The 288,358-nt window shown below is 37.1% G+C and overlaps 1 protein-coding gene, 1 non-coding gene and 1 pseudogene across 2 annotated transcripts; 1 reads left to right on the top strand and 2 right to left on the bottom strand.

Moving 5' to 3' along the window:
* Positions 1-127,681: 127,681 nt before the first annotated feature.
* HIVEP1 (HIVEP zinc finger 1) lies at positions 127,682-269,773 on the top strand. Its single transcript, XM_054591894.1, has 9 exons — positions 127,682-127,769; positions 131,293-131,435; positions 199,623-199,676; positions 228,708-234,682; positions 238,813-238,946; positions 239,654-239,829; positions 244,172-244,273; positions 266,103-266,614; positions 268,219-269,773. The coding sequence occupies exons 2-9, from the start codon at positions 131,396-131,398 to the stop codon at positions 269,392-269,394; spliced, it is 8,169 nt and encodes a 2,722-aa protein (XP_054447869.1). The 5' UTR covers positions 127,682-127,769; positions 131,293-131,395; the 3' UTR covers positions 269,395-269,773.
* LOC129085832 (small nucleolar RNA SNORA28) lies at positions 147,428-147,553 on the bottom strand. The gene has a single exon (XR_008530766.1). It is a non-coding gene; the product is annotated as a small nucleolar RNA SNORA28 (small nucleolar RNA).
* Positions 269,774-271,685: 1,912 nt separating the features above from the next.
* On the bottom strand, positions 271,686-272,236 carry LOC129085780 (rho-related GTP-binding protein RhoN-like; annotated as a pseudogene).
* Between the last annotated feature and the right edge of the window lie 16,122 nt (positions 272,237-288,358).

Below are 288,358 nucleotides of genomic sequence, written 5' to 3'. Positions count from 1 at the left end.
AAAATGTTCATTGTAGAATCAACTAGGCTATCTTGTAGAGTACATATGTCTGTATTTAATAAGGAAGCTATTCCAGGACTTTTATGAGAAGTGTAACTATATCTAAGCTCAAAATCACTGCTACTCAATGTTATTAAGAGTTCAAGAAGATAAATAATATTTATTGAGAGTTGCTTAATGTATATGCAGTCCATCCTGTCCTCTAAGCAACTTATACATTCTTTAGGATTAAACCAGACCATCAGAAGAGTGAACTCAATTCTTCTTGCCTTTCCCATTTAGCATGATAGAACTTTTTTAAAAAGATACATCTCTCTCTCTCTCTCTTTCTCGGCATCAACCTGCTGTATGTGAACTGTGATAAAAATATCTATGAAATTTGGTGTTGTATATACTTTCTTGATCTAACCTAGGACCCCGTCCACTGTACTGTCACACAGGGTCCTCTTGCTGAGGACCCATGAAGGGAATTTTGGAGACATAGTACTAGGGAAAGCTGTGTCTTGATCTTTTAAGTAGTTCATGAATTGTGTAAATAATCATATCACTTCCCTTTGCTGGTAGAAAGTTCAGAATTATGTCTATTGTCTTCTAAAAACTGTCAGTCTTGGTGGCCTCCCTATTGGAGACTGACCTCTCCTTTTATTTTTTAAAATTGTGGCCAAATTGGGATATAACATTATATATATTTCAGGTGTACATTATAATTTGATATTTGTATGCAATACACAGTGATCACCACTGTAAGTCTAGTTACCCGTCACCATACCCTCAATTCCCTGCGCCCACCTCACTCTCTACACAACCCCGTTTTCCTCTGGTAACCACCAATCGGCTCTCTGTATCTGTGAGTTTGTTTTCATTTTCTTTTGTTTGTTCTTTTTTTTAGCTTATACTTTATTTTACTTTCTTGATGCTTATTTTTAACTCACTAGATCACTTTATTTTTATCTTGTTGTGTTTTGATGTCTTAATAGGCATAAACAATTACATACTCTGTAAAGTTCTCTAAATCACTTTTAGAACAAGTAACAGAATTCAACAAATAGCTCCTAACTGTAGAGTTCATCAGCAAAAGAAAAATTTTTAAATGAAAGAGAAGCAATGTAGACAAGATTAAGAAAGAGGGCCTGAAATGATGGTGATAGTGAATGAAGAAACCTATAAAAATGTGCTGATTTGGATTTTAACCACTTCTTAAAGTGATGTATTGAAAATAAACTAGGAAGATGCATTGTTTTGAATTGTTTTCTGGAAACAGTTTGGACACTAGATGGTTGAGGGAACAGGGAATATGGAGTAATTCTATAAACTTCTCTTCTTTGACATAATAACCACTTTTCACTGTTCTGTGCACATTTCATGTTTCAAAATGTCAACAGAAATGCCAACTTATATTTTCTGGCATCTGAGCAACAGGAAACCTTTAGTTTATAAGTTATATCTCTTGTTAGATTTAAATTAATCCCACATTTGCTCTGGGAGGTCAAAACCAAGTTACAGTGATGAGTTGTCAGCCCATAATCCTTTGCTTCTGTCCTCACCCTTTTTGTGCAGGAAAAATCTTGTAGTAGTTTTTGCTCTTTAAATTCTCAGCTATGTTTTAATGTGTTCTAAAGCAACTGAACATCAGTGGACAGTCTAGGTATTTGGTCACGGAGTAAAACTCACGCATTGCACACTCTTTGCTAAACAGACTTTACTGTGGAGAATCATGCCCTTTCCCAATCAGTCTATGTTCTTACAGATGGTCTGGAGTCTTCTCTCAGCTCCAGCAATGGGATCTCATTGGGCTTTAGGCTAATAAGCAAATCCTAAGCCCTGGCCATATTGGTTGGTTCATATTGCACAGTCAATAATACATTTTGGCAAGCCTACTGGGAAAGATAGAAGGCCAAACTGCCTCTCTCCTCCACTAGAACTGAATGGTACGAGGATTCAACACTTGTAGCTGCTTTGACCATCTGGAAAACACTTAGATCTACTGAGAGAGACATGTTGCCTGGATTAGGGCTAACTCAAAGGAGAGAGAACCATGGGAGGGAGCAAAGTGACTTTCTTAAAGCCTGAGTCTGATAATGCTTAAAGGTAACCTGGCCTATTAGTCTTCCAGCTAATTGAGTCAATACATTTATTTTTATTTAAATCAGTTTTGAATAGGTGTTTTGTCAATTGTGTATTGTCTGAAAATATCTTAAATTGCGTTTAATTTTGCCTTTCTGCCTGACATTTGCAAATAAAATAGAACCTTTGTTTTCTGTTTCTCTATCTCTTCTAGTCAATTTACATATACCACATTTATTTGTGTTATTTCTTTTGTTCTTATATCCTGTACCCTTTAAGTATTTGAACTATATATGATATTTCCCCCATTCTACCTAACTCTTCCTTGACAGTGAGCTTCAGGCAGTTATTTGAAGGCTACTATGCGCCTGTTTGCTGAAAACAAAAGAAAGCATTCTGAAATGCTTTTTACATTTCTTAAACTGCTCCTACGAGGTCTTCAGCAAATCTGCCAAGTGGGGAACCATTCCAACTGCCTCAGGTCTAGAACTTCCAGTTTAGTATTCGCAAAGTATGGATCAGGATCCATTGGCATCAAAATTCCTGGGGTACATGTTACAAAAGCAGACTACTGGACTTCCTTCCAGCCTTGGAATCCTAAACTCCAGGAGCCTCAGCTGGAAATGTCAGTGTTAATCAACTCCCCAGTGATTCATATGCATAGTAAAACTTGAGAACTCCTACCCTAGATTTATTCTGTCACCAGTGACAACAGGAATATTATCTATGTAATAGTTTCCTATCACTATAAAAAGTCTGTTCTCTTAATTTATGAGTACTGTGGCTGCTTTTAAATATAAAAGTTATGTAAGTAATTACAGTAATGGGAGGATTTTAACTGGTTGGATTGAATGGGATACAGAGAAAACTAAAGGCATTTCAAGAATATTTTATGCCTAATCATTCATATTGAATGTCTTTCATTATCTAAATCAGTTGTTCTTCATTTTGACTTCATGGCAGCCTTGCAAAATGCTGCAGCATAGGCCACATTCCAGAATAATGAATTCAGAGTCTCTGAGAGTGGAACCCAGACATTAGCATTGGGCCTATGGATGGTCCATGGATATGAGTTGACTAGACAAAGAACACAGAGATTATGTTTAAGACTGTAGGAGCAAAGTCAGTTATTAAGAAGACAGTAGATATGCAAATAACATAAAAGAGGGGAAAAGAAATCCATTGAACTGCAGATCCAGATCCAGATCTAGGTCCTTTACTGTGATCCCCACCATCATCTCCATAATGTCTCTTTCCTCCTAGATACCTTTTCAAGTACCATTTTTCTGAGACTCCTGAGGCGGATTTCATAGCTAATTAATAATCCTAATTTCCCAAGATCATAATCACACCAGAAATAGATTATATATTTTTTAAAAGATGTTCTTTATTTATTTTTACAGAGTGGGGAAGGGCAGGAGAAAGAGAGGGAGAGAAACATTGATGTGAGAGAGAAACATTAATAGGTTGCCTCTCCTATGCGCCTCAGCCAGACCAAGCCTGCAACCCAGGCATGTGCCCTGACAAGGAATCGAACAGGAGACCTTTTTCTTTGTGGGATGATGCCCAACCAAATGAGCCATGATGGTCTGGGCTAGGTTTTATATTTTTTATGAATTACTGTACTCTCATTCAATTATGTTCATATCACAGAAATACCTACATTTTAAATTTTACTACACTCACTCTTGCAGACAAAAATCAGAGGAAAAGAGCCAACTTTCCCTGAATCCACTGTGGAAGGCCAAGGATGTTAGATAAAATTCCTGTGAAAGACCTAATGGCCTAATGAGCTCAACAATGTAAAACTATGTGGGCAAAGATATGGCACAGAATGCACAAGTAGTTCCTTTTTCTTGGTGTCAGAATGTCACAGCATTACAGCTGAGCTGTGGCTCGATTAATTGATTCAGAATGATTCCTGTTGAGCAATTGTCTTCTCTAAAGGCATGCCAATGCAATCTGCTAGCAACTGTCACTTTATATCATGTATAAATTATGCTGTATAATGGGTTCAGGTGCTCATATAAATTGACTGTCATAAAATCCTTGTGTGTGGTAATTCAGGGAAATCATCTCATTCAAATGATGAAAACAAAGGAGCAGAGTTGTGACAAGAGAATGAAGGTGATAACCTCCGTACTGCTGACAAGAAAAACAATGTCTAAAAGCTGCTACTAATTTATTGTTCACTAAGCTCAGTAATTAGCACCTCCCCCCCTCAATATTCTTGAGCTCAGCAATGATGTTATAAAAGACAAGATAGAAAACTCTCAGATACTGTTGGTGTGAATTGATTACAACCAATTGTCAATGTGTATCAAAATATGTATCAAGATGTACTATTATGTACACCTTTGACACAGTAATTTCCATGTCTAAGGATTTACCCCAAGTTGATAATAATACCACAAGTGCAAAAAACTATATGCATAAGAGCCTTCACTATAGCATTGTTTAGATTAGTAAAAATTATGGGACAGCATAAATGTTTATAGCAAAGGATTGTGGATAAGACATATGTGTAATAATATTATTAAAATGTTAAAAATGATGTCTATAAATGTATTAATTTATAAATAAATAAAAGTTTATAAAACAGTGTAACTATTTATGAAACAATTGTGGAAAACTACATGCATATATCTCCACGGATATATGAAATAGAGAACTATCTGGAAAAATGTTCCTTGAAATTTTAATAATAGTTTTCTCAATGGCAGAATCTAGAATGATTTTTACTTTAGTGTACTTTTCCATCTGGATTGAATTTTTACAACAAAAATTCAGCAGTTTTACAAAAACAGTAATGTCATTTAAAAGAAAAGAATATGGTAGGAGGCTATATGTGAGTAAAAATTAGGCCAAGGAATTTGAAAGGCTTCTTATGATTACACCGTCATTCAGAGATGATGATAATGATGATGATGGGTGAATTGCATAATAATCATGTATGATAACAAAAACATTAATTTCCTATTTATTGAGAATAGCAATATGCGCTCAGCACCATTAGAAACAATAGTCATAAGTGGACTTGAAACTGAAATTAAATAAACAATCACAAAAGCACTTGCAAGCAGATCATACTGGGGAGATTAAGGCCATTTTTGTGGGGGAAATAACACATGACATCTGAGAACTTCAAAGTTAGAGTACTGAGCAGGATTTATACAATTGTGGAGAGTTTACCTTGGCCTGGGGAAAGCTTTCTGGAGGAAGTGAATGTAAGAGGTGAATTTAAAAGTGAGGCAGACAGTTTGCTGGAGAGGAAGTCAAATAATATATTTCACAGAGCCCAAAGGAAGGAAAAAGAATATTTTTGCCTCAGGATTCCCAAAGAATAAATGTGAAATGTGTCTCTATTCTGTGGTTACTACCAAAGTCTTCGGCCAAGCTCTGTCAGGCAAGCAGTCATACTTCCCTCAAGATGCTTTGGCAGGTTCTTTGTGTAGAAACCTCTGTGGAAGGAGATCACCCTTAAAAAGATCACATAAAATAATACTTTTGGAAGCTCATGTTATCTTTTTTCAGACCACAAAGATATCACTGAATGCACAATGTAAGTACTATAGGAATGTTTTGCATTAAAGTGTAACAGTTTTAACAGAGAAGCTCTATCTGTATCAACTTGAATGGTGTTGTTTCAATGTGTCAAGCAGTTCTCCCCAAAATAATTCCCATACAGTTCTCAGCTCAAAACTGACATCTCTTTAAATACTCATTTCTTTTTGTTGATGTCATTGCATCACTGGACAAGGGTCCACAAAATAGCTCTTTATCAACCAATAATGACTTATCATAGGTTTCATTACCAAAAATAAAATATCCAAGGACTAAGGTATAATAAAGACTATTTCATGGAATTGGATGATAACGGCCCATCCTTCGGGTGCTATTTAGTACATGTGTAATGCAAGTTTTTCCAAAAGCTGAAAATAGACAAATTAGCAACTCATAACCAGGTATGTTTATCAGTTTATACATTTTTATCTGGGACATTAATATAGTTGTGATTGTTTATTTTCTACCTTCCCCTCCAGCTAATAAGTTTCCTGAGGATTAGATCATTTCTGTTTTGCTCACCCCTATACTCCCAGCAGCACCTGGTCCAATGCTTGGTACAAAGTAATTGTTCAATAATATTTAATGACTTAGAGTAGAATGAATAGGATCCTGGCCAAAGACCAAATACTCAAGGAGTGGGAGAGTGGGGAGACAGAATTTGATAGAAAGAGGAACCCCAAAGTATGATAACCTACTTTACAGTTTTGTCTAGTGTTGAACTACTCAATAGAAATAGATATCATCCTGATCTTTTAAAGATTGTGGTCACTTTCTCTTCCTGTATTACTTTTAGTTTTTCTTGCTATACAACTTTGAAATGGCAATTATCCTTCTCCTACAAAAAGCCCAATGAATTAAGTCTACAGAGTAGAATTCTATCTGTTTAAGGTTAAAGATATTATGAGTCTATACAGCAATGCTGGTTCTTACCCTTCCTTTTAGATTTGTATTTTCTATTTATAATTTTTTAACAAATATTCCTCTTCCTTTCTTTTCTAACTTTTTATGTCCAAGTTTTATTACAGTATATATTTAAAAGTTTTTTCTGAGTGCAGGTGGGCACACTTGCACTGAGTGACCAGCGAGGGTTGGCGAGTATGTGTGTGACCTGCGCAGGCTGGCGAATGCTTGCACCGTCCTGCAAGGCCTCCCACAGATTGGCACCAATATGGTCTGCGAGGGATTGCACAGAGCAGCAAGGACGGCGTAAATTGACCCGCCCGCCCGAGATTGCGGAGCGGCCCACAAAATTAGTAGATCCCCGGCCGAAGGGGACACAGAACTGCCCAGAGTCCCTAGAGGAGAGACTGGAGACAGGATTAACCAGAGAGTCCTGCAGCTGACTTCCTCCCATTTCCGTACTCACAATTTGGAGAGGGCAAGCAACACATCCATAGAGCCAAAAGCGGGGAAAACACAATAGAAGACCCTACACTGACCAATGCCAGGGAGCTCACCAGCCAGGGGGGCCAGATGAGTACGAGAGGTTGTGAATAAGCACCCTGGTCTGGGGCAAGCACATGAGAGCCCAGGCAGATGGGAGATGCTGCCACGCAGGGAGCATGCTCAAGGAGCTGGCATGAGAGTGCAGAGCGATCCCAAAAAATAGCCCAGCCCTGACCGAAGGGGTCTCAGAGCTGCCACAAGCAGGATTCAGACACAGACAGTAGACTCCTGAAAAGCTAAAACAGACAACCCAAGGTCATATAGGGTCAACAACTGACATCATCAGAGGCAAGCCCAGAAAGAAAAGTAAAGGACAAAAATACTTAACAGACTCTCACAAAAATGGGAAGAAAAAGAAGTTCCCCCCAAATGAGGGGAAAAGGGGACTCCCCACAGAGAGAGCTAAATGAAATAGAGGCAAGGGAACTATCAGATACTGAATTCAAAACAATGGTTCTAAGGAAGCTCAATGAGCTCAGCCAGCTCAAAGAGAACTATGAGAAACTGCAGAGAAATTATCAGGATCTTACAGCAAACTATATCAGCCTGGAAAAGGACATAGAAACTATCAAGAAGACACAACAGGATAGGAAGAATACCATTTATGAATTGAAGAACACAGTAGAAGGAATCCAAAGCAGGCTGGATGAAGACGAGGATCGAATCAGTGAGATGGAGGATAAGGTAGAAAGAAGCTCCCAGAAAGAACAAGAAATGGAAAAAAGACTCAAAGAGAATGAAGAGGCATTTAGGGAAATGCAGGACAACCTGAAACGCAATAATATCTGTATAATAGGGATACCAGAAGGAGAAGAAGAGGAGCAAGGGATAGAGAACCTCCTCGAAAAAGTAATGATGGAAAATTTCTCTAATTTGAGGAGAGAAAGGGTCTCATGGATCCAGGAGGCACAGAGGACCCCACTCAAGAGGGACCCAAGGAAGTCCACTCCAAGACACATCATCATTAAAATGGCAAATGTCAAAGACAAAGAGAGAATCCTCAAGGCAGCAAGGGAGAAGGAGAAAGTAACATACAAGGAGGTCCCCATATGCCTAAGAGCTGACTTCTCAACAGAAACGCTACAAACCAGAAGTGAACGGCAACAAATATTTCAAGTCATGAAAAGCAAGGGTCTACAGCCAAGGCTGCTCTACCCAGCTAGGCTCCAAATTAAAATAGAAGGGGAAGTAAGGGGTTTCCCAGACAAAAGAAGGCTAAAAGAATACATCTCTACCAAACCAGCACTCCAAGATATGCTAAGGGGATTGGTTTAAGAATATGAAATAAAAGAATGAGAGAGAGAGGAACACAGGTACAAAGAGAAAAGATGAGTAAGTTTCTATCAGTAATATTTCTCAATATGAATAGACTAAATGCCCCAATCAAAAGACACAGGGTAGCTGAATGGATAAGAAAACATGACCCACACATGTGCTGCCTACAAGAGACCCACCTCAGAGCAAGAGACCTACACAGATTAAAAGTAAAGGGATGGAAAAAAATATTCCAAGCAAATGAGCATGAGAAAAAGGCCGGGGTTGCCATACTTGTATCAGACAAAGTAGATTTCAAAACAAAGGCCATAAAAAGAGACCCAGAGGGGCACTTTATAATACTTAAAGGAAGAATCTATCAAGAAGACATCAACATTGTAAACTTCTATGCTCCCAATATAGGAGCCCCCAAGTTTATAAGGAAATTGTTGGACGACTTCAAAAAAGATATAGACAGCAACACACTGAGAGTAGGGGATTTCAACACCCCACTGTCAAAACTGGACAGATCTTCCAAACAAAACATCAATAAACATATTGTGCAGCTGAATGACACACTGAATCAGAGACTTAACTGACATATATAGAACCTTACATCCCAAAGAAGAAAAATACACCGTCTTTTCAAATGCTCATGGCAGTTTTTCAAAGATAGACCACATGATAGGACACAAAGCAAACCTCAGAAAATTCAGGAAAATTGAAATAATACCAAACTTTTTCTCAGACCACAAGGGCTTGAAACTCGAAATCCACCTCAAAGAGAAACTACAAAAACTTGCAAACTCATGGAGACTGAACAGTACACTATTAAACAATGAATGGGTCAATAATGAGATAAGAGAAGAAATCAAAAAATTTCTGGAAACAAATGAAAATGAACAGACAACAGTTCAAAACCTATGGGACACAGCAAAGGTGGTCCTGACAGGGAAGTTCATAGCAATACAGGCCTACCTAAAAAAGACAGAAACATTTCAAATAAAAGACCTAACACTACAACTTCAAGAACTGGAGAAACAACAACAAATAAATCCCAGAGCAAGTAGAAGGAAGGAAATAGTCAAGATCAGAGGAGAACTGAATGACATAGAGACGAAAACAACAATTCAGAGGATTGACCAATCCAGAAGCTGGTTCTTTGAAAAGATAAATAAAATTGACAAGTCTTTAAGCAGACTCATCAAGAAAAAAAGGGAGAGGACCCAAATTAATAATATCAGAAATGAAAGAGGAGAAATAACAACTGACACCACAGAAATACAAAGCATCGTCAGAAACTACTATGAACTATTATATGCCAAGAAATTTGAAAATCTTGATGAAATGGACAAATTTTTAGAAAAGTATAATCTTCCAACACTGAAGGAGGAAGAAACAGAAAGCTTGAACAGACCGATAACAGCTGGGGAAATGGAAGCAGTAATCAAGAAACTCCCGGCACACAAAAGCCCAGGGCCGGACGGTTTCACAGGAGAATTTTACAAAACTTTTAAGGAAGAGCTAACCCCTGTCCTTCTCAGACTATTCCAAAAAATCCAACAGGAGGGAAGACTCTCAGACTCTTTCTATGAGGCCAGCATCACCCTGATCCCAAAACCAGATAAAGACCCTACAAAGAAAGAAAACTACAGGCCAATTTTGCTGATGAACATAGATGCTAAAATCCAATCCTCAACAAAAGATTGGCAAACCGCATCCAGCAAAACATTCAAAAGATTATCCACCATGATCAAGTGGGATTCATGCCAGGCATGCAGGGATGGTTCAATATACACAAGTCAGTAAGCGTGATACATCACATAAATAAAAGAAAAGACAAACACCACATGATCATCTCAATAGATGCAGAAAAAGCATTCGATAAGGTACAGCGCCCATTGATGATCAAAACACTCACCAAAATGGGAATAAATGGGGCACTCCTCAACGTAATAAAGGCCATATATGAAAAACTTACAGCCAATATCATACTCAACGAGCAAAAACGGAAAGCTTTCCCACTAAGATCGGGAACACGACAAGGATGTACTCTTTCACCTCTTCTTTTCAACATCGTATTGGAAGTCCTAGCCACAGCAGTCAGACAAGAGAAAGAGATAAAAGGCATCCAGACAGGAAAGGAGGAAGTAAAGCTATCATTGTTTGCAGATGACATGATAGTGTACATAGAGAACCCTGTAGACTCTACCCAAAAACTCCTCAACCTAATAAGTGAATTTGGCAAAACAGCAGGATACAAAGTCAATATTCAGAAATCAAACGCATTGTTGTACACCAGCAATGCAATAGAAGAAGAAGAAATCAGAAAAAAAAACAAAACAAAACCACTCAATATAGCAAGAACAAAAATAAAGTACCTAGGCATAAATTTAACCAAAGACGTAAAAGACCTGTACCCAGAAAACTGTACAACATTGAAGAAAGAAATGAAGGAAGACACAAATAAATGGAAGCATATACCATGCTCATGGATTGGAAGAATTAATATCATCAAAATGTCCATACTACCCAAAGCAATGTATAGATTCAACGCGATCCCTATTAAGATACCAATGACGTACTTCACAGAAATAGAACAGACATTTCAACAATTTATATGGAACCATAAACGACCCCGAATAGCCACAACAATTTTGAGAAAGAAACACAAAGTAGGAGGGATCACAATACCGGACATCAAACTCTACTACAAAGCCACTATACTCAAAACAATCTGGTACTCTCACAAGAACAGATCCATAGACCAGTGGAACAGAGTAGAAAGCCCAGAAATAAGCCCAGGTCTCTATGGGCATCTGATATTTGACAAAGGAGGCAGAAGCATAAAATGGAGCAATGATAGCCTCTTCAACAAATGGTGTTGGGAGAGCTGGACGGCTACATGCAAAAAATTGAAATTGGATCATCAGCTGACACCATACACAAAAATAAACTCAAGATGGATAAAAGACTTAAATAGAAGTCGCAGCACCATCAAAGTCCTAGAGGAGAACATTGGCGGGACACTCTCAGATATCCCCCGCAGCAATTTTTTCACTGATATGTCTTCTAAAGCAAGGGACATAAAGGAAAGAATAAACAAGTGGGACCTCATCAAAATAAGAAGCTTCTGCATGGCTAAAGAAAACATCAGCAAAATGAAAAGGGAGCCAACCATATGGGAAAATATATTTGCTAATGATACATCAGATTGAGGTTTGATCTCCAAGATATATAAAGAACTCACTGGACTCCACTCCAAGAAGACAAACGATCCAATCAAAAAATGGGCAAAGGACCTGGGCAGACGCTTTTCCAAGGAGGAGATACAGAGGGCCCAGAGACATTTGAAAGGATGCTCAGCATCACTAGCCATCAGAGAAATGCAGATCAAAACCACCATGAGGTACTATCTCACACCGGTCAGAATGGCCATCATAAACAGATCCACAAACAACAGGTGCTGGCGACGCTGTGGAGAAACGGGAACCCTAGTCCACTGTTGGTGGGAATGCAGACTGGTGCAGCCACTGTGGAAAGCAGTGTGAAATTTCCTCCAAAACCTGAAAATGGAACTGCCTTATGATCCAGTGATTCCCCTGCTGGGACTATACCCTAAGAATTCCAAAACGCCAATTCAAAAGAACCTATGCACCCCAACGTTCATAGCCGCACAATTTACAATAGCCAAGTGTTGGAAGCAACCTAAATGCCCATTAGTAGACGATTGGATCAAAAAATAATGGTACATATACACAATTGAATACTACGCAGCAGAAAGAAAAAAAGAACTACTAAACTTCGCAACAGCATGGATGGAACTGGAGAGCATTATGCTAAGCGAAATAAGCCAGGGGGCGAAGGACAAATACCGTATGATCTCACCTATAAGTGGAACCTAACCAACAATACAAAGATACAAGGAAAATAAGACCAGCAACACTGAAAGGAAAAGAAATCAACAGATACAAGAGGGAAGGAGGGCGGGGGGGCGGGGAAAAGGAAAGGAAGGGGAAAGTCAAGGAACATATAGCAAGGACTCATGGACAAAACCAAAGGGGAAGAGCTGAGGGAGGGAAGGAGGGAGGGAGGGAGGGAGGGGGCAAGGGAAAGTGGTGGGGGGTAGGCAGAGACAAATGTATTTGAATAATAAATAAATTCTAAAAAAAAGATTGTTGTAAGAATCATACATGATAGTATGTTCAAATAATTTGAAAATTATAAAGTGTTATTCAATGTAAGGCATTATTATTATATTTATGTCACCAAGATTTAAAGATCTTGTGATGCAAGAAAAAAATAATTATTGATTAGATTAACTAAAAGTTCACATCATCTTTAGTTGTTTACAGAAACTGTTTTAGGTTTATTGGCTTACAAGGCAACCTAATTAACAAATACTAAGTTAATGAATGATCTGCCTCTGCTATTATAACTTCTCCAAATGTTTCATTTCAAATCAAGTTAATATTTGTGCATAAGAATAAACCAGCTATTCTCAAAATTTTTATTTTTGAGAATAAATAAAATTTTTAAATATATTTTTAAGGTTACAGAAAAAAAAAATCCTACCTCCAAATAAGGTCACATTTTGAGGTACTAGGGATTAGAACATATGAAATTTGGGAGGACACAATTCAGACCATAATGCCAGGTTTAGCAAATAAAATTTCAGAACTCCCAGTTAAATGTGCATTTGTGAATTTCAGGTAAACAGTGAATAATTTTATTATATATACCATATATCCCATTCAGTATTGGGTATATATTTACACTAAAAAATTATGACTTGTTTTAATGAAATCCACATTTAACTGGGAGTCCTGTATTATACCTGATAACCCTACCCTAAAATTATGTAACATTCAGGCAGGGAGAAGTACTCAAAGAGTGAGAAATAATCAATGAGGAAAGCGTAAGTGTCATCGGAATGATTTCATTTTAGAATTGAAACTTAATGGAGCCTTGAGTATAATTCTCTCACCCAGAACTCATTACCCCTGAGGCCCAAGGTTACACTAGGGGCTTAGAGCCCTGAGCGTTCATTCTTGCCCCAGGCCAGGCACTTCCTGGCTGAGAAAGCTACTGGAGCCTCTAGCTGCAAGCTCACCCTGTACAACTCCCAGAAGCAGGCTGTGAGCAACAGGGTTGGGTCTTGCTTTTGCCTTGTCTGCTCTCACACTGACACAGCAGAGCACCGGGGCCCTTGGGCTAATCTGGCTGCCTGGCCTCCAACTCCCAGCTGGAATACACCTTGCGATCTCTCCAGGCCACCAACAAATCCACTGTACTTAAAAGAGGCTGTGGAGGCCTGGTTCCAGGTAGCTGTCTCCATTCTAGCAGCTCTTTAACTAAAGAGCCCTTTGAGAACCCAATGAAAGCTATGAATTTTCTAACCCCCAAAGCATACAAATTCACCAAGACAATTTTGCATCTAATTTCAGGGGACTCCCAGAGCTCCTGCGGCCCTATTATAGAAGCACAGGTTAAGAGTGCCTCAGCCTCATAATCACGCTTATGCTCCAGTATATGCAGGGATGTTGCTGTCCTGCCAAGATTGCATTTGGTCACACACCCTAACTGTGATGGGTGCGTGTTTCCTGAGGAACCCAGGAAATCAGGTCAGGATGAGGTGTGTTTTATTAAGGCACTTCTGGAGCTAGTGAATCGCATTTTTAATAAAGGACAATTCTGAAGTAACCAGAGTTCTCTAACAATGGACTGCGGGGATCAAAAAGGGCTGATTGGAAAAATCTCTGCATGTGGAGAAATTTCCTGGTACGTCTGGAAGCAGGAATCCTGCACACTGCCTGTACAGGCTGCTAAAAATAATGATATAACAGCTAGCGTTTGGTGAGCTTTTGCAATGTCAGGGGAGTCTGTGAGGTGCTTTGACAATGCGTCTGCAAGACAGGTTCCATTAGCGTTCCCTTTATTCAGGTGGCAACATGGAGAATGAGAGAGTTGAAATAACTTGCTCAGAGTCAAGCAGGGGGGCATGATGCCACCTCACTGTCTGCTGACTTCCGTGAGCAATCCGCCACCATCCTTGGTACAGCTGTCTGGGTGTGCAGCCAGCAGGCTGCTACATCTGCCTGCCCCCTAGCCACCCTCCTTTTCTGCCCCCTAGGCAAACATCTGGTGAGGGGCAAGAACTCCTGTGGTCGCTCCCAGGCTTTAGTTCTCAGAGCATTTGGGAACAGAATTATGGAGAAGCTTCAAAGCCTGGTCAAAACAGAAGAATTTGGGTCTACTTCTTAAAAGGTATGTGGAGTTTAGGCAACTTCTTTCTCAACATAATTTTCTTTAAAAAAAGATACGGGTTACTGTCCCAGCAGCAAAGTGAATGAACAAGCAATTTCAGAGAACTTTTATTTTTCTTTTAAAATCACATATCCAATATATCCTGCATTTTGGCCCAGTGACCTGAACCAGCTGTTTAGGAGACAGAAAACACTAAGCAAAATGTTCCTCAGCTTGATGATTGAGACAAGAATGTGATGCAGCAGGAAGGCATTCCCAGTCCTGCCTCATTGAACTAACTTGTTTCCTTTCCCCTCCCTGCCACAAGCCTTATCTACAAGCCTCCTCTGCAAGAAGGCCTCATTTCTGTCTTGGGCAAGTACTAGAAAGCTCAATCTCTACTTAAGTTCTTTACTCTTTTTTTTTTTTTTTTTTTTTAAACAGGCCTTAAACCTCCTCTGTCCTTTGGGAAATTCTCTGGTTAAGACTCTTTGCTTATGATCATTCCAGTGTACACTCTGTGAATTTAAACCTATTGTGAATTTAATGTGGTCTAATGAGCTTTGCTTAGGAAAAAATTGTTCTTGGGTCACAGCATCACATTCATTGCTGTCACCAGCCAGCTTTTAATTACATACTTTTGATTACCAGGGCAACGAAGGGAGAAGCTGGGGCCTCTGGATGACCTCATCTTCACCAAAAGAAAAACAAGGAAAAAAAAATAACAGGCACTCCATCTTAGACAGAGCATTGGTCTTGTTTACTTTGACAGCAGGTTTGTAGAATGATTTTATCTTGATAATGTTGCTGGATGGTAACTTTTTTCCTTATGGGTTCCTATCTTTTCTTTTGACTTTGAACTACTTGAAAAAAGAGACTATATTCTTTTCTTGCAATTCTTTTCCCCGCCAACACACACGCACACACACACACACAACACACACATGCACACACATAAAATGTTGGCATCGAAATATTAAATGTTTCAGGAAAGAAATGGGTGCCTTAGAAACTTCAAGGAACTCAGGTGTAGGGAGAAGATACATTTTATTCTCTATGAAAGTGAGAATTTGCCTTGGAACACTGAGATCACAGCTGGCCAACTGGAAGGCCTAAATTTTGCCAACAGAAGCAGTAGGAATCTTTGGATCCAGAGGAAACGTGAAAGACCCATTTTGTCAGAAGGTCTGTGATGTTGGATAAGCGAGAATACTCAGGTGTGGCAGAGGCTGCCGGTGCCCCACCCCACAAGCCCAGTGCACCCTAGCTGGACATCCACAGGCCAGAGCCTGCCTGTCGTTTTCTGAGGGTTCTCTGAGTACTGAAACCTGCTTTGCCCACCTGTGAAACGGAGCAGAAGTGGCAAGAAATTAACGCCCTTGGGAGCAACTCTCAACCAGTGACTGACCAGAGGTGGTACATGTATCAGTTAGTTCAACTTCCTAAATAAATGCCCAGTCACTTTGTAAAACAACAATTTATTATTATTATTATTATTTTTCATGATTCTCTAGGTGAGAAAGGCAGGGCTCAGCCAAGGAGTCTTCCGTTCTTTCTGATGTTTAGTCACTCAATTGCCCTCAGCAGGCAGCTAGAGGGCTGTGAGACCTAATAAGACCTCTGTCACATGCCTGGCACTTGGATACCCCTCTAATTGGCCTCTTTCTCTCCACATGTGTCTCATTATTTAGTAGATGACCTCAGATTCTTTATACAAAATGGCAGTTGACTTTCACAGAGAGTGTGACAATGGAGGTTCCTGGGTCTCTTACTGGCCCAGAAATTGCCCTGCCTCACTTCTGCCTCCTTCTGCTGATAAATGCAAGTCACTGGCCAGCCCTGGTTGGAGAAGAGGAGAAAGACACCTCGCCTATCACGGTGAGGAAAGGCAGACCTGAGCCCACTGGGCTAGGAGGTCCCCATCCACAGGGTACAAACATGAGCTCCCTCACCCTTCAGGGTGTCAGCTCTTCAGGTGGGCCAACTCAGAGGGGGCTTCACCGCACCATGGGAGTGAGATCCTGCTGACTTTTTCCTTTTCTGTCTTCCTCACTCCATTGATCGTGTTTCCTAGGATCACCTCCAAAATAGTAGAACTCATTGCCTTTCCTTGTGGTCGGCTTCTGGGAAAACTCAAACCTAGACAGAGGGATCAAGGAAATTGAAATCACAAATATAAAGTACTCCTATTTTGAGTCCCATTTTCCAGCTGGAAGATGTGAATGGGATTAGGGGGAAATAAGAGAAACTCAGAACAATTTGCTCTTCTTTTTTTTTTTCAATCTTACAGCTCTGAGTATAAACTCAGCAGGCAATGGTTAGATATTTAAAAGAGGGGATGTCACCTGGGTCTCCTTATCTCCCATTGACAGCATCCTTCAAAGCTATAATCTCCATGGCCAGCTTTGGAAATGGCCCTGTGAGTTGCTCTGCACTGAGAGGCTAAAGATTGACTGCAAATCCTGCTCTCATCCATCTTTGGGTTAAAAAATGTGTCTTTCTGGTCCAGAGCATGAGGACTAATAGCTTAGGTGTGTGATGCTGATGACAGGGGCTTGTTTTAATGTTTTAACCTCTGAATTAGGAAATGTAAATGAATCTCAGTCATACTGTGCTTAAGAGATTGTTGTGTTTTTCATATTTTAACAAATTTTTATGTAACAAATAAACCTTAATCTTGGGAAAACTAGCTCCAAGCAAGATGGGATGTTAGCTCTCAGAGACTTTGTTAGTACCCACTGTGTTTTCAATGCCAAGAGCCAGAAAGTCAGCACATAGTAGGTACTCAATAAGTATTTGAGTAAATGAATCTCTGTTTTGAGGAGTGGTGACTAATGACAACACTTCCTCGCTCCCTTACCACCGATGCCCCCTCATCATTGTACAGATAACATAGCAGGGAATAAAGGTAATCTAGATAAAAATATTTTCTGGTACTAATGGAGAGCACAAAGTATAGAACATTTTGATATTACACTATTGAAATACAAGAAAAAACTTTTATTTATTTTTTTATACAACTAACTTTGAAATACTACAGTTTTTTTTCATTTTTGATGTTTTATTGTTTATGCTATTACAGAAGTCCAACGTTTTCCCCCTTTGCCTCCCACTAACAGCCCTCCCCCCGCTCCCAGTCCTCTCAATATTGTCCATGTCCATGGGTCTGTCATGTATGTCCTTTGACTAAATCTTTCCCCTTTTTGTCAGTCACTTCCTCTCCTTTCCCCTCTTACAGCTGTCAGTATTATTATTTTCTGTTTTTAATTTTAAGAACTTGGGGTCTTTATTTGCAAGTACCAGTGGACTATAACTACTTTTTATACTATTCTTGCCTTGTTTTGGAATCAACTTCATACTTGCTTCAGAAGAGAATTGGGGCAGATTTCCCATTTTGGTACTTTGTCTACTCTTTTCTTTGAGATATGAATGATCTCTTCTTTTGAAGTTTGGAAGAATTTTCTGTAAATCTATATCTGGTATTGTTAACATCTCTGGTTAACTTCCAGCAAGGATTCATATTGTTTAATGGTTAGAAGCTTTTTCAGTTTTTTCTTTTTCTTTTGTTACTATTATTATTTTTTTAATTTAATTTATTTTTTCAAATACATTTGTCTCTGCCTACCCCCCACCACTTTCCCTTGCCCCCTCCCTCCCTCCCTCCCTCAGCTCTTCCCCTTTGGTTTTGTCCATGAGTCCTTGCTATATGTTCCTTGACTTTCCCCTTCCTTTCCTTTTCCCCGCCCCCCCGCCCTCCTTCCCTCTTGTATCTGTTGATTTCTTTTCCTTTCAGTGTTGCTGGTCTTATTTTCCTTGTATCTTTGTATTGTTGGTTAGGTTCCACTTATAGGTGAGATCATACGGTATTTGTCCTTCGCCCCCTGGCTTATTTCGCTTAGCATAATGCTCTCCAGTTCCATCCATGCTGTTGCGAAGTTTAGTAGTTCTTTTTTTCTTTCTGCTGCGTAGTATTCAATTGTGTATATGTACCATTATTTTTTGATCCAATCGTCTACTAATGGGCATTTAGTTTGCTTCCAACACTTGGCTATTGTAAATTGTGTGGCTATGAACGTTGGGGTGCATAGGTTCTTTTGAATTGGCGTTTTGGAATTCTTAGGGTATAGTCCCAGCAGGGGAATCACTGGATCATAAGGCAGTTCCATTTTCAGGTTTTGGAGGAAATTTCACACTGCTTTCCACAGTGGCTGCACCAGTCTGCATTCCCACCAACAGTGGACTAGGGTTCCCGTTTCTCCACAGCGTCGCCAGCACCTGTTGTTTGTGGATCTGTTTATGATGGCCATTCTGACCGGTGTGAGATAGTACCTCATGGTGGCTTTGATCTGCATTTCTCTGATGGCTAGTGATGCTGAGCATCCTTTCAAATGTCTCTGGGCCCTCTGTATCTCCTCCTTGGAAAAGCGTCTGCCCAGGTCCTTTGCCCATTTTTTGATTGGATCGTTTGTCTTCTTGGAGTGGAGTCCAGTGAGTTCTTTATATATCTTGGAGATCAAACCTCTATCTGATGTATCATTAGCAAATATATTTTCCCATATGGTTGGCTCCCTTTTCATTTTGCTGATGTTTTCTTTAGCCATGCAGAAGCTTCTTATTTTGATGAGGTCCCACTTGTTTATTCTTTCCTTTATGTCCCTTGCTTTAGAAGACATATCAGTGAAAAAATTGCTGCGGGGGATATCTGAGAGTGTCCCGCCAATGTTCTCCTCTAGGACTTTGATGGTGCTGCGACTTCTATTTAAGTCTTTTATCCATCTTGAGTTTATTTTTGTGTATGGTGTCAGCTGATGATCCAATTTCAATTTTTTGCATGTAGCCGTCCAGCTCTCCCAACACCATTTGTTGAAGAGGCTATCATTGCTCCATTTTATGCTTCTGCCTCCTTTGTCAAATATCAGATGCCCATAGAGACCTGGGCTTATTTCTGGGCTTTCTACTCTGTTCCACTGGTCTATGGATCTGTTCTTGTGAGAGTACCAGATTGTTTTGAGTATAGTGGCTTTGTAGTAGAGTTTGATGTCCGGTATTGTGATCCCTCCTACTTTGTGTTTCTTTCTCAAAATTGTTGCGGCTATTCGGGGTCGTTTATGGTTCCATATAAATTGTTGAAATGTCTGTTCTGTTTCTGTGAAGTACGTCATTGGTATCTTAATAGGGATCGCGTTGAATCTATACATTGCTTTGGGTAGTATGGACATTTTGATGATATTAATTCTTCCAATCCATGAGCATGGTATATGCTTCCATTTATTTGTGTCTTCCTTCATTTCTTTCTTCAATGTTGTACAGTTTTCTGGGTACAGGTCTTTTACGTCTTTGGTTAAATTTATGCCTAGGTACTTTATTTTTGTTCTTGCTATATTGAGTGGTTTTTTTTTTTTTTTCTGATTTCTTCTTCTTCTATTGCATTGCTGGTGTACAACAATGCGTTTGATTTTTGAATATTGACTTTGTATCCTGCTGTTTTGCCAAATTCACTTATTAGGTTGAGGAGTTTTTGGGTAGAGTCTACAGGGTTCTCTATGTACACTATCATGTCATCTGCAAACAATGATAGCTTTACTTCCTCCTTTCCTGTCTGGATGCCTTTTATCTCTTTCTCTTGTCTGACTGCTGTGGCTAGGACTTCCAATACGATGTTGAAAAGAAGAGGTGAAAGAGTACATCCTTGTCGTGTTCCCGATCTTAGTGGGAAAGCTTTCCGTTTTTGCCCGTTGAGTATGATATTGGCTGTAAGTTTTTCATATATGGCCTTTATTACGTTGAGGAGTGCCCCATTTATTCCCATTTTGCTGAGTGTTTTGATCATAAATGGGTGCTGTACCTTATCGAATGCTTTTTCTGCATCTATTGAGATGATCATGTGGTGTTTGTCTTTTCTTTTATTTATGTGATGTATCACGCTTACTGACTTGTGTATATTGAACCATCCCTGCATGCCTGGGATGAATCCCACTTGATCATGGTGGATAATCTTTTGAATGTTTTGCTGGATGCGGTTTGCCAATCTTTTGTTGAGGATTGGATTTTAGCATCTATGTTCATCAGCAAAATTGGCCTGTAGTTTTCTTTCTTTGTAGGGTCTTTATCTGGTTTTGGGATCAGGGTGATGCTGGCCTCATAGAAAGAGTCTGGGAGTCTTCCCTGCTGTTGGATTTTTTGGAATAGTCTGAGAAGGACAGGGGTTAGCTCTTCCTTAAAAGTTTTGTAAAATTCTCCTGTGAAACCGTCCGGCCCTGGGCTTTTGTGTGCCGGGAGTTTCTTGATTACTGCTTCCATTTCCCCAGCTGTTATCGGTCTGTTCAAGCTTTCTGTTTCTTCCTCCTTCAGTGTTGGAAGATTATACTTTTCTAAAAATTTGTCCATTTCATCAAGATTTTCAAATTTCTTGGCATATAATAGTTCATAGTAGTTTCTGACGATGCTTTGTATTTCTGTGGTGTCAGTTGTTATTTCTCCTCTTTCATTTCTGATATTATTAATTTGGGTCCTCTCCCTTTTTTTCTTGATGAGTCTGCTTAAAGACTTGTCAATTTTATTTATCTTTTCAAAGAACCAGCTTCTGGATTGGTCAATCCTCTGAATTGTTGTTTTCGTCTCTATGTCATTCAGTTCTCCTCTGATCTTGACTATTTCCTTCCTTCTACTTGCTCTGGGATTTATTTGTTGTTGTTTCTCCAGTTCTTGAAGTTGTAGTGTTAGGTCTTTTATTTGAAATGTTTCTGTCTTTTTTAGGTAGGCCTGTATTGCTATGAACTTCCCTGTCAGGACCACCTTTGCTGTGTCCCATAGGTTTTGAACTGTTGTCTGTTCATTTTCATTTGTTTCCAGAAATTTTTTGATTTCTTCTCTTATCTCATTATTGACCCATTCATTGTTTAATAGTGTACTGTTCAGTCTCCATGAGTTTGCAAGTTTTTGTAGTTTCTCTTTGAGGTGGATTTCGAGTTTCAAGCCCTTGTGGTCTGAGAAAAAGTTTGGTATTATTTCAATTTTCCTGAATTTTCTGAGGTTTGCTTTGTGTCCTATCATGTGGTCTATCTTTGAAAAACTGCCATGAGCATTTGAAAAGACGGTGTATTTTTCTTCTTTGGGATGTAAGGTTCTATATATGTCAGTTAAGTCTCTGATTCAGTGTGTCATTCAGCTGCACAATATGTTTATTGATGTTTTGTTTGGAAGATCTGTCCAGTTTTGACAGTGGGGTGTTGAAATCCCCTACTCTCAGTGTGTTGCTGTCTATATCTTTTTTGAAGTCGTCCAACAATTTCCTTATAAACTTGGGGGCTCCTATATTGGGAGCATAGAAGTTTACAATGTTGATGTCTTCTTGATAGATTCTTCCTTTAAGTATTATAAAGTGCCCCTCTGGGTCTCTTTTTATGGCCTTTGTTTTGAAATCTACTTTGTCTGATACAAGTATGGCAACCCCGGCCTTTTTCTCATGCTCATTTGCTTGGAATATTTTTTTCCATCCCTTTACTTTTAATCTGTGTAGGTCTCTTGCTCTGAGGTGGGTCTCTTGTAGGCAGCACATGTGTGGGTCATGTTTTCTTATCCATTCAGCTACCCTGTGTCTTTTGATTGGGGCATTTAGTCCATTCACATTGAGAGATATTACTGATAGAAACTTACTCATCTTTTCTCTTTGTACCTGTGTTTTTTTCTCTTTCTTATTCTTTTATTTCATATTCTTAAACCAATCCCTTTAGCATATCTTGGAGTGCTGGTTTGGTAGAGATGTATTCTTTTAGCCTTCTTTTGTCTGGGAAACCCCTTACTTCCCCTTCTATTTTAATTGAGAGCCTTGCTGGGTAGAGCAGCCTTGGCTGTAGACCCTTGCTTTTCATGACTTGAAATATTTGTTGCCGTTCCCTTCTGGTATGTAGCGTTTCTGTTGAGAAGTCAGCTCTTAGGCATATGGAGACCTCCTTGTATGTTACTTTCTCCTTCTCCCTTGCTGCCTTGAGGATTCTCTCTTTGTCTTTGATAGTTGCCATTTTAATGATGATGTGTCTTGGAGTGGACTTCCTTGGGTCCCTCTTGAGTGGGGTCCTCTGTGCCTCCTGGATCCATGCGACCCTTTCTCTCCTCAAATTAGGGAAATTTTCCATTATTACTTTTTCGAGGAGGTTCTCTATTCCTTGCTCCTCTTCTTCTCCTTCTGGTATCCCTATTATACAGATATTATTGTGTTTCAGGTTGTCCTGCATTTCCCTAAATGCCTCTTCATTCTCTTTGAGTCTCTTTTCCATTTCTTGTTCTTTCTGGGAGCTTTTTTCTACCTTATCCTCCATCTCACTGATTCGATCCTCAGCTTCATCCAGCCTCCTTTGGATTCCTTCTACCATGTTCTTCAATTCAGAAATGGTATTCTTCCTATCCTCTTGTGTCTTCTTGATAGTTTCTATGTCCATTTCCAGGCTGATATAGTTTGCTGTAAGATCCTGATAGTTTCTCTGTAGTTTCTCATAGTTCTCTTTGAGCTGGCTGAGCTCATTGAGCTTCCTTAGAACCATTGTTTTGAATTCAGTATCTGATAGTTCCCTTGCCTCTGTTTCATTTAGCTCTCTCTGTGGGGAGTCCCCTTTTCCCCTCATTTGGGGGGAACTTCTTTTTCTTCCCATTTTTGTGAGAGTCTGTTAATTAATGTACTTATTTATTTATTTATTTATTTTTGCTTCTGCTTCAATTGGGCTGTCTAGATTTCCTGACTTTGTGGATCAAACTTCTATGGTAGTTTGCAGGTCTTCTTATTTGTTTATTTTTCACTTTTCTTTCTGGACCTGCCTCTGATGATGTCAGTTGTTGACCCTATATGGCTTTGGGTTGTTTGTTTGAGCCTTCCAGGAGTCTACTATCTGTGTCTGACTCCTGCTTTGGGCAGCTGTGTGACCCCTTCAGCCAGGGATCCACTATTTCTGTGGATCACTCTGCATTCTCCTGCCTGCTCCTAGATCGCGCTCTCTTGCCCGGCAGGATCCCCTGCCAGCCTGGGCTCAAGCGTACTTGCCACAGCCCAGGGGGCTTCTTCATGTCCTCGTGTACTCGTCTGGTCCCCCAGGGGCACTGGTCTGTTTACGGTCTTCTATTGTGTGCTTTTCCTGCTTTTGGCTCTTTGGATGCGTTGCGTGCCCTCGCCAAATGAAGACTACGGAAGTGGGAGGAAGTCAGCTCCAGCACTCTCCTGTTAATCCTGTCTCCAGTCTCTTCTCCAGGGACTCTAGGCAGCTCTGTGACCCCTTCCGCCCGGGATCCATTATTTCTGCGGCCTGCTCTGCACTCGGGGCCCGCGTTGGCGGATTTACACCTGCCCTGGCTGATCTGCGCACTCCCTCAGAGTCCCCATCAGTGCCAACCTGTGGGAGGCCTTGCCAGCCCGTGCGAGCCCTCGCCAGCCCGCGCAGGTCCATACACATGCTCGCCAACCCTTGCAGGCCACTCGGCCCAAGTGTGTGGCCTGCACTGGGCAGTTTTGGACTGTCTATTGTGTGCTTTTCGGCTTTTGGCTCTTTGGGGGTATGTCCTTTTCCCGCACAATGGAGACTACGGAAAGGAGAAGGAGTCGGGACTCCCCGGTTCCTCCTCCCATTCTTTCCCCAATGCCTCCATTTCCAGTCTCTCCTCAGGGGTCTCTGGGCAGTTCTGTGACCCCTTCACCCAAGGATCCACCACCTGTGAGAACTGCATTTTAATTGCAGGCAGTCTGGTTCATGCACCCCCCGCTTCTGCCTCTTTGGGGTCGCGCCTTTCCAGCCCACAATGGAGACTACAGAACAGGGAGGGAGTCGGGACTCCCCGGTTCCTCCTTCCATTCTTTCCCGAACGCCTCCGTCTCCAGTCTTTCCCTCAGGGCTCTCCCAGCCAGTCTACACTCAGCCCCTCAGCTCACACGCGTACAAGCTGTGTGCGGAGCGCACAAAAGGCAGGTTAATTGATTCCCTTATGCCTGAGAGAGATGGGAGCTGCAGAGTGGGAGGTGCGTTATCACTGGGGCTCCACCGGCCGCCGTGTCAGTTCTCTTCACAAAATTTTCCGCACCAGTCTTTTCCCAGGCACCAGCCCACCCTGCTGCCGCCTCTACCCAGAGATGCAGGAGGGTGGCTGCCACTGCAATGTTTGCGTTGGCTCTTTAAATGTCTCTTTGCATCCCCAGCCACCTGTCTCTGGCTTTTCCAGTTGTTTCTCCCTAAGCTTCTCCCCAAAAGCTTCTCCGTAAGCTTTTCGGGGTTGCATTTTGTCTGTATTTTCCTGGTTTTAGCTGCTGTAGTTTAGAGGTCCCTGTTTATGATTCAGACCCGTTCTTCTCCGGGAGAGCTAACTGGCCGTTTCAATGTCCCTCTGGTGCTGGTGCCCATGGGCACCCAGCCCACCCTCTCGAGCCTCCACCACACTTCTCACCCCTTGGGATGTGTGAGAGTTGAATCCACTGTCTGTCCACGGCTCCAAGGCTCCTCTCCCACTATCGTTCTATTGTTTTGCAGGCGATTACTCCACTACTTAGTCGCAATTCCAGTTTGGTCTTGGGAGGAGGAGGTCAGTGTGACTCCCATTCACTTCTCCGCCATCTTTCTCCTCAACTGGAGGTAGGATTTTTTAAAGAGGTAATTAAGTTAAAATGAAGACATTGTTATGGGCCTTGATCCAGTACGACTGGTGTCCTTAGAAGAGGAGGAGATTAGGACACAGATACATACAGAGGGAAGACCTTGTGAAGACCCAGGGAGAAGGCCATCTACAAGCCAAGGAAGAGAGGTCTCGGAAGAAACTTCAGCTCCAAGTACCTTGTTCTTGGACTTCAGCATCCAGAAAACAAATGTTTGTTGTTGAAGCCACCCACTATGTGGTATTTGTTGTGGCAGCTTCAGAAGACTAATTCATACTTGGAGAGTGCTTTAAATGAAAAAACACAAAATTATGAATACAGAATTAAGAACAAATGTGAAGATTTATTACAATGAGAAAAGAAATCAGAGGAAATTACCAGAGCCTTGAAGATTTGAGTCCCTTTCTTCAGAAGCCCATTTAAGCAATTGGAGTACCTACAGCTCCCAGAACTCGCAGAGGTCCCTCAAGTGAGAGACTCTCAAGCCTGAACTTACGAGTCTCCTGGTCAGTTGAAATCTGCTAAGATGCTTACATCTGTTCTAAAGCCTGCTCTGTTTATTTCCCTGGTTTTATTTGGTTTTTGTGGCAGTCTCTCAAATTACACAACAGGGTATTTTTGTAACTCTGTAGCTTCATCCTTTATTTTTCAGTGCCTTTTTTCTCTTCTGGAGGTTTGTTGTTAACTCTTCAATTTCATGTAAAAATAAATGTTGACTAGTATTTGTAAGACAGTATACATTTTTGAGATGAGCACTGTTTTAGAAACATCATATTATTTTATTATATGGGCACCCTGAGTAACTTTATTTTCTACATTTCATGAAGTCTGAAGAGAGAAAAAAAGGACTAATATTTTCTTTTACATAATGAACTCTTATAGAGAGACATTTATTTTTGCTGTAGGCTACAGATTTATAAAGAAATGTGCATATACAAATACATACGTGTATGAATATATTCCCAAATGCTACACAAAATTATCCTAAAGCATAACTAGTTACACCGACTTGATTGACCAGTAGGGAATCAGTGAAATTAAACAAAACTTTTCTATCATAACCATATGTAAAAATTCTTTGTGGATCAGATATATGTGTGTTTAAAATATCGCATATGAAGTGTTCATGGAAGATTTTTTTTTTCATTTTGAATTTAAACCAGTAGGTTCAGTTTATATTTTTTGAAAATAGATATTTGGGGGCATTATTACATAGATTTCACATTAGTAAGCAGGTAATGTTTTGACTTTGAAAATCTTAAATCTCTTCTTAGTACAACTGGATATTGATTTAAAATATAAGATGACAGAAAATGAAAAGTATATATAGTCATGTGCTGCATGACAGCTTTTTGGGTTTTTTTATATGAAATTCAATTTTTTTATTTCTACATCATGTTTATTCTATTACAGTTGTCTCAATTTTTCCCCCTTTACCTTCCTTCACCCATCCCACCCCCACCCCCCACTCCCACAGTCAATTCCCACTCTATTGTCCATGTCCATGGGTCATTCATACATGTTCTTTGTCTAGTCCCTTCCCTTTCTTTCCACCATTGTCCTCCTTCCCCATCCCCTCTGGTCACTTTCAGTCTGCTCCATGTTTCTGTGCCTGTGGTTTATTTTGTTCACTAGTTTATTTTGTTGAATAGAGTCCACTTATAGGTGAGATCATATAGTATTTGTCTTTCATCAACTGGCTTATTTCACTTAGCTTAATATTCTCCAGTTCCATCCATGTTATGCATGACAGCTTTTTGATCAGTGATGAACCCACATATAGGACGGTGGTCCCACAAGATTATAACTGAGCTAAAAAATTCCCATTGCCTAGTGACATCATAGCCATCATTTTGTTGTAGTGCAACACAGTTTGCATGTGTTTGTGGTGGTGCTGGTGTAAACAAACTTATTGCTGCCAGTTGTATAAAAGTAGAGCACATATAATTATGTACAGTACATAATAGACAATAATGATAATAAGTGACTGTGTCACTGGTTTATATATTTACCATATTATATTTTTATAGTTATTTTAAAGTGTACTCTTTCTATTTATATGTTTAAAACTTTGCTGTGAAACAGTATAGTGTGCCATGATACATGGGCAGCAGCCTCATACATCATCTCATGTTTACCATGTCTCTTGATTTCAACATTTTCTCTTGTGCTTGATTTAATCTCTGTTGTTTTGTATAGTAACATGCTGTACAAGCTTCTAGGCTAGGAGCAATAGGCTATACTAGGGGTCCCCAACCCCCAGGCCATGGATCAATACCAGTCTGTGGCCTGTTAGGAACAGGGCCACACAGCAGAAGGTGATCGGCCAATGAGTGAGCGAAGTTTCATCTGTATTTACAGCCGCTCCCCATCACTTGCATTATCGCCTGAGCTCTGCCTCCTGTCGGATCGGTAGCAGCATTAGATTCTCGTAGGAGTATGAACCCTATTGTGTGCTGCGCATGCAAGGGATCTAGGTTGCGCGCTCCTTATGAGAACGTAATGCCTGATGATCTGAAGTGGAGCTGAGGCGGTGATGCTAGCACTGGGGAACAGCTGCAAATAGAGATTATCATTAGCAGAGAGGTTTGACTACACAGAGACCATAATAAATCAATTGCATTCAGACTCATATCAAAACCCTATCAATGAGTGGTAAATGACAATTAAGCTGCATCTGGTGGCAGGCTTTAAATCAGAATCTGACACTTATTTGAGTCTGCACATGGCCCACTCATTTTGTTAACCACTTCCATCCACACCTCGTTCCCCGCACTGCACAGGTGTCTCAGTCACAGTTTTGAGAAGCTCACGAGCTAACCCCACCCAAAATAAGTAAAAGACAAACGTCACTGGAGAGCATCTTTGAGAAAGGGGAAAGACCCAATGATGAGACAGCAGAAGACTCTAAGACTGCCAAAAAAAAAAAAAAAAAAGAAAGCTGCATTTAAAAGAAAATACCAAGATTCCAACTTAAATTATGGGTTCATTGTAACAGGTGATTCACATTCTCCAAGCCTGCTTTGTATAATATGTGACAACTGGCTATCCAACGAAGCCATGAAGACTTCAAAACTACTTTGCCACATGAAGACAAAGCACCCTGCATTAAAAGACAAGCCTTTGGAGTTTAAAAAAAATAGTGAACATGAAAAACAGAAGCGATTATTGAAGGCCTCCGTTTCATCAAATGTGTCTGCATTGAGAGCATCATTCTTAGTGGCTAACCTCAGTGCTAAAGCTAAGAAGCTCTTTACTATTGGTGAAGAGTTGATCTTGCCTGCCGCTAGGGACATTTCTCATGAACTTTTAGGAGAGGCTGCAGTGTAAAAGGTGGCACATGTTCCTCTTTTGGCTAGCTCCATGACTACATGAATTGATGAAACAGCAGAGGATACTGAGGCACAATTGTTAGAGAGGATTAATGAGTCACCGTGGTACACAATCCAGGCTGATGAGTCCACCGATATTGATAACAAAGCAACAATGCTTGTTTTTATGCAATATATTTTTCAGGAGGATGTGCATGAAGAGATGTTATATGCACTTTTGTTGCCAACCAACACCACAGCTGCAGAACTATTGAAGTCTTTGAATGATTACGTATCAGGAAAACTGAAATGGCCATTTTGTGTTGGTATGTGCAAAGGTGGAGCAGCCACCGTGACTGGACGGCTTTCTGGTTTCAATGCTCAGGTCAGAGAGGTCGCTTCTGAATGTGATCCTACGCACAGTGTCATCCATAGAGAAATGCTGGCCAGCCAAAAAATGTCACCTAAGCTTAACAACATGTTGCAGGATGTGATTAAAATTATCAAGTACCTTAAAGTACATGCCCTTAATTCATGTCTATTTGTACAGCTCTGCGAGCAGATGGACGCAGGCAGAGCACACATGTTCTTCTCTTACACACAGAAATGAGATGCCTTTCTAAAGGTAGATCACTGGCCAGTTGAGTTACAAGAGCTTCTCCAGAAATTTCTTTTAGAAAATCTGTCACCATTGGCAGCACATTTCAGTGACACAGAATGGGTCAGGTCGCAAAACTTGCTCACTGTGTGTGACATATTCAACCTGCTCAACAAACTCAATCTGTCACTTCAGGGGAGAATGACAACAGTGTTCAAGTTGTCAGATAAAGTGGCTGCATTCAAAGTTATACTGGAATTATGGGGGCGATGAGTGAACACTGAGATTTCTGAATATTTCAAACATTAGCAGATTATTTTGAAAGAGATTGAGCCAGGGCCTTCTTTCTCCCAGCTGGTACATGATCACCTACCTCAGCTCTCAAAAGAGCTTCAACATTACTTCCCAACCACCACAAACCTCTGTCTGAACTGGGAAGGAATGGATCTGTGACCCACTTGTAAATAAGCCAGGTGAATCAACTTTGACTATGCTAGAAGGGGATCAACTGCTTGAGAATGCAAATGATTGTGGCCTTAGAAGTATGTTTGAGACAATTTCAAATTTGCATATGTTCTGGATCAAAGTCAAAGTGGACAATCCCGAGATTGCCACAAAAGCACTGAAAAGCCTGCTTCCACTTCCAACATCCTATCCTTGTGCAGCAGGGCTTTCTGCAGTGACAGCAACCAAAACAAGATGACGGAGTAGACTGGACATAAACAACACACTTTGGGTGTCACTGTCCCCCATCACCCCCAGATGGGACCATCTGGTTGCAGGAAAACAAGCTCAGGGCTCCCACTGATTCTGCATTATGGTAAGTTGTATAATTATTTTATTATATATCACAAGGTAATAATAATAGAAATAAAGTGCAGGATAAATGTAATGCATTTGAATCCTCCCGAAACCATCCCCCACCCCTGGTCCATGGAAAAACTGTCTTCCACAAAACCGGTCCCTGGTGCCAAAAAGGTTGGGGGCTGCTGGGCTATACCATGTAACTCATGCGTGTAGTAGGCTATACCATCTAGGTTTGTGTAAGTGCACTCTAAGATGTTTGCATAACAACAAAATTTCCCAATGATACATGTCTCAGAATATATCCCTGTGAAGGAACATACCTCCATATTATAAAAGTATAATGATTATAAAAGAAAATAAAGTAATTTATGATGAATGATGCTAGCATTGAGGAAGGAAGAAGAATGAAGACAAGAAAAACAGAGTGAAACGTGGATGAAGATCAAGAAATAAAATCTATCCAACAATTTTTAAAAAATGGTCTGAAGTCATTAATTCTTAACCCTGGTCCAAGTCAGCAAATATTCCAATGAAGGGGGAAAAATGTATGTAGATCGACAGTCTTTGAATAATTTTTCTCTCTCTTAAATTTCAAACCTTCTAGCCTTTGTTGCTTTACAATTCTCTGGTGTTTTAATGTGTGGTTTTTATTTCGAGATACTAGTTATGGCCTGCCTTGAAAATATGAAAATAATAAACCAGTAACATTTAGCTTGAAGTGAATTAATACTTATATGTTTGAATCAAAAATAAATATTCTTATCCTTCATTGGAAGTTTAAAAAAATGATCTGAAGGTAGTTGTATCATGTATTAAAGGATGTACAATAATGGCTGAGTAAACCTGCTCATTCTTCTTGCTATCCAGTCTTGTAATGTCGTAGTTGTGCTGCTTTTTCCTTGCTTTTTCCATCCAAAATATTAGAGATATTACCTTAGAGTGTAAATACGTGTGTGTTTGTATATGTGCACATGTAGTGATGGTAGTGTGTTTGCATATGTGCAAACTGTGTAGTTATATTGGTGGAGCTGGTGATAAATACCTTGTAACTGCTATGACTATTTCAGGATGTTCATCTGGCTTTTTATTGTATAAATTATAATTACATTTAAGAATCATTAAAGTTTTCTTTTACTGAAATACTTAACAATAAATAGAATCATATTACTGTTCAGTTTTTTATTCTGCCTTTCTTTTTGAAAAGGCAATTAAATGCCCAGTAGTTATTTATACTCTATTAAAGTTTTCACTTGTTCCTTTTGCTTTAAATCAGCTCATTTCTTGTGCGGGTGACTATGCAGGTATCTTCCTTGCATTTAATACGACAATTAATGCTTGTCGTATTTTTTTCTTGGAATTGAATATGCAATTGCTGATATATTGTTATTCATTTATATGACTTTAGCTAGGGGAAGGTAAACAATAAATATTATTCCATCAAAGGTCCTTTTCCTTATTGTCTGAAGTTTTTCTACAACCCAAAAATATTTTTGTACAACCCAAAGTTATTGCAAATAGCCTCATCTTCTTTTAGAAATATTATCTCTGTTATTGCTATGCTGCTGATATATTTGTTCTTTCTCTGAATGTACCTGCCCTAAGTTTGTTTGATTATTTTGCAGTAGCAAATATTATTGTAGTTTGAGGCCATAGTATTTTCAAAACTTTTATTGATTATAGTTATTTAACTTTCTCCAATTTTGCACAATATATTCTAGCTTAAGTAAATTGCAGTAAATGAAGCTTTACAGAAAGGCTCATCCATATAGTTAGCTGAAGGCAGGGATTGCAATATGCATTTTCCCATTGTTTTGAAAGTGTGTGAAAGCCTAATTGGCAGATAACTATTTGAGCCCACAATGTTACGTTGTTTCAATAATTGGTCATAAAAAATGCATTATATAGCATTTGAACATGAAAATAAATAGTGCATTTAGCAGTAAGAGGCAGTGTATATCAGGTTTTGAAAACATACTAGTCTGTTTTTGCTTGTCGTGGGTTTTTTTTTTTTCAGATGCAAGAAAACCTTGTTTAATGGATGAAAACTGCTTGAAAGAGCAGGAAGCCGGTGAAGAATCTGAATATTTTCATGGCCATCAGACTGGTTACCTGTTTATGCCTGACCCTTCCTAGTTTAAGAGGCCTCTCATACCTGTCTCATGGAATATAACTATATCAACTACGTTGCAGATGGTGCGATAATACTGAGTCCCAAGAGCCAGCAATATTACTCCTAGGTATATTCCCTAGAGAAACTCTAACCCATGTGTACAAGGGAAACAAAAACATGAAATTAAGTACAGTGGTTATCCTTAAGGAGAAAGCATTGTTCAGAGGAAAAAAATGGTCTCCTTACTATAAATGAATGACAGAATAATAGATAAATTTAAAAATAAATACAGATGAAAATATATAAAGTCGATAGTGATATGTAAATTAATTCTCATACAATTAATACAATAGAGATGAAGATGAAGAATCTTAAGCCTGCTAAACATAATGATCCTTTATTGACTAGATTTAACCTTGAGTGACTGCATTCCGTTGCAAAGGAGAAAAAAATGACATCCTGAAAATATATCAGCAAACATTGTATTTCAAAGAGAAGTAGCATTGGATACTTTTTAAAATTTTAACTCTCAGGGAATGATACTTTCTTATTAACACTAGCACCTGTGATTTGACTTTATCATATTTGATTTTCAGATCTGTTTTCGGGTAACCTTTAGGTAAGGAATAAGCTATCTGCTTATTTTCAAAAGAGTTATTTTATCACACATCTTAATACACCAAAATAATGATCACACTCTTGTTTCTTCTCCTTTTTCCCTGCCCGAGCCTGTCACATCATCACCTAGAATCTCCAGTTCCTCAGGCCCCCATTTCATCCAGACCCTCTGCCACCTGTCACAGGGTCCTGTAGATTTTGTTCTTCATACCCTCCGTTCTTCCCACTGCCTCCAACCTCAGACACCAGAATAATTAACTTACTTGCAGTGAAAGCCCTGCCAGGCTGTCCACACCCAGTTGACTGTACCCACGGTCCCTCTGTCTGGCCAACCTCCCCCTACTGCTCCCCATTTGTCTGCCAGCCTGACTCCCAAGCTGAACCAGGTGGCTCCTTTACTTTCTGACCCCCTGGGCTTCCCTCTGCTGCATCACTCTGCCCTGCATCATAGTCTTTCTACTAGACCTGCACACCCTGCGGGCAGGGATGGCCTGATGCACTTTCGGCCCCCATGTCTAAGGAATTACATGGCACACATAGTAGGTGCTAGATAAACTGAACAGAACTGAGTAACTATTGGTAACTCACATTTAGTACAAATTAAATTAAAAAATATATTGTGTTATGCCATTGGCAAAATCCTTAACTAAGAGTGAGGAAGTCTCCAGCTGGGGCCTTACTGCATTCTCATTTTCTGTCATCATTTTGGGTCCTCATTACTTTCCTGGATTCCCTTTGTATTTCTTTCTCTCACATTCTTTGGGTCCACCTCTACACTCTTCTGGACTGAAATAGTCATTTCCTTGTATCTGGGCTGAAAAAATAACTGCAGAGATTTTTCATGCTATTAATTCAATGGGTATACTTAAGTATTGTGTTGGGCTTTCTATAGGACTCCATGTAGCTATATCTAATTTGCAACAATACAAATCCATGACATGTTGGAATTTAAGGAGGTTCATTAGCCTATAATGTTTACTCTGCAAAATATTTGTTCTAATTGAAAAAAATCACCTCCCCATTTCACAAAATCACTGACTCCCCTTATGTTGCTTCAGGACTATGTCCTCTGACATACACCTCCTCTTTCAGTGTAGAAACCTGGAATTTGGGTTCCAAAATCCTTTCCAGACATTGATCAGTGGGCTACAGTGAGGAAGACATAACTGTGAACCGAAAATTATACAGATGTAACCTGTATGCCCCACATTGAAAGGCCTTATTTGTGTATTTATCACAATATTGTGTATCACTGCATAACGACCCCCAACACAAATAAGCACACATGTGCACCAACATCCACATGCACACACACACCATGTATTCTCACACAGTCTTTATATTATCCACAAGGTCAATGGCAGACTTCCTTTGTCTTTTTATACTTAATCTTTGGTGCATGCTCCATAAGGGATGGTCCTCCATATATGGCATTTATGTGACGAGCTAAATCCAGCTGCTCTTCCATGACACACCATCCCCAACAATCAAAACTTCCCATTTCCCAAGGTGAATCGTGTCACCAGGTATCTGACTGTGTCACACATTCTACTACCACTTATACCAGTTCCTAGATTCCTTTTTTTTATTCCTAGAAGGTCCAGGCTTTTTGAGTAAAATGTTGCCTTGAAAGAATAAACTTGAGACTAAATTCAGTTTATGAAGATTATTTAATGTACAAACATTTGCAAAAGAAGGCTGTTCACATGCAGCTTTAATGTTTTTCATTGTACATTCATAAAAGCACTATTATGAACCCCTGTTGGTAAGTTTTGTCCACAAGGAAAAATATTCCAATATATTTCTACCTAAAACCCTGTCCATATTAGAACAAAACAACAAGATGGAAAGGAATGGGTAAGCTATGCAGTGGTTCTCTAAGTGTGCACAAAGGATCCCCACGACATTTCAGGGGGCCAACAAGGTCAAAACTGTTTTGATAATAATATCAAGAGATTATTCACCTTGGTAAATTTCATTATCCCATGTGTATATGGTGATATTTGCCAAAGACTATGTGTGACCTGTGATATTGCAGCCAACTCATTCAACTGAAGGAAGAAGCAGATATGAGAATACAGCTTTCTACTCTTAAGCCAGACAATAAAGAGATTTATAAAATTGTAAAACAATGTTATTCTCCTTCCTCATTGCTTTAGTTTTGGAAAATAGTTATTTTTCATAAAATATATATTACTTATATTGATGTAATTGTTGAGTGTTGTTATTTTAAATGAATTAATAAATATTGAAAATATTTCTGTTTTAAGTTCTAATACAGTAAATATTGATAGATACAATGCATACCTTAGAAAGCTCTTTGGGATCATCATTTTTAAGAGTGTAAGTTTCCTGAGACCAAAAAATTTGAGAAGGGTGGAACTATATGAATGGGTGGGTACATTAGTGTCAACTTGGAAACATATTCCCCTAAAATACATTTTTCAAAACAGTGTTTTAAAAAGATGTGTTCCATGACTCAGAGGGGAGTTTTCCATATGGAAGCCTCTTGATTGGCTATCAGCAGATTGCACCTGTGCTAGTTTCCACCGGCCTTATCTTTAACACCCTCTATTGCTCCCTTTAGGCAAACAAAGCAGAAGCGGGGTGGGAGGTCTTCAGGCTCACAACATATTGTTCTTGGAAAAGGCTTGCTCTGGGTCTGAGGCTTTCTCAAAGCTTTAGCAACTTAAGCAAGTGCCTCCAAAGGGGTCCCCACCTTGTCTGGCTGCCTGTCTAAAACTCATCTCATTTGAGTTCTCCTGGGAGTAAAAATAGCCATGCAAAATACATATCCAATTTCTGGTTACATATGAGTTCCCTAAGACACTTTTTAAATGCAAACATTCCAGACCCCAATCCAGACCTAAGGAATCCACAGCAAAGGCTAGGGGGACCACATTTGTCTCGCTGATGGGCTACCTCCATTATGCTTCATACACAGTATCTAGGAGGCAGTTAAAGAGCAGATTGCCCAGAAAAGAAAGGAGGGCTTGGAGCGCCCTCCACGCAGAAGCACAATGCAGGCAACTTGTGCCTACAGATCAGGAAAGCCCCTGGCTAGAGTAGCACCCAACCTACCAGTGAAATTAGGCCTCAACGGGGTCCCAGGTACCCAGGATCCCAGGCAAGAAGAAATGAGCCAGGTACCATAGGGTCTTGAGGTTCCAAATGACAGCTGATTGAGAAGAAGAGAAAAACAGGGAGATGAAGTGAGGGAAATATTATGGCAGAAAAGAGGGAGGTTCCAGAGGTGAGGACACAAGAATGCTAGACTATCAACATTTCCTACCCACGAATTTGCTGAGAGCTGGCCCTAAGCTTTGGTATAGTCATACCCAATGCAGACTTGATAAATACCCAAAAGTCTGGCTCTGATGAAGACTCTCAGAAAATATAAACAGAAAATTTTAAAAGTGATCACATAAATAAGACTTAGAAGTATCATGAAAATAAGTACTAATGTGCACATGGAAAAAAACCTAGAAGATCTAAAGTCTTTTCACTACAGAGTGTGTTTGGAGAAAGAAACCCTAAGTCAGCATCTTCTTCCAGCCTGCGGGTACAGGAAACAGGAGAAGGAGGAGGAAGGCTTTGCCTCCTTACTTACAATCACCCATTGCTGGGCACATTATTAAAGACCTGCCCAGAAGCAACACAAGAGTGTCCATAGCCTTTATTAATCTTTTCTTTTCTTTTTTAAATCTTTTTTTTTGAACAGAGATTTATTTAATATTAATCTTTTCATATCTAGAGCCTCAAATAAGAATCAGGGAAGTTTTACTGCAAAAAAAAAGTTTAAGGTATAGTCAGGGGCTAAATTCTAACCCTCTCATCTTTTATTGTCCTCAACTGCACAGTTCTTTCAAAGAAGGGTTGCGCTGGGCTCCTCCTGAATCTGAATGCACTGAGAACATTTAAGGCCATTTACATACTGATGGTTAAGATAAACTATACCATTTCAGCAATGCCCTAATGAATTTGGGAGAGATGGGAAGAGGGTAAATCTGATTTATTGGGATGATTTTTGGTTGCCTGAATACTTTGAACCTTTACTTATTTTTATTGCACAGACAAGACTGTACTCCTCTAACAAGACTTACCTAGATTTTGCAACACATTTACAAATCTGTGTCCCTAAGAGCACTTTTTGTACCACTGGCAGCTTTGATAACAAGCGGAGGTTCGAGGAACTCAATTAAGCCCCATCTGGAGTGACTTTGCAAATCTTTTTGTTTTCTGTGCCTTACCTTTCCCCGTTCTCAAGATAAGATAGGAAAAGGAAGGAAAGAAAGAGACTACTGCCCTTGCGCAGGAGATATTTTTAGAAGACGGGCTGCAGGACTGCAGAATGCCTAATGTACAAGTTCTTTTCCACTGGCTTCCAGCTAAGGAGGAACTCCACTGTTCATTTTTAGAAGATATGAGATGCTTTTGACTTCATCAGATCTATTTAATAAATAATCTTTCCTCAGCTTTCAGCAGCAGATAATTGAAAACATTCTGAGACATTTTTCTTAAGCACTTCCCCCCCCCAAATCAATTCTTAGCATGCTTCACGTATTTGTAAGAAATCACTTGTTTTCATAAAAGTATGCAACAATAGTAACCCAGCTGGTCAGTACCTTCAAGACATCACTTTGATCTGATTTACTTTTTATCCCTTTTTAATCCTTTCCCCCCATCTTATTGGATCTTTCACATAGTAGGTCTTCATGGAATAGCTGATGAAGGAATGCACGTCAATGTCTGATAGAGTAATGTAGTTGGATGTGACCTGAAATTAAGTCTTTAGGTTATTCAGGGAGCTTTCTCCAGATTTCTCATCATGTGCTCAAGACAGGTGAGGCTGCAGTACCATGAAGTGGTCTGAACTCTACAACCGTCAGCCCTGTAGACACTGTGGGACAGGAAGGCCGTGAGAACTACTGTTCTGTCTCTCCTGAGATCACTCCAGAATTAGTTATATATTTTCTCAGAGTTTTAACATCTAATGCTGTTTTTCCTAAATTTTATTTATTTTTTTATTTATTCTGTCTTACTATTTTTCTATCTAGGCATTGACTTACTCAATTACTCAACAAACATCTATTGAGTACCTAACTATTCTGTTATAAGATATCTGTAAATGTCTCAACAACTAAAGGATACATTTGATTCAGGCAGGACTCTGGAGTTTATGTTTGTATCTAGGCATATGTTATATACTAGTTTGCATATTTACTCATATCTTTATTTGTGAGCCCATAATCTGGTTGGCAACACAGACTATGTTTTACTTATCTTTCTATCTGAAGATCTAATAGATAGTAAGTGGTCATTAAATGCTGAAATAATGTTAAACAAATTGTATCAACTTCCATAAAGGAATGGAGGCAAATTATAATTAAAACATATCCTCACTATACCTGAAACTAATATAAAATAATATTAAATGTCAGCTGCAATTGAGAAAAATGAAAAATAAATATTAATGTCACAACCATAAAAATATATCTTATCGATATGAAATTCAGAGTATTAGCAGAAATCTTGCAAAATAAATACAATGCATTAAGATAAAGTTAATGCAAATTAGGCTATATATTAGACTCTGAACTTCCTGATAGCCAAAGTAAAAGAAAAATTTACCAAGGTATATCAGAAAAAGGGATTATAGATTGATTTTAATGCATTTTAGTTACTAATAAAAATTTTATTATTTTATTACAATTCAGGAATTTCCCAATTATAAGTACGGTAGTCACCGTTAATCTCTGGTTTCACTATCTGCAGTTTTAGTTACCCCTGGTCAACTGAGTCCAAAACTATTAATTCCAGAAATAAACAATTCATAAGTCTTAAATTGCGGTGTTCTGAGTAGCATGATAAAATCTTGCTGTGTCTCACACTGTCCCTCCCAGGACGCGAATCACCCCCTTGTTCAGTGTCACCACACTGCCATCTCTGTCATTAGATCAATTGTTATGGTCTCATGGTGCTTGTGTTCAGGTAACATTTATTTTACTTACTAACAGTCCCAAAGTACAAAAGTAGTGATGTTGACCATAGGGATACACTAAAAACAAGCCTTAAAGTGCTTCTTTAAGTGAAAAGATATGCATATGTTAACCTAAAAAGGAAAGGCCAAAGTGACAGGCAGTAAGCATTTATTCAAGATCCAAAAGAAGAGCTATTCAGGAAGCACTGATTTGGGCAGAAACCCAAATACAGTTTCGAACAGGAGATGAAGGCAAGGGGTATTTATGAGAAAGAGAGAGAGAACAATTATATCAATAGAAGGAAAAAATTTCTACAGGTTCAGATAAGCTAACATAGTGATGTTAATTCTAAAGAATATTTTTGATTTTTCGGTCAGGTAGTCATCAGTCTGGGAGTCGTAATACATGCTTTCTTTTTGTCATTACAAACAGTTCTTTGGGACACAATGTTGCTTTTAGGTCCAGCCCAAAGGTTAATTTGCCCTGTTTTGACATTCCGAAGTTTGAGGACTAAGATGTGCAGGGCAGTTCCTCTGGGACAGCAGCTCTGATGCCATTTTAAAGTGGTTTCACTTACATTATTATTTTTTTCACATATGTATGGGGGATAAATGTTATATACAAGGTTTGGTATTATTTGCTGTTTCAGGCATCTACCGCGGGTCTCTGACCCTGTCTCTGTGGATAAAGGTAGACTACTACAGACATTTTTCTTGAGCTAATTAATATTGATTCCACTGGGTTTTTTTTTTTTTTTTTTTTTTTTTTTTTTTGCATACACTGGGTACTTGTAGAAAAATAAAAAACATCGAATAATCTTATGACAAAATAAAAGTGAATCTTTTCCAAAATGAAACTTCCTTAGCTTTTTGCATTTAGAAGTGATCAGATTTTTTATTTCATTTTGTTTGGGATTATAAACTTTACAAATAAAATGTGCCTAAAGTAAATCAAAGGCCTGCCCCAATCCTCTACCAAAGAAACATACCTAAGAAAGATCAAAACACCTGCACCGGTTATGTGGACTGATCCCTAGAATAAACATGGCATAATGTACAAGGAATTTTCAGCAAGCGGTGCTGTAGAATAGAGCCATTTATGAAGACTCAAATGAGGAAAATATCTAAACCTTTCAATGAACTAAAAACTCTGATTGTCAATTAATAACTGTCAGTCATGTTGTTTCTTATTTTTTGACTTTCTTGAATATGTACTTGGAGACAGAGATCTGAGCTCCAAGATTACGTACTGTCCTGGGATCCTAGAGGTAGGTCACTAATCTTATTAAGCTTAACTTGCAAAATGAGGAACATAATACCAATCTCATGAGGATTATTTTAGGAGTCAAAGCAAAGAAATGACATTATGAATGTGGACAAACTTTGCAAACTATAAAGATACAATTTTGATCCTATAGATTTGAGCACTGATGATGTTAGTTAATATATGAGATGCACATATGTGATGAGTCAAATTCATGTAAGGGTAAGTAATTCATCTACTGCTGAATCCACTTAATTTTTTTTTTTTTTGCTTCATAAACATTTACAATTTTTTGAAAATCTATTGAGTTCAGTGGCTCAAATAAATCTGTATTGCAATACTTATTACAGAACTTGATTTGAGAGGATGAAGAAGTACAGTAAGGTAGTTACAGAATAGTCATGGGGTTGTAAAGTACAGCATAGAAAATGGAGTAGCTAAAGAACTTATATGCATGATCCACGGACATTAACAATGGTGGGGAGATTGCCTTAGGGAATGGGGGATGCTGGGTGGTTGGGGACAAAGGGAGAAAAATCAGGACAACTGTAATAGCATAATCAATAAAATATAATTAATAAAAAAGGAAAAAATAAAAGAAAATAAAAGCTCTCTGTGAGATGAATCACAATGCCTATCTATAGATTTAATACATATCTATATATTATCATCACACAGGATATGTTTATGTGTGAAGGAGTTCTACTTCTTTTTTCTGGAACATTTTTTTCTTGGCTTTAGTTTTGCTTTGCCTGGATACACATATTTATATAGTTTAATAGCTCATGTAACCACCATGTGTTTGAGATTTTATGAGGAAAATTGGAATATATGTTTTTATTTGAACTGATTTGAACATCCTCAAAACAAAACAAAACAAAAACCCTGACTCTTAATGGCTTTTTAAATAACTACATCAGCTTGCCTGCATGCAATCAATCAGCAGCAATCACATTTCAGATCAACTTGGAGACTAAGATGTCACCAAGGTGAATGGAAGGAAATAATCAGCCTCAGTGAACATGCAAAAACAAATCCTTTACGTGAAGGCAAAGCTCTTAGAACAGCTCACCCAGGCCCCTGGGGTGTGACAAAGGAATGCTAGTGAGAGTGGGAAAAGTGCTACATGAGGAACTGCACTTTCCTTTTGAGTTTGCCATGCGGGCTTTTGGAAGAAACAAGGGGGCTGTTGCCAACATGATGGAGGCATTAACTGGGACAGGGTGGGAAGGTCCTGAGCTAGCCCAGCGGCAGGAAAGCAGGGGAATGAGGAACTACCTCATCCTCCGAGCATGTGACCAGGCCCTGCCACGCACAGGAACCAGCGCAGCAGTCATGGTGCCTGGACGCACCACAGGCTATGAGCCCTGTCCAGGGATTTTTTCCTCCCAAGCACCCACTGATAATCTCTTTTCTTGACTCTCTCCACAAGGCAAAGAATAGATGGATCAACACGTCACTGAACCCCTATTTCACTCCTTGATTCTCTTTCAACTAAGAAGTAACAGTTGGAATTAAAAAGATACTGAGTGTGTGTGTGTGTTATTTCATTTTCTTTAAGCTACTTGCTTGTGTCTGGCAAAAAAAAAAAAAAGAAAAGAAAAGAAAAGAAAACCTACACATCTACATGGAAAAACCTAAACACATATTTTTCTTTTGATATATATGGTTCAAGTGTGTGACTTTTGGAGCCAGTTTTTTGCACATGTAAGAAGACAGAGATTAATAATAGTGCTTAAACATGCATACCAGGATGTGCATATTTAGATTCTGTTTCTTCATTGAAGTTATTAATTTAAATGCACTGTAAATCATACAGGTGTTTCTTTGGCAACAGCAAATGAAAAAAAAATTATTTATGATGTTTTACAAATTCTCAGCCCCATCATTTATAAAGATCACAAGTTTATGAATGGCTACTAAAGATTCCTAAAGAATTACGTTATCTGTGTAGATCTCATCTGTGACTCTTTAACAATGCTGACTGTGACAGTATACTATATTTTTGTTTCCAGAAGTCATCAAATGTTAATCTTCTGAGACTAGCACTACCAAGTACTAGTATAATGGAGACAGAAGTACTTATAAATATTCTATTTATTCTCTGACTTTTTCCAGTGAGACAGGGCCACATATAGAACATGAGAGGAAATGAAGCGAGTCCCTTTTAGCCAGAGGTGTAAAAAGACCTCGAGCAATTCCCCAGTCTCTCTAAATCTACAAGGTTGACCTAAGGGTATGGGGTGATGAGATTTGAGATTGAAGTTACCTATATGGCAAATCACTGCATTGAGCAGACTCTCCCAACTCGTTTAACATGTAAATCATTGAGATCTAGGAGACATTGGTTGCTGAACCATAGCCTATCCCGACTAATAGAGACAATGAAAACGTATTTCAAAAAGCTAGATAAAAATCTACTATTAGACTGTTACACATTTTCAGTCTTTTCATTAAAGGCTTAGTAGGATATAGCAAGAATAAGCATTTTCCTTTTTCTTTTCCTTTTTTTTTTGTAAAGGATTGGACAGTAAATATGTTAGGCTTTGCAAGATAAATGATCTCTTCACAACTACTCAACTCTGCCTTTGGAAGTAGCCATGACAATATGTAAACAAATGAGCATGAATGTGTTCCAATATTTTATTTATACAAACAGATAACGGGCAGGATTTGGTGTATTGATCAAGGAGTTCACTGTACCTTGTGATATACTATTAAATGACAGTCATTTAGAATACTTGGTATATGAGCTTCCTAGGGCTACCTTAACAGAATACCACAAACTGAGTGGCTTAAAACAAGATGTATTTATTCTCTCACATTCTGGACAGAAGAAGCCAAAATCAAGGTTTTGGTAGGGTTGGTTCCTCATGAGGGTTCTAAGTGACTGTCTGTTCCATGCCTCTCTCCTAGACTCTGGTTGTTCCTGACAGTCCTCAGCATCCCTTGGCTTATAGATGCATCACTTCAGTCTCTGTCTCGATCTTCACATTGCCATCTTCTCCCTGTATGTTTCCGTCTTATAAGGAGACCAGCCATACTGGAGTAAAGGCCCAATTTACTCCAACATGGCCATTTGTTTACTTATTACAGCAACAATAACTCTCTTTCCAAATAAAGGCACATGCTGAAGTACTGAGGGTTAGGATTTCAACAAAATCTTTGTGGATACACAATTCAACCGGTAACATTTGGTAATTAAAGAAAGTGTTTCAGTTAGTAAATTGATACTAAATTGAATGAATTTTAAATAAGCTCACAGTCCTCAGCTTTACTCAGTTCAATTCATAAACTTGCTTGACAAGGCTGAAATTTTAGTTATCTAATAGAGAAATTTTTTTAAAAAACTATGCTCATAATTAAAATAATAGATAGAACTTTGTAATGAGCACTTGTAATTCAGTATTATTGTACAGGCTCCTATCTTTTCCAAATCATTGATTGATGTTTAAAATGAGAAAATTAGATTTGATTTACATACTTAAGGTTTTTTCTTGAAACTAATATTAAATCACAGGATTGATGAAATGATTATTCCTTAGAGTCTGAATGCAGACATCTATAAGAATGGATTGAAGACAAAAACCATAATTTCCTTGACAAGTTTTAGAACCCTAAAATGTGAAAAAACAGCACTCAGGTGAGTAATTTAATAACTCCTTTAGTGGGTATGTCGGAGGAGTTCAGCAGATTGAGGACCACCCAGGTCTAGCAGGGGGTGGCCTCTGGGAGGGTGAGTCACCTGATCTGGGCCCGAAGGACAGCCAGGATTTGGATAGACTTACTGGCGAGCATTTGATAGGAGCAAAGGCATAAAAGGGTAGGGAATTAGCCTTCTTTGAGGCAGCAGGGACATGTAGAGAAACAAAAGGAGTTATAATGGCAAAGAGTAGCCAAAACTGATATAAAGGACCTTAACTGTCAGCTTAAGAAGAGTTCAGATTACATTCATGAGCAACAGTGTTCTGAGCAATAGGGTTCTGAGCAAATAATCAAGCACACAATGTGGCAATGGATAGAGGAAGAGTTATTGCAGCAGTCTAGGCATTACAAAAGAAGAGGTGGTGAACAGCGCGGCAGGGTGGTGAAGTGAAGTTAGGTAACCAAGAATGGTTCAAGAGGGCATAGGCTGGGTACCTCACTTGGCTGTAGTGCTGTCCTGTACGTCAAAAGCTTACAGTTTTGATTTCCGGTCAGGGCACATACCTGGGCTGCAAGTTCGAGCCCCATTCAGGGAGTATACAGGGAGCAACTGATTGATATTTCTCCCCTCGGTGTCTCTCTCCCTCCACCCCTTCTTCTGGCTCTAAAATTTACAAATATATCCTTGGGAGAGGATTAAAAAAAATGGTTCAAGAGAATTTTGGTAGATCTTGATGATTAGACTCTGAGAGAACAAAAACCTTAAAAAAGAAAGAGATAAGCCAATGCACTGTCAAGAGCGAGCAAAATCTGGGACGAGGCAAGTAAAAACACAAGGAAGGCACACACATCAACTTTTAACTAATTACTATAGGATAAGATAGCCATAGTTACAAATAAACCTCCATATTTCATTAGCTTAACACAAGAAAGGTTTATTTCTTGTTCATACTGTGTGGCCAATACTTATTGGAAGGGAACTTTGTTCCACAGATTCATCCAGGTGTCAAGGAGATGGGCATCTCACCATCTGGTGATGCTGCTGCCTCGTCAACACGGACCCTCACGGGAGAAGACAGAGCATGGACAAGTCTTAACTGCATCTAACTCACTTGCCAAAACTAGTCATATCACCACAACCCGTTTGCAAGAGAGGTTTGAAAAGGTAAAGAAGCCCATGTAACATGTGATAAGCATTACTATCTCTACTGCATTATTTTCCCCATCATTCTAAAAACAAACTTTTTAAAAAAATTTTTAACTGTTATTATATTACAGTTGTCTCAATTTTCCCCCTTTGCCCTCCTCCGCCCAGCCCACCCCCAGCTCCCACAGTCAATCCCCACACCTTTGTCCGTGTCTATGGGTCCTTCACACATGTTGTTTGACTAGTTCCTTCCCCTTCTTTCCACCATTGTAGCCTTCCTCCCTCCCCTCTGGTCCCTGCCAGTCTCTTCCATGTTTCCATGCCTCTGGTTCTATTTCGCTCATTATTTTGTTCATTAGATTCTTCTTATAAGTGAGATAACATGGTATTTGTCTTTCACCAACTGGCTTATTTTACTTAGTATAATATTCTCCAATTCCATCACTGCTGTTGCAAAAGGTAGGAGTTTTTTCTGCTGCATAGTATTCCACTGTGTAAATGTACCACAGTTTTTTTATTCACTCATTTCCTGATGGGCACTTAGGCTGTTTCCACCACTTGGCTATTGTAGATAGTGCTGCTATGAACATAGGGGTGCTTAAGTTCTTTTGAATTGGTGATTAAGGATTCTTGGGGTATATTCCCAGTAGTGGACTTGCCTGGTCAAAAATTTTAATTTTTTGAAGAATTTCATACTGTTTTCCACAGTGGCTGCACCAGTCTGCATTTCTGCCAACAGTGTACTAGGGTTCCACATCCTCGCCAGCACTTGTTGTTTGTTGATTTATTAATGATGGCCATTCTAACCGGCGTGAGATGATATCTCATTGTGGTTTTAATTTGCATCTCTCTGATGGCTAGGATTGTTGAGCATCTTTTCATATGTTTATGGGCCATCTGTATGTCCTCCTTGGAGAGGTGTTTATTCAGGTCCATTTTTTAATTGGATTGTTTGTCTTCCTGGTGCTGAGTTGTCTGAGTTCTTTATATATTTTGGAGATTAGACCCTTGTCTGATGTATCATTGGCAAATATCATTGGCTGAGTAATCAGGCCTGAATAGGAAGGAGGAAAATTTCAAATGGGTTGAGAACTTGGCATTTTGATGGCACACTAGCTTGTTTTCCTATACGGCTGGTTCTCTTTTCATTTTGATGATGGTTTCTTTGTCCATGCAGAAGCTTTTTACTTTGATGTAGTCCCATTTGTTTATTTTTTCCTTCATTTCCCTTGCCCTAGGAGATATACTAGCAAAAATATTGTTGTGTGGAACATCAGAAATTTTACTACCTATGTTTTACTCTAGGACTTTTACAGTGTCATGACTTATATTTGAGTTTTTTATCCACTTTGAGTTTATCTGGTGTATGGTGTAAGTTGGAAAAAAAGAAACTAGACCACCAACTTAAATTCTTTTCTGTGATTTTTCTGCCCTGATTTTGCCTTTGATAAAGAGAATTTATTTTTTTCCACATGGTTCCACTAACTAACAATCAGGAAATGCTCATATATTCTCAACCACAACTATGACAAAAAGCTTTACTTTCACAACTATCGTGAACAATAGCGATATAGACAAAGGCAGAATTTTAAAATTCACTAATTATTTTTCTTTGCTGCCCACATTGGCTATGTGGTCTATAACTGTAATATATATGTGTCACTTCAGCTTCTCTAGCACTCCTGATTGTGTAATCAGTCATAAGGATAGTTGTGACTAAAAACACCACTATGAATTAAAAAGGCATGTATACGTAGCAGGGTGTTAAATTTAACTTTTCCTATCAAAAGTTTCAGCAAAGGCCCCAAGGCAGAGAATAATCCACCAGTTACCAATATCCATGTACTAAAACAAGGTGTTAGATCACATGTGCAGGCATATTAAGGGGTTGTGAAACTGGTTCTTCTAGCATTAGCCCATTAATCACCTCCAGGCTATACGGGGAGGCCAAGAATTTATTCTCTGGTTGAAGAGGCCAATAGGAAGGACTTCTTTGAGGAGAGTTGGTGTGCTGTGTGATTCCCTCTTTCAAATGAGGAAGGAGAGGAAGCTTCCCTTTACCTCAAGCCAAGTAAGAGGGGCTTAGAGACAACCACACATAGAGCATGTGTTTGATAGAGTTAAGAGGCTAACATGTAGCTTACACCCTGAAATATCTAAATGAAAGAGGCTATGGCTAAGAGAGAAGCACTGGACTGTCAGAGCAAAGAGTACTGCCACAGGAGGAGTTTACATATGGAGAAATGTGTGTGTGTCCCATAGACAGATGTGGAACCTGCCAAAGGTCAAGCCATGGGTTATCTCTAAAAAGAGTCTGCCTAAGAGCATGTCTTGCACTGGCAATAATCTTAGTACATAAGAGGCCAGAGGCAATTCATCAGATGCAGAAGCTGAGGGCATAGGCTGGATGCAAGCAGCTGGTTAGAAAAGCCAGGATCTGGTGAGTAATCCTCAGACATAGAGGAGTGAGGGAAGAGGTCTACAACTAATCCCAAGAACAACCCCTAAGAGAAAGACTCAGCATTTGGGATCTTTGAGATGCAGAAGTCATTAACATAGATTCTAGCAGATCTCAGCAAGTACAACTTTCATGTTCCTTCCTCCCTCCCCAGGTGCTAACCCTTGAGGGCCCCAAACAGCAGCAAGGCGAGAAAAGGCAAAAAGAACATGAAAAGGAGCTGACATCATCTTTCCTCCACACTACAGGTCTCTGACTAAATTACACCTCATGCTGGGGAGGAAGAGAAGTTACAAACTGGCTGAGTAATCAGGCCTGAATAGGAAGGAGGAAAATTTCAAATGGGTTGAGAATTTGGCATTTTGATGGCACACTAGCTGGACTTCTTACAATCTGAAAGACTTATTATCCGAGAGAGGTGGTGGAAGCTCTAGGACATGTTGTTCCTTTACCCAGGAACAAAAAGGTGAGGGTCCACTGAGCAACGCTTGCAGAAATAGGAGTGAGGAAGCTTCTTTTTACTTGCACCTTATTTAGCCAATCTGCTTCAGTAAACCTCGACACAGAAAGAGCTCTGTGACACTAATAAATATGGCATGGATTGGTAAATTAATTAATATTGTAAACAAATTCTAATAGAATAATTAATCCTCATGAATTGGTTTTGCTGGTAATTGTTTTGATGGGTGATTACATATTTAGGAATTTAAAGTGTGTGTAATCAGTGATCCATTAATTCAAAAGTATTTGAGTTTCTATAACTGAGTACCTACAGTACCTCCAAGCTGCTGTAGGATATATAGAAAACCCGCACCCTATTTTTTCAAGTGAAAGAAGCTGACAAAAAAATAATCTTAAAACGATGTGATAAGTGCTATAAGAGAAGAATATAGACTGTAATAATGTAGTAGAAAGGAAGGGCATTTTTAATTGTCTGAAAGGATCCAGAAAGCTTGCCTTGAAGGTGATACTTAATCTAATGTTTTATGTGTTTCTTTAATCATTAACTAGAATAAGTTAAAAAACATTAGAGATTATTCTTGGAAGCAAAACAACTAAACACAAAAGCATGCAACAGGAGAACCCAACTGGCTCAGACAACTGCAAAGTCACCAGTTTCATTATAGTACCAAGTACCACTGGGTGATGGTGGGGAGTGTGTCTGGAAATGACTCAGAGCCTAGATTGGCCCGAGGCCTAGATGGCATGTTAAGGAATTTAGAGATATATTTTCAACCATTGATAGTGTTTAAAAGATTTTCATTTTGCTTTTATGTTTATATATGTGCATTTAAAAACAGATATTATAATAAGATTTTTAAAAATTATCTATAATTCCCCATCCAGAAAAAACTACTAAATATATTTTGGCATATTTTCTTCCATTAGTTACACATTTATAAAAAAATTTTTCTACTTCAATTTTGTAGTCCACATTTTTAACTTAATATTATACTCTGATTATCTTGGTGTCATTACCATTCATGTATATAAATCATTAAGTGCATTTTTAGGTCTTTAAGATAAAGACCAGTGAATTAAATTGCTAGGTCCAAAAAAAAAAAAAAAGTTTTGAAACAAATTTTTACACATTTCCAGATTTATACACACAAATATTTTGCTAACTTACATTCTCCTCCCAAACTTCAGTAGCAGTGTAAAACATTCTCTATTACTTTATAGGTTTGTCAATGGGATAGATTATTTGCTTTATAAATAATCTTTGCTGGGTTTTTAAATAAAGTAAATATATACTTTTATAAATTATCTTTGGTAAATAACTTTTCCTTGATTTTTAAAAATTAAATCCACTGAAGAAATGTTGGGAAATACAGAAAAATGCAAAGAAGAAAAGTGAAATAATTTTTATCTATTTCTTATAATTAAGAACTGGTTATATCTTGATATATAGCCTTCTGGTTCCTTAAACTCTCTCTCTAAATATACAGGGCGGGGTAAAATTAGGTTTAGAGTAGTAAAACACAGAGCTTATTCTTGTATTATTATTTATTAGTTATTGTATTATTTTCCACACAAACAACTGTAAACCTACTTTTGCCCCACCTGGTAATTAACAAAACTGAGAACTTACTGTATCTGGATTTACATCTACTTTATCTTTTTCATATAATACTATGGAGCAAATGATGTATTAGATGATTAATTAGGCTTCAAAACATGGTTTGCAAGAGCTGCACAACATTGCCTTATATGAATGGGCCATTGTAAATAATCATTCCTGTACTCAAGGTCAGGTTAGTTGTAATCTTTCTTTTTCACATGAGCATGCTTACACGTGTATCTCTGTGCATATCTCTCATTAATTGTTTAAGGCCAATTGCTAAAAATGGAAATGCTGAGTTCAAAGATCTCAACATTTTTTATGACTGAATTCATACTGCAAAATTGCTTTCCAAAAAAGGTGTGCCGATGAGTAGTAAATGAGAGGTCTTGCTTCATAACATTAAGGATTTATCAATATTTAAATTTTTTCTATTTGACAGATAAGGATGGCTATTTGTCTTTCTATGATTATTTATAATATTAGACAACACAATGTCTTTATGGACAATGTTTAGTTTTGCCTAATTTTTAGGATTTAGTGCAATTCTTGTGTTCATTTTGTGATAGATGGTCTAATGTCCTGTAATAGAGACTAAGAACCTCCAAACATAACTTACTTAATAAAGAATTGTGCTGTGATCTGTGGTTCAATCCAGTTGGCAGTAGTAAATATGTTGTTCTGTTACACAAGTGGGTATTGAAGGTCAGCTTAAAATGGGCCAATAGTAGGAAATCAGATAAAATAAAATCTAGTAAAATTGTCAGGCTACCTGAGTAAGAAGGGAATACAGCATATCAAACATAAGAAAATACACAAACTCCTTTAAAAAATTCTTACATACTTCACTGTGTATCTAAATTCTTTCTTGTGTTAATTTATAGAATAAAAGTAGGTATAGACCTGGCTGGTGTGGCTCAGTGGATTGAGTGCCAGCCTGCAAACTGAAGGGTCACTGGTTCAATTCCCAGTCAGGGCACATACTTGAGTTGCAGGCCATGTCCCCAGTAGGGGGAGTGCAAGAGGCAACCACATATTGATGTTTCTCTCCCTTTCTTCCTCTCTAAATAAAATAAATGAAATCTTTTTTAAAAAGTAGGTAAAACCCCCTAAGTTTTCTATCTTAAATCCATGAATAAAACTAGAAATAAAGCAATTAAATTAAAAAAATGACATCAATAAAATTAAAATTGAAATACTTTTCTTGGGTTGCAAAAGTATTCATGTTATGTTAAATCATTGCTTGTAACATGATTGTGTGATTCACTGTGATGGCACAGGGTTGTTTTGTTTCCAGATTATGGAGATTTTGGTGGTTTTATGTTTTCTAGTTAGGTATTTATAAATCATTTTATCATAATAAAAGTGTGTATTGCATAGATAATAAAATTTATACATAATTAACATATTTCTATTTATTAAATAAAGTACAATTTAGGTAGTTTATATTTTATAATTCTTAAAGAAATTACAAACTACCAAAGGGCATAAAACCAAATAAAATCATGCAAATATCTAATACTCAGGGACCAGCTTGTTTATTGTATTTCTTTTCTCTTTTTTTAAATATACAATTGTGGAGGGAAGGGATGGGGAAGTAGGTCAATCTATGCATGAACTTTTACATAACACTCTGTGCTTTCAGTTAGGGTGACCAACTGTCCCAGTTTGTCTGAGACGGAGGGATTTCCTAGAATGCAAGACTTTCAGCCCTGAAACCAGACGGTCTCAAACTTTCAGCCTTATGCCTTGTTTCTTTGCCTTCTTCATACCTAAATCTGCATGTATTTAGTCTGTAGCTTCTTTTGTTTCCCATCATCAGCCAATACTTTTCATCCAATTTTCCAAAGTTTGTCAAAATCTCTTAACTTCAATGTTGTCCTTTTGTTCTCTTTATTGTTAAAGGTTGAGAACTGAATTTTATCTGAACTCCAATACATTGCTTTAATGAACTCTCAGGTGTGCTCTGTCAATCACCTTGAACTAGAAGGGGCAAGATTCTTCTGAGTTTCACATGCCTATACAAGTATGAATCAGTGCTGATCCAGTCCCAGCCCGCCTCTCAAGAAACCTTCCTGCAGGCAACTTGGATTTCACCTGCTCTGAATGCATCACCTGCTGCCTCTGTTCAGTTGCTCTTAACAGGTGAAACAGAACTTCTTGGCTCTAATGTGATCCTAAATATAAATAGAAACACTAAGTTAACATAAGATGTTTGCTTAAAAAAGAGTCATCCAAGTGTTGAATAGTCACTACTTAGAATAGCATTTAAATAAATACACATAAAAATGTAATGCTCGTAAAAAAATCTCTTGAAACCCCAAAGATATATTTGCAGAGTTAGGAGTGTCTTCTCATAGGTCATTTTAACCCTGCATGTTTACTTATACTTAGAGAAAGCACCATTTTAAAATATGAAAGTAATTATAATAGTGAATTAGATTTTATTTGAAATATGTTAGAATCTTGGAAAGTTTTTTTAAAAAATATAAATTGTGTAAGGTTTAGTCATTTAGATTTATTGAAGATAAATAATTTTCTGAGAAATATTCTAAATAAGACCATATGACCAAAAAAAAAAAAAAATAGAATGTTCAGCTTACCTCTCACCCTCCAAATTTTAATTCTTAGGTCAAAATATTTTTCCTTTTAAGATGAAATATTACCCACATTTTCCTCCTGGATATTTTCAATTAATGTTGTATATCGGCTCCAGCTCTTTTAAGAGTCTACACTTACCATCAATAGGTAGACTGCTTTTACAAATATTTTTACCATAACTTAATTTTTGTTTCAAATATAAAATGCTATATATCAAAAATAGAAGATTAGTAATACAGCAAAATTTATAGGACCCATTTTAGAATATCATTTAGATGTACTCTGGGGACTATACTTCTCTCACTATGAGGCCCATTGATGTTTATGCCAGTTGTGGGAACAATTTAAGCAGTCTGAATCCCTGTAAATTCAAAGAGAAATGTTCTCATCTTGACAGATATGAAAAGAAAAAAAACACATAAAATGCAATTTATTTGAAGGAAAACTCACTGTTCATTCTACTGTTGTTGCAAATGTATGTGTTTGAATAAATTCCTCACCAACCCTCAACATTCTTCTTAGTTAATACCTCAAAATAACAGTCTGTTTTTTGTCTCAAGCTTATTTCTTTTGTTATAAACATTTTGACTTTATTGGATTGAAAGGAAGAAAAGAAGTTCTCTGAAAAATATTTTTACCCATGATAAATAAGAAAAGGAGTTCAGTAAATTCCAAACATGAAAAAGTAGTTTATTTCCTTAAAAAGATTTAATGTTTTCTGCAATATAAAGGTTCTCTTTAAAAAGTTACTACTTATTCTGTGGTAAAAATTTTCATTTCATGATTATTTAAGCAATAAACCCTTCAATGTTTTGTGGGATGGAAATTTTATAGCTCTCGTTTTCATTCAAACAATTTAAAAATAACATCAGTTCCTTAAATCACACAAGGCAAGAGAATGTTTCTTACACCTCCAATTTAATGTCCATAAACATCTTGGAACAAGGATAAAGACTTGTGACTAATTCATATTCTCAGAGTATGGTCTTGGTTAAAATCATTCTTTATACTCACTTCCATTTAAATAGTTGATTATAAATGACATGAAGTCAAAATATATTTATCAAGTATAATTGGAAGGAGAAAATTCAGAAGAGAGTTTTCAGAACTATGGAAGTCTGAAACTAGGGAAAAGTAGGCATTTTGAAGATGATGAAAACAATTTGTAAGATTACTGTAGGTGTATGAAGTCTTTTTAACTTCACTTGGGTTTCTATGTTCTTGTGCGCACAGAAGGAGAATCAGGGCTTACTCACCAGCTTTGCTAGCTCATCGAAGGCCAAAGTAATGACCCAATTTGCCATTTCCTGCACCTTGTCCTAGCCAAGGCATGGATGAAAACTACTGAGGGTCTGAATGAAGACTGAAGAATTAACAAATTCTAGTTTTTAGGATTCTTTCTTAATATGAGGTCTGGAACTCAACACAGTCTCATCAGCCTATGATGTGTGTTACAGGTTGATTGTTTAGAAATATTTTCCCACCGAATCAGCATTGTATGTGGAATTTAGGTTTTAACCCATGGCATACATTAATCGTATTACCAAAGAATCTTAGACCCTGACCATCATATATGACATTGATTTACAGTATTTCAATTCCCAGATGCTGCAGTCACATTTTTCCCATTACCACCTCAGCAATGGGGGCAAGTACCTCCTCTTCTCCAGTCTAGTACTGGGCCACTCGAAGGAAATCAAGATTGTGGGGCCTCATTGAACCAGAGATCCCAAATATTCATAACAGAAAGAAGACAAAACACTGAAGGAATTTAATGATTGAGCTGTCAACATTAGTGGTATATAATTGTCAGTTTTCATGCTCATCAAATAAGTGGTTTTCCAGGAGACTTAATAATCTGTTCATCTCAACTTTAGAAATTTCATTCTCTGTGATTAAAATATAGCCACAAAAGACAAGATGCCAATGATATTTATGAGAGAAAGGAGAAACAAAATTATTCCTTTACATCTACTTCATTCAACAAGATCTATAAATTTTAATGACCTCTGAGGATTTCACTGCATCTGTAATTGCACAAGTTGGACATGGTAATGGATGAAAACTTCGTTCTCCCATTTTCTGGAAGCAATCTTAACACCACATGACTAGTATGTTTAATTTTTCTGGCCTTTGGCCATATTATATACACAAGTCATGCTAACCAAATGTCATACTTTTGTAGCCAGAATGGTCTCGCTTGTATAGCAATAATGGGGAAAAAAGTGAATTAATGCTTCTTCTTTTCAGTTACCTGACATTATATTTCCTGTCCTTTATAAATCCTCCTCTGAAATATACACAACATTAAAATTTTAAATCCTAACATTTATAATAATTTTTTTCTAGTAATTTACTTCTTCCCTTTGGCAAATTAATCACTAATGGCCTGGATATTCTCATTTGTAAAATGAGGGAATTATAGCAAATAATATCCAAGAGTTTTCCTAACTGTGAAAGTCCATCGCACTGCTTATGTTTATACTAGGATTGAAAAAATACATATTGTGGATGAGAGCGGGGTTTTTCAATTTTAGAGGAGAAAAAGTTATAAGTAAAAAAGGAGGGAGAAGCCATGTGCTGTTGGATTGAAACTATAGATGTTAGCATGAACTCATGGATTTTAATATAAAATATATACAAATGGACAAAGAAATATATATATGTGTGTGTGTGCATATATATATTAGTGTGTATATATATATATATATATATATATATATATATATTAGTATACACACACATAGTCCTGGTTCTGTTTTCTGAGAAGGCCTAGAAACAATGACCACTCAGAAGTAATTAGCACACCTAGAGCCCAGGTATTGATTCTAAGTACTATTCTCTAATAAAAGGGACCAAGGCTTCTTATAGAAAGTACTGCTTCCAGGACTGTGACAGGGAACATACAAGATAAGCACAGAACATCTTTTGATGCCAGAAAATAAAGGTATGTTTGAAAATGATGGGGTCATGTCAAAAGAACACAGCAGCCACCCTGGCCAAGCGGCTTGGCTGGTTGAATCATCGTCTCATACACCAAAAAGCGTTCAGGTTTGATTCCCAGTCAGGGCACGTGCCTAGGTGGCAGGTTCAATCCCCAGTCTGGGTATGTGTGGAAGGCAACCAATAGATGTTTCTCTCTCACATTAATGTTTCTTTCTGTCCCCTGCCTCCTGGTCCCTTTCTCTCTCTTAAACCAATAAATATATCCCCAGTTGATGATGACAAAAAAAAAGGAACACAAGAGCCAATTTGGAGATGCTCCCAATGTCTAAAGCTGAAATAATTTGAGTGGCAAAATAAATGATGATAGTATAAGATTATAACCCATAGAATAAAATAAATATCCACAAGTCTATCCTTAGAGAATTCAATCTATAAGTAAGAAGGTACTACTCTTTTTTTAAATAATAGAATTATAATTAATAAATATAAAAGAAACAGGGGAAATGGAAAATGACCATTTTAAGCAACCAATAAGAATCATGGAAGAATGCTAAAATTAGTGGGCAAAACCATGACGGGAAACTGAGCTGAGTATTTTCATATCTTTAAAGTATCTCCCAACAAAATAACTGAATCTAAAAAGAAAAAAATTCCTAATTTTACAGTGGAGAAACCAAGAAATACTACCTTAACCAAGTGATCACAGTTAACATCATCCATAATAAGATACACTGACATCATTTACCACCTGATGTGAGACACTGAGACAGATACAACATCATCTCTGAATTCTCACCAAAATGCACAATCTCAACTAATCCTAAGAGAATATTAGATAAATGTAATTTGAGAGATATTTTTAAAAATGACTGACCAGTACCTTTCAAAAGTGTCAAGTTTATGAAAAACAAAGAAAGCCAGAAACTGTCACAGACTGAAACATATGGTGATATGACAATTCCATCTCATGTAGGTTTCAGGATTGAATTCTGGACCAAAACAGACACAAGTGGAAAACCTGGCGAAATCTGAATAAAGTTTGGAAATTAGAAATTTGTATCAATGTTGTTTTTTCTTCCTTTCAATCATTGTACTACGGCTACATAAGGTGTTTGTGGAAGCTCTCTGAAGATATATAGGAACTCTTCATAACTTTTTCGTAAGTCTGAAAGTATTCCAATTTAAAAAGCTAGAAAAATGATATAGTCGTAATAGTTTACAGATTTTAAATAATAATGACATTTATTTTAAAAATACTTACTGAATAACCTCTGTTCCAGGCACCATGCTCAGAGACATCTAAGGATGCACAACAGACCACACACACACACACACATACATTTTTAATTATTTTATGTAATCCTTAATAACTAAATATTAAGACAATAATTCTTATTTTTCAAGATATTGGGTCTAACCATCTCTAAATATAATGATGGTGTTATGACAAATAAAGAGTGATAAAGAATGAACTTACTTCAAATTAATCCATAAATTTGATGTATTTCCAAGAAAAAATTTTCAACGGATTTTTATGGGACTTCATAAGTTCATTCTAAAGTTCATCTACAAAGTAAAGCATATAAGAATCTCTTTTAAAATTTAATAACTTTGTCTGAAACATATAAAAACAAACTTTAAATCTATAGAAATGAAAGTAATATGACAAAAACATAAGAAAAGATGTGTGGAATGTGAATAAAGGATCAGAAACAGAATCATTTATCTATGAGAATCTAGTATAGGATACCGGCAGTATTTTAATCTAGTGAAGAAAATGTTAACTAGTCAATAGATGATTTTGGGATAATTAGAATCCATTTGTGAAAAAAATTAAGTTCATTTATTAATTCCACAAATATTTGAATGCCTACATGTTTTAGAAATAGGAATTAAGTCTCTAAGCAACTGCATGTACAAAAAATAGATTTCTGATGTAATAAAGAACTAAATATTTTTAAATCTAAAAATATGTTAAGATAAATCTAGGAGAATAGTTTTTATTATCTTGGACTGGAGAAGACATTTTTACAAAGGATGAGAAACCTATATGCCATAAAAGAAAAAACTTAAAATTTTAATTTTATAAAATTTAAAGTTTTTACATGACAGAAGATACCATAAACAAACTAAATAATTTGGACAAGCTGAAAAACATATAAATGGGTATAAAAGATGAATTACAAAATAAAATATATAAAGAGTTCCTTAGATAAGCCAAAAGACAACTGGACATTAAAATTTGCCAGTTCATATTCCAGTTAATCATCAAAAAATAAATAAAAGGAAGAAAAATAGGAAATATATATATATGCTCAACCTCTAAATAAAGAAAATAAATACAGATTAAAACAATAAGGATTCACTTTGACCAAATTGGTAAAAATATTTGAAGATTATTCATGTACAAAATTGATGATAATATAGATATGAAGTCAAGAACTCACAAACATGGTTGGTGTAATGAGATGCACATATCTTTTGACTCAACAATTTAATTTCTATGAGTCTGTCATAAAAACACAAATGTGTATAAAAGAAGCAGATATAAGAAAAACCACTTGAATTGTTTGTAACAGAAAAATATCAGAACACTCTCAATAACCCTTAAAAAAATAATAGTTTAAAAATTACAGAACATGCAGATATTGAAATACTTGTCAATTATTAAAAAGAATGAGGCAGTGTTTTATGTATAAATATGGAAAGATCTTCAAGACATCATATTATATGTATCAATTGATAGAGTACAATTACATATATATTTGCATGCATACATATAGGCAGACAAAAGGGAATGAAAGGAAACTTACATATTTTACTCTATATTTGTTTCATATAATTCTTGGTTTGAATTTTTCCGCTGGGAGTATATTCATTTATGACATATGTAGCTAAAAATATAAAGTGAAAAAATAAACTTCCATATGTTTTAGAGCAGCTCTTTGTAAATATAGCTATTTTGTCCAACTTTTAAAGTCACATTTAAAGGAAAAAATGGGCTAAAAGTAGAACGTGCAACCCAAAATATGTATTTCTTAGATTAAACTAAACAATAGTTTCTTTAGTAAAGTTTGGAAATGTGAATGATTTTCTCTTGAACACAACTTATGGAGTTATAGGTCAGGTAAATTGTTGGAAGGAATATTTTTGCACATTTATTTTGGAGGATGAGGTAGGAAGGGAGAGCTCTCCTTGATAGCCTAGCTGTTCATGCAGTGTGTTCTGAGGACTAGTATAGCCAGACTCATAGAGCACACTAAATCAGAATGGTAACAATAAAGCCAATCTACCCATTTGAATGCATTTTGTATACTTAATGAAGAGATGTTAGGAGAAATAAAAAAGAAAAAAAAAGATACAGGGTCTACAAAGCCAGGTGTAAAGAAATAGGTAATATGAAAAATAGAGTGTAAGACTATACAACAAATACAAAGTTAAAGGAGGTACGTGAGAAGCAGTGAATGAAGATAAAACCATGAGTCCCACTATATTAAAACAAGTATTTGAGTTCTGATAATGTAAGTAAACCTAAGAAGGAAATATAGACACATAATTTTCCAGCCATTCACCATCAAACCAGAAACAAATATCATTTTTTACATTTCCCCTCCCTCACCTCTACTTCACTACAAGAAAAGTGATTCCACCAATTCAACCACCAAAAGATCTCTCTATCTTCCCACTGCATTTTATCTTCAATGCCACCACCCTGGTGTCACCACCATCTCACCTCACGAGGATAATTGCGATAACCTCCTAACCCTTCTCCCAGCCTTCATTCCTGTCCTTCCAACCTACCCACATAGCAACTAGGGTTGCTAGGATCTTATGAAAAACAGAAGTAGTCCTGTCCCTTTCTATTTAAGAACTTCCCTGCTGTGATCTTCAAGACAGCAGATACAGGCCTTGCTGCTCCCCACTTCTCCTGCTTCATTGTAAGTCACTCTCCTTGCTCACTAAGCCAGTCTTTCTTCCTTTACGTCTATAGTCTATATCCGTCCTCAGACCCATCGTGCTCTCTTTCCCCCAATTCTTCCCTAAGTGATTCCTTCTCATCATTCAGGTCTCAACTTAAATGGCATTTACCACTAGATACTTACTTGACCACATAATCTAAAATAGCCTTCCTCTTCACCATATTGGTCTCTGATCTTTTTCTTCATGGTGTTTACAGAACTGTGTAATTATATATTCATTTGAGTGTATGCCTGTTTAAAATACAAGGCCCAACAAAAATAATCCCCCTTTTTTATTGCAAAATCTTTTATTACAAAATCATAAGCATGTAGTTCTGTAACACAACAATATCACACTCAAGCATACCATATGACATTTTAGGTGAAATGTTCAAATTAAAACTATAAATTATTACACCCATGTTATTACCCCACCAACCACACTCAAGCAGGCCTTACTTCTGCTGGACCCTGTATATCTCCCCTATCATACAGAGCCAAAGAGGGCAGGAACTTTGTGTCTTATTCACCTCTATATTCCAGTATCTAGCCTACTGTTTGGTATGTGGTAGATGTTCAATAAATGAATAGATAAATAAACCAGCATAACTAGGTCCAGAAATAGTTTGGAAAGATGGAAATACCTACTAAAATAAAGATTAATTGGAATATCTATTATTTGTGTGATTTAACAATAGAAGGGATCATACAAGTATAGATACAAGGCCATTTAGGGAGGTCAAATGGCTACCCAGACATTTTCAGAACTCAGTGTGGCTACCATGTCTGCTCCTCACATATTGAGTCTAGAAATAATTTTATCAGTATATCGATGGCAATTAACAACTGACTTGTACTGAATAAACTCATGACAGATTGATGTGTACATTATAATTACACATATCTAAGTAACTGATTTACAATAAAAAATATATCAAGTCAATCTCATCCTCAACCCTTGTTTAGCTGAATTACTCCCTGTGGGAAAGAGACAAATTATATCCAAGTGATAACTTCAGTCCAGAAATAATTCTTGGCCACAGATTACTTATGCAGCAGTGGTATTGTCACTTTAAAATAAGCCACCACTATTTTATGCCTGGATTCTTACAACAACCCACATAACTGTTCTCTGCACTTCATCCTCTCAAATCTATTAAGCACAAAACTGTTCCTTTCAAAACATAGATTTAATCACCTCATTCTTCTATTTAAAACTCTTCAATGCTTCTTCATTCTATCCAAAGGAAAACAGTCCACTGCCTGCGGTTTACAAAGTTCTGTGTTATCTGAGCCCTGCCACCTCTCCAACCCATCAGGCGTCTCTCTTCTGACACTATAGAGCCCCAATACGTGCATGCTTTCAGACTGAGAGACTAAATGTGCAAATGGACAATGGCCAGACCATATATAAAAACAGAACTCTGACCCACAGTCTGCAGAAGTCAGCCTAGGAAACCTACCTATTATGTACAGTAACCAGCCTAGGAAGCCAATCTGCTATCTATAAGCCACACTTGTAGAAGGCAGACCACTATCTCTAACAACTGATCCAGGAAACCGAACAACAGCCTCTCAACAATCAGACTGAAAGGACCAGGATCTATTAACAACTGATAGCCTTTGAGAATCTGCCAAAACATAAGTGATGATGGCTGACTCCCTTGAGTAAATGGTCTTTGCTTATCCTCTTCTGGCTGATTTTTATTTCCACAAGACCCGTCACTATGACAAGATGTTTCCTCCCTTGGAGCTTTTCTAATTCAGTTCCCTCTGCCTGGAGTGTGTCCCGAACCCTTCACATGGACAACCTTTTCCTGTTTTCTAGATTTTTGCTTATGTATTAAGACATTCTCCCTGATCACTCTTTATAAACACACCCATTTTAGCCTCTTTTTCAGTTCCCTTACAGCACTTACCACAACTTCCAATCATTTTATCTTTTCAGCTTACTTATTTTCTACCTATCACCCCCACTAAAATAAAGCTTTATAAAGATGGAGACTCCCTTCCTCTCTAGTTTACTCTGTCCCTCGAGGACCTAGAATAGACCGCTACAAATAATAGGTACTGAAGAAATATGTTGAATAACTAAATGGGAAAACAAATGACTGCCTGCCTAAAGTAAATGCAGACTCAGTACAAAAAACAACTGTACGTCGGCACCAGGTAAAATAACTAGATGAGTCTCTAGTGCTGCAGTTTTGCTGGTCCCTTTCACAGGCCAGACCTGGGGCTGGGAGTTGGCTTCCCTTAGACTTGCCTTTACCTGGAACATCTCACTTCAGAGCAGTGAATGTGGGAGAGGTATGGCTGTGTCTCAGGATCTCACGGTCTGTGAACCTTGAACATCTGACTGAAACAACTCCACTAGCCATCAAATATTAGGTCCCCCAGGCCCACCCAGAATCCAGCTTTCAATGTCAGCTACTTTTTAAAAAATTTCTCAATTACAATTTATATTCAATATTATTTTTATTAGCTTCAGGTGTACAACATAGAGGTTAAAAAATCATGTATTTTATAAAGTGTTCTTGATATTTTCAGTATCCACTTGGCACTGTACTTAGTTATTGTGATATTACTGACTATATTCCCTATGCTGTACTTTACATTGCCATGACTAATTTGTACTTCTTAATGCCTTCACCTTTCTCACCCAGGTAGATATGGAAAGAAACAATTTCAGGAATTGGCTTATACAACTGTAAGAGCTGGCAAGTCCAACATCTGCAGGGTAGGACAGCAGGCTGGATACTTAAGCAAGATTTCTACTTTAGAATCTTAAGACAGAATTCCTTCATCTCAGGAAAACCTGTTTTTCCTCTTGAGGCCGTTCACTAATTGGATGAGGCCCACTGACTTTACAGGGGATAATCTACTTTATTTAGAGTCAACTCACTGTAAATGTTAACCACATTTACAAAATACCTTCACAGGACCATTTTGACTAGTGATTGCCCAGATAACTGGGCACATGGCCTAGCCAAGTGGACACATAAAATTGACCCTTACACCAAGGTTTCAACATAAATCCCTCATTTTTTAGAGTAAGATAATGTTATTCCTCTACTTAAAAATGCCTGGGGTTTGCTATAGCTCTCAGCTTCAATTCTTAGTTCTCTGCCTGAGTGAAAAGCCCGACAGGATACCTCTCTGTTCTTGTCTCCTGTCACCCTGTTTGTCACTATTCTACTCTGCTTTTCTTTTAATACCCAAGTCATACAAACCCCTCACCTGCCACAAAGACCTTGCAAAGTGTCCTCCTCTTTACTTGGAATGTCTTCTCTCTAAACCTTTCTATTACTAACTCATTCTAGAATTCAGGGCCCAGGTTACATATTCTCTCATCGGAAAAGCCCTCTTTGACAAGTCTTCATAAAATGACTCCCTTTAACTTTCAGCCATATCATGGGCTTGTCTCCTTCATCACTCTGTCACTGTCTATAATCACCCTATTCATGTCTATAACTAAATCAGTGATTTTCTACTATGGGAAAGTTTGCCCCACAAGGGAACATATAGCAATGTCTGAAAATATTTTTTAAAATTCACCGTATTTACTTTTTAATGGACTGTTTTTTAGAGCTGTTTTAGGGTCACAACAAAATTGAGCAGAAAGCTCAGAGATTTCCCACATACCTGGTGCTGCCCCGCATGCACAGCCTCTGCCAGTGTCAACATCTCCTGCCAGAGCAATATGTTTTTTACAAATGACGAACCTACATTAACACATCATTATCACCCAAAGTCCATAGTTTATGCTAGGTTTCACCATTGGTGTTGTATACTCTGTGGGTTTAGACAAGTGTACAGTGACATGTATCCACCATTATAGTATCATACAAAATAGCTTCACTGCCCTAAAAAGCTCTTGTGTTCCACATATTCATCACTCCCTCCCTATACCCTGGCAACCACTGAGCATTCTTCTGTTTCCAAGATTTTTTTATTTTTTTAGAACATCATATAGTGGTAGTCATAAATTATGTAGCCTTTTCAGGTTCTCTTCTTTCACTTGGTAATAGGTATTTAAGATTCCTCCGTGTCTTTTAATGGCCTGATAGCTCATTTTTTAGCATTAAATAATATTCCATTGTCTGGATGAACCACAGTTTATCCATTCACCTACTGAAATACACCTTTGTTACTTTCAAGTTTTGGCAATTATGAATAAAGCTACTATAAATATCCACGTGGAGGTTTTTGGGTGGACATAAGTTCTCAACCCACTTAGGTAAATACCAAGGGACATGATTGCTGAATCATATGGTAAGAGTATATTTAGTTTTGTAAGAAACTGCCAAACTGTCTTTTAAAGTGGCTGCACCATTTTGCATTCCCACCAGCAATGAATGACAGTTCCTGTTGCTTCACATCCTTGCCAGTATTTCGTGTTGTCAGTGTTTTGGACTTTGGTCATTCTGATAGAGCCAAAAATATTTTCTGAACAACCAGATGTGAGGAGTGAAAGAAGAAATGAAATCTATGATCAACTAAGATGGGAAGGACTGAGGGGAAGTGGGTTTTGTGGCAAAGATCAGGAGTTCATTCTTGGACATGTTGATTTAAAAGCCTTTATTAGACATCCAAGCAGTGATGTCAAGTAGGCATTTGTCATAACAAATATCTGGAACTATGTTTGTGGGAGCCATCAGCATGTAGAGAGTGAAGCTATGAGGCCAGATGAGATCAACAAAAGTGTGAGCGTGAACAGAGAAGACAGCCAATGGCTGAGCCCCAGGACACCCCAACAAGAAGACATAGAAGAAGAGGAGGAATCAACCAAAAAAAAAAAAGAAGAGGAAACAATCAGGAGGGTAGAGGTTAAAAAAAAAAGAGAGAGTGTGGAGTTCTAAAAGGGAAGCATATGAGGATGGAAGAGTGTCAAATGCTGCTCAGACATCAGGTCAAAAGAGGTCCTAGACTGACAATTACTTTTAGCCATGTGGAGACCCCCGGTGACTTTGACAGAGGAGTTTCAGTGGGTTTGCGGGTTGGATGAATTAGAGAAGGAACTGGAAGAGAAGAGTTGAACCCAGCGAGTAACAATAACTGAAAGAGTTTTGCTGCAAAGGGGAGCAAACGTATATGGCGGGGGGTGGGTGGGCATCTAGAGAAGGCTTTTATTAGGCAAGAGGAATTACAAAATAATAACCCAATAGCTGGGGGAAATAATGATGAGAGACTTGCCAGAATAGATCACAGCAGATGAAATTTAACGCAGAAGGAAGGTCGTCTTCACACAGGGGCTTGGCAAATTCAGCTCTGGCGAAGGGCAGTGACAGCATGCAGAATGTGCTGTCCATAACCCTGGACACGGTCCCTGTGACACTGCTGAAGGGCTGGCTGCCTTTGCAGGGCCAGAGCAGGCAGAGCTGCAAATGTTGTGAAACTTGTCCTTTGCTCACTTCAAATGCTTCTTTGTTAATGTGTTCACGGATCTGTTCTGTAGGTGACCTTTTTCTTCATGGGAAGACAAAGGGCACATATGTTTCCACCTTGACTCCCTGGGCACCACCGTGGCATTTGAAGAAATCACATATGACCCTGTCTGTGTTTAGCTTCTAAACTCTTCCTATTCTATTTCCAAGCCCCTAAGCACCTGCCCTTTGTCTTTATATCAAATTTTGGTCCTTCTCTGCTTTTAAAATTGACATTTGGATTCTGGTTTCCTGTTGGATTTCAGTATAAACGTTAGCTAGGATCATTTCTTTAACTACCGGGTGCCTTGTGCTGTGTGTCCTTTTCTATTCCCAGCTCTCAGTGCCCAGTCCTGACTTTGGCTTGTCTTGGCTAATGCCCTGGCCCAGGTCTTCGCCATCACTCTTCAAAAAGGAACAGATACATTCACTGACAGCTAGGATTTTTGTGGTAAAAACAAAAAATCAAAATACCAAAGTGAATTACCACTGATTTTACATATATGTGTGTGTATAATATATATTATGTGTATAATAATAATATATATACACATATATAGTCATTTGGTATAATGTAGACCACACTTATAAATCAATAGCAGCCAAAAGCATCTTATTGATGAAGCAAATCAGGTGGGATGCTGTGGTAAGGAGAATTCTAAAATGGTCTCCCAAATTTCTCCCTCCCTCCCCGATATATGCTTCCCATGTAGTTCCTGGAACTGTGGAGTTGGTGGATTCTACTCCTGTAGTGAGGTTATTTGATATGGGTGTAACTGACTTTACAAAGGGAGATCAACCAGCTGGCATTGCCCCAGTCACAGGAGCTCTTTAAAAGCAGAGAGTTTTCTCCAGCTGGTCTCAGAAGAAGTAAAAATGCCAAAAATGGTGACACTAGAGCTTCCAAGTTCATACTTTTTTTCTCTTTACCTTGGATATCTGATGTTCCCAAATGATGTGGAAATTCTTTAAGTTCCATATCTATAAATAGACATTTAGATAGTTCTAAAAGCCTGTAATCACTGTTTTTGTTTTTTCAATCCCATTGGGGCATGCTACAGCTAGTCCTAGGGGATAAGTTTCTGAACTATAGATTCGGCAGTTGATAGTGCTGATCTGTAACAAAGGCACAGCAAAGCACTTGCTACCTCCAGGATCAGTGAAGTACTGAGAAGGGACAAGTAGAGCTTGAGCAGGAAACACCGTAAGAGGCCAGGGCTATAGGACTTCAAAATCTCTTCCTGATCTGGCATTTCATGAGTGGGCAAAAGAGGCCAGGGCTAGATGGAAAGAGGGGTAGCATGTCAAATTGGGAGCTAATCTTAAGAGTTACTATTGGCTTATCGGGTCCAACAAGAAATGGGTAGAAAAGATGAAAAGATTGGGACAGTTGCCCTGACCAGCATGGCTCAGTGGGTTGGGAGTTATCCTGCAAACTAAAAGTTCACCAGTTCAATCCTTGGTCAGGGCACATGGCTGGGTTGCAGGCCAGGTCCCTGTTCGGGAGGGTGCAAGAGATGACCGAGCAATGTTTCTCTCCCTCTCTTTTTCCCTCCCTCCCCCTCTCTAAAAATAAATAAATAAAATCTTGTGACAGTTGAGGAAAACTACAAGAAGTTAGTGTGGGGAACTTATAATTACTGAGATTCTGCATCCTGAGTATCATCACAGGTTCTTTGTATATACATTTTCTTCTCAACTACCTTATGAGATCATGTACTATGGTCTTCATTTTATAAATGCAGAAATGGAGACAACTCAAAATGAATAAATGACTTATCTTTGCTTGTATACCTAGTGAAGTGACAGGGTTAGAATTAGAACTCAAGTAATTTCAGTTGGCATCACCCTGTCATGCTATTTCCTGATGGCTCCTCTCTGGTTTAACAGACACTATTGAATCCATGACAATTATACTAATTGTATTTCATGAAAATTTCTTGAGTACCTACTATATGTTGAGCATTACATACAGTGCTAGCAATCTGACTCTCTTTGCTTTGTCATCCATGGTCTAATGATAACTCACAGAGTAGGACTAATAGAAAACAGGGATTTTTGTGAGCTCTATGAATACAGAAGCAGCAATAATAACACATCAGGCATACTGAATGCCTACTGTGCTTTGGGCACTATGCACAACACCAGAAATGCCATAGGCAGCAAAACAGTCCTTTTATTTCATGACTGTGCCAATTTCCTTGCTGTTCTTGCTCTAGGGAAAAGTCTTTGAGAACTTCAGAATGGTCTTAAGTGGTCTGAAAATCTTCAAGGGAAGGCTCTGAAGGACTTGTTCCCCTCTAAGAAATGAAAGCAGAAATTTCTGCTTGGCCTGGATGGGATCAGCAGAAATTAGCCAAGAGATTTCCAGTAAATACATGACTGGAGAGTTTGGGTAAGTTCCAAGCCCAAAAAGTCTCTGTCGGAATCATCTAAAAAACTCAGGGAAAGAATATGATTTTAACTATGAAAGCTGGAGCCCTATCAATAAACCCTGTCTGGACAAAAGTGTTAGCAGGGAAGATGGTCTGGATATATAATATAGATTAGGAATTTGTTAGTATTAATCTAATACTGCCAACTGAAGCAGAGATTCAAGTCACTTAGAGAGATATAAGCCACTGGGAGGCAAAGATGATTTTTTCCCCTGGTTCATGTGAGGTTGTCTTAAAATTATCTCACTCTCTTTATTTCTAATTCCATGTACATAAGAAATCTTCAGATTAATATTTTGGTTTTGCTATCAGAAGTTGGGCTCTCGATTCCAGGCAAGTTCTTAAGTTGGAAGTCTTATCCATATATATTTCATTTGTAAATTGATTAATATAATCAATCTCAAAAAACTGAAGATCCTAGAAGATGGTAATATCTAGCCATGGTCATTTATAGAATGACCTTAGAGTCTGGTCCTTAGATTGAAAAAAATGGTGTGTAGGACTTCCAGTCAAGATGGCGGCATAGGCAGACATGGCTTGCCTCTTCATACAACCACAGCAAAATTACAACTAAAATATAGACAACTATCACTCAGAACCATCAGATATCAAGTTGAATGGAAGTCTGACAACTATGGAATTAAAGAAACCACATCCATCCAGACTGGTAGGAGGGGCACAGATGAAGAATGGGCTGGTCCCATACCCATATGTGGTAGAAAAAAATTCAGGAGGGATATCTCAGGAGCAAGAAGTCCCAGACCCACACCAGGGCCCCCAGCCCAGGGTTCCAGTGCCAGAAGATAAGTCCCCACAACTTCTGGCTGCAGAAACTAGGGGGGATTGAGTCAGTGGAAGAAACTTCTGGATCCCCAAGGAGTCCTCTTAAGGAACCCACACATGGACTCACCTACTCAGACTCACTGCCTCTGAGCTCCAGCACTGGGGTAACAGTTTGAAAGGCACTACCGGTATAAAGAGAGAAACTGAAGTGTCTGGCATCAGGGCAAGCAGAGGTCATTGTCCCTTTGCTAAACCAGAGCCAGTAGGCTGGTGCCATATCTGAGACTCTATCAACCTGGTTGACACTGTTTGACCTGCCTTGGAGGTACACAGAGACTCTGTCCCACACAACTTACTGACCCACCCAAGCTACTTTACCACATGAAGGATTGGTATTGGTGTATGTTTCACAACTTCCTAAATCCTCTCAAACAAGCAACAGCTGGCCTCAGTGAGCCCCAGGCCCTGTACTAGCAGCAGCCAGATTAGAATCACAGCTTGGCTTCACCTGGGACTATCAAAGCCTAGTACAAGTAGCAGCCATCTCAAATTGCTTTACAGCTCAGGCAGGGTGCCCCAGGAAAAACACAGGAAGGGGCTGACCTTGGCCTATACCACCTGGGATAGCCCCAGGGCCAGAGCATCCAATGGACAGCTACAGACCAAATTGGAGCACCACCACCCGGCCCCCACACAGCTCATCCTCCACGGACGGCAGAGGTTAGCAGTAAGTGGGCACAGCCAATCCTTGCAACTGATTGGCCTGGGTAAATCCTTCCCATTGACCTGCTAACAGCAACCAAGGCTCAACTACAAGAGGAGAGTGCACTGAGCCCACATGCAAGGTATACCATGAATATCCATCTTTGCTGACAGAGGAGGCTGTGCCATTTGACTCTACAGGATCCATTATACTACATTAGGCCATGCTACCAAGACAGGGAGTCATAGCAGCTCTACCTAATACATAGAAACAAACACAGAGAGGCTGACAAAATGAGGCGATAAAGAAACATGGCCCAAATGAAAGAACAGATCAAATCTCAGGAAAAAGAAGTAAATAAAATGGAGATAAGCAATCTATCAGCTGCAGTTTTCAAAACACTGGTTAAAAGAATGCTCAAGGAACTTAGTGAGGGCCTCAACAGCATAGAGAAGATTCAGTCAGAAATGTGGGATTCACTAATTGAAAGAAAGAACACTTTACAGGGAAAGAACAGGATAATGGATGAAGCCGAGAATCAAATCAATGATTTGGAATGTAAGGAAGCAAAAAACAACTATGCAGAACAAGAAAAAGAAAAAAGAACCCAAAACAATGAGGATAGTATAAGCAGCCTCTGGGACAACTTGAAGAGGTCCAACATTTGCATGACAGGGTTGCCAGGAGAAGAGAAAGATCAAGAAATTGGAAATTTACTTGAAAAACCAGTGAAAGAAAACTTCTTTAATTTAGTGAAGGAAATAGACATGCAAGTTCAAGAAGCACAGAGAGTCCCAAACAAGATGGATGCAAGGAGGCCCACTCCAAGACACATCAAAATTAAAATATCAAAGGTTAAAGATAAAGAGAGATCATAAAAGCAGCAAGTGAAAAGAAGTTAGTTACCATATTGTTGCCAGATGGCAGGGGGGTGTGGGATAAAGGATGAAAAGGAAAAGGAATTAAGAAGTACAAATAGGTAGTTACAGAATAGCCATGGGGATGTAAAGTACAGTGTAGGAAATGGAGTAGCCAAAGAACTTATATGCATGAACCATGGACATGCACAATGGTGAGGGGATTGCCTAAGGGAATGGGGGATGCTGGGTGGAGGGGGCAAAAGGAAAAAATCAGGACAACTGCAATAGCCTAATCAATAAAATATAATTTAAAAATCAATAAAAGAACTAATGTGGTAAAAAAAAAAACCAAAACTAGATTTTGAAGATAAAGATCAGAACCTGGGGAAGAGGGATAATGCCTAGTATTACTACCTCAAGGACACTTTTGAGAGATCATTTGGCCCCATATTTATGAATATCTGTGACTTTGCTAATTGTGAGGAGCCATAAAAAAAATTCTTTGAAAGTGGTTATGGGTAAATGATAGTCCATGACTGAAATTTGCTTCCTTCTTAACCTCTTCAGTGTTGTAGAGTATCATGAATCTTCTCGCCCTAGAACCTACAGGTAGAGTGCAACTCCTGGACTTCATGCTAGTCGATTTGTATGATATCTTTTTTGCAATGGCCTTTCTCCTTAAAGCATTGACTTTCCACATCTTTGAATTTGCAATCAGAAAATTGAATCTACTGTTACGGAGCCGAAGGCAGAGTTATCTGTGTTGATCTGGAAAAGTTCTGAATTATGTTTTTCTTGCATCCTCCTGAACCCTATTGGAAACCTGCTATGTAAAAGCACAGTTTATATTAGAAACAACTGTTTTGATACCTCCAGCAGGAGTGAGGCTTTCTTACAGATTAGAGTCCTCCCTTGGGTGCCCAAAATGAATAATTTAAGGGTCATTTTGGGTGACATTGACTCTAAATAGAAGGGTTATCTGAAATGTCTTCCACATTTCAATGTTGAAGTAAATGACTACAATATAAAACCAAGGTTTACAGCAGGCTTTGGGTTTGATTGTATTTCACAGATGTAATGTCTAAGCAATGACTGATAGATTTTACCAACAATATGCTTTTCAAAAATATTCTATTTTTTACTTGTGGTACAAAAGAACACTTAACAAAATTTACCATCTCATCCATTTTTAAGTGTACAGTTCAGTAGTGTTAGGTTTATTCATCATTTCACAAGTGATCTCCAGAACTTTTGCATCTTGCAAGTCTGAAACTGTTTCCATTGAACACCTCATTTCTCCTTCCCCCAGCTTCTGGCAGCCTCCATTCTACTGTGAGCTTCTTTGAAATTGACTGCTTTAGATACCTCAATAAGAAGAATCATACAACTTTTGTCTTTTTGTGACTGGATAACAATATGTTTTTAATAACACCAGTTCCTGGCACAAGCTTCTCAACTGTGTATTCCTTCAATAGAGAAGCAGCAGAGGACTTTATTTTATCATTACAGTAACAGATGATAAATACTTTAGTGTGCCAGTTAGTGTACTAAGAGCTTCATAACTGGGATCTCAGTTGGCTCTCACAACAGTTCCTAGAGAGCGATATGACTAGCCCTGTGTTACAGATAAAGAAACAGAATTAGAGAGGTTAGGTAACTGGACCAATATCATACATTGTCAAGGGATGAATAGCCTTGACAATGGGACATTGGGCAAATGTGACTCTAGGCTAATTCACCAGAGCAAGTGCTGGATTTCAAGAGGAACTGACCAGCCTTGGGGAACAGTGCCTGGTAAACAGAACAGACACTGTGTCATTTTTAAAAAACCGACAGCATAAATTAAACTGGAACTGAAGTTGATGTGTCACAGTTGGTTCTTTACAAAATAAATGAAATACAAGCTGAGCAAATGTGAAAACCAAATAATTTCCTCTCTTTCTGAGCAGGCCACCTGTGGGTCTCTGTTCATTGATACTCAGAGTACCATAAGTGGTTACACAATGGGCCTCCATGTGTACTGCTACTGAGCTAGCCCAAGCATTCAAGGGAAAATAAAACATAAATATATGGTACAGATTCTATTAAAAAACACTTAACTTCATCAAAAGAGAAATAACCACATTGAACTCATTAGAAATTATGAACACATCATTTTTTTCATAGTTCTAAGCAGCTGGTTCTAGTCTAAATGATTAGCGGGAAGTTAATCAATCATGAACAAATACCCGTTGAGCACTTACCTTTCATAAGTAGTCATATGCAGTTTACCCTACAGAAAGACAGCATCAAAACTTTACATAGGATGAGAGGGGTGATGCTTTCATGTTTCAGGACTCTTGTATATAAACTATGCTACACACATAAAGTTTGACTTAAGGAAGTTCAAATGAAAATTCAACGACTCAAACTAAATACAATAAAGTGATTCCAGAATGAAATTTAGTGCTTTTGTTTTCACAATAGAAGTTGTTTTCAAAGAGGAAATGTGAATGATGAAACAAAGAAAAGAAAATTAAAATAATTTAAAAATTAAAAAGAAAATTGTATGTCTTTCAGTTTATATATGAAAGAAACTTAGTAGAGGTTTCCCACATTTGACAGCAATACTAAAACTTTACATGATGTTATGCATATGAGTTGTGAAGCTGTAAGAGACTTTTCTAATCTATCAACTTAAAGAAAGAACTCTGATCAACCATGATAGGAAAGACTGAATTATTATATTTTTATTCTTTTGAACACAATATTTTAAAAATCACTGGTATATTAAGAGCTAATACAGCACCCCAAAATATAGGAGAAAAGTGTTACAGTGTGTGCCAGTTAATAAAAGGCTTATATTTTTCTTCCATTTTGTGATTTTTATGATGTTTATTGGCTTTGTTTTCTCATTCTAAACAGATATTCACTTCATTTCTTATTTTGCACTCATATTTTACATGACTATGTTTCATGAAAGCTGTGTAATTAATTCAGGTTGAGCCCCACAAAACTTGAATACAACCTCTGTATCATGCTTAGAGAATTCTTGTTGACTATAAACATGATTTACTTTCTATATTCAAAATCTTAAGTTGGTCTGGAACTTATTTTCAATTATGGTATGGATTGGAAAATTTCCCTTTTTTCTTCAGAATGGTTAGTCAATTATTTCAACACTATTTCTAAATTATATATATATATTTCCCATTGCTAACAATGGTCACTTTAGCACATATTGTGCATATGCTTGAAATCCTAGAATTTTTATTCTGTTCACTGTTTTATCTATTTCAGTTCCACTGTTTTAATTATCATTTTTTAAAAATATATTTCAAAAAATAGGAGAGAAAATCTTAGTGCTTTCTTAGTTTTCAGATTTTGTTATTTATGCAGTTTATTTTTCTCCTTGATCTTTGAAATCAGTCACGTATTACAAAAAGAAGTCCACTAAAATCCTGATAAATTTCAAATTAATTATGCAAAAACTGATATCTTTACAATATTGCCTCTTCTTATCAGACAGCTTCACTCTTATGTAGTATTTTCCTTATAGACCTTGTTTATTTCTAATTAAGTATATGTCTAGGTAATATATTCTTGTTGCTGTTGTGAAGGGCTCTCTGCTTGGTTACTGTTAGAAAACTGTTTTAAAATTAATATATCTGTGTGTTTTGTAAATGCCATTTTACTGAATTTTCTTGTTTATTTTAAGACTTTTTCAGCTGCAAACATTGGTATCATTGATACTCTTTCATCTGAATTGCAACTTATTTAGCTTTTCTCATTATATTAGCAAAGATTTCATCACAAAATAGGAGTTAACTGTTAATGTCAGTTGTTTACGACTCCTTGAGGAATGCCTCTGAAAGAGAGAGGGGGGAGAAGAAAAAGAGCATGAGAGAGCACTTCCACATACCTATGTACCTATCTGTGTATATATTTACATATGTGTGAATGGATATATATATATGTATATGTAATGTTGAAGAAATATTCTTTCTCATTTCCTTATACCTTATCAAACATGGACATTGAGCTAAACTAGGTACTTTTGGAAGATATCTACTGATACAATCATTCTACCTTTTATCATTTGTATCTTTTACGTTTTTAGATTTCTTGCCAAATCATCCTGATTCCAAGAATAAATCCTATTATGTTTGTAATTTGTTGTGCTTTTGATATGTTTGTATTTGTTGTATTTCATTTATTTTCTTTTTTATTGAATTTATTGGGGTGACACAGGTTAATAAAATTATATAGGTTTCAGGGATAAAATTCTATAATACATCATCTGTATATTGTCTTTCATGTTCACCACGCCAAGTATCTTTCCATCATCATTTATCTCCCCTGTATCTTCTTTTACCTCCCCCAGGGCTCCTTTTCCTTTGGTAATCACCATACTGTTGTCTGTGTCTATGAGTTTGGTTTTTGTTTGTTTGTTTGCTTGTTTGTTTAATATCTTCACTTTTTCACACAGCCTCACAGCCCTCCTCCCCTCTGACAACTGTCAGACTCTCTTTCTATGAGTCTGTTTCTATTTTGTTTGTTAGTTTATTTTGTTCATTAGATTCCACACGTAAGTGAAATAATATGGTCTTTGTCTTTCTCTGACGGGCTTATTTCACTTAGCATAGTTCTCTCCAGGTCCATCCATGCTGTCACGAATGGTTAGATTTCCTTCTTTTTTATAGTCAAGTAATATTCCATTGTGTAAATGTACCACAACTTTTTTATTTGTTTATACACTGATGGACACTTGGGCTGCTTCTAAGTCTTGGCTATTGTAAATAATGTTACAAACATACGAGTGCATATATTCTTTCAAATTAGCATTTTGGTTGTCTTTAGATATATTCCCAGAAGGGAAAGTGTTGGGTCATAAGGCAGTTTCATTTTTAATTTTTTTGAGGTAACACCATACTGCTTTCCTGAGTGAATGCACCAATTTGCATTCCCACCAACAGTGCAGGAGGATTCCCTTTTCTCCACATCCTCTCCAGCACCTGTTGTTTGTTGACTGATTGATGATAGCCATTCTGGCAGACCTGAGGCAGCATCTCGTTGTGATTTTATTTTGCATTTCTCTGATGATTAGCGACATTGAGCATCTTTTCATATGTCTGTAGGCCATCTGTATGTCATTTTTGGAAAAGTGTCTATTCAGGTCCTTTGCCCATTTGTTAATTGGATTTTTTTATGTTGAGTGTTACATTTTTTATAAATTTTTGAAATTAACTCCTTATCAGATGTGTGACTGGCAAATACAGTCTCCCATTTGGTGAGTTGCTTTTCATTTTGTTGATGGTTTCCTTTGCTGTGCATAACTTTTTAATTTGATGTAATCCTATTTGTTTATTTATTTATTTTTTCCCCTTGCCCAGAGAGATATATCAGAAAAAAAATATTGCCATGAGAAATGTCCAATATTTTACTGCCTATGTTTTCTTCTAAGCTTTTTATTGTTTCGAGTCTAACGTTTAAATCTTTCATTCATTTTGAGCTTAATCTTGACTGTGGTGTAGGAAGGTAATCTAGTTTCATATTTTGCATGTATCTGTTCCATTTTCCCTACACCATTTATTGAAGAGGCTGGTTTTAAGTCATTAGATACTATTGCTTCCTTTGACAAATACTAAGTAACCATAAAGGTGTGGGTTTATTTCTGGGCTCTCTACTCTGTTCCATTGATCTGTGTGTCTGTTTTTATGCCAGTACCATGCTGTTTTGCCTACTATGGTTTCTAGTAGAGTTTGATACAAGGTAGCACAATTTCTTTAACTTTGTTCTTCTTCCTAAAGAACACTGTGGCTATTTGGGGCCTTGTGTGGTTCTATATAAATTTTTGGAATATTTGTTCTAGTTCTTTGAAATACACCATTGGTATTTTGATAGGAATTGCATTGAATCTACAGAATGCTTTAGGTAGCATAAATATTTTAATGACATTAATTCTTCCTATCCAGGAACATGGTATATGCTTCCACTTATTTGTATCCGCAATTTCTTCCTTCAATGTCTTATAATTTTCAAGTACAGGTCTTTTGCATCATTGCTTAAATTTATCTCTAGGTATTTTTTTAAAGCAATTATGAACAGGATTGCTTACTTGGTTTCCCTTTCTGATAGTTCATTGGTGATGTATAAAAATGCAACTTATTTCTGGGTATATATTTTTATCCTGCTACTGTACTGAATTTATCAGTTCTAGTAGTTTTTTTGGTAGAATCTCTGGGGTTCTCTATATACAGTAGTATGTCATCTGCAAATTATAGTTTACTTCTTCATTTCCCATGTGGATGCCTTTTATTTCTTCTCTTTCTCTGATTGCTGAGACTAGGACTTCCAGTACTATGGTGTCTAGGTGAAAGTAGACATCCTTGTCTTGTCCTGATCTTAAGAGAAATGCTTATAGTTTTTGTCCATTGAATATGCATGATGTTGGCTGTGGGTTTTCACATATTATGTTCATTATGTTAAGGTATATTTCCTCTATTCCCACTTAGTTGAAATTTTTTAACATAAATCAGTGCTGGATTTTATCAAGTGTTTTTTCTGCATTTATTGACACAATCATTTGGTTTTTACCCTTCATTTTGTTTATGTGGTATATCACACCATTCTGACTGACCCTTTTTTTATGGTTTCTATGTCATTTTTCATGCTGTTGAATATTCTTATAACCATTACTTTGAACTCTATATCTGATAAATTGCTTCCCTCCATTTTATTCAACTTTTTTTTCTGGAGTTTCCCCTGTTCTCTCATTTGGGTAATCTTTTTTTCTCTACCCATTTTGGTTGCCTCTTTATGTTTGTTTCTATGCATTACATAGATTGGCTATGACTCCCGGTCTTCAAAAGGTGTCTTTATGTGGTAGGTGTCCTGTGGGTCCAGTGGTGCAGTCTCTTGATCACCTCAGCTGGGTTCTTGAGGAATGTTCCCTGTGTGGGTTATGTGGGCTCTCCTGTTGTAACTGAGTCTTGATTGCTTTTAGGCTGTTTGTGCATGAAATCAACTCTCAGGCTGGTTAACTATGAGGCTCAACCCCAACAACATGCAAGCTGCTGTGTAGGTGCTGATCACATGAAGCTGAATTCACCTCTGCAAAATTTGGTGCCTGCCAAGATCACTCTTTGGGTACATCATTTGTGAAGCTTTTTGGATCCTGCTCTGATGCCGTCTGAAGCTGACTACTGAGTGTGCTGGTTCTGGGTTTTCTGGAGGGACTCTGATGCTGCCTGTGACTGGCCCTGGGCAATGTTTTTAGAGCTACAAATAATCCACAGTTTGCAGCTGCCTCTGCTGGACATGGGTACACATCGGAAGGACCAAGCTGAATATCAAGACCATCTTTTATTAGCACTGGATGCTTGGGCAGGTCAGCAAAAGTCCCAAGGCAACCCCAAGAATCACCTCTGCCTACCACCACCAGTCAGCTGCATGTTAAGCTCAGCCACTGAAAGAGTCGGGAGGTATTCAACTTGTATGCAGTAAGTTCGCAGTGAGTCACTAAGGGTACAGTGATGTTCGCTAGGTTGATACAGGTTCAGACTCGGTGCCAGTGTCGGATATGAGGCCACTCACCAAGTCTAGCTTCCCCTTGCTGGGTGGTCCTATACCTTTGTGTTTTGGTGGGGTCTTAGAGATTTATCACATTGAAGCCAGAAGGGTTTATCAGGCCAAACAGACCAAGATTTGGCTGTGTGAATGGAGAGCTCTTCTCCAGTAGGCATGTGAAGGAAAAGTAACTCCTATTCTAGAACCACACAATGCTGTTTTCCAAGATTCTGCCCAGAGGAAATGAAGCTCAGCAGGGTGGGGTTACTGGGAGTATGGAGGATGGGACTAGTGTATTTCCTGTGAGAGGGACATGCCAGTCAGATTTCAAGGAAGGTAGGGGGGTGTGGTCCCCACCCCAGATCCACACAACTCAGTCCGTCCCAGATTCTGCCCCCATTTCTGCATGTCAGAGCCACTAGGAGTCAGGTGGGTGGGTCTTCCAGAGATTGGAGGGTGGATCTGCTGGAAGCACAAAAGGAGGTTCCAATGGATCTCCATTGAGGGGGAAGTACCAGTCCAGTTTATGGGAAATTGGGGGGAACAACCCCTGCCCCAAAGCTACCCAACTTGGTCACTGACACTCCGAGTCTGCCCAGATCTCTACACCATTGTCAAGGCAGCTGACTCCTCGACAAGATGAAAGCTCCACAGGGTGGGGCGAGAGGAAGTCCCAAGTTTGGGGCTATTTTATTCTCCCAGGTTGATACCATAAGGGGGGGACTGCTCCATCCAAGAGAGATGCATCTGTAATATGGGAGAATGACTCAGCATAGGGATCTTGGTGTTTGTCCCTTCAGCTCTTTCCCCAGAGCCACAAACCTGACTCTTATCATATAACTCTAGTCTGCTTGCCTTCCCTCCACAGTAGCCCAGGGTGAGTGGTGGGGGAAGAAATTGTGTGTGCCGGCCCTTTAAGGGAGCACCTGTGTCTCTAGTAGACTCTTGCCTCTCTCTGATGAACAGAAATCACATTGTTTTTCAAAGCCATATGTTATGTGGGTGCCTCTCCCCAGCTCTCGTGCTCTGGGATGGGCAGCTGGCTTGGTGTTCAGACCCCACGCTTCTTAGGGGAAACCTCCTGTAGCTGAGATATCCCTCCAGAACTTTCCACTACCCATGGGAGCAAGGCCCTTTTCACAACCTAGACCCCCTTATCATTTTTGATGTGGCTTCTCCTGTAAATCCTTGGTTATATGACTTATCTTCAGGTAGTCTTCAGTTGGTTATTCTGGTTGATTGTTCTACAATTTAGTTGTAATTCCACTTTGGTCCTGGGAGTTAGAGAGTGTAACTTCCACCTACTCTGTCACCACCTTGGATTTATCCAGAGTGGAGGTATTTTATTTAGGAATTTTTTTTCCTCCTCTATAGTTATAAGTAAATTTAGCTGTAGTATTCTTTCATTGTGATAATTTTATCAAGTTTTTGGTATAAGGTTAAAATAAACTAAGAAGATGTCCATCTTTCTTTACTCTTAACATATTTTAAATTGCAAAAGAACTCTATAATTTCAGAGACTAAAATAACATCCATAAAATCATCTGAATTTTGGCAAATGTGTGAGGATAATTATTATCTTTTTCAATTTTATTCTTGGTGGACCTTCTACATATTGAGCCAATTTTTGTGATTTACATATTCATTCTATGCTGACAATTTATTTCATGATGATGTTCTAACTCAGCTGCATAAAGTTTTGTAGAGAAGTAGCTTCTAATTTTTTTCTTGCATTCTATCAATTAAAAATGTTTGAGTAAGCATCCCAATTTACTTATTTAATAATTGTATATATTTATTATGATACTTGTGGATTACATTTATTGTAAAACAAATTTGGCAGCAGAGAAATACAAAGGGTAAGATAAAAATGAAATAATCTATTTTAAAATATCTTTGGTTTTGTTTTTTTAGCTTCATAATGAAATAAAAAAAAACTTTGCTTTCTACAATTGTTCCTTTCTTGCACAGTTTTATTGATATATAATTGACATATAACATTTGTAAGTGTAAGGCATATAGTGTCTCATATAGATTTGAGACATATATATGCAAAATGATTAGCTAACACCTCCATCACTATAATTGCCATTTCTTTTTTTGTGGTGAGAATTTTTCTCATGGCATAGATCAACATGTCCCCATTTCCCTACTCCCAAACCCCTGGCATAAAGAGTCCATATTTTAGTGAGCATCATGTGACTAAATAGGCTTTATTCCATTTTAAAATCTTGGTTTAATACTTTGTGATACAATTATCTGAGATGTTTTTAATTCAATTTTTTGATACTTCTTTAAGGAGCAATCTTAACTATAAAGATACCTCATAAATACACTGGACCATTTTGGAAAAAAATAAATAAAACATTGACAGGTTTCCTAATTCATTATACTCATTTGTTTAGTCGCATTCACCAGTTATATACATATGGGTTGAAATATTAGAAAATATTCACATCTTCTGAGACAATCAGTTGGTCTTTTAAAATAATAAAAAGTTTTTTAATTTTTATATTTTTAACAAATAATTTTAAAAACCACTAGGACTAATATATTTTGAATGTATTTAAAAAAGTTTAAGTCATTTGTTGTCCAGGTTTTTAGAGTATGCAGACATAAAAATTTTATAAGTAGAAATAACATTTCAGCAACAAAATCACATAATGGTGGAAACATTTCCAAATATTGTTTCCCAAAATTCTGTCTCACTAGCAGGTTTCTTTCAAAAGCAGTTACTTTCTATATTCTTATAAAAACCTTATTTTTACTTCTGAGTGGTAGAATGTACTAATATTTTTTCAGTGACTTATGAGTTAATACAATTCATAGACATTTACCTGTGCAAAATGGCAGAAAATTTGAAATACTTTTCTTGACAAAGGAAGCATATATAACTCACCAATAGCTTAAAATTGGTGATATCAAATTTAAATCTCAGATGCCCTCTAAGAGGAGGTAAAATTTCATGTACTTCTTTATTGATTTGTAGGTTGACATCTCATAATTTTTATCAAAAGTTCATAAATTTTCAAATATATGATTTAGGAAACTTGGTAACTATTTACATTTAAGAAATAAAACAAAAGAGTGGTCAGGGATGGTGGTATAGGAAGACCCTGAACTCCCCTTCTCCCCTGGACACACCGAATATACACCTACATATAAAGCAGTTTCTTTTGAAGAATCAGTGGGAGCTGGATGAACAGCTTTGGCACAACAAAAGAGAGATGGATATTTAGTGAAAGGTAGGAGAGACAAACATGTGGTAACCCTAGGAACCCAGAACCCTACCCTAATGGGGCAACCTGCAGTAGAAAGGGAATATATATAGTAAATATATAGTAAATGACCAATGGGTCAATAAAGAAATCAAAGAGGAAATAAAAAATACCTTAAGACAATTAAAAATGAAAGCACAGCATTCAAAAATATATGGAATGCAGCAAATCAATTCTAAGAGACAAGTTTATAGCAATACAGTCCTACCTCAAGAAGCAAGAAAATATCCCCCCCAAAAAATCTAACTGTATATCCAAGGGAGCTAGAAAAAAACCCAAAGTTAGTAGAAAGATAGAAATAATAAAGATCAAAGGGAAAATAAATGAAATGGAAACTAAAAAGCTATAGAAAAGATCAATAAAACTAAGAGCTGGGTCTTTGAGAATATAAAAAGAAAAGATAAACCTTTAACAAGACTCATCAAGAAAAAAAGAGATAGGGCCCAAATAAATAAAAGCAGAAATGAAAAAAGAGAGATTACAACCAACCCCACAGAAACACAAAGGATCATAAAAGAATACTATGAACAAATATATACCAACAATTTGAACAACCTGAAAAAAATGGATTTATTTCTAGAAACATACAACTTTCCAAGAATTAACAAGGAAAAACAGAAAATGTAAATAGACCAATTACTAGTAACAAAGTGAAATTAGTATTGAAAACTTTCCTAACAAACAAAAACCCAATACCCAGGACCAGGAGCTTTCACAGGTGAATTCTACCAAACATTTAAAGAGGAACTGATACCCATCCTTCTTAAACTATTTCAAAAAATTGAAAATAAAAGAAACCTTCCAGACTCACTCTATGAGGCCAGAATTACTGTGATACCAATACCATAAAAGACACTACAGAAAAAGAAACTTTGAGGCCAACATCCCTGATGAACATAGATGCAAAAATTCTTTACAAAATATAAGCAATCTGAATTAAAGAATACATTAAAGGGGTTATATATCATGGTCAAGTGGGATTTATTCCAAGGATGCAAGGATGGTTTAATATTTAGAAACCAATCAGAAAAATATACCACATTAACAAAACCAAGAATAAAAATTACATGATCATCTCAATGCATGCAGAAAAAGCATTTGAGAATATTCAATATTCTTTTACTATGAAAACTCTCAACAAAGTGGGTGATGATAGAACATATCTTAATATAATAAAGGCTACATGACAAACTGACAGATATCATTATATTCAATGGTGAAAAGCAGAAAGTTTTTCTTTTAAGATCAAGAATAAGACAAGGGTACCCACTCTCACTACTTATATTCAGAATGATATCAGATGTCCTAGCCACAGTAATTGGACAAGAAAAGGAAATAAAATCATTGGATAAGAAGAAATAAAACTGTCACTATTTGTAGGTAACATGATACTATATATAGAAAATTCTAAGGATGCCACTAAAAAAACTATTACAACTAATAAATGAATTCAGTAAACTAGCAGGATACAAAATTAATATCCAGAAATTGGTTGCATCTCTATATACTAATAACAAACTATTAGACAGAAAAATTAAGAAAACAATTCTAGTTAAAATTACATCAAAAAATATCTAGGAATAAATTTAATTAAGGTGATAGACCCATACCCTTAAAAACCTATAAAAAATTGATGAAAGGTATTGAAGACAACACAGATAAATGGAAGGATGTACCATGCTTGCGTATTGGAAAGATTAATATCATTAAATGCCCATACTCCCCTAAGGAATTTATAGATTAAATGTAATCCTTATCAAAATATCAATGCCACACTTTTTTAAAACTAGGACAAATAATCTTAAAATTTATATGGAACAACAGAATACCCAAATAACCAAAGCAATCTGGAGAAAGTAGAACATTGTTGGAGGTGTCACGCTCCCTGATTTCAAAGTATACTATAATGTGATAGTAATCAAAACAGTATGATAGCAGCACAAAAACAGAGAGATCAATAGAATAGAATAGAGATTCCAGAAATAAACCCTTATATGGTCAAGTAGTCTCTGACAAAGGAAGTAAGAATATAAAATGGAGGAATATGGTCTCTTTAATAAATCGTATTGTGAAAGCAGGACAGATAAATGCCAAAAAGTGAAATTGGACCATTCTTTTACACCATATACAAAAATAAACTCAAAATAGATTAAGACTTAAATTTAAGACCTGAAGCAACAAAACTCCTAGAAGAAAACATAGGTATACACCTCCTCAGGGAAGGACAGCAGTAACACAAGAAAATAGTACTACAACAAACTAAAAAGGTTTTTTGTACACCAAAGGAAGCCATCAACAAAGTGAAAAGACAACTTACTTAAGAGAAGATATTTGCAAATAGCATATCCAATGAGGGATTAATATCCAAAATATATTTAAAAACTCATATAACTCAATATCAAAAAAACCCAACCCAATTAAAAAATGGGCAGAGGACTTGAATAGACATTTCTCCAAAGAAGACATACAGTTGGCCAACAGGCAAATTAAAAGATGCTCCACATGGCTAATCATCAGGGACATGTACATCTAAATCACAATGTGATATCATCTCACACATGTTAGAATTACTATTATTAAAACATCAAAATATAACAAATGTTGAGGATTTGGAAAAAAGGGAAACTTCATGCACTGTTGGTGGCACTGTAAATTAATAGTCACTTGAGAAAACAGTATGGAGTTTCCTCAACATATAAAAAAAGAGAATTATCATATGACTCAGAAATTACACTTATGTTTATTTATCCAAAGAAAACAAAAACCAATTCAAAAAGATATATGCACCCCAATGTTCATTGCTGCCTAATTCACAATAGCCATGATATGGAAGCAACCTTGGTATCCATCAATAAATAAATGGATAAAGAAATTACCTGGAATTATCTTCTGGAGGGCGGACCCCTTATAGTAGAGGCTTCTCCCCTTAGGTAGGGATTCTAGGAACCCATCTGTATCAGTGTATGAGTCGTCATTGTTATGAGAAGCTGCGTTCGGCTTCAGTGGATTTCTTTTGGAAGACTCTGAATTTGCCCATTTCAAGATGGGAGATTACGATGCACCTGCCTGCAACACACTGGGTGTTCAGCAGTTTTTGACCAAAAACAACATGACCCCCACACTCCCTATTCACCCAGTGTCTCCCCAAGTGAACTTTTTTTTGTTTCCCTGGATTTAAATAAAAGTCCTCAAAGGGAAATGTTTTGCTGACGGAGAAAAGATGAAACAAAAAACAGCAGAAGCACTAAAAGGCCTCAAAATCAACAAGTTCAAAAACTGTTTTGAGCAGTGGAAAAATGTCTTAATAGGTGTTTTGTATCAAATAGCAATTATGTTGAAGATAACTGAAATTTAAACATGTAATAATGAATACACAATTTTTAGAAATAAATTCCAGGGGATTTTTGGTCCGACTCATATATATTGGAATATTTCTCAGCCATAAAAACAAATAAAATTTTATCATTTATGACAACATTATTGGACGTAAAGCGTATTATACTACATGAAATAAGTCAGACAGCAAAAGACAAATACTGTATTTCATTTATACATGGAATCTTTTTAAAAGAATGAATTACCAAAACAAAGTAGAAATTAACTCATAGGTACAGAGAACAAACTGATGGTTGCCAGAGGGGTGGGGTGGCACTAATGGATGAAAATGGTGAAGGAGAATAAGAGCTCCAAACTCCCAACTGTAAAATAAATCACAGGGGTCTAATGTGCAGCACAGGGAATAGAGTCAATATCTTTGTATAATGTAATAACTTTTTATATAGTAATAACTTTGTACAATGACAGATGATTACTAGACTTATTGTGGTCATTGCAATATAAGGTATATAAATGCTAAATCACTATTTGTACACCTGAAGCTAATATAATATACTATGTCAACTATGTTTTAAAAAGTAGGAGCTTTTCCCCCCTCTTCTCTGGGTGTGCTCTCCCCTGCGGTTCATGAAGATGTACCTCAAACCCATGGAGATTAACCCCAACATGCTGTTCAAAGTACTGACCTGCTGGGGGTTACTGCCCGCTGGAGCTTCCCTTCCTGAAGTGGTGGGGCTGGAGGAGGAGGCTCTAAGCTCGATGCCAGTGCCTGCGTGTGCTCTGCTGCTGGTGATGTTTCCATTCACCAGCTAGTGACAGAACTTCAGAAAAAAACAAATTGAAGAACTGAAGGCACAGGAAGTCAGTCCTAAAGTGTACTTCATGAAGCAGACCATAGGGAACAGCTGTGGTACCATCAGACTTATACACACAGTGGCCAATAATCAAGACAAACTGGAATTTGTGGATGGGTCAGTCCTGAAACGGTTTGTATGGAAACAGAGAAATTGGCCCTTAAAAACAGACCAAGAAGCCTTGAAAAGAATGAGACCAATCAGGCAGCCCATGAAGCCTGTTGCAGGAAGGCCAGGGTCAGGTAGATGACAAAGTGAACTTTCTTTTGTTGTTGTTGTTTTGTTTTGTTTTGCTTTATTCTACTTTTTAATTATTTTTTATTGATTATGCTATTACAGTTGTCCCAATTTTTCCCCCTCTTCCCCCCAACTACCCAGCACCCTCCACTCTCTCAGGCCATCCCCCCACCTCATGACCTACGATCCATGTCCATGGGTCATGCGTGTAAGTTCTCTGACTACTCCATTTCCTATACTGTACTTTACATCCCCATGGCTATTCTGTAACTACGTATTTGTACTTCTTAATCCCCTCTCCTCTGCACCCATTACCTGACACCCCTCTCCCATCTGGCAACCCTCAAAAGACTCTCTGTATCCATGATTCTATCTCTGTTCCTGTATGCTTAGTTTGTTTTTCATATTCAGTTGTTGATAGATATGCATTTATTGTCATTTTATTGTCCATAGTTTTGATCTTCTCTTTCTTAGATAAGTCCCTTTAACATTTCACATGGTTTGATGATGATGAACTCCGTTAGGTTTCTCTCATCTGGGAAGCTCATTATCTGCCCTTCCATTCTAAATGGTAACTTTGCCATATAGAACATGCTTGGCTGTAGGTCTCTGATTTTCATGACTTTGAATATTTCTTGTCAATCCCTCCTAGCCTGCAAAATTTCTTTTGAGAAATCAGCTGACAGTCTTTTGGGGATGCCCCTGGAGATAACTACTTTTCTCTTGCTGCATTTAAGATTCTCTCTTTATCATTAGCTTTGGTATTTTAATAGTGATGTGTCTTAGAGTGGCCTCTTTCAGTCCAACTTGTTTGGGACTCTGTGCTTTCTGGACTTGAATGTCTATTTTCTTCACCAAAACAGGGAAATTTTCTTTCATTGTTTTTTCAGATAGATTTCCAATTTCTTGCTCTTTCTCTTCTCTCTCTGGCACCCTTATAAGGCTAATGTTGAAATGCTTAAAGTTGTCCTACAGGCTGCTTACACTATCCTCATTTTTTGGATTCTTTTTTTTCTTCTTCTGATTGGTTGTTTTTTGCTTCCTTATGTTCAATATCATTGATTCGATTCTCAGCTTCATCTACTCTACTGTTGTTTCCCTGTAAATTGTTCTTTATTTCAATTACTATATCCTTCATTTCTGACTGGATCTTTTTTATGCTGTTGAGCTCCTCACTAAGTTCCTTGAGCATCATTATGACCAGTGTATTGAACTCTGCATCTGATAGATTGCTTATCTCCATTTTGTTCAGTTCTTTTTCCTGAGATTTGATCTGTTCTTTCCTTTGGGCCATGTTTCTTTGTCTCCTCATTTTGCCAGCCTCCCTGTGTTTGTTTCTATGTATTAGGTAGAGCTGCTATGACTCTCTATCTTGGTAGCATGGCCTAATATAGTAGGTGTCCTGTAAGATCCAGTGGCACAGCCTCCCTTATCACCCAAGCTAGGTACTTGAGGTACACCCTTCATGTGAGGGGCAGAGTATACCCTCCTCTTGTAGTTGAAAGTTGTTTGCTGTTGGCAGGTCAATGGGAGGGTTTTACCCAAGCCAGTCAGCTGCAAGGACTGGCTATGACCACTGTCCACCAACCTCTGCCCTCCATGGAGGATCAGCTGTGCAGGGGTAGGGTGGTGGTGCTCTGATGTGGTCTGTAGCTGTCCACTGAGTGTGCCAACCCTGGGATTTCCTGGGTGGTGCAGGTCAAAGTCAGTCCCTACATGTATTCTGTCTGGGGTCACCATGCATGAGCTATAAAGCAATCTGAAATGGCTGCTGCTTGTGCTGGGCTTGGAGATTCCCAGATGAAGCCAAACTGTGAAACTAGGCTGGTTGCTGCTAGGGCTGGATCAGGGAACTCTTAGCAAGGGTTACAGGGGCTGGGGGCTCACTGAGGCCATCTGTTGCCTGTTTGTTAGGACTTAGGAAGTTGTGAAGCATGAGCCGTTCATATGTAAAAGTCACAGTTAGCAGTTTGGGTGGGCCCATAAGTTGGGTGGGATGGAGTCTCTGGGGATCTCCAGAATGGGGTACACAGTGTTAGCCAAGTTGATGGAGTCTCAGATATGGCACCGGCCTGCCAGCAATGTGGCTCTGTTGGGGGGCAGGCTAAGAAAGGGACAGTGGCCTCTGCCCATCTTTCTGTCTGGGAGAAAGCTGCACCCACACTCTCACCTTGATGCCAGACAAGGTCCTCCCTGTATGCCACTGGTGCCTTTCAAGCTGCTACCCCAGTGCTGGAGCTCAGAAAGAATAATTCTGAGTAAGTCTGTGTGTGGGTTCTTTAAGAGGAACTACTTAGGACTCCAGAAGTTTCTTCCACCAACTCAATCCCCGCTGGTTTTTGCTGCCAGAAATTATGGGGACTTATCTTCCTGGTGCTGGACTGGGGGAACTGGTGTGGGGCTTGGACTCCTCATTCCTAGGATAGTCCTCCCAAATTTTTATCCACCACACCTGAATGTGGGACCAGCCCATTCCATGTCCGCGCCCCTTCTACCAGTCTGGATGGATGTAGTCTCTTTATTCCATTGTTGTCAGGCTTCCATTTAACTTGATTTCTGATGGTTCTGAGTTATGGTTGTTCTATAAATATGTTTTAGCTGTAATTTTGATGTAGTTGTTCAAGGAGGCAAGCCACATTTACCTATGATCGAAGTTCTAAAGTGAACTTTCATTTTATGCTCTTCAACAACATAAATGGCCACCTCTATGAGCTGGATGGATGAATGCCTATTCCAGTGAACCATGGCACCAGTTCAGATGACTTGCAGCAGATGCTGCCAACATCTGTAGAGAATTCACAGAGTGTGAGTAAGGGGAAGTCTGCTTTTCTGCTGTGGTGTCTGCAAGGCCACCTAATGCCCTATGGGAAATGATTAAAACTTTTTCCCCTCATCCCTTTACCATTAAAATATATCTCTACCACTGCAGTCTAAAATGCTTCAGTACTTGTAAATGACAGGTGTTCTTCTTTGACTCTGTAGCTCTAGTGGAGCTCAGCTGTCGATTGAGCAGTATGGGGTAAACTTCAGAGGGCAAAGCATTTCCCCTCTTGTATGTCTCATATCTCAATATCCAATGCTTTAAATGGCTACTTTGGTTTCTGTCTGTAGGTTAAGGGCTTGGATGTGCTTTGAATTGTTTGTCCTTACATGCAATAAAAATAATACTAATAATAAAATAAAAATAAAAGTTAAAAATAAATATGTAAATACATAAAAATAAGATAAAACTTAAATCATACATTATTCAATGGCATCCTAATACCATAATTATGTAATACTCCTCACTATCCACTTTTTTAAATATGTGAATGATAGCTTACTTAAAAATGGAAAATTGTACTTCATCTGTTTTTTTCCTTTGGACTCTGTAGTATCCTATTCTAATAACCCCTCCCCCAGAACATTTTTAAAATATATGTTTATTTTTGAAACTCTATGTTAATCACCATTATTTACTACAATAAAAATATGCATGTAATTGAAGGTTTAATTTTGTAATTACCTGTGAATATAAGACTCTAAGTATTCACTGGCTCTTGGATAGAGTTATCATTACACTTGTTTATAGTATATAATTGGTCAAACAATGTAACTATATTACACATTTCTATAAATAATCATACATTTTCCAATCATTTGGAAAAAACTTTTAATGATATTTAATGAGGTTGGGTTATTTTTATATCTCCATGGATAAATATTGCTTGTGGTTTGAAGAAGACAGGACTTACATCAATTCTACTCATCTACTTCATGTTTCCCAACGTAAGCCCTGAAATACCTTTTTCATATAAATAAGTAGGAATTGTTATAAGCAATGCTGCTCAATTTGTTTAACCACTTCTGTATTATATGCCAAAAAGTCACCCATTGGTGAAATTACTTTTAATAATCTATTTTTTGACAATTCTAATCCACTCGTCAATTTTGTTGAAAGCAAAGAATAAATATTTCACCCAGTCATTTGAGTTTACTCAGGCTTTATTGAGACCAACTTAATGATTATTATATTATTCAGCCTTTGCTGCATAACCAACAAGATCTCAGTGGTATATAACAAAAAGCAGTTATTTCTCTCTTTGGCAAGTATGTAGGTCAACTGAGACAGGTCTGATTCAGGTTGCAAACCAATTCTGGTCTGTTCCATGTATTTCCTTCTGGAGTGTAGAATGAAGGCTCACTGGGCATGTGCTCCTCATATCAGAGGTCAGAAGTACACGTTTCATTCTAAAACCTAGGCTCAGAGTTGGCACACTACCCCTCTGTCCACACTCCACTGGCCAAAGAATGTCAGATGACCAAGCTTGACTTGGGTGAGGTGGGATAAATATTCTTATGGATGTGTGGGGTGGAAGAGTAAATGTTTGCTGACCAATAATCTAACCTACCACACCTATTAGCAGTTCTTTTATTGTTGTTAGTTTTTATTTGGGGTTTAGTTTTTACTTAGTGGTAACTTCTTCAAAGCAATATATTAAAAATTGTTGGTAGATTAAGAAAAGCATGAGGGAGGCTTCTGAGATGCTGTTAACATTCTATTGTTTACTCAGGTGGTGAATACACAGGTGAGTTCACTTGGTAATAATTCATTGAACTATATGTTCATGATCTATGTACTCTTTGTGTGTGTTATACTTCCAACAAAAGCTATTTTTAAATAAGGAGTTAAAGATAAATTCTTTTTTATTTCAAAATCTCTTCTTAGTGCTACATTTTTATAAGGATCCTTTTTAAAACTTATCACAAGATTTAAATATGTATTTCATTAATGTTGTTAGAGTTATAGACTTAGAGCATTTAGCTTATGCACAGTGTCTGCTATGAAACCTAATTAGCAAAGCCATTCCTTATTTTTAAATCTATCAACTAAATCAGATTTACTTTGCATCAAAAAAAAGTATTGCATTTTTCAATTCAAATAAATGCTAAAATTTGTTTCAAGGAATGTCATTTTTAAAAAGACTACTAAATAAATTATGGGATGCACTTTGTAAATAAGTTGACTAAAATTGATTAGATTAAAATTGTGCAGTGTTGGGAGATGTCCTGTCTGGTTTCAGGAACTGTAGCCTCTCCAACAGACATGAGGACCCAAGGCTGGAAATAATCAAGGAGGCCTTGGAAAAACAGGCTACTGAGGAGACAAAACCCGTCGCCCTGCCTCCCTCACATCACCCTGCTTGGCCCTTTGATGGTCGGTTGTTGATGTTGGGTAAGTTCTCTCACAAGGAGAGATGACCTAAGACAGATATCAGCTGTCTGGTATGGGCAGCAGAACAAGGACTTGGGGGACATGGAGAAAGGGCAAAAAGGCCCACACCCCTCAGCTCAACTTGGACATGGCTGGGGTCCTCATTCTATCCAAAAGAAGTCTCCATATCTCTTGGTGGCTCTGCCCCGCCCCCTTGGCTGAGGCTTGAAACAAACTAAAGGCAGGTACAGCCCTAAACTGGATCAGGGCAGTTCCCAGGGACAGTCAGGTCTAGAAGGAACTTCCTCTAAGCATGCTTTGTTCTTCCCTCAAAAGCAATGATAACTGGCTCACCCTGAGAAGGAGATTTACATTATTCCCAGACCCTGACCTCAGGCAGATCTCCTGTGTTCCTCCAATTGTTATCTATGATCTCTACTTGTTTTCTGTAAACATCGCTTTCTGACATTGATTGATGAGCTTTGCATCCACACCCCTGTGCATATGGTTCTCAATAAAAGCCTTTGGACATGGGGCTCAGGGCCTTCTCCACTAGAGGGAAGAGCCATGTCCTCTCTCCTGGCAAACAGAGAAGTGTTTGCAACAACTTGTATTTATTCCCCAATTTGTGACAACCCCAGGACAGGCTCTGCGGGATTCAGAGCTCCACTCCCTCCTCAGCTGGCTCTGGACAGTAACCCTCAGATCCAGGAGCCCCACGCTCTACCACGGCGTTCCCTGCAACAGTGTAGATTCAATATGATGAATTTATTTGCTTTATTTTTAAAAGCAAGAATAAATCTATATACTATTTTTATCTTAATTTCAAACAATGCAATGGCATGTATAGCTAAGATGATGTTATTATGAAGGGAGGAATGTAATAAAAGCATGCTATCTATTAAATATTGTGTACATACATGCATTGGACTTTGACACTTGGCTTTTTGGAATAATTAACTGAAAATCATGTGTAAAAATCAAGAATACCTTCATTAATTTCATTCACATCATGACCCAACATTTTGTGCATTTCATGAAAGAAGTTTTTATATACCACTAAAAATGTAATTATTCCAGCAGCTATCCTAACAATTTAAAATTTTAATGAGGGAGAAAAAAGTAATTTAGAAGATGTATATTTTTTTTAAGATATGACTTGATAAAACAGGTTTTAACCAAAATTTGAACAATATACACCAAATCTAAAAAGAAAAAATTCAGTATACCTTAAAAAATGTGGACCCCAGTTACTTTTAAAATAACCCTGTTACTTACGGCACCCTGTGCTTATTTTTTAAATATGCTTTTCTTTCCAATCAATGACATACCCTAGGGATGAGTGTTGAGAGTAGCTGAAAGAAATTGCTTACATTTAAATAAATTAAAGAAAAAAGTAGCAGTCATTTTTTAGCATGAATATATCTTACCAATGTCCCTTTGCTTTGCCCCCATTAAACTCTCCCTAAGAGAGCAAGGCACTTTTGACAGTCTTTTTGAGAAATAAGAGGGGAGGCTGTAAAGACAGTTGTCATCACTACCCTCTCCCTGAAAACTCAGATTTCAGAACAATCTGCCAGAGGCAAAAGACTGTTGGTCCTCATACACTGGCTGTACCTTTAAAAATAAACATGTATGAAAAATTGAAAGACTAGAAGCCCTGTGTGCTCTTACTGATCCAGGAACTAATCATAAAAGGAGGCTCCCCAGAAAATACTATTTCCAGAAGTCCTTTGGTTTGGTTGGAGCTGGAAACTCCTTTAATTTGGGGGCCACATACAACTATGGTAAAATTCAGGAGGGGTGAGAGCATCTCTCTCATGACAGTTTTAATGGCATTCACTGAAACTGTCAAGGCTCTCTGTTTTCTGTGCTCAGGAGCATATCCAAATCAACCAATTGGTTCTGGCCATCGTGTTGTAAAGGGGAGTAATGTGTGTCCTTTCCAGACTGGAGCATTAAGTGCCATCACAAGACCTGAGTTCTCTATTCCTTTTGCCACCTTCTGGTCCGTGACTATCTGTGTAGAGAGTGACTACATGATACAAAGACCCAAACCATCCCTGGCTGAATGGGTAGCATAAATAAGAAATAAACATCTGTGTTTTAAACCACTGAAATTCCAGGTGGCTTGTTTCCCAGAGCATCTTGACCAATTCAATTTCTTTTATAAAGTGGGACAAGGCTATTTTATAAGAAGAAATTGAAAAAAGACAGAGAGAGGCCACATTATTCCAGAGAAGCATATAATATCACAGAAGCATATAATATCTGCTCTGTAAATTGAGTCCTTTAGCCACATTTTAAAAAGACTTATTTAGCTCAGTAGGAAGGTTTTAAAACATAATTATTTTAAATACTTTGCCAATAGCTAACTGGAGAATCTCTGTGGAAAACAAAGGATATTCATGATCATTCCTCATCTCATTCCGGAGAATTATATTCAGTTATTTTAAATAATCCAGTCTGAATATCACTTAGCTAAGTATTTATTAACAAATATAGTCCAATACACTGAAAGTGAAGAAAAACCAAGGGCAACAATGTCAATACTCACATCACGAAATTTTCAACTCCCCCGACCTGCCAAGGAAACACAGGCCTGGCCTACAGCCTGATTACAGAACAACTCTAAAGTATTAGCTTCAGTATTAGGAAAGTTTATTTTTAATTTTTCACATAAAAACACAAAAATAGGTTTTCCAATATATATTTGTAGACTACTGTAGATCATTCTTCAGGATGCATCCATATCACTTTATAGAAAACTGAGAGGGAGTATTCACGCCCAAGTTTTAATTAAATCTCTTTTTAATCTGTGGCTAAATATTCTTTATCATTACAAATTTTAATTATTTTAGCTTTGTTCTTGTTTTTCTTAATTGACTTTGTCAGATATATATCAATTTTATTAGACTATTTAAGATACTGTCTCTTGTATTGATCAATTTTCTATTCTCTTGATTTATTATTATACTTCCATGTTTAACAATTATTTCCTGTTTCTTTTTTAAAATATATTTTATTGATTATGCTATAACAACCATCCCAATTATTCCCCCTTGCTGCCCTTTGCACAGTATCCCCAATTCCCTCCAGCAATCCCCCGCCCCAGTTCATGTCCATGGGTCATGCTTATAAGTTCTTTGGCTTCTTCATTTCCTATACTGTTCTTAACATCCCCATGTCTATTTTGTACTTACCAATTTGTACTTCTTAATCCCTGTACCTTTTCCCCCATTCTTCCTATTCTTCCTCCCAGCTAATAACCCTCCCAATGACTTCCGTATCTATTATTCTGTTCCTGTTCTGCTTGTTTGCTTAGTTTGTTTTTTAGATTCATTTGTTGATAGTTGTGAATTTATTACCATTATATTTAATGTTCATAGTTTTGATCTTTTATTTCTTAAATAAATCCCTTTAACATTTCATATAAGATTTCTTGGTGATGGTGAACTCCTTTAGTTTGACCTTGTCTGGGAAGCACTTTATCTGCCCTTCCATTCTAACTGATAACTGCTGGAGAGAGTAATCTAGATTGTAGGTTCTTGCTTTTCATCACTTTGAATACTTGTCAGACTCTTCTAGCCTGCAAAGTTTCTTTTGAGAAATCAGCTGGCAGTCTTTTGGGAATGCCTCTGGAGGTAACTACTTTTCTCTTGCTGCATTTAAGACTCTCTCTTTACCTTTAACCTTTGGCATTTTAGTTATGATGTGTCTTGGTATGGTCCTTTATGGTCCCAACTTGTTCGGAACTCTCTGCACTTCCTGGACTTGTATGTCTATTTCCTCCACCAAATTAAGGAAGTTTTCTTTCATCATTGTTTCAAATAAGTTTCAATTTCTTGCTCTTCCTCTTCATCTTCAGGCATCCCTATGATTTAGATATTGGTTCATTTGGAGAAGTCCCAGAGGCTCCTTATACTATCCTTGTTTTTTTTTTTTTTAATTCCTTTTTCTTCTTGCTGTTCTGGTCGAATGCTTGTTCCTTCCTTATGTTCCAAATTGTCGAATTGAATCTCAGCATCATCCCCTCCATTGTTGGTTCTCTGTAAATTTTTCTTTATTTCCCTTAATTTAACCTTCTGTTCTGCCTGGGTCTTTTTTTATGCTGTTACTATACTCAATGAGTTCTTTGAGCATCCTGACAACCAGTGTTTTTAACTCTGCATCTTTTAGGTTGATTATCTCCATTTCACTTAATTCTTTTTCTGGGATTTTGTCCTGTTCTTTCATTTGGGCCATATTTCTTTTTATCCTCAGTTTGGCAGACTCTCTGTATTTGTTTCTGTGTATTGTGTAGAACTGCTTTGACTCCCTATCTTAGTAGCATGGCCTATTGTAGAAAAGGCACCTGTAAATTGTGTGGGGCAGAGCCTTAGATAATTGCCAGGGCAGGACAACCCAATTCACTACTTCATGGCTCTGCGGGAGGGAAGAGCTCAGAGAAGGGACAATGCCATCACCACCTTCTGGAGTTTTGCCTAGCACTTGCCCTGTTTCCAATCACTTCGCTTACTCCCTCTGTGTGACTGGTGCCATTCCAACAGTTGCCCTTATGCTGAATCCCAGAGGGAGTGGGCCTGTGTAAGTTCTAAGTCGCTCTTTAAATGGAATCTCCTAAAAATCCAGCTTTCTTCCACTGCCCCATTCCCCACTGGTTTTTACAGGCAGAAGTTATGGGGATTGATCTTCCTGGCACTGGAACCCTGGACTATGTGTTCTGGCCTGGGGCTGGGATCCTTCACTCCTGAGGTATCCCTCCCGATATTTATCTACCATGCATGAATGTGGGACTGCCTGTTCTGCTGCCTCTCCAACCACACCGTCTCTCCATGCCTTTTCCCAACCCCTGCTACCCATCTGGATGTGTGGCTTCTTCAAATCCTTGGTTGTCAGACTTCCATACAGTTCAGTTTTCTGACAGTTTGGGTGTTGTTTTGAGGCCTGGTTGTAATTTTTTTTGCAATTGTGCAAGGAGGAGAAGTGTGTTTACTTATGCCTCCCTCTTGACTAAAGGTCAAATATTTCTTATAATCTTTATGTGTACATGTTATGCAAGGCTATTTAACATACAAAAGTTTGTGACTTTAAAAAAGTTTTATCAGCACCGAGATCCCACCAGCTACTCCCTCAGTTCTCTCCCCAAAGCCTCCTTCCCGAGTCTCCCTCAGGCGTCTCTAGCCCACTCTGCCCCCGACTTTGCCGGAGACCAGGGGAAATGCTGAAGGCAATAAGTGAGGGAAGAGTAAAAGGATTCAAAAAAGGTACTTGAAGAAGCAGAAGCCTAACATTTATATCAGTCCATTTTGCCTGATATGATGAAAATTGCACTCTGTCTGCCAAATATTTGCACCCAGGCAATACCGCTCCTGAAACAGAAGATGAATCATTCCATCACAATGTCACAGGAACAGATTGGCAGTCTTTTAGCTAATGTTTTCTTCTGCACATTTCCACGTCAAAATGCTAAGATGAAATCGGAGTATTCTAGTTACCCAGACATTAACTTCAACCGTTACTCTCCATTATCAACACCAAGCAGGAATGGGGAAACAAACAATGAAAAATAATGTCATCTGTGGAAGAGAATGGCTTTAAAATTTCAACAAGATGGTTGTTTGAAGGATGTTCCTCAAGAAAACCAGAGAAGCTTAAAACAGTTTTGCTACTTTAGAGGAGTCACAGAGAAAAGTAAATTCTTTTCATTCTTGCTATAATTTTTATCACTGATGGGGACAGTTCAGATCAAGAACATTTTGTGTTCAAAGTACACCATCCCGCCCAAACCAAATAATTCAATATTATAATCTAAATTTTATGCACATGTGTATATACATAAATGTATGCTATGAATGTGTGGAGAGTTTTATATATTCTGAAATAAGACCAGCATAACATAAAAAAAAAGTTTTATCATATCAGTATAAAATAATCTATTTGGATCCAACCTTATGCTTATCATCTTAAATTAATATTTATAAAACTGTTTTATTGAGAAATAATTATATATCATTAAATTAATCTGTTTTAATTGTACAAAAAGTACTTTTTGTACATTTAAAGAGTGGTGTAATCATCACCAAAATCTGACTTTAAAATATTTCCATCATCCTAAAAAGAAAGCTCATGTCACCATTCTTCATCCTTATTTCCAGACTTAAGCAACACTGAATGTACTTTTTGTCTCTAATAATTTGCCCTTTTTTTGGATATTTTGTATAAATGGGATCATACAATATGTATGCTTCTTTCACAGAATAAAATGTATTGGAAGTTTATCCATATTGTAGCATTATCAGTATTTCATGCCTTTTTTTAAATTGCCAAATAGTATTCTTTAAATTGATCTTTGCCTGGCATATGTTTACCTATTTCCTTATTTTTACCCTTAATGAATCATTATACTTTAGTGTATTGTAAAGAGAAAAAGATTAGATTTTGTCTTTTATCTAATTTGACAATGTTTGGGGTTTTTTTAGACTGTAGTTTAATTCATTTACCTTTTTATTTTAATACTTATAAATTTTCACCTGTTTCTGTCATCTTTTTTTTTCTTATTTTAATTTAATCTTTATTGTATTTTTTTACATTATCTTTTTGTTCCCCTATACCCCCCTACCTCCAGCAATCACCACACTATTGTCCATGTCCACAAGTCCTTTTTCCTTTTTGCTCGATACTTCCACCTCCTAACTTCCCCCTCTCACTGCCTGCTATCTTGTTTTCTCCTTTCTGCTTTATGTCTAATATTTACTTCTTTTATTTTTCCAGAATTTTCTTATTGAGCAGCTTTTCTTTTTGTTGTTTTTTTCTTGCTGCATATTTGTAAAGTATGTAACCTACTTCAAGTCAATCTGTAGTTTCTTTAAAGATGAATTTATATTTCTTTATGTGGGTAAGTAAGATAGGCCTATAAATTAGGCTTATATTTCCTTCCTTCCTTCCTTCCTTCCTTCCTTCCTTCCTTCCTTCCTTCCTTCCTTCCTTCCTTCCTTCCTTCCTTCCTTCCTTTGAATCAAGGTTGTTTTGGCCTCTTAAAATGAGGAATATTCATTCTTTCTTTTTCTCTTCTTTTTAAGTTTGGTAAAAATTTGTGTTAATTTTTTCTTAAAAGATTGGGAATTTTCTTTATGGGAAGGTTTCTAATTACTGATTTAATTTCTTTAATAGAAAAAGGACTTCAAAGATGTTTTTTATCTTGTGTCTTTCAAATTTTCTGTAGGCATTTATCTATTTCATCTGCATTTTCAAAAGCATTAGGACAATATTTTTCTTAATATTCTCATGACCATTGTCATTTTTCAAGAGTAGATTATTATTTTCTTCTTTTTATCCCTGGCATTGTTTATTTCTGCCTTCTCTCTTTTATTCTTTTAAAAAACTTTTTAATTTTATTTTTCCATTACCGTTTATCCCCTTTATACACCCTTCCCCCCTATAATTACCACTGCTGTCTATGTCCATGAGTCCTTTTTCCTTTTTGCGCTGATCCTTCTACCCCCTAACTACCCGCCGTAGCTGTCAACCTACTCTTCATCTATGAGTCTGTCTTTATTTTGCTTGTTGCATCAGTTTGTTTATTAGATTCCAAATACGAGTGAAATCTTACGGTATTTGTCTTTCTCTGACTGGCTTATTTCACTTAGCATGATGTTCTCCAGGTTCATCCATGCCGTCACAAAGGGTAAAATTCTCTCTTTCATTCTAGATCAAAAAACTTTTAGCTTTATTGGTTTTCTTTTTAGTGTGTTTGTTTTCTGAAATTTATGTCTGTTCTTTCATTTATGTTATTTCCTTTAACTTCTTTTAGCAAAAGATTTGATTCAATATAAAAAGCCTCTGAAAATAAAGGCCCATTGACATTAGAGAATTAACAATACCTTTTTTCAAAGCAATTATCCTGGAAACTCTAGGGAGAGGATCTAGAGATTGGGTGAAAGAGTTGTACTGAACAGATAAAGACAGGGGGGAACAGAAACACTTCCAGGGAAACTCTATGGGGTTTATGGTGCCCTGTGATCATGGGGTGAACTGCTTGCTGTGCGCTCTCCACTTCCACTTCCACTTCCAGGCTTTCCCTAAATCAGGCCATGTTGGTGTGAGTTCATCTCTTGCAGTGCATCTCCATTTAGAGAGGCTCAGAGGAGGGCAAGCCTCTATCCAGCAATTTGAAACTTTGGGTGTCTACAGTGACCTGTGGGATTTAGGCCATTAATGAATAGTTATGAAATCCTGAAGGTGAGAAATAACAAATGGTCCAGTATCACATTGAACATACTGGGATCCAAAGCCTTTTATTTCCCTTTGGGACAAAACTCAACCCCAATCTTTCTTTTGCGGGCGGGGGGGAAGAAATGTTCATATTCCCTCATTATTCATTTTCAGTTAGATATCCTGGCACATCTTGGCAGACTGGGAGATATCAGTAGTGTTGGCTAGTCTCGCCACATGGACCTATATCCACAAGAGAAGATTCTTATTTTTCTACCAGAGGTTAAACAAAAAAGAGCTTCCTTAAGGAAAGGTTCTTTAAATGACAGATCTTCCAACTCTAGAGTCAGTCAACAGAGTGTTTTCTTCACTGGAGAAAGGGAAGATTAGTAATCTGGCCAGTCACTGTGTTTACAATTACCAAAACACACTTCTTCATGACCACTGTGACTTTACAATTGCCCATCTCCACCCCCTTTTCTTATTTTTTCAGTTTAACTTACTGTTCTTTTTTCTAAAATCTTAAGGTAGATATTTAGGTCACTGATTTCAGCCTTTCTTCATTTCTAATTAATATACTTAAAGCCATAAAAATCTTTCTAAATATAGCATTGATTGCATCCCACAAGTTTAACATATTGTATTTTTTACTTATAATAATTTTTAATTTTTAATTACAGTTGACATATAATATTACTTTCAGAAATACAACCCAGTGATTAGACACTTATATAACCCATGAAGCAATCACCCTGATAAATCTAGTACCCATCTGACACCACACATAGTTTTTAGAATATTACTATGTTCCCTATGTGGTACTTTCCATCTCTATGTCTATTCTGTAACAACCAATTGGTACTTCTTAATCCTTCACTTTTTCATTCATCCCCCCAAACCCCTCCCCTCTAGCAGCTATCAAAGTGTTCTTTGTATCTGCGCTTGCTCATTTATTTTGTTTTTCAGATTCCCTGCATAAGTGAAATCATGGTATTGTCTTTCTCTGCCTTATTTCACTCAGCTCAGTACTCTCCAGGTCCATCCATGTTGTTGCAGATGACAAGATTTCATTCTTTTGTTAATGGCTGAGTAATATTCCATTGTATACGTGTATATGCACCATTTCTTCTTTACCATTCTTCCATTGATGGGCACTTAGGTTGCTTCCATATCTTGGCCATTGTAAATACTGCTGCAATGAACATATGGATGCATATGTCTTTTCATTTTAGTGTTTTGGGTTTCTTCAAATAAATACCCAGAAATGGAATTGCTGGGTCCTTTGTTGTCCTTTGTTTTAAAGTCTATTTTGTCTGGTCTAAGTATGGTTACCCCAGCATTTTGTTTGTTTCCATTTTCATGAAATATCTTTTATTAGCCCTTTATTTTCAGTATTTGTGTGTCTTTTGATCTGAAATGAGTCTTTTGTAGACAACATATTTAAGAGTCTTGTTTTGTTATCCCTTAAGTCACTGTATATCTTTCAATTGAACTATTTAATCCATTTGCATTTAAAGTAATTGCTGATAGATATGTATTTATTGCCATTTTATTATTCATATTTTTAATGGGTTTTTTCCTTCTCCTTAAAGAAGACACCTTAAGTTGTATTGTTTTTGTTTTGGGGGGGTTTTTTTGGTAATACTGGTTTGATTGAGGTAAACGTTTTTAGCTTTTTCTTGTCTGGAAAGCACTTTACATGTCCTTCAAATCTAATTGATAGCTTTGTTGGATAGATTAATTTGGGTTGTAGGTCCTTGCTTTTCATCACTTTGAATATTTTGTATCAACTCCTTCTGGTCTGCAAAGTTTCGGTTGGGAAAAAGACTGACAGTCTTCTGAAAGCTCCCTTGTAGGTAACTATTTTTCTCTTGATGCTTTTAAAATTTCCTCTTTGTCTTTAATCTTTTGCATTTTAATTATGATGTGTCTTGGTGTGGGCCTCTTTGGGTTCATCTTGTTTGGGACTCTCTGTGCTCCTAGCATGTCTACTTCCTTTACCAGGTTAGGAAATTTTTATGTCATTATTTTTTTCAAATAGGTTTTTAATTTCTTGCTCTTTCTTTTCTCTTTCCACCATCCTCATGATGTGAAAGTTAGTATTTATGAATTTGTCCTAGAGGTCCCTATATTATCCTCATTTTTTTTGGATTTTTAAAAAAATTTCTGATGGAGTGTTTTATGCTTTCTTATCTTCCAAATTGCTGATTTTAATTCTCTGCTTCATCTACTCTACTATTGATATCTTATAATGTATTCTGCATTTTAGGTATTGTATTCCTCATTTCTTACTGGTCCTTTTTATGTTTCCTATCTCCATTTTTACATTTTTATCTCTTTGTTGAAGTTCTCACTAAGTTCATCTACTAGTTCATTGAGCATCCTCATAACAAGTGCTTTGACTCTGCATCTATTATTGCTTATCTCCATTTTACTCAGTTCTTTTCCTGGAGCTTTTTTCAGTTCCTTCATTTGTAATATATTTTTTTTGTCTTCCCATTTTGGTTGCCTCCCTGTGTTTTTTTCTGTGTTTTAGATAGCCCTGCTATGTGTCTCTTGGTGAAGTAGCCTTATGTAGTAGGTGCCCTGTAGGGCCCAGTGGTACAGCCTCCCCAGTCACCTGAACTAGGTGTTCCAGGTGTCCTCCCACCCTTTTGGGGACTGTGTGCACCCTCCTCTTGTAATTGAGCCTCAGTTGCTGTTGGTACATCCATGGGAGTGACTTGTATCGGGCTGATGGACTGGGAAGACTGGCCACCACTACAGCAGAGAGCCACTATGAGGAGGCTGACCCCACAGAGAACTCTCTTTAGAGGGGCTCTGGTGCCTGATGAGTCTACTCCTTGAATGCGTTGCTCATGGAGGTGGTTGGGTGGGGCTCTGTCATGGTCTGGAGCTGATTACCAGGTGCATTGGCTCTGAAGCCTCCAGGGAAGTGCAGGCCTGGATCAGCTACCACCTGTGCCCTTCCTGGTGTCAATTGGCAGGAGCTACAGAACACCCAGCATTTTGCTACTGCTTGCGCTTGGAGGTGCCCAAGAGAGGCCATGCTGTGAATCAAAACCAGCTACTTAGTACCAAGTCTGGGGGCACTTAGCAAGAGTTACAGGATGTATGGAGGTCAGATGCTTCTTGTTTGGAGTTTGTGAACCTTTCAGAGATTTTGAGAAAGACCATAACATGAACCAAGACAGGCTATTGGTATGGAAAAGCCAGTAGGAACAGCTTGGGTAGGTCTGCAAGTTAGGTGGGGCGGGGCCTCAGGAAATAAGCAGGGCTGGGCGAATAGTGTGAGCTAGGTTGATGGAGACTCAGGTATGGTTCCCACCTGTTTGTTGTGTGTGGGGCGGGTTCAGCTAAGGAGCAATGGTCTCTGGCAGCACTTCTGTCTAGGAGACAGCTGTCCCTCCAACTCTCACTCCAAAGCCAGACAATTCAGTTCTTCCTATGGGTCCCTGGCATGCCTTTCTAACTACTGTCCCAGTACTGGGGCTCAGAGCAAGTGAGTTTTGAATGTCTGTGCAGGCCCTTTAATAGGAATGCCTGAGACTCCAGAAGCCCTCTGTCTCACTCGGCCTCAATCCCCACTGGTTTTCACAGCCAGACTTCTGACACTGGAAACCTGGGCTAGTGGCCTGGTGGGGGCTTGGATTCTTTGCTTCTCAGGGGGACCTCTGCAACTGAGACATTCTCCAGATTTTTATATGAAATATGTCGGTGTGGGACTAGCCAATTTGGTGTCTCTGCCCCTCTTACCTTCCTTAGTTTTAGGACCTCTGTTCAGCTTTGTTTCAGGCAGTTCTGAATGATGCTTGTTCTGTAGTTTAGTTGTAATGTGGATGTGATTGTGAAAAGATGCATGTACTCAATTTACCTACATCTCTGTCTTGACCTTCCATGTCTAATACAATTTATTCTATTAACTTTCTAATTTTTATTATATCTTCTTCGATCCATGTGTTATACAGATTTGTATTTAATTTCTTAGTTTCCAAACACAATTTTTTTTCTATTTATCTTGTTGGGTGGGTTGTGTTACCATTTAAGTGCACTGAGTCAGAAAATAATCATTATATGATTTCATTATAATTTCAAAATTACTATATTTTCAAGTTTTGCTAATGTCCTACATGCATTTAAAGTGAATGTGTGTTCTACAGTCCTTTGATTCATTGTTTCATATGTGTTCTTCAGTGCAAATTCTTAAATTATATAGTACAAACTTTCTATATTCATGCTTGTTCTAGTAGATATTGAGAAACATGCCAAAATTTCTGAGTATGATGAAAGATTAAGATTTGCCTTTTTTTTCTTATGCTTTTGCTAATTGTGCTTTACACATTTGGGGGCAACACTGTATATATGTAAGTTTAAATTTTTTTTGTATCTTCCTTGTTAATTAAAATTTTATCATTATGGTGTACCACTTTATCTCTGATAAAGAGATTAGACTTGGTCTTTAAGTCTCGTTTGGCTGATATAGATCTAGTGACACTAGCTTTTGGGTTTGGCAGTTTATGTGGTATATCTTTTTCTATTATCTTATCTTCAACCATTATATACCCTCATGTTTTAGAAGTGTTTTATCTAAGTAGCTGAGTGTTATGTTTTTATTCAGTCTAACATCTTTATCTTTTAATTGGATCACAAATTCCATCTCCATTTGATGTAATTACTAATATTCTTTTAAATCTACCATCTTATTGAATGCATATTACTTGTCCCATCTACTTGACGTTTTTATGCCTTTTTTTATTTCTTTTGGACTGATTGTTTGCACTCTTTGATTTATTCTTATTAGTTTGGAAGCGATATACTCATTGATTAGTCTTTTAATGATAGGCCTAGAAATTAGAGCAAGCATTCCTGACATTTCCAAGTCTAGTGCTAATTTATGATTTTTATTTTCTTTCAGGAAAATGTAAAAACACTAAAACACTTTAATTCTATTTTTCCTAATATCAGACTTCCCTTTTTATTACTACCTGCTCTTATTTTAATAGATGTGATGAACTTCATACCATATTTAAAATAGGGATCAAAGAGTTTTAAATAGCTTTTTGTTTCTTGCAGTAAATAAAGAAGTTAGTAAAGAAGAGAGATTTAATTTATTGTCTCAAGTTCATCCCTTTTGCTGAACGATCAAGTATTTTCCTATGTTGGATGACTTGGTGGTATTTCTTATTAGCTATTCCCTATGGAGGAAAATTTTTATCTGTCCAATATTGGTAGTCTAGATGGGTTTTGCTTGAAGCTTTGTGGGGTGTTTTACAAGAGTATATAAAAAAACAGGGAGTGATTATTTCTCTTACTGAATATATACCTTCTTGTTGTTTGACTTTGCAACTTTTCCTATTAAGACTTGGAGTTTATCTACCCTTCAATTTATTCTGGCCTTATGAATTGCTTTAACAAGCAAAACATACAGAGTCATTTTCCAATTCCAAGCAAAGGCCTCAAGAGGTCTTGTGTATTTTGGTTCTTTCTCTTGAATTCAGCAGAGCCACCAAATCAAGATCAGGCTAGTCCTCTAGAGCATGAAAGACCATGTGAAGCAATGAAGTATTACAGATAAGGTCATCCTAGATGAACTGTCCCCAGCCAACCCATCAGCTGACTATACATGAAAGTGAATTCAGCCAAGACCAGAAGAAGAAACTAGTTGAGCTCATCCAAATTACTAACCTGCATAATTGTGGGCTAAATAAATGTTATTTTAATCTAATAAATTTTGGGGTGTTTTTAATGCAAAAAAAAAAAAAGGTGACACAAGTCCCTATTTAAGACTTTTAAACTCAAAGTAAAAGACAAAGAAAAAGTTCAAATTTTCTCCATGTTTTATTTCAGTAGCTTAGAGGTCTAGCAATCTGTGGTGTAGAGAGGCAGTCATATGATTGGGGATTTTTACCAATCTGTTAAGGCTGCACAGTGCTAGCTGATCACTTAGAGGGCTTTATTTTCATCTAGTAGTAATAGAGTGGTAATTCAGAGAAAGCTGATGGGCTAGAGAGTGGTTTTTATAGCCTATGGCCTCTGCTCTAGGATTTGAGAAACCCCATGCCCATCCATATAAACATTTGTAGCACAAAAGTCACTGGAAGGTATGGAGATAAAACTGAATCAAGGATAGCCCATTCCACCAAGGGTATACTTCTGCAGTGACTCATAAGATCAAATGAGAGAGAGAGTTTTAAGGAGTTAGTTCAAGCCAGTAGCAGGAGAGATAGCTAGTGCTGAATCCTGTTTGGGCAGTAGGTAACCTTAGGGCACCTGAAGAGAAAAATGGAGTAACTTACTATTGATTAAGACATTATATACCATTTCATATAATAAATGTCATTACGAGTTTTCTAATAGGAAATAATACATCTATTCTATTTAACCTGTCATGCTAACAAGATTACGGGAATGCAAATACATGAGACCACCAAACAAAAGAACAATAAAAAAAACTGGAGAATTTTTCAGATGGTTATCCTTTGTACTGCAAGCACCTTAACACTGAGTTATTCCTACAATGCAATCTGGCAGAGAAGTTTGGAAACAGTTTGAAGCCACTTATTCAGCAAGTTTTACTGAATGCCCTAATATTTGTGAGTAGTTTTAAGACATATAAAAATAATCATAATAAATTGGATATAGAGACTTTCTTCAAGGAAAAAGCAGACTAGTAAGGAATGAGGCAGGTATTTTAGTGATGGTAATACATCCTCAAAAGTAATGGGTACCATCTGAAAGTGTGAATTCCCAAGAAATTCAGTGGAAAGTAGGATCAGTCAATGCTTCATCAAATTTGTTTAAGAATAGACTCTGATGGAGGGGTGGAAAAGACTGAAGTTATTTCAGCATTGGGACATCAGCCCAGACACTGAAAAAAAGGAACTTTAAGTAAAGGGTCAGCGGTTCTTGAATTTAGGAGGCAACATGAAGATTGATAGAACACCAAGTGGGAAGTGGACAACTAGCTGTGTGACCCAAGAAAGTAACTAAATCTTGGTCTCCGTTTCCTCACTTTTGAAACCCAGCTGTTACAGTTGATGATCTTTAAGTTTCTTGCCAGTTCTAAAGTTCTGCAGGGCTTGGAACAACCTATTGTATGTAGTATTTTAAATCATTAAAGTGAGTTGTAGTCATAATTTCATTTTTACAGTCTATCGTTAGTCATATCCTTTATTTATTTTAACATCAGTCCTTGTTTGAAAATTGCAATAGCTAATTATAAGACTAAAACTATGAGAAAATACAATTGCTTTCCAACAATATATTTTGATGAGAGCTCTAAGAAGGCCCTGTGGTAAACAAGCTTAAACATTGTGCATTAATGTGTACAGTAGAAATTTGGAAAATACGCTAGGTATTTATATAACATAAGGAAGCTATGCTTTTAAATAGAAAAAAGTAAGGACTTTTTTAAACACCAAAATACATATAAAATATAACTTTATTATATTTTATTATTTTATAATTATATATTTATATATTTTATTATATCTACCTTGACTGCATTCATCTATAAAATCATAAAAATACACTTAGTAATTATTTCTAGTACACATAGTCTTTAAAAAGTATTTTGTAGTAAATAGCACTGCTATGAACATAGGGGTACATATATTCTTTCTGATTAGTGTTTTGAGAATTTTAGGATATATTCTCAAAAGTGTGATCACTGGATCAAAAGATAGTTCCTTTTTTAATTTTTGAGAAAACTCCATACTAATTCCCACAGTGGCTGCACCAGTCTGCCCTCCCACCAATAATGCGCTAGGGTTCTCTTTTCTCCACAACCTTGCCAGCATGTGTATGTTGATTTATTGATAGTAGTCATTCTGACAGGCATGAGGAGATATCTCATTGTGGTTTTAATTTGCATTTCTCTGATGATTAGTGACAAAACAGTGTTATTAACAATAACCAAGGTCTGGAAACATCCCAAGTGCCCATGAGTAGATAAGTGGATTAAAAAACTGATACATTTATACAATTGAATACTATGTGGCCATAAAAAGAAGGAACCTTTACCTTTTGCAACAGCATGGATAGACCTGGAGATTATTATGCTAAGTGAAATACACCAGTCAGAGAAAGACAAATACCATATGATTTCACTTAAATGTGGACTCCATAATAATTAACGAAATAAACTGACAAAACAGAAACAGAGACATGGAGATATGGAACAGTCTGAGAGCTCTCAGAGTGGAGGGGAGGGGGGACTGAGAAAGAGGGTGAAGAAATTAGCATAACCCAGGGGTGCAGACATCAGTGTGGTGATGGAGAGAGGGAAGAGAGGTGGGGGCTGGGAAGAGGGAGGCAAAGTGAGGGAAAATGGGGACATCTCTAATAGTGTCAATAATAAAAATAAAGAAATAAAAATAAATAAAAAGTATTTTGATGATTGTTTTGATACCTCTAAAGGTACAATTTAAATCTACATTTAAATTTAAGTGCAAAACTTTTATGGTTTATCTAAAGTAATGGTCATCAACAGGATTGTCTCTAGAGACCGTCTCTAGATATATAAAATAAGACTAAATTCACATGTATAGTAAAATAAAGTGTAATAAATTTTACATGTTCTCTAACTTTCTTCTGAACCCTGATCTTCTTTCAACAGACTGGGAAGTCTGTTACTAAACAATCTCAAGTCAAAGTGTTGTCATTTTACATTAAAATGTATGCTATTGATTTTTTTCCTCACCCATAACCTACAAGAGAGCAAAATATCTCTAACACCAGACAGAGGGTAAGGGTAATAGAAAATCTCTAATGTTTGAAAATTCTGTGCTGAAAATATGAGTTGATCAACATGTATTAGGTTAGAGAATAAATTCCTAGGCTAGATAACCTAGCATTTTATTCAGGCACAAGTAAAATATTACACAAAGGAGCTGGACTCATTTTTAAAAAAATTAGACATGCATCTTTCCTATCCTAAAGCATATTTGTGTCTGCTGGCAGACAAGTACAGGTAATTGCCTCCAGGTGTTTGCCTGCAGGAAGTCATTGAAATTCAGTGCTAGTAATGGCAGTTTCCTCAGCAGCAAAAACTAACCTGCAGGAACCTCGCAGGCAAAGGTATATATTTTAGAATAGCAATGCCGGCCAGCTGAAAAGCCGTATGTAGACCCAGAAGGCCCAGCTGAACAAAAAACACATTAAGTAAAACAAGATTCAAGATATATTTTAAACTATTAACAAAAATTTAAGGTTAAGAAAATTGTTTATGATTCCTTAAAAAATTTTAAAAATTGTTTCCTTTTATTGAATTCATACTCGTTTATGGTAGCTGCCTAGCAGATTTATCCCCTCTTCTCCCAGGGAACATATGGATTACAAGAATAACTATACATTTCTTTAAGTTCTGTTTTTATGGAAACAAATGTTAAATAATATTTATCATTAAAAAATAATCTGGATTTTTTTCTACTGTGAATAGATACCCTAGGATATTTTATTAAAGATGGCAGATTACCCATTAGCATTTAGCTCATTTATTTCACTCAAAGGATAGTAATTTTTTTTTAAATTGAAAGATCAAACCTACAAAGACAAAATAAACAAGAAAAGAGACAACAGCAACAAAAATATGGAAGTTGAGAAAGCTAACTTTTAAGCCAACTGTGGGAAAAGCTGAGAAATAGTCTGATATTTTGGCAAATTTTTCAAATAAAGATCCATGAATGGACATTAGCAGATACATCTGGAAGTTCTGCCGCAAGTGTCGTTGTTTAGGAGTTGGACCTCCAGATTTCTTCTCCTATTCCATGTCACAGGTCAACTATGCACCACTGCAAATGACTGGAGAGAATGCTTTCCTGGAGAAAGATACACTAAGGATACAATACTAAAAATGGGGATTGGGCTCACATACCGAGGGCTAGCATTTCCAGTATCTCTTGCTCTTTTGTGGGCTGGAAAGCCACTGAGGACACATGCACACACACATTCAGGCAGGTGATTGGATGTCTTTTCTTAAGCCAGGGAGTTTGACTAGCCCGAGAAGAAAGATTGGGAAAGATTGACACTGAGGGCTCCACAAAGAAAAGGAAAGACAGATCTCCATACAGTGATGTCCTTGGCAAACAAAAACTAGCCACACACTCATCTAATCAGTTTTCAGTGTGCATTCCTAGTGAGAGTAGCCAGACAAGGGATCACCAGAATCTGATTCTAATATAAGAGAGACTAAAACAAATAATCAGGGAAAAGGCAATGAGAGTAAACAAAGACTCTGAAAGAGAATAAAACTTAAAAAAAACTATTATTAATATACTTATAGTATGCAATTACATTTACAAAGCAAGAAAAGATTGTTATTTTTTTTTAAAGAATGTTTTGGAATAAAAGAGTCCTTAGAAATTAAATACAGAATTATGGAAATGAAAAATTCAGTGGAAGAGTTGGCAGATGAGTTAGAAGGAATCTTCTTCCAAAAGTGGAGTAAAAATGGAAAAATAGAGTATAAAAGATAAGAAAATAGTGGACATGTTCAGGTGGTCCAACATCTGTATGACAGGAGTTCTACAGGGAAAGAACTGAGAAAATAGAGAAGAGAAAATTACCAGTGAAATAACTTAATACTTCCCTCTTAAAGGAGTATGAATTTTTAGAGTTAAAAAAAACAACAACAAGACAAAACAAAACAAAACAGACAGCACCAGAGATAATAATAATCTTATACTAAGATATATCATTGTGAAATGTTAGAACTCTGGAGATAAAGAGTATAGAAAGAAGAGATTTCTACAGAAAAAAATCAAGATTCAGAATGGCATGAAATTTCTCAATAGTAATGCTGGGAGCTAGAAGACAATGAATTAACACCTTCAAAATTCTGAGGAAATGTTATTTTCATCCTAGAATTCTTCTCCAGACAAACTATAAGTTAGTATGAAGACAAATCAAAGATATTTTGAGATGTACCAAGTCCCAAAATATTTTATTTTTCTGAACCCATTCTTAGGTAACACCTAGAGAATGGGCTCCACTCAAATAAGGGAGTAAACTAAGAGGAAGGCAGGGGATCCAGGAAATGGTGTCCCACTTGAGGGACAGGAGAGGCAATACCAGGTAGAAAAGATCCATGAAAACAATGATATGTCAGGCTTAGAGAGTGACTCTAAAATATAAATCAAAAAGCCCTAGGAGAGAGCTATTCAATGAGACCAAATTAATATTATACTGAGTGAGTTTGAATGGATTAAGATGGTGTTTACCCATCTTAGATTTAATTAGTAAGTACATAGAAAGCCAAGCAAATAGACATATTAGGCAATTACTTTCACCAGGGAAATTGAGGTAAAGAAAACATATTGTAACATATTATATGCTTTAGCTGTGAATAGTGTTTATAATAACACAGGTGGTCATGTACATGGGACACCCAAGGAGATGGTCACTGTAACTGTCTGCACTGCAGGAGAGAGAATGTAGTGAAGAAAGAGAGGGGGAGCCTCACATTTCAGTGTGCAAAGTGAATAGACAATATGTAAATTGAAGAGTAAAAATTTAGCAACATCTTTATGTTGTTTATAGTTACAACTGTAAATATTAAAGAATTAGCTAAAGGAATGAAAAATAATTGTGCCTAAGGAGTGGAAAAAGATGATAATGGGGACGATAAGGAGAAGCTTTTTTTCATAACGTGTAGTAAGTTTTTGACTCTAAACTTAAATGAAAAATCGTACATTAATTTAAAAAAGAAAAAAGTTCAAAAAGACTCAAAGGAATGAAGAGGCATTTAGGGAAATGCAGGACAACCTGAAACATAATAATATCCGTATAATAGGAATACCAGAAGGAGAAGAGGAGGAGGAAGAGTTAGAGAACCTGTTTGAAAAAGTCATGATGGAAATCTTCCCTAATTGGAGGAGAGAAAAAGTCACGCAAGTCCAAGATGCACAGAGGGCCTCAGTCAAGAGGAACCCAATGAGGCCCACTCCAAGACACATCATCATTAAAATGGTAAATATCAAAGATAAACAGAATCCTAAAGCAAGCAAGGGAGAAAGAGGTAGTAACATATAAGGGAGCCCCAGTAGGGCTAGCAGCTGACTTCTCAACAGAAACACTGCAAGACAAAAGGGAGTGGCAAGAAATATTCCAAGTAATGAAAAGCAAAAGCCTGCAACCAAGACTGCTCTATCCAGCAAGGCTCTCAATTAAAATGGAAGGCAAAATAAGGAGTTCCCCAGACAAAAAAAAAGCTAAAAGAATACACCGCCACCAAACCAGCACTGCAAAATATGCCAAAGGGACTGCTTTAAGAAGATGAAGAAAAAGAGTCTATGAATACCCAGTTCCTTTCAGAGTTGCCAATACTTGATATTACCAATATTTTTTAATAGTTATTAATCTGATTGTGACAAAGGTGTGTTATTTCAATTGTTCCTTTATTATTTGTTGAAACTAAATCTGTTTTTGTATATTTCTTGCCTATTTCTATTATTTAAAAAAAAAGCTTTAAATGACTTTTTGGTATTCTTTATCCATTTATCAATTAAAAGTTTGTAGAATTTTTTCCCCTAAAACAACAACAAGAACAACAACAACAACTATTAACCCTTTTTTAGATGTGTGACAAATTCTTTCCCATTCTATTATTTGTCCTTTAACTTTTTTTATGTGTATATTAGTATATAGTCTTAAATGTTTAATATAGTCATATTGTCAATATTTTACTTTATAGCGTCTGGGTTTGAATATTTTACTTCAGGGTAAGAAAAATATTAGTTGGTATTTTCTCCTAAAACTCCTTAGATTCTACATATTGATTTTTAACTCACTTGGATCTTTCCTGTATAATGTGTGAAGTAGGGCTCTATATGTGTTTTATTTCAGGTATTAGTGGTCCATGCACCTTATTTGTTGAATAAGCCTTATTTTACCCATTGATATGGAATATCAATTTAATCATATATTACATTGTTAGACAGATATATACATTTGTTTCTAGGATGTTCATTATATTTCATTGATCTACTTGATTATTTCTGTGCTGGTGTACTGTTGTTTTAATTACTGAGACTTTATAATGGTTTTAAATTTTTTAATATTTTATAATTGACTTTGACATAAAAAAATAAAATCAATCTGTATGAAAGAAAGAAAAAAGGAAAGAAAGAAAGAAAAGAAAAGAAAGAATTATGGAACTCCTACATTTTGTGACAACATGGATGGAACTGGAGAATATTATGCTAAGGGAAATACGCCAGTTGGTGAAAGACGAATACCATATGATCTCACCTCTAAGTGGAATCTATTCAACAAAATGAACTAATGAACAAAATAAACCACAGGCATGGAAACATGGAGCAGATTGAAAGAGACTAGAGAAGACAGGGAAAGAGGACAATGGTGGAAAGAAGGGGATGGGACTAGACAAAGAACTTGTATGAGTGACCTATGGACATGGACAACAGAGTGGGAATTGACTGTGGGAGTGGGGGGTGGGGGTGGAATGGGTGGAGGGGGGTAAAGGGGTAAAAATTGAGACAACTGTAATAGAATAAACATGATTTAAAAATTTAATAAATAAATAAATTTTAAAAAATAACAAAGAAAAAAGTTCAGGTTAAAAACATACTTCTAAAATCCTTGAGCAAATCATTTCAGGGGATATGACTAAGGTGAATCACTTACCTAACAAAAATCACAGATCTCTCTCTACTTCTTAATTCATTCATACTATCATACGTTAAGTGAATATTTGTTAAATGACTGTTTTTTTGCAAAGTGTCATGCAAGATACCACAGAAAATATAAACAAGAAGGAGTACAATATGATTTTCTTCCTCATATTGTTTGCAAATAAATAGGAAAGATATATGAAACATATTTTTACATGTTTATGTGAATCAATGGCTAATGTGGAGGTGAAAAAACTACATATGACAATATGAAAGAGACAGAATCAGGACTTTGTGTGTGTGTGTGGCAATCTGAATTGAACATTGAAGGAAGAAGTACTAATAGAGCAAAACCACAAAGAAAGCAAATGTTTCAGCAAGTTTGATGGTTGCAAATCATTCAATATAATGGAGGACAAAGAATGACAATGTTAACTCTAAGGGAAGAGAGATCTTGTGTGCCTTATTTATCACTGTATTCTAAACACCTAGAACATTGCCTGGCAGATAATAGATAATAAACATTTGCCCAATGATAGCTTGATAAAATTGGAAAGATAAATCAGGAGTTGTTAAGAGAGGGACTTGACATTATGTTAAGAAATTTAGAGTTTAGACTATAAGTAATAAAACATTTGAGAAGAGAATTGTCATGGTTCTAATTTTCATGGTTAGATTCAAGATAAATTGGAAACAGGAGATGTTAGGTTAGTTAGGAAAAGATGAAAAATAATGGTATGAATTATATCCATTACCACTAATGTAAAAAGGTAGAAAGAAAGAGCAGTTAGAGTAGTTATTGTAGAAGCTAGCCATGATATTATGGAAATAAACTAAGTTTGAGGTCAGAAAATCTGAGTTTAAATCCTGTCTCTCAATGAACATTAGTTTCCACATTCGTAAAATTGGGAATTTTAAAAAATCCGTCATCTGTTGTCTAAAAAGTATCAGGTAAATTTCAGGGATATATAAATACATTAAGGCAATATAAATAAATTGAGATAGTGACAAAAGAGGAAAACATGAGCGGGGACATAAAATATGACTAGGAATGAAACTAAAAATCCACTGTGATACACAAAATATATGAAAACATGTTGTGAATTAAGAAGAGCTGTACAAATAATAGGTGTAGTTAACCTGCACCATTTCTGATTTAGGGGAAACTTGAAAGATATTACCAGGGAATAAGAAGAAAGGGCACTGTGTGGATACAGAGGCAAAGAGTGTATGTAGACTAAACATTTAAGAAGTTTGGAGCTCAAAAGAAAACAAGAAACAGAATATTCATGGTGTAGAGAAAAGGAGTCTAAGAAAAGCTTTTTTAAATCTAGTAGGTATTTGACCAGATTTGTAGCAGCAGAAAGTCTGTGGAGTAGGAGAGATAGAGGATAGTGAGGGGGACCCTGTGGGCTTAGACCTGGAAGAGATCAAATGAAGCACAGTCCGTGGGAAGGCAAATTGGCCTGAGGTGGAGAATAGATCCCACTTCCTCTAGAGGAGGAGGAAAATAGAAGAGCAGAGGAAGGTGGAGTATCAACAAAATTGTGGAGTATCAGAGGTTAATGGCCTTCTTATTCTCCACGAGCTAGTAAAGGGCTTCTGCTAAAAGCAGGGTGAGTGAATAAGGGGAGGACTTAGGAGTCTCAGAGGAGCAAACAAGTTTCCCGTCATTAGAGGGCAGAAATATGGACCCAACTGTGAGAAGGACCAACAACTGTAAATATAACCAAGCTTGCTGAGACCAAAGAAACATACTGCAGTTACAGTTTATATAACATGTTATGCTTTTCTGACAGTTGTTTTTTTTTAAAAATATTATCTCACTAATCTTTCTGTGCTATCATTATATTACAGAACAAGAAAATCGAAGCTGAGAAAGAAATAACTTGCCAAAGATGACAGGGCAAGTAAATTCTTCTCTCACATTATAAAAATTTTAATCATGTTTGGTCATTAGTGGGAAGAAATTCTATTTACGTTATGAAATAGGTATTTTTTCTTGGATAGTTCCTTGATCAGCAAGAAAAGTTGAAAGCTTTCCCAAGGCTGAGATAAAGTCAAAATTGCCCTAAATATTTTGGTTAGTATTGTACAAAGTATTGTTTGCAGTGAATGAACAGAATCATCTAACAACTGAGTAGAAAAAAATTTTTTGAAACACACCATACTAATACCAATCAGGATAGAATTGCATGTTTGCACATAAATTTTATTGTCATCTTTTCTACTTTGCAATGTTTTCATGGTTAATCATATCTGGAGGACAGAAGATGTTGAAAGCCAGGGTGTTTAATGTTAACTTACTCATAATTAAAACATCTTAGTTTAAATTGGAGTAAAGGGAAGTTGTTTATGGTGAAATGCTTAAGTTCAGAAAGATTTGTGAATAAAATAAGGAATTTCCTCTTGGAGAACAAGGGCACTTCAGGACCTCAGCTAACAGTAAAAAGTGACAAACTGGGTAAAGTAACAAGATAGAAAAAAGTAGTGTGCTCCATCTTTAAAGACATTATAGGATAAAATGCACTGAGAAAACAACAGTTTTATAAAGTGTATATAAACAAATTAATTAGAACCTGTTGTTTTTTTAAAAAGCAAGATTTTATTTTTTTAAAACAGTTTTCGGTTTATCAGAGTATTCTTTCTCTTTCCACTGTCATTTCCCTTTACTATTAGCATCTTGCATTAGTATGGTACATTTGATGCAACACTATTGATAAATTATTATTAAAATCTATAGTTCACCCCTTGTGTTGTGCAGTTATATGGAACCCATAGCTTTCTTTTAAATCTTCACCCAAGGATATGTTTTTATTGATTTTAGAGAGACAGGAATGGGGAGAGAGAGAGATCAGTGTAACAGAGAAACATCAACCAGTTGCCTCCTATATGCTCCCTGACCAGGGATCAAACTCGAAACCTAGATATGTGCCTTGATCAGGACTGAACCTGTAAGCTTTCTTGTGCACGGGACAATGCTCCAGCCAGCTGAGCCACCTGACCAGGACTGGAACTCATAGCTTTTTAAGCTATCATTTTTACTTTTACCACTTAGAAAATAGCTTTGAATTATTAATATTTAAGTTGAGAAAAACTTTCAAAGGATTAAATGAAGGACTTTGATTTTGAATTTGTATTACTGTTTCTAGATAGGTAATTTTTAGCCAACATTTCAAAGTGATCATAGAAAGATTTACTTCTGCATTTTTATACTACCTTTTAAAAAATTTACAACCAGTATTCTCTAGTCACATCTCAATATTACCTAAGAAAAGTAACATAAGACATTTTTTAATTTAAATTTTTACCAAAATTCAGTGCTTAAGTCTAAATGTATTAAGGTCTGGGAAAATTATCATACACTTTTTGTAGGTATAACAAAATTATATAGTACAGAAGAAAGGGATAAATGCATAGATTAATTTTGTTTTCAAATCAGTATTTTATAGTGACTGCAATTACATCTAGCATATTATCTCAGATTGAAAAGACCCTAAAATGTATAATTTAAATACTGTAACTGAAAATTGTTAAAAGTTTTTCTATATCGAAATAATATGTGATTTTTACAATGCCATCGCAAGTAGATCATGAACAAGGAAAGAATGAAATTCATAGTAAAAGAATGGATTAAAGAAAGTCTAAAAACATGTGGTCCGTGATTAAAGTTTATACTATCACAAAGTATCTGATTAGAAAATTCACCATCTTTGAGGTAGAACCAACAAAATTATCAAGTCCTTACACCAGAATGGGCTTTAGTGAGCTTGTTCAACAGTCACATTACAGTAGAAATTAAAACTTAATGAAGTTTCAATGTTAGTGATAAAACATACCACTTACCTATGTTTCCCACACATACACCAATAGTACTGGATACGAGTATAGTCTATAGCTCTCATTTCTCTGAACGGATGGTTCATAGCTAACATCCACAGCTGGTTATTAATTACTTAATATGAAAGATTATTGGAGGGCTATGTAGAATAATAAGAGTCATCTGTTCTATAAGTCATTTAGATCAGAAGGTAGAAACATAGAAAAAGTAAAAAAAAAAAAAAAAAGGACTTAAAAGTTGCTTGCATGATTATCCACCTAAATGAGAGTATGCCAATTTTATAGGAACCTGTTGAATCATTTCACAAGTGGTCACAGAAAAGGGACAATTCAGTGACATCTTAGAGAATAGGTGGGAGAAGTAGGAGCAGAGAGGAGAAAGGCAGGTATCCTGTAGAGTGACAGCAGTTGGAAATATGGAGGAAAGGAAGCACCAAACTTACTGCACGAACAGTTAGTGGAACCATTTAGTTGAACTGAAAACTTTATTCAGGGAAGCAGCTGACAATAATGCTGGCAATATACACTTGGATCACATTGTGATTGGAAAGCAGCTAGGGAATTTGGACTTCATCTTGTACTTAGAGGGAAGCTGCTTGGTTTCTGCAGTAAGGGAGTTACATGATCAAAGCGTTATTTTTAGGAGATAATTAGGGTGGTGTGCCCGATTAAGAGAAGTTAGGAATGTTTGGACTCTAGCCCTATTTTTTCCAAGTTGATGCTTTGGTGGACAACTGCTTTCTTTCCTCAGACACCCTCTAATGTTAATATTGGCAACCCTGGAGTACCACTGGATTAAACTGTTGAGAAGCTTTTTATTAAATGTGCTATAGAGTATACTTGTTTTTCATTTGTAGCAAGCTTTGAAGAAGAATGAAGAAAAATTTAAAAGGTATCACATTGGACCTCTATATCTTAAGATAATAATAGTGAAATTCCAAGTTTTCTAAATGTGGGGAAGAAATCAGGGGGTCAGTGTTGGGGAAACAGGCATGAAGGTGTTGGTTATGAGAAAATTTAGGAATTGGAAATGGCGTCAAAATCCTGTGCTGTGGATGCTTGTAAAGAGCTAATTCTGATTTTAATTAAAGAATCTATATTCAAGAAGCCAGGTGTCAGGGTAGTATAAACTAGAGGAAAAAGAGAGATTATGTAGTATTTTCCATCCAAATAATTCAATGCACTTGTAAATATTAATAGAAGAAGTCATTTTATAATTGAATTTAAGAGGACAGAGGTGCAATTCACAGACTTCATAGAACCTAAAAGTAATACAGCCCCGGGTTTAAGAACAAGCTTTTCACTTCAAATTCAGGAGCAAAAAGAAAATAGAGCAGAGAATGTCAAGTAGTTCAAGTAGGGAAAGAAATGCTTCCTTAGAAAGGAATCCAGTTACTATGTGAAGAAAGAAGGGAGGAAATAACGAAGAGACATGGAAGATTAAAATAAAGAAGACATTCCACATAGTGGAAGGATAAAGATAATGAGCTGTTTAGTTGGATACTTTTATAGAAGTAGATACATTCAAATTACTTAATAAGCACTCGCTGCTCTCTGTAAAGCATCCCAGGGAACAAATTATGATTATCATCCCATTTTGCAGACCAGGATACTGTAAAGTGTCCCTTAGTACATTCATCTTAGGTTGCTAATCAGCAGTGTATCTGATCTGTAATTTGGTCATGATAAGAAACATTACAATTTCTTTTTTCCAGGATCTGTAGTTTAACCGAGAATAATGATTTTCTTGACTTATCTGCTACACAACTGGCCAATATTCGACATTGTCATCTCAATATTACCATATATTTTATATTAGCAGAAAAATCAAGCAAGTTTCAAGGACATCTTAGTAGCTATAAATCCATGCTATTAAATCAGCTGCTAATAGTTCTGCAGCACCCTAGAATTAGTTATATAAGTACTGGCCATATTTTTTTTTCTGGCTGTTTTTGAATTTTTGAGAACAGACACAAATAAAGTATTTCCTTGTGACATTGCAGAATGACAGCCTGGCCTTCTAAAAATATGAATCATAGACTATTGTCCTAAAGTAACTCATGTTTGGAAACTTTTAAAAATAATAACTGGTCTGGGACAAGACTTCTTTTTCTAAATAAGAAAAGATTTCTTAATAAGAAATCTCGTTAAAAATTTGAGTAGTGAAAAAAAATTTTGTAAATTTATCTTAATGGTATCAAAATGGATACAAGATCATTCGTTGCTCAAAATAACAGGAATCTTTACTGAGATGATAAAAAACATATTTTCATAGAAAATCCAGAAGCTAACCACTTACTTTGCCCAAATTAGACTTTAGGATAATAGAAAAGTATGCTTTTAGAATAAGGCAAATAGCAGAAGAGCTACTATTAGAGAAATGTCTGATTTACCTTTCTGGAAATCTTTTTTTGTTGTTGTTCTAGAGGGGTGAACTATGGAACTTTCTGAGAGAACATGGTTACGAAACTGTTTTGTGATCAGGGCACAGGAGGGAGGGACTGTTTTGACTCTCTTGTTACTATGTGAGGGATGGAATTTTGCAACCAGAAGGTTCCACAACAGTTGGGAATGACAGTTGTATGAGTAGCAAGCAGAAGACAAATGTGTGTGTCCTGTTACTCCTGCTCTGAGCACTACATACCATGACTGTGCCAAGATTTCCTGCTTGCATCAATATTTTTTTTTATAATTACCAAGCCTCTTATGCATTATCCATTAGCAGCAAAAAAAAAAAAAATTCTTATAATAACATCTACACTGTCTTTAGGTTAGACAGCCATCTGGCTAGCTGATACTTGCTACACACACACACACACACACACACACACACACACACACACACACAGAGCCTTATTTAGATGTCTTATTATAACACTTGCTCCATTTCCACTCATCTACTGTAAATCAAGCCCCCCCTTTTCTTGCAGAAATTAAAATAGCTAAAACTTAAAAAGTTTACCATGAGCTCTTATTGTCCTATTTTTTGTGGCTTACTCTTGTCTTTTATTCCCTTGCTTATCTCTGTGTATTAATACAGCTTTCATTTTCCTTAGCCTCTATAAAGTACATTTTATCTATTGCTCCTTCTCCAACTTGCCCCATTTGGACTTTGATTCCCTATTCTTAGGCTCCTTCATATTGAGACCCACAGACATTTTGGCATAATAAGAACTACCATGAAAAGAAGATACCAATAAACTCAAAATCATAAATTAAACCATGAGCTTTTAGAAATGGAAAATTAAGCTGCATAACATAGAATACTATTGCACTGAATTTAGGGAAGAAAAAAAATAATGGGTTAAAGAACTGTTTACCAGAAGTAATTTAGCTGCAAAATTTCATTCACTAAACAAGCATCTAGAGAAAACTTTTTAGAGCTCAATTATATATTTAAGAAGCCAGGAGCTGGTGAGTTTGGGACCTGGTAAGGTTGGGGTAACAGAGACATTGGTGTAGGAGGTAGACATTGGGAGTTGAGATGTGTTTGGAGAAAGAGGGCACTTGTAAAGCTAGTGGGGTACAGTTGTGGGATCAGCAGTTTATTTACAGGAAGGAAAATTTGCTCATAACCAATGATTTAGAAGGGAAACTTGAAATGTTTTGTTGACTCCTGCCCATCCTGTAACCTGATCCACACACCTAGTGTGTATACCTTTGGTGATGTTAAAATTTCATAATTATAGACATACCTACGTTAAAATGAAAACATACCAGGGATTTTATATATAATACTAATACTTTAAACCTGATAGCAGGTTCTGCTGGATAGGTCATTGGGTGGAAATTAAATCTCAAAATCTCAAAGAGAAAAAGGGAACTTGAAGAAAACCGCTGTTTCATAGTGGTGTTTAAGCCCCACCTGCTCGCACGGATCCTACACTGTTGCCGGTGAGCGCATGAAGGAAAGCTCGGACTCCCTGGGAGGCAGGGTGGTCTGGAGGCCCCCGACCTGGTCTGCTCTGCAGACGGTGAGGGGCCTTCTGAGGCCCTGTGTGGTTGTACCTTGGATATGTGACTTAACCTCTCTAAGTCTGACTTCTTTTATCAGTAACGTAGATAACAACAATACCATAGCAGCAGGTTATTTTTTTTTAAAGAAAATTTATTTGGAAATATTTTATATTTACAGAAAATTTGCAAAGATTGTACAGAGTGCTCCCATATACTCTCACCCAGTTTTTTCCATTGTTAACATCTTACATCACCAGGATACACTTGTCCGAAACAAGAAACTGCCATTGGTACATTTCTATTCACGAAACTCCAACTTCATTTGGGTGTCACCAAGTGTTTCCATTAATGTCCCCTCTCTATTCCAGAATCCCATCGCACCATGTTATATTTAGTTAGCAGGTTTCCTAAGTCTCCAGAGACTTATATGTATTTCAAAATTTAAAAGGTAATAAATGTTAAAGCACCCTTAGTAGAGTGTGGAAATGCAGTAACGAATTGGCAGACATGCACACACATATATATTTATAACTACGTGACAAGCACTGTTATAAGTGCTTTAGAAATACCAATACGTCTAATCACCATAATAATTCTATGAAGACTCCAATTACATCCACTTTATAGGTGAGTATACTGAGGCATAGGAAAGTCAAATAAATTGCCTAGTATTATGCTTTTGGCAGAGTTGGCATTCAATTCAGGTTTGCTGGCTTCTAAGTCCATATTGTTTTCTCTGCCATATTTTTTCTTAATTTTATCCAATACACACCTACTTTCCCTCCCTTTTCCACATAAAATGCTTAAGCCACAAAACCTCAATCAAAACTATAGCAGAGAAGAAACTTTTTTTAAAATATAAGAATGCAGATTAAGAACAAGCAGAAGGAAATGGGGTTGCTGTTGGTTGAGAATCAAGGAAGGATACAGAAGGAAAAGGATTTAGAAGCAGGAAGAAGGTGAAGAGGATTGACTGGGAGTTCTCTAGTCAAGCTCTGCCGGTAGCCAGCTTGGTGACATTGTATAATTCACATGACCTCTTCATATTTTAGTTTCCTAGTCCATAAAATAAGCAGTTCCCTTTTAACCATATTATATAACAATAAGTCCAGAATTAAACATTCCAAGTTTTTTAAATGAAGATGCAAAAGTAAGAAAACACTGAAGTTGGCATGAAAGCCTTAAACCTAATGTAACTAAGCTGAAGGACAAGCAGGACTCAAGCTACAACAAAGCTATTAGTTTGGGGCCATTTTAAGAGCAGATCCTGAGTATGAGAAAGTAGAATCTGAAAGTAACCAGCAGGACTGCACTCAGTTTTAAAGAAGTTACAGTGCTCTGGTACTGGAGGTTCACTAGAGGACAGATCAAGCCCCATTTACTCACAACCCTCATATTTTACTGGAGGAATGAGAGATAATAGAGACAAGTAAGCCAGAAAGATAATTCCAGAATGTTAGCTGTTATAAAGGAAAGTAATGGAGTGACAGGACAGAGAGTTTGGGGTGATAGGCACACTTTTGATAGGATACATAGAGAACACATAATTTACATATGTTCAGATTGTGAATACACTGGGGAGGATATAAGACCCTTAAACCCTTTGGCAATCAATAAAATGGCTTTATTTATAACAAAGTAAAAGTGCAGAAACCAAAACAGCTTTCCACAGGAGGTCTGATAACTATTTTACTAGAAATGTTCAAAGGTAGAGTACACGATAATTTTTTAGAGTTATTTAGGAGTAATTCTTTCTGGAAATGAGAGACTAGAATGAAGTCCTTTTGGCCCTCTGGAGCTATGATAAAATCAAATTAAGCATGCCCCAGCAGTGTTTGCTTGGATAAAGCAGATTGCAGTTTAATATAGAGCTTTCCAATTTTTTTATGTGGCAGCGTTATTAAAATATTAATGATAGTTATAATAGTAACTAATATTTATGGAGCACCACTCAGTCAATTCCAGGCATTTTCATCTAGTATGTCACTGAGCCCTTTCGTCACCCCCCCTTACAAGGAAGGCACTGAGGCATAAAGAGATGGGAGCAGTTTTCCTCACAGTCACCAGTGTCCCCTCTAACTGAAACCCAGGTATGTATGAGCTCAAAGTCCATGCTAACTTACTTCACCTTCGAACACCTGACAAGCCTCTTTCTTTTCTTCATTAGTTCACTCTGCATTTCCATGCGAAAATGCTCTTGTCTGCTATGGACTGCATTGTGTTCCTACCCTGCTTCCCATATTCATATGTTGAAGCTCTACCCTCAGCGTGACTGTATTTGGAAACGGGGTCTTTAGGAGGTAATTAAGTTAAATGAAGTCATAAGGGTGGGGCCCTGATTCCATAGGATTAGTGTCTAAGAAGAGACACCCGGAGAGCTCACTTGCTGTCTGTGTGGGCGTACGTGAAGGAAAGACCATGCGATGACACAGTGAGGAGGTGGCTGGCCAGCTACAAGCCAGGAAGAGTGTTCTCACCAGAAACTGAATCAGCTGAACTTTGATCTTGGATTTCCAGCTTCCAGATCTGTGAGGAAATAAATTTCTATTGTTTAGTCGCCCACTCTACGGCACTCTGTTGTGGCAGCCTCAACTAATACAGTGCATTAGATTGTTGGACTAATATTGCATCTTTGATTGTTGGACTAATACACTGTCTTATATTGCTGGGCTTGTTTGTTTTTCTACATTGTTAGATCATGGGTAAGGTAGATTGTTTTAGTTAACACTGTTGCCTCTTTCTAGTGTTTCCAGTATGCTGCCTATGGGCATTGCTTACATAGAGTTCTTTTAGGGACGGCAAGTATTGTTTCTATCAATCTTTCAGCTCTTTAAAAGGTAGTACACCAAATAATACTCATTAAACTATATTATTAGTTGGCATAGAACTAGTGCTTTTAAATAAAATTAAAAACCACTTTCCTTAGATTGTGTATGCTGTAAGGTTAGTAATATCAACATTGGCATAAATGTGAATTAAACTATCTTTCTTAAACCTCAAGCCTCACACCATCCCAGCTTTCCTATTTTTATCATACAATCTACCAAATTCTTAAACCTGAAACTATAGACCTTATTTTTCATTCCTTTTTTTTTTTGGCTTCATAGATTAGAACATTAGAGAGTTATTGCAATATTTTCATAAAATATAATCTTTAAGTTTTGAGCATCTCTGTATTTTTTTCTATTCTAGTCATGGATCTACTATTTACTACCTCTGTAGCTGCAGGCAGTTTAGCATTTCTAAGCCTCTCTTTCATCTGTAGTATGGGTTTATAGTGGGGATTAAATGAATTTATATAGGAAAGCTTGGCAAGTCACAAACTCTCAATAGTCATCCATTACTACCACTACCAATACTGCTATTACTACTACTTCTGGTGAAACCAGTGCTACTAATACTAAAAGGATGGGTCCTAAATCCATCAGTGACAATAATTTTCCTTTGAAAGATCATTCTAAACCACATGTCTCCAAATGACTGCTAACTACAGGCATGCCTCAAAGACATTGAAGATGTGGTTCCTGACCACCTCAATAAAGTGAATATTGCAATAGAACAAGTCACACCAATTTTTTGGTTTCCAGTGCATATAAAAGTTATATTTACACTATACTGTAGTCTACTAAGTGTGCAATAGCATTATGTCTAAAACAGTGTACATAACTTAATTAAAAAATACTTTACTGTTAAAAGATGCTAACCATAATCTGAGCCTTCACTGACTTATAATCTTTTTGCTGGTGGAGGGTCTTGCTTTGATGCTGAGGAAAATACAAAAGCTGCAAAGTGTAATAAAGGAAAATATGCTTGTATTTGCAGTATATTTTAATTCCTTCCTTAATTCCATCTTAATTTCCTCCTTTTCTTTGGTTGCCTGTTGCCTGCCCATTTTGTCTTCCTGGCTCATTATTAGACAATCCACCCTTCCTGTTTGCCTAGGATAGTCCAGGTGTATGTATCTCATCTGCATATAGTTATTAATAGTTACCCTTTTCCTCTCGAAGTTATCCAGTTTGGATGCTACATTTACATGGTCACTCTACTATTTTCACATTTGTTTTGACTTTTCACTCTAGCCAGAAAAACCATCACACATAGTTTACTTGCTCTCACAGTCAAGCTATTTCCCTTGCCTGGAATACTGTTCTCATACTATTGCCAAATCATGAACTTTCTTTCAAAATCCTCCTCAGAACTCAACCTCAGGATGGAACTTTCTCTCTTAATCCTGCCCTCCACCCAATCCAGAAAAATTTCGGCAATCATGTAAATAACTCTGTATAACTTTAATTGGCTCTGTTTATAAGCTTCTTCTTGTGTCTTCCCCCTCCCCTCCCCCAAGGTACTTTTCCATGTGTTTATAGTGTCTCCATTAACTTGTAAACTCCCAGAGGGCAAGGTCTGAGTACAGGCTGGTGTTGGCCTGAAGTGGATGAACAGTTAGGGCTGAATGGCAGACAGTGCAATCGTCCTGTTTACTAATCTGTTAGGGGAAGAAAAAAAAAGCAACCCTTTAGTGCTTTGTTTGTGATGGTCCTGAGAGTATTACTCTAATGTAAAAATATTTCCAGTGTCTGATAGTGTCCAGGTAGCTAAAATAAAATCAACAGTTACAAGCTTTCCATAATGTGAGGGGGAGGATGCTGGATATTCTGACCTATAGGAGTGCTATATGAAAGGCATGTTCCGGAGTTTATCTCCTTCAGACGTATATTCTTGTTTCTTCAAGGCTGCAGGTCTAAGGAGGGAAATAACATTTACTTTCAAAACTGAGATCTAAAAACCAAACAAAGCCTCAGAAAACGTACAATACTATCTGTTCTAAGTTTGTGCTGACAGTGGAGGGAAATGAATCCAGAGCATTACTACTAGATTGGTGGTTTGTTCATTTCAGTTCAGGTAACAAAGGGAAGGCAAGGGCAAATGCTCCTTTCTCGCTACGGGGCTAAGAAGTGGGGATCCTTTACCATGACCACCTGCTTCCTTCTCTTCAAACCAGCATAAAAAGTGCCAAATAGCTGTATACCGTTCTCGGCTCAGAGCCCACGGTATAAACCCACGTAGGCGGTGCAACAGATAACATCAAAGCCCGAGGCAGGGGCCAGAAAAGGAGGGGGGAGGGGGCCAAAAGCTGCCGAGGGAACCAAGCGCCTCCCCTCAGCATTTCCTCTCACGCCCACTTCCAACCTAGGAGGCTTTTGGTTTCTGCTTTTGTTGTTTTTAAAATTAAAAGTTAAGCCTAAGAAGCTTTGGATCAGACTTTTGCGTTGCAGTTCGGGTAAGTTTTCTCTTGGTTCTTTTGTTTGGCGTCTCGCTAGGTAAGAGCCTGGGCGTGCGGCAGAGTTGGCAGGGAGTGCGTGGAAGGTTTTGTCGCCGGGTCGCCCTGAGGAGGAGGGGATTCAGCCGGTGGACAGGAAAGCCCAACGCGCGCGGAGGGCGGAAGGCGGAGGGCGGAGGGGAGGGACGGGCAGCGGCGTGACTCGGAGGCCGCCGGGGAGGAACCTCCGGGATCTCCGCGTGGCGGTGGCGCTGCCTGGCCGCGCGTAGGGCGGAGGGCCGAGGCCGCGGGGCCGCGCCAGGGGGGAGCCCGATGGGGCCGGGCCGGGCGGTTGCGTGGGAACGTGTGCTGGGGACGCGCGGGCGGCGCTGGTGGCGCGGAGCCCCGGTGGGCGAGGTGGGACGGCGGAGTCCCGCGACAAAGCCTGGGGATGCACACTTGAGTCCTCTCAAAATTGCTCAGCAAGGAAAATGTGGTAGGACCTCTTAGTGACACTGCCCTCACTTGAACCCCAACCCCGGACGGGGCTCCAAATGAGTTCACTTGGCCAGTAAGGATGTAGACAGAGAGAAATAGGCCCCTAGGCGCCCTCCCCTGCCTTTTTTTAGAGTACGATTACCTTCCCCATTTGTTCCAGAATTTTTGACAGTTCTAACTACTGTATACCACTCACATTTATCTTCTTCAAAAAATTTTTTCTGCATATTCTGTTTATAAGATACAGTTTGAGAAACTATTTAAATTTGCCACATAACGAGCCGAAACTACTTTATAGGTTTAGCTGGCTTTCCTTACTTACTCTGAAAACTAGGAAGTTAGAATTGGAGGCAGAATTAGGAGAAGGAATTGCATTTAGAAAATCAATTCAAAAATATAAAATTGTTCGGTATTGCAAAGACCATTTTAACATTGATTTATTGCCCAATACAGTTAAATTATTAGTAGTTTAAGAAAAGTTCTTTAACAAATTGAAATAACAAAATTGCATGTTAGAAAGTTCACAGTAATGCCAAATCCCTTATAACCACTGTGTTCAGAGTATTTGTTATGTTCAACAATTGGGTTAAAATTATATTCATTCAGTTACCATTTTTGACTCAAGTGACACAAAATAGTATTAATAATTATGGAGCTACCATAATCTTTATCCTCTGACAGATTAGGTACACTTTCACTTGTAAATGAATGTTTATTTTTTTTAATTTAAATACCCAGTTCGGAAGTTACATTACATGCTGTTTGTGACAGCAATCCATTAGAAGCGTTTTCATTTTACAATGACTATATCACATGGAAAATAAACTATTTCATTATTTCATTGCAAGGTTGGAAGCATATTATGCTAACCATCATTTAAAATTTAGGCAGTTGTTGGATGATCTTTGCTCTTATGACCAAAGTTAGTTTTTAATAGGCATATTCCCTCATTTACATGACATTATTTTGTGGTACAAGCTCGCCATTATTGAATATTCCATTTTTAATACTATTCTTGTGTTAAACTTAGCTCAAATAAGCTAGAGATAGGATTTCCTCAGAGAATTTTTACTTTATTTTCTTCAGCCTAAGAAAAGTCTTATAAAAGTGTATTTGAACTGACAATTGTGGGGAAGCAGAACCCTAACAGATTGTGAAAAGGCTCTTTAAAATGGCAGTTTTGCAGCTAATTCTATATATTACAATCAAAGGAGGAGACATAGGGACACTTACATGAAATTCATTGGTGGTGGATAAGGGACAGGGAGAAAGCAAAGTGGGAAAATCTCTAGAATTGGATAAAAAGCAAAATTGAGAGGAATACACTTCTTTTACATCGATGGGTATGGGATACTTAACAATTAACATTTACAACCTACAGAGATATTCCTCAGGGGAATTTTAGGGGTGGACCCTAGCAGGAAAAGCCTGGACGTCTTTATGGACGCCCCAGGGAACAAAACAATTCAAATTTGCACAGATGGCCAGCCGTTGTGAGTGTACGATCTTTAGTATTTTTATTCCTTAAAAGGGGAAAACAGTTTGGTTTAATCTGAGAAATCTTTCTGCATCAAAATTTTTGTTTTACTTGATTCCGCTTGAGTTCGGCATGGCTCCTACACCAATCCCTTTTGCCTGCTTCTATAGGTGCACATGTGGAATTTCTGAGCCCCAAACTTGTAACGTTCTTTAAAAAACCTTCTTTCGTTACCCAGGTCCAGCCCCTCCTGATTTTTTTTTCTTCCCATGGATTTCCACTCCTTGTTTCCTCTATTGCTTTCTAGCAGCTGGGGTCAAACTCTGGTTTATGGTAATTACTCCGTCTTCACCCATTCTCTTTACCCTTGCGTCCCTGAAGCAGGTCGGCTGCCTAGCCCTGCAACCCGCTTTCTTGACCTCAAACACCTTCTCCTTTCTGTTCCGGGCTGTCAGGTGGACAGGCAAGGGTTAACTGCGCTCGCCGCTCAGGCCCTGGGAACCACCGCGACGGCTTTGGAGCGGCCTCTGGAATAACCTGGGCTTTCCTCAATCTTTTAATAGAACATCCGCCACCAAAAAAGCGGTTTCAGTTCAGGGTTAATAATAAGTCCCCTTCCACCATACAAACCAACAGCCCGTCCCCCTCATCCCGTTGTTTTTTAAAGTTGTTTTTCAAAGTTAATGAGTTTCAAGCTTCACAATGACTTTCCCCTTCCCACAACGCGTTGCTGAGGAAACCCCCTTGGGGTGCCCCCCTCCCCTATCCCCACCCCCATTCGGCCCGGGCGGGGGGCGGGGCTGGGAGACCCCATGACGTCACCGGGCCGGCCCACATCCTGCTTTAGAAAGTGAAGAGGAGGTAAAAGGAAACTACTGCCCCGCCCGTCCCCGCCCCTCCTCTAGAACCTACCGGCCCCAACTGCGCGACCGGGCGAGGCCTTCCCGGGACCGCGTGACCGGCCAGGCCCGCCCCTCAGCTCCTGCCCGGCGCCAGTGCCGGAGCCAGCGCGACCCCGGACTCCCGCCCCCTAAGTCCCTAACCCAGCCCCTCCCCCCTCGGGCGCGCAGCGGCCTCCTTCCGCCACTCCCCCCCTTCTTGTCCCCGAGGCGGCCCGGTGGGGCGGAGCCGCGGGCCGGCGACGGGGTGAGAGGCGCGTTCTCGGGCCCGCCCCGCCGGGGAGACCCGGGGTTCCGGGCTCCACGCGAGCCCGGAGCGGGGCAGCCACCCTACCCCTGTCCCAGGGCTGGGCTGGCAGCCACGCCTGTTCTGCTGGGCCTCCGCGCCCGGGGTGACCTACGCCCTTCCCCCGCAGAGCTACCGCCTTGGTCTTCACCAGGGGACGCCCCCTCCTCCGCCCGCGTGTCGCAGCCGGAGGCCTCCCCGCTCCCGCCCCCGGGGATCCCCTGCTGCCCCGCCCACCCGCGGGAAAGCCTCGGACCTTCGCCCTCCCTCCCCCGCGCCGCCCGGCCCGCGCTCTTCCCGTCGCCCCTAAAGACGCTAAACGTGCCCTACTCTGTCCCGGGGAGAGGTAAAGCCCGAAGTCGCCCACCTCGCCCCGGGTCCCACGGTCCCAGGGGGCCGCCCGCCCCGTCTCGCCTCGTCGCGCTGCGCGCTCCGGGCCTCGCCGCCCGGCCCCCCCGGACGCTTCTTCCCGGCGGTGGTCTTGCTGCGGCCGGGGGCGTCAGCGAACGCGCCAGTCTCCGCCGCCAGGCGCCTGCGGCCCCCGCCCGCGCTCTCCGAGCTTCCCTCCGGACCCCGGGCCGGCTCCCCTGTTTAATATTTCAGTGCTGGGTCGTGTGAGTGCCAGTCGCCGGCCTTTAGTGTGGCTGCTGCTGGGGCGGCGGCGGCGGCGGCGGCGGGGAGGAGGGACGGAGCCGGGGGCCGGGAGCAGCCGCAGGAGGAGGTTATGTTTGTGTTTGGGGTTGTCAAGTGAAGGAGGGCTCCCTGGCGCCGCCGCCGCCGCCGCCGCCGCCGCGCGGGGGTCGTGGAGATTCCGAGCTGCGGCGCCGCCATCAACAGCGCAGCTCCTGGGCCGGCTGCAGTGGCAGCCGCTCCGCCGGCGTCCTGGCAGCAGGTTCGGCGCGGGCTCCGCGGCGGAGGCGCTGCAGTGGGGAGGGCGGCGGGGTGTTGTGGGGTGGGCAGGACCACATCCCCCTCTGCGGGCGGGGGGCGTGCGGGCGCGCGTGTGTGTATGCGTGTGTGTGCAACCGCCGACCTTGCAGAGGGGATGGCTGCGTGTGGGAGACGCTTGCCACTTCTGGGCGCCCTCGCCGCTCGCGAGCGGCCCGAGCTGCGGTCCTGCGAGCTGAGCAGGTACGGAGGGACCCAGCCTTCTCAGCCGCGTTCCAGCCGCAGACGCATTTTGCAAGAGGGTGGGGGGTGAGGGAGACCAGGCCTCGGCTTCCCAACCTCCCGGCTTTGTGGCTTTCTTTCCCTTTCGTTCTTTGCTCTAAGTGCCTGTTTACTCCCAACCACCTGGGTAGTTTCTTTCCGGGTTGGGAATACGCGCCTGCAGCAGTTGGGAAGAGGGCGGTAGGTTTAGGCGCCGGTCGGATTAGGCTCCCTTTGGGGTCAGGCGGGGGAAGGAGTTGCTGCTAGAGGGGAGGGGGCTCTGGCGGAGCCGGCGGCGAGGAGGAGTCTCAGGGCGTCCGCACTAGCCTCCTCTCGCCGTCCTCCTGCTCTCCTCATCCACTCCGGGCGCCTTCCAGAGCTGCCACTTCCATTCCCCTTCCCCTCCTCCTGGCGTTCGAAGTGCTTTGTTCAGTGCAGCGTTGCGGAGGGGTTTTCCCAGGCTCCGCCCTCCACATTCATTCATGGTTTTTCTCCTTGCAACTGTCTTTACGCTTTTTGATCGTGTCATGTTTTTGCTCCATGTGGTATTTATTTCTTTCCTGTAAAGGAATGATTTATCACTCGTCCTGGTTGCTACAGTGCTGCTGTAGTCTTTGAAAATGTCCACTCCCCCAACCCCCTGCAAGGATTTAAACATGGGATGGACAGCTAGGGGCAGTGGGTAGGCAGTGAATGGAGTAGCAGAGAGCGGTTACTGATTGGGAATTTGCATATTTTAAATTTTATGATCCTGGTCTTGTGGGAATCACGTGACTCTTACAGTTGGACTTCACGCTTTAAAAACTTCCAAATATCGTGACTATTTAAAAGCTTTAAGTTTAATAAGGAATTTAAGCCTACAGTTTGGCCCTAATGTCTAAATTTTCTGTTGAATAAGAAGCTTCATGAATAGGACGGTGGATGTCATTACTGCAGGGAGCTGAGGAACCATATCTTTTATCGATCACTTAGCACAGTGCTAGATGAAGTACATACTTAGTATTGGATCATCATTTTTCATATTCTTCCCCCAAAACTGCAAATATTTTTGTCAGTACCCACATTTAGCCATGTCAGGGATAAGCCTTCTATTCTGTTACAATGAAACCACAAATTTCAAAAACCATATCCTGGGATATTAGATGTAGTCTTTCCCATATAAGCTTTCTTCAGGAAAATTAATATTTGAATATTTTTATGTGTCCGGCAGTGGGCCGTTGTTTAGTCTTTACACCCTATGAGGTGGATACTATTCCTTAGTTTTACAGCTGGGAAATCTAACCTTTGGGGAGGTTAAGTACCTTGAACAAGATGCAGTAAGGGGTAATGCCTGGCTTTGAACCTAGTCTGGTGTGACACCAAAGTATATAGTCATGAATTGTGCTACACAGCCTCTTCAATAAAACCCGACAAGGGGTTATCTCCACTGAGGGGAAACAGGCACTAAGTAACCAAGTCACAGGGTGCCACTTTCCTTAGTTGCTGCCCGTGGACATGTCAGTTAATCTTTCACTGGCTTAATTTTCTTATCTATAAAATAGATAATTGATAGTTACCAGTTACTAGGATTGAATTAATGTGTAGAAAGCATATAGGCACACAGTAGGTGCCCAGTAAGTATTCTCTTGTTTCTCCTACAGTCCCAGATAAAACAAAAGTTTTAAACAGACCATTCCTGTTCCATTTTTTGTGTCTTTACTTAGTGATTAAAAATTTTGTGTTTAACATCGTAATAATGGGCTTTGCTTATTAGCCCAAATTGCAGGAGGTTAAAACTAAAATTTTGAGGACCGTGCAAGAGGAGGCCAAGGTAGCTGATTTGGGGAGAGAGATGATTAAGTTTTAGGTTATTACTGTCTTGTCATATTGTCATGTGTTTGCTCCATGTGGTATTTATTTCTTTCCTGTAAAGGAAAGATCATTGCTTTTAAAATGTCTAAATCAAGACAGACTAGGTTATGCTGTAATAACAAATAACTCCAAACTTCAGTGACTTGAAACAACAAAAGTCTCTTTCTTTTTTATGCTACAAGATCATGCTGGGTTAGTGGGAGTCAGCTCCGTGATGTCAGATGCACTACCTAGAGGATGTGGCTGTCCCATGGGAGAGAGAAAGGACTCTGGAGGATCTTGCTTCTACAACTAACTGCTTCAGCCTGGAAGCGACACATGTCTCTTCCACTCACAAGTCATTAGCCAGAACTGGTCACACATGTTAGCTAAACACAGGGGGGCAGAAAGTACAGTCCTACCATGGGCCCAGAAGGAAGAACTGGAATAATGGAGAGCATCCACAATAGCAACTACATATGTTAACTGAATTAGTGCAGTGAAATATGATGAATGAGACATGATCCCTGTCCCCAAAGAGTTTATGAATGGGCAGACATGTTCTACATACAGCATATTCCTTTTATAGCCTGATGCTGTACTTTAATTGTACCTGGTAATATTACTTTGAAACAATTCAGTAATTTTTTTCACTCTTGATAAAGGTACAGTGTTTTTTTTCTTTTCTGTTTTCTTAATGAGAAAGCCCAGATATTGGTAAAATAACGTGTCTATGTTTAGTTAAAAGTTAGTAAATAATCTTTTGCAGTAGTCTCCAGCTTGGTTACCTTTGTTGAGTTTAGATCACTGTTGTATTAAGCATTATCTTTGATGTGTCTTTTTCCTTTGATGGTCGTCAGTTGTGATTTTTATTTATTTTTCTTTTTCAGTACATGGATTAATTGATGGACATTAAGTTTATGGAGCTACCTTTTTGTGACCTGCTCTTCCTACAGTTTCTAAGAAGAAAAAAGGATCCCTGAATCAAAGAAGATGCCTCGAACTAAACAGATTCATCCCAGAAATCTAAGAGGTAAGACTTTGCACTAAAGAGAAGTCAGGTTGACAATAAATCTTATAATAAGGAATCTTTGGGGACAGGAATGTCTGCTTATGAGATGCTGACCTTGTTCCAAGGTGAGCTCCAGGAATGCTGGTGCCATTTTCCTTGTTCACTTGCACTTTTCCTGCACAATTCTTGCCTCTTAAGAGATGCTTAATAAATATCTGTTGAATGAATTAATTGAATTTAACAAAATTACAATGCCTTTCCAACCATTAGATGCTGGTATTAAAGTCTTAGGTTCACTGCCTCTAAACAGGAACCATATTTGGATTGAGGAGTTTGAAATAAATGGTTAGATATTCTTTGCCAACTGGATGACCATGGATTTTTAACCCATCCCCCATATTTCTTTTGAGATTTATTTTTGTACTACCCTATATGTTAGAGTAACAAGAAGTGAAGAGAGTTGTAGTTGACACTAACTCAGACCATTATTTGCAGAACTTGGATTAAACTGACCTATTTTTCACAAGAAAGCAATTGGTCAAAAATATGTGTATAATATACATCTTATACAGAGATGCAAAAATGAGTGTTTCCTGTTAACTATGAAGAAATATTTTAATATTAGAAAAGTATATTTTAGCTTATTTTTAAAGAAGATTTGTATTCAAATGTGTTTCATCAGCTGGGAATAGCAATTATCTTTCATATTTAACTTTAATAGATAAGAGTGTAGCATTGTTAAGCAATGAACTCTTAAAGTAAATAATCCGAAATTGAGTGAAGTATCTTATGAAATACTATTATAGAAAAAAATCCTCAAGCTCATGCAAGGTAAAAAATGACAAAATCAAACAGATGAGTTGAAAATGTTCCTTGGTGAAATAAATTAGGCTGGTTACCATAAAGTGATAATTGAAAATGTGGTCAATTTTGTAGTCTGCTTGAATCTGGAAATAGTACTGTGTCCTGCCTGAAAGAGTGCTAGAACTGTCTGGGCTGCCTCAGCCCAAGTTCAGATTGATAGATTATAGTACCAGTGTTTAATGAGGTGAGGATTTATACAGAGAACATTAAGTGTGGTGCGTTGAAGTCTGATTTTTCGGAGTCATATAAAATTGACCAGATTTTTGTCTAGCTCCCGTACTGGAAATCTGAGCTCCAGAAGGGAGGGAATTTTTTTCATTCATGACTGTAGGCAGACCCTCCACACCCTTAGATGTCAGCTGAAGTGTTTATTTGGGCCAGCTTTTATAATTCGCCTGCCTAGAGAGGGTGCCCTGTTGCAATATACGCAAAGGCACCCTGGGGGCCAGTGGGTGCCCTGGCCCAGCACAGTTCCTGGCAGCTAATAGGAGCCCAGATATTCGTTAAAGGAATGAACATATGATTGGGAAGTATTAATCATTAAGTTGTAAGTATTAAATGTTTTTTATATTTAAAATACATACAGTTGACCCTTGAACAACTTGTATTTGAACAGTGCAGGTCCACTTATTTGCAAAGGATTTTTTTCAGTAAATACAGTAAATTACTTTCGCATGATTTTCTTAACATTTCTTTTCTTTAGCTTACTTTATTGTAAGAATACAGTATGTAGTACATATAACATACAAAATGTGTTAATCAGCTGTTTATGTTACCAGTAAGGCTTCTGTCAACAGTAGACTGTTAGTGGTTAAGTTTTTGGGGAGTCAGAAGTTACTTGAAGAGTTTTTACTGGGGGAGTGGTGCCCCTAACCTCTGCTTTGTCCAATGGTCAACTGTAATTTAAATTACATGCCTGTCCTGAGAACTGCATATTTTTAGACTATAGACTCTTTTCTGTATCACATAAATGTACAACTCAACAAACATTTGTGGAACACCTTCATGTGCCACTGTTTTAAGGGGAAGGGATAAAATGGTAATCAGACATGGACCCTGAAAGGTGCATGGAAGGAACTGAGGAGGGGAAATAGGTAACCATGTAACTGCTACTGCGGTGAATAAACAGAGGTATGGCAAAGAGACGGGATCACATTTTGTTCTGATTGGGTGGCCAGTTTGGAATGGGGCAGGATGGTGATTTAGGGAGGGAAAAGTATCATCTGAACTGGGTTCTTAAGACTGAGAAATTATCCAAGAAGCTGGCAGGCAGGTTGAGTGCATTTCACTGTGGGGTAGAAGCCATGACATAGTTTGGGAAACCCAAGATACTCTTGAGTTATTTTCCATTACTAGTGCATAGGAAGTTTTATTCAGAGGAGAATGGAAGGAGGGAGAGAGGTAGGAGATTGGAGTGGAAGAATAAGGAGAAATCAGATTGTAGAGGTCCATAAAATCTGAGTCTAAATTTAATATGTGCAGTTAAAAGTTTTAAAAATAAACTTGCTTGTTTTCTAAAATTGTAATGTTTTTAAAGTTTTCTAAGAGAAGTTGGAATACATTGGATTCCAGCCCATTACTGAGAGTTTAGAAAGTTGCTTGACTAAGGCAACTATGAATTCTCAGCCCACTGAGTGTTGGGGGAGGGGATGAAAGAGGGAGAAGAGAATAGCAAAGGGGGGAAAAGACTCAGAGAAGTGAAATCTTTGGCAGAAACTACTCCCACACAGAGTAAGAATACAGAGTAAGAATACAGAGTAAGAATACAGAGTAAGAATACAGAGTAAGAAATGGAAAGGGGGAAGGAGAGACTGAAGGTCAAAGTAGATTAGCACAAGACAGTCTACTAAAGCCACGTTGGTGGGACCTGCAGCCTCTCCAGGCCCAGCAGTGGGGTCACCTTGACTGGGGGGTAGGAGGACTTCATGGAAGATGTGGCATCTGAGCCAGGTAGTTAGTTTACTCAGCAGGGAAGAATGATGGAAAGCTGTTTCATTTAGAAAAATGGAGAAAACAAAGGCAAGAAAGTGCTCAGGTGTGAGACCAAAAATTTCCACTTCCTTCTAAAAATGGATTTGAGGACTTTCCCCCTAGACAGCGTGGTGGGTAAAACAAGGGAGACATTAGCTACTAAAATGAATTTTTTCGCATTTATTTTATATTTCACTATGACAGCTGGAATACCATGTTTTGGTTTACTCGTGACCCATGGCTTTGGTGTGCGGAAGACCTAGATCATAAAGTTAGCTATGCAATCGGGAGAGAGGAAACCAGAAGACCAGAGAGGGAGTCAGTCACACCCAGCTTGCTGTGATTAGTGCATCGCTCATACTGCTTTTGCTGTCGCTAGGGGTGTTCACTTAACACACAGTCTCTTTTTTAGGCTTCCTCCGAAAATAGTCCATGAAGTATTTGTCTTGTGTTTGTTAGGTCAATAATAGAAGATTTATACTTTCAAAAAAAGTCTCAGGTTATGTATGTATTATGCTTCAGTGGTAGTTTTAATTCTTAAAATATAATTTTTCTTTGATTTATTCTTGGTTCATCAGCTGGGTTTGATAAAGTCCTGTAGATGTGCAAAAGCACTGATAAACATAATGTAACTTTCTGGAATATGAATTTTACTTCAGGAAGAATATATATATGTGTGTGTGTATTCACATATTAAAGTATTATGCAAGTAAAAAGTACAATATAGGGAGATCTATCACGAAGGAGTGTAGAGAATTGGCATGGATTTAAAATTCCGCATGCCCAGACTATGCTGCCATGAGGAGATGCAGTTTATACTTCTGATGTTAGAGGTTCTTTAGTGGAAAAGTATGAGAAGAACTGCTATGTTCAGGGTAGACATGAATTTGGGGCATAAATGAAAGCAGACCTGGTAGATAATCTGTTCAGTTTGTAGGAGTGCACTTTGTTGAATTCTAGTCTCTTTCCCTCAGCTGTGTCTAAACCAGGCAGAACCTTTGTCTTGGGTGATGCAAGTGGGTAGAGTTGAACACGGACATAATCCTTTGTGAGGTTGAATAAGAATTTCAGAAGAGCATGAAACAAGCACTTGGTGTTCAGAAGAAAGACTTTGTATGTTGTCCCAGGTCTCCAGGACACTGTGGCACTCTCCAGGGTTGGAGAGCACCAGTGTGTGGTTGTGATGAATGCAGTCGTAGGGCAGTGCCGCCCTCCCTAGCAGCCATTCCTTACTGAGTATATCTCTGCTGTCTTCCGGGTCTTTGCTTGTACTCTTGAGTAGCAAACAGAATGGAGGAACTGGGGACTTGCAGGGGTTCCATGTCAGCCCCCTTAAGATAAAGGGCTGTTTTTGTGCTATGCTAGTTATCGTTGTGAATGTGTTTCAAAGCTTTGGGGGAAAAAAAGAAAATAGGTATTACTTTCAGTAGTTGAAATTTGGCCTAGAGTTTCAAAGACTCATCGACTTTTAAGATTAGGAATCAATGTGGAAAAATACTAAGTATTAACCTTTTGAAAGACATATTTTGAGAATTTGATGTAGTTTTTCATTTTTATTGGTTGAGTGCATTTAGATCTGAACGCACAGCAAAAAATAAAAGAAGAGCTTATGTTCTCCCACTGAGGGACAGTTTTGTTATAATGTGAGAAGTAACACTCAGAGGGGTGATCAGAGCATGGCCAGGATCCACATACGGGGTCTGTAGGAGCCACTGCCTTATAAGATGACGTCCAGAGTCCTGATTTTGGCTAAGACACACTTTCCACAGTTTGGCCTTCATGTTCTCCAGTCTGTCTGATGAAAAGTCATGGCCATTTCAGGAGCTTAGCATACAAATCCAGCATTCTGTCCTTGCTCCTCTTTCAGGAAAGTCTCTCTTCCTCTCTTCTTCACATTTCCACTCCATTTTCTTACTCTCTGGGAGTTGCCTCTGTCAAAGAGGATTTCACTTTTCAGGTTTTTTTCTAACTTTGCATTCTCTTTCCCCTTTTCATTCCCTCCACCAAATATATAGTGGGCTTCCATTGCTTGTGTCTGAGGGTGCCTTCCTCTTCTATTGATATTGATTGTATCATAATTATTCTACAGCTTGTCATCTTATCTAGATATAAATTATATGTTTAAAGAGCCTGTTTAAGTCATCTATCTGTGCTCAACAAAACTATGTTAGCTCTTTAGCAAACTAGAGGGTTAAAGATGATTTGTTTTCATGAAATTTGTTTACATTTGGAATCTTGAATAGCAAATGCTTCTTCCAATAATTGGTAGCCTCTGATTGATAAACCTGTTATAATGCAAAATTTTAATTGAACGGGTAAACTTAGTATGTCCTCATTCAACACCCTCAGTAGGTTTTGCAACTTGAAGAAAAACTGCGTGTAAAGAAACCGATTTTACCATAGGCACCAAAGTTGTAATGAAGCAACTTTGAACTGAACGAGGCTATTCAAGAGTATGCTGTAGTTATTTTTAACTTTCTTTCATGTGAGATTCTGCCATTGGATTCCTAGAGTTTACCCCTTCAGTACTTTAATTACTAGAGTAATGGTCAAGTGTTTGGCTTCTGGCTATTAGGGACTAGCTGTGTGGCCTTAATGCAAGCTGGATTGTTTCCTTGTCTGTAAACTAGAGGTAATACTTGAAGATTAGAAAACAGGGCAAGTGTAATCATATGGCACAAAGCCTGATTCACAAATGAACATTGAGTAGAGTTGTCACTTTCTATAAAACACTGGTTTATGTCAAACTCTTGGGTTCCATATGCTTTGCAAACAGAGGATATGGAGAATACCTATATATTGATAAAATGTTTACCTGCATTTTGATGCTACATAAAGTGCTCAGCATTGGTTACTGATATTCCTCTTTCTTGCCCTGACTACTCAAGAATTGTGATTTGGAAGAGAGGTCAGTGCAAAAAATAATTTGGGAAGGAAAACTCTTACCCATTGTGCTGCCTTCTTGATTCATCCACCTGAAGGCATTCAAAGCTTGCTTCATTTTTTTTTTTGGCAACATTAAATGAAGTTAAACATAATTTTCTGTCTGCATCGACTTTTCTGGAAAGTGGTTGAGAGGTCTTTTTTATTGTCATTGAACTGTTTTTAAAAATGTCAACGTCACAGTCGTGGGGTTGAAATGAAGTGCTCTAGTCATCACTGTTCTTTTTTCTTTAAGTATATTTTATTGATTATGCTATTACAGTTGTCCCATTTTTCTCCTCCCCTTTATCCCCCTCCATCCTGTACTCCCTTTTCCTTCCAGAATCCCCCCCACTTAGTTCACGTCCATAGGTCGTACATATAGGTTCTTTGGCTTCTCCATTTCCTATACTATTCTTAACCTCCCACTGTCTACATTGTACCTACCAGTTATACTTCTTACTCCCTGTACCTTTTCCACCATTCTCTTCCTCCCTCCCTGCTGATAACCCTCCATGTGTTCTTTAGGTCCCTTTACGGTACCTTCTCTCAAACCCCTGCCGCCCTCCTCTCTGAAGACCAGAGACACCCAACCGAGTTTTCAGAATTAACATGATTAATAAGAATATCTTCACTTGCTATCAGTGTGGAGCCCACTCCAGTGATTATTTTATAAAACCATCTATGATGAATGAAACCAGTTTTCTTGTTATGTGGGATTTTTTTTTACTGATTTATGAGTAAAGAGATTTAATTTCAATGATTTTCAGATAGAATTCTAGCTGTTTATGCATTATTTTTCACATTTGAATGTTACGTCTGCAGTTCTGTGCTCACAGCTTTGAGATTTGAGAAATCAGAACCTATGGCTTTTTTTTTTTTTAAAGAAAGTGTACGACTGTAGCTAGAAAGGAAATAAGCAATACCTTAAAAAATGGTTTTGATGAGGTAGGTGAAAAAGCAATTTGAAGTTATTAGGAGCTATCATGTAAGTAGCTGATATTATTTAGTTTGACTAAGATAAAAATAGGAGAAATATTTAATATAGCAAGCCTCCTGGTTTTTTTTTCCCCCAGATAATTATTTTTCAGCTCATGTTGAAAGCTTGTTTGATACTTTTTGAATGCTTATTAACCAAATGCTTTTTTCTTTTTAAAAGCAAATATAAAATGTAATAATATGATTAATTAGAGCAATGATTTTATTTTAGAACCTCTTTGCACAAAATACATTCTGATGAGGTATAATTTTATCTCACCATAGAGTAGAAAAAAGCATAATGTGCATAAAATCTCCCATCATATACGTACAATTTTTAAGCTCCGTATTTAGAATGTAATGTAATTTGAACAGCCTAGGTTAAAGTTGATTCTTGTGTTATCTGAAAAAACATTTTATGGATAAATTAAGTGCCTTATTTTTTCATTCACATATTTAATCTTTTAAAACATTTTAACAGTATTCTTTTGCATATCAGTAAGCTGCCAATTACAGATGATGCACAGATATTTTTATAAAGCACTTGATGTTTATAATACTGTTAGCCATTATTCATATTCACTGTAGCACAGAAACTTATAATCAAATAGGCTCCTTTCCTTTTAACATTCAAGGCAGTCTTTCAGAAGGAAGGTCTTAACCGTTAGGTATAAGGCTAATACATGGTGCAGCATTGCATTAATGTTGACTTTTTTTTCAACTTTTAAAATGAAAAGTTTTCAGAAGATTCTTAGAAATTTTATGTGATGAATTTTATTCTAGAAAATATTCTAAGGCTATGCAGCCATGCAAATATATTTTAAAAAATATATAATAACAAAGTACTTGGTTACAATGTAAGAATAGCAGTCACTAAGTAAACATGAAACTGCTTTGTTGATGCAAAGCTTGATTTTTATGGTACTTATGTGTCCATGTATGTAAAATATTTCTGGTTGCCTATATGATTAGAGTATGAATTTGCTCAAATATACTTATTTTGCATTTTGAAGTGTGTTTAATGTGTGCTTATCTTCCAACTCTTTCAGATTGGCCAGTGAAGAAAAAGATGAGATCATCATACAATTCCTTAATTGTTATAGTATCCAAATAAACATAGATTGAACATAAAATGGGGGGAATGTTTGATAGATTAAGTAAAAATGACCTGAACTGATACACAGGTAGTTAAACGATGCCAGTGTCCCAGAGAGTTTTCTCTTATGGTGCTAGATTCTTACATGCCTCTCCAAGAGACTTATCCAGGTTCTACATCTGGGAAGGACAGGCCTTGGAGATCATTTAGTTTATTTTACAAATGAGAAAGTTAGCCAGAGATGTTTAGGTGAATTGATTTTGAGCAGCTTATTTGTATCTTGTTTGAGATGGCATTTATGGAATGGTCTTCAGAATTTTGTTCTTAATCATACTGCTTTCCATAGTATGGTTTGTTGTGGGCTGGTAGCAACAGGGAGGTTGTATTATATTATCTTTTATGGTGACGAAAAGAGTTAACTGTTCAGAGGTGTGTGTACTAGGCAATATTCAAAGTGGGTTTGTTTGGGGTTTGTTTGTTTGTTTGTTTTTTTTGCATCTTTGTTCATTTAATCCTAAAAACCATGTGAGATAGAATTCTTGACCCAATTTTATAGACATGGGAATGAGGCACAGGGAGGTTGCTTGTTGTCCTGAGTCCCACAGCTAGGCATCTCCAGAGCCTTCACTTTTAACTATCAAGCTATTAACATGTTGATGTTGCCAGTAGAAAAAAACGTCCCTGATTGTAAGTGCCTGGAAGTGCTCTCCATCCCAGTTATAAAATAAAGCTTGTCAAGCATAGCACATAGGAGCTGAGGTTACTCAGGAGGTCAGAATTTGAAGGACCTTTTTCCCCTGCTGTGTTCTTTATGGTTGGAAATCCATTTCAGAGATGTGTATATATGCATTACTCTAAGTTGGATTTGTAATCGCAGATTATTGAAGGAATTTCCAGGCTCTTCAAAAGAGAAAAATTAGTTGTTTTACTATGTTTGCTAACATGGTTTGCTTAGTACTATGTAGTTTGAAGTAGAAATGTTCCGTTTAAAATGGAGAATAGCAGTATTTAAATGGAACCTTAGCGTAAAAGTTGAAACTTTGGACTTAAAGACTTTGGAGCTATTTCTGGGAAAACTAACATAAAAACATAAAAATTCTAAATAAAATATAGAAGGAAACATTTTATAATTTTCCTCATGCAGTAAGTACAGAAGAATATATAAAAAGTGTACTATTTTAGATATATGTGGTCTCTTCCAGATTTCAGATGTAGATAAAGGACAATTGAAGAACCACTTTTAAGGGAGCAAGGTTAGGAGATTTTATGTCTTCCATTTTAATTCTATGAACAGTGAACATGCTAGTATATATGCTTAGAAATAAAACATCATACCTGCCTCCTCAGAGTTTTTAATATGTCTTCAAACACATGAAAAAGATAATAAGGGTGATATAAAGCAACAAATACTTAATTTCATATTACTATGGTACGTGCAGTATGGAATTCTCAAATGGAAAATTGAGCAAAAAAAAAAAACAAAACCAAAAAACCCCCAGAAAACCTGGGTGGGGTAAAAACAATCAGAAAATACATGGAGGTATTAACTTTTTTTCAATGAAAACCTGCAAGGAGCAGAGATATGATGAACAAGGAGATATATGTTCATCAGTTGTAACAAATGTACCTCTCTGGTGGGAGATGCTGATATTGGGGGAGGCCATGTGTGTGGGGGAAGGGAGGGGATATGTGAGAGATCTCTGTACATTCCACTCAGTTGTGATGTGGGCCTAAAACCAACCCTCAAAATTAAGTGTATTTATAAAAAACAAAACCCAGTAACACTTCCACCTTGAGTTGGTATGTTTTGTTGACATCCAAGAAATAGGACGGTAGATTGAAGAATGAGGCAGTCTCCCCTTCTCTGTCTGTTTTTTTTTTTTTTCATTTCAGAAAATCATCTTCATGCATATGAATAAAGGAGCAAAAGAGTACCATATGACCTTGAGCAAATAACTTGAATTTAGTTTCTTGTTGAGAACAAGGCATGGGAGTGGACAGGTGTTTGGTGCAGGGTTATGTTGATCTGTAATTTTCTTTTTAACTTTAATGGCTATTATTCTGGGCAAGGTCAGCCAACTACAGTCTACTGGTTGAATCCAATCTCCCCCATTTTTGTAAAAACCGTTTTGTTGGAATGCATTCATGCCCATCATTTACATGTTGTCTGTGACTGCTTTCGTGCCATGTGCTATAGAGGCAGAGTTGAATAGTCGCAAGTGGCTCGCAAAGCCTGGAATATTAACTGTCTAACTCCTTACTGAAAGTTTGCTGATCTCTTTCTAGGAATAGAGGAGAATTAGAGTATTTATACAGAAATGCTTTTATTTTTGAGAATAAGGAAGAATGTTTCATCTTTTCTGTAGACGATACCATAGGAATGAATTGTAGGGGAATCTAGAGCTACTGCTTTAGTGTTTGGGGGTCTGCTGCCTGCCATACATGACAAGGGAATTCACATTGGCTTGGGAAGCTGTCCCTTTTCTTGTGGCTCTCAAGTGAAGAGAGAGCCTTAGAGGTTGAGTTGGTTTCGCCAGGAAATTTCGCTTGTTTTTCATGCTCTGATGCCAGGATTATGGGTCCCCACCCAAACGCCTACGTTGTCAGGGAGCTTGCTGTTTAAGGTAGAATACTGTCCTTTTCTAATTGTATTGTCTCCTTTAGTCACCTTTACATTTAACTCACAGTGGCAGAAAAGTATTTTAAGCAGTGGTTTACAATGCTGTACACCAAACATCTTGTGAAGGGTGGTCCTTCAGAAAAACAAAGCCATCTTTGAGGGGACTGATCTCTGAAAAACGCTCCCCAAGAGGCAGTCTTGCCAGTGGGAGTGGTGTCCTGAGAATGGGACCCAAGAAAGGGATAGGTCCTCTGAGTGGTAACTGCCATTAACACATTAGGCATCACAATTTGTACGTCGGCTTTTGAGAACGTGATTAAATTTCTGGTATGTCTGAATTCTCAGTATTGTCCACGATACTTTCTTTAAACTACAAGTAGTTCTTTATTGCTTGTGGTTTTGGGAAAGTGTGACGAAAGTAAGGAGGAAAAAAGTGATACTTTTATGTTTTAGTTTTACTTTATTTTTCCTTAAGTTTAAATACTCTATGTTAAGGATAGGCTTGATTGAGTTTATGATAACTATTGGAGTATTTTAAGAAATACTTTTGAAAGCACTGTTGGCTCTTTACAGACACATTGGAATATTAGCCTCCTTATTTTCATATATGCCAGGGTTGGCATGGCTCAGGAGTGGTATGAGACTCAATAACTGTTAACGTGTTTCCTTTGTCAGTGAAAGGAAGAGCCTGTCGTGGTCATGAAGTGAGATGAAAACGAAGGGCTACTTTGGCTACGTCTGTCAGAAGCCTCTGGTCTGTTTGGACCTCTGTAAGCCCTACTCTGATGTGTTGGACATGTTGTGGAGTTAACAGCTCTGCCCCTGTCTTCCAGGAAATTTATAGTTGAAGACATAAAAACCATGTGGCTTACACATGAAAGTCCAGACAGTTGTGCTATCATTTGATGAACGAACACAGAAGTACGGTAATGCTCAGTAGTTAATGTATATAAAGGGGTGTGTGTGTGTGTGTGTGTGTGTGTGTCTGCATGGGAAAGGGGTTAAATGCATTACTTGGCTTTCTCTATGTTGATATTTAAGTTAATGTGAGGTTTTTTTGGTGGAATTAATGCTGTGTAAGTGATGCGTTAACATGCTTGGAGCATTCACACGAGGATCTTGGAGGAGGTAGAGTTTGCATTAGGTTTGCATGAAGGAGTGGAATGTCTTTTTAAGTCTTCAGACAGTAGTTTATTGCCTCAGTCAAACCACTGCTAATATTTTTTTTCCTTACAGCTTTGTTAAGATATAATTTACATGCAATAAAATTCACCCAGTACAAGTCGACAGTTCAGTGATACTTGTCATGGTTACAACATTGTGCAGTCTTTAACACAATCCAGCTTTAGAACATATCCATTATCCCCAGAGTTTCCCTGAACTTGTTGGTAGTCAGTCATTAACTCTCATCGCTGGCCCCAGGCAACTGCTGGTCTGCTCTCTGGCTCTTTACATTTGCCTCTTCTGGACATTAATATAATAGGATCCTACAATTTGTGGTATTTTATGCCTGCTTCTTTTAATTAGCATAATGTTTGAGATTCCTCTATATTATAGCATGTTTCAGGATTTTTGTCATCCTTTATTGCTAAGTAATATTCTATCATATGAATGTATCACATTTGATTTATCCACCAATTGATGGATATATGGATGGTTTTTGTGTTTGGGCTATTATGAATAAGATCGTTGTAAGTAACCATGTCGAAGCCTTCAGTGAACTGGAGTGTTCCTAAAGGTCACTGGACCAAACTGGTTGTTCAAGTCTGTTTTGCCTGATACGAGATTCCAGCTCTCTTAGGGTTACTGTTTGCATGGCACATCTTTCCCTACCCTTTTGTTCTGAAGCTACCGTTTGCCTCCTGTGGACAGCATGTTGTTGAAATGGGTCTTTTATCCAGTCTTAGAGTTTGTCTTTTCAGTGGGGTGTTTATTCGTTTCGCATTAATGTAATTATTGTTGTTGGACTTGTGTCTGCCATTTTTAAATTTTTAAAAATTAATTTTTATTTATTGGGGTGACATTGGTTAATAAGATCATGCAGGTTTCAAGTGTTACATTTCTGTGGTACGTGTTCTGCATATTGCATTGTGGGCCCACCACCTAAAGGCGAGTCATCTTTCATCACCATATATTTGGCCCCCCTTTACCTTTTACCACCTCCCCGACCATCTTCATGTGGCTGTGAGTTTCAGTTTTATATGCCACATATGAATGACATCATATGGTTCTTAGCTTTTTCTGACTGACTTCACTTAGCATAATATTCTTAAGGTCCATGTATGTTGTTGCAAATGGCAATATTTCATCTTTTCTTAGTATTCTGTAGTATATGTACCGCATCTTCTTTATCCAGTCCTTTATTGAAGAACACGTTGGTTGTCTCCATGTCTTGGCCACCGTGAATAACGCTGCATTGAACATAGGGGTGCATTATTTTTGTGAATAAATGTTTTTAAACTTTCCCGGTAGATACCCAGAAGAGGGATTTCTAGGTCATATGGTAACTCTATTCTCAATTTTTTGAGGAACTGCCATAGTGTTTTCCATAGTGGCTGTACCAGTTTACATTCCTACCACCTCTCCAGCACTTGTTATTACCTGTCTTGTTGGTAATAGCTATTCTAACAGCTATGAGGTGGTATCTTCTGGTAGTTTTGATTTGCATTTCCCTATTAGCTAGTGAAGTTGACCATCTTTTTCACATATGTCTTGGCCATTTGTCTTTGAGCAGTTTGAATACTCTGTATTTAGGGGTGGATCTTTTTATCCCATTTGGAGTTTTGTTGAACTTCTTGGATATGGAGCTGAGTTGTTTTGGTTTTTATCAAATTTGGGCAGTTGTAGGCCATTATTTTTGAAATATTTTTTGCCACTTCTTCCTCTTCTCCCATTACAAATACGTTGGTATACTTGAGGTTGTTTTACAGCTCTCTGAGGCTCTGTTCATTTTTCTTTGATCTTTTTTTCCCTGTGTTCCTGGGATTGCTTAAATTCCATTGAGCTATCATCTGCTCTACGATTTTTTCTTGTGCTAGCTCAAATTTGCTGTTGAACCTCTCTAGTTATTTTTAAATTTTATTTATTGTACTTCTCAACTCTGGAATTTCCATTTGGTACTTTTTTTATACTTAATATCTCTATCGAGATGCTTTATTTGTTGAGTTATCATTGTCATACTGTAATGTTTTAAACATGGCTTTCTTCAGTTCTTTAAATTTACATATTCATATAATGGCTGTTTTGGAGTCTTAACCTGTTAAATCCAACATTTGGAGACACTTGAGACAGTTTCTATGGACTGCTTTTTCCCATGAGTTTGGGTCACACTTTCTTGTTTCTGTTCATGACTCCAAGTTTTTGCTGGTATTTTATATTAAAGATAATAGAATTTAGCAATTCTGGATTCTGATTTTTCTTGCTCCTGAGTTGTTATTTTTGTTGTTATTTTGTTTAATAACTTGCCTGAAATAACTCTTTGAAGGCTGTCTTGCCCATATTGCATGACTGCTGATGTCTATTCAAGTTTGGTTTTTGTTTGCATGTTTTCTTGTTGCTTTTAAGCTTAGCTCCCTAGGAGTTTCCCTTGAGGAAGCATAGTTTCATGTTTGGCCAAAGATTGATCAGAGGTTGACCTCAAGTCACTAAATCTTTCACTATCTGCTAATGGATCTGTGTGGGTATGGGGAGCACCTTCAAATTTCAGGCACTTTTCATGTCTGCTGTGGCTTTTACATTCAGCTGGACACCCTTGCATCTTTGTGTATGTGTAGGTGTGATTTCTGTTAGCAAGGGATGTGTAGGTGGTATGAGCCCACTCTGGTGTCTGTGACGCATGTGCAGCATCTCTGGTCAACCTGGGATATCTGTAGTGAGTGTATCAAGGGCACTGTGGTTGTCTCACCTCCCAGAGAGAACTCCTTGGTAAAACTTTGCCAGTTGCTCGTTTCTTCCTTCCCCCTAACAAGACAAAACTCAAAAACATCCAGTTCAGCACTCTGGAAATCAACCAAAGCTATACACAAACTGAGATGTGTTTCTCCATGTAAAGAACTGAACTTCAAGTAAGATCAGCACAGAAGTTCAGGTCAGGTTAGCAGAGCCTCAAGCCTTTGTGTTTTCTTACTGGTGGAATTGCCACTTTAAGGGACAGGACTCCATTTCTAGTGAGCCTGGCCTGGTAGTAGCTGTGAAGCTGTTGTTTTTCTTAGCTCATCTCTCTCAGTTGAACTATTGCTCTGATGGAGCTGGTGGCAAGGGGTTGGAAGCAGTCTCAAGCAGAAATGCCATAGGCTTTGTGCTGTGCTGATCTTACTTGAAGGTCAGTAATTTTCACAAAGAAACACATCTCAGTTTGTGTATGGCTTTGATTGATTTCCAGAGTCCTGAACTGGATGTTTCTGAGTTTTGTCTAGCTTCTTAAGTTCTGTTTTACAGAGGTTTTTCAACATTTTTTTTGTCATTGCTACATTTTCTCTGCAGGTGTTCTGAGCGTCTCTGGGTGGCAGGCACCATCTTGGGCCTTGAAAACATCAAGTTGCATGATATATTTTGACAAGATTACTTAGGGCTGCTCATAGAAACCCATTATTTTGGTTGAAAATCTAGGTTACTGTTTAAAAGATACAAAACGAGATGATTGTGCTTTTAGCATATGTTGCAGCCATTCTTTATTTTAAACCCATACTACTCATACAACCATAAGTCCACTGATAACTTTTATATCTAAGCTTCTATCACTTAAAGTGTGGTTTAGTTGGGGGTGAGGAAAGCAAGGGCTTTGGAGTTTGGCTTTGTGGAATTGGAATTGAATCTTGATTCTCCGACTGACTAGATCTGTCATTTACAGAAGGTTATTTTATCCCTCTGAGCCTATGTTTCCTCACCTTAAATTGTGAATGATATCTACCTGATGACTTACTGTGAAGAGTAAATATAACATAGATACAGCATCTGGCATGTAGTAGGCATTCAGTCAATGCTAGTGTACCCACCCAACACACTGTGGTTGGGAATATAATTTGGTAACTTTTTCTTTATCAGATTCTCTACTTCTTGCTTTACCGAGTTTTACTTTTTTTTTTTTTCTTTTTAGAATAATGTTGGTACTTTATACAGTAATTGAAGCATATACTGTATTTTTGTCAGAGTACATTTTGGTTCAGTGCGCTTTCCAGATACCCAAATGTTCCCAATATTTCCTAGTGATAAAATCTGAATTTTATGTGCTTATAAGTGACAATGAAACATTTATGGCCACTTTATGATGAATGAGCTCATATTTACAGCAGATCCTAGAATAAAGTTGTTTTTGTTACAATGCTGATGAGTTGCTGTAGGGACTTAATTCCTGTTTATATCAATTAGCCTGTGATAACATTGGTTTGTTATTTATTCGAAACTGTTGATAACTTTAAGTGAGGATTTACTATGTATAAGATTATCTTATGGGGAGGCTTATGAAATGAAAGAAGATAGTTCATTATATCAGCAATTCAGGACATAATTAGAAGGGTCAAAACAAGGTCTCCTGTAGAGATACCTTTTTTTTTTTTTTTTAACACTCTTTAAGTCTGTACAATGGCATGTCTCAGAGAGGAGAGAGCACTGGAATAGGTTAGATTTTGTTGCTACAGCAAGCTCAAATTGTGTCAGACAGTTTTGATCATCTGCCACGGAGTGTTGCTTGCGATAGAGATAAAGACTTTTATAGGACATTTTTTTGGATCTTGCTCTACCAGAGCTCACTCTGTTCAGCCTTAGACACTGTCTCATGATATTTATTTATCAGCCTCATCCGAGGACATGTTTCCATTGATTTTCCTCCTCTCCTCTCCTCTCCCTCTCCCTCTCCCTCTCCCTCTCCTCTCTCCTCTCCCTCTCCCTCTCCCTCTCTTCTCCCTCTCTCTCTCCCTCTCCTCTCTCTCTCCTTTCCCTTTCCTTTCCCTATGAGAGGAAAGGAGGGAAACATTGTTTGGTTTCCTCCTGTATGTGCCCCAGCTAGGGATTGAACCCACAACCTAGATATGTGCCCAGATCGGGAATCGAATGCATGAAACAATGCTCCAACTGAGCCATGTGGCCAGGGCTGTCCTCTGATGCTGAAGTTAATATGGAGGAACTGTTAACTTTGGTTACTTCAGGTTTTAATGTTATTTTTGGTTTTAGAGAGGATATAATTAGACTATGGCACATCCTGATCCTCTTAATAACCATACTTTTATATGATTTGTAGAACTCAGAAGTTAACAATTTCTTCTATGGAACTTTAGCAAGTACTTTATGCCAGAATCGTTTATAATGCTTTTTATTAAATTTTTAAACATTAAATTTCTACACACTGCCTCTTCTTTTTGGAAGTCTTTAATTTCTCCTGAAGAAAGTGTTTGTTATGGATATTGTGTTTATCAAGAGTAATTCTTGAAAATAAAGTTCTTGATAGCTATTAATTTCACAATATTGACATTGCAGAATCTAGACATACAGGAAATCAGGATTCAGAGTTCCTTCATCATGCAGTGAAATCAGGAAGTTGCTGGTTACGTGGGTGATGAGATTATGCAGACATTTAATAGTCACCTGGCACTTGGAGTTGCAGCCCTGTGCTGTCTGGAATGGTGTCTCATTTAACAACTCACACATATCCTAATAAACATGATATGACCTAAGTTCCACAGTGAAATAATGGATTTTGTAAACATTAAATGGCCTTTTAGCATCTGCATTTGTTGCAAGAATGAAGTGTGGGGTTATATGAATGTTATTTCTATGAAAACACTGATACAAGTGTGTCTTTTGAGATGGGTCTATAGTATGTTTATAAAAATGGTTACTTTTTCCCCCTGAGGCTTTAAAAACCATATTTTTGGCAGTGGTACCTATGATAAATTTTTAAGGAGGTATTTATTAAATGAAGTAAGGTTTTAGACTTTTTATTTTGGGTAGATTGGATTTTTTTCTGTGTGCTCAGGAAAACCATGCAAGGCCTGATTTGAGTTCCATGGAGGATGCCAAAGTGACTCTGGCAGAAATGCCAGCCTCCAGGGCCCTGCAGTTCAATAGGAGTGGTAAGACAAGCTCCTGACCATAGCAAGTGCAAAGTGAGAAGTGCCGTGGGGCAACTAGAGCTGCCAGGAGAGACTGGGAAAGGACGTAGTGCTTCCTAGTTTGATGGGAAAGCTACTCCAAACCCCAAGCATCCTCTTTAATTTCTTTGAGTCCCCATTTTAGAGCATAAAATGTATACAGACACACATATATACATGTAATATTTCTGATTTCCTTTAATTATGGGAGCCTGAAAGAGAAGAAAGAGGAATTCAGTGGTGAGAGGCTTGGCCAAGGAGAGTAGCTTTGACATTTGGTGTGGTTTCTGCACTTGAGGATTAGGCCAGGCTCCATGTGGCATCTGACCTGACTCGTCACTGGAAACACCCTGTAACTGCAGGACCTCAACAGAAATATTCTAGAAAAACACACTAGTAAGCTCAGGCACTGGACGCATTTGATTTGGGAAAAATACCATTTGTGTGAATCAAGACCTTGCTACCAAATGTATGAAGAACTACTGACACCTCATGGATGTTGGTATTATTATTTTTAGCTATATAAAGCATGTAAGCCTATATAGCAGAGTCTGTCTGTGTATGAGTACATACGCTTCTATGGCCTTGATTCATATTGACCTGTGAGTTTAATCTGTAACAGAGAAAACTATTCATTATATTTCCAAGTTCTTTGAAAGATAAAGTTGGAGTGTGTCCAGTTGAACGGCTAAATTTTTCCAATAGTATTCATATTTGTTCTATAGAATTCTGCCAGTAGGACTTAGTGAAAGTGAAATTAAGGTAGCATTAAATCATTATCATTTTCAAGTTTATATACATTACTGTTTTAGGGAAAAAATTATCATGCTTTTCTTTTTTAATGCAATAATAAGAATAGTTCAGAGAAATGGAGTGTCAGGACCCAATGACAGGTAAATCTAAATGAATCTAATTATAGTGAAAAATTGCATATAGTTTATTTTATTTTTCATGTATTCTTTGTTTTATGGTCTTGTTTGAATTTCAGCAAAGTTGGTTGTTTCCAAAATCTATTTCTAATGTGAGTTCTATTTTTTAACATTTACAATTTTGGAATTATTCTTATACATACCTAAACACACACATAAACAAGGAAGTCTCATTTAAAAACAATGTTGGGCCCTGGCTGATGTGGCTCAGTTGCTTGGATGTTGTCCTGCGAAATGGAAGGTCAAGAGTTTGATTCCTAGTCAGGGCACATGTTGCCGTTTGGTTCCTGGTAGGACACGAACAAAAAGGTATCAATCAATGTTTCTTTCTCACATCCATGTTTCTCTCTGTCTTCCTCTTCCTCTCTTCACCTCTCTCAAAAAAAAAAAAAACCAACAAAAAAAAAAAAAGGAAAAAAAAAGTTGAAGACAATGTTGGGATTAACTGTGAGTAAGTGTTTGGGGGGTAAAATACTGAAATTTTTTACTCCTCAAATCAAACTACATTTTAAAGAGTAGGTATATAGAAAAATTAAAATATAGGAAGAAAAGTAGAAAATATACAAGAACATTCAGACCCCTGGAGAGATTACACCTCTGAGGTTTTGAGAATTAGAATACAGGTATAAAAATGTATCTCAGAGCTGAAAGACAAAGTTAATATTAAAAAGGTAGCTTATTCTAATATAAAAGAAATAATAGATAAAGGAAATTACAAATGATCAAATAATATGTTGAAAAATTACTGTCAGTAACAAAATGTAAAAATGGGAACACTGTGGAGATAATTTTTGTTTACCAATGCATTTGATACTTATTTTAAAACCCAATTCTCATGAGGTTGTGTGGAACAGATGTAGTCATTTGTTGTTGATGACATGGTGGAGCTTTATACCTGCGTATTAAATCCCTTTAAACAAACCTCTTTATCCAAATGCTTTATTTCTTGAAACTTATTCCAAAGAAATTATTAGAGGCGAAATGATATTGCCCAGAGATACGTATTTTAGTGTTATCTTTAATAGTAAAGTAGCGGAAGTGACTTGAATGCTCTTTAAATTAGAATAGTAAGTTGATCCACTATACCAACAGACTTTTAAAATGATAGTTTTTGAGATCCTGTGAAAGCACGAAAAATGATTGCTGAATGTAAAATATGGTGCAGTATAGAATACATTCTTACATGGTCTTTGTAGAAATGCCTTTGTTGGGGTGATGGCAATATGAAACCTTTAAATTATTTCAGACATTGATTGAGCGTTGTTAAGTGACTCTTCAGTTCAATTCATCAGGCTGTGTTCTGGGCACTGCACAGAGCCCAGGGATGCAAAGCTTCTTAGGTGATTCTATATGATGGTGCAGATGGACACTTAAACAGCTAACACCATTTTAAAAGAGTGGCTCTCCAGAGAAGATGTGTGAGCCGGGTCTTAGAGAGTGATTAGGTGTTGGCCAGATCACCTGGGAGGACCATCTGAGTAAAGTCAAGAGTGTGAATAAAGGCATGATGTGTGAGTTGTGGGGGATGTGGTTTATAAGCACCTTCTTATTCCCAGGGTGAATTCCCAGTGAGGAGCAGTGTCGGGTCACAGAGTGGGTGGGGTGGGTGTGTATGTCACTGGAAGGATGGAAAAAGACTGCCTCGTTTTCATCCCATCCAGCTTTTCTTCTTTCAGAGTACAGTATACATTATTTTTTCTGGTTGGTTGAGCTCCATTCTCATAGTTGTTGAACATACCTGGTTGTCTGGCTATTCATCAAACTCAAATGAAGTGCACAGAATCAAAACATACTTGTCTGTTTAAATTTCTTTGTGTATTTGCTATTATGGTCATTCATATATTGATTAGTGATGATTTTCTTGAGGCTGTATGTGAATCATTGGCAGAAATTAAATTTTCTGACTGCTGATACATGAAACTATAGTCCCTTCTGCATTTTTCTGTTGAGCTGTAGGTTATGGCTGAATTCTGAATGTACAGGATGGGATAAAGTAGATTTAAAGTAGTGAATATGTGAAACGGTTTATTCCTGTGTTATTATTTATTGGTTATCATATTATTTTCCATATGAACAACTGTAAGCCTACTTTTGCCCCACCCTGTATTTTTGGATAATATAGTTTTATGTGGTTGGAAAACAAGTTGTATTGTTGGATATTAAAGGAAAGTATTCTGTGTATGTAATAGGTTGTAGTAGTGTTTTTTTTAATTCTTCATCATAAAATCTAAATGATAAATTCTACCATTTATTGTTGCTTCTTTAAAGCATACTGTGTAGGAACAGTTAAGAACATGGTGTATCTCTTAAGACATTAATGTATGCAGAGTCCCTATGTTTTCATGTTTATCTATTGATGATTTAAGGCAAGTAACAGTAGTTAGTGCTATATTAGATATTATTTAATGTTTTCATAAAGAAGCATAGCTATCACAATTTCTCAGATGTATTTTTTAAATGTTTGAGGACTATATTTTGGTGTAATTGGTTTTCTTTTTTTTATCCTATGTGTTTTAGGCATTTAAAAGCACTCCTTGAAGAGGTCTATTGGTTTTACTAGATTGTAGACATATATAACATATGCAAAAAGTTAAGAACACCTCTCCCCCTGCCCCATCCCTCAAACCACAAAGCCAGGAAAGGAACAGACCAGGATGAACTTTAGAAATGAACAAATAGAATTTTGAATGTTACTCTGCCTGTGAGCTCTGTGGATGAAGAATTTAACTTCTGAGCTTCTTTGTCTGTGTTATAAAATGACTGTGATACGTCCATCACTGGTTTGTGATGAGGATTAAAACAGATGCTCTGTTTAATGTACTTAGCAGGGTAACTCGCATATAGAATAAATGTTGTTATCCCTGGGTCTTAACTCTTACCAGAAACTAGCTGTGTGCCCTTGGGCAAATTATTTATCATTTCTTGCTCTTCGTCATGTATTTATCTGAACTAAAAGGATCTAGACTTGTTTATTCCTATTTCAATTAAAAAAAATTCTGAGATTATTTTGAAAATAAGCTCAGGGTTGTACCATGGCTGAGTGGCTCAGTTGGTTGAAGTGCCACCCCGTGCACCAAAGGGTTGTGGATTTGACTGCCGGTCAGAGCACATACCTCAGTTGTGAGTTTAATTCCAGGTTGGGGTGCGTATGGGAGGCAACTGACTGATGATTCTCTCTCACATCGATGTTTTCTCTCTCTCTTCCCCTCCTCCCCCCTTCAAATCAATAAAAATATCCTCAGGTGAGGATTGAGAGAAAGAAAAAGGAAAATTAAGGTTTTCTTTTTCAGATTGTAATGCTCAGTCAGGTGTGCTGAGGGAGCAGTGATGGGCTTGTCCTCATGCAGCCACTGCAGAACAGAGGGAGGCGCAGACCTCCATTTTGTTGATTAAAGACATACAAATATCGACAGGCATTGTCCTTTGTTTCTACGACATCTAGTTTTTCTTTACTAGTTTTCTTTCATTAAATGTTTGCCAGTCACCTTCAGTAGAAACTATACCTGTTGTCTCAAATACCAGCAAGACCCATATGGAAGCTACCCTGGTAAACAAGCCTCTTTGGGTTGGCTTGTAGGAACACTGCTTCAATTCTAATAACAATATCCTTGAATTTGTCTGCCTCTTATTTTCACTTCCAGTATCTCTTTAAATATCATTTGATCCATTGGCTCCAGGTTGGTAAGAAGGCCACAGGATTGGTTGATTGAGGATGGGAGGCTTATAATAAAGTGGAAATTTGTGATTGCGCAGAATAGAAGTACACTCTTAACTCAGAGAAGTAATTCATTGGAAGGATATTGGATGGCTGGCATAATGGCCAACACAGGTGTACATCTGTTTTTAAGACAGGTAGGAAGCTATGTGTGCAGCCATGTGAGGTCATGGCAAGGAACACTCCTGGATCTTGGGCAGCATACGGTGGGAGCACCAACCCTTCAAGTGCCCTTCTGCGATACAGTGTGCATGAGCACGCAGTGACTCTGTGGCCAGATGTCAGAGAGGGCCAGCATCTAGCCTTGGGGCCCTGGAGAGAGGAAAGAGGCCTGGCTGCCCACCAGGACTCACTCAGTGGTGGGTTTTCCAACTGTGGACTAAGGATTCAGATTCTGGGAAGCTAAGAGGAAGTACAAACAAACAGAAAGATGACTGTTCTATTGCTGGATCCAGGAGTTGCTGAAAGTACTTATTATTTGTTTGTTTGGGAATGCACCTGCTGTGAGTATGCATTCATGTGCCTGCTTCTGGAGAGGAGGGGGCCCAGGCCTTTCATCAGGGTCCTCAAAGGGTTTTTGATCCAAGGAGACCTAAGAAATGCTCTGTAATAAAGAGATTTAACTGTGTTTGAATCTTTGCTTTTCCACCAGGTGGTGCAAATCTTTTATGATGTTCACAGAAAGATAATCCTCTTAAAAGATAAGAAATGTTTAAAATAAAATCACTTTTTCTCTTAAGAATTCAGTTATACCACAGAGGACAGGATCATTGATCTTATTCTTGCCTTATTTGTCTCTAATAAAGAAATAATTTGGACTTATGTAACTTGTTAAATGCTGACTGTTGATTTAAATTATCCATAGATTTTTGAGATTATACCATGGTATTTTGTTTTGTTCTTTTTAGAAGGAAGCGATGACACCTGGGAAAAGGGGGTATTGATATGCTTAATATACTGATTGTTTCATGTTCTCTATGATGCAAGAAGCATTCAGTTTTTATAACTTTTTGCTCCATACAGAAAACTTATGTGAATTGGATTTTTGAATTTTTGAAGATAAAAGTGCATTGTAGCAGATGTGTCAGACATTTTAACTTCCTCGTAATGTGGCCCAAGTGACAAGTGGGATTATAATCAGAGAAGACTGCTGAATGGAACAGGCCCCCTTGACTATATTTTTCATGCGTGTGAGGTAGTAAAATACAGCTTTGAGGCCTTGTAAGCAAAGTATAAATATTTCATTGCCAGGAATAAAGGCAAAGAAAAGTGAATTTTGAGTTTGGAGATGTTTAGAATTGTCTTAGAAACTTAGAAGTTTTTAAATTTGGACATATTTTGAATATTTTGGAGAAAAATGTTTGAATACACTTGCTAAATTTAAATATTCACACTATTAGCAGCAGAGTTGCTCAACATATATATTGTTAGATTTGTTTTTAACAATTCAGAGGTAGTTTAACATTTGAATTTGATTATTTAATAGTTTGAGTGCTTATACCAGTGGTTAACTGATAACAGTTTTAATTTATACTAACAACATTTAAACTATTCCAAGCCAAATAGATAGCCTGAGGATTCATGCTGTGTGTCTAGAGTTTAGCTGAGAACTTATTAAATTAGATCTTTTTTAAACTACTTGTAGCTCTTTAGGTATGAACTAGATTAGTGTATTGAAAACTTTTTTCATTATTCCACTCAAGAGAAATTAAATTAACCATTAATTAATTTAAAATTAATTTTCTGCCTAATGAGAAGAATAAAATACTAAGGGATAAGATTGTGTTGAGTAGGGCTAAGATTTCAAAGGCCACATGGTAATAGCTAAGGTATTTTTTGTTCACTCAAGAACCAGTTTTCTCCTCCTTTGAGCCAGTATCGCTTAGTAGAGAAAGCACGATCTAAGCTATGTTGTACTTACGGCCATTTCTTTATTTGTGGCATGTCTGTAATCAAAGTCAGTGTATGTGCTTTGTTTCCAGAGGCATTGCAACTGAGTCGCCTAGATGGTGCATTTGTTTTAAGGATTAGAAATTGAATGTGCTTTTCAATTGCACCTTGCTGATTGACCTTCAACCCGCAGGATGAGATTGAGGGTACTAGATTCCCTGCCTCACAACGAATGCTGCCCTTAACAGTCTAATTTTTGGAGAAATTTTCTCAGGTTAGATAGAAATGAATGAATTCCTTTATTTTCATACATTTCCCTGTACCTTCTTTGAACTTGTGTTTAGAAAGAGAACGAAAGCAGATTGTATTTTTATCTATTTTGTGATAAAATTTCTATTTTATTGAAGAATACATCATGTAAACAATTGAAAGGTAAAAATACTTGCAGTTGTACAAAAAAGAGTAGAATATTGAAGGTGAATTATGTAGTTCAGTTTTCTTAGTTTGTATATAAGAAACACAACTCTAGCCAAACACTTAGAAAACATCCAACTGCTAGATACAAGAGGAGGAGTATCTCAGATCTAGATATTTGGACCTGAAAAGGGTAGTAGAGTAGGATAACCTTCTTTAGAGCCAGAAAAGGAAGTCTGATTTTATTCATTCAGAGAAAAGTTTTGATTGATTGGGCAGTGATCAGTAGATCGATCTGTCTGGTTTCCCCTCTTTCAGTTGTTATGAGCTTACTGTATTTCCTACATCTTACTGTTTTTAGGAATAAATACACAGAGAGAGAGTTTTGCTAATTTTTTGACCAGACTGGATGGGATATTATATACATTACACTCTAGCTTGCTTTTTTCTATTCAGTAGTTTGATGTGGATGCCCTTCAGTTCATGCCATACAGATATTAATTCATAGTTTAATTAGTTATATAACCTAAAATACTAATTTGCCTAATTCTGTTGGTTTTGATGGAAAAAATAAACTGATTTTGTTTTTTTGTCATTACAAACTACTGCAGTAAGTATCCTTGTTATGTACATTTTATTTACTGATTTTTTTGTGCTTTTATTCCTGTAGGATAGATTCCCCAAATTGGAATTACTAAGCGAAAGCACATCCACAGTTTTAGATTTTAGTAGACACTGCTAGATTTCTGGATGAAAAATTTGTAGCAGCACCTCTTTTACCTTTTTCTCTTTATCCTCACTATCACTGGATTTCATTTATAGCTAAGGATAAAGGTAAAAAATGGTGACTTGTTAACATGTTTATTAGTTATTTCCCTTTCATTCTCTGTATTACCTCTTCCTATCCTTTACTCACTTTCTCTTAGATTGGTCCTTTTTTAACTGGTAGTGTATTTTTATTTCAGTGGCATATAAAATAATGGTTTAATGATCGATGGCTTTACATTAGTATAATGTGATATTTCTTGTATTTAGACCTTTATTTATACTTCTTTTTGTACATAGTGTGAGGTAAGTAATCTGTTTTTTTCTAGAAATAAAGTCGGTCTGCCAGGATTGTATATTGAATGAAGAATCTTTTTTCTCACAGTTATCGTATAGTAACTTCCCATATATATTTTGGGCCCCTTGCCTGGTCTACTAATTTCTTTATTCTTGAGCTAATACCACACTATTTTTGTAACAGTAGCTTTTTTTGTGAGTTTTAAATTCCAAAAGAGTAAATTAGGCTTCATTGCCCTTTTTAAGAAAACAAATAACATTTCTTAATATTTGCTTTAAATAGCCTAAATTTTTATTCTAATGTCTATTTTTACCTATTCTCTTTCCTTGAAAAAAGGGTTAATTAGCTAGGCCTTTCCTGTGATATCTGCATGCCTGTGAGTGCTCCGATGACAGTGTTTCCCGTTTGACTGGATTTGATTATAGTTTGGGAGACGTTTACTTCGGTATCAAGCATGGAAGAGATTCCTGTTGAATCAGACACCAGTATTTTCTTGCTGGATTATTGTAGCATTCCTAGAACTTTTAGTTAGAGACTGTTCTAGGCTTTGTGGGATTTCTGACAGATCTGATGTCTTTCCTCTAAATGTCAGTGGCACTTCAAACAGTATGACAAACAAAAATTCCCACGGTTTTGTCTCAGAGTAATCTGAGGGGTGGATCTTAGGGGGTGGTAGAGGAGTATGGGTAATTGCTGAAGGTGGATGAGAACGAGAATACACTTACACCACTTTCTCTATTTTTATATCTATTTGGGATTTTACATGATTAAAAGGGTGTGTGTGTGTGTGTGTGTGTAATGCCTCACACATGCAAATGATGCATTCTGTGGTTCTGTGGGGTAGGCCAGCCCCTGTTGAGACCACTAATTTAACACTCTACATGGTAGCCAGGGACAATGGGTTTCTGACTTTATGAATAAGAATTATAAATGAATTTGCCCTTCCCAAAGAACATTGTTATAATGAATAATTGGAATCTGTATTAATATTTTGCTATTTGGAGGGCAAATTTGTGGACTTTTTAAATGACTTGGTCAGTACACCAACCAATATGTATATTTTTTTCAAATAGAAAATATTTTTTCATTTTTAAATAAAAATAAATTTCAGTTGAACTTTAAAACTGCAGCTTTTTAATTAGGGATTAAGGGCAGGCACCAGATTATACCTCTGGAAGCTTTAGGGCCCATTCCACCCCATCTAGCCCCTGCCCTGTCTCATTACCTCATTAGCTCCCCCTAACCGCATGTCTCTGATCACATCCCTGTGCTTGCCATGCAGGTACAGTTTGTAGTTACATGTCTCAGCAGCTTCCTCCTTCCTTCCCAAATAGACTGAGCCTGTATCCTTCCTAGACAGTGATTCTGGAGTCTCCACTGTGATGCTTACCTGTAATTGTCTATACAGCTAAGTTGAATTTGCCTTGTGAGAAAGTTGATGCTTACTTTCTGGCTATAAGCTTTCTGTGACTATTTAGCTCAGTTTTTGAGAACACTAGACTAATGAAACCACCAGGATGGTGAAACATTGTGTGGATCTTGGCTTTCTTTTAGGACATTCATCTCTCTTCCTAACCCTGGTCATCTACTGGGCATTTTTATGCATACTGTTGCTCAGAAGTCAGATTGGGTGAACATGTATGTGGATGCAAATGAATCCCTCAGGCAGACAGCTCAGCCCCTGGTCCATGGAAGGTCCCAATAATTGCTTGGTAGATAGAGGAGCAGGGCAGCTTTGCTCCATGGTAGAATTGGCTCCTGGCGTGTTAGATTAATCTGAAAGAAAGGAGGGTCTCTTTGGCATGTTAAGGGAGGTTTATTTGGTTTGTATACTTTAACATGTCATGAGTTAGGCACCATTTTTCAAGGTGCTGCCACATTGGAAAGGTGGCCCAGGGCTTCTGTGCTACCAACTCCCAAAGACTGTGCGAATGGGTCCCTTGGGATTGTGCAACAGGTACAGCCTTGTGCTAGCAGTTGTTTCTATCAGTAAACTCAGGGTGAGATAATGCTTGCTAATGAAACCTACCCATGTATGTGAAGAGACCAATGTTAGTCATGATTGACCTACCTAGTCTCGGAGGGTATGTTAGCAGTGGTATTCATAGTGTATAAACACCTATTTATAACAGATCTCAAACTCATTTATTATCAATTAAAAATGCATTATAATTTTAATAGTGCATGCCTGTTAAATGCTTTCTGTAACATCTGTAGTGGTGCAAACATGCCTAATAAAAACTTGATTATAACATATACAAATATCAGAAAGCCATGCTTTACAATGGTTTTTCTAAATTCTGCCAATTTGAAACCCAGTAGTTAATTTTTATTTTTAATACTTGAAATTTCTTTTTATAAATGAACGTGATTTTCAAAAGAACATAAGTCTCTTTTGTGAAATGTTGACCAAAGAGATGAAATACATGTAACTTAAATTACCCAGATTTCTCCAGGAGGATTTTCAATGATTTAAGTGATACAGAAACTAGAAAAATTTTACCTTGTTTGTCTTGAGTCTCTGAACTACCTTTGTGGATTTTTATGGACTTTCAGGTTCTGTTCAACAGTTTTTAAAATATATTTGCAACCACTTTGATATTCTAAACTTGAGTAGTAGTTTCAAAAGTAACCATATGATAATATTTTGTATGTGTTACTAAAGGATAATGGCCAACGTATTTTGAGTTCTTACTATATATTTGTGGATGTGTCCTAATGTCATTACTGCATTTAATCCTTAAAAAAAACAAACAAACAAACCCCAAAACCAGAAGCATGTACAGAAGCATATGTGAGCAAGGAGTCCGAAGCTCCACAGGAATTGAATGGCAGAGACGAGACTGGACATAGAATTCTGGTGTGTCTTACCCAAAGTCTTGTCTCATCTTACTGCTGCCACATTTTTAAGTTCGTAAAAGGCTATTCAGATACTTCTCACCGTAGTTTATAAATGACATAAAAATGACATTTATTTATTTTTAAATATTTATTTATTTTTAGAGAGAGGGGAAGGGAAGGAGAAAGAGGTAGAGAAATATCAGTGTGTGGTTGCCTCTTGTGCACTTCCCACTGGGGACCTGGCCCGCAATCCAGGCACGTGCCCTGACTGGGAATCAAACTGGCGACCCTTTGGTTTTCAGGCCAGCACTCAATCCACTGAGCCACACCAGCGAAGGCAAATGACATCATGTATAAATAACATAATTTTGAATACCCGTGATATATGTGTAAGTGTTAAAAGTTTTAAGTTTGGGACATGCTCTTGTAAAGTATAACTCATGTACAGTAATGTACCAGGACACAAAGAAACTGCAGTTTTAAGTGACTAAGAAGCACTCTGCCAAAATCATTGTTAAAGGAATCAGGAAGCTGAACAGTTGGCCAGCTGGTGAAACAGTGTATTTAGAGGGAATGCTTGGGACAGAGAAGAGGGAGCATTGTGTTGAGTGCTCACTTTATATCAGGTACTGTGCTAGACACTGTCCCATGTGTTGCCACATCTTAATGCTCACAGTACAGGGAGACAGGCTCATCCCAGCCCCCTGCAGCTTAGGTAACGCGTCCCAGATCACTCAGCCATTGGGGAAGAATTGTTACAGATTCAGGTCATCCTCTCACAGACACATCCTTTTTTTGCTACCTCATAGTAGATTGCTATTGTACCGTTTGGCCTTTCCCTCACTCAGCTTTTGAGGTGGTGGTGTATGAAGATGTTATTTCCTTTTGTTTTCATCCTTACGTTTATGAAGCTTTAGGGCATTCCATACTGGCCACCTTAAGTAGCAAACATTTTAACTTACTGCTTTCTCCACTGTAAGAAGTGTGACCTTCAATCAGGAAAACCCTTGAATTTTCTCAATAAGCCATCCAGGAATGATTTTCAGACCTCCGTTTTGGGTGCACTGCACTCTTTTATTCAGAACAGTGCTTCCTTGCTTTTTAAAATTGGAGGACTTGAGCAGTTGGCATGGTCTTGGGATATAGCTAGAGAGCCTCTGAGTTTATAAGTGAACTCTATGTTCGACTCTTCATGTTCACCTTTAGGGAACATGATATATCTGGAACCTCCTTAACAGCTTTTTTGCCCATGAATTTTAAAGGCTTTTTCAAGGTTTTCAATTCATTTGTTCCCCTTAAAAAGTCGCCAGTTCTAGGTACATTGGGGTCTCCTGGTGGGAGCAGGTGGGCCATGCAGAGCATATGCCTGGCCATGAAAAGGCACCTCCATACTGTTTGAAAACAGCATATTACAGAGTCTCGAGTCTAAATTTTTCTACTCATTCGAATAAGGGAATGAAATTTTGCTTTAATAAAGCATTATGATAATTTTCTGAGTTCTGTCACCCAGAAGTGAAATGATCATTTAGTATTCAGAAGAGATGGCTTATGTTTTTAATACTCCATCTTGTACAGACATCCTTGCTGTTCCATCTGAAAATGCTCACTATCCTTCCCAAAATTCTTACCATTTCATTGTATTTTTAATTGAATTTATTGAGGTGACTGTGGTTAATAAAACCATACAGGTTTCAAGAGTACAACTTAGTAGCATCTGCACACTGCATCTTGCACTCATTGCCCCAAGCAAAGTCTCTTTCCATCCCCACTTGTACCCCCCTTGCCTCTTCCCACACCTTTTTTCCTTTGGCTATTACCGCACTGTTGTCCAGGTGTATGTGTCTGTCATATATACATTTCTTGTTTAATCCCTTCAACTTTTTTCACCCAACTCCCCAAAATTCCTCCTGTCTGACTGCTGTCAGTCTATTATGTGTATCTATACTTACGTTTCTATTATTTTTGTTCAGTTATTTCATTAGATCTCATATAAGTGAGATCATATGGTATTTGCCTTTCTCTTACTGGCATATGTCATTTAAAATAATCTACAGGCCCATACATGATATTGTAAAAGGTAAGATTTCTCCCCCTCCCCCCTTTCTTCTTTCTTCCTTTTTTTTTTTTTTTTTTTACGGCCAAGTAGTATTCCATTGTGTAAATGTATCATGGCATTTTTATCTACTCATCTCCTGATAGGCACTTGAGCTGTTTCCAGATCTTGGTTATTGTAAATAATACTTCAGTGATTATAGGGAGTGCATATAGTCTTTTGAATTAGTGTTTTAAGTTTCTTTTGATACAGTCCCAGGAGTGGGATTGCTGGGTCAAAAGGCAGTTTCATTTTTAATTTTTTGAGGAAACTCCATACCGTTTTCCACTGTGGCTGCACCAGTCTGCATTCCAACCAACAGTGCACGAGGGTTCCCTTTTCTCCATGTCCTTGCCAGTGCTTGTTTGTTGATTTATTGATGATGCCCATTTGACTGGCATGAGGTGATAGCTCTGTTAAAATCTTTATGGTTTTTAATTTGCATTTTTCTGATGATTAGTGATGTTGAACACCTTTTCATATGTCTGTTGGCTCTCAGTATGTTCCTTTTCGAGAAGTGTCTATTCAGGGCCTTTGCCCTTTTTTTAACTGGGTTGTTTGTCTTCTTGGTGTTGATTTGTATACACTTGATTTATTTTTGAAATTAACCCCTTATCAGATATATCATTGCTGAGTATGTTCTTTCAGTCAGTGGATTGCCTTTTTCATTTTGTTAATGGTTTCCTTTGCTGCACAAAATCTTTTTATTTTGATGTAGTCCCATTTGTTTATTCTTTCCTTTGTTTCCCTTGCCCAAGGAGATATATCGTCAAAAATACTGCTGTAAGAGATGTCTGAGATTTTACTGCCTGTTTTCTTCTAGGACTTTTTTGGCTTCTGATTTGCACGTCTTTTATCCATTTTGAATTTGTTCTTGTGTATGGTGTAAGTTAGTGGTCTAGTTTACTTTTTTTTTTGCACGTACCTGTCCAGTTTTTCCAACACCATTTATCGAAGAAGCTGGCTTCACTCGTACATTGTATGTTTTTTGCCCCCTTTTTTCAAATATTAATTGACTATAAAGGTGTGGGTTTATTTATAGGCTCTCTATTCTGCTCCATTGATATCTATGTCTGTTTCTACAGCAATACCAGGTTGTTTTGATCACAGTGCCTTACAAGGCACTGTGTATAGTTTGATAGCAGGAATTGTGATCCCTCCTACTCTGTTCTTTTTTCTCAAGATTGCTGAGGCTATTTGGGGTCTTTTGTGGTTCAATATAAATTTGTGGAATATTTGTTTTAGATCTGTGAAATATGCCATTGTTATTTTTTTCATAGGAACTGTGTTGAATCTGTAGGTTGCTTTAGGCACTGTGGACATTTTAATGATGTTAATTCTTCTAGTCCATGAACAGCATGTTTTCACCTATTTGTGTCTTCCTCAGTTTCCTTCTTCACTATCCTATAATTTTCCAAGTACAGTTCTCTTACCTCATTAGTTAAATTTATTCCTAGGTACCTTATTATTATTATTATTATTATTATTATTGCTGCAATAGTAAATGGGATTGTTTTCTTAATTTCTCTTTCTGATGGTGGTATTTCCACAGATTTCTGAATATTTGTATACTGATACTTGGGCAAATTTATCAGTTCTAGTAGTTTTTTGGTGGAGTCTTTAGGGTTTTCTAATGTACACTGTTATGTCTTCTGCAAATAATGACAGTTTTACTTGCACTTTTCCAATTTGGTTGCCTTTTATGTCTTCTTTTTGCCTGATTGATGTGGCTAGAACTTCCCTTATTATGTTGAATGAGTATTGAAAGTGGACATACTTTTATTGTTTCTGATCTTTTGTCTGTTGAGTATGGTGTTGGCTGTGGGTTTGTCACCTATGGCCTTTATTGTGTTGAGGTAAGATCCTTGTATTCCCACTTTGCTGAGAGTTTTCATCATAAATAGGTGTTGGATTTTATTGAATGCCTTTTTTTGCACCTATTGATATGATCATGAGATTTTTATCCTTCATTTTGTTTATGTGATCTATTACATTTATTGATTTGCCAATTTTATACCAGCCATGCATCCCTGGGATAAATCCTACTTGATCACAGTGTGTGATCTTTTTAATGTATTGCTACATTCAGTTTGCTAATATTTTGTTGAGGATTTTTAAATGTATGTTCATGAGGAATAGTGGCCTGTAATTTTTTTCTTTGTTAATGTCTTTATGTGATTTTGGAATTAGGATAATGCTGGCCTTGTAAAATGAGCTTGGAAGTCTTCCCTCCCTTTGGATTTTTGGAATAGTTTGGGAAGGATAGGTGTTAATTTTTAATGGAAAGTTTGGTATAATTTTCCTGTAAAGCCATCCAGTCCAGGACTTCTGTTTTGGAAGAGTATGTGTTTCAAGGAATTTTCTTAGTTTCACCCAGGTTTTCTAATTTGTTGACATATAGTTGTTCATAGCATTTTCTTACAACCCTTTGTATGTTTGTGGTTTCAATTGTTCTCCTCTCTCATTTCTGATTTTGTTTATTTGGGTCCTCTCTCTTTTTTCCTGGAAGAGTTTGGTTAAAGGTTTTTTGACCTTGTTTATCTTTTTAAAGAATAAGCTCTTGGTTTCATTGATCTTTTGTATTTTTAGTCTCTGTGTCATTTATTTTCTCTCTAAGCTTTATTGTTTCCTTCCTTCTACTTACTCTGGGCTTTGTTGTTCTTTTTCTAGTTGTTTAGATAGAGGGTTAGATTGTTTAATTGAGATTTTTGTTGCTTCTTGAGGTAGGTCTCTAATGCTATGAATTTCCCTCTTAGGACTATTTTTGCTGTGTCCCATAGATTTAGGATTGTTCTGTGTTCATTTTCATTTGTCTGCAGATAGCTTGTGATTTCTTCTTTGATCTCGTTGTTAACCCATTCATTATTTAATGACATGTTATTTAGCCTCCATGTGTTTGAGTGTTTTTCAGTTTTTTTCTTGTGATTGATTTCTAGTTTTATCCATTATGGTCAGAGAAGATGCTTGATATGATTTCAGTCTTCTTAAATTTATTGAGACCTATTTTGTGTACTAACATGTGGTCTGTCCTAGAAAATATTCCATGTGCTCTTGAGAAGACTGTATATTCTGCTGCCTTGGGGCGAAATGTTCTGAATATATCAATTAAATCCATTTGTTCTAGTGTGTCATTTAAAGCTGCTGATTTTCTGTCTGGAAGATTTATCCTTTGATGTCAGCATGGTGTTAAAGTTCCTTACTAGGACTATATTACTGGCAGTCTCTTCCTTTATGTGGATTAGGATTTGTTTCACATATTTAGGTGTTCCAGTGTTGGGTGTATAAATGTTTACAGTGTTTATGTTCTCTTGTTAGATTGTTCCCTTTATCATTATGTAGTGTCCTTTTTCTTTTTTATAGCCTTTGTTTTAAAGTATATTTTGTGTAAGGTAAGTATTGCCACCCAGCTTTTATTTTTTGTTTTTTTGTTTCCATTTGCAAGGGATATTTTTTCCATCCCTTCACTTTTAGTCTCTGTGTACATTTTGTGCAAAGTGGGCCTCTTGTAGACATACATATATGTGTGTGTGTGTGTGTGTCATATATATATATATATATATATATATATATATATATATGAGTGATGTTTTCTGTTCAACTCCCACATGTCTTTTGATTGGAGCATTTAGTCCATTTACACTGAAGAGTATTGTCAGTAGGTATTTATTTATTGTCATTTATTTCTTTATATCTATGCTCCTCTCTCTCTTCCTTTTTTTCCTTTCTTCTTAAAGCAGACCCTTTAACATTTCATGCAATACTGTTTTGGTGGGAATGAGCTCTTTTATTTAGTTATTTATTTATTTGTCTGGGAAGTTCTTTATTTCATCTTCAGTTTTAAATGATAGCCTTGATGGATAGAGTAGCCTTGTTTGTATGTCTTTGCTTTTCATCGCTTTGAATATTTCATGACAGTCCCTGCTGGTCTAAAGTGTTTCCGTTGAGAAGTCAGCAGATAGCCTAAAGGGAGCTCCCTTGTAGGTAACTGTCTTTCTCTTGCTGCTCTTAAGATTTCTTCTTTGTCTTTAACTTTTGTCATTTTAATTATAATATGGGTTGGTGTGGTCCCCTTTGGGTTCATCTTGACTGGGACTTTCTGAGTTTCCTAAACTTGTGTGACTTTCTTCTATAACAGGTTAAGGAAGTGTTCAGTCGTTATTTCTTCAAACAGGATCTCAATCCCTTGCTCCTTTTTTCTTTTCTCTGGTACCCCTTTGATACAGGTGTTGTTACATTTGATGTTGTCCCACAGGTCCCTTAGACTCTCATTTTTTTAAAAAATTTTCTTTTCTTTTTGTTATTCTTTTTGCGCACTTGCAGTTACCTTGCCCTCTAAATCGCTTATTTGATCCTCTGCTTCATCTGACTTTCTGTTGATTCCTTCTAGCGTATTCTTCACTTCAAATCGTTTATGCTTCATTTCCGACTGGTTCTTTTTTTATGGTTCCTATTTGTTCTTTTAATACTTTTTATCTCACTGTTAAGTTTTCACTGAGGTCATCCATTCTCCACCTGAGGTCTTTGAGCATGTTTATAACCATTGTCTTAAACTCTGCATCTGGTATCTTGGTTGCTTTGTTCTTTTATTTGGGCAATATTTCTTTGTCTCCCCATTTTTTCTGCCTTTTTGGTTTGTCTCTGTGTATTAGGTAGATCTGCTGTGACTCACAAGCTTGTTACGAGGCCTTACTCATGTAGGTGCTTTGTGGGACTCAGTGGTGCAGTCTCTTGGATCACCTGAGCTAAATGCTCCAGAAATGAGTCTTGTGTGGGTTATTTGCCCCCTTCTGTTGTAGCTGAGTCTTGAATGCTGTTGGCCCATTTGTGGGTAGAGTTAACCCTCAGACTGGCTGACTATAAAAATAGACCTCATTGACCATATAGGAGTCACTGTGCAGGGGCTGCCTTCTGATTTGGAGTTGTTTCCAGCAGTGTCTGATGCCCGGCCAGAGAACCCCTTTGGCTGTGATGCTTGTGTGGCTAGTTGGGTCAAGCTCTGGTGTGGTTTGAAGCCTATTAGTAGTTGTGTTGGCTCTGGACCCACTTGTCTGGGGTTCCGGTGCAAGTGGATGTCATATGTTTTGTGTAACCAGCCTGGAGCTGTCTGTCTGGAGCTACCACACTAGTCACTATTTGTGGCTACTTTTCCTGGGCCTGGGTGTGAGGGAGAGGGACCAGGCTGTTGTCAGGAATCAGCTTCTGGCAGCTCAGAGCTGGGGGAGATCAATAAAAGGTCCAAGGCTCCCTGAGGTCAATGTCCATTTTTTGGCCATTCTGCCACCCTCTGAGGTTGCCTTGACTTTTTCCAGAGTCTTATGAAGAAAAACTGTATTGTGGTCCCAAGCTGGTCATGCTCCACAGACCTTTCCACGTGGCTCAAGCTCGATAGGACAGGGCAGCCAGATTGGGAGGATGGGGCTAGTGGGTTTCCAACTTGGGAGCAAGGTGATCAGGCACTAAATGGGGATAATGTGGCCCCTACTTCAGAGCCATACTACTCAGTCTCTGCTAGTCTCCAATGCTAGGTTCCCCAAGGGGGAGTGTAGCACAGGTTCAGGTTTGGTGCAGCCAGCTGTCTCCACTGCAGGAGCAAGATCAACATGGTAGAGCTACACATACTTGGGCAAACAGATTGAGAAAGCCTTCTGCTGTGGGTGGCACTAGCTGGGCCATGTGAGGCAGGGAAAGCTGCACTCCTCCCCTTAGCTCTGTTGCAATGCCTACTCAACCCTTGGACCAGAGACTCAGCGGGGAATTCACTTGGAATGTCAACAACTCTGAGTAGCGTGTCCGTCGCGTCCCCCCCCCCCCCCCCGGCCTCGGCTGTGGAAATGAACTCAGCAGGATGGGGCCAGTGAGACTTGGAAAACAAATCAAAGCAACCTTCCTTCGGGGGTGGTGCTGGCTTACAGGAAGGGAGCAGCCTGCATGCCTCCCCTTAGCTCTTCAGCTGCGCTGTCAGAGGGATAGGCTTTGAAGGTCCCACCTCTGAGAAGCATCATGTCTCCTGCACCTCCCCGTCCCCCCAACAACAGAGGTCAGCAGAATAGGGCTACTAGGATTGGAAAAAGAGAGTCTTCCATAGGGAGCGGTACCTGCTGAATCCATGGGAGGGAGGAAAGATTGGCCCCTGTTCTAAAGCCATACATTTCGGTGACTGTCTGAATGTCTGCCTACTTTCTCCAGAAAAAAAGCACACCAAAGGTCCCTGTTGGATGCAGCCAACAGTCCTTTCTGCTGGACTGGAGCTGGACAGGGTGATGTCCCCAGCATTTGGAGGACCTGGTTAGTGCGCTCCCCTAAGTGGTGCTGTAAGAATAGGAGCGGCCAGTCCTGGGAGATGGCACCTGAGAGTGGTGTGGGATATTGACCCGATCCAGGACCTCCAGCTCTCTACAGAGCCACACCATCCAGATCTTCTCTTTATGACTCCCTCACATGCCCTCCGTTGTCTTCCCTCTACAGTAGCCCTGGGTGAGTGCCCGAGAGCAAGCTGCTGTGTGTTGACCCTTTATAAGAGCACTTGGGATCCTAGCAGACTCCCTCCTCTTCTCAGTGTACAGAACCCCTGCTGATTTCCACTGCCAGGTGCTGTGCAGGCCCCTCTTCCTGGACCTGGTGCTCTGTGCTGTGGGTCCCGCTGTGGGGTTGAGACCCCATGATCCTCAGGGCATTTGCAGCAGAGATGTGCCTCCAGCTTTCCAGACTCCGCACCTGGGTGCAGGGACCAGTCCTCTCCGCATCTTGGCCCTTCTTACCAGACCCTGTGTAGTTTCTTCTACAAATTTTTGGACATAATACTCCTGTTAAGCTGCCCTTCATTTAATCATTCAGGTTGATTGCTTTATAATTTAGCTGTAAATTGGTTTGGCTCCAGGAAGAGGTGTGTGTAGCTTCCACCTATTCTGCAGCAATCTTGGATCCCCAAATTTCTGCCTTTTTAAACAAGTAATCAAGATGTTACTTTGGATTCATAGGATCTTCTAAAACATGCATGGTGAATATTGTTAATAGTACCAGTATATACTCTGTATTTGAAAATTCAATATAAAGGTCCAAAATAGAATGTTTATTTTTCAAAATATCTTTCTAGTTGAGTTGAAGAGCTCCAGAAGTCAAAAACAGATTTTTCTCTTTTTAAATATTATTTAAGTGGAAATGCTCTCAGGCTTTGTTAAAAAGGCACACAAGAGTGTTTCCCAGGTCCTGGCCTTTGAGCAAAGCAGTGAAGCTGTTTCTCCTGCTTGGGAGCATTTTTCTATTATTTTCTCATCACTAGTCTGCTCAATTCAAACCAAAATCAATCATTGATGTTGTTTATGTGTTATCCTCTGAGCACACTGGCTGTTTGCTGCATTTTAGTAAGAATGTCAGTAAGGAAAAAATATTAAAATAGCTCTTCACTGAGTATCATAAAATTTTGTATTCCAACAGATAGCCATTTCCTGCTTATCCAAAGGAGAAAATCAAGAGTGAGAATATAAAAAAAGGTGTGTGTTGGTGGGGGGCGGTGGCAGGGTGATTCTCTAAAACCATTTATGACAGGGTTTAGATTATCAAGTAATAAGAATACCTTTGAAACGTGCCAACGTGTAGGAATATTGGTATATGGAGGTTTGGTTTTAATGGTATTATGGCATTATTCATCAGGGTGTAAGGTGCAAGGTGATTTTGGCACATGTCCCTCATCACGCACAGTACCCCATCTGAGGGGCCTGCTCTCCTTTCTGTATTTCTTGTTCTCTCTCTAAGAGTCACCTGATGGGCAGGGCATCATCCTGGGGATGAGGAGCCCAGTGGTGTTTGACCTTGGTAGTCAGCTTGTGGGGTCAGGGGGCTTGGTTCCTGTGTTCAGTGGAGTGTGTAAGGCTTTTCACAGACCTTCGTGCTAGTTGCTTTGCCTGAATCGATTGCTTCTCTTTAAATGACTATATAATATTAAAAAATCTAACAAGTGCTTTTTGACATACAGGGTGGGGCAAAGGTATGGTTATTCGTATGAGAATATACTCCATTTCATATAGTCAAAACTGTAAACCTACTTTTGCCTCACCCTATATACACTTGACTCAGTTCTCTGTTCACTAACGTAAGTGGTGAAAGAAGACTTTTTGCCTACTCCCTCAGATAATAAATACCACTTATGTGTAGTGTTATTTACAGGTGATTCAAGATTATTATTTTTTAATTGTATTGGTGGATATGCAACTAGTGTATATTTTCCTTGTAAGTTGGAGTAGTTTTACTGAATAAGCTTCCCCCCCCATTTTTTTTCTTAATATGCTCTATTTGGGACTTAACAACTTTTATTAGGTAATGAAGGAACATTTCTTTTGTGACATTTTGCTCTTTTTTTAGATGTAATTGTTATAATGCTGGAATTTGATAAATTAGTTTATAACATTAAAAGGAGGATGAACAATCAGGTTTTCCCTGGGAGAATGCTTTTTGACTGGGGTGGGTGTTGATGGGTGTCCTGGGCTCTCATGTGTGGTGTAGGTCATTGTATGTTCAGTGTCTCTGTCCCTGTTGCTCATGAGGAAATTGAAGCTTCTTGTCTATCTGATCAGCTTGGCCTAGGTTTCTCACTTGTCACCTGTCCTTACACTGACACTGTTACCTGCGCTGAACAAAGGGGCAGCAACTCCACCAGCCCGGGAGAGCAGACCTGTCTGTAGGGAACCACTGTTGGGTTTATGATCTGGTTTTTCCCACTTAGTCTGTGGCTGGGTGGAGCCAACTACTTCATTTGAACAGGCCTTGTTTCTACATTTTTTCAAGCCTATGCTTATGTTTTTCCACACTCAGCTGTGCTCTTGCTCTTGGTTGCCACCAGTCGAAAAGCTCTTGTGATGGAGCCCAGATGTATTTGGGAGATGAAGTCTCTGGGAACCACAGTTATTGCTACTGGGTTGACCATTGTTTCTAGGCCTATCAGTAAACTCTGTGTGTATGTACTTACATATACAAATACACATATTTTAGGACAAAAATCAGGACTACAGGTTTTTTACTGAACCTCTTTGATCTTATGTCTCCTTTCACAATGAGAAACCTTATTCTCAGTGATTCCTGGTATGATAGAATCACTTGCTATATCCCATTATAGACAACAGTTTCAAAATAATAAAAAAACCACCACCATCAACATTTGTGTGTGTTTTCTTTTGTCCTTAGAGTATTTACCATTAGGGATATGTAGTTCAGGAATTGTGTTTTAATGTGACTTACTCCTCTCTGTATGGTTATGCCACCACTCAATCAATACATACTGAAATTCATTTCTCACGTTTTATTTTTAGGAATGGTTTTAATTAAGTTTTTATTTTGTAATTACATAAAATATTTACATGGTTCCAAAGTGTGATCTAGAAAACAAGGTATTGTCAAAGAATTCCAGCTTCTGTCTCTGTCATCTCCCCTTCAGTAAGTAACCTTTTAAAAATGTCATGGATTGTTCTTCCAGTTTTGTCTTTTTACCGTGGGTGTATGTATGCATATCTGTAAACATATATGTTACATGCTTTATGGGTAAAATATAAAAATATAAGATGTATACTGACCTATGCTGTATATTTCCAAAGGAAAGGAAAGTAGCTTAATTACACTTTACACATTAACATGCAGACTGTAATTTTTTTTTCTTTCTTCTCCCTGCTATGGGAGAGGGAGGTTGTGGGGAGGACTGTGCATGAGTGGGTATTCTAAATTTCCCTTATTTGAGGGATTGAAGTTTTCATATGTTGTTGTTATTTTTCATCCTTCATGACTCTTGCTCAGTGTGCTCCTTCTTTGCTTTTTCTTGGTTCCTCTGTCCATTATTACATTTGCTCATGATTATACTTCAGCAACCTTGGGAGAGAACCTCTGTGGCTTTCTGAAAAATTGTTCTTTTATATGAACTTGCCCACATGAGTTATAGGAGGAACCGTTCTCTCTGGTTTCAAAATGAGTTCGAATACCGTGTAGGGGGACTTTCCAAATGAGTAAAGCATGCTATGGTGTGTGGTTAGCCAGTAAAAATCTGAGACTGCAACAGCTGTTGCTAACGTGTGAAACATGCCTTTGGGTTAAAAGCGGTACAGTGTTTGGAAACTTTAATTTCCAATTCTGCACAGCTTTAAATGAATACAGAAATGTCTTCTGTTGGTAAGAAAGCCATGGTGTATCTATTCAGATTACAAATGTATTTATTCTTTTCCTTTAGATTATGTTTTATCTAACACGGAAGCATGTATAAATATGAAATACAGTTCACCAGAAACATCCAAAGTGGGCAAACACTTATTTGAAGGGCTGCCTATTAACAAGAACAATTGTTTCCATGATTTAAAAATGGATGTCAAAATGGTTAGGAAAAATTGCCTTTGGAGGACTTGTAACAGATATTGTAGACAGTAATATCTTAGGGTTGAGGGGTGGGGATTCTCATCACCATAGTTTTTAAACAATTTGATTTTCATTATTGAAAAAGCTATATAGTTCCTGTAATTGGACTATGAGCCTATTACACCTTGCAGCTGTAATTCCCCCTCCACCAGAAGCCTTTCTGTGTAGGTGCAGTTGCTTTAATTCACACACTCATTTTAGAGAAAATCTAAAGGGATATGTGTCCAGACTATATGGTATTGCAGAATACAGCTTTGCAGGAAATATGACATAAAATTATTATAAATATTTCCTATGTGCTAGTTCTTTTGGATGTTGGGATGCTCTTTGGCATGTCTCCCAGATTTTACTCTCTTGTCTTTAGACACTGAGATGTCCTGATGTCAATTTATGGTTTGTTTAAATGGAAAGTAGTGTTTTCTCCTGGTCAAGTTAGAAGATAAAGTTAACTAAAGGTAAAAAATAAGAGAAACAGCAAAGAAATGTGTTATAAGCTCTGAAAAAAAAGGCTATCATAGGAAAACATTCTCTCTGAGATCTAGACATTTGTCTAGTTTCATTATAAAATGCACATAGCCTATTAGTAAGGAAGAGAAAACATGGTCCAAAGGAATTTATAAGCTTTGACAAAAAATATTATTAAAAAACTGATAATATTATTTATGCATGTATATACATGTACATTTAAAAAGAAATACATACACACACACACACACACACACACACACACACACAAACTTCCCATTATCCACTAACAGTGAACACATGGATCAAGAGGCAGTAGAGCAGAGTGATTAGTACACAGGTTTAGAAGTTGTATTGCAAAGCATTCAGTCATTGCGCCTCACCCTACCAGCTCCATGAGCACTTTCTCTGTGATCATAAGCAACTGAGCCTCTCCACACTTCGGTGACTTCATCTATAAAGTTAAAATATTAATAGAACCTACCACATACGATTAAATGAATCCTCTAGGAAAACATTCTTAATGATAAATTAACCCAATTGTTTGGATATGATGGAAAACATAAATAAATAACTGCAAATCTTAGGAACAAGACGAATAGAAACATTCCAAGTCCCGGGGGAGAGTTTTCAGATGGAGTAGCCCAGTTGACTTCATGTCTTGACCAAAACAAAAGTGGTGGTGGTAGGGGAAGCTGTGTATGGGTTTATGTACTGCTTCGGCCAGCATATGTTTGGAGAGAAAAGAAAATGCCAGTCTTTTCCCAAACTTATCAAATGCAAAACACAACAGGGATGACATAAAAACACGAGATAACCACACCAAGCTCTGTTGTTTTGGGACTTCCAGTTTGTTTACAGAATAGTACTATTATGATGAATATCTTGGTGCAGAGTTCTTGTTCCCTATTTAAGTTATTTTTTTTTCAAAAAAGAATCTCACAAGGAGGATAAACAGAAAGAAAATGTACATTTTCATCATTCTCCATGATAAATAGGAGCTACAGGTTGTTAGTATCAGAACATAAGGGTAATCTTTCTGCACTTCAGGTAGAGTCTACGGTACTTGAAAGCAAGTGGCTTTCCTGCTCTCGTACGTAGCTCATGGTTTTCAGCAACTGCAAACAGGATCTATTCTGTATTGTTATTTTAATTTGTCAGTTGTGATGCCAATGCACAGTATTTTGGAATATAATACTTGGTCCACTCATTTGTCTGATTACTGTGTAAATTGGATTGATACCAAGAATTATGCTGTGAAAATAAGATATACAGAACAGAATATAGCCATCTTCTATCCCCTCCACAGAGAAACTTACAAAAATAATATTTGTTAGTGTATGTTTTCTGCAGAAGATTGAAAAAGGTCACATACTTACCAAAAGTGTAGTCTCTCATAACTGTACATCCAGAAATAACTATTAACAATTTGAAATGTTTCATATGTGTATGTATACATGTATCTAGACTATACATGCACATTTATGTAAATATGCATATGAACATATAATTATATGTATATGAATTTTAAAATGCAGTTGGAATTATATGGCATATATTTTGTGGTGCCCCCTTTAATAGTACCTGTCAGTGTTCCTCAGTATCATTAAATTTCTTACAGAAATCAGTTTCAAATGAGTACTTGATATTGCATCGTATTGATTTGCTACAATTAACATTCTTGCTGTGGTATGATTCATTTGTTTCCATTTTAACTGATGATTATTATGGAACCTCTTTTTTTACTTTGCTAATTAGCATGCATGATTTGATGGCATAGCATAGTATTTGATCAGAAATGTATTCCTTCTTGTTCAGTAAAGTCTGAGTATTTGGGAATCTAGTTCAGTATTGTAATATATTATTTTTTGTGTTTATCCTGCAATAACTTTAAGAAAAAAAATCTTTGCATATTTAAATACTTATTTTAGAAAGTTATCTTTGTTTCAGCTTTTGTCTCCTTTCATTCATTCTTTCAAGAGATGTACTTTGAGTGTCTTCATTCATGGTGATCAAGACTACAATGTAAAACAGAGTGGACAAGGTTCCTGTTCTTGTTCTCCTCTACTTATTGCCTGATGGGAAAGTATAATGTTAAATACATAAATAATTACAGAATTACACTTGTGATATATGTTATAAACCAATTTACCATCTTTTACCACACAAACCAGTGTGTCCAAAGAATATATGGCGAGGTTTGCCTGGAAAGTGTCCAACCATGTAATGTGAAAAATAGAGACATTTGTTGAAGGAGAAATGAAATACAAAAAAACATTGTACATAGGACAGTGAAACCACAGTCTCCTTCAAACTAGGCACCTTGGGACCTCACACAGTTCTCCCAGTGTCACTTTAACTGTTGAAAACACTCTGCAAAATCCTTTGTTGCAATCGCCATCAGCTGCCTCATCGTATATTCCTCAATCTCATTGATGGTCATTGTACTTCATTTAGGGGAACTGTATTTTGTAGAATATTCATGGAAAGGATGAGTTAATAGCATATATTGGGTTAGAAGAGCTCTAGGCAGTTCTAGGGATCCAGGTTAGATTTATCCTTTATCTGGTACAAAAGATGGAAGAAAAGCTGAAGTATAAAGGATTAATTAAAGAAGAACTAGACATAAAGAATACAGAGCAGAAATAAGTTTAAATGCCCTGGGATTTATTTAGAAGTAAAATTTGATAAATGAACTGCTAGTAGGGTAACTGGGCAATGTGAAAGGATTTGAAGAAAGGAATGCTTGAATTTACTTACCATGTTATCTGGACGCTCAGACTGAGGGAGTGTGATATTCTTAAAAATAACAAGATTTATATAATTAATACCCGTGTTTCCTTCACTTAAATTCACAGTTATTAACATTTTGTCACATTCGCCTTATTCTCTACAGGTATTATTTTGATTTTGTTTGTAATCCATTTGAAGGTGCATCAAAACTGTTGACTTTTATAAGTTGATTTTGTATATAACCACTTTATGAATTCTTACTCATTTTTACCAATTCAGTTGATTTTCTTGGATTTTTCTAATTAGATTATCATAGAGCTGCAAATAAATGATTTTGTTTATTTAAAATTTTTATACCTCTTAAGATTTCTTTTCTTATTTTACTGAATTGTCCAGGACCTCTAGTGAAGTATTAAATAGTATCACTAATAAAATTCTGACTTTAATGGTAATACTTTCGATGTGCACAGTTAAGTTCAATGATTGCAGTTCGCTCCTCAGGGATATTCTTTACATACTTTCAGAAATTATTTTCTAATCATAACTTTCTGGGTATTTTGCTCGTAATAGGTATGGGATTTATAATACTTTGTCTTGGCTTCCATCTAGACAACCAGAATCTAGATAACCAGATTTATTCTGATAGTTATCATATCTATTTTAAAAAGTGCCTCAGTATTTTTTGGGAGGTCTGGATGTATTCCTTTAGCCCTTTTACATTATCCCTAAGCTGTATGTGTGGATTCTAGAAAGAATATCATTTTAAAATGAAAATGCTCCGGTAATATAAGGGGCTTTGATCTGGCAGCATTTGCCAGTTGTCAGTATTGCCAATGATTTGGAAAATGTTGTGTAAGATTTATATTTATTACATTTATAAACTGCTTAATAATAATTCTGAAAATTTCAGTTTTTTTGAAAGTAGCATTTACCAGTCATATGTTTAGAGAACTGGAAAGAGTCAAAAGAAGGTTAAAGAAAGCAGTTGATGATTTATATTACATTTTAAATGTTGGTTAGCTCTTTGAAGTCAATTGTTAAATAAAATGTGGTCGGTTACAGCCCCCCTTGTACACTTAGACTTCATAAAGGCTGAATGCCTGCCTGTGGTTTGCCTTATTTGCTGAGCTGTTTCCAGCCTTCATGCTTTAACTGTAGTCTCTTGACTCTGCTGTGGACCCACACCTCATCCTGAGCTTTACCTCTGGGAATCTTCCCTACCTGGCCTGGGTTGTTTGAGGGACAGCTCCCACCACTCAGGAATGGTCCTCCATGAAAATGCCTCTTGCCTGTTGCTAAACCTGAGGATGCCTGGCACTTTGGTAGTTATTTGGTAGACATTTACTGAATAATTAAATGAAAGTTTAACTTGCCCTTTTCTTGGGACAATAAAAAAAAGTGTGTCCACATACCTGGGTATATTAAAAATTTTTTTACTGATCATTCTTTTGTATTGTTTTCCATGTAAGCATAACTTTCGGATTTTAATTGATTTTTCCTTGAGAATACATCTTTTGAAGGATATTAAAGCAAACACATTTATATTGTCACCACCCATTGGTAGGCACTTGCTCCACGCTGTTTCAGTTGGGATTCTTAGTATTGATAACGATGTACAGAATTTGACTTTTTTACATCTCATGGATTACAATGTACATTCTTAAATAGGACATTTTAAAATTTATCAGTTGTTGTTAGTCATGATCCTATGGACAGGAGTTACTTCTGCTCTCCAATCTCTGTAGCCATAAGAACTATAAACTAGACATTGTATTTATTTAAAAAAAATAAATTTAGGAAAGGAAACTGTTCAAATAATTATAATAAAAGCTAAATCTGATAACAGTTGAAGATTAATCTGTTCAGTTTTTCCCTCCTATAGGATTATTAATAGATTTAATAGATACTTGACTATTTGGTTTAAAAAGTAAAAAAAAACAAAAAACCCTTGCCTTTTCTAAATAAATATGAACTTGCTGAAAAATAATGCATATTGAGTACTGAGTGTGTTTTGTAATCATAAGGAATGACCTCTCTTTGTCTCTAAGAAAGCCGAGTTACAGGATAGTTAATATCTCAGAGTTCTTAGCTCAAATATTAGGATGCTGAGATACAAAGAGGGACTTCCCGAGATACTGGCTTGGTAATGCAACTCAGCAAATCATAATCATTTTTTCAGTTCTCAGTCACATTATGTAAGTGGTCATACAGATGGGTTTTTAACTCTAATTTTCCTAAGTTGCTTTCCCATCCATTAAATGGTGGAAGGTGTTCTAAAATGCAAAATGAGAAGAATGCCCTACTGTTACTTTAAGAAGGAAATTAAGTAGGGAGGGAAAAGGGGGATGTTGTGACTGCTGACATTTGTGGCCTCTTTTCATTTGCGTAAGAGGTGGACTGCTTTTCTGTAGCTGCGGTTGCCATGGAGAGGTAGTGGGGGAGGACTCCTAGGACCGCAGCCTGTGAGAGCAATTCTGCCTTAGAGCTGCTCCAGAATATGACGGGATGGGGCAGGGAGCTCAGGTGTGCCATGTCGGCACAGATTATGGGGGCTGGCTGACCTGTCATGGCTGGTAACGTGACTTGTGCAGATACCCCTGGGTGTGACAGACATGTTTGTGGAAGTGCCTGTGGATTCTCTATGTGAAGTAAAAGGATTGTAATGTTGTATGTATTTCCACCCTTCATATGATTTCTTGATTAAAAGAGTCTAAACATATTAAACCGAATGTACACCCTTGTTATCATAAGAAACTAACTTCAGTTGGCATGTATGCATATTGATAAACGACATAAATAGCAAGTCAAATAAATTATGATGGGAATAACACACTCAGAAAAAGATAATATGGTAGGTTAAACTGTAACCAAACATGAATGTGTTGCTAACCTGGCATCATTAATATATGCATGTTATAGAGTGGTGTAGCTAGACAATACAAGAAAAATGAAAAATGAAAGTTGTAAGAATTTTTCTGCATAATAGGTAGAAGAAAATCAGTTGTGTGTTTTATTGATAAATATGTATCTTAAGAGCTGAATTTTAGAAATTTTGTCATTGCTGTTAATATTTTTATAAGGGAAGGTTTATATCATAAAATTTTTAATGAGTTTGTAGTATAATTTTATGGCTGTTATGTTTTCTTAACAGAAGTGGTAAGTTGAATATAATTACTCTAGTCTTGTTTTCTTCTGGATGTCATTGTGAATATTGCCTTTGTTAAAAAATAATGTGATTAGTAATTTTAACCTAAACTCTGACCTGTTGTTTAAACTATTTCTAACTAAAGATATGTTTCTTTTGAGGAAATCATATGATGTGTTCGGTTTACCAAATATAAAGAAATTTATTTGACCTCTCTGTTTTCTGATATCTGAATAAGTTTTTTTTGTTTGTATTATTGTTTATAATATTGTTTCATAGTATATGAGTCAGAAATGGCTTAGGTAGAGAATACATTGTAAAGTTGTTACAGTTATTGATTACTTAATGCATATTACAGTTTTTTAAAGAATGGTAACTAGGTGCCTGATTTAATCCATGAAAGAAATGCCAAACCAAGTTGTTTTTTTTTTTAAATAAAGGTAGTGTTTTGCTAAATCTAGACAGTGTCATTCATACTACTGAAAAGCTTTGTAAAATGTACAAATTAATTACAGAATTTACTTGAAAGGTGTTACTTCAAGTTAAGGTGTTTCAAAAATTATTCAATAACTATTTATTGGAGATTATAAAAACTTCTTTAGATGATGACCTTAGCTTACTAAAACTTATATTTCTTTCCTGTTTGGAATATTGTATATTAAGGTGAATTACTTTTAAACATATTTAAAGGCGTAGATGTTTATAATTATTAGTGCAGATATTGATGAAATTGATATTTTCATGATTTTTTGTTTTTAATGAATTCTAAGCTACACCTGTTCAACAGGGAAACCAAAATTAGTTTTCTGCACTGTTTATGCATGTTAGAGGGCTATGAGGTGTAAATTATTTGTGTATTTGTTAGGTAAGTATAGGTAATTTTTAATGAGTGTCAGCAACAAGCTAACTACTTTTCTAAACATCTACACTTGTTGCCTTTTCTGAATTTCGCATAACTTTGTGAAGTGAGTGTTGGTTTTTTACCGATGTTATAGAGGAAGAAACTGAGTTTTAGAAGTAAAGTAACTTCTCCAGTTTCATAAGAGATAAGAAGGGTTGGACCAGGACTTGAGGCCATGAAAATTTTAATCACTGCGCTTCACTATTTCTTGCATGTAAAAACTACAATCTGCCATCTTGGGAAAAGCTTTCTTTTTAGGCATCCTGGGATGGAATCCCAGCTTTCATATCTTAGCTGAGTGACATAGCAGCACTTGCACCTCTTCATGACTTAGTTTTTTCATAGGGAATAGTTATTGCTAACATGTATTATTAGTCATAATGTTAAAATATAAGATAGTAATCCAGTTATGTTTTATTGCTGTGTTTGGAAATGATTAATAGAATAAAAATAGAAGTAAAGGATATGATTAAAGTATTAGTGAGCTCTTTTTAGATATTCACTCAAATATCAATTAATATACAGGAAGGTTTCTCAGTCTTGGTACTAATGAGATTTTGGACTGGATAATTCGTTGTTGTGGGGGCTGTTCTGTATGTCGTAGCAGCATCCCTGGCCTCTATCCACTAGATGCCAGCTGCATCCTCTCCCCCTTGATTGTGACAACAAAACATGTCTTCAGACTTTGCCAGATGCCCTTTAAAGGGCAAAATCACCACTGTCTAAAAACCACTTATGTATATATACACAAATACACACACATACATATGTGTGTATATATATATGGGGGACATTAATGAAGTAAGTAAACATAATGTAATTTAGAGTATATTAAGGATGCTGTTGGAAAAGACAAAAATGCTCTTAAGAATAAGGCAAGGGAGCAGGCTGGTTTTTGTGGCTGGTGTGGCTCCCTGTGGAGCATGGGTTAGACAGCAGGGAATGACGTGAGAAGACATGGAAGCCAGGGCAGAAGCTGTAGCAGAAGTTTCAGTGAGATGTGAGGGCTTGGGCCAGGTGGTGGGGGTGGACGGTTTGAAGAGGTTTTTGGAGGGAGACCCAGAGAACTCGGAGTTTACTAGAGTGTTACACTCCTGACAACAAAGAATGAAGAGCAGTGAAGGTTTGCAAAGTGGTTACTGGGCAGTCCGTTGCGCTGACTCACCAAGTGAACACTCAGTGTGCCAGCTTGGCCATGCACAGGATTCACATGCGTTTCTTAGCAAAGTTAGACATTAACAAATGTCCTAGACCTTTGTGAATACTGGAAACCCCCAGTCTTAAGTCTGAGACTGCCGAGTGACTGCATACTTTGTGTAAAGCCTGAATGATTTGACTTGCTTTATAGGCTAGATACGATCTTGAGAGATGAGACATCTCACATCTTGGCAAGTGGCATTCCTTGGTACATACCACTGCTGCTTCCTGCGCTCCTGTCCTTACTCGTCTCTACCCACATTTCTGTCCTTGGCCTCAGAGCTTTCTCCTCCATTGCCTTCACTGGTAAAGTAAATAATTCTTTGGACATTAAATAATTATCATGCTTTTTGAGTTAGAATTTTGAAGTTTACAGATTTCTTAAAGCAGTGCCTCCCTGTAGTGGGTACATTATAGGACATAAAATTAACAAATGGTAAGAACCGAGCATTCCAGACTCTTGCTGGGGAACCAGATGGAATTTCGTTTTGCAGCAAGTAACTTCAACATTCTGTTTTCTGTGGCTACTTTTGTAATTTATCACAGATATTACTTAATCATCTTTTGTTAATAATGGTAGGTAAAATCACTGAGAGTTGTTATTGAAACTTAAATGCTGGTATTGTAGATTGTAATGCCAATAACCTCAGCAGTAATGATAAAAACTTCTTACCCTCAAAATTATGTTGTTGAAATTGTGTGTATTGTAGTGTGTCTGTCAGTGATTTCTACCATAGTGAAATGGAAGTTCATTTCTTAGCCGAACTGAGGCTGTGGATGCCCTGGTCTAGCCTACGGGAAGACAAAAAAAGAAAAAAAGAGAGAGCGAGGGAGGGAGAGAGAGAGGCGCCACCTTTCCTGACAGCTTCATGGGGTTTTCCTTCTGTGTCCTCCCTCCCCTCCTCCCCATCTTACTTTGGTTCTGTTGATCAGTTATTGGTTGCTTTATTTTCTTCTGGGAAAAGGACCTTTTCAACTCGATTTTCCATTGTGAGTCGTCTTCCCTGTGGGCCTTTCTGAAGCCGTGGAGACATTTTTAGTCTCTTTATTCCCTCATTCACAGGTGAATTCAACCACATTTGAATACACACTGTGCTTTCAGGTTTGTACGTGTGCTCTGGGGATTGGTTTCCTATCTTCAGGTAGCTTAAGTATACCAGAGACGGAAAGAGATTCACACAAGGAATAAATGAAACCACAAGTAATAGTGGACAAATGGGATACAGTGAAATACTATTAAATAGGTACTTAAGTATGTACAGTAGTATGGAATAGATAAAGTTCTGTGGGATGTATAGGAAGTTAAGAAAAACTATTGCTTTTCTGGATTTATTAGAAGTTTCTGAGAGTTGGGATTTAAGCTTAGTCATGAAAAATGGTGAGATACAGATCAATACTGAGGACCAGGGTAATCAAGTGACTGTGATCTATCTTGATCATGGAGTTTGATTATAGCAGGTGATAATGAGTATGAAATAAGCAGTGTGACACACATACATGCACGCATGCTTAATGCAGGAGGTGTTTGGGTACTGTTGATAGACACAATTGTAACCCCATTTGGGGCTGTGGAAAGGGCTTCAGGAGCATGTGGTATTCAAGCTCAGACATGAAAGATGAGCAATTGCTAGTTCACACAGAACCTTCTTTTGATGTATGTAAATAATACAGGGAAGTAATGTAGCATAGTTGTAAAAAGTTCACACTTTGGAGATCTGCCTAGGTTCAAACCTGGCACTTATTAGCAACAATTTTCTCCTTTGTAAAATGGAGTTCAAGGGGGGTGTGGTTTCTTCCTCCTAGGTAGGTGACGATCCAATGACTCAGTATGCATAAAGTCCTTAAAACAGTTCCAGGGCATACTAGTTACATTTTAGCTATTATTGATAGATTCCCCCCCCCCCCCCCCCCCCCAAAGGGATCTGAAGGAGGATGAGGGCTCTCAGGGCTGGTGTAAGGGGAGTGCTGGGAGGCAGTTCAGAAGAAGGAACACGAGCTTGAAGCAGTGGTGGGAGAAATGCAGGCTGTGTGTTGTGGCATCCCTAGAAGGTTGTGTTGTTCATTCCAGAGGAAGGTTTCAAAAGGAGAAATTCTTCTGATAGGTTGGAACGGGTAACTGTGGTGTCTCCACGAGTTTTAAGGAATGTATATGTCCGTTAATTGTTTCACTGGTTTATTTAAAACATACTTTAGGTAGCTTAAGAAATAGTTAACCTTACTAGTCAAAATAAAAGCATCATGGTTATCTCCTGTGCTACAATATTATAACTGAAAAGAGCTTTAAGTTTTCTTAGGTTCAATTATATTTTAGTGTGTTTTCCACCAAGATTTATTTGTCTGACTTGGTCTGAATGATGTAGTTAGCCTCTAAAGCAAATGACAATAGCTGATAAATGACTAAAAGGCTATTGTATTTTTGGCTTCAGTAGATCAGATCCATACACATGAAGCTACAAGCCTAATTGCTGTTATTTTTGGCCAGAGACCTTGCAAGTGTGGGAGTTAGCTAAGTACTTCCTTTGTGAAAAAAATGGCACTTGTTATGATAGCTTAAAGCATGTGATTTTTTAAATGATTGGGTTATAAAAATTTAGATTGGGAATTTTATGCTTTGTAATATCTCTCATAAATAAATACTTGTTCAGAACCACTTAAGTGTACAAAGGGCCCTATACTGTCAATATCTTCTATGAGCTGTTGTTACTAGATAACAGTGAAGACAGATAAATGGAGGACACATACATTTATACATATAATGATATGATGGGTATATTTCAAACATGGTAATATATGCATGCTCTATATTATATATGCATGCACATCTATTACACACGTGCATGTACACACATGTACAAAGTTGTATGAATTGCTATTTGATTATTTAGGCTGATGGCCTCAGAAAGTAATGTGAGTGGTTCCCATATAATTTATTTTTCCTATAGTATTATTCAATATAATGTAATCAGCAGATTTCATTTTGTGTTTTGTAAGTGTATTTAGGGAATTTCTCTCTGAGTGTGTTGGCCAGTAATAAAAAGCAACTTTTTAAGTTTCATGATTGATTATTAATATTATGGATCACACAGTTGACCTACCTTCAAGTGTCTGCATTTCTTCAGCATTTTGTATTTGTAATGAACTAAATCATTCCATAGTTAATATTTTTTTCATTTCAGATGATAACCTAGAACATTAGTACTAACTGGAAATAGTAGCTATATGCTATATATTTACAACTATTTCTATTTTTTGTGAAATTATAAAAAATTTGGGAGTTTTTCTCACATGACTTCATGAATGGAATGTTACTTTACATAATGTAGATTGTTTAAAAGATATAGTTAATTGAACTTTTAAAATTTGGGATTTTAAGTTATATTTCTTGTAGTTATTAAATTTTAATTTTTCACTAATTTTGAGTAGCCTTAATCATTATAGAATAGTTAGGATTTATGGCATTTGTCTAATGCCAGTGTCAGGATTATGGAGCAGGTTACCTGCTGTGTGTCCACCTTTGTGCTTGGGACTCAGTGGTGACTAGGACCTGCCTGGTCTCTGCCCTCCTGAGCTTGCTGGGCTCCTTCAACCAAACGGTTACTCAACAAACAACAAAATGAGGTGACTGCTATGGTAGGTGCGGTGTGAGGTATTCATTTTGCAGGAGTACATGTGTAGGGTCCTTAAAATTAGTCTTGGTGACACAATGTTAGGGGGTTTGGTTTCTTTTCACTGTAATTCTCCCCATAAAGATTGTATTAATATTTGATGACTAAAACTATTAGACTTGGTCTGTTTTTGCCTTATTTCTCTCCCAACTACCACCTACTTAGAATTTTTATATTCTTTTGAATTTTGATTCCTGCTGGTGAGGGAATTACCCTTTGTAAGGAAGGCACATTGGACTGTTTTGAGGTGCAAAAACAGACCTCTGAATAGTTTGGCTGACCCATTGAAATGGATGATTGAAAGGAAAGGAAGCATATAGAATGATGTGTTGAATACTTACAATGGTATTATTGCCAATCAGTAAATGTAAAGATACTTTCAGTTTTGAAGAAGGAAACGGGCATCAAATAATTTGAAAGCATGGAATAATACAGAGTTTAAGTGAGAATACTGATAATAAGAACCTGAGAGTATTAATATAGGTTGATATATGTATATGTATATATACATATGTATGGATTTTTAAGCATATAAGGAAGCACTTATAAACTTTGGGGGAATTGAGGCATTCAAATTCTGTTTCTGATTTGCCTACCCATAATTTATGTATACATACATAAATATATTTTAATATGTACATATATTTAAAATAGTAAGACATCATCTTCAATATGAGTAGTCCATACACTTAATTAAAAAAAAGTACAGAAGTAGATGGAATAAAAAAACTAGCATCACCTTTCCTGCCCCTGCTTTTTATCCTTATCCTTAGAGATAACCACCCACATTGATTTCTTGTCTCTTTTTTTAGAAATGTTTATGAAGACATGACAAGATTGTTTTTAATGTGCACACATCTACAAAATATTGAATTACACAATAGATACTGATCTGAACTCTTTTTTTTTTAAATTAAATTGAGGATTCTCATAGTCCAAAAAATCATTGCCCAAGTCCCGACAGCTGTAAGCTTAAATTGAAAGCAAAAGCCATACAGTAGGAAAACATCTACTAGTAAACTGAGCACTGATAAAATTTGGCTCCCTTGAAATCTGCATAAATTTAGGTTATCATTTATTCCTACCTGTCCATCAGTGTTTTTTATCAGTTTATTGCTGATTTATTATTTTCTCATAGTAACTATTATTTAGAGAATATGCATTTGAAATGGTAAGACAGCAAAGTACTTTCACTTTTCTTGAGTGACCCAACATGATAAAACACAAACCAAAATCCATTAAAATAAGTAAATGGAGAATCTTAATATTCTAAATCTGTATGTACAGCCTTGATCAGTCAGTAGTTTTCTATTTCAGTTTCTGTGTAAGCATCTCTCCTGAATTAGCCCCCGTCCCCTCAGTTTCACGTTCCAGATTCGTTATCATGTCTACAGGTTGACTTCCCATTCCTGTTAGATCATTTTGGCTCCTTATTAATTTGTTCATTTAGTAATTGATAAGTTTACTTCTAAACGTTAGTAGAATTCTTACTCTGTCGTGTGTGTAACTTAAACGGGTGTGGGAAGACAGCAGTGAAAGCAGGCCATTTGCCTCTATAATGCATAGACTGGCACCACCAGTCATCCAGACATAAGAACTTGAGGCTTCTGTGTCATTTTAGACTCTGATTACTTTCTTGATATACCAGCTTTTTGTACCACATTCTCCTCTCACCTGCATATTTGATTCTGCCGTGCAACACCTCCTTGGGCCCCGTATACTGTATGCTTATTCCTACTTTTTATCTTCATAACTCCTTTTTCACAGAAGCTTTTTCACTTTCCTTGGAATTTATGTAAATTGTCACACTTCGCCAGTATTTAATAGGATGAACTAATTAGTAATTTATTTAAAAAGAGCTTTAAAAAACCCAATTAAAAATTATTTAAAAAGCACTTTAAAAAGAGAGGGTGTTTTCAGTTTTTCAAAAGGTTTTCTTAGCTGATAATGTGCTTGTTATTTGTAATGTGTACTAGAAAATAGATTCGGAACAAACTAATTTGGTTTAGTGTTTTTTACAAAATAACTATTTCAGTTATTTATATTGAAACTTATTTGAAGTGATAGGAAATAAGCGTACTAAGATTCATAGTTTTATGAGTTTATTATTTAGGGATGACCTTGAACTTGGGGTATTTTTAGATGAATAAATGTTTTGTCATCTGTTTTACTTACATTATAGACCCTACACTACACTGTTGTTATTTTTGCTTTAACTGGTGAATTGTCTTAAAGAAATGAAGGAAAATACGGTCTTTTTTATCTGCCCTACCTCTCTCCCTTCCTTCCCTTCTGTCACTTTCCTCTTTCTTACAAATCAGGGCTTTGCATTTTTTTCTTTTTTGAAAGGGGCCTATTTATAAATATTTTAGCCTCTGTGGCCTCATATAACTTCCATCACATATTCTTCTTGTTGTTTTCTTTCCCTTTTTGAACACTTAAAATAATGTACAGGCCTTACAAAAGCTGGTTTTGGGCTGGATTTGGCCTGTGGGTCATAATTTGCTGCCCCTACTATAGATACATACTTCCATCTGCTATCATTTCGCATAAGTCTAATTCAGCACTTTTAGCATTGCTCATTTTACTGGTAACAAATTTTCTCAACTTTTATTTGAATATCTTTATTGGCTTTCATTTTTGGAAGATAATTTTGCTAGATAGAGATATCTAGTTTGGCATTTTTTTTCCTCCTCAGCACTTTAGAAATCTCTTGTCACCTATCCTCCACCCCAATATTCTGCAGTTACACTGTGACTTACCTGTGTGTTGTTTCATTTATATTCATCCAACATGGGGGTTGCTGAGCTTTTTGGATGTGTAGGTTGATGTTTTTAGTCAAATTTGGGTAAAAATCAGCTGTTATTTCTTCAGTTATTCTTTCTTGGCAGTCTTCTCTCTCCTCTCCTGCTGGTTCTTTAATTACATATATGTTAGATTACTTGACAGTGTTCTACAGGTCATTGAAATTATGTTCTTTTCTGTGTATGTTTTGGTTTGTATAATTTGTATTAATTTGTCTTCAAGTTCACTAAACTTCTCTTCCCCAGTTTTCACCTGTTGTTAATACCGTCCAGATAATTTTTACTATGTGTATTGTATTTTTTTGTTCTATTAACTGATTCAAACAGAAAAGAGTGAAAAAGTGCAGTGAAATGTATATCTTTCTTACCAGCTCCTCTTTCCCTAGGCGTGACTGTAAACAGCAGCAGCAGTGACTTACGTATCCTTTCATACCCACACATTGATTTTTATATTTTAATACAAATGGAAATAAACTGTATACATTGTTCTTCTCTTGGGATTTTGATTTTTAAAAAAAAAACTTGTATCTTGGAAAGTTTTCAAGTCTTCAAATTCTTACCATCTCCCTGCTCACCAAAAGGAATTAAGAACACTGGCTATCAAAAAAAAAAGAGAGAGAGAGAGCGAGAGAGAGAGAACCCTTTGGCTATCATTGTGCTAGAAACAATTTTAAATTTTTTTTGTATATCTTTTCAGCTTTGATATGCACAAACCTGACTCTTAGTTGTAGTTCAGAAATTATTTAATTTCCTCTTGATTGTGATTATTTTGGTGGGCAGTATTGTCCTTTATTGAATGACTACTGTATGCTTCGCCAACAAAAGAGAGAGGCAAGGAAAATAAGACCAGCAACACTGAAAAAAAAAAAGAAACCAACAGACAGGAGGGAAGGAGGGAGGGGTAGGCAGGGAAAAGGAAGGGAAGGGGCAAGTCAAGGAACATATAGCAAGGACTCATGGGCAAGCTCAAAGTGGGGAAGGATTGGCGGGGAGGGGAGAGGAGGCAGGGGAAAGTTGTGGGAGGTAGGCGGAGACAAATGTATTTGAAAAAATAAATAAAAAATAAAGATAAAAGAAAGTTATGTATCATTTCTTGCTTAATATTATTTGAACGATAACACAGTACATTAATAATACTTTGGTAAACTTTGTTTTTTACAAAAAGATTGCTCCTTTTGTTTTTTTAACTTTTCATTGTGGACGTTTCAAAATGATTACAAAGCAGAATGGTGTAACAAACCTCTACTTGCCTGTCATTCAGCTTAGTAATTACCAGCTAAAGCCTGTCTTTGTTTTCACTTACAACACTGGGTACTTCCCCCTCCCATAATATTTTAAAGGAGACTTCAGATATATTAACTTCATTAGTGTTTTCATTATATAAGCTCTAAAAGACAAATATTTTTCACATGATCACAATACTTCAATGAAACAAAAAAGGAATATTGTTAATATGATTCAATATCCTATCAGTGTTTTAACTTTCCAATTCTCTACAGTGTCATAATTTTTAAACTTTTTGTTAAAATCAGACAAAAAAGTTTCATATATTTTATAGGTTTATATCTTTTATGTGCTTCTGATCTGTAGGTAACCTTTCCATGTCTCTCTTTTTCTTTGCAAATTATTTGTCAAAGAAACTTTTTTCTGTAGCATTTTCTACTATAGGTCTGTTTTTAAATAGTCAAACATATAAGTCAGATTTCTTTAAAAACTGTTTTAACTGATTGCTTTCAAGTTCCCAGATATTCTTTAGATATTACCAGATTATATTTGAATATGTATTTTTTTCTAACATAGTTCTATTTATGGCTTTGTTTTATATGAATTACAGTTAAATGTGTGTGTGTGTAATTTGAAGTATGGCATGCTCTTTGAAATAAAATAGACAAAATCAGATAAAATTAAAAACAACTAGTAGGGTACCCATATCTATGCAATAGATAATGAGTTTATTGTGTCTGCTAAATTTGTGATAGTGGCTCAAGAAAGAAAAATACCTTGTTTCTGTTTTAATTAGCATGTAGTCAACTGTTTAATGCCATACAGAGAGAGGCTTATTCAGATTCCTTGAGATGTGGCATAGGTATATTGAAGTTTAAGTCTTTCCATAGAGGTGAATCTTGCTGAAGGGATGCTGTATATCAACTAGGAGGCTAGGGTTTGAACCAAGGTAATCACAACATCTGAGTTTGAGAGGAAAGAGGGCGGAGCTTGGGTATCCGTGGGCAGAATGGGCCAGCACAGTGATATATTTAGGGGAAGGAAGCTGGGAACATCACAAGTCAGCTGTTTGCTCGGTCTGTAGTAGAAAACTGAAATATCACAATATTATTTAGCCCAAACTGATATTTCATCCACTTAGATCTAGAAAAAATGTTGCTTTCCTTTCAGTCTCCTGTGCCTCTAAATAGTCTTCTTACCCCAGAGGGGTTCGGACAGTTATTTCCAATGTTTCCTTCCTCCCCTCACACTTCTAATCTTTGTCCTCTCTCTCTCTCTCCCCCCCCTACTTCTTGAAGGATATAGATTGGTATCTGCAGTAGTTTATTGAGCTCACAGAACAGAACCAGTGAAACCAGAAATATGGAAATATCAAGAAATTATTTACCCCAAACCATAGTACAGTTGTCACTGTTCCTGGCACACTGTGAGCTTTGTTTCCTGATGATGAGTGAATAGCTAATGGGCGTCCAGGAGATGAGGCTGTGCCGGGAAGAGCCCCTGGGCATGTGGAGGGTGGCGGCCTGCCTGCCGTCGACCAGCGAGCCAGAGTTCACTGGGTCTCATTTCTCTGTTTTTGCCCTGGGTAAAATAGCAACACCCTTGTACTTAAGTTTGTGCGTGTGTGTGTGCATGTGTGTATTCATGTGTGCATGCACACATGAGGGCACATACATGTGTATATGTGCATGTGTGACTCTGTTACTGGGTCAGTAACCGAAGTAAATCTGGTATTTAGCCTCTCAGGAAAAGAATACCCTGTCTTCATGTTCCCTTCTCTCCCCACCATAGTTACCATGACTACCTCCTTCCATACATGACATCAGAAATCATCAAATGGGAAGAGGAAACCAGTGTTGTCATACTCTAATAATAATATCTAAACCACAACAGGCAAAGTATTTTAATGTGATTATTACAAAACTGTATTAATCTACATCAGTTTTCAGTATCTTTTCACAATAGTTCATTATGTTTAAATTATGTTCAAATGTTGAGTTTTCAGGTGGAAATTTATTTTCTAGTTTAGGGCTTACATGAAAAATAAACAACAGATCTAATTTTGCTATTATACATATAACAATATATGCTTTGGTTTTGTTTTCTAGAAATATAATTTAACTGGACATCCTTAGTCACAAAGTGCACAGGGAGTTCTCCTTCCTTATCTTCCTTGGTATCCACTAACTTGGCAGCTTCTTTGATAAGGCAGGCAGATAGTGTCCCTGCTGCTGCCCCTGTTACTTGATAAAAAGTTGCTTCCAACAGATGACTGATAAGACTTTTTCTACTTTTTGCATTTTATATAATTTGAATCTTGATCTGATAATATCTGTAATTTGGAAAACATTGAGTTTTCAAGTTTGGCTGTATGTTAGAATCACCTGGGAAACTTTTTAAAATGCTGATTTAATTAGTATGGGGTTTAGCCTCAGTATCAAGACGTTCAATGAATTTTAAATTATGCGGCTGTTAATATGCAGCAGATTTTTTCTTTTACTGTTTGGGTGATACACGCAAGGCCATCAGACCAGGAACTGGAGAGTGGCACTATGGGACTTGAAATTGGGCTAAGCTGCTTTGGCAGCTTTCTAAGGAAGGAGCTTTCCAACTTCAAGCTTTAACCCTTTTAATAGACTCCTCATGGGCCCCCAAACAGTGTGAGGAGTTTACTTTGCTTCTTTCTTCTTAGGAAATGTGTGCTCAATGATAAAAGTCAGTGATCATCTTAGTACTCTCTGGGGATAAAAAGGTGTAATTACCCCACTATTAAAAACAGAGTTTGAGCAGTGGTCTCAAAAGATGCAGTTCTCAGCTCTACTGATCAAGGCTAAGTAACTTTGTAAAGTGACACCAGATGATATTAAAGGGACAAAACATAATTTAAAAGCTATAGATGGTTCAGTGTAACGCATTCATTGTATTTTTATATACATTTTGTTATTTGCATGGTCCGTTTTGATATCAAGATGATTTTCTTAAGAAAGAAACATTGTATTTAGTTGAATTATAATTTTAAAAGCATATTAGAGTTTATGTCTACTTTCCTCTTTGTACTGTTTTCTCAGAAACATGCTTTTGGAAATGGATAAATGAACAGTTTTACAAGGTTAAGCATTTTATATTTTAAATTTTATTATGGCTTATTATGTGCCTGATCTTCTTTGCTATTTTTGACTTATTATCATATTAGGTTAGGAGATTTTTCATGTCTTTTATCTCTACCTTATTTTTCCCTTAGCCAGTCTGGATCTTTTTACAACCCTTGAATCCTTTCATAAAAAATTGATTATGACCTCTGGCCAGATTTTTGGGACCCTCAGACACTCAGCTCCCCTCCTCTGCCCTTGGTTGGTACTTCTTCTCCTTTCTCAGTTCCTTGTTAGCTACTACCCATCTTGTGTACTTGAGTGATCACAGGATCGATCATTCTAGCACCTCATCTAACTTAATTCTTTGTCCTTCCTTCTCCATTTCTTCACCCTGGGTTGCCAGACTTTGTTAGAATAGATAACACTGTTCTTCACATTGGAGTCACAAAAATTCATGGATTTCTAGATTCACAGATCCCTAGTTACTGTTCATCAGTGCTTTTGTTTATCCTTCAAATAGGTCAGTTCTTCCATTCCCATCCATTACTTTGTCTAATTTCCACCAGTCTCTAAGACCTATTACACAAACACTAAACTCCTTTTTCTTTGTAGACAACCATGCCTCTTTTTTTTTTCCTTTTGCTTTTAATTAAGTTTTCTCTTCAGAGAAAGTGAAATTGTTAATCTATACACAAATTCTGGGTTTTAGGGTAAAAAGATTATTTGTTTTCTAGGTTAGTGTTTTGTTTTTTTTTTTAAAGTTTTTTATTCATTTTCCTGCCACTACTTTCCCCTGCCCCACCCACCTTCACCTCCCACCTTCAATCCTTCCCCACTTCGGCTTTGTCCAGGGGTCCTTTATATATGTTCCTTGACTTGACCCTTCCCTTCCATTTCCCCGCCCCTCCGCCCTTCCTTCTCGTTACTGTCAGTTTCTTTTTTCTTTCAGTGTTGCTGGTTATAGTTTCCTTGCTTGTTTGTTTTGTTGATTAGGTTCCACTTATAGGTGAGATCATATGGTATTTGTCTTTCACCCCCTGGCTTATTTCACTTATGATAATGCTCTCCAGTTCCATTCATGCTGGCATGAACCATGCCTCTTATCTCAATAAAATTTAGATAATTGGGTAGAACTCTTTCAAACTCATCTTTTCTATCAGCAGACTTTGCAACTGACCTATCTACCTCCTTTTCTTTCCTTAAACCTCAGAGAATCACCCCAGGATTGCCCTATTCAAAACTAACCCTCCACCTAGACTCATGATGTTGTCTTCTACTGTCTCCAGAATCTTACCCCTTCATATTTTCCACTGTTTCTTATATCTTTTCTCTGTTTTTGTTGGTTCCTCTCTTTGGGTCTATAAACATCTTTGAAAAACACACTAAACCAAACAACCTTCCCTTGGCTATGTTTCTCTCTGATCTCCCAGTTCACTCTCTTATGGCTAATTTCTGTGGGGATGCTTATTAGAATAACACTTGATCAATATGATGAAGTATATATATCTCTTTATATTCATCATTGGTTTTTTGTTTGTTTTGGTTTTTTGCACTAGGGATGTGATTTAATGAAATGCATTTTGTACATTGGGTAGATTACCTTCTTTTCCCTCCCTTGTCCTATTTGCTTTTACAGCTCACAGCAGCATGCTTCCCGATATTGAAACACCTTTGCATACTTATTTTACACCCTTCTTGGACATGGGTTTTTTACCTTTGAATATAGTTCTTGATGAAGATTGTTGTATCCTATTCACATGTGAGACCTGTCTGTAGTGGTGATTGTTCTGCCTCTTTGTTCACATTTTGATACTGGATTTTACCAGCTTTATAAAATGACGCAGAACTCCTTTTGTGTTATCTTGTGCTCTGTAACAGTTTAGGAAATGCTTTACATATCAAATTGGAAAGAATATGATAATAAAATCATCTGGGCCTGGAACCTTTACAAAAGGTAATTATGTGTTACTCTCTGGTAGGTTTCTCAGTTTCATTCATGGTTGTTATTCTAGCTGAGTTTTTCCCTTCCTGGACAAGTTGAATAATTTTATGTTTTTCTACAGTTTTTAGTAGTTAATCACAATTTTTAAATTCATTAGCACAGAGTTGAGTCTCTTGTTTTTTCATGAATTTCGAGCAATATTTTTCTATTTGAAATAGTACTAGTCTAGACTTACCAGTTTTGATGTTATTGTCAAGTGTCCTCTTAGTCAAAGATTTAGGTCTAGAGGAATACATAAAATATATAACTTTTAGGTTAAAATGTGTTACTTATAATGGTAGATTTACTTAGCTGATTGAGTAGCAAAAACTAGGATAATTTTCATTTAGAAGAGTATCTGTAAAGGGTTATGGGTATTGGATGCATTTTTAACATTACATCATTGTTGTATATTTAGTGTTATTGAAATAGCTCTGGTAGTTAACAGGAAGAGTAAGGAGCTTGTACTGATTTGTAATGAGGGGACGTAGGAGTTAGGCTTATTCAGTAGTAAAAATAGTACAGTCACATATGGTGATTTTTTTCAATCAGATGGTCTGTCAGTAAATAGAGGCGCCTTTTACAGTTCATTAGGATCTACTTCATAGAATTTTATGATTAGCATTTCCACTTAGTGCTTTCAGGCCTAAATGATGAGATAGAGTGTTAGAGCAGAGGTGTTGGTGTCTAACAGAACAGCAAGAAGGAAGGATAAGCTGATAGAATTAAGGTAAAAATTATTATTTATTTTTTCTTTTTAAAAAATTTATTTTCCAATTACAGTTGAAATACAATATTGTATTTGTTTCAGGTGTACAATATAGTGACTAGACATTTATGTATACCTTGTGATCAGCCCAATAAGTTAGTACCCTCCTGACATCATACATAGTAATTACAGTATTATTGACTATATTCCTTATGCTGTAATTTACATCCCCAGACTATTTCAATAATGGCAATTTGTACTTAATCACTTTTAAGGTAGAAATAATTTACGTTGATAGGTTGAATGGAGGAGTATCTCTTCAAGTGCTTTCAGTGTACTTACACAATTTCCTAAATGTAGTAATCACTTATAATGTTAAAGAGGATACAGCGCTAGATCCTTTTTTTAAAAAAGATTTTTTAAAAAAATTTATTTCTAGAGAGAGAGGAAGGGAGGGAGTAAGACAGGGAGAGAAATATCAGTGTGGCTGCCTCTCACAGGCCCCCAACTGGGGACCTGGCCTGCAATCCAAGTATGTGCCCTGACTAGAAATCGAACTGGAGACCGTTTGGTTCTCAGGCTGGTGCTCAGTCCACTGAGGCACACCAGCTGGGGCTCAGTGCTAGACTCTTAAGTGAAACAACCTAATACCAATTTTCTGTATGGTATACAAGTATTCCTTTTTCTCTTTTTCAGAATATATTGGTGTTTTTCTCTGTTACTTGGCAGGTTATTGTCAGCGTTTATATGATCAGTAAATTACTGAGGTCCATCTTACGCCATTATTACTAATGATCATGAGATATTTAGCTACAGACAAAAGGGATTCTACATGCAAGATTTGGTGGTGGCAGAGACGGTAGGGACAGGCTCTGAATGAGGGTGTTAGAGAAAGTGTCCTAAGGGAGGCAACTTCATGGAGGGTTGTCTTATAGAGAAGGGAAGGGGGTTAGGAGGGGCCTTCTGGGAAGAGCCTTAGGGATCTGACAGACCCTGCATTAGATGTGACTATAGCAAAAAAGCAGAAGTGGGAGAGTGGGACGGAGAGGCAGAGAGGTTGTGGGATCACAAAGAACATAGATGCCACACAGGGGAATTAAGGCTTTGTATTTACCATCAAATTGATAAGACTGTTTGAGAAATTTAATAATCGATAAGCCCGTCCAGGAGAGCCATTCTGTTTTCTTTTCATCTCTAGTTCTTTCTATTGTACCTGACACAGGGTAGACATTCAATATAATAAAAACACACAGCTTTTATGTTTTTATCCTAAGCGTTCAGTGGATTGATTCCCAAAGCTGTGATATCCTGGAACCCAAGTCTCCCAGGGAGTGGCGTTTAGGCATCTGAGAAGGTGAGAGAGGCCCCACATTTCACCATAGGGTGAAAATGCTTTGAGAACATGTGCCTACTGACCATTTGAAGATTGTGTTATTAAATAATTTTATAAAAATCATCTGATCGTCTTCTCAGAACCCTAAAACACAAGCTGTTTCTTAAGGGCTCTAGGACTTATTTTTTCAGTGTTCTGATTATATTTCACAACTTGACTCTTTTTTTATTTATAATGATTTATGGATGGTGAAAAAATACTTCAACATTGTTTCATGCATACAAAACTTTTAAAATATGTAAAGCATATACAAGATTGTTCAGTCTTTACCGTTAACAAATAGTTTCTGTGCTTTATTGGAGTAAAAAAATTGTAAAAAAGGTATACATTTCAGATAGTTGCAGAATCAAAATATAATCTATAATATTAGTAACCTCTCTCCTAGCCTGTCAGTCTTTCAGCCATGGATCCCTCTGTATCATAGGCAAAATCATGGATCCATTTATGTGTTTCCGGGGTCTTTTCCAGGTGACAATTCCCAGTATATTTAGTAAAAACTGATTACTTAGTATATCCTTTTTAAATTTTTTTTATTTTTTTCTCCCCTTTATTCCCCTCCACCCTACATGCACCACACCCCCCTTCCCTGCCCCCCCCCCCCGCATTTCCTCCCCTAGTTCATGTCCATGGGTCGTACATATAAGTTCTTTGGATTCTGCGTTTCCTATGCTATTTTAACTTCCCCCTGCCTATTTTGTACCTCTGCACCTTTTCTTCCACCCCCCACCCCCTGGTTTACTGTTCATAGTTTTTGATCTTTTTCTTAGATAAGTTCCTTTAACATTTCATATATAAGGACTTGGTGTTGATGTACTTGTTTAACTTGACCTTATCTGGGAAGCACTTTATCTGCCCTTCCATTCTAAATGATAGCTTTGCTGGATAGAGTAATCTTGGATGTAGGTCTTTGCTTTTCATGACTTTGAAAACTTCTTTCTAGCCCCTTCTTGCCTGCAAGGTTTCTTTGGAGAAATCAGCTGATAGTCTTATGGGAACTGCTTTGTAGATAACTGTCTCTTTTTCTCTTGATGCTTTTAAAATTCTCTCCTTATCTTTAATCTGGGGTAACTTAATTATGATGTGCCTTGGTGTGTGCTTCCTTGGGTCCAACTTCTTTGGAGCTCTCTCAGTTTCCTGGATCTCCTGGAAGTCTATTTCCGTGCTCACATTGGGGAAGTTTTCCTTCATTATTTTTTCAAATAAGTTTTCAATTTCTTGCTCTTCCTCTTCTCCTTCTGGCACCCATGTGATTCGGACGTTGAATCATTTAAAGTTGTCCCACAGGTTCCTAAGCCTCTCCTCAGTTTATTGAATTCTTGTTTTTTCATTCTGTTCTGGTTGAATGTTTATTTCTTCCTTTTGTTCCCAATCATTGATTTGTGTCCCTGTTTCCTTCCCTTTACTATTGGTTCCCTGTGTATTTTTCTTCATTTCAGTTTGCACAGCCTTCACTTTGCAGCCATACTCAACCAATTTCAGTGCACATCCAGATTATCAGTGTTTTGAACTCTGCATCTGATAGGTTGCTTTTTTTCCTTTTGTTTATTTCTTTTTCTGGAGTTAGATCTGTTCTTTCATTTGGGCCATGTTTCTTTGTCTCCTCATGTGTACAGTCTTCCTGTGTTTGTTTCTATACACTAGGTAGAGGTGCTATGTCTCCCAGGCTTGATAGAGTGGCTTAATGTAGTAGGTTTCCTGTAGGGCCCAGAGGTACAGTCTTCCCTATTACCTAAGCTGGGTACTCAAGGTGTGCCCTTTGTGTGGGCTGTGTACACCCTCCTGTTATAGTTGAGCCTTGATTGCTCTCGGCACATCCAGGGTCAGCCAACACCTGTGTTCTGTCCTGGGTCACACAGCATTAGCTACAAAGCTATCTGCAGATGGCTGCTACATTGCTGGGCTTGGAGGTGCCCCCATGAGGCCAAGATGTGAACCAAGGCCGCCTGCTGTTAGTGACAGGCCTAGGGCCACTTAGCAAGAGGTACTGGGCTCGCTGAAGCCAGATCCTGCTTATATGAGAAAATTTAGGAAAACCTGAAGCCAGAGCCAGGACAAGCCATTTGTATGGAAAAGCCACTGGAAACAGCTTGAGTGGGCTTGAAAGTTGGGTGTGGGAGGGCCTCCAGGAATCACCAGGGTGGGACAAACCATATGAGCCAGGTTGATAGAGTCTCAGAATCTACAAAGAGAGACTCTTAATATTTTGGGGGTTGATTGTGTATGCCAGAAGGCATACATGGCTGAATTATCAATATTTTGAAAGCTTGCCTGCCGGCTTTGTGGCTATCTCTGGAGAGGGTTCAGAAAAGAAACAGTGGCGTCTGCCAGCATTTCTGTCTGGTAGAAAGCAGCCTCCCAGCTCTCCTGTATGCCAGACACTTCAGTTCCTCCCCCTATGTCTCTGATGCCTTTCAATCTGCTGCCCTTGAGCTGGAGCTTAGAGAGAGTAAGTCTGAGTAAGTCTCTGTGTGTGTCCTCTTAGAACTGCCTGGGACTTGAGCAATTTGTCTTCCGCACCCTCAATCCCCACTGATTTTTACAACCAAAAGTTATGGGGACTTACCTTCCTGGCACTGGAACCCAGGGGTGGGGGGCCTGATGTGGGGCTGGGACCTCTCACTCCTGAGATATTTCCTCTCTCTATTTATCCAAAGGACCAGCCCATTCCATCTCCACCCCTACTACCGGTCTTGATGTGGTTTCTTTAATTCCGTAGTTGTAGTACTTCCATTCAGCTCAGTTTCTGATGATTCTGAATGATGGTTCTATAGCTTAGTTGTAATTTTGATGTGGTTGTGTGAGGAGGTGAGGCATATTTATCTACGCTGCCATCTTTACCAGAAGTCTCTATTTATAAATCTTATTCTGGATCTAATACTTAGCAGGAAGCAAATAAAACACTGCTGTGGAGAATGCATTTGTCAGGATGAAAATGTAGTTACTTTTGACCATTGTTGATATGTAGTGTCTAATATTTCAAGCTTGCTTGTTTTCTGTATTCTGCTTTGCCCCCTGAGTTGATTTGGTGCACTGTGTGGATCACTATGCAATTGAAAGAATTTTGATCAGTAAATCGAAGGTTCTCTGAGTTTCTGTCTTTTTCAACAAGAATAACGGGGAAGAGGTAGGTAGACCAGAGTTTAAGGGGCCTGTGTGGGACCTGCGCTTTTTATTTATTTGGGGAAAGATGTCATTTTGGAGATTACCTCTTCCATGGCTGGTAGTGGTATTAAGTTTATCACCGGAGAACATTTTGGGGGTTGATTGTGTATGCCAGAAGGCATACATGACTGAATTACCACTATTTTGAAAGCATTTAATGTATGCTTCCATGGACTATCTAAAATATTACATAATTATTGATATTGTATTTATTTCAGTACAAAATATTACCTAGGGTATTTTTTAACTTTTGCCATTATAATTAGTACATAGACCACTGTATTTAGTCATTGTCATAATCATCAAATATGTATATCCTTATAAAATTTAAATTAATTGTTACCAAAGTAGAACATATGCTAATTTACAAAATCCAGTTAATGCCTGGAGCCCCATACCAAAAAGCTGCAGGCCCTGGCCCACAGTAGCCTCCCTTTCCCATCCCTTCCTTAAGCCGCCCTCCTTTTCAGTTATTGCTTCTGGGTAACACCTAATCTTTCAAAACTTCATGCATATATAACATTCCTGTAGTCATTAGTTTTGTTTCTTTTTTTTCTCATTTCATTAAACATATATTCTCCCAGTTTCTATAGAACAGGACTTCTGGAGTGGCATAGATGGGAGATTTTGGCTTGGAGTTTCTCATGAATGTAGTCATTATTTATATATAATATTTCTTCAATGCAGTATAATTTTAAAAGGGAATATATCATTACTTTAACAGTTTATACATGTTTGTTTGATAAATAACATTCAACAAATATTTATTTCTATGTATCAGGAACTGTTTAAAGGAAGTATGTTTGTTTTACTGTATTATTTGTAATATATGATGAGCTGATTTATAAATTTTCTTTGTTTTTCTTAGACAAAATTGAAGAAGCACAAAAAGAACTTAATGGGGCAGAAGTATCCAAAAAAGGTAAATTAAAATCAACCCCAATGTGAACTTTATTCCTGCAGAGATTCCTATATACATATAATTGCAGCCTTTACTAAATCAATCAGTGTAAGTAAATGACACAATTAAAAAACCACCTTGATACCTAAAAATATAGGTACTTTGCTTTATGAAATGCTTAAGCTACATAGCATATTTCATAATTGTTTCCTACATATTAATATATTGCTGATAGGAGTGTGATAGTTGTAGGAGTGAAAGTCCTGGCAGAAGTGAAGATTGTTGCAGCTCTTTTAAAAGCCCGTTTATGAGACTGTCCCACAGCAATAATAAAATCGGTATAATGGATGCTGATGCCTATGTGTAAGTGTGTTCATGTGATGCAGTATATTTTTGAAATGACAAAAACCTAAGACAACTAAAATAACCTAAATGCTATTCAGTGGAGGAGTAGTTGAATAAATTATAGTAAATTCGTATGTTGGGATGTTAGACAATTTTTTTAAATGTTAATTATTTCAATTGACTGTAATAATTAGTTACTAAATGAGAAAAATGAAATTGCACTAAAGCATGTAAAATAGGACAGCTTTTTTTGTTAAGTTAAAAACACATGCGTACATGCATACACATACCCTTATATAGGATTTGATAAAGTTGGAAAGGATTTATACACAGATATCTGTGTAATGTTGTGAGAAAGGGCAGAGGAAGATGATAAACTTTTATTTATAGGTCTTTGTGTCCTTTTGCTAGTTACAATTGGTATAATTTTGTATGAAATATAAGAAGTTTAAAGGCAAAAATTGGTTTTCATGATGGAAAGCATACTGATGATTTGTCCAGGTGGTATGAAAAAATACATTCAATGTAGAACAGTCTGTGGGGAGGGGAGGACAGTGGGGTGGATAGTGTTCCAACATTACTTGTTAAGGAGTAAAATTGGTTAAAACAATATAAAGTTTTCTATATGGCATTTATATTTCATGATTTGTTATTTCTTTGTTTCTGTTGTATCTTCTAATAATAGTGGAATATTTTGACAGAGTAAATTAGTCATGTAGGATTTCAGTTGAAAGTCTTTTTCTTTTTTTTTTTTTTTCTTAAATATCTTTTAAAATTAGGCACCTCACTGTTGTATTAGGGGGTATAATTTCTGCCTGTCCAGGTTCTCCATCCCTTGGACCAGGCTGTGAAACCGCCAAGACTGTTTGGGGTTGCTATGAATAGCTACACCGTGATGTGCAGCAACCTTAGAGAAGTGGCTTCCTCCTTCTTTGTCCTCTCCCCCCACTCCCTTCTTCTGTGAAATCTATGGAATGTCCATATCAAATATGACCCTTTAATGACATTCTTGCAGAAAAGCGAGTCTAGAAAGAGGAGAGATGTCACCAAAGCTATGGTGTTCCTTTGAAAGGTTGACTAAAGATCCCTCCCCTGCATGGCTGTAGATAGCATTTAAGATACTCAGGCTATGAGAGATCTTAAACTTTGGTTTTCATAGACAGCCTTTTTCACATCTAGTAATGGTTTAGAGCAGCTTAAAGTAGCAAAATAATTGTGTTCTTGCTGTCCTTTTCCCTCTTTCTCACCCCTGTGGCAGAGTTTTTAAGAACAGTGAGCTAAACGCCCGATAGGAAGGAGGAAATGGAACAAAAGTTCTAGGAAAAAAAAATGGATAATGAGGTTTAGAATAATCTAGTGGGCTACATTTGGCAGGCTACACTTAATTTAAGACCTAGGATGAATACCAAATGAGCGCTGTTCTATCCAATTTACTGCATAGAATTACTATTTGGCCTTCATTTTTACAAACATGTTCTGGGCAAATTAAAAATAAAATAGTTTTCCTCTTGAATATAATTTAGGAGTATTATCAGTTGGTCTTTAACAACATGAGATGAAATCTTTTAGCAATAAAGGTGTTGAGATTTCTCGCATCTTTGCTTGCTGAGCTATTTTATTAAAGAAAGTTTATTTCTTCCTTTGAAGAGTATACTTTAAAAATTTAGAGTTATTGTTTTTTATTGATTAAAATGATTCATGTAGGATTGATCACTTTTTCACTATTTTTTCCACAAGCTTTTATTTCCCTCTGTGAGTTTGACTTTTTTACATCTGGCTTTTTTTCTACAGTGCTCATAGACAGTTCAAAGGCTCTGTCTCCATTGTACATACTGTGGTCCTTTACTTATTTAAGGTTTTTTCTCCCCTCTTCTTGTTTTGTGATTATTAGGACAAGTAACTAATTTATCTTCAGAAGCACTTAACATAATGGTAGGCTCATGTTAAGAAAAGAAATTTGCTCATTGATAGATTAAAATAGGCATCTTTCCTGTTTTATAACATTTTAAGAAAAGATCAATCTATTTGTAATATGGCGTCATAGAAACTTCTTTTGCCCATTATACACCAAGAGTATATGGAAGTGTACTAATTTATGTTAATGTACTTTATTCTTTTTTTCTCATTTTGAATGAAAAATCAGATGACTTTACTTTGATTTATTTTGATTTAATCAATTTGAGGGGGAAATACAGGATGCAGCATTCACACAGTTCTCCATATTGTCATGATATTCCTTACAGTGCTTTTTACTTGTTCCTAACATCCATTGTGCTTGACACTATTTATAAAATTATTGTGCAGGCTTTAAATAAAATAGTGGATGTCACAGATGTAGTAAGGGAAGGATATGTGTAAGATAAACTGGGAAGAAATAAATAGATTTATTAGAACTTTTTATCTTTTGAATAACCTTTAATTTTAATACTTTGTTTTAAATTTTATCACATAATATTTGAAATATATATTAACATATGTAAGATGTGAAATTGTAAAGCAAAGAATAACATGGTAATAATCTTTGATTCTAGCAACTAGCATGTTGTTAATACTGTTGTGTAAACCTGTTGCTCATCATGATTGCTGCCCACTCTCTGCTCTGTAGGGGGTATTCACTGTCCTCAACTTAGTGTTCATCATTTTAGTGTTTCTTAAAATTAATTATGTGCTCTTAAACAATATACTTTTTAGTTTTGGCTGAGTTTGAGCTTGAACAAAATTATATAATTGTGACAGCTTTTTCATTCAACATTGTTGCTGAGAGTCATGCATGTTGTTGGATGTATTGAATAGCTGTTTCCTTTCACTGCTGAATAATACTTGGAGTGAAATGATTTGTTCCTCCATTCTCTTGTTGATAGATTCAAGTTATTTCTACCTTTTTGCTATCACAAAGAATGCAGCTATGAATACTCTCCTATCCTGAGAATGTCGATATTCAGCTTCATAAGATAATGCTAAATTGTTTTCCAAAAAGTTTTTTTTGAAACTTTACATTCCCATCATCAGAGTCTGAGAAGTCATTTTGTGCTATTCAGTACTTGGTATTATCTGCCTTTTAAATTTTTTTCTAGTTGAATGAGTATAAAATATTATTTTGTTCAGCTCTTGATTTATTTTTCCTTGAATACTAATAATGTAAAACATGTCTTCATTTGCACTTCTTGAAATGCTTACTGGTATCTTTTACACAGTTTAAAAATCTTAATATATTTTTGATAATAACCCTTTATCCACTATATGTTTTAGTTTTGGGTTTAATTTTTTTTTATTTCTTTAAAGTGCCTGTTAGTAAATAGAAATTCTTGATTTTAATATTGTCAGTCTGTTAATCTTTTTCTGACTAGTATTTTTAATTGGAATTTTTTATTTGTTTATCTTAAGAAAGTTTTTTTTTACCACAAGGTCTTACATTTTTTTTGTGTGTTTTCTTCTAAAAAATCTTTTACATTTGCATTAAAAATTAATCTGAAGTTGATTTTTAAAAACGTGATGTGAGTTAGGGCTCCAGTATCTTTCTTTATCAAATGGATAACCATTTGTCCCTGAAAAATGTATTGAGTAGCTTCTCCCTTATCCCTGTTTCAAATTAATTTTCTCTGAGTGTATGGGTTTGTTTCTCACTCTCTAGTCTGTTCTGTTTGTACATGGGTTAATATCACAGTGTGTTAATTACTATCACTTACTGTCTAATACATAGTAAAGCAGATTCTTATAGTTGTTTTTCAGGAGTATTTTGACTATTTCCAGTTTTTTGCTATCCATTTAAATTTTAGAATCAGCTTTTTAAAAGAATTTGTTGGAACTTTGTTTGAGATCACATTGAATTGGAAGCAAACTGACTATAGTCACAATGTTCAGGCTTCCTATCAATAAAGATAGTGTATTTTTGATACTTGTATTTTCTTTGTGTCTTATATAATTTTTTTCATATACCTTATTTTATTGGATTTAATTCTTGGGATTAAATTATTTGCTGATTTTATTGATTGTGTGCATGTGTGTGTGAGAGAGCGTGCGTATGCGCATTTTCTAGCTCTTTTTTGTGAATAGAAATACACTTTTTTATATATTCTTAATGTCCAGCTACCTGGCTAAACTCATCCATTCGGAAAATCGGATGAGTCTGCAGATGCTTTAGAGTTTCTTGTAAACAGACATACCAAGCTAGGTGTAATGAAGGCCTTGTTTCTTCTTTTACAATTTTTGTTTAGTTTATTTTCCTTGTTTTACCCAGTTGGTTCCAGTGGAATGCCAACAAAATGGTAGTATTGGCATCTTGACTTGTTCTTCATTTTAAAGGGAATTCTTCTAATATATCTCCATTAAAATATTTTATGTCTTTTCATGGGAGGGTGTGTTCAGGTTTTTTGTTTGTTTGTTTTAACAATTTACAGAGGTTATTTCTATTTTTGATGAGATTTTTAAAAAAGGGGTTCTTTTCAGAATCAAACACATTTTCTTCATATGTAAAGACAGTCTTATGGTCTTTTTCTTACTCTGGTGTTGAAACCTGTCTTGCATTTTTTTTAAAATCAATTTGGTCTTGATATTTAATATTTTAAACATGCTGCTAGATTTGATTTGTTATTATGTGTTGAATTCTCTATTCATGTTCAAGAGATACCTCCCTATAATTTTACCTTCTTATAATTTTACTTGCCTGATTTGTGTTGAGGTTATGTGAGAACTGTATCCTCCTCCTTCCCATGGAAGTGTTTCTTTGATGTTGATATGATATAGGCATGTCTGTTTTGACTTTTGAGAGAGGTAGAAGGAGATTTTTAAGTACAAAGTCAATGTATTTCATGATTTGGAACTATTCAAGCTTTCTTTTCTCTTTTCGATCAAATAGTAAATTATATTTTTCTTGTAATTTACCCATTTTATAAACTATTCATATTTGTTGGCAAAAAATCAGTCATGATCTTTTCTTACTCTCATTATTACTGGATCTGTAGTTTTGTCTTCATCTTTCATCATTAATATTGTTCATTTGTGCCTTTCCTCTTGATTAGTTGTGTGTTTCACTCTCATTTTATTATACCAACTTCTGATATTCTTGATACTCTCTTGTATCGTCCTTTTCAGTTTTATTAAATTTTGCTCTTTATTGTCTTTTTGTCTTTTTCTTTGGTTTTATTTTGTCACCAAATTTCTTAAGTTGGAAACTGGGCTTATTCATTTTTAAACCTTTATTCTTTTTTATTGGAATCACTTAAAGCTATTAATTTCTATCTATTGCTTTAGTTCTATAATACATCATTTCATACTGATTACTCACATTAATTTCTCTGCTGGTTTTTTCTTTGACCATCTTGGTAAAATGTTTTTCTTACATGGTTGGGGATTTTATTTTTGTTTTTGTTAGTGATTAGTTTTTACTTGCATTGTTAAATTTTCTAAAACTATTTTGTATTTCTAAATTAATTTTCTCTATGTTTCTGAATACTGTGTAAATAAATATCTCAGGAAATATTCCACAAAAATGTTCTTAGTTTATATGTTGGGAATATAGAACCCGGCGTTTTTCAGTTAAATACACTATTTTACAAAGATTAAAAAGCTGAAGTTCAAAGATGTTAAATAACATTTCCCCTGAGAGTGTAATCAGAAAGTGACACGAAGAGGTGTCACATCCAGGTCTTGGACTGGCTATTATAGTATTATTCTGCATCATAACTAGATGAGAGCTATGTTCTAGTGATTGTTGAACCTGTAGTACAGTTAGTCTTGTTCTAAATGACCATTTGAGTGACAAGATTATGATAACAATCACCTCCTTTAAAAATATTGTGATGGTTCAGGAAAAAATACAATTCAAACAGTGGTTTTAGAAAAAGATGGAGATTTTAGGTCAGGTTGCTTTGGGGTTTTTTACATTATTCTGTCCCAAAGAGCAAAATCCTGAAATCACCATAATACGAGTTTCTTTTCAGCAGACCTGGCATTACTCTGACATCATATACTCTAGTCACCGGAAAGTGTATATTTAAAACTAAATTTTGTTAATAATTTATTTCACCATGTATTTGAGAGTAATATGTCCTAAATGTAAGTAGATTATATGGCTTACATACAGTAAGGAATCTCTACTACTGAAATAACTCACTGATATTCATACTTGCTCCAAAGAGTCAGATGACAAGTAGGATTTTTGTTAATATAAGTATAATTGAGGCTTTGGAATTATCCTCCTTTAACTGGGGAAGCTTGAGGGAAGTTAGGTCCCTATATAAAACTCGACTAATTCAGAAGTCAGAGTAACAGACTGTTGGGAAGCAGAAAACTAGATCATGAACTCCAGTTAATGTATAAATAAACAAACTAGAATTTGTTTACCTATTTTCTTTTAAATCTTACATAGGGTATTAAAAACAAATGAAGCTGATTTGGAATAATATTTTATGTTAATAAAGTTTGCTTTAATGCCAATGACATTCTCTTCCTTAAGAATTCTACCAAGCATACTTAAGAAAATATAAGAGTGTGTTCTTATAATTAGGGGTGATGAAGTCCTTCCTAAGTGAGACTAAAATTTAAGTGGCATGATAGAAAAGTTGGAGTCATTTTTTTATTAAATTAAAATAAATGATGTTAATATAAGACAAAATGTTTTTAAACAGTCCGGAAGAAAGTATGTACAAAACAAAACCTGGCCGTCTCATTTCATATGTGATAAACTTGGAAGGACATTAATGATTTAAAAAATGAAAGCTCACATTGATAGAAACAGCCAAAAGGCTACTGTAATATTTTACTGATATGTCTAAACTTAGAGTATTTTTAAAGGAATACTGTTTTATTATTTAGTAGTATTGTAATGCTAACTAGTTAAGTATATATTTTTGACAAGTCATTATACTTGGGTTTATAAATTAATTACTGGGAAAAACTGTATTAAAATGAGCATGTTTAATGGGTATTTTAAATAAAAATATTTATATTTTTAATATTAAATGCTCTAGAAAATTCATCATTGTTTTGTAAAGTTGTCACTTCATTCCTTTACTCACCAAGTTTTTATTATGCATTAGCCATTCTTTTTAGCCCTAGCAAATATAAGCCTTAATTCAGTTTTTGTCCAAATTACCATAAAATCTGAATTGGTGGAATCAAAATTCATGAGGTTTTTTTGTAGACCAGCAGCAGTCTAACAAATTTCCCTTGGGAACAGAGCAGCAGTTTCTGTTGTTTATAAAAGAACGTCATTTCCTTTTAATATTACTTGGAATTTCAATTTTAAATATTCACTCTTGTGAAGCATTGCTTTAGCATGATAGACAATGCTAGTTGCTTGAATTATAGGGAAGTTGGTATTGTTTTAATTATTGTGCCATGTGTATGAGTTAAAGGTATCATATGTCAACCCTGTTAATATTTTGAGATTTAAAAATACCAAATCCCAAGAGATCATTGCCTTTCAGATAGAGTGTGCCAGCTTTACAGATGATTTGCATGATTATAAATAAACAAAGCATTTTTCGTACATTAATGTCTTTAAATATTCTGACTTCATGGTGTTTAAATGAAAAAAAATCGCTTCCTACAAAATATGAGAGGTTAAAATTCTCAATATTTTCTAACAGTGTTACTGAGTACTATCTACTGAGTATTCATTTATTAAATCATATGCTTAAATAGCTCTTAAGATTTTATTTTTATAGGATTTATGGAAATGCTTGCGTCCTTTGTACTTTTATAGTATATCTGATTGACTTCAAGATGCTACTGATTGGGGGATGGGTGATGATTTCATGCACCAGTTAGAAAGGGAGAATGTGACTGCCAGTTAAGTCATGACACAGTGCTCTTATAATTGATTGGAAGATGGATCATGATTTTAGGGAAATAAAATATTCAAAACACGTTATTTTGAGATTCTGTGAAGTATATATTTATGTCCAGTGCTTTATTTTTTTTGACGAGAGATGAAGTAGTTTTCAGATAATGATATGTGGCTTTGAATGGCTTTGAAGACAGTGTCTCTAAGGAGTATGAAAAACAAAGGAATGGATCTTACTCTGTTGGTTCACTTGGGGATTCCTGGAAGAATGATTAGGGAAACAAAACAGGTTATCTTCAACTTACTCTCTTCACTTTTGAGATAACTGACTTCATGCATTTGCCTTGGTATTTTCTATATAAGTAAGTGACTTAAAAGGATAAGGTGTTTTGCTGTTTATTTACTTAGGCTTTTCTCCAGCTTTGCTACTATAATCTGTGTGTAGGACAAAAAGGAGAAAGAAAAAGAGAAAAGCTGAGATATATACTGCCTACATAGAGACTTGTTCTTTTTTCATGTTTGGTCACATCAGAGTTGGCAGTAGACATGTTGCATGAAATTGAGGAATATAATTCTAGGGAAGAAAGAATAAAAAAATAAAAGCAAGGGGAGGCAGAATAAATTGAAGACAGATAAACAACTGGGAGAAATTCTAGAAAATAAATTTCAAAAAATATAAAAGCTAACAGTCATGGAAATAACAAAGTACCATTTTACTGAAATACAGTATTCTTTTGTTACTGTTTTACTATTCAGAGTGTGTTTTGTTGGGCTAAGCTTTATATAAGAAGAATATCAAATTTTCAAAGACAGCTTAGAATTTTGCCCTGACCATCAACCATGGGATATATCCATAGTTATAATATTAACTATTTCATTCAAGAAAAGATTTAGAAACAGCAAATGAGATTCTGTGATGAGTGCAGAAAAGCAGGAAGAGGCCTGAAGAATATTTAAATGAGAACAAATGTATGTGGTAATATTTATACATAGTCTGATGTTTAGTTAGTGGGAAAATAGATTTGACCAGACTGTGTAACAGATTGTATTGGGAGTACTGCACATTGCACGGAATTGCGAACCAGGTATATTGCTATTGCTGTGTTTATTTCTGGAGACCTTCCGCCTAGCATGCAATTAGCCACGTAGAAACTGTTTAACTGGCTTTTAGCATGAAGACAAAGCTCCATAGCTGGGCCTATAAAACCTCATTTCACTAAGCTCCTCTCCTCACCCTCTTACCCCTGCCAGACAGGTCTCATGATTCCTCCAGGTCAGTTTATCCACTTTCCCATCCTGGACGAGAGTTTCTCGTGCAAAGAGTGGGCACTTGGAAAATATTTATTGAATAAATAAAGATGGATGGATGGGTGATTGGGGGGAAGGGCAAAAGTGTAGATTATCTTATATAGCAGGCAAGACTTTTCAATAATATATACTATTGTATTTTTCAAGTATGTTTAAGTAGATAATTTTTATTCCTTCTGCTGTCACCTGGGTTGCATATCTGAAGTAAATGTTTTCATTATATTTAATTACCTGTATAATTTTTAATCATATGTATCTGTGGTAATATGTGCAAACATTTATGTTAAGCCTAACAAAAATAAAAGCTTCATTCTTTAACCTTTAATAGAGACTATGGACAGCTACTAAAAAGTGAATTCTTTCTTTTGATTTTGCTTCAACACTAAGATTAAGATTACCCTTGGTATAATTTAATAGAATAACATTTTAGTTAACCTGTTTGAAAATCGATATGCTGAGGAACCGAGAAACTTTTTTAGAAAAATCACCAAGGTTTTTGGAATCTTTCTTACAAACATGAAGCAAAAGGATATAAATTTGAGTGACCAGGGCAGAGAAATAGGACTTATTCTGTAAACTTATTGTTTGAATTGAAATCTAAATCAGCCTTCTATCATGTGATCTTCTTAAACCTGCAAAAATATATCAGAATAATCAGTTTCATAATAAATGCCAACTTTCTTGTTAGCAGTATTCAGGTTTTTATCTTTTGTTTCTCCAACAGACTATTTTTGTACAAACCATATTATAAGACATTAGAACAAGTTGTAAACATTGAAAATATTTCGTAATACATCATCTCAATTGTTGCTTTATTAAAAATTTTCTTTGCTAACCTGGGTAGGACATAGCCAAAGAGGATCTGTCTTGAAGTACAAGGTTGTTCTTAACACTCTCTATGAGATACTTTTTAGAAGTCAGGCAAAAGTACTTATCAAAAGGTAAATGAGAAGGTTACTACAACAAATGCAGTAAGTATGTACTTGCTCTTCTCTTAGTGGCCTCTTTAAAATACAAATTATATAAAGTAATAATTATAACACTGTATTGTTGGAGTGTGATATTTGTACATGTAGTATATATAATACCACAAAAAAATAAAAGGAAAATTGAGCTATATCGATATAATGATAATGTTTCACATCCAACTGGCATTATGTTAGTATAAAGATGATGGAGGTAATTTAAAATGTAAGGTAAGCAAGCAGTAGAGCACTACAGAGGAAATAACTCAAATATTAGTGAAAAAAATCATTAAAGAAATTAAAATGTTGTATTAGGAAATATTGACTTCGTGTTAAATAAAGCAGTAAAGGAGAAATGTGGGAACAAAAAGACATAAGATATATTAAAAACAAAAAGTTAAATGGCATAGATAAATTCAGCTCTGTCAATAATAATATTACATATGAATGGATTAAAAATGCAATCAAAAGGCAGAGATTATCAAACTGGGTTCAGAAAACAGGATCCAGCTATATGCTGGCTACCCTGAGTAGTGCTTTAGATTTCAAAAACACTATAGATTGAAAGTAAAAAGATGGAAAATGGTATGTAGTATAAACAACAAGCCCAAGAAAGCTGAAGTAGCTATACTAATATCAGACAAAAGATACTTTAAAAAATGTTACTATAGATAAACAGGACACTTTCTAATGAAATGAGTCAATTTAGGAGGAAGATAACATTGTAAACATATGTCCACCTAACAACAGAGCCCCCAAAATACATGAAGCAAAACTTAAACAAATGAAGGCATGAAAAGACAATTCAACAGTAAGCTGGAGACTTTAGTACCCTAATTTCAATAATGGATGGAACAACTAGGCAGAAGATCAACAAAGAAATAAAACTTCACAAATAAGCCAGCTAAACCTCACAGGTATCGATGGAACACGTCAGCCAGAAACAGCAGAATATACATTCTTCTCCAGTGCCTATGGAGCAGTCCCCATAATAAGCCATGACCTAGTTCATAGAACAATTTCTCAATAAATATAAGACTGAAAAAATACAGAATTTGTTCTCTGGCCACAATGTAATAAAATTAGAAATCAATAACAAAAATTGTACTTATCTGAGAAAGTTCTTTTGGTGCTGTATAATCTCCCAGAGGAGGAGAAGACTTGTGCATAAAAATTTCATGGACAAATAATTCAGACTTTCAGAACAAGTAAGCTGTGAACATTGCTATGAAGGAGCTCTACCCTGGATTCTCTGTACATGAAGAAACAAAGAGAAGGCCTAATGGAAATGCTTTCTTTGAAACAAAAAATACAGCTTGCTATAATAATTTTTGAAAGACTATAGTTCCTACAAAAGAACAAAAAGTTGTTCAAAAACATTTCCTTAAGTAATCAAGAGAGAAAGGGATTATTTGAAGGCAGAGAAATATATTTGGAACTGTTTTGTTTACTCTCTTTTTAAAAATGTTTTTATGGAGCTTATTGGGCTGACATTGGTTAATTAAATTATATAGGATTCAAATGTACAATTTCAAATACATCATCTGTATATTGCATTGTGTGTTCCTCACCCAAAGTCATGTCTCTATCACCGTTTATCCCCTCTTTATCCTCTTCCAGTGCCCCCTCCCCCTTCCCTCTGTAATCACCGTAATGTTGTCTGTGGTTATGAAGGTATTTGGGATTGTGTTTTTCTCAGTCTCTTCACCTTTTTCACCCTTTCTTTTGAATAGAGTCAGACTTTTATTTTTTTATTTGTTTTATGTTAAACTATTTTCTAGATTATGCTACTACAGTTTTCCCGGTTTCCCGGTTTCCTCCCCTTCTCCCTCCTCCACCCAGCACTCCTACTCCCTCAGGCAGTCCCCACACCATTGTTCATGTCCGTGGGTCATGTGTAGGTTCTTTGGCTACTCCCTTTCCTCTACTGTACTTTATATCCCCGTGGCTGTTCCGTAACTACCTGTTTGTACTTCTTAATGCCTTCACCTCTTCACCCATTGCCTCATATCCCCCTTTCATCTGGCAACCATCAAAATACTCTGTATCCATGATTCTGTCTATTCTTCTTTGCTTAGTTTTGTTTTGTTTTTTTTTTAAGATTCAATTGTTGATAGATATGTATGTATTGCCATTTTAATGTTCATAGGTTTGATTTTTGTTTTCTTAAATAAGTCCCTTTAACATTTCATATAATAATGGTCTGGTGAGGATGAACTCCTTTAGTTTTTTTCTTGTCTGGCAAGCACTTTATCTGCCCTACGATTATAAATGATGGCTTTGCTGGGTAGAACAACTTTGAATATTTCTTTCCTTTTTTTTTTTTTAAACCATGTATTAAATATTGTCTTGTTCTTTTTTTTTTTTAATTTTTATTTTTTGTTCAAATACATTTGTTTCCACCTTCTCGCCACCACTTTCCCCTGCCCTCCTCGCCCACCTCCCTCCCTCAGTCCTTCCCCACTTTGGCTTTTGTCCATGAGTCCATTATACATGTTCCTTGACTTGACTCTTCCCTTTCCTTCCCCTGCCCACCACTCCCTCCTTCCCTCTTGACTCTGTTGGTTTCTTTTTTCTTTCAATGTTGCTGGTTATATTTTCCTTGCTTGCTTGTTTTGTTGGTTAGTTTCCACTTATAGGTGAGTGGAACTTTGAATATTTCTTGCCAATCCCTTCTAGCCTGCAAAGTTTCTTTTGAGAAAGCAGCTGACAATCTTATGGGAATTCCCCTGTAGGTAACTTACTGCTCTGCTCTTTTGGTGCTTTTAAGATTCTATCTTTAACCTTTTGTCATTTTAATGATGATGTGTCTTGGAGTGGGCCTCTTTGCATCCATTTTGTTTGGGCCTCTCTTTTCTTCCTGGACTTGCATGTCTATTTTCTTCACCGAATTAAGGAAGTTTTCTTTCATTATTTTTTCAAATAGATTTCCAATTTCTTGCTGTTTTCTCCTTCTGGCACCTCTATAACATGAATGCTGGACCACTTGACGTCATCCCAGAGGCCACTATCCTCGTTCTTTCGGATTCTTTTTTTTTTCTTGTTGTTCTGATCAGTTGTTTTTTGCTTCCTTATGTTCCAAATCATTGATTTGATTCTCGACTTCATCCACTCTACTGTTGTTTCCCTATAAATTGTTCTTCATTTCAATTAGTGTATTCTTTGTTTCTGACTAGATCTTACTTATGCTGCTGAATTCCCCACTAAGTTCCTTGAGCATCCTTATAACCAGTGTTTTGAACTCTGCATCAGATAGAGTGCTTATCTCCATTTTGTTTAGTTCTTTTTCTGGAATCCTTTGAAACAAGAAACAGCCAGCTTCAGTTTGACCCCAGCCCCCACACCTCTTGCTAAGTGGCCACAGGCCCAGCACTGGCATCAGCCAGTGTAGATTCACAGCTTTGCTTTGCCTGGAAATCTCCAAACCCAGCACATCTCAGATTGCTTTATGGTTTAGGCAGGGTGGTCTTGGGTAAAACACAGGTGGGAGTTGATCTTGATCTCAACCACTCAGGAAACCCCAGGGCCTGCACACTCAATAAATATCTACAGACCATGGTGGAGCACTACCACCCTGCTCCTGCACTGCTGACCCTCCATGGAAGGTGGATATTGGTGGTCAGTGGTCACAGCCAGTCTTTGCAGCTGACTGGCTTGGGTAAATCCTTCCCATTGACCTGCCAGGAGCAATTAGAGCTCAACTATAGGAGAACAGTGTACTCAGCCCACATGAAGGGCACGCCTCGAGTGCCCAGCTTGGGTGATAGGGGAAGCTGTGCCACTGGACCCTGAAGAATACCTACTGCACTAGGCCATGCTGCCAAGATGTATCTTGGAAGTCACTCCAGCTCTACCTAATACATAGAAACAAAAACAGAGAGGCTGCCAAAATGAGGCGACAAAAAAACATGGCCCAAATGTTTTAGCAGCTTAAACTTTTAGCAGCAAAATTCACTTGTGACTTTATGTCACTACTTTGTCATTTCCTAAGGATATACTTGTGAAAGAGATGATTATTTTGTTTTTATGTTAATTTAATATTTTATTTTCATAGTGTTCATTTTATTCTAAATAGTAATTCTTATTTTATATTTTAATACATAGAACATACCTGAATACTGTTAGCTCTTATACACTTACTACAAAACATCAAATGAAATGTTTATGATTTTTATTAGAAGAGTATTAAAAATTTAGTTTCACTGAAGCTAAAATACAAGTTATTCAGTTTTTAGTATAATAGAAATTAAATGCTGAAATGCTGGTTTAGCTATTATGTTCTAGTATTTTGCAATTTTCCGTAATTATTTTCAAAGATAAGTGATACTTATTTTACTGTAAAATTTTATTTATTTATTTTGTATTTGTTTGGATTTTGTTTTTCTCTATTCCTACATTCTTTTCTGAAATTATAGGGTGACCACTTAACAAATATTTTTATAGATAAAATGTTCTAGAGTATCGATTTGCCTTTGAATGATTTATTATACAAATATTTTAGTACCTATTTTGTTTATATCTGCTAGATTTTGATGTTATTCAATAAGCAGTCTTTAAATAAGCAGCTATGCGTTGGTTTCTTAACTTGCTAATCTGCTTTTGTATGAAGTACTTCATTACCTGTTTATTTGTATGAGAATAATATCTGTGCATGATGAATATAGATGTAGCAGGGGTTTCTGGTGCCATCTCTGTACTCCAATCCCATAATGTTTAAAAAAATTTTTGGAAACTCTATTTATGTAATAAAGGTTGTGTGAAGGTGTAAAATTTGTAAGGTGTACTATGTCTTTATTCTGTTACATTTCTTTTTTCTGTTTGCTGACTTTAGCTTCATGATAGCCTGTTAATGGTGAATTCTAATTTGCTCCCCAACCCCATAATTATTTTTGTTTCTTTTGAACAGTATTTTAAAATGTATTTTATTGCCTATAATGTCCTATATTACTTATAAAAGTTTAATGTTATATATTGCCTTTTTAAAACTAAATGATTTTTGGTCTTTGGGTAAGAGTTGACTCCAAATTCCACTTCTGTTCTGCTTTTCTCTTAAGGCTGAGGTTGTTGTTCAGGACCGCTGCTGAGTTGTGATGGTTTTTCAGTTTATTCTTCCATAAGGAATATTGGTAAAACTGTTGAACCTAATTTGATCATACTTGGTCATACTTAACTAATGTTTCACTTAATATCCCAAAAACTGTTCTGATCTTCTACTTGATACACCTTTGATGAGGCATGGTGATGTTCTCAGAGGTGGTTGTTGTTATACTATATCCTGGCTCTGGACTCTGAGGGCTCTTCATCATAGCATTTGTTCTTCCCTCTTTTATGGCTTATCCATTTACTCTGCTTTTGACTTTCATGCTCTTAATATCATGTATTTGAATTTTATACACTTTGTTATTTTTCATACAGTTACTACTCATTTTGATTTATCTACACATTAAGCAGTTTTTTGCTCATCATTTCATTTTACATCTCTAGTTTCCCATCTGGGATAATTTTATTTTACTTGAAGAATAGTCTTTAGTTTTCCATTAAAGCAGGTCTGTTGTAAAAAATAATTCCAAGTGTCATTTATTAAAAAGGATATTTTGCTGAGTATAGAAGCATAGAATTCTAGTTTGGCAATTTATTTTCTTGAGCACATTGTTGCTGTTGAGATATCAGTATAAGTCTAATTGTTCATTTGAACCTAGTCTTTTATTATGAATATATTTTTCTGATACTTTTATGATTTTTGGTCTTGTTTCTTACTGGCAGCTTCACAGTGATGTGTGATTTCTATGTATCTTGCTAGTGGTTGATAGTACTCTTGATCTGTAGATATGTGTGCTTTATTATTTTGGAAATTTTTAGACTTTATGCCCATTTTTTACCTCCTTACATTCTGAGCTTCTAATTCCAACCCATTGCCATTTACCTTCTTTGTTTTAGAACATTGCTTCTGGATTTGCATCCTTTTGTCTTGTAGTACTTTCTGTTTCTCTTTTATTTTTTTTAAACTTACCACTCAGTTCATTATCGTTTTCAACTATTCTAATCTGAACTTAAATACATGCAGTGAGTTCTAAAATATTTTCAGTTTTGTAATTTATTTTTGTCTTTTAAAATGTGCTGTCTCTCTTTTATACTTTCCAATTCTCTGGGCTTTTTGGCGTGCTTGTCTTTGAACAAAATAAGCATATTTATTTTAAAGCCCCCATATATTAATTCTAATATAGTGAATCTGTCAATCTGTTTGTATGTTGGTTCTTTTATATTGAAGTTTTTTACAGATACATGGTTATCTTTAAATATGAGGTAGATGTTCTATTTGAGAAATTATCAAAATGATTTGAAGCCTAAATTGATGATATCTTCCTCCAGAGAAGATTTTAATTTGTTCTGCCAGCTCCCAGGAAAACTAGCAATCCAATATCAGTTGCTCCACTTTGGGAGTTTGTGATTTTTGGACCACTGGATGTGGGTTGAAGTTCATGCAGTTCAACTACTACATCCAGTTCTACATTCAGTTCTCTCTTACTCCCAGAATGCAGCTCTTCAGGCACTCTGCTGAAAACATGTAGGTTTTCATAGGGATCCTATGCTTGGCATGCTCGGAATTCAGTCATTTACATCCTCAACTCCTTTAAATTGCCAGAACCACTGCTCAGCCTTTTAGCTTCTCCTTCTGGATAGGCAAACTCTCCCTGAGCCCAAGGAGCCCCAAAAGCCAGTCTCACAGTTTTGGACTTTTATCCTTTCTTCTGTTCTGGCCTAGTGTCTTTCACTGTTTTCTTAATGTTTCAGTGCCTTCAAGATGGTAATATTTATATTTTGTTTATTGTTATCCTCAGAGGAGGATCATTTGAATTACTTGATTCTCTACTACTTGAAGAAGTCCTTTATAGAAGTTCTTTAGATATTAAGAATATCAACCCTCTCTCTGCCTTATATGCTGTAATGCTTTTCTCAGTTTGTCCTTGCCTTTTTAGATTAAAGGGTTCTCTATATATACCCAGAAAGTTTAATTTTTATACATTCAAATGGTTTTTATTTTGCTTTTTTTTAAAGAAATACATTTTCACTCTTGAGATCAACCAAATATTTATATTTTCCTAGTTCTTCCCTTGGTTTTATTACTTACATTGAATCAACCGACTTACCTTTGTACTCATGGTATTTGCTGAAGACCTATTGGGTTGGCTATAAAGGTTTGTTTTTTTTTCTGTAAGATAGCTCCAGTAGCACGTAGTTGTCTTTAACTTCATCCCACACAATTTTGTTAGATTGTATTGTGACAGCTGTCCTATAAATGTGCATTTAAAAACAAAAACTTCTCAAAATTGGTGAATTTTTGTGTAGCTATTTAAATATTGAAAATGGAAGAAAATACACAACATTTTCAGCCTGTTTATTTCAGGAAAGGTAAAAATGCAACTGAAATGCAAAAGAAAAAAAGATTTGTTCAGTATATGGAGAAGGTGCTGTGACTGATCGAACGTGTCAAACGTGGTTTGTGAAGTTTCGTGCTGGAGTTTTCTTGCTGAACAATGCCCCACAGTGGGGTACACCAGCTGAAGTTGGTAGCAATCAAATCAAGACAATTGAGAACAATCAGTGTTACCACGTGGGAGATAGCTGACATACTCAAAATACCCAAATCAATAAAGTTATTGGTGAAAATGAAAAATGAGTCTTTTATATTATGGAAGAAAACCATACAGACTTTTTGGCCAACCTAAAACTGTAATTTTTTTGCCCCATGTGTGAAGCCTGCATTGCATATTTAAAAACTATATCTTTTTATAAGATTTTGAAATATGCCACCTTTTCATATACTAAGTACATATATGTAATGGGATCTTGCTGTTGATTTTCAGTTTAACCATCAATCTGATCTTGAGAAACTACTGTTTAATCACTTAATGTCTTTCCATGTAGTTTTCTTTATAATTTTCTTCAGAATTTTATTGTCTAATTTAGAATATTATCTCAAATAAAGATTGTTGTCATACTATTAAAAAAATTTTGTTTTATTGTTTGAAACTGTATAAAATTTAGAGATTTGAAAATGAATTGATATCTTCAGAATATTCCTTTTCAGGATCATGGTGTGTTTCTTCATTTTGTAAGCCTTTTTATCATATCTGAAAACTTGAATTTTCTCTAAGTGTTCAATATTTTCTGTTAAATTTATTTTTAGGCATTTTTCTATTGCATTTTGTTACAGTTGTAAATAAAATGTTCTTCCATTATGTTTTTAACTAATTATTTTGGATATTAGTTAAAGTAGACTTTCAGTTATTTCTCTTGGATTCTCTATATTATCAACAAATAAATGCTATTGCCATTTTTTCTTTTTTTATTTAATCTTTATTGTATTTTTTTCCATTACCGTTTAGTCCCCTTATACCACCTTTGTCCCAGCAATCACCATACTCTGGTCAATTACCCTCATTTGTATTTCATTTTAAAATTGCATTAGCTAGATCATCTACAGAAGTGATTTTAAAAAATAGTGATTATTGCACGAATCCTTTCATTTTTCCTGTCTTCAGAAGAGATATTTCTAGTGTTTGATTTTGAGTGTTGCATATCATTGCATGGCAAATATTTATATCATGGTTTCCTAGTTTGTTTTGATTTTTCTAATTTCCCTGTGTCTTCGTCTTTGACCCTGATGCTATTTAGAAATACATTGTTTAATTTCCAAATATTTGGGATTTTCCAGACGTCTTTCTACTGTTTATTTCTTGTTTAATTTCATTGTCATCAGAAATGTATGTTATTTTAACACTTTTAAGCAGCAGATTTTGTATTTAAATTTAAATAGTCAGATGTGCCCAGTGGCTACTTGTATTAGTTTTCTATTGCTGTGCTGTAAACTTAGTTTAAAAATGTTTGTTGTCTAATAGTTCTGTAGGCCAGAAGCCTGGCTTGGTCTCACTGGGCTATCAGGTGTTTACAGGCTATGTTCTTTTGGAGGCACTAGGGGAGAATCTGTTTCCTTGCTCGTCCAGGTTATAGGCAGAATTAAATTCCTGCGGCTGCAGGCCTGAGTTCCTGGCTGGCTGTCAGTTGAAGGCCATTCCCAACTTTTAGAGTCTACCTGCACTCCTTGGATTGTGGCTCCCCTTCTCTCCCTTCAAAGCCAGCAATGGCAGGTAAAGTCTCACACTTCAAAACTCTTTATTGCCTCTTTTTGTTGTTGTTGATTGATTAAATGTAAAGGGGTCCTATGATAATCTAAGATAGTCTCCCCTTTTTAATGTCCACAACTCTATCATGTCTACAAAGTCCCCTTTCCCACATGGGGTGATATTTCTGGGTTCTGGAGAATAGAGCATGGACATTTTCAGGGCCACTGTTGTTCCTCCCACACTATCATGTGGAAAAATACAGCCTTATACTGCATTATACTTTAAAGTGATTGAATTTTAAAATTGTTTTTAATTTTCTTTTATTATTACCATTTTCAGAGCTCTTAACATTTCAGCACAGGTCTGCTGGAATGAATTCTCTCAGCTTTTGTTTTTCGGAAAGTGTCTTTGATTTGCCTTCATTTTTGAAAGCTATTATTTCTTGATACAAAATTTTGGGTTAGCAGTTTATTTTTTCTTTCATTGTAGTGTAAAAATGTTTCTCCATAGTTTCTGTTGAGAAGTCTGCTTCAATTTTTATCTTTGATTCTATGTATGTGACATATTTTTCAACTCCTTGGGTGCCTTCAAGATTCTCTATCTTTGATGTTCAGCAGTTTGAATATGATGTGCCTAGGTGTTTTTTTCTCCCTTACTTTTACTTTTTGTTTTTTCTTATTTATTCTTATTCTTTTTTATTTTATCCATTTGTGGTTGTCTGAGCATTTTGGATCTATGGTTTATGTGTTTAGTTTTGGAAAATTCTTGGCCATTATTTCTTCACCTATTCCTGCTACTCTATTCTTCACAATTCCAATTATACATTAAACCATTTGATATTATCCTGTGGCTTTTGGGTGCACTGTTCTTTTCTTTCTGTGATATTTTTCTTCTTTGTATTTTTATGTGGTTAATAATTATTGCCTTATCTGTAAGCACTGATTCCTTAGTTTTGTTGAATTTACTAATAAGCCTGTCAAACGCTTTATCTCTGTTATTTCAACATCTTTTATTTTTGTTTTCATTTGTCCCTCTCTGCTTAAACTCCCCTTTCTGAATGTATGTCAACCCTTCCCTCTGGATTTTTTAACATATTGCTAACAGTTATTTTAAATTCTCTGACAGTTTCAACTTCTGGATCATTTTGGAATCTATTTCTTTTCATTGCTTTGTCTCTTGACAGTGGCTTGCTTTTTAATGCATGCACGTGTGTGACTTAAATTTTTATTGAATTTTGGGTTTTGTGTGTTGTATAGCAGTAGATGCTGAGGTCAATAGTTTTCAATGGCTTCAAATGGGCACTATTCTTCTGTCAAGTCATCAGGCAGGGAGTTAATGCAGTCTTTTGAGACTTGTTACTGCTGTGTTTATCTTCAGTGTATCACACTAGCCTCTGATTCTTAGGGCAATGGCCTGCCATTTCCTTGTGCTTATAATGGGGCTGGGGACTTGGAGGATTTTCTCAGTGTTAGTGCTACATGCTCAGCTTTCAGTTGCCTGTGTCACTGGTGGGGTGGAAATCTCTATCCTTCCGCCCATCTCCTAACAACTGACTTTGCTTCTTTCTCAGTGTTCTCCTGGTAACAGGATAGGTGAGGATTGCTTTGTTATCCTGGTCTGGCCTCAGTCTCAGGCAGTCCCAGTGTTTCCTGCACCTCGCCCGTGGTAGCAAACTTCTCATTTTATCAGTAGGGACTTGTGGTCCTAGGGCAGTTTGCCACCTCTGCTGGGATAGAGAGTGTTTACCCTTTCCCAAACCAGAGTGGGTTTTACCCATGCCCTGTGGGTGGCACATCAGCAACTCTTCTTTTTCCCAGCAGCTGAATTTAAGACTTTCTGCTCCATATGAGAGAATAGTTCAGGCAGGCCCTGGGACTTTGTGCCTTCTCCACAGTGGCAGCTGACCCCTCCTGCTTGCCTGCACATGGAGGGTTGCTTTCTCAGGTCTCCTGCCCCTACCCTCTGCTGGAGGCCCACAGAAAAGAGCCCCAGAGTGACTGTAACCTTTCTCATGCCTGATGTGGCCAGGCCAATCCACCGCCCAACAGTTCGTTACAATTTTAGGTGTTTATTTTCTCATTCATTTGCAAAGTGGCTCTGTCTTCCTCCACACCTTCAGCCCTGCTCAGCCCCAGTTGAGCCGGTCCCCATATCCCTCCATGGAGTTCAGGCTGTGTGGTTGCTCTGTGGCCTTAGTTTTCTGATAGGCTTAATTTGATTTTGAAGTTTGATTTTTGTGATGTTTCTGGCTTTTTTATTATTAGGGTGGGGGCAACACTATTTTTAACTTTCTATATATTAAACTGAGCTATTTTTATTTTTTAAAAATAAAGAATGAATGAGTGTTGAATTGTATTAAATATTATTCATCCTTATTATGGGTGGTGGGTACACAATACAATATACAGATCGTGTACCATGGTAATGTACACCTGAAACTTGTATTCGCTATTATACAAGGGAATATTGTATAATTTCCCTATTAAACAATGTCACCCCCAATAAATTTAATAAATAAATAAAATGCTCATGTGAATTTCTTAATTTTTCCTGATGTGATGAATTACATCATTAAGTTGCCTAATATTAAATTCATCCCTTTATTTTCTTTTACTTGAGGAATTCTTTCATTAGCAAATATTTCTTCAACACTTTTTAAGGGCTGAATATATAGGGATGTGTAATAAAGATAAGGTCTTAGATATATTGTACAGTAATATCAGGAGGTAGACAAAAGCATATAAATAGATAAATGGAGCATTTTAGATTGTTATCAAAATTAAGAATGAAGTGAACAGGGTGGGTGGGCAATAGGGAGGGAACTATTTTAAGTAGCATAGACAGGAACAGCCCAGGAGTAAGACTGGTGTGTTAGATTTAAAGGTTGAAAATCATCCAGTCATTTAAAGAGTTGACAGCAGGGAGGGCTTTTTAAGACATGCCAAGTACTAATTCCCAGGGGCAGAAAGGAGATAGGCCTGTTGGGCGGTCAGCAAGCTTACCAATGTGGCTGAAACTTGGTGAGGAAGGGGGAAGTTGAATGGGGACAGTTTGGGAAAGTAGTTAGAGCCAGATAACCATGCTGTATTTGGCCAAGTTAGATACTTGAATTACATTTTATGAGGAATGGAAAGAACTTGGAGATGAATTGATTGGTAGTGTTGCTTGCTAAGGGAAATTAGTTGTTCCCACATCTATGTGGTAGTTTCTTGATTATATACCTCTGCTATAACTTTTTATTGCACATTAATTTATCTTTCATTTTTAATCTCTCTTTCTCTGTTGATTTTTACTTCCTGTTTACAGGCACACTCAAAACCCCTATATCCTAAAGAAACCTTCCTTTTACCTCTTCCCCTCATGGTGACATCCTAACCTGCATTTCTCTCTTCACAGCTAGATTCTTAGAAAGTGGTCTGCATTTGCTGATTCTTATGTGTCACAATGCACTTTGTCACTCCATATGCTTTTGTAATATGATTTTTAGCTCCAGAACCCAACTGGCAACTGCTCTCTGAGATGTCCTCCTAGTCCCAGTGATTGTCAAACCCAGTACCCTCTTTTTCAGTCCTGTTATTCTGAATGTGATATTTGACACTCTTGGCCACATTTTCCATTTTACAAGCCTGTAAACCTTGACTTCCTGTGTACTTCACTATCACATGTTTTATCTTTCTTATTATCCCTTATTTCTTTTCATTTCTAGCTCACCCTTAAATATAGGGATTACCCAACTTTCTGATGATGGACTTCTCTCTCTACGGCATTTCTTTCTGGCTTGTTATTTATGTGCTTTTACAAAAATTGCTCTCACTGTGTACTCTTGGATCTGTGCCTCTAGCCCAGACTTCTTTCAAGAGAAAGAAAAGAATATGCAAGTGTATTTAATATGTCATATCTTTCATATTGCCACTTAATCTTTAATTTTTAAAGGATATAAAATGTTTATAAGTGTCTGTGCCATAATCAGCCTAACCATTTATCTCTTGAAAATTTCTAGTCCTGGATTACAGCTACAATTTATAATTCTGCACATGTATACTGAGTTGAGGTGGTAGAATGGAAAGTGGATTTCTTTCCCTTCCCCTACCAGCTCATCTCTCCCGATAAAGACTGGAAAATCTTTGGCAAACCTTTTACAGGCTTTCTTGCTTTGAATCAGCCAGGAGGCCTACTGTCACTACCTGAGTTCAAGGAAGCATTGTAATTATTGCCTAAGCTGCTGAAAGGCCTTCTAAATGGTCTCCCTGCCTCTGATCTCTTGACTCTCTGACCTAACATGCTCTCAATTGTTAGAAAACAGGTAGTCCTTATGTCCTCAAGATCTAGAAGAGACCCAGAGTCTTTCACATGATGTGCCTCTGAGTAAAGCTGAAAAAGAGATTCACCTTCAATCAAGACAGGATTTTAAACACACTAGTAGGTTGTAGTTTGCCATGCCTATGACCAACCTTGACAATATTCTTTGTCACACTTAACTGACAACTCAGAGTCTCTCCTGAGCCAAGAATGTCACTCATTTTTTTCATCTGTTATTCTCTGGAAGTAATTCAGGAAACCAGCTGATGGTGCAATTCTAAAAATCCTTGGTGCTCTCCTCTAAAAAATACAGGAGCCCTAATAATGATTAGGCTTGTGTCTGGATATATGAAGTGCCAGTGCCTTGGAGAACCTAAGAACATTAGCTCATATTTCCCTCACCATTCACCTCCAGTCACGTGGCCTCTCTGGTCTTTCCAAGCTGTTGTCAGCTGCCAACCTGATGGAGAACTCTGGCTTTTTTGTGTGACGTCCCATAAGTCTAAAGATTCCAACAGTGATGACACTGCCAGCTTTGGTTCCTCTCCTGGGTGTGATTTGTGCGTGTTAAATGAATTCCCATTTGGATTTCTGACATGTTGATGTCTCAGAGTTTCTCCTGATTGTCAGTCATTTCCAGTTGCACACTGACCAGAATATAATTTTCAGCAGTTGGTTGATTCCTTTTTTGAGCCTTACCCACCTGCTTTCCAATCTGACTATATGTTCTTATTGCATAAGGAAAGATGGTTGTGTTTCTTCTTTTACACTGAAGGTTATGTGCACCAAGCATATCCAACCCTGTGTTGTTGTTATTTTTTAAGCAGCTGTGAAATCATAAGGGCATAAATATAAAGCAGTGTCCATCCTATAAGGCAGAGGGTGGGCCTGTGCACAGGTTTTTGGGGACATACTAAAGACGCACCCTTCTTGGGCTGTCTTGTACCACTTGTTTCATGGTTTTTCTTTCGCCCTCCTTCCTCTTAATTTATTTTTATTTTAGTCTACCCTAACAACAAAGTGCCTTGAAAATTATTAAAAAGCTCAAGTGCTGATGGTAAATAGCTACTTCCTCCAACCTTCCTCTACCCCAGCTGTATTTCAGCTTTGATGCATTCTGGTCTATGCATCCTCTAAACTCTGTGGCCTATGATAACTCTATGCTAGATGTTGTAGATATAGCCAAAATGTTTGATGACTGTGCTCTTATCTTTAGATAAGGAAGGGGGCAGGAGAAAATAACTCCAGTCACTCTCTAATAGATTTGAAACTAATCAAGATTAAGATAAGTTTAAAACAGTAACCCAGGTGAATCATTCTCCTAAGACCTAAGGGTCTGCCACCTCCTATCTAGGGCATTGGTTCCCAAGAGGATGCTTCTATCTCTAATTTCTAGCCATATGGTTTAGCTACCCACTCTGTGCACTTCAGTCCCAAATCTTGAGGATCAAGGAGGAAGACTGACAGTCAGTAGTGAGGTATCAACTTGCTTTAAGTCAACCTCTAGAATGATGGTGAGATATTCATCTATGTGCCTGGTACCCTCCCTGTTTTGTTTTCTCTCTCTCTCCCCCTCCACCCACTCTCTCTCCCTCCCCCTTCCTACACCTCCCCCCTCCATCCCTTCCACCATCCTTTCGCTGCCTAACACCAACAGCTGCAAGTCCTTAAATTTACAGGCTGATTCAACATTCTGGGTCACCCCCACCCAACCACCCATGGTGGAATGGGCTTTACCCCTTCAACAGGAGAGTGAACCCTGGTAAAAGAGATCCAGCAAAATGTTAAAAGAATGAATAAGTAAAACTCAGACAGAGACAGTTAGGAACATATTCTCAGTCAAATGCCACCCATTGGTCATTCCCCATGACCTTGGGCACTTGAAAGCAGAGAGAACATGAAAAGACAAATCCAAAACTGCTTAATGGCATAGACCTTCATAAGATCACAAATTTATTAAAACAAAAGCTCAAACATAATATGAGACAATAAAATGAAATGAAATGGGAAATAGGGAACTAAGGGAACAAAATGAAAACAAAACAACAGCAGTCCAAAACGGACAGTTTGAAACAATAAGGAACTTAATGGCCTGGGAAGTGAATTATTGACATAAGGGAAAAGCTTTAAATAATTTTAGAGAAAACAAAAGCAAAAAAGAAAATGACGCAAGCAATATAAATCATAATGGGGATACGGCATAAAGATAATCGATGTTCATAAACTAAGGAAGCCCACCCTGGAAAAAAAATTGACCAGAAAATATATTTGAATATATAATACAAATTTTATGAAATAGGCTAAACTGATCTTGTAGAAAAGGTTATCATGTTCTAGGGAAAAAAATTACAAGTTAGACATTGATTAACAACAAGCTGACTCCTAGTTATGTTATAGAGACTTCAAAAATAAAGAATTGGCAGACATACATGCAGAAAAAAGGCAAGTCACCTCATGGAAGGGAGACTATCAGCCAGGCTGCCAGGAGGCTTTTCCACATGAGCACCATTGCCAGAGGCCCTGGAGTGTACAAGGGTTTGAAGGAAAGAATTGGTGACTTAGCACCAGATGTTAAAATTCAAATAGAGAACTGGGAATAAACAATTATGCAAATAGAATGTAAATATAAACTTTGACAGAATAAAGATGATTCAATTTTCATCTAAAATTGAATCATCTCATTCAAAAATTCAAAAAATCTGTTTAAAATAGGATTTTTCAAATTCTTTATTTTAATTTTATTTTTTTCATTGTGGTTGACACTGTTACAAATGCCCCCTTTTCCCACCTCCACCCAGCCCCTGCCCCCCTACCCTCTACCCTTCACCACACTGTCCTCTGTATTTATGGGTGATGCATACATGTTCTTTGGCTAATCCCTTCCTCTTCTTTCATCCATTCCTCCCTCCCCTTCTCTTAGCTCCAGAGAAAATTTTAGGAAATGTGTCTCTAAAGAAATATGGATCTTAAGCTTAGTAATTCCTTTATTTTCAATTCAGCTTTATTTGCATGTAAGTACAAACAAAGATACATTTTACTCTTTTTGTTTAAAACATAAGATAGAACAATTCCTTTAAAACAATGTGTTTCTGGTGTTCTGACTGTGGGTTGGATTTTTGTTTGTTTTTTTTTTTAGTATAAAAGATTATTTAATCTTTTTATAGATCTGTTTATCTAAAAATAAAAGCTTATCCCAAAAGCTTTTATTTTTATTAGTGCACCCACTCTGTGCACTTCAGTCCCAAATCTTGAGGATCAAGGAGGAAGACTGACAGTCAGTAGTGAGGTATCAACTTGCTTTAAGTCAACCTCTAGAATGATAGTGAGATATTCATCTATGTGCCTGGTACCCTCCCTGTTTTGTTTTCTCTCTCTCCCCCTCCACCCACTCTCTCTCCCTCCCCCTTCCTACAACTCCTTCCCTTCCCCCACCCTTTCACTGCCTAACACCAACAGCTGCAAGTCCTTAAATTTACAGTCCCAAAATACGTAAAAAATAATAAATAAATATATTTACCCCAACAAGTGCTCTGGATGGGCCCACTTGTTTTTTCTGGATTTTTTTAATCTGTGATGTTTACACTTGGACAGTTGCCCAAGCTGGGAACTGCTGCTCCTCATGAAGTGGTTTCCCTTCTCTGTTTTTATACTTATTTTAACAGCCTAGTGGCTTTGATTTTCATTACAATGTACTTCCAGACTTTTTGGAAGTAAGGGAAGAACTACTCACCCTGGATGATTATCATTTTTCCTTTTGCTCATTTTCTTGATCTAATTAATGAGAGTAATAAAGTACATAATGACTTCATTGCATTCATCTGGAAGAGGGAAAACAGCATTTCATAAATGAGTAGATTAAAAACAAAAAGATTTGTTCAACATCATTTTGTAGAGATAGGAACAAAGTTGATACTTTTTCCTTATTCTTTAGCTTAAATATTTTGGTTGTGAGACCCCACCCCTGTCACCTTTTTTTTTCTGACCTTCTGATTATGGTGGGTGAATGTTACTGTCGGATTAGTATTTATTTTTTTAATTACACAAATATATGACAGCACATAAACCATCACAAGATGACTAGAATATTTTTTGTGTAGATTTTGTCTTCCCTGAATGCAAAGTGGTTGTTACGGTGTAGGCATTTTGGTCTAATGTGAATTTCAAATGTGTCTATTGCAACTGCTATTTGTAAATGATGAGGAATTACAGTATTTGGTTCTTCTACAAATAAGTAATATAAACTTGAATAATTTTTATGTGCCCAAGGATTCAGCAATGAAAACAAATTATGGCAAGTAATTATTGCTCAAAAACGTAATAGTTGGTAGAGATTGTGGGTTGTTGATACTATTTAAGTGATGATCTATTTCCAGCACAGCCAGAAATGGAGGTGGTTTCATCTCCTCTGCAATAACCTCGATCTACCTATCTACCTCCCTCCTCCCTCCTCCCTACCTATCTGTCATTAATAACAAAGAAATATAGCCATTCAATATTTTGTTCAGTTAAGTTGGTGACTTTTTTTAAACTGAGGGACATTACAACATTATGGCTTTTTAATTTATTGGTGAAGAGCCACAAAAAAGTGGCTTATTTTACTCATATATTTTTGTTCACTGATACAATTGCTAATAAAGTAATACTTCATGGTTCTCTCAGCTAATATCTTATGATTATCTTGAGATAATAATGAGGTATGTTTGCTATAAAAATTATTATATAGTAGCCCATTTTCTTACAAGAATATCAGTATTGCATAGTTTGAATACTAATGTTATTTAGAAATTTGCTAAGAACTTAGTTTGCTGGAAAAGATACTAGAAGTGATAAGACAGTCAAGTACCCTGAATTAAAGAGTTGACCTCTCTTATTTGTGGGACAGCCCTCTCAGACTGTTACAGAATCCTCAGCTATGAGGAGGAAAGGGGAAGATAATTTAGTTTTGAAAGATCTGGTCCCAAGATCTTGGTGAGTGTGGAGGGTCAAGAGAATAACACAGTATTATAGAACCGTACATTACGGTCTTTGTGAGATTATTTTAATAGGTTTCGATTGGTAACATTCTTAAGAATGTTAGAATGCAGTTTTATCCCAAATAGGCTTTCATCAAAGTACCTTGTTCAATTGTTATAACACCTTCATGATGGCAATCTCAATTTTTAAAAAAAGTTACAGTTGGTATATGTATCATTTTGCCAATTGCTTTTTTTTTCTTTTTTAACAGAAATCTTGGAGGCTGGTATTAAGGGAACTTCAGAGTCACTTAAAGGTGTGAAACGGAAAAAGATTGTAGCTGAGAATCACCTGAAAAAAATACCAAAATCCCCACTGAGAAATCCTCTTCAGGCAAAACATAAACACAACTCTTCTACGGAAGAGTCATCTTTCGCTGTTCTTCAGAATATTTCAGAGTCTCACAAGAAACAGAATCATAGTCCTATAAAAAATGGGAAGCCGTTTACCAAACAAAATGGAGAAACACCCGGGATAATTGCCGAGGCCTCTAAGTCTGAAGGATCTGTCTCCCCAAAGAAGCCCTCATTTCTGCAGCATCCGTCTGAACTGCGTAGATGGAGATCAGAAGGCTCTGACCCCACCCAGTTAAATTTCCTCGATGGACAATGTGAATCTAGCTCTTTGTCAAGTAAAACCAGGACTGACCATAGTGAATGTATCTCCTCTAATTGTAGTACTACTTCCTCCTCATATACAAACACCGCATTTGATGTCTTACTGAAAGCAATGGAGCCAGAACTGAGCACCTTGTCACAAAAGGGCTCGTCTTGTGCAGTTAAGATAGAAAAACCAAGACCAAACAAAACTGTACAATCCCCCTCTCAATTAAAAAACAGTTCAATAGATGCCCCAAATCAGACTTCACAAGAATTTGTTTCTGAATCACAGTCTTCTTGTACCTCATACACAGTGCATGTGTCTACTGCTCAGAAGAACGAGCAGGCATCAATTCAGTCAATTTCTCATTCATATAATCAACATGAACACTTTGTTTCTAAATTGAACCAACAAAATCAGCAGCTTCCAATGTGTTCAGGTTTCACAAGATCATTTGCAAGCCTGCACAATCAAGAGAACCCCAAACTTGAACAAGTGTATCATATAGCAGTGACATCATCTATAGGTCTAACTTCACCTTCCAATAGAACTCAGGTTACTCCTCAAAACCAGCAAATGGATTCTGCTTCACCTGTGTCAGTAAGTCCAGCCCAGTCTACACAGTCACCTCCCACTCCAATTTATAATTCAACTCCTGTCGCCTCTGTTGTGAATCACAGCGTAGAGCAAATGTGCAATCTTCTTCTGAAAGATCAGAAGCCAAAAAAGCAAGGAAAATATATTTGTGAATATTGCAATAGAGCTTGTGCAAAGCCAAGTGTGCTTCTAAAGCATATCCGCTCCCACACTGGAGAGCGACCCTATCCCTGTGTGACCTGTGGATTTTCATTTAAGACTAAAAGTAATCTATATAAGCACAAAAAATCTCATGCACATACTATCAAACTGGGACTTGTCTTGCAGCCAGATGCTGGTGGTTTGTTCTTGTCACACGCATCCCCCAAAGCACTTAGTATTCATTCAGACGTAGAAGACAGTGGGGAGAGCGATGACGAGAATGCTGCTGATGAAAGACAGAATGAGCCAGGCTCCATGGACCTGCAGCCTATGCAGATAATGAAAATGATACCAAGTTCTGAAGCTTTACCAAAATCAAGTTCCAGCCCAAGCAATCCAGATCATGTGGTAGGCGATGTTTCATTACAGGACAAATCTTCAGAATCACAAGCTGTGACAAAGTTACCAAAAGTTGTGGTCCACCCTATCAATGTGTCATCCCCATTAAGAGTTGACAGCCCAAAATTTGCAGATTCTAAGCCTGAACTTTCTAGTGCACAGAAACAGAAGGACCTTCAGGTTGCCAGTGGGCTGTCATATTCAACCTGGACATCCTCCCTGGAGACTGATGAAAAGTCCCATCAGAAAGGGGACATGAGTCAACTAGAGGCAAAACAAGAATCTCCTGTAGGAACAGTACATGCCCAACTACAAAGGCAGCAGGCTACCGATTACTCCCAGGAGCAACAAGGAAAACTTCTGAGTCCTCGAAGTTTAGGAAGTACAGATTCTGGTTACTTTTCACGTTCTGAAAGTGCTGATCAAACAGGGAGTCCACCAACTCCCTTTGCCAGAACATTACCCACTATGGAACAAGATTCAAATAAGAATAATGGGCCCTCTGCACCTCGTATCAATACACCAGCACCTTCTACATTGCCAACAGGTGAAAAAGCATTGCTTTTACCAGGTCAGATGCGCCCACCTTTGGCAACAAAAACACTTGAAGAACGGATATCAAAGCTTATCTCTGACAATGAAGCCTTGGTAGATGATAAGCAACTGGATAGTGTAAAGCCACGGAGAACTTCTCTTTCACGGCGAGGAAGTATTGATTCCCCCAAATCATACATATTCAAGGATTCTTTCCAGTTTGATTTAAAACCAGTGGGACGGAGAACAAGTTCAAGCTCTGATATACCAAAGTCCCCTTTTACCCCTACTGAGAAATCAAAGCAAGTGTTTCTTCTGTCTGTAGCTTCCCTTGACTGTTTACCTATTACGAGAAGTAATTCTGTGCCTACTACAGGTTATTCAGCAGTACCTGCAAACATAATACCTCCCCCTCATCCACTGAGAGGCAGTCAGTCATTTGATGACAAAATTGGCGCTTTCTACGATGATGTATTTGTATCAGGACCTAACACTTCTGTGCCCCCAAGTGGACATCCCCGTACCCTTGTCAGACAAACAGCAGTAGAAGACTCTTCAATAAGTGAAATGCATGTTCTCAGTACTGGACAGTCCTTGGATGAGAGCTATCAAGGATGCAATGCCACGAGTGAAACTGTAGCAGCAAGGAACAAGTCATTGGCACCAGGATCACATTTAGAAAAAAAGAAGTCTCATCAAGGACGAGGGACAATGTTTGAGTGTGAAACTTGTAGAAACAGGTATAGAAAACTGGAAAATTTTGAAAACCATAAGAAATTTTACTGTTCAGAGTTACATGGGCCAAAAACAAAGGTAGCTGTGAGAGAACCTGAACATAGCCCCATGCCCAGCAGTACCCAGCCTCAGATTCTGCACTACAGGGTTGCTGGTTCCACTGGGGCCTGGGAGCAGACGCCCCAGATAAGAAAAAGGAGGAAAATGAAAAGTGTTGGAGATGATGATGAAGTTCAGCAAAATGAAAGTGAAGCTTCTCCGAAAAGCTCCGAAGGCCTTCTGTTTCAGAATACTCTGGGCTCGTCTTCCAGTTTGCCTAAACGTAATGTTGTCAAACCAAGTGACCAGCAGCATCAAAATATACAGTTGCAAAACTCCCAAATTCAGCTTGTTACCAGAAGCCCCGAACAGATCATGGATCCAAAGCTGTCCACCATCATGGAACAGCAGACAAATCCAGCAGCTGCCCAGGACAAGACAGAGTTGAAGAGACATGGAACCGGAATCTCAGTCATCCAGCATACAAACTCACTGAGCAGACCCAATTCATTTGATAAGCTTGAGTCTTTTGAAAGAGGCTCTCCGCTTTCTCTCCAGGAGCTGAGTAGAACAGTGAAGCTTGGGTCCCTGAAAGTGATAGGAATTTCCCAAGAGGAAGGCAGCCCTTCTCAGAACACATCTCATCTTCAACAGCCTGCACTATCAGATACTCTTAGAGCAGAACTTCAGGAAGGTTCAAGAAAGATTTCAAGTGAACGTCATGTGCTAGGACAGTCTTCAAGACTTGTTCGGCAGCACAACATACAGGTTCCAGAAATTCTGGTCACAGAAGAGCCAGATCGGGACCTTGGAACCCAAGTACCTGATCAGGAAAAGTCGGAGAAGTTTAGTTGGCCTCAGCGTAGTGAAACGTTGTCAAAATTGCCAACAGAGAAACTGCCACCCAAAAAGAAGAGGCTCCGTCTTGCTGAGATAGAGCATTCCTCAACCGAGTCAAGTTTTGATTCCACTCTCTCCAGGAGTCTAAGTAAGGAGAGCAGTTTGTCTCACACCTCAAGTTTCTCAGCTTCGTTAGATGTAGAGGACGTTTCTAAAACTGAGGCTTCCCCCCAAATCGCTTTTCTCAATAAAACAGAGTTTCTCATGATCCCAGCTGGCTCTAATACACTTAATGTGCCTGGAACTCAACGGGAAATGAGGCGTGCTGCCTCAGAACAGATTAACTGCATGCAAACATCCATGGAGATCTCTGATTTCAGAAGTAAATCATTTGACTGTGGAAGCATAACTCCACCTCAGACAATGCCACTTACAGACTTGCCTCCAACATCCCCTTCTGGCATGGGAGTGACTGGGCACGTGCCGCTTTTAGAAAGAAGGAGAGGCCCACTGATTCGGCAGATTTCTTTAAACATAGCTCCAGATAGCCATCTGTCTCCTGGGACCCCATCATCTTTCCAAGCTATTGCACTTCCTGGTGTGAATGCAGTGCCGTTTCAGGGGCCTCAGCTCACTAATACGTTCTTAGCTGAGTTTCCTGCAAATACTAGGCACTCCCAGACTCAAGTGAAAGATCTGCAAACAGAAACTTCAAATTCCAACTCTACTAACATCTTTCCTGTTCAACAGCTTTATGGTATTAATTTGTTAAATCAAATCCATGCACCCCTTCGCCACCAGAGCACACAGATGTCTCTGCAGGTGTCTACACCAAGTGTCAAACCAGATGCAAATCCCAGTGTATGTGTATCTTCTGAAAGTGAGGATTGCTTTGCTCCTAAGTACCAACTGCACTGTCAGGTTTTCACTTCAAGCCAGTCCTGCTCTTCTAATCCTGTACATTCTTTGCCAAAACAAAGTCTATCAGATCCAGTTGGGACCGACCATTGTATGTCTTCATTAGCATTACCAACCAAATTAGTAGATGCCATTTCTAATTCATGTGCTCCACCACCACTGAAGCTCGGGCCGCTCAGTGGTCAGGCGCAGAAGGTGCCGACATCACTTTCAGTGCCCGTGCATCTACAGAGTAATATTCCAGGGTATTGCTTTGCCACAGTCACACCTCTGCCACAAATCCTTGTGACTCAAGACCTGTCCAATCAGCCAATTTGCCAGGCTAGTAGTAGTGTGGTGCCAATCAGTGAAGAACAAAATTCCCTGCCAAAATTGCAACAGGTTCACCAGAATGCTTTGCCAAACTCAGAGGAAGAGCTTGTTTGTGAAAATGTTTTTTCAGAGATGGGCCAAAATTCTTCTCTGTCAGAACCCTTGCCTGGAACTCAGAAAATGCCTATTGTTAGACTTTCCCCCCAACAAGAATCTTCAGCTTCAAGTAAAAGGATGCTTTCCCCAGCAAATAGTTTAGACATTGACATGGAAAAGCACCAAAAGCGAGCTAAAGATGAAAATGGAGCTGTTTGTGCAGCAGATACTAGACCATTTGAACCACTGAGTTCAAGAGCTAATGAAGTTAACAAGCAGAAGAAACCTGTTTTGGTGAGGCAGGTTTGTACCACAGAGCCCCTTGAAGGTGTAACATTGGAACAGGATATTTTTTCTCAACCTGAAATTAGTAGTGAGGCTGTTAATTTGACAGATGTTTTACCAGCCGATAATTTGTCATCAGGACAATCTAAGTCTATAGTTATAGAACCTATAAAAGAGCTGCAGGAATTTGAAAACATCAAGTCATCTGCATCGCTAACTATTACAGTTAGAAATTCACCTGTTCCTTCAGAAAATACCCACATTTCTCCATTGGAATGTGTAGACAATAACCAGGAAAGGAAGTCTCCAGAGGTTAAAAGTCAAGGTGACAATGTGAACATCCAAGAACAAAGTCATCGTACAACCACCGCTGTTTCAGTGTTGGATGCCGGAGACACGCACCAGCTGTCTTTCCCCAGCCTGAAGACCACAACCAGCTTTACATGGTGTTACCTGTTCAGACAGAAAACATTGCATTTGCCTCAGAATGACCAGAAAACTTCAGCCTATACTGACTGGACAGTAAGCGCCAGTAATCCAAATCCACTTGGTTTGCCTACAAAAGTTGCTCTTTCTCTCCTTAATTCAAGACAGAAGACTGGAAAATCACTGTATTGTCAAGCAATAACCACTCGTTCCAAATCAGATTTGTTGGTCTATTCAAGCAAGTGGAAAAACGACTTAAGCAAGGTACTTGAAATATCATTTACCTTCAAAAATCGTTTGTGTAAATGAATTTTAACATGTCTTGATGACTTTAAGTACTTTAATTAGAAGTAGTGAATGATAAATTGTACTTTATGAGTGTATAGTTATTAGAAAGAAAGGATGATAAATATGCCCTGGGAGTCAACACTGATAAGAGTTACCTAGAATCCTTTGTATCTTGAAACATTTTGAAAATGATAACTTGCCCTGTGCACTGTTTTTCCTCAGCTGAGTATTTAAGTCTTTACTTTTTGGTACAATAATTATGGTCTTACTTTCATCTTCCTCTTATATGAATATTTTGTTTGTATTATTGAGAGGAGATTATGCTTTGTCCTTACTAATGACAGAGAGCAGAGATGAATAGTCAAAAGCTATTGTATATCATTTTGAAATATAAGATGATTATATATCATTTTGAAATATAAGTCATTCTGTAGTTCTGAAAATCATCTTAGTAGTAGAGAGGATTCCCAAAATAACTAACTCATTCACTTGATGATTATGTTAATCTGGTCAAGATTTATAGAGTAATGTGGAATCGGTATTATTAAGAGTTGTCGGCTTTATAAAACGGGAAAAAGTCATTTAAGTAAGGGAGGGAGGGAGAATGGAAAGGAGGAAGGGGGAGAGAGAGGGAGGAAGAGAGTATTGTGTTGCATTATGAACATTGGGAGTACTTGCCCACTGCAGGTTCTCAAGCACATAATACAGGTTCATAAACATATACATACTCATTGATAGGAAAATATCACAGTTCACTATTACACTAGAAGTATATACAATTTTCAAAGAAGGAAGTCTAACATTACCTATAGGTTGAGGAGGTACGGATACAGGGAAGATACTCCAAAAATGCTGACTTAGTTGAGTCCTTTTTTTTTTTTTTTTAATCTTCACCTGAGGACATGCTTAAAGATTTTAGAGAGAGAGGAAGGGAGAGAGAGGGAGGGAGATAAACCTTGATGTGAGAGGGAAACATTGATCTGTTGTTTCTCCTGCATGCCAGGACTGTGGATCAAACCCACAACCTAGTTATATGTCCTGACCAGGAATCAATCCGTGACCCTTCGGTTTACAGGATGGTGCTCCAACCAGCTGAACCACCCAGCCAGAGCTTTAGCTGAGTCTTTAAAAAATAAAAAAAATAGAGTTTTATTTCCCAGGCAAACAAGAATGAGAAATTTTAATAATCTGATGAATGACATGGAAATGAGAAAGAACTTGGTTCATCTAAAGAACCCCAAGGAGTCTGTCATAGCTAGAAGGTGTTGTTAAGTTAGGAGTTGAAAGTGTAGGTAAGAACCAAATATGCATGGTAGATGAGAGCTATTGATACTTTCTCAGTGAAGGAGGGTGAATTTAGTTTTTAAATGCTCAGACTCGACTCTAGAGCTACTAAATCAGAATCTTGGAAGATGAGACCTGAGCGTGAGAATCTAAACAGAGCTTCGAGTATATTCCTGAAGTGCCTATGAAAAGTAGCTTTTCTTCAGTACCAAGTGACTTGGTAGAAATCCCTTCAGAAACATCTAGATTTGAAACTAGGAGAGAGTTCTGAGTGGAAGGTGTGGAGGTTTTTCAGTACCTGGATGTAATTAGTGAGATAGCTCAGGGAAAGTGTAAAGAGAAGACAACGGCTATAATGGTCCCGGGAATCACAACTATGTAAAGCGTTGAATGGACAAAGAAAGTCCACATAAGAAACTGACAGAGATTGTTAATAGAGGAAGGAGAAGAGCTATGAGAAAGTGGTATTACACAGATCAAGGAAAAGGTATTTCAAGGAAAGTTGTTCAAGCAGAGAGGTCAAATAAAGCTAGACTAACATTGTATTCGGACTGAGCAATTCTGATACCACTGGAGACGTGAGTCATATGGGCATGCATCTATAGTCCCTCTTCATCCGAACACCTAAACTAGGAGTATGAATCAGGAGTTTTCTTATGTTTCCTAGCTTATTGATATACTGTTTATTAATATACTCTCTAGGATGACTGACCAAATCTTTTTAGTCATTAAAAATTCATCTTAAGTATCAGCTTTTGATCTTTGTAATTAATGCCAATTAAGTAGTATTACCTCTGTTCAGCTGCCATACCTTGTATCTAACTCCATTTTGATACTTTATTGTATTTTAGTGATGAGTTTTTGTATCTTTCTCTTCTACTGCACCAACACAGTCCATTAGAACTTTCAGATGATGGAAATATTCTATATGTGTGCTAATAACTACTGTAATAGACACTGTAGATTAGAGTCTGAGCTCTGCCGGGGCTTAGATTGTATTTTCTTGAGTTATATATACCCAATGCCTAGAACATAGCATAATCTCAGCAAATATGTGGGGAGTAAACAAATAAATCAATCAATGAATAAATAAAATACTTTAAAGTGGTAGAGTAGGAGAAAAATCTCCCTACCTCAGACCAGGCAACTGCTACGTGGAGGTACTGGGGAAACTAATTAATTAACTGATTTCTTAGGTTGAAGGTTAATTCACAACCCAAATGTTAATGTATAAGTATTTATAATTCACAATGGAAAAGAACAGAAAGATGCTAAAGTAAGAGTATTTCTAGGAGAAACAAGACATCAGCAACATAAAATGCCACGGAATGGTCAAGCATATAAATGTTAAGAAAATGGTAAGGATTTTAGCATTTAGCTCTTTGGTAAGTGATAAATAGAAACCAGATTTCATAGTAAGAAAGCAAAAGAAAAGTGAGAATTTGGAATTGAGAAGAAGGTAAGTAGGATTACTCTTAAAGGTATAAAGTCAAGGAAAGGTTCTTGTATATATAGCAAATGGTGGGGAAACCTGATGTTTGCCGGGAAAAGAAAAGGAGTCAGTGGGACTTTTACCTATCAGAGTCAGTGCCATTACCTCCTCATACTACCTTCTTGAGAAACTCAGGCAGGCAGCTTTTCTTCTGGCATTGTGAGGACAGGGGCTTCCCACGGTCCTCTTTCTGCGGCCACAGAGGCCCTCCATCCATGATGCACACACTGTCTTATCACTATTATTAAGTCACCTTGGTAAAAAGCAAAAGATTTATTCATTTTGAAGAGAAACCAAGAATATAAGTCATCTTGGTATAATAGCTGTCTGCATGGTGATATAATTTTTAAAGGAGGTTTGTAACAAACCTCGATTTGAAAACTTGTGCCTTGTGTTGGAGTTGGGCAGGAAACCGGAGTTTAATTTTAAGCCTTTGCTGTTAACACTTGACTTTGCACAAGTGACTTAACTCTGAGAATGTCTTTCCTCACTGGGAGATAATCCACTTCTGCGGCCTGCCTTACAAAGCTGTGTGAGAGTGGAATGGGCTGAGGAGTAAGAAAACTTGTGAATGGTGCGGTTGTATAAAAGTCACAAGGTGGTGTTACCATAATGTTTTCTTTAGAAGAGCACACGGTGTTATCATTGTGAATTCATTGCCTTTTTTTTCTGGAGATTTAATTATTATCAAGCCAGAACCCCAATTTGACCTGACCTGTATTTGTACCTCACAGTTCTCAGTATTCAGGAACTTTTGAGAAGATACAGAGAGGAAACATAATTATGGGTTAAAGTGATGGGAGAAGGGGAGAAGAAAATACGGGCAAATGAGCTTATGCTTTAACATAACAGTTCATTGAACTTGAAGGGGATTTAGTCATGTTTCTTGGAAGAATGACTTATTATTCCAAAAGGAGTGACTCGCTCTTTTCCATCTCCAAAGAATAAACTTTTTAACAAATACACTTAAATTGTAGTATGAGTAGTTGGTTAGATATAAGAAATGTTTAGTCTATTAAAAAAAGTTCCTATTAAATTCACAGAGTACCTGGATGGGAGGTTGTTAAAGCCTTCATTTGGGGGTGTCAGTGGACTGCGGTGGGAGTTTAAAATAGCATAAGATTTATCAGTTTGCTGTGGTCTAGACAGACATTTAAAGATAATGGAGGAGAAAAAGCAAATGACCTTTAACCTGTTACTTTCTTGAAATGTATTTCGTGAAGTTTACTATGTGCACTGTACCCTGCCATGTTTTATTTTCCAAGTGAAACATTAGCATGTTTATGTTTTCAGTTTTATTAAATTAGTTTCTCTTTTTTTTTCCTTTCAGAGAGCATTAGGTAATCAAAAGTCCACAGTAGTTGAATTCAGCAGTAAAGATGCCTCTGAAATTAACAGTGAGCAAGATAAAGAGAATTCCTTAATCAAAAGTGAACCAAGAAGAATTAAAATATTTGATGGAGGGCAAGTACAAATTTTACTTCCTAAATGTACATTTAAACTTTCTTTTTAAATGTACATTTGCTTTCATGTGAATGAAGACTTACCAGTGCCAGTTTTATGTAAATATTGTAAGGTATCTCAGCTTATTAACAGAATCTTCATGGCAAAATATGTATTCGGTATCATGTTAAATAATTCCATTTTGTTCAATAAAATGATAACTATTTAGGAAACATTGTAGGTCTTAGGAGGCAGTTAAGAACAGAGCTTGCAGAGTGAACCTTGGCATTCACACGGATTTACAATAAGGAATGACTTGGAAAACCTGCTCTGAGAGATCAGTTCATTGCCTAGTTGATGTCTTTGTGTGTTTGGTTATGAGAAAACCAAAATGTAAAAGCCAATTATAATTATCATGAAACTCAGAAATTACAATTGTTGTGGTTGAATTTAACAGTAAAGAAAACTTTTAAACCCAGCGACTTAGAAAATATTTTAAAATTAAACGCAGTATTGAATAAGTTTGTTTAGTTAGAATTAGCTACTAGAATATCAAGCATTGACGTGAAAAGCTGGAATATTCTGTTACTTGTACATGCATAAAATTTATATTGATTGAGTCTAAAAATTGTGCCTTGTTTTATTTTTTAGGTTGAATTTTAATCATCAATATTTTATCAAAGACATAGTATCCAATTTCCCTATTCATTTTTCTTTCTTTAAATTAGATATAAATCAAATGAAGAGTATGTATATGTCCGAGGCAGGGGAAGAGGAAAGTACATTTGTGAAGAATGTGGAATTCGTTGTAAGAAACCTAGTATGTTAAAGAAACACATACGAACCCACACAGATGTCCGCCCCTACCACTGCACTTACTGTAACTTCTCCTTTAAGACGAAAGGTATGAGATGACATTGCTTCGTGGTCCTTTTTATATGCATTGAGTTAGTAGCACTAAAGCCCAACTATACATATTCTTTGACCAACAGTGCAGTAGCTAAAATAGACTGATACAAATTACATCTTGTCAACATTATAGACCTTTTTTCTTGGTGTTTCTGGACCTCTTGGAAAAAATGTTTTTAATTACATGCTTTTAGAGTATACATATAAAATAAATATAATATTTTAAAAGGAGCAACTGCCTTTTAAATTTTATTCCCCAGTTACAGTTGCTGTTGATGACACATTTTCAAGAATACTTAATTTGGGGCTAAAGAAGAAAAATAAATTTTCATGATTACTTAGGTTTTAAAAGATTGAAAAAATTTAAAACAATAACTGCAGTAAACTTATGTTTACATTCATGCCTTATCTAATTTTAGGCATGCAGCCATTTTTTTCTTTTTCATGATTTCTTTGCCCATATTCTATTGAATTTCAGCTTCAAAAATTTTCTAACTTTAGTACTATTTAATGTTTTAGAACTCAGAACTAGTCATTAAAATTATATTTTGTCCTCTTTCTATATTCTTTATACAGTTGTGAGTATGTGAAACAATGAATTTATTCTTGTATTATTTATTATCGTATTATTTTCCATACAAACAACTATGAACGTACTTTTTTCCTACCCTGTATGTTACTTAAATTGTAAGCCTTTATGATAGTTAAGGTAATTTCACCCTCTACAAATTTTCTGTTGTGTATAATGAATACACTACTATAAAATGTTTACTTACTTCATTAGGCCCCTTGTTCATGAATCATTACATGAAAGTTTGTTAATTGAAATTTTAATTTCATATAATACCCTTTAAAAAGTAAGAACCTTTATAAAATGATGCAATGTAATTACAGAATCTGTTTGAAAGGATTATGTCTGTAAAAAATAATTGATAATTTTTTACAGAACTATTTTATCTTTTTTGAGTAAACATTTGCTTTGCTTTTCTTTATTGGTTGTCGTTGCAGCTTTTGTCTTAAAGATTCATCAGCTCTTCAGCAAAATTTATTACGTTTTTTGGCTAGTATTTGTTGGCATTTAAAGAGAATTAAAATATATAGTATCTAAATGGCTTCAAAGTAGTTCTCCGTAAATGCCAATAATATCTGAAATAATTATGATTTTTTTAACTGTTCTTCAGATAGCCTGGAATATTTTTTTTAAATTTCAAGAAATCACAAGGAGTTGGGACAGACAGTAATTCTGTACCCGTTGATTGTGATGTAGAATCTCCTTCTGGAAATGGAAGGTGAATTTCAGGATGATTTTCCTTGTCTTGTGTGAAGGCTTTGGGAGGATAAAGCGCTTTGATCTTTTAACCCAATTTATTGCTTTCCTCTCACCCCCACTGGTTTTGATTCTATGATTGGAAAACATCTATTAAATTCTACTTCGAGCCCAGAACACCAGGAATAGGCCAATATAACTTAATAAAAGATGACAAAGTACAGAATGATGTTATCAAATAAAGAAGATCAAGGAAATGGGTATTTCTCAGTAGAAGGAGTGAAAGGAATCAGGATATTTAAAAAAATATGTTCATAAAATAGGGGTAAGAAAGGAAAACTTAGATGCATGTGGAAAATCAAATGAGACTACAGATTTCTTGGCAAAGAAAAATACTAGATTAGTGAAATAACTCAAAACATCATCATGTAAAATTTTAGATAAGTGTTTATTAAATGGTGGGCAGAGCATAACGACCCCTGAAAAGTGATCATTGCATGTTAGCAGTTTTCTTGTCTTTGATTTCTCTAATACCTGAATTTACATTACACTTTTTGTGTTGTCAGATAATTCATAGGAATTATGTGATAAATAATTATTTGAAGAAAGCTACCCTAGCTAAAGTGACTGGTAAAGAAAATATTAGAAATTCAATATTTCCCTAATTTTGACGTGGCGGTTCTCTTTTTTTTATGGTCATCTTCCCTTGTAGCAGTCTACCTTTTGTAAATATACAAAAAAATAAATATCTCTTTTGTAAAAGAGTTTCCATAGTACCCTTTAAAGGTAGCTAAATAATACAGACTTTTTTTTATATTAGGCTGTAGATTTTAAGCCTTACTCATTTACTTTGTTTTCCTAGCCAGTTCAACTCTACTTCTTATTGAATGTGTCTGGTTATCTTAAGCGAAAGTAAGAATGATATAATGGTGTGGTATATATATATACACTTGTACACACACACAAAGGTAGCAAAATACTACCAAGGGAATGAGATGTAGTGCTAGAAATTGATGCTTCTGATGGTAATGCTTATAAGTCTATACTTCATCATTTGTGCTCCTAGTTTATTTTATGAGTACATTTTCAAAATAATTGATTTGTTTTCACTATTCTGCTTTAAAGGTCAGTCAACAGAAAATATACAGTGAGCTTGCATCTCTGTAGGATTTAGTGCCACTTATATCATAGAAAGCTAGATAGACTCTGCTTGTAGCTATAGCAATCCAGAAACAAAATCTCGTGCTTTCCAGAGGATTTAGATTAATGTTTATTAAATCTGTTAAAAGTTTTATCTATTAAATTAATGCACAAAGTTTATAGCAGTGCTAGGGGATATTTGCATTTTAATATGCATATTTAAATGCAAGTTTTGTATATTTTAAATTATTTAAGAGGTTGGTTAATAGTAATAGCTCAAGTTATGAGAAAATTTCCTTATTAAAAACGTGTATTCCCAAATATGCCTAGTTACAATTATACAGTAACTTTTTTGAAAGGAAATAACCTTCTGCGGCTATCTATTTTGGGAGGAAAAGCATTTTGAAAGAAAATTATTAATGAACCCTGTATTTGGGTAATATTGTTATTAGACTAGAAAATGTTTTGACTAGTAAGTGGAAATTTCAGCCAATTAACATGGCCAAACCATTTGTTATAACTTTTAAATGTGAAAATACTAAAGCACACAGAAAAGTAAAGATTTGTATAATAAACACTGGTATACCCATCATTTAAAGGTAATTATTATTTCACCATATTTGCTTTATGTTTTATTATGTTTAAGTGAATTTTAAGTAAATGTCACACATGGTCATGCTGTTTAAGCCAAGTGTTATCTCTAGAGTCAGAGAGGTCAGGTTTGATGAATCCTAGCATTTTCTGGCCTGAGTACCCTCTTACACTTGAACCCCTGAAGCACTAAGCTATGGGATGCTGTGCACACTGTCTAGTGTAAGAATTGGCTTGAACAAATGTGACCAACCAGTTCCACGGACTTGGTGCATTTTTAATGGAATTGAGGCTCTGTAAATATAGCAACTTTGCAGGCCCTTCAACTACTGCAGGCCCATAATTCAGGCATTTTTAGTTCTTCTAAAGACTTATTCTCAAATACTAATTTTCCCTGCTCACCAAACTCAGCATTTAGATTTTATTTCTTTTCTCAAAGGAGACAGTTTTCACATATTGGCAGTTTTTTTGTGTATGGCATTCTGTTTGGTAGTCCCAGAAGAATCCAAGCTCTCACCCTGCATTCATGATCACTTGGGGCAGGCACACCTAGTCGTTCCCACTTAACCTGGTAGTATGTATAGGGGTCCATGCACCAGCTGTCAGAGGAAACATGCCTTTAGAGATACTACAGGGAGACTTCTAGTCAATATGGTGAAATTAAAGTAATGCAGGGAATTTTTTCTTATGTTCCAGACACAAAGAATTACTGCTTATGATGTAACAACCACCAAATATAGTTTTTAATAGTCAAGCTTGAAATTTAAAAGGCTAATTCCCAGGTACCAAAAATAAAAAAAAAACTTCCAAGATAGCTTGATGAACAGATACTTAAAAAAGTCCACAGAGAGATCAAAGCCATCCAGATATATGCAAAAATAATTGGGGTGTTAATGCTAATGCTGCAGTGGAATCAAGGCCTCTGAAATAAGCCTGGCTCCTCTGTCTAGGGACTTTGAGGGGGAAGCTACCTGCTAAATATTGAAACCCTATACCTATGCCATGTAAAAAAAAACAAAAAAAAAACAAAACAAAAACCTGGTCCAGAATCAGTGGTGTGAAACCACTAATGTCCCAGGCAGAAGTAATTGGAAAACTGACCCAGAGTAGACATTATCAAATGAGAGGAGTCAGATTTGAAAAAGAGAAGCTATAAACAAATAACAGGGTTTTTAAAACATATAGATACCAGTATTTTCTTTTGTCCAGTTTTAGTCATTGGGATTGTATAACCACAACTTGTACTTTCACTTGAACTAGAATTGGAATTTGCCAGTGTTGACAAATGCAATAGCAAAATAATACTATGTAAGCTCAGTAAACATTCTTTTCCCTTAAGGAAATCTGACAAAACACATGAAGTCCAAGACACATAGCAAGAAATGTGTGGATTTAGGCGTCTCAGTAGGTTTAATAGATGAACAAGATACAGAAGAATCAGGTAAGGCTTTATCCATATTGTTCATAAATGCTATTTACAATGTACTATTTTTTGCATCCATATTCTTCTTTTCATTCCCACTGATACTGCTTTGTTTCTATTTTCATTACCTCTAATTTTATTATGCTGTAGACTCACAGTTTGCTCATCTCTAATTTGTCTTCTTTCCTACCTGTCTATCCCAATGATGTCAAATTGATCTTCCTGAAGCACGTGTCTTATCATACTGCTCTTCTGCTCCAAGTCTTCATTGGTTTCTGTTTGCCTGCCAGATAAAGTATGAGCCACTTGACCTTGCATCCTCAAAGTCCTTTGTAATCTGGTGCCTAACCTACTTCTTCACTTTTATCATTTTTCTTTTACCTATCCTAATGCTTGAATTTCCCGCTTACATAGCCGTTGATCCAGCTTTCTACTTATGCAGCCCTCCCTGAAAACCCCTGCCCTCAACCCTCACGCAAACCTGGCTCCCAGTCTGTATTGGTCAAAGTCTTACTTTCCTCCAAGATCTATTCATATCCACTGCTGTCATGAAGCCTTCTCTGATTTTCCCTTCCCATACTACTCGTGGGAAGCAGTTTTTCCCTCCTCTGAACTCTTACAGTGTTTTAGTTTTCCATCTGAAAGTATTTGAATCCCTTTCTACATTATTTTGTGATGATTTACATGCTTACCTTACCTCCCCACTGAAATTCTTGAGCATATCACAAGCAGAATCAATGACTGAGTAACGCTTGCTTCACCCACAGCCATTAGCAGAGTGCCTTGCACCTAGCAGCTGCTCTGGAAACATTTGTGGAATAAAAATAAACATTTGGTTGTTCCCCCAAATGTTTGTTATTTTGAAAAAGTTACCAGGCGTTTTCTTAACAATGTTAACTCAACAAATAAAAGTATTTATCTTTAATCAGTTTTGAGGAAAAGTAAACCTGTTAAGGAGAATAGACATCCTTTTTTAAGACTTTTTTTAAAACTCAAGACTTGATCAACAAAAAGAGTTAAGTGGAAGAAAAAAGTTGCCCTCCTGCTTTAAAAAAAAAAAGCCTTAAATTAAACATTTACCTCCTTGCTTGTTTTATTTAATATGTATTAGTATGATGTAGAGAAAATTTCCAAAGGAAAAAAGGTGAGAACAACATTAAAATATAAGTATAAAACCAAATGCATCTAATTCTTCCAGACAACCAGTATCACACTAAATTAATCAGCCTGACTTTATTTCTAAAAATGCTAGGAAAGTGACTGACATCTTAAGTGGTTCAGCTGAGATGATTTATTATTATAAGCACAGGAAAGGACTGTCTTTAACCCCTTTGGGGAACTGATATATTCTGAATAAGGAAAAGATAACCACAACAAATTTAGGACAATAAGGAGCTTTTTGATGGTTTGTATACAATGTGGTGATTTGATACATACTGAGGATGACAAAATTAGGATTTAAAAATACACCCCATTAACATCTGTAACTTTTTGTCCTAGGAACATGTTTATTAAAAGCCAATTTTTTTTTAGTTATATTGAAACATAACTGATATACATCACTATATAAGATTAAGTTGTACACCAAAGTGGTATAGATTATATGTATATTGTGAAATAATCACAATAAATTTAGTTAGCATTCATTTATCTCATATAGATACAATAAAAGAGAAGTAAGAAATGAAAAAGGTATTTTCCTTGTGATGAGAATGCTCTTAACAACTTTCATATATAAGGGGGACCCCCCAAAAAATCAATTTATTTATAAAAAATTGTGTATTTATTCTTACATGTTTAAACTTCAGTCACCTTCAAAATACTCTCCAATTTGATGCAACACACCTATCAAGACATTTTTTTCCTCTGCTCAAGACAGTTTTTGAACTTGTCTATTTTGATGTCTTTTAGTGCTTCTGACTTTTTTTGTCTTGAGTCTTCCATGTTGGCAAGGTGTTTTCTTTTGAGGACTTTTTTCATCCAGGGAAAGAAAAAACAAAAAATGCCATTCAGGGCAAGACTGGGTGAATAGGGAGGGTGGGGCACGGGGGTCGTGCTGTTTTTGGTCGAAAACTGCTGAACACGCAGTGGCAGAGGTAGGCAGGTGTGCTCCTAACTCACCCATCATGAAATGGCAAATGCACTGAGTCTTTTAAAAACAATTTACTGAAGCCAAATGCAGCCTCTCGGAATAACACCAGCTCATACGCTGATACAGATGGGTTCCTAGAACACTCACGTAGCGGAAAAAGCCTGCACTGCAAGGGGCCTGCCCTCCAGAAGATAATTCTGGTTTTTTGGGGTCCCCCCTCATATAGCATAGAGCACTATTAACTGTTGTCACCATGCTACACATTACATCCCTGGTACTTATCTTGTAATTAGAACTTTGTACCTTTTGACCACCATTTTTCAGTTTTTCCTTCTCTCACCCACCTGCCTCTGGTAACCACTAACCTGATCTCTTTTTCTATGGGTTTGTTTTTTTATTTGGGGGGGCGGGTTTTGGTGAGGTTGGTTTTTCGGTTTTTTGGAGTTTTTTTCGATTTCACATGTAAAAACTAATTTTTTAATTGTTAGGGCTTTAATTCTGTGTCAGTGTCTTTTGTCAGTGTCTTTATTATATTGAGCAATTCAGAAGTAAAAAGCTAGGGAAAATGAGTAACAGTTTCAGCACGTATATTTATTACCCAAAGACTAGAAAAGTATAAAGTAGATGTTGCAATATGAAACATGGATGTCTAAAAAATATGTAAATATAAAAGGTATTATTATACTAGTACATGCTGTTATATGTTTTACTCCTTCAAGAAGAGGAATCCTATAAAAAATTAACGGGAGTGTCTGTAGAGTCCACTAAACTTGTTAAAAAGCAGTACTTATGTCCCAAATTTGCATAGGAGAAATAAGTATTGTTTCCATTAATTATCATTTATTGTTTAGATTGGCTGGCTGACTGATGCACTTACATATCTATTCATTTATTTTTGTATTTCTGTCTCACTCCGAAAGCACTTGATACAAGCCTTTTGATTGTAACTCAAACATACAGCCTAATTTTCTCTTCAGATTAGATCTTCTGATAAAACTGGGTAGTTTTACATGTTTTTCTCACAGTTTAATTTTTTTTAATTACTGTATTTAGGGGTAGTGTACTCAAAGTTCTATCACAGTTTTGACTGAATAGTAAATTATAGTATGTGGGTGGATTTTGCCAAGTGCTGTGTAATAGTAGGGGCCTAGTAATTTATTGATATGCCAACAAACTATATTCTTCTACTTTTGCTTTATTGTAGGCTTGGGATACAGTTATAAATGTAGTAAACACTTGTTGTTTTAAACAAATTGTCTTAAATAAAATTTCCTTTTCTTTTGTATTTTTAAAAGATATTTTGAGTTTTTTTAAACACAAAAAGTTACAAAGAGTTTTATTACATGCGCTCATGTCTTCACACCAGAGTTGATTATACAGGGTGGGCAAAAGTAGATGAGTACATGAAACAGAGTTTATTCTTGTATTATTATTTATTGTATTATTTTCCATACAGACAACTATGAACCTACTTTTGCCCTACCCTGTAAATATTTTCTCACATTTGTTTCAAATCTTTTTCATAAATTCAATATATGTGTGAAAAAAAGCTAAATAATTACATATTATATATAGTTTTCCTTATCCATCATTGTCAGTCACTCCCCCCCAGGGGCAAATACTAATTGCATTTAAGTCTTTTCCTTTCAATTCCTTTAATTTGTGTATATACATACATATATATATACACACACACACACACACACACACATATATATATATGAATAGTAATGAATAGTATATGGTTTTGTTTGTTTTTAAATTTGTATAAACTTTATCACCTTTTAATGTAGACACCTAGAAAATTAATTTTGCTTTATAATTTTAAATTGTTCTCCAGAAGAGATGTTCCATTTCTGCACATCCTAAACTATATCTAATATTGTAAGAATGGAAACTTTTGACCAATTGGTCAGTTGATAGTCTGCTGTCTTTACTAGTGTTTTCTCGATTGCTGTCCTAATGTTGGGTCTTTTGCTTCAAAAAGCTTCATTCCAGTAAATTGCTGATAATTAGAGATGGGGTTTTGCTTGGCAATTCGTCAAATGTCTGTGGAGGGAAGCATATAAGACTGGAATATGATACTGTGTGTCTAGAAAATAAGACTATTTTCTAGTCTTAACATTAGCCCAGAATATGCTAGCTGTTCTTTTTCAGTCTCCTTTACTGACTTCTCTTTATCTCCCCGGCTTCTAAATGGCTGTGGTCTCCAATCTCCTTTCTCTGTATACTCACTCTCTAGGTAATCCCACCCAGTCTTCTGACTTTAGATACCATCTGTATGCTGATAATTCCATAATGCCATATTCACTCCAAATTTATATACGCATCTGCCTATACATCCTCTCCGCTTTGCTAATAAGCATTTCAAGTTTGACGTGGCCCAAACTTCTGATTTACTTCCTACCTTTAGGAAGCACACTTTCCTTATTGTCCTCTCCCATCCTTCCAGCTGCTATACCAAAAATCTTGAAGTCATTCTTGATACCCTCATTTGGCCTCTAATCCACCAGATTACCTTGCTGCTCTTCCTTCAAAGTGTATTCAGAATTCATCCACTTTTAAACTACCTTTGCCATTTGACCCTGGTCAAAGATACCATACCGTCATCTCTACAAAATTGCTTGTAGTAGCCCCTGACAGGTCTCTGTGGTTCAACCCCTGCCCCTTTACAGACTGTTTTCAACACAGCAGACACAGTGATTTAAAAAAAAAAAAAATTATGTCATTGCTTTGTTTAAAACCCTCTAACGCTTTCCTCTCTCCTTCACAGCAGTGATTTACTGTATCTTCTGAGCACTTCAGCCCACTCACTCTTCCTCATCCCATCTCTGAAACTCTTCTACTCCTGCTCTCCACTGAACACACCCAGCAGGGCCCCCTATCTCACCTTTGCACTCATTTCCTGTCTTTGGAATGCCCTCTGCTGGACACTGCAAGACTTATCCCATCATCTCCTTCAGGCGCCTTCACAGTGAGGACTTCCTGAACCTATTAAAAGAAACAAAAAGTACCTCAGTCTCTTACTGCTGGTATCAGCATTGCTTAGTCTCCCTATTTTGCTTTATATTTTCTTATAGCACTGAGTGCCACCAGAAGTGAGGAGGACAGAGGTTTCATTGTGTTTACTGCTTTATCTCCAGCTCCTTAGGATTGTGCCTCACAAGTAGTAGACATTAGTAAATAATTGTTGGTTGAATGGATGACTGGGAACAAGTGACCTGTAACCTATCAGGAAATAATTCAAAATTATTTTTAGAATTTGATGTATTAGGTACCCATTAACTTCCTTTACTAAAATCAAATGGTAGCTATAATAATATTTAATGCTTATAGTGTTTACATAATATGGTCAAAGCCAGTATAGGTATTATTAAAGTGATGAAGGCATTTGTTTATTTCTCATTTTTTGGTAAATGGCTCAGAAGACTAGAGGATAATTTATCTAACTAATCCGTGTTTGCATCCTCAGTAACTATCCCTCCAGATTGATGAAAATCTGTGTTTTTCTTCAGAAGTTCCAAAGAAGAAAAGTTTATTCCCTTTTAGATTCCTTCATTTATCTATTTAGCACTTCAGTACTGTTTAATAGGTGCACAGTCGCTGCCCCTAGGAGCAGCTCACCCCGACTGTGAGGTTGGAGTGTGCCCAGACTTGGCAGGGTTCACGTCCACAGGCTGGGATCAGGGAAGAGGCAGTGATGGCCTGGTTGGTTGCAGAACGATCGCTAAGTGTATCCCAGAAGAAAGGAAAGAAGGTTACTGATTCATACTCTGCTCTATTTCAAAAGGTATCAGTGAAAGGGTAGGGTAAGGGAAGGCAGGCTCTCTGGACTGAGGGAGTTGGGAGAGCAAACGTCTGGCGATTCAGCAAGAAGAATAGGATGTTCCAGTATGAAGGGTACAGGATGAGAACGTTGGACGGGGAGCATCTGGAACGGTGTTTGGTGAACAGGTCATCCTATAGGAGAGGGTTTTAGCATGGGAAGCAGTCATTTTACCTTTCAACTATCCTCACTTATCCTTATAGATAATGTCTCTGCTGTGGCAGTTCATACCTTGATGTTTGGACACTTGAAAACCATTTTCTCTTAGATAAGATTTTTCTAATATTTGTAATCTTGTAAACATTCAATAACAGACATGTTCCTATTACTGAGAAAGTTTGAATTTATTTTGTATTATTTAAAGCCATTGTCTTTTTTTAGACCCATATGTTTCTCATATTTAATCCCAATTATTTTCTCTAATAATCTTGAAACAAGGAACAAATGATAATCTGTGACCCTGGAATTTTTATTGCTGAAGTTTTTTTTCCCCCTGCTTCTGTTTTATTTTGTAGTGGGCATTTAGACGGTAATGGCTAAAAGAAGCATGATTTTATTAATTCCATTCAGCAACAACAATAATAAATAATACCATAGAGAAAAAAATCTTTTTTTTTGAAGGGTGTTTTTATAAACAAAGTACATCCCTCTTTCTCCACCAGATGGAGTTTACAGATTTGGGTGGAAAGTCTGGTATGATTTTTCCCTTGTGACATCTAGCTTGCGTGTATATGTATAAGGGTATGATGACTAATTTAGAAATACCGTTCTTCATTTATTAAGTTAGGGGCATTATTTTCCTTGCAATTAATTTCTACTCTGGCCCAGCATCACTCTGGTATTAGAGTTTTCTTCATATGAAGAACAGACTATGATAAAAGATAAAGACTTGAATTGTTTCTACTTTAATAGTTCTGTATGTTTGAAAACATTGCCTTTATTAACTATACAAAGATGTTCTGTGGATTAAGGAGCATGTTATAAAATGTTTGATTTTACTATCAAAAAAAAAACAAAAACAAATTATTAGATATAGGTAGTAAAGTGGTTTGACTTTTAAAAAATTAGAAGGGAGAATAAATATTTTCAAGTATTATACTTTTAAGTTTCAAAGTGTATATCTACTAATAGAACAAAATTCTGGGCTTCAGAAGCTGGTTCGCTTCAAGTGGTTTTATATGCTGGGTTTTCTTCCCTGCTCCTCCTTGCCCCTTGGAGTTTCTCCGCCTCCCTGGTCACACAGGGGAAGCTTACCATCCTAACAGTCAGGTTCCTCTGAGACTTCAGCTGTCATATACTGAAATTCAGCTGCCTGACAGTGTCGTCTCCAATTTCTTGGCCCAATAAATGAAAATTAGTGATAATATTGCATTCTGCAGTGTAGTGTCTTTTGACACACAACTTGCTGTTCTGGTTATCACATGCTTTTGTGGCATCCTGGGGTCAGAATGCCATTTCTGATATTCTTAACTTAACACAAATCCGGTATTAAACCTGCCTAGCAGTGTACTCCTAGAAACCACACTAGGATTCCATTTGTTGCATGTCTACAATAAACACTCAGGAAAATGCTAAGGTAGCACAGCGGTTATCACAGTTTGCTAACCTGCATTCCAAAGGTAATGATTACAGTGGCTTTTCAGATGCCCCTTATTAGGCCTCCACAACTGCGCTTTATAAGAGATACGAGGTCTAGCTGTGGGAAAAGGAAAAGTCTGAAAGAACTAAGAAAAAAACTATGGAAGGAGTATCTTTTATCACTGAGGTTTTTGTAAACAGTTGAAATTTATCCTTTAATTATGCTGGTAGATTACAGATGCCAGATGAATCTTACAGTGTTTAAAGAAAAATAAGGAGCCAAATTTAGGAGCCACTTGTCTTTTAGGAAACCAGTACTGTAAAACATCAAGGCTACTGTGAAAATTGGTGGCACTGTCTTCACTAGATATTTACTGAGGAAAATTGCTAAGTATTTTTGATAGCCACACTTCACATTTCATATTTAAATATGTGGAAGTAATTTCAATAGTAGAGTTCTACAGGATCATAAAAACTGTTAGATTTGCTATACTTTTATGAGTCACATACTTAACCAGCTAACAGGATATACAAGAACTTGGTGCATATACTTAAATCTTGATTACCTCAGACATCTGAGAAATGGAGTAAATCTTTTTAAAGAAAGAATAATCACTAAGGTGTAATTTGGGAGACAGATTCTTACTGTTCCCTGCCAGACTTTGCAGAACAGCAAAGGACAGAAAACCAGAAACCTAAGGACAGTGTTTATAGGTTTATAGGACAGATTTTAGGACTTGGTCATTTAATTGATCTTTTCTGTAGCACACACATAATCATCACCAAGAAATTTTTATCTCTAAGCTTTCATTTATTCATCACAATTTATTAAATGCTCACTACAGGCCAGAGAGTATTACTACAAAGCATCACAATGTTTTTTTTTGGAAACACCATTACCGTTTGGTGTTGTGGTCAGCTGATGGCTTTGTGGGCAAAGTCGGGGTCTTTTTTTATGCTCTTTTTGTTTTTAGTTATACCTTTATGTGTGCCTTTTATTTTATTTTCACCAAAGGTTTACTCCAGATTTATTTCTGTTTAACTTCAGCACCACTTTTTCTGGCATTATTTTCAATCTTTTTGTTTTCTAATCATCCTTAACTCATTCTCTACTGTGCCAACCACACAATATCCAGAATACCATTCATTAGCATAATGTTCAAGTTCCCTTGCTGATAAAGAGTGCTTATTAAAGGTCCATGTGCAAATGGTATGTTGAAGGACCAAAGACCAAAAGACCCTTGATCTTTTTAATTCATTATTATTCTTAGCAACAGCAAGTTGTATGGCTACTTCTTTTTTCCTTAAGCAGATGAGTTTTCTAATTTTCAAGTGGTTTAAATTTTAGAGACGTTGGGAAATATTTATTTTGAATTAAGTGGAGGGAATTACACATTTTTCTAAGCCAGCCATTAAAGTTTGTACATTTGGCATTTAAAAGAAGTTTCCATTTAGTTTAAAACTAGCAACTCAAACAGTAATTATAGTATGTGCTTATGAAATCCTTCCAGCCCAGCTGCACATGCTCTGTGTTCTTGCCATGCAAAATTATAGTGTCTCAGGAATTTTTTTCCTGTTTCTTAGGGAATTACTTGTACTTCTTCACTTTTTGTGTCAAAAATCATGCTTCCAGCTATATGCTTTTCATGCTTTGATCAAAAGAATGTTTTTGTCAACAGAATGCTGGACTTACACTAGGAATGTTAATATGTGCCCTCAATTGCCAAACTGAGAGAACCTCCTTTCAAGAAAAATTTCCATTCACAGTATGAAACAATAATAGGCCTTATTATTGTTTATAGTTATAAATAGGAGTTATAGTTAAAGTATTAATATTCCTAACGAATGGCACATATATGATAGCCTTGTCGTTTACTTCCTAAAGTGAAACAAACATTAAACTCTAATTCATTATTCTTAATGATTTTTTTTCATCCTTAAAAACAAAAACAAAAGCATTGCTGCAGCAGTTGCATGCTTTTAAAAAATTATTTTCCCCAGGTTGCTTTTGTTTTGTCTGAATTTCAAAGTAATATTTCTAGACATGAGAAAAGCAGAAACAGACAAACTACAGCAGGAGAATGTTGGAGCTGAGGGGGTGGGGTTGCTGACCTCTCCAAGGAGGAGCCTGTCTCTGGGGGATTCCGGTGCTATCCCTGTGGGTCTGACTTTTCCAGCAGGTGTCACTGTTTGGCAGCTGTGGGAGGGCAGGGTGAGGAGCAGTTCATCCAATTTATCTTAAAAAGACACTTTTGAAGTATTGTTTGGGAAGTTGTTCTACGTAACTTTATCAAAACATTTACTTTTGAAAAGCAAGATTGCTGCATTGCGTACCTCTTTTTTTCCCCCCTCACAAATTTAAATTCACAAACAATAAAATAATTCTTACATAAAATTTTATTGAGTATTGGAAGAATTTATTTATAATGAGTGGGGAATGTGTCTAGGAGGCTGTAAATTAAATAGAACTTTTAAGGGCCATTTGTTTATGAACATCTGAAGCAAGTATATTGGCTCCTTGTGCCTGTTCTGGAGGGCCTGGGAGGCGCACAGGGGTGGGCCCCAGCTTCATCCTCTTGGAATATTAGTCTGTATTGTATAAGCCAAGGAAGGAAAGTTGTAATATAATAGTAAAAAGTCAATATACCTTATTGGACTAATGACAGGACTCCTAAATGAATAGAAACCTTGGTTCTAAATTCTAGCTTTGATGCCGTCTAGTCTTATATAAGCTTTTTAACTTCTTTGTGTAAGTTTGATTTCAACCCTGTCACAGGATTGTTGTTAGGTTTAAACATGAAATAGAGTATAGATGTTGGCAAACTTTTCCTGTACAGGACCTGATTGTAAATATTTTAGGTTTTTGGGGCCATACAGTCTCTGTCGTAACCACTAAACTTCGTGGTTGTGGTGTGAAAGCTGCCATAGACAGCATGTAAACTAATGAGCCTGGCTGTGTTCCATTAAAACTATTTACACCAACAGTCAATGAGCCACATGTGTCCAGAGATTGCATTTCATATGTTCATCTATTCATAATTAAATAATTATATGATGCTTTTAATATCTGTACCTATAAACATTCAACTCATGCATATTTATAAGCTAGCACATTGACTCTAATTCATTCTACACTTATATTTTTAAAATATGGCATTTGAATGTGGAATGTTTAGCACAGATTGAGGAGGCAGGCAGAGCTGGTTTTAAGTCTTGGCTTTGAGACTTGAGCTGTGGGCTTGACACTTTAAAATAATTTACTGTGTTTTTAATTTTTTAAAAATTACTGTCTGAGAATAAGTCAAGTTCTTAATTATGTTTTAGTTATGATCAAATAGTATGGGTCTGTATGTACTACTAAGCTAGTCTCTGTTGGAATAGGCTACATCATATGTATCAGGGAATAAAAACTGCAAAAATAGATACAAAGTAACAGTTTGAGGTGGTAAAAGTTGTAAACACATAGATAGGATAGGGCATATTTTGGAGAAATTTTCTGTTCTTTTAAATTTACCAATGGAAGCCCTGGAACTGGTTTCAAGAATTAATAGTTTCCTATTAAACAATAGGAAAGAAAAAAATTGGTTATCAGAAGGAGAAGACAACATCAGTAAAAGAACAGTAGGGAAGTAGAGTGTAAGCATATCTGAATGAGACAGCCTATTGGTGTCAGTAGAGTAAAATACAGACTTTGGAGCATTGACATAGTTTTTTATGGTATTTTTTAAAAGGTTATTTCGGTCTTATAGAAAAGTTGCAAAACTAGTGTAGAAAATTCCTGTTATACTCTTCACCCAGTTTCCCGTTATGTTAGCATTCTTACATAACCATTGACTATTTGTCAACGCTAAGAAATTAACCTCAGCTCAACTTCCTAAGTAAAGTACAGAACTTACCAGATTTCACCAGTTTTTCCACTGATATCTTTTCTCTGTCCCAGAATCTCATTCCAGGATCCCTCATTGCACTTAGTTGTCATGGTTCCTTAAGCTCCTCCAGTGTGTTCCTCAGTCTTTTTTGCCCTTCATGACCTTGACACTTGTAGAAAGTACTGTCAGTTATTTTGTGAAATGTTCCTCAGTTTGGTTTTTTAAAAAATTTTATTTATTTTCAGAGAGGGGAAGGGCAGGAGAAAGGGAGAGAAACATCAATGTGTGATTGCCTTTCCCACGCTCTCAACTGGGTACCTGATGAGCAACCCAGGCATATGCCCTCTCTGGGAATCGAACCAGTGACCCTTTGGTTTGCAGGCTGGCCCTCAGTCCACTGAACACCACCAGCCAGGGCTCAGTTTGGGTTTTTTGATATGTGCTCATGATTGGATTGAGGTTGTGCATCATTAGGAAAATATGGGTAAGGTAATATGCTTTTTTTATTAGCACATACTGGGGGACACATTATTTCATTATGTACTACTGGTCATGTTAAGATTCATCACTTGACTTAGGTGATATCTGCCAGGACTCTATTGTAAATTTACTTTTGTTGCTTTCATAAATTTGAGACTATGCAGATATCCTTTTTACACATTGATGGATCTTGACTGTGGTGACGGTTACTGTTGTGTTCAAAATTATCAATTGGACTTTCCTGTAAGGAAAAGTACAGTTCCTCCATCCCTGCATCAACCAATTAATGATTTATAGCAGTGTGGACTCAACAGGTTTATTTTATCTTTTGGGTTATACTCCAGCACTGTTGTTATTGATTGTGTAGCTCAGGTTCTCATTGACCATTGAGAGTTCTTTGAGGTCTCTCCCTGTTCCATTTCAACATGTTCCCATTTGTTTTTAATCTGCTCTGTATAAAGGAGAACATGAGTCCTTACTGACCATTCCAGTTCCATCCAGCAACATAGTGTTTATTCCAGTCTTCTCTATTTCCTTCTCTTTCTTTCACCTACAATGAGAAACCTGATTCTCCTCTACAGTGGGTTCACATACTTGTTCAGCTCTAGTATATCAATAAATTAGTTTCAGAAATCCTAACCCGCCTGTAAAAACATTTATAATTACAGTGCAGTGTTCGTGTGTGGTTATTTTTGTCTTTAGCCTTAACAGTATCTAGTCAGGACCCTTTCCTAAGGACACTTGGGTCAGGATCTTTTCTTCCCATCCTTTCACTGTGGTGATATGGGTAATTTGTATTTCAGTTAGAGTCATCTTTCTCAGCTTGCTTTTCATTTTAAATTCCCCCCACATCCTCATTGATTATGTTTTTATTATTTACGTACAATAAAATTATCTCTGTGGTATATAGTTCTATAGTTTTTTGACAAAGGCATAGAGTTATATGTTCACTGCTATACTTCCATGCAGAACAGTTCCTTCACCCCCTGAAATTCCCATGCCACTCCTTTATAGAAAACTGCTCCCCCACCTAACATCCCCTAGCAACCACTGATCTTTTTCTACCTATCGTGTTGCCTTTTCCAGAGCATCATATGAAAGGAGTCATACAATAAGTACCGTTGGGGGTCTGGTTTCCTTAACTTAAAAAAATGCATGTAAGATTCATCCATGTTGTTAAGTCAGTAATTCATTCCTTTCCGTTGCTGAGAAGCATTCCATTGTATTGATGTGCCATAATTTGCATATAATCACTGACCAGTTTAAAGACATCTGGGCGGTTTCCAGTTTTGGGCATTGTAAGGTTCTGTCTAGGAGTGGAATCTCTGGGTTATCTGATTAGTGCACACTGAGTTTTGTAAGAAAGCTGTGAAACTGTTTTCCAAAGTGGTTATATCATTTACATTCCCATCAGTAATGTATGAGAGCCTAATTATTGTTGAACCATTACCAGTACACTTGAAAAAAAATTCTAGTAGAGATCTGGCCAAGATGAAGGCGTACGCAGAGATGCCTTGCTTCCTCGCACAACCAAAAGAAAGGTAACAACCAATTTAAAAACAAAAGACAACCAGAACTGCCAGAAAATCAAACTTCACAGAAGTCCAGCAACCAAAGAGTTAAAGAAACATGCATCCAGACTGGTAGGAGGGGCGGAGACGGCAGAGAGGATGAGAGGCAAGGCTGGTGGACCAGGGCGGGCAATCCCACATTCCTGCGGGTAAGCCAGGAGGAACAACGGGGCAGCAAGACAGACCATGAAACCCAGGGTTTCAGCACAGGAAACTAAACACTCAAAACCCCTGGCTGTAAAAATCTGTGAGGGCTGCAGCAGTGGGAGAAACTCCTGGTCTCCCAGGGCAGTCCTTTGGAGAGGCCCACAGGATCCTAGAACCTACCTGGGAATCAGCCCCTGAAAGGGCACAGTCCACTTGTGGGAAGAGAGGGAAGTGACAAAAAGTGGGGCGAGAGCCAAGCAAGCAGCATTGTTCCCTCTCTGACCCCTCCTCCACAGACAGTGCCACAACACAGCAAAGAGGGTTGCCCTACCCTGGTGAACATTTAAGGGTTTCCCTCTTACAACTTAACAGGCACACTGATACAAAGAACTATGGCCCAAATGAAAGAACAGATCAAAACTCCCGAAAAAGAACTAAATGATGAGGAGATAGACAACCTATCAGATGGAGAGTTCAAAACACTAGTAATCAGGAAGCTCACAGAATTGATTGAGCTTGGTTGCAAAATGAAGGAAGAAATGAAGGCTACACAAAGTGAAATAAAGGAAAATATACAGGGACCCAACAGGGAAGGGAAGGAAACCAAGGCTCAAATCAATGATTCGAAACAAAAGGAAGAAATAAACATTCAACAGGAACAGAATGAAGAAACAAGAATTCAAAAAAATGAGTGTCTAAGGAAATTCTGGGACAACTTCAAATGCTCCAACGTCTGAATCATAGGGGTGCCAAAAGGAGAAGAGGAAAAGCAAGAAATTGAAAACTTACTTGAAAAAATAGTGAAGGAAAACGTCCTTGATCTGACGAAGGAAACAGACTTCCAGGAAGTCCAGGAAACCCAGAGATTCCCAAAGAAGTTGGACCCAAGGAGGAACATACTAAGACACATTGTAATTAAGTTACTCAATATTAAAGATAAGAAGAGAATCTTAAGAGCAGCAAGAGGAAGGGAGAGAGTTACCTACAAAAGAGTTCCGGTAAGATTATCAGCTGATTTCTCCAAAAAAACCTTGCAGGCAAGAAGGGGCTGGGAAGAAGTATTCGAAGTCATGAAAGGCAAAGACCTACACCCAAGATTACTCTACCCAGCAAAGCTATCATTTAGAATGAAAGGGCAGATAAAGTGCTTCCCAGATAAGGTCCAGTTAAAGGAGCTCATCATTACCAAGCCCTTATTATCTGAAATGTTAAAAGGACTCATCTAAGAAAAAGAAGATCAAAACTATGAACAGTAAAATGACAACAAATTCACAACTGATCCTAAATAAAAACAAAAACAAACTAAGCAAACAACTAGAACAGGAACAGAATCACAGAAATGGAGATCACGTGGAGGGTGATCAGTGGTGGGGGGGAGAATAGGGGTCAAGGTACAGGGAATAAGAGGCATAAATAGTAGGTGCAAAATAGGGGGGTGGTTAGGAATAGTATAGGACATGGGCAAGCCAAAGAACTCACATGCACAACCCATGGACATGAACTAAGGGTTGCAGGGAGATACTGGGAGGAGGGGGAGAAAGGGGAGAAAAAAATTGGGACAACTGTAATAGCGTAATCAATAAAATATACTTAAAAATATTCTAATAGGTGTGTAGTCATATTTCATAGTGGTTTTAATTTCATTTCCCTCCTGATTGATGATGCTGCACATCTATTAATATGCTGTTTGCCTTCCACAAGTCTTCTTAGATGAAGTGTCTATTCAGAAATTTTGTCCATCTTTTAAAGCATGTTGCTTTCTTACTGTTGAATTTTGATAGTTTTTCATATATTGTAGATATAATCCCTTTGTCAGAAATGTGATTTGTGGATGTTTTCTCCCAGTCATTTGTTTGTCTTGTCTTTTGCAGTGTTTTCCTCAGAGCAAATATTTTTAACATTAAGTCCAGTTTATCAATTTTTTTTTCTTGAATTGGTTTTACTTTCAGTGTCACATGTAAGAAATCATTGTCTAACCCAAGGTCACGCACATTTCTATAGTTTTTAACAAGTTGTATAGTTTTATACATTGAGTTGGCCAAAAAATTTGGATTTTTACATAAGATGGCTCTAGTAATGCTTAGTTGTCTTTAACTTCATTTGAAACAATTTTGTTAGATTGTATTGCGACAGTTGTCATAGCAGTGTACATTAAAAAAAAACTTACCAAAATTGGTGAATTTTTATGTGGCCATTTTAATATTGAAGATGGAAGAAAACATGCGCCATTTTCAGCAAATTATGCTTTATTTCAAGAAAGATAAAAACACAACTGAAATGCAAAATTAAGATTTGTGCAATATATGGATGGAGAAGGTGCTGTGATTGATCAAAAGTGTTAAGAGTGGTTTGCAAAGTTTCATGCTGGAGGTTCCTCACTGGACGTTGCTCCACAGTCAGGCAGACCAGTTGAAGTTGCTAGTGATTAAATGAAGACAATAATTAGGAACAATCAGTGTTATACAATGCAGGAGATGGCTGACATACTCAAAATATCCAAATCAATAAAGTTATTGGTGAAAATAAAAAATGTGTCTTTTATTTTACAGAAAAAACTAAAAGACTTTTTGGCCAACCCAATAGTACATTTAGGTCTATAATCTGTTTTGAGTTACTGTGTTAAATGTAAGGTATGTATTGGCATTCCATTTTTTGGTATTTGGATGTCCATTTGTTTTATCACCATTTGCTGGAAGAACTATTCTTTCTTCATGGAATTACTTTTGTCAAAATTTAGTTCACTATATCTGTGTGGTATTTTATCTCTGGATTCTGTCTTCTGATCTGATGCTCCTATATGACTGTCCTCAAATACCATACTGTTTAGTGTGAGTCTTTCAACTTTTCTCTTTCAGAATTGTTTCAACTATTTTAGTTTCTTTTCTTTTCCATAGGAATTTTAGAATCAGGTTTTGAATATGTGCAAAATGCTTGTGAGATTGTTTAATGAAATTGTATCTATAGATCAAAGTCGGGAGAAATACTATCTTAATATTGAGACTTCCAGTCTATGAATATAGTATATCTCTCTGTTTATTTCCCATCTTTGATTTCTTTAACTAGTGTTTTGTAGTTTTGACCATACAGATCCTACACTTTTTAAAATTTATACCTAAATATTTCTTTTTTTATTATAAGTAATATTGTATTTTTAATTTTGAATTCCAGTTCATTGTTAGGTCAGAGTTTTTCATAGATTTCCTTCTTTTCCTTTCAGTGTTTGTAGGATCTGTAGTGATCTGTCTTCTCTTTCTTGCCTGATGTTGATAATTTATTTTTTTTCTTGGCCAGTATTACCAGAGGTTTATCAATTTTATTGATTTCCACCACCAACCCTCCCACCTCCTTCCCCCCGCCCCCCGCCAGGATCCAGCTTTTGGTTTCATTGACTTTGTCTACTTTTCTTTTGTCAGTTTTGTTATTTCTGTTTTCACCTTTATTATTTCCTTCCCTCTTCTTGCATTATTTCCTTCCCTCTTCTTATTTTTTTCTGATTACCAAAGGTGATAATAGATTATTTATTTGAGGCTTTTCATACTTTCTAATCAAGGCATCTATTACAATAAATTTAGCTGCATGCCACAAATATTGACTGTACATTTACATTTCATCCAGTTCAAAATATTTCTAACTTTTCTTTGAGATTTTTCTCTTTGACCCATGGATTATATAGAAATATGTTAATTCCAAAGTATTTGGGGGTTTTTCAGGTATCTTCTAATTACTCATTTCTAGCTTAATTCTGTTCTCATCCAAAAACATTCTGTCATTTCTATTCATTTAAATATGTTGAGGTTTATTTTGTAGCTCAGAATTTGATAATGTATTGGTGAATGTTCCATATACATGTATAAGGAAAGTGTAGTCTGCTGTTGGTGGGCAAAACATTCTTTAAATGTCTGTTAGTGTTGATATTGTTCCCCAGGTTTTCTAGGACTGATGTTCTAAATACTCATTTCATCAGTTACTGAGAGTGGACTCTTGAAGTCTTCAACTATGATTGTGTACTTAATACTTTTTTGCACTTTTAGCCTCATTTATTTTGAGCTTTGGCTAGTTGCTACACATTTGGAATTGTATGTTTGTAGAGTTAACCCCTTTATCATTAATTATATAATGTCCCTTTTTATCTGTGATAATACACCTTGTTCTAAAGTCTACTTCATCTGATATGAGTATAGGGTTTTTTTCCCTCCAGCTGTATTTTAGTTAATGATCTAAGGTGTATTTTTCTCCAGACTTTACTTCCAATCTATATATTTTTATTTAAAATGGTGTTCTTGTACACATTATATATCTGGGACTTGCTTTTTTATCCAGTCTGGCAGTCTTTCTCTTTTAACTCATGTGTTAGACCAGCAGTTTTCAACCTTTTTTATCTCATGACACATTAAAAATCTGTAGCACAACAAAAAAATGTTTTGCTTTTTTTGTTGATCTGACTAAAAAAATAGGTATATTTTTTATTAATTCACACAGGATGGCTATTGTTGTATTGGCTGTTGCTTTTTTTTTTTTTTGACAATCTGAAGGAAAAGAGGTCAGTGCCCCTGACTAAAGAGTCATGTTTTGTATGTTTTAAAAGTTCTTTCAGCATAGTGGTTGAAAATCGCTGCATTAGACCATTCCTTTTAGTGTAGTTGGATCAGAACCTACCATTTTATCTTGTCAGCTACTTTTTGTTTCATTTTTTTTCTTTTTATGCCTTAATTGAGCATTTTTATGATTCTATTTTATATTCTACATTGACTTGTTATTTATACCTTTTAAAAGTTTTAGTTGTCTACTTTCAAGTAATATTACATTGTTTTACATGTAGTCTAAAGATTTTATAAGGGTATATTCGTAATTCCTTTTTATCCTGTGTGCTGTAGTTGTATTATCTTTTACATTTGCATATATGCTATAAACACACAGTACATTGTTACTATTTTGCTATGAAAATTCATTTAGCTTTTAGAGCAAGCATTTTAAATTAAAAAAAAAAAATTTTTACCTTGATTTATTCTGTTTCTGTTGCCCTTCCTTTTTTTTGTGTAGATCCAAGTTTCCATATGCTACCATATTTTCTCTGCCTAAAGTTTTCTTTACCATTTATTGTCAAGTAGGTCTGCTGGCAGTGAGTCAGTCCCCTGTTTTTGTTTTTCTCAAAGGATGTCTGTATTTTCTTTCATCTTGCAAAATCATTTTCAATGGGATAGAATTCTGGGTTTGACAGTTTTCTTGTTACTGTGTTTTTCATTTGTAATATTTCATTTCATTCTTTGTTGTGGTTTCCATCTCTCATCTGAAATTCCCATTTGATATTGTATGTTTGTCTACCTTTCTCGTTAGCACTTTTTAACATATTAATCATAATTATTTTAAATTCTCTGACAGTTGTAACATGTGTGCAATATTGACTGGTCCTGACTGCTTTTTCTCTTCTGAGTATGTTTTTTTCTTGCCTTTTTGTGTGCCTGTTAATTTTTGTGGAAAGTTTGACATCTTACACAAGGTAGCACAGACTAATGTAAATAGTTTTTATGCCTTGTAATGGGCATGCCCCTGCTTCTGCTAAGCTTTTAGTGTGGTAATTCTTCTAATTAGAGTTGGACTGGGCTTGAGAGGTTTTCTGTTGCCATGGTTACCCTTACTGCGCCAGAGGCTTCCAATTCCTGTAGAGATACCTTGTGTTTGCGGTGGATGATGAGTCACAAGACCAGTGTCTGTTCAGTTTGAGTTCTAGATCTTCCCTCTGTATAGTGCCTCACAGAGGGTCACTCCACACATTCTTGTTCCGCTGCCTCTCTCCTAAGAGTATTTTGCTACCAGTCACTTAAAGCTCTTTAGCTTGGCAGTAGGGGGTGAAGAGATTGTATGCCATTGCTTCTGTGATCCATTCCCAGTCTTCTAAATGTACCATGTTCTTAAATTTCTGGGCTATGGCACTTCATTCTTCTCTCCTCCAGCTGTTGTGGTGGACTCAGCTGGTAATCTGTTCCTCCTCAAGAAGTAGAGTTGTATATTTTCTTCTATTCATTTCCTTTCTTCCCTATAGTGAGTTTCCACTTATGTCCTAAAGACGACCGTGTGTATTGCTTTTCCCAGTATAGGGTAAGGTTTTTCTTCTACAGTGCAGAGAGAGAGGAGATGGACCCAGGTGGAATTCCTTGCCCCTGCTATGTGGCTGTTGCTCCTCTTCTCCCAACTCTGGACCACAATGTATACTTAGTGCTCCCTTCTCTGAGCACTTGGGTGGGGTTCCTAGCATGAGCCTGCAAGAGAATGTAACCCCAGAGGATATACTCAGTCCTGCCAGCCCACACTTCACTCTGACCAATCCTTCAGCTATGTAGTAGACTCCTGCTGCCCAGTGTCCTGTTGCATCTACCCTGATAATGTAAGCTGTATCTTCCCTTTTCCTACAGACAATGTCTCTGCTTAGAGTTTGGGCTCTTGGATTACCTGGGACCTGACCTTTACATTGGGTTTGGAAAAAGTAATAAATTTAAAGTTGGTCCCTCCCTAGTTAGACTTTGTAGCAGGTTGGTCTTTAATGAAATCAGCCCCTTCTTGATTCTTGCTTCTACCAGTTACCCAGTTTCTGTTTTTATTTTGTACTTTCCTCTTTAAAAGAAAAAATGATGATAAAAATATATCTGATTTGGCACTAATGTGGCAAATTCAAAACAAATTGAGAATGACTTTAGAATTTCAAACATCAGAGTATAGGAAAGGTGTTACTGAGGCAGGATCAGGAATTTTACCCAGAAATCATCCATTCCATTTCTAGCATACACACCTGGTAGGACTCAATTAATTGATATTATTTATTTATTATTTTATAACAAAACATTAGAACCCTTAAAACAAAAGGCTTATGAAATCACATATTAAAGGAACTTAAATGCTTGTATTTTATCTTGGAATATTTTAATTATAGAAATAACACATGCTTGAGATAAACAACATGAAAGTTGTATGGTATGTTCCATCTTAGAAATAACTGCCTGCGCTGCTGGTGTCAGTCTTCTGAAACTTTTCTGTAAGAACTTACCTTTGTAATATAGAAAAAGTAGTAAGATAAATTAATATACAGACCATTTGGGAAAGCCAGGAAATATACCAGTTGCCTGTTTTCTATTTACATCTTTTTCTCTTCAAAAGCATACGTGTAAATGCAGAATGTATCACAGCTAAGCTGATGTGGTCTGATACCTGCTTCATTACAGCTCAGTGAGAAAGAAATGTGATAGGTGTTTTGCATTCTTTACCGATCTAATTTTTTAACATTGATTTTCTAAGGAAAAGGGCCTCTAATTTTGCGAGATGTTGAATAGGTAAGGTTTATGAGCTTATTAGAATTTTGTGACTTCCCTGGACCACCTTGAATATTCCTTGTTAGATACAGTCTCACATGAGATTATAAGACTGATATGAATGATTTTTAATTAATGTTCCCCATCCTGTAAAGAGTGGGTTGAATCTTACAGCATGAAAAAATGATGGGAAAAGTTAGCACCTAAGTGAAAAGATAAAAAGTAGAAGGAGGCTTAAATATAAGAGAATATTACTACTTGGAATACAGTGCAAGCATGTCTAAAATACTATTCAAGTATTAAGGAAAATTATTTTGCTTATAAATATGAAATGCCACCAGGTTTTTAAAAATTTGTTCAACAAAGGACCCATGGACAAAGCCAAAATGGGGAAGGATTGAGGGAGGGAGGGTAAGGGTGGGTGGGGCAGGGGAAAGTGGTGGCGGGAAAATGGAGACAAATGTATTTGAACAATTAAAAAAAAAATCACCTGATAATTAAGTCGATTCTTTTAAAAAGCAACAGTAAAAAAATAAAATTTGTTCAATATAAGGGAAACACAAAGAAGTATATATAAAAAAAGAACTCAGGAAAATAATTTCATTGAAATCTATTAAGCTTTTTAATATTCAGTCTTCTTTGGGGGATTTTACAAGTCTAATGTTTGAGGCCTTTATTTCTGACTTGTTTATGTCAACCCTCTGCCTGTCTGCTCTTCCACAGCTCATTCCACATTCTGCATCCTCAACAAAGCCTCCCCTGGCCATGCCACTCTCTGTTAGTGCCTCACTTCTCTGATTCCTGTTGGACCGATTGACTCATTCTTCCCCATGTCTTTCTCCTTAACTAAATTGTAGGCTTTTTGTGGGTTAGAGTCCTTGTCTTTTATACTCTCACAATATTGCCAAACTTTTAAAAAAATAATTGCATTCGTCCAGTTGCAAAACATTCTATAACCCAGTCCTTTTGGTTGTTTTTATTAGATGATAGACAAAGATTCAGTTTTGAGCGCTCTGGGTATGATCTTGAAGAATCTGATGGCCCAGAGGAAGACGATATTGAAAATGAAGATGATGATGAAGACAGCCAGGCTGAATCAGTTCTGTCGGCAGCTCCCTCCGTCCCAGCCAGCCCACAGCATCTTCCTTCTAGAAGTAGCCTTCAGGACTCTGTGAGTGCTGACGAGGACATCAGGATTACTGATTGCTTTTCTGGGGTACACACGGACCCAATGGACATCCTGCCTAGAGCGTTGCCCACCAAGATGACCGTACTGAGCACAGTGCAGTCAGACCACAGTAGTAAGGCAGAGTCCCCAGTGAGGACCAGGCAGTGTGCTGCAAAAGATGAAGATGAGACAACTATTCCTGTAGATTCTTCTAGGTCACCTGAAACTGTTCACAGGTCTCCATGTCATCAAATGTCTGTAGACTACCCTGAATCAGAAGAAATTCTGAGAACGTCCATGGCAGGAAAGGCTATTGCTTTAACACAGGTAAATGGTTTGTTGTTTCCTTTTGTTTAACCTATTAAATATGGGGAGCGTAATGGCTTAAGAAAATAATGTACTTAATTTATTCATTTATGGCTAAATCAGTTTGTTTAAGACTTTTTTTTTTTTAATTTAAGGGCAAAGGGTATTTACTTCCTTCAGATTCTTGTTAGGTTTTTTAATCAGAGTTCATATATTGTATTATAAATCTGTGACAGAACCAAATGGATCTTTTGTCATATACTCATTTATTATTATTTCCTTATTTTTTAACGTCTTAAAAGTGAAAAATGTCTATGTGCCTATTACAAACATGAATCTTGGACACATTTATCCCATTCCTACTCCAAGTTGTTTTTCCACTGGCATTGATTGATGTAATAGATTTGTACTAGATTATCCAGACAGTTTGCACTTTGTCCCTGTTGGCAAAACAGCTACCACTTTCTATGGCAAAGTTAATGTGACCCAAAAAAAGGTATCAAGAAGATAACTTTGCTTGAATGATCAAATTGCGGTGGCAGCTTGGGAAAACTTCCAGCCCAAGAACTAGCTCAGGGCCAGATACAGGCCTTGGAAGTCCCCCCCAGGGCATTGTGAATGATTCCCGGCGTTTATGCCTGGTGGCTGGTGAGGAATATTTCATTCTGTGAGAAATACATTTTTCTGTCACTGACAGTTTTGTGTCCTCCTGTATGCATTGACAACTGCACTATGATTTATTTCTTAATGTGGCAGATTTCAGTTTACTAGGTGACACTGGAGAAAAACAAAAAGACTATGAAAGCTTGGATTTCTGTAGACTACCCTAAATTAACATAATTAAATTACATTAACATTTAAGTTAAACTATATTAATATTTAGATTGAATTATGATATAAATTAGTGTAGCTTTATAATACAAATATCAAGAAAAAGCTAATATTTAAATGATAATCTTGGGTGGATCAGAGGATAGGCAAGATTTATTACTACTATTAACATTTCATTACTTTCATATTGGTTGCCTGTACTTCAATCTTCTCTGTCCCAAAATCTCTCACATGCCTTCCAGTGCCTGGAAATCTGGTTTTCAGTAGATACTTCATAAACTTATCAATGGTTGAAAGACAGCAAATGAACAATTACTGACCTTTTTGTTCATAATAACTCTTTATTTCATAAATGAATGATTTTCCAGTTAATTTTTTCCTGAGTTGATACTTATTGCCAACTGATACTTCTATTTCTCAATGATTCCTAATCTTTAAAATGGGGTAGAGCTGGTGGTGCCAGCAATAAAATCAACAAGAAAAGCTGAATGTAATTATAGCCACATCCCAGAGTTAATTTCAGTATAAATGAGATAATATCCAGGAAATTTAAAAAATGCAAAGTATTATACAAAAAATGTGCTGCTGTTACTTGTACTAGAAAATAAAAGGATTAAAAGTACAATAGAGTTTTTCTATTGGAAATTTATTTTTTTTAATCAATGTAGAATTTTTAGCAAAGTCATACTTTTATAAAATAAAATATGCATACCTTCACCTCATTAGGAAGAATATTTAGCCCAGTGACTTAAGAAAGCTCTGCCCTGAACCGATTCCTCTCTCTTGTCTTTCAGAACACATCTTTCATGAGACTTCCTCCAGCAGCTGAGCGCAGCCCTCAGACAGTGGCGGCAGTTGCTTCAGTGGCCTTGCCGCAGTCTGACACACAGGAGCAGAAGCAGCAAATCACTCTCCCACCGACTCCAGGCCTGCCTTCTCCCCAGACTCATTTGTTTAGCCACCTTCCTTTGCATTCCCAACAGCAGTCAAGGACACCTTATAATATGGTTCCAGTTGGGGGAATCCACGTGGTACCTGCTGGCCTCACGTATTCTACATTTGTACCCATTCAAGCTGGGCCCATGCAGCTTACAATTCCTGCTGTCAATGTAATTCACAGAACTGTTAGCACTCCTGGAGATACGATCACAGAAGTTCCTGGCACTACAAATTCCACGGGAGTGGCTGAATTAAGCAGCGTTGTGCCATGTATTCCCATTGGCCAAATCCATGTGCCAGGCCTTCAGAACCTCAGTGCACCAGGCTTGCAGTCACTTCCATCCCTAAGCATGGAAACCGTCAATATCTTAGGCCTCGCCAATACAAACGTTGCCCCGCAGGTACACCCACCAGGGCTGGCTCTCAATGCTGTTGGACTGCAGGTGTTGACTGCAAACCCTTCGTCACAGGGCAGTACCAACCCTCAGACACACATTCCCGGCCTCCAGATCTTGAACATCGCATTGCCTACTTTAATTCCCTCAGTCAATCAAGTAACCGTGGATGCACAGGGAGCTCCCGAAACACCAGCTTCCCAAAACAGAGCACGTGAGGCACACCCCAAGCCAACTTCTATAGCCAGTGGGCATCAGGGCAGCAAGACCGCATCTCCTCAGGGGTCACCTCAAGCACAGCGGGAAAATGCAAAAAACCTACTAGATCCACTTGCCCCTACAAGAGACCATGTAAGGCTTGATGACTATAGTAAAATGGACACAGGGAAGGCTGCTTCAGTCAATCATGTGAAGCCCAAGCATGAACTCCCTTCAGTTCAGGGCAAACCAGCATACAGGTCAGAGTCTCTGCCGAAGGTACATCCTAAGGATTTCCCAGAGCTGTCAGGCCAGCAGACTCTCTCTCCAGGCAGGCAGGTGCCCAGGCCCAAGGCCCTGCCCCATAGACAGGCCATTGCGCAGTTCAGTGATGTGAGTAGTGACGACGACGAAGACAGGCTTGTGATAGCAACCTAGTGGCTTTTTCTTTTGGGATTTTGTTTTTGTTTTTTTGTTTTGTTTTTTTATAGAACACTTAAAGGTTACTTTGAAAACTCTCCTTCCCTTAAAGCACATTTTTCTGACATAAACTCATGACTAATCTTTGTGCAATCATGAATTTTTGACCAATAATTGTTTTGTGTCAGCTCCAGCCATTTTTGTACATGTTGTATAGACAATTGTGCCTTTTAGGAGTTTTATGTTTAGAAACTGTACAGATTGTTGAATATCTCTCTCTATATAAAATATATATTATATATATGAAAACCAGGTAGTTATTTGTGTTTAGTAAGAAAAATGTCAAATCAACTGATTAAATTATATGTTGCACTGTTAAGTATAAATTTTTATGGCTGTGGGGCAGAGTATCTGTGTATAAATTAGTATGTAAACTCCATATTTATTGTATTCATATTAGTCTTTGAAAATGGGTCTGTCCTTCTGTGTAAGACAGTAAGTAACTTTACACTTCAGACAGATTTTCTGTTATGAAATGTTTCAGTAAAATATTGTTTACTGACTTTACCTTGCTTTGGTTGTGCCACCTTTATTATCATCTAGTGATCAGTCATCTGCGTTCAGAAAATAGCCCTGGGTTACATTCGTTTCATACTCTCTCCTTACCCCTGTTTTTGAGAAAGTGGCAAAGGGCGGTATTGGTGGTGTTACCAACATGTGAAATTCATGAAAATCCAGACAGCTGAGAGACCTATTTTTCTTATTTGTGATAAGTAATTCAATAATCATTAACTTATTAGAAGATTCAGTATTTTAAGAACATGTAAGTATTTATAACATACAGCCTGAAATGGGCAAAGTTCCTGAATGTTGGTATGATGATTTCTGGTAAATGTACAATAAGTTACAAAACTTCTCAATTATTTAAATAACTCTTTAGTAATGATCCTTCCTGTCTTGGGAGGCTTAACTGTCCTTACTCATTCAGAAAAATTGGGCGGGGAACCCACAATTACCACTGCAGTGATTTGCATTATTAACTGTTACAGATGCTGGATTTGTGAGAAAATAATGTTGGAATTTGAATATTTAGCACATCACTAAATCAGTGTATTCACATTTTTAAAAGCGTGCTTCATGAAAATTTCAGGGATAGGAAGGAAGTTGGTGAAGCAGGACAGCATGAGGACCCAGTGGTTCCACTTCTGGGACTATACTCAAAGAAATCCAAAGCACTAATTCATAAGAATATATGTACCCCTATGTTAATTGCAGCATTATTTACAATAGCCAAGATATGGAAATAGTCCAGGTGTCCATGAATAAACAACTGGATAAAAATGTTGTTGGTACATACATATAAAAGATACTCAACTATAAAAAATGAAATCTTGCAATCTGTGGCAAAATGGATTCACCTAGAGCAGCAATTTTCAACCTTTTTCATTTCATGGTATATACAAACCACTAAAATTGTGCAGTACACCAAAAAATATTTTTTGCCAATCTGACAAAAAATAGATACAATTTTGATTCACACCGAACAACTAGTGTGTTGTCTGTTGTCATTTTTTAACTTAACAATCTAAGGAAAAAGATGTCCTTGCACCTGACTAAATAGTCAGATACTACATGTTTAATTTTTTTTTTCCCATAGACATGGTCTTTATTTGGGGACTGTTGGGGGAAGAGAAGGAGGAGCTGGAACTAGTGGGTATATGGGGGAAGGGGCTTCTCAACTTGCTTTTTAATTGCGTGCTTGTTGGCCTGGAGATAAGGATGAGTGAGAGCAGCTGTAGAAGCCAGAGGAAAGGAAAAGGGAAGGTCATGGAATGGACACTTTCATTAGGAAAGGAAGCCAGGAGCAGGACATGGGGACTCTGGGCTGAGAGGGAAAGTACTGTTGGTGTTCGGAGACTCAACCAAGGTCACTGCTGGATGCCAGCTTCCCCCGCCATTCCACCCCTGTCGCCAACCCGCAGTCCCCCCGCCCCTGGCCCAGCTCCTGGCCCAGGCGCCTGACCTGCTCGCTTCCTCAAAGTCCCGTGGGTATGTTAGGTAACAGCTAGGAATGCGCGGCAAAGGGGAGATAAAGCAGGACGCTCACCATTACAATCTAACAAAGAACTTATGGTTGGGCCCTTCAGCCCCGCTCCTGACACTGTCCCTCCTCATTTCCTCACATGAGGTTGCAACTCTCAGCTGATACTTACGTACCTTCATTCCTGTTCTTCCAATCTGACTGTCCTGCCAGCTCAGTGGATTGTTGCAGTTACCGGTGTTAGTCCATACGGCACAGCTGCCAAAGCCTAACTGCACCGATGGCCAAGGGAGGCCACAGTGCCCACATGTGAGATGTGCCTGTCACTGCGCTCGGAGGACCGGGAGGAGCACATTACGTTGGAACACGGCCCCTAAGTGCTTGGCCAGCACAGTGCGCTGCTCATGTCTAACAGGGATAGGCCGCTGCTTGGACAGCTCCGTCACTGTGACAAGGTCATCCGCGTGCCCAGTTTACAGCCAACCAGCACAACTTTGGCATTGGGACAAAACTCCTGAGTCTCCCCTGGCAACTTCTTGACACTATTCAGTGTTTCTTGTCAGCTAATGTGGAAGCAGGTGAACACAGCATCTGAATCAGGATAGGTCAGCGGCCACACGTTATAATAGTAAGAGGAACCTGAAGTGTCCTACCTGTTGAGCTTAAGATGGCTGCTTGTCTATCTCAAAGCTCAAGGTGTAAGTTCTTAAACACGGTGGGTACATAACCCCCTGCGTAGGCAGGGCAGGCGTCCTCGGCAAACACCTGCAGCAGCGCCATCTTGCCGCATTCCATGTCCCCTACCACCACGACGTTGTATCAGCCGCACCGCCCCTCCGCGGCCCTGGCTAAGAGCCTCCTCCCAGAGCCCCTCCCAGGCATCACTGCCTCCTCTCGTGCTGCTGCAGCTGGCATCTCACAGCACCACTGAGCCCCTACCTGGGGCTGAACACCCCATTTGCATCCCCTAGCCCCTTAAAAATTCTTAGGGCACACTGGTTGAAAAATTACTGACCTAGAGGGAAATATGCTAAATGAAATAAGTCAGACAGAAAGACAAATATCATATGGTTTCACTATTATGTAGAATCTAAAGAACAAAATAAACAAACAAAATGGACAGACTCAGATACAGTGAAGAGACTGATGGTTGCCAGAGGAGTGGTGCACTGGGGGCTGGGTACAAAGGGGGAGGGATTCAGAAGATGCAAATCAGTAGTTACAGAGTAGTCACAGAAATGTAAAGTGCAGCATAGGGAATAGAGTCAATAACACTGTAATAATTATGTATGGCACCAGGCGAGTACTAGAAATATCTGGGGAAACACTTTGTAAAGTATACAATTGTCTAGTCACTATGCTGTATGCCTGAAGAATTCAAAATATTATTGAATGTAAACTAATGGAAAAATAAAATTAATTTTAAAATAATAAATACAATTTTTGAAAAGACAAAAAAGAGAGAGAGCACGGGGGAAGTTTATTCTGAGGAGTTTGGAGTCCAGCTACTAGCCAGCCCTCCTTCATGCCTACGACTTTGGGAAAGACACTGCCTTGCCATATTGGCCCACGCATCCCAATCTGAACTGTGATCTCTAGGATGTGCCGCAGCACAGCAGGATTTGACAGATCCGCCTTGCTTTCCATTCATGCTTTAATTTATATTTACACTTTCCCACAAGTAACAAGATTCTCAAAAATAAACTGCATTATATATTCCAAGATAGATTTTAAAGAGAATTCTGAAAACTTCTATTACAGACATTGCATTGTTCTATCAATACAGTTGTTGAAACTGAGGACTATTATCTGTCAAATTTCTCAAAATTAGTAAGTTTCAACTGTGTGTCATGTCTTTATATTATACTTTTATGGCCTAAACTTTTAAAGCAGAATAATAATCATATTCTTATTCCGTAGTCATATTTTAAGTACATGACTTCTTATTCAAAAATTACGCTCAGAATTTCAACACTGAGATTTTTCTAGGTTGTATAAATAAAATTTTCTTAATTTGAAGAATTCCTACACTTACCTGAATACTAAATGTGATATGCTTGAATCCTCCCTTGAAAATTTCATAATGCTTTAATATGCCTTATGACTTTCCCGTACTCTTGAATTTTCTAGATTCATTACATTATCCTTATACCTTTAATATTACTTTTTAATATACCTTTAATATTACTGACTTCAATACTTTAATGTGGTTTTCAAATATTTTGCTAGCATTTGCTAGCATTTTGCTAGCTAAATAAGAAACATTACCAAAGCTTGTGACATTTTATTTTGAAATAGTTACATGACCAAAATATAAGGAAATAATTTTCAATTATTTCTCCAAAGTTGTCTTTTCCCAAGGAGCACTATTATTTTCAACCACAAATGACTTATAAGTAATGTAATTCATGGAACTGGTGAGACTACATTTGACTCTTATTCTACTGTATTTTCATGAATGTGAAGTAGTAGAGTGTGGTGCTATAGCAAATCTCTTTGGTAGGTTTTTGGCAAAACAGGTAAGAATCATATGTGAAACAATTTCAATATCTTCTTATATGAATTTGCTGCAATGTCACCATCAGAAGTGTTGGAAATAGCTCAAGAACCAAAGGTCATTCTTCTAGTTTTCAATCATTAGTGTCTCTGTTTTATGAACACACGTTATAAGTTAACATAAATGAATGGCACTCAGGCAAGTAACTTATTTTCATTCCCCAAACTTTAGGCTGCAATGATAGTTATTTCTTTCAGAATCATAATTAACTGATTAATGTAGGTATTTTGTTTCTTTTTTTAATAATACAAACATGATTTTTCTTTTACATAAACAAAAGTACAGGACTTTTCTTAAGTTTATCTCTAACCTGAATTTTCAATGATGGGGCTTAACAAGGATTATGGAGTATAATCATTATTTTTGTTAAATGACCATTAAGATAGTTAATAGTTCTTTCTTGATACATGCTCCAGTCAAAATATAATATCAATGCTCTTCTTAATCTTTTTTTAACATTACATTTTGAGATCAAGTTTAGGCAAAACCAAAACTTGACTTTCATTAGAGTAATTTTGTTTCAAAACCAATCCATAAATTCTAAACACAGGATATTAAATCTCCCTACAATAAGAATCTTCTCCCAAACAGACTGCCTACAACTTTGGAAAATTATCTATTTAATGTTCAATGGATATAATTTGATGATACTAACTCCCTGCTGTGATTATGAGGAAAAAAAATGGAGAGAACAAATTTAAACCAAGAATAACAAAATATTTTTTTCTACAAATTGTATAATCTGAAAATCATGAAGCACTTATTCACATGTATTAGGATCATCCAGAACTGTACACATACAAGGTTCTACATATGCAAGGCGCTGTAGGCATAAGAGTTAATGCAGAGACATAATCTTCCTTTACGTGTTACCTGTTCTCTGAGTGGACCTGAAGAAGACATACAGCCATCCAAAATCTAATAATGGTTTAAGTACCAACCACCTCCAATACACTATTCAATATATGAAAGAAATTAGAAGGCACACATTCTACCCTGAAGGGGCATGTCTGCTTATAACTTCTGTTGTAAAAACTAGAGAATAGTACTAGACTACATACTACACGATAAACTGTGGAAGAGTTAATTAAGAAAGTTTTTGTCTTAAGTAATTAAAGGACAATTTGTGTATGTCGAGAATTGCTGTAATTTTTTTAAATTTTCATTCTGGAATGTAAAGCTCTTTATAATTCAAGGGTAGTTGATATACAATATTATGTTTCAGATGTATAACATAGTTATTTGACATTTATATAACTTATGAAGTGATCACCAAAAGAAGTCTATTAATCATCTATCACCATACAAAGTTATTGTGATATTGACTATATTCTTGATGCTGTACTTTACATCCCTGTGATCTATTTATAATTGTACCTCTTAATTCCCTTCACATTTTTTGCCCATCTCCCCACCACCCAACCCTTTGGAAACTATCAGCTTTTTTTTTCATATCTGTAAATCTACTTGTTTTTGTTTGTTTATTTAATTTTTTTAGATTTTGCTGTATTTTGAAGGAGGCATGAAATTTGGGATTTATAATAGAGATGATGCTAAGCAGTACAACAAAAATAGAGTAATGACGGCTGAGATGAATGTTTTTTAAAATTATTGCAGGGAACCGATCTAATTGTGAATTTAATGCAAATTAAATGGTGTCTACCCTCTACGAACTTATGTTCTAGTAGAAGAGTAAATACAATAGGATTCAAAATATATTAAGAGGCATGAAAGTAGTACAACCAAGAGCATTAATCATGGAAATAAGGGAGCTCTACTGGTTGAGTTGATCAGGGAGCGCTTCATGGAGTATTTATGTGGCACTTACACCTGGCCTTGAGGGGGCCTTTGCTAAGGAAAGAACATTCCAAACAGAAGGGATGTCTCAAGGGATATGGAGGGGAAGCAATGTTTATTCTTATTATGTGTGATTTATAATCTCACATAATCCTCTAGGCAAGTATTATTCTCCCATTTTATAGACAAGGGGACTGCATTTCAACATTTTGAATCCTCATCAATGCCAGCACAGCTGCTGGTATCTGAACCCAGGACTTTACAGTGCAACAGCATTAAACATAGGTAAGGTACAGGAAGCTCAAAGAATATTGTGACTATGTGAATAAACAACACTTTAGGGACTTAGTAAGCATCTTACAAAGCTATGATAGCATTCTGAGAATCAGAGATAGACTGAAAGATGATTAGAACTGTGTAGACTCTTCACGTGAAAAGGACACACAGTGGATCAGAGCCAGGCAGGAAAAGGAGCGTCATTTCTTTTTTTTTTAATCCTCACCTGAGGATATGTTTATTGATTTTAGAGAGAGAAGAAGGGATAAAAAGAGAGAAAGAGAGAAAGAAAGAAACATCGATGAGAGAGAAACACCCATCGGTTGCCTCCCCTACACGCCCCCACCGAAGATCTAACTGAAACCTAGGTATGTGCCCTGACCAGGGATCCAACCTGAGAATTTTCGGTTGGTTTATGAGACACATTCCAACTAACCCAGCAACCAGGCCAAGGTGGAGCATCATTTCTTTAATGTGCTAATAACTTGGGGGAGGGAGGTGGTGGTGGCAGTAAGAGGACAGCGAAAATGAGAAGGAAAGGGAAACAATTCAGGGGACATAGAAGGCAAACACAAGTTTCCCGTTACCAAGCTGGACACAGCATCTTTTCTTTTTAATTGGTGGACTCACCAAAACTACAGAAGGCATTTGTTGATGATCCAAATAGATGAAAATCAGCATCCAAGAAGATTTGACCAACTGGAGAGAGAAGCTGGATATGAGACAAAATTTAACAGGGAAACAAGATGTTTGGTGCTTTGACACCTGTGTTGAAAAATTAACTGTTAAAAATGTAACAGTTTCATTTACACACAGTTCAGTATGTGACATCCACACTCTCCCCTCCCCCCCATCAAAGCATCATCTCGTTTTCTTTGGGATCTTAGAAATACATTATTTAGATCCAGGTAAAAGATAGCTGTGCTCTAATCCTTCAGGAATGAGGCATCATGGGGAGTATCCTTCATAAATGGACGTTAAGCTCGAACAAAATAGAGATAAATGAGGACATTTTGAGGCCGTCAGGCCCTGGAGACAGAGCTAGGAGAACGGTCGCTGTGAGAGGACTGACTGGGAGGCAGGCTGGGACTGTGGGACTCTTCGAAGAGCACGTCAGGAGCACCCCCGCAGCAGAGAGAGCGAAGAGTAATCGCAATAAAGAATGATAATTAAGTTATCTTTCCAGTAGCAGTGAGGATTACGAAAACAGAAGGGCAAGTATTGTGAAAAACTTTGTCTCCTCCATTATTTTTTTGTGTAAAACTCGAATTAACGTCACAGCAAGCAGCTAGTGGGAATTCAGGGCTCACAAACTCATACTTGCATAATAGTCAGACATAGATATGGAGAAACATTTATCTTCAAGGGAGACTGCAAGATTACAAGTTATAGTATTATTCCCACAGGTCCTTTAAGATATATGGGGATTGGTGAAAGGAAGAAACATTGAACTGCTCTCCCTTCCACTCGATTCTGCAGTGAGTTCCGAAGAGCCGCATTTTCAGTGCCCCGGGTGCAGGGCCCAGCTGTGCTCTGGGAAAGACAGAGGCAGGTGCACAGCCTCAGACTCCATCAGTGATCCACGCGCATTCTAATACTGGGGAGAAGGACCAGGCAGACGTTTCTCTCAAAGGAATGACTCAAGTTTTGCTTATTTTGCTGTTTGGGCTTTTTATAAACTAAAAAGCACCTATGTCAAATAATAAAATACTTATTATTTTGCTTTTGTTCTCTCAGAACTTCAGGCTATCTCATTCCATAATGTCTGAGGGTTATATTAGAAATTAAGGCTTTATTCTAGCACACTGAAGACTTATTTTTCTGAGGCACTGGATTTCGGTAGAGGTGGGAACTAACATGTTGGTGTAATGATGGAAGAGAGAAAGTTAAGGATCTAGGTAAGTTCTCAATTTTATTTCCCCTCTACCCAGGCCATGTATCTAATTCTGAGAAGTTGTAACTGATTTAGTAATTATAATGAACCCTCAAATTAGGTGTGAAAATTTCCTGGCTTAAAAGATATGCTATAATATTTTTCAAAATTAGGTAAATTTTCTTATTTAAACTAACAAGATATTCATACAGATTTAAGTTTTGAGATTATGGACAGGTTATGCTCCATTGATACAATAATAGAATATTTTATGAACAAACTCACATTATAGATAATGTAGTATATCTAATTTTAACAGTTAAAACAAATACTGTATGATATTATTCCCATTTTGTGGTTGAAAGAAGTTTCAGGGTTACAAGGCTAGTTAAATAGTGAGGGTGGGACTTAAAACTAGGTCTGTTTTTTAATGTACCAAGCTGCTTTTCAATGATGATTTATGGTAATTGTATTGTATTGTATTCATTTCTAAGTGAAAGTCTACTTAGTATGCATAAAATATCCCATTTAAACTCCTACTGAATTAAGTATGTCCAGTGCCATGCATATTTGTATAGATAATAGATTTTTTTAACTTTTTTCTGCAATCTGTCTCATAATTGATATAGTAGGAGCCATGAAAAGATTTAGTGAGGAAATATTTAATTTCAATAACAGGAGATAAAATGGCAATCTAAAGTGACAATTCTAATCAACTACAAAACATAAATTTCCAACGTATAGTAGGTTTCACTTATTAATCATTATTCAGAAAAATATCTTTGTTACAAATCCTATGATGATGAAAATTAGATTGAAAGAACATGGACTCACATTGCTTTGGATATAGACATGGTGTGAGCACAGTATACCATAACACTATAAAGTCTCTGGATTTGATCCTTTCAGAAGTATTTCCAAAAACAAACAGAACAATTTTCCATTACTTTTAGTAGAAAAGAAAATTATTTAAACGCATTTCTCCTATAAGAGGGGCATGAAATTATACTTTTCTTTTTACTGTGTGCATTTAAATATAATGTAAAGAAGCAAAGACAGGAATTTAGAAGGAAACTAAATTTATCAATTATTTTACAAAAGCAGTAAGAGAGAAAAATCATTGACCTATTTAGTAAATAATCCCATATCTCCGAATAAACCAATAGAGGTAACTGCGTAGAATTTTACTCTTGTTTTCTTCTAATTCTTACTTTTGGTTTCTGGAATAAAAAAAATAAATGATTAGATACCTTTTAAGATGCCCATATATTTGTGGGTTTTAAAAAGATATAAAAATTAATAGACATTTGTTAGGTTGTTGGTTTTGCTTGAAACAAGACATCTTTCATTTATTCATTTTCAATGACTTGAAAGGCAGTATATTTAGTTCTTTACCTATGAATGTTGCCAAATGGGATCTAAAGAAACCATGTTAGGTGAAAGACAACAGGATTTTACATTCCTGGAGGTCAGTCATGGAAAGAAAATCCTTTGAGTTCAGTCAATTAGCCAGGCGTGCTTAGTTTTCTTTGCTAATAGCAAGGCTTATTTTTGTCCACAAGGGTCAAATGTTAAGACTGGTTTTGACTCAGCAGTTGTATCCTTTGATATTTTTTAATTTATTATTTTGTAACACCTTTATACATTATACATTGAGATATTTTCTGTTACTTTGACATTCAGTTCACTAAAAGTCAATCCCTAGAAGTAGTTTACCATTTCATTCAAAGAGTCTGCTTATATGTAACTAACCATGTACAGTCATAATAATTATTGATCAAAAGATGCAGTTTCATTAAAAGTATATTAACTGTATTAACTATTCTGATACTCTAACGTGCATCATTTCATAGTCTACAAGGAGCTCCAGCCTTCTGACTTTATAATGTTGATTATAAGAGAATGCATTTCAAAAACTAATCTATGAGAATAAAAAGTAATTTAAAAACATGTTTCTTATTAATTTTAGAACCAAATCATTAATAACTTCTTTTTGTTGATTGACATCAAGTTAAATCCTTAATAAAAGGTATTTTTCTTTGTCTCAGTCTCTGTTGGAAATAGTTGCAAAATATTTAGTACATAGTATGTCAATCCTCTTTGATGCTTAAGGAACCCTGAATGCCTTCAGGTCAATGCTCTGAAGGCCCTTTAAATGGAGATAAAGATCAGAACTGACACAGGGACCCCAGGGGCCTGTCCTGGAAAATGTTCTGTTTGTTTTGTTTTTTGTAACTAACAAATTCCTGTGCACTCTTTGTTGTCATTTTTTTCTAAATCCTTAAAAAAAGCAGGATTTGGAAGACAAAACAGATTCAGGCGTCAAAACATTTAAAGTTTTTGCTATAGGTAGAGTCATATAGTCTTTAGATTTTCAACTGAAATAGATAAAATGTTTCATGACAGACTTTCATGTTGTCTCTTAGAGGTACTTGCAGCTTATTACTGTTGTTTTTATTGCTGCTACTAAAATGTCTTTGCAGCATGTAGAATACATGTTAAATTTATTTGTAAATGATTTGTAAAAAAGCGATTTGTAGAACCTGCACATTTCATTAACTCAGTCGAGCTTTAAGGGCCATTAGATATGGTGGCTCAAGTGTGAAAAGTTCAATCTCTGCTCAAGGCTTATTTCTACCACTGTGGGTCGTCTCACAGATTTATGACTCAGTGGGGTATAGACAAGAGAAGATGGATTTGCAAAAAATATCTTAAGGTTCATTATCTACACATTGCAACATTATTAGTATAGGTAGTGCTGTAGTTCCATAGTTAACTGTCAAATCAAATATAACCTTAATTTTTGGTTCTTATATGTATGTTTCCCATTACATGGAGAAACAACATACTGAATATTGAAACAGGTATCTTAAGGACAGACTGTCTAAATTCAAATCCCAGGTCAACAATTCATCAGCTAATTGTCAAAGTATTTATTTTCCATGCATCAATTTTCTCATCCATCATTTAGGACAAAGGTAAGTATCCAACTCAGAGGTTTTGCGGGAAAATTAAAACAGAGTATGTAAAGTTAACAATTGCTAGTACATAGCAGTATCTGAATAAATATTAGCACTGGTTATTAGAGTTTTTCAATGATTTTTAAATGTTTTGTAATAGGAACAATAGTCATCCAGCAAATAATTATGATGTAAGACCATGGTCATATCTTTGTTGTGACTATGCTGAAAACCATTTACATCTTTTTTTAAATGCTAGGTTATGTTTAAAAATGTTTCCTACCATTTTGTTTTGCAGGAAAACAGACAAGGTAAAAGTAAAATGAATAAACCAAGCAGGTCACCTCTAACAGCTTACATGAACACTTCTGTCTAAAAGTTTAAAAAAGTAAAGATATCCCTGTACTGTCAACTAGCTGAAAAAAAAAAGTGTGTGTGTGTGTGTGTGTGTGTGTGTGTCTGTGTGTGTAGAGCAGGACCAGTTAAATGGTGTTGGTCCAGTCAAGGTACCATAAAGTATATAAAACAAAGCGGAGTCACTCATGTCAACCAAGATGGCTGCCAGTCATCCATGAGAATTTGGTTCAAGAAGGAAACCACCTAAGTCAGAGCAGACATGTCTGGCAAGGGAACACACCTATGATATCTGCACACGTGACCAGAATAGCTGTATCTGCAGAGCAAGACGACCCATAAATAGGCTCTTGGGGAAATTCCCCACTTGCCATCAATGGTGCTAAGACACTTATCAAGAGACCCAGAAGGGTGGAGTACACCACTTCCAAAGTATAACTGAGGCAGGCTCCAGACCACTGTTCAGGCAGCCGAGCTCCACACACCAGGGTACTGATCCACGCCACACTGATCTCCCTTGGCATCAGCTGCTGAAGGCTCTGCCTTGCTGCCCACCTGGCTGCAGGAATTCTTCCTTGCAAGATGCCGATGGCTCCCTTGCCTGCTGTGCTGTCTCCTGGAACTGCAGACTGAGAGTCTGGGACTCAAGTTCATTATTCCTTATTGATTGTTGTGTGTGTGTGTGTGTGTGTGTGTGTGTGTGTGTGTGTGTTCTATTTCTCTTAAATTGTTAAAGTGTGAGTAGGATATTAATGTATGTTGATGTTCTACTTCAAGTAACCCTGCATTCAATAAAAGCTGAGTGAATAGCTCATATGATTCTTGTCTATTCCTTGGTGCCAGGTTGTTCAGTAGGCAGCTAGCCAAGCAGTTGCCCAGCTGACTTACAGGAAAGGCTATATTGTGAGCATACGCAATACTGGTATTTGCAGATGATGATGCACACTCCGAACGGGAGGTACGCGTTTCCTGGACTGTCCTGTGGTTGTCTTTACTGTTGGTGCAGTGTAGCAGGGTAGGCACAGAGAATTTTCATCACAGCTGGGCCCTTTATAGATGACAGGCCTGCCCAGAGATCAACACGAGATAATGATTAAACCCTCCGGAGCTTCGAAGAACCCAAGTCAGCAGAATTCCACTAGTGCCTGTCAGCATCTCTAGCTATGCTAGAATTGGAACTGCTTTTCATTGCCTGGCAAATTTTAAGGTCACCCTCTGTTGGGACAGATTGTTAAGCAGGGATTGGGAATATTTGATTATTAGTCAGAGAGTTAGGTGGTTCAGTTCTAGGTAATTTTATTTTTAAAGTCTTGTCTGTGTTTTTAAAGAATTAAAGAATTTTGATGTCAAAAGCAACTCAAGATAATGCACCCAATCTCCTTATTTAATAAATGAGGAAAATGATATCCCAAGAAGGGAAATACGTCTTTAAGAAAAATACAACATGGCCACATTCATGCTAGCTACAGCACAGGCTCTGGAGACAGCGCCTAAGATTATATCCTTTCTCTTCCTATAGCTTTCTCAACGTGGGAAGGTTATTGAGCTTTTCTGTATCTCAATTCCTTGATCTATAAAATGAGTATCATAATAATAACCACCTCAGAAGTCAGTGTGAGGAATCAATGTAGTGTGTTTGGTAAAGGGTTTACCTTGCCTACAATAAGCACTCAGTCAAAGTTAACTCTTCTTTTTATTATTATTACAATTATAGTTATTGGTGTTATTTTGAGGAAATCAAAGTTAGAAAGAAACTAGAAGACAATGGCTGACAATCAAACATCTCTTTATGCTCTGACACTTTCATTCTAAACCTCTAACGAACCAGTTAAATGATAAGAATTTTTCTGCTTAAGATTGCTTTTGCTTTTAATTTGAGTGTCTCCCAGGTCAGTATTTGAAGTACTTTAGAGAATTAAATATATAAAAGTTATGCTTGTAGTGTTAAATATTTTAAAAGAATTTAATTTCTTATAAATAATGTTTCAAAGGATATGTTTATGTTTATGTTTTTGTGATTTAATATGAAATGCTCAAGATAACATTTCAATGTATAACTAAAAAAAGAAAGTTATAAATTTATTAGGAAAAACATGATACTATTTTATGACACTGGGGTGGGGAAGGACTATTAGGCAAGAAATAAAAACCCAAAATTATGAAGTCTTATACATTCAAGTTCATCAAAGTACAAAACTTTGGTTCTACACAAAAACATTAAAATGTTAAAAAAGACAACTTAGTTGCAGAAAAAGGATTCATCTTATATAACTAACAGAGGATTCTCATCCGAACAACATATTTAAAATATTTCACCAGTCAGTAATAAAAAGTCTAAAGACCCAGTAGAAAAATGTTCAAAAGATAAAAAATAAAACATCCATAGTAAAAAAAATAAAATGGCCAAAAATATATTAAAAATGTACACTGTCCTGGCTGGTGTGGTTCAATGGGCTGAGCTCCAGCCTGCCAAGGAAAGATCGCCAGTTCGATTCCTGGTCAGGGCATGTGCTTGGGTTGCAGGCCAGGTACCTGGTTGGGGGTGTGAGAGAAGCAACTGATTAGTGTTTCTCTCACACATTGATGTTTCTCTCCCTCTCCTCTTCCCCTTCCCACTCTTTAAAATAAATAAATAAATAAATAAATAAATAAAATCTTTAATAAAATGTACACCTTCAATACAAATTTTAAAATGCAAATTAAAATGAGATAAGAAGTGGGGAGGTAGGAGAGGATATAGGGGAGATAAATTATATAGTGTAGAATTGTACTATATATAATTTGATTAACCTGAAACCTATATAATTTTATTAACCAATGTCACCCAAATAAATTTAATTTAAAAATGATATATATTTTTTAATTGTGCCTGGTGTGGGTAGGGCTTTGGAAGAAGCAGGATTTTCAGACCCAGCTGACAGAGTCTGAGCTGACGGAGTTATTGGAAAGGACAATTTAGCAATATCCATTAGAATTAAAAATGCGTGGTCTATGCCCCACTTCTTCATATCAACCATAAAAGAACATGTACCAAAGTGACATGAAATTAAAAATTAATTATGTGATATTTTTCTCTACTCAATAATTGTAAACAGCCTAAAAGTCCTTCAGTAGAGTAATGCATATTCCTTCTCTGGAATTCTAAGCATGAATGAAAAGGAAAGCATTAGATAAATGGATAGCACCCCAAAGCATATCTTGAAATAAACATAGAAAAATTCATATTGAATACAATAGATATACTTCAGAACAAACAAACCTAAAATCATCATGGAACCACAAAAGACCCCAAATAGCCAAAACAATCTTGAGAAATAAGAACAAATCTGGGGCTATCAAACTCACTGATTTCAAACTCCCTTACAAGTCTGTAACAATCAAAACAGTATGATGTTAGCATGAAAACAACACATAGATCGATGAAACAGAAACCCAGAATTAAAAACATGTTTATACAGTCATTTAATTTACAATGAAGAAGCCAAGAATGTACAAGAGGGAAGGGATAGTCCTTTCAATTAATGGCATTGAGAAACCTGGCCAGTCACATACAAGAGAATAAAATGGGACCACTATTTTATACCATATACAAAAATTAACTCAAAATGGATCAAAATGGACTAGACGGAAACAAGCACTAAGCTTCTTGAAATAAGTCTTAGCTATGATTTTTTTAAATCTGATACTCAAAGTGAAAGCAACAAAAGCAGAAATGAACAAGGGGGACTACATCAAGCCTATAAGCTTCTGCACTGCAAAATAGAGCAACAAAAATAAAAGGACAACCTATTGAATGGGAGGAAATTTTTGAAAACCATATATCTCATATATGGTTAATATTCAAAATATATTAAGAACCCATACAAGTCAGTAGCAAAAATACAATTTGATTAAAGGTGGGCAGTAGATCTGAATAGACATTTTTCCATAGAAGACATACAGATGGCCAACAGGCACATGAAAAATTGCTGAACATCATTGATCATCCAGGAAATGCAAATCAAAACCACAAGATAACACCTCACCCCTGTTAGAATAGCTATTATCAAAAAAAGAAGAAATAAATGTTGGCAAGAATGTGGAAAAAAGGGAGCTCTTGTGCACTTTTGGTGGAAATGCAAATTGGCACAGCTACTATGGGAAACATTATAGAGGTTCCTCAAAAAATTAAAAATAAAACTACCATATGCTCCAGCAATTTTACTTCTGGGCATTTATCTGAAACAAACAAAAAATACATTATTAACTTGGAAAGATATATATACCCCCATGTTCATTGTCACACTATTTACAATAGCCAGAATATGAAAATAACCTAAGTGCCCACTGGTGGATGAGTGGATAAATAAACTGATGTATACATATGGATGAATATTATTTCTTTTTATGGAAATTTTACTATTTGCATGAGTGGACTTTGAGGGTAATATGCTAACTAAAATAAGTCAGATAGAAAAATACAAATACCATATGATCTCTCTCATATGTAGAATTGAAAACAAAACAAAGCAAAAAGAATAAAAAGCTTATAGATGCAGAGAAGAGGTTGTGACTACCAGAGGTAGGGGTTTGTGGGTGGGAAAAAAAATGGGCGAAGGGGGATCAAAAGGTTAAAAATAAACAAATAAATACAATTTAAAAATACTTCACAAATGTAAAGCCTCAAATGGTTAAAAAATGGGTACAGTTTATACTAAAATATAGATGTAAAACAGAATATAGATTTTTAGAGTCATCTCTCTTTATATCAAAGGTAGGGAAAGCATGGGGTGACACACACCATGCACGGCACTGGACGTCACTGGAGAGGAGCTGAGGGGTGTGGGAAAGATGTTTCGGGCAGTAGAGTTTTAAGGGTTTTAAGGGGCCAAGAAATAATACACTTGCTTTTACCCTAGGTGAGAACAAATTATTATACAAACAGGAACAAAAAAATGTTAGGTGGTTTAGGTTCACGATCAAATGGACTTGCTGAGGTCTTGCTCCCCACCTCCCTTCACTTTTTCCTCTCCTGCAGGTCTCTGTCCATACCAGTCTAAGCCTTGCCCACAAGCAGGGGAGTTTAGTTCTGCACAACATAATAGTGGTGAGAGCCAGAGAGGAGAGCAAAGGAACGGCTGTCTCAATTTCATAACCTTTCAATAGATTGGTTCCACTTTACTTAAAACTATGGACTAATGGCTGTCACCCACCAATTAGGTAACATAGTTCTCACATCCTCCGAAGTGAGGATGGAAGGGGTGCAGCAGGAGGAGCACATGGCCAAGATTGCCCTTGTTATTGTTACTTTTATTGTTACTATTACAGGGTTCTACAAGGATTATGTGTTTCCCCTAATAGTATTGCTGACAAGCAAAGTTTTAATGCTTTAAAAAAAGGAAATGTATTCTTGTAACTCAAGCGAACAAAACCAACAGTTAAATAGAAATCTATACTGGATGTTAGGCTTTTCTCCAAACAACAGTTACTTACAAGTAATGTTATAATAATTCCAAAATAGAAAATATATTCATGTTTCATTCATGTAATAAAATAAAATTTAAGAAAGAAAACAAAATGGGAGGCTAAACAGCTATACAATGAATTTTCTTTAAAAAGACTAAAAATTATTTCTATATAATTTAAGAGAATTTCAATAAACTTTATATCAACATTAATGTACATTGAAGGTATTGAATGGCATTTGTGAAATAATAAAAATGATAATTATTAAAACATAGAAACATAAACTACCCATGTGCTAGGTATTCTTTTATGTACTTTACATTTTTTTTTTTCCATTTAAGTCTTTTATTAGCACTATGGGGTCAGCATTCCTTTTCAGTGAAGACAACTAAGGCTTAGAATGGATAAAGGTCCCAGAAAATTTGAGCCTATTTCAACTCATATTTATCTCCCTTGTTCTGTATGCATATTCTTTTCTGGTGTCCATACTATCATTTAATAAGCTGAATATGTGCATTTTAAATTAAAATAAATTCAGTTGTTTTCTTGGCATATGCATTTGCAGTGATTCGCATACTTAAATATCTACTGAGGGAAAAAAGAGTTCTTTATTCTTAAAAACTATAATTATAGCATTCAATATTTTTAGAGGAAAAAATGTATCTGTTTATGGTAGGTATTTAATAATCACCTACAGATTTTCTCTAATTGTCAGCTTCTTCAAAATTACTATTGTTTTCTAAATTTCTTAACAAGTAATTATAAATAGATGTTTTGGTATGAAAAATGAGACAGATATTCAGTGTTTCCTGTGTTTCATAAACACTGTATAATTTCCAGTCATCATGGTTTCCCCTTGTTGATGGGAAATAGTATTAGGCCATACAGGGCTTAAGTTTGTGCTGGAAGCCTCCACACATTCTTTTGCTTCTGAGTTACTTCAGATCTTACACTGTAATGTTGGAAATCTACACAAAAGATAAACATTCAAATACGTGAACGTATCTTTGTTTTTATTTGCAGCAAAAGATTGTTTTATTGTAAATGCTGTTTAGCCCTGAATAAGCTTGAGAGCACATATCAAGTTCCAGTATAAACAGAATGTGATTTCATGAGGATGTACATCAATTAGATTGCAATGATGGTAGCTTGGTCCAATTCATGAGCCAATGAAGACATGTCAAGGTATGAGCTGATTCTCAGAATGTGCAGACTACTTTATACTTCTGATTGTACATGTGTTTAGTTCAGCTTGTGAACTTTACATAATCTGTTTTTGCAGAAAAGAACTGAGGTCATCTGAAAGAAAAGTATTTGGGGACTTCCAGTAGACTCTCAAGCCAATAGAAATCTACCTAAATGCTGAAGCATTGACTCCCTTGCTAATGTCAATTTTTGAAAATGTGAATATTGTCCTGGATGTCATTGTGTTAATGTGTTTCCAATGGCAAGAGCTTATATTTGTCAAAGTACAGACTTGGTTCTTCTTATAAAATATGGAAGCTACCATCTTTATGACTGACCTTAGACTCTTTTTTTTCTCTTCTAATGAAGTGATAATATATTTTGAGATATATGCAAGAGAAGCTACTTTTTTATTTGCCAGAAAGACTGAGGTTATGTTCAGAGCCAGATATAGAAACTGAAAAACCTCATGTCCCTTTTCAACAAGCTTCATT

Source organism: Pteronotus mesoamericanus, unplaced genomic scaffold (genome assembly GCF_021234165.1).
Source record: "Pteronotus mesoamericanus isolate MK-2021 breed Mesoamerican mustached bat unplaced genomic scaffold, CSHL_Meso_final scaffold_31, whole genome shotgun sequence".
Classification (NCBI taxonomy): Eukaryota; Metazoa; Chordata; class Mammalia; order Chiroptera; family Mormoopidae; genus Pteronotus; species Pteronotus mesoamericanus.
The sequence above is the reverse complement of the archived record's forward strand: the minus strand, read 5'-3'. Positions and strand labels throughout refer to the sequence as shown.

Coding starts and splice junctions, on each gene's coding strand:
- HIVEP1 (XM_054591894.1), top strand. CDS start 131,396: ATGCCTCGAACTAAACAGATTCATCCCAGAAATCTAAGAG. Junction 238,947..239,653: donor ATTAAAATATTTGATGGAGG/GCAAGTACAAAT, acceptor TCTTTAAATTAG/ATATAAATCAAATGAAGAGT. Junction 244,274..266,102: donor ACAAGATACAGAAGAATCAG/GTAAGGCTTTAT, acceptor TGTTTTTATTAG/ATGATAGACAAAGATTCAGT.